Source organism: Ursus maritimus, unplaced genomic scaffold (assembly GCF_017311325.1).
Source record: "Ursus maritimus isolate PB19 unplaced genomic scaffold, ASM1731132v1 scaffold_25, whole genome shotgun sequence".
Classification (NCBI taxonomy): Eukaryota; Metazoa; Chordata; class Mammalia; order Carnivora; family Ursidae; genus Ursus; species Ursus maritimus.
The window spans coordinates 12,800,484-13,055,355 of record NW_024425008.1 but is presented as its reverse complement, the minus strand read 5'-3'; the positions used below and the strand labels follow the sequence as shown (position 1 = coordinate 13,055,355).

Here is a 254,872-nt window from a genome sequence, read left to right as displayed (position 1 = left end):
TCTTCGTTGTGTGGAGCTGTCCCATACATTGTAGGATGTTTAGCAGGGCCCCTGGATACCAGTAGCAACCTTTACCCTAGTCGTGATAAGCCAAATGGTCTCCAGATATTGCCAGTCTTCTGAATGGGAGGTGGGGAATCATCCTAGTTGAGACCCCCTGTCTTCACAACCAGCTCTTTTTCCAATTGCTGTCCTTGTTGACCTACACCTTCACACGCAGAGGCCCACAAGGGCTTGCTTAGACCTCTCTACCAGCTCCCATAGTCACAGAAGGTCTGACCCTATAATCAATCCTTGTCCCATGTCTCTCATAGCTATTCTGCTCAGGGCTGCATGATGACTGGCGGGCCCAAGATACTTGGTCTTGTATCCCTTCCTCCATTAAAAAAATATATATATTAAAATTGATATTTTAAGGCTCTTTTGGTAGAAAAACAAATATCTAGGCTTGGTTCATTATTATATATTGATGATTACATTCATTTTAATTACAACGAAAGCTTTTGTGGGCCCCTACACATATTGTGAGCCCTAGGCATTGTGTGTCTAATGGAGAAGGGGGCCGGAGGTCTGCTTTTTCCTATGAACCCTGACTGACAGGTGCACTCCCTTCACACAGTTACCTTCTTTGTAATCAGAACAAAAACAAGGGTGGCAAGGATTGGCTCCTTTCTGGACCAACCTGGGTTTAGGAAAGTGACTCCGAGTACTTGATGTCACACTCGGTGGTGGCTGTGCACACGGGGGACCCTCAGCCTGTGAGCCGATGAGCTGGGTCAATAGCAATGATAGTTGCAATTTAGGGCATTCCAGGGAAAGATGAGTGTGAAATAAAACTCCCTTTAAAAAACACATCAAAGAAAACAAGTGTGTCTCAAGGGGAAATTGCAGACATGTGTTTTCCATGTATTTTCCATTCGATTGGTAATAATCTGATATAAATCATCGAGTGGAATCAGATGTACCAAACCCGGGGTCCTTGTCACCACTCGGTGACGGCTGTTTCTGATTAGCTTGGAGCCCGCAGCCCTGACGAACAATGGGCGCCTCTCGGGGGCCATGAAGGACGGGAAAGTAAGCCGTCGGGCGTCTTGCCTATTATTCCCACGCTTTCCTCAAGCTGTAGATCCATCAAATATGAGAGGGAGGAATATAAGTTGTGCAGAGTGGGAGGAAGTGGGGGATGCGGTTTTATTCCACACCTCCCTCAGCACGTTTGTCCACAAACGTTCAACATTCATTCCGGAATTAAAACACCTGCATTACACCAGATGTTTCACAGACGGGCACCCCTGTGGATGGCAGGAGATTCGTATGAAAGCACCCAATTCTTCCTGTAGCAAGAACTCTGCTTTTTTTCCATGGAAATATCAGGAAACCATTTTGAGTTGAACAACCGAACTAAAGGCGGTGGAGTTTAAGATAAATGTTATGAAAATTGCATAAAACATTATATCAAAACCCTTGGCAGTGCCGAAAAGCAAGATTTCTGAATCCAATGAGTAGCTGAAGAAGAAAATTCAATTCCATTTTTTCACTTTGTCTGCCAATTTTATAGCACGTCATTTAAAATGGAATCTCTAAAGAATCAATTCAAATTAGCTTTACAGTTTTCCACAAAGAATCTGCTTTAAAATAAATTGAATTGGAGCATGTGACATAATAAGTGAGCATAAAATTCATGTTAACTAGTCCGAAGGAAAAACTTTTCAAAAGGAAACAAATAATCTTACATGACTGAGCTAAAAATAGTCTTTAGATTGTCAGTTTCAAAATTGAACAAAAATAGGGGGAGTTGTTATAATAATGATATGGCGCATTTCCCCCTAATGAAATGGCCTTGAATTTTGTAATAAATTACAGAAAGAGAATCCTTTGGGCAAAAAAGAAGATACGAGACACGAGTTGCTTTTATAAGTAGAGTCACAGCAATGAAAATACCTTCCGGCTGGGACCAAGCAGCCTCGGCTTTCCTATGTGGTGGCTTCAGCACTGAAGACCCATCAGAGCGGGGTAAGCAAGAGTTACAGTGAGGAGGATCTGTAATAGTCTGCTGCCCTCTGTCCAGAAAACAGCTTCTGCTTCTGGATCTGCTTTATTTTGATCAGGTCTATCTATCATGAATATCTATGTAAAACATCTTTATGATGTTTATTAGGACTCGGGCTTCTCAGGGACGGGGACGGTATCTTATCTGGCTTGGTAACTACCTCATACCCACCCCAGTGTCTGACATAGAAGAGGAATTCCATAAATGTTTGGAGGAGGGACACAAGAATGAATTAATGATTCAGTTTATTGTTTAAGTCAGACTAAACTTAGTTTTTTATTTTATCTTTAAAAAAATTCACAGGGAAGTTGGGAAATGTGCAGTTTAATTAAGAAGGGGACAGTTGGGTTGTGGTGATTTATTTCTCTATTGGAGTCCAGAAACAAATAATGTGGTTTACTGTTGAAGAAAGTTTGATGGAGATTCCTTAAGGCCCTGCCTGAAAGTGAGCGTCCAGGAGAAGTTTACCTTCATGGGACCCAACATCTTGGAAGTTAGCTAAGTCTTGAAGAATGGGCCAGCTCCTCTTTTCACAATACCTATTTGGGTTTCCTTGCTTTACCATTGTGCTCATTCAACATAGCTTAATAAGGATTGTGTCTTACTTCTTCTCACCTTACCTATTCCTCAATCTACCTATTCATTGGTCCATCCATTTATCTGATCATCTGTCCGTCAAATACTTAGGGATACAGTGATGAAAAATAATTGTAGCTAATGTTTACTGAGTGCTTATTATATGTCAAGCATTGTTACAAACACTTCTTGCTAATGAACTCATTTAATCATCCCAACAATTCTATGAAGAATGTGCTGTCATAATCCACACTTTATATATAAAGCCAACTGCAGTGCAGCAAGATAAAAGACCTTGCCCAAATTCACACCACTAGGAAGTGGGGAAGTCAAGATTCGAACCCAAAGAGTCGGGTTCTAGTCAGACTGGAACCACCAGTCTGCTGTACTAATTAGACAGTTATTGCCTTGCCCTTCGTAGGCTTTCCATTCTAGTGGGAGAAATAGAATTTAAACCGGTAACTGTGCAATTTTAATTATAACGATTGCTCTGAAATTAAAGTACAGGTGTTATAAAAGTGTGTGAAAGGGACACGTAGTCTAGTTTGACCAATTCAGGAAGGCCTCAGTGCTGAGAAGTTGGCTCTTGGGCTGAGATGTGAAGGGCTTGGGTGGTCAAGTGTAAGTGGGAAAGAGTGCTGCCAGCAGAACAGCATGTACAGGGGAGAGAGGTATCTGTGTGGAGGCACAGGAAGTGGCCAAGGGGTCTTTGGTGACTATGGCGTCAATATGATCAAAACTCAACTTGATCCCACTGACTTGTACTTTGTTTACCCAGTTATGGGAGTCAGGAATGCAGGAGACAATCTGTCATCTTCTCCCTCACCCAGTGCCCAATGGATCTAATCCGTCACCAGTTCCTGTCACTCAGTGCCTAGCCATATTTAATCCATTGTCCCTCATTTCTCTTGCAAACTGACTAATTTCTTTCTGCTCCTACCCTAATTCCTGAATCCAGCCACTTCTGTCTCTTGCTTGGATACCTACAGTGTTCCTCTGTATCCAGTGCCCGTCTGAAGGCACTCCAGAACCCCACACGTCTGTTCTCCACACGGTAGCCAGACTGATATTTCCAAAGGGCAAATCTAGGCATGCCACTTCTGTCCTCACTTAAAAACCTTCAGTAGTCTTCCACTGATCTTGAGAAAAAGACAAAAGTCTCTGCATGGCCTGGCCCCCCTCTATAATGTCAGCATCATCCTAGGGGCCATGCCCTACCTCACAGCTCTTTAGCCACCATAGTCTGCTTCCCTTTGGTCTCTGCTACTGGCCATACTCTCTCTTTGATGGGCTTTGGTGATCCTTCCTCTTCCTGGAATGCTCTGCTCCTCTTCTTGTATAGTTAGCTCCTAGTCATCCCTGAGATCCCCACCTAATCCTCAGCAAGCCCACCCTATGTCTCTGCTTGGGTATCTGATCTGTCCCTGTTAATATCTCCATATGTACCAGATACCTCTCTGTTATGGCTGAATGGTGTCCCCCAAAATTCATATGTTGAAGCCCTACCCGCAATATCTCAGAACGTGACCGTATTGGAGATAGGACCTTTGAAAAGGTAATTCAGTTAAAATGAGGTCATGAGGACAAAGACACACACAAGCACACACACAGAGGAAAGACAAGGTGAAGACATGGAGAAAAGGTGGCCATTTACAAGTCAAGGAGAGTGGCCTCGGATGAGACCAAATTTGCTGATTCTGTGATCTTGGACTTCTGTGATCTTGCAACTTCTAGAACTGTGAGAAAATGAGTTTCTGTTGTTGAGGCCACCAGTCTGTGGTATTTTGTTATGGCAGCCCGAGCACACTAACATGGCCTCCTTCATAGCACCTGTCACAGTGGCAACTTACCTTTCATTGTGTGATGTGGTTGCTGTCTCCCTGGTAAGAATGAGGGGTCCAGAAAGACTGGCACTGGTCTGGTTTTGCTCATCATCTTGTATCACCAGAGCCTGGCGTAGTGCTGGGTATACAGTGGGTGCTCAATAACTTGCTGAATGAATGAGAGAAGGCAAAAACTTACGAATGAGTGAATGCACGAACACACACACATGAAATAACAGTAATTACACAGTGGTTTTACCTCTGGGAAGACTCACTTTGGGCCCAGGGCACATCCAGAAGCAAGGGCACCTTGGATTGGTTAATATGGGTATTAACATGCATTAATGTAATTTCACCAGCTACGGCGAATTCCTGGAATTTCAGGTTTTTAGTTCCTCAGAGAGAAACTGTTCAATGAAATTTAATCTCGTGGATTTTATTTTTAAGAGGCAAATATCTCTCTCTAGAGTAAAAAAAGGTAATTCTAAGAGACATAAATCCAACCTCCTCACAACGGGAAGAAAATATCTTGTTTCTATCAAACCACGTTGATGAATGGCATGCTGGATTTCAGCTTGGAAGGTGTCCTTGCTGGTTTCCATGGGGGCAATGACACTGTGAGAGCAGCATGGACTCACTGCATAGGACGGAGGGCGCAACACACGTGAGAATTTCTGTCGAAGTCTTCCGAAGAATCCTCTTTTCCGAGAAACTCATTATTCACTTAATTATTCATTCTGTTTATTTACTGTATAGTTATTACACATAAATATGGTGCAAATCCCCAGAATCCTCAAACACCAGATGCCAGTTTCCCTCTGCAGTCCCAAAAGACATAGCCAAGCCATCACTGTGAGAATTAAAACAACAACAACTAAAACCCAATTAAAATTGTGCCAGCATGTTCATTTCCAAAAGAAAAATCCTGCCAATGAATAAGCTTTTAGTCACTCCCCTGACTGCTTCTATAAAGGAACAAACAAAAAAAACCTTAAAACGAAAACTGGCATATAATTAGTATTTAAATCACAGCTACAATGGGCTTCGTATCTGCATGGAAAGGGCATTGGCTAAGTCAACTTTGTATCATCTCTTCCATTTTCAAAATCAAATGACTGAAGAAAATGGCACTTTGCTTTTCAGAATTTCCTTGTGTCTGGCAAAACCCAGGGAGGGAGATGGGAGAAGCCAAGATGGCGACAGGACTCTTGGGATCTTGGAATCTGTGGGTTACACAATCTCTTCCTCCTAATGATCTGAGTGGGGTGAGACTGGGGTGCATCTCACCCACCTGAGTATGTGACTGGCATACTTAGCAGGTGAACATGGAGCCCGTGCTCTTTGAACAAAGTCCAACAAAGTACAGGTCACCTGCCAAGGGGAGAGGAGGCCAATCTCATGTGAGAAATGGTTGGGGGATACAGACAAAACCACAATAGCCAAGGGCAGGGCAGGACTGATGGCTGGGATGGAGGATGTGGGTGGGGATGTAGGGGGAGACGGGGGGTAGGGGTGCATGTGTGTAATTTTTGATAGGTCCCCAATCCTCTGGTGATGTTGGTCTCATGAAGAACAAAATGGCCTTTTAGGAGAGCACGTGACTCTGGACACCTCTAATACAGAGTCACAGTATAATTGGAAGATCTCTTTGGACTTCTACTCCCACTCTAACATAACATTTGGCTTGAGGGGCTTGGTCATTGTGAGACCCATGGGACCTTTTTTTTTTTTTTAAAGATTTTATTTAATTATTTGAGAGAGAGAGTGAGAGAGAGAGACAGAGCATGAAAGGGGGGTAGGTCAGAGGGAGAAGCAGACTTTCCCCTGAGCAGGGAGCCTGATGTGGGGCTTGATCTTAGGACCCTGAGATTATGACCTGAGCCAAAGGCAGAGCTTAACCATCTGAGCCACTCAGGCGCCCCCCATGGTGATCTTTGAGATCCAGGCAAATGAGTCCATTACTGGACACACATGAAGCTTCTCTGGATGGGCCAGAGGCCTGCGGTGCTTCCCCAGAGCTCAGACCTGACAGGACAAGTTTCCATTCTCAGTGTTGAGGTTACGAGGATGGGCTCAGACGGCTTGTCCAGGTTCAAATCCTATGTCTGCCACTTACTACTAAAGGCCGTTCACGTCCCTGTGCTTATTTCCCCTGGTGAGAATAAAGATAGCACTTCCATCTTAAAGTCACCACAAGAATTAAATGTGACAATGCATGCCAAGTGCTTAGAACAGTGTCAGCCAATGGCAGACATATAGTGAACACTGGTTTTTACTATCAATGTTAGTAAGTTTCAGTGCGTGTGACAATTTAGCATGCCACAGGACTAAGCTTTGTAGTAGGCCTGTTTTCTCTATTTTTTATTTCTAAGGCAGCTGATAGAACTGTTCAATTCACTCTTGAGTAACAGGAATGTTCCTATTCCTGGCACCTCAGATTGAAATAAGTTCATTGCTTCCTGTCCCACAATGCCTCATGGCCACTTTTGCTACCTGTCGCTAATACTTTCTAGTCACGTAACCTGATTTGGGGCCTTTTTGCTGAGAAGGCAAAAACATTTTCTAATCTATTCGGCGACCACATCGTGAAGTATCAGGCCCACCAAAACACAAAGGTCTTCATTAATAATATATGGAGTAGGAACTCTGTATAATATTTCATTATTGCTTTCTTATTAACATAACATTAATAATCTGTTGCTGCTTTAAGAACTCATGGGCATGAAAGCCTGGTATATTAAGTTATGGCTCAAATTAGATATATTAAACAGTGACACCCATGATATCATGAAAAAAAGGTGGTAGAACTGAGAAAATCAATTTTAAATTAAAATAAAATCATTCTCTCTGTCTTATGCTTCAATTTTCAAAGCAGCTGCTCTCCTAGATTAGCCCTGACGTTACCTCACTATGAAAGGTCCAAAGTTCAATGCACGCACCTCAGTCCCTTCCTTCCTGACAGGCATTTCAAGTACAGTTGTTCCAATTTCTTCTCCTGGGTAGGTCAGGGGGTACAACAGGAGATGAGGAAGCTGGAACTGAGGGAATGAAAGGTTAAGTGTATGGTTCCATGAGTTCACAGTCACACCATTATCCAAGTTGGGCACCAGGGGCAGTAAAACTGGGCAGCATCTTCATAAAAGTCATAAAAACATGGAACTGGATGATTCCTTAGAGACCAGCTAATCAACCATTTCCCAGGGTAGGATCCATACAACGCTGTCCTTTAAGATGGCTCTTTCTCTAGACACATACACACACACACACACACACACACATACACACACACACACACACACACACACAGAGTTCCATGGTCCATTAAATAAAGTCTGAGAAACTTTGTACATTCGACCTCTTTCTTGCAGTGCCATAATGGGATGTTAGCATTTAAAGGTTGGGGGACTCCTACAGTAATAAGAATACCCACTTATCATCTTTGGCCGAGTATTCCCAAGCTTCCTTGGCCACGGTGCTCTTTTTCTCATATAACACTTAATTATATATAAATGGGCAATGAGGCACTTTATCTAAGTCAAACTTTTCATTGAATTTGATAAGAAAGGGGAAACTGAAGCCCAGCAAAAGTAGTTGACTTGCCAAAGAGAACACACAGAAAGTGGAGAGTAGAATTCCGATCCTCCACTACTTAGCTTCAAATCACACTGCCTCTCAGAGAAATTTCCCTCTTATTCATCAGCGTACCCAGTCCCATCATACACCAGGCATGGTGCCAGACATTACAGACCATGAAGATAAAGAAAACACATCGTCCTGGCTTCAGGAAGCTCATAATACAAAGTTGGAGACAGATATAGAAATGTACCAATCACACCACAACACAGGCAGAACTCTGAAGAGGCTACTATGGATGTCGAGGAGAAAGTATGAAAGTCTCTTAATGGAGTAAGGGCAGGTGTCATACAGGAGGTGTTGTTGGCAGGGGGCCTTGAAGGGTGATCAGGAGTTAGTCTCAGAGTGTTTCTCCCTCCCTCAATCACTTTCTAAGTTCTCACAATAGCTCTCTTATGTGGGCTGATGTTTGCATAAATTACCATGCTGGTGCCACACGACTGTCACCTGACTGGACCAGGATCAGGGCCCAGAGCAGCCAATCTAATGGTTGGCCAGTACCCTAAAGGCATGTCTAGGGAGTGCTGCCCAATTGAACTCCATGCAATGATAAAAATATTCTATTTGGCACTGCTCAATATGGTAGCCTCCAATCACATGCAGTGTTTGCACACTTGTAATATGGCTACTGAATATGGCTACTCAATGAGGAACTGAATTCTAAATTTTATCTAATTTTGATTAGTTAACAATTAAATTTAAGTTGCCACATGTGCTGGTGACTACTGCATTAGACAGCACAGTTTTACACTGATAAATTCACTTTATGATTCCAATTTAGGGGTGCCTGGGTGGCTCAGTCGGTTAATAGTCCGACTCTTGATTTCCACTCGGGTCATGATCTCAGCGTTGTGAGATCAAACCCCGAGTGGAACTCTGCACTGGGTGTGGAGCCGGCTTAGGATTCTCTCTCTCCCTCTTTCTCTCTGCACACCCTACCCCCGCCACTGCTTGCACGTGTTCTCTCTCTAAAAAAAAAAAAAAAAAAATACAAGTTGGGGGGAGGGCTGCCTGGCTGGCTCAATCAGAATAGCATTCAACCCTTGATCTCAGGGTAGTGGACTCAAGCCCCATCCATGTTCAGTGTAGAGAGTACTAAAAAGTAAATAAACTTAAAAAAACACATAAAATACAAGTTGGTCTAGATTTATAATTTCATGTTGAAATCCGAGTTCACAAGTAGTATTGGAACATCATGGAAATTAAGATTTATCAGATTATAGAGTTCTGTTACTTATACTTAAACATTTATTTAAATGCATGGGAAGATGTCTTTGTTCACTGGAAAGTTAAAGGACTTAAAAGAGAATTAATTCAAAGATTGAAAATACTCAAAATAAGTCCTCTGCCCACGATAGAATTAGCTAGAAAGCAATAAGGAAAACTAGAAAACCAAAAATATTTTTGAAAATGTAGTAATTCATTTCTGAATAGACCATGCGCCAAAGAAGAAATCACAACAATGAGCAAGAAGATAACAATAATGAAGATAAGATGTATTAGAACTTGGAAATGCAGCCAAAGCAGCAGTTTAGGACATTCATAGCTTTACTTCATTACTTTTTAAAAGATTTTATTTATTTGAGAGAGACAGAGAACAAGTCGGGTAAGGGGCAGAGGGACAAGCAGACTCCCCGCTGAGCATGGAGCCAGATGTGGAGCTTGATCCTATGGCCCTGAGATCATGACCTGAGCTGAAGTCAGACACTTAACCAATAGCCACCCAGGCACCCTAGGACCTTCATGGCTTTAAATGTAAGTATAAGAAAAGAAAAAAAGCTGAAAATCAATGACCTTAGCCTCTCAAGTAGCTAGGGGAAAAAAGCAGAAGAGAAAGAAGAAAAAAAAAAAAAAAGAAGGGCAGAAATAATGAAACAGAAAATAAAATAAAGCAACAAGCCCAAAAGTTGATGTTTTGATAAGATTAATAAAAGTGATGAATACCTTCAAAGACCAATCAAGAAAAGACAACAATATATTATTTTATAGGTAGAATTAAAACTTAAGGAAATGTAAGAGAACTATAAAAGCCACCTGAAAGTGATAAATACATATTTGGACACTTGTAAATAGAACAGTATGATCTGTATATGAGATGAAGGCTTAAGGAAGAACTAGGCTTTTTATTATTTGCTTTGGTCTTAATGTTTGTTACCCACCCCCCAAAATTCATATGTTAAAATCCTAACCGCCAGGTGTTGGTGTTAGAAGGTTGGACCTCTGGGAGGCTAGATTAGCTTGTGAGAGCAGAGCCTTCATGAATGGGATTAATGCTCAGGTAAGGTTACAGTGAGAAAATGAGCATCTATAAGGAAGGAGGCTCTTGCAGATTCAGCATCTGCCAGCGCCATGATCTCAGACTTTCAGCTTTCAGAACTGAGAAATAAAAGATTTTTGTTCATTAACCACCCAGGCTATGGTATTCTTGTTATAACAGCTCAAACAGACTAAGACACCATTATAACTTTAATGAGTAAAATATTAACTTTATAAAACCAAACTTGTCTCTGAGTAATCTCACAGTGACCATGCTTGCTTCCATGGCTATGATGCAGGACCAAGCTGAGGCCAAGCTGCCAAGAGTACAGGGAACACAGGGAGAATTATTCACAACATGCTAGTGTTCTCCAACCATTAACAGGCTGTTTCTCCCAGCTTTATTGAGATACAATTGACATATATAATGTAAGGTTAAGGTGTACACCTATAAATTGTGAAATGATTACCACCACAATAAGGTTGGTCAACATCTCTATCCTCTGACATAATTATTTTTTTAAAAAGTTGTGGTATGAATGCTTGAAATCTACTTTCTTAACAACTTTCAAATATATAATACGGTATTGTTATCTATAGCCACCATGTTGTTCATTAGATCTCCAGAACTAATACATTTTGTAACTGGAAATTTGTACCCTTGGACCAACACCTCTCCATTTCCCACAGTCCTGCAATCACCATTCTTCTATTTTCTGTTTCTGTGAATTTGGTTTTTTTAGATTCCAGGTGTAACTGAATTGAAATCACACAGTATATTTCTTCTCTAACTTATTTTACTTAACATAACGCCCTCAAGGTCCATCCTTGTTGTTGCAAATGGCAGGATTTCTTTTTTTATTGCTGAATAATATTCCATCATTCCAGAACATTCCATCACACACACACACACACACACACACACACACACACACACAAAGTACACCTTCTTTACCCATTAATCCATCAATGGGCACTGAAGTTTCCATGTGTTGGCTATATTAACAGGTCTTTTGAGACTGGACACAGGCAGAATCTAGGAACCATACCTTGTGGGTGGATTGCACCTTACAGCTTTCTCAGCGTTGTGAGGAATTATGAAGTTCAAAAGAAGAATAAAGGACTTTCTTTTCAATAGGTCCAAAGCTAAGGGATTTCTTTCCTTGAAATGTATATTGAAAGTAATATAATAGGAAAGCTGGGGACTTTTTTCTTAGTTTTTTGAAGGTTCTCCAAATGCAATTCAAAAGCAAGTACTTTAAACCATATGAGGTCTCTTCTTTGTCAGAAACCAACCCAAATCATGTAAGAGGCTGTGAATATACTTCCCCATGGCAAAGGCTTGACCTTTGAGAGTTCAAAGAGTCCTATAGAGGTGCCATAAAGTGGTGGTTTTCAAAGTTTTTTGCTAAAGTATCCCATAACATTATATTGAAAAGCTATGTATCCCTTTGCATATTTTTAATTGACATTTATACTTTAGTTAGAAATTTAAATAGTAGCATGGGATATAATTTCCACCATACAGTAAAGCTGTAATATGAAAAGTTTTAAATAAACTTAATTTTAGAATAGTTTTAATTTACAGAAAAACTGTGAAATACCACAAAGTTCCCATATATCTCAAACCCAGTGTATCCTATTATTAACATCTTATATTAGTATGTTACTATTTGTTATAGTGAAGGAAACAATACTGGTAAAATATTATTAACTAAAGTTCTTACTTTATTCAGATTTCCTGGATTTTTACCTAATGTCTTTTTCCTATGCCAGGACCCCATCCTGGCTATCACATTACATTTGGTTGTCATGTCTCCTTAGGCTCCTCTTGGCGGTGACAGTTTCTCAGGCATTCCTTATTTTTGATGACCTTGACATTTTTGAGGAGTATTAGGCATTTTGTAGAATGTCTCTGAACTGAGATTGTCTGATGCTTTCCTCATGATTAGACTGGGGTTGTGGGTCTTGGGGAGAAAATCCAGAGAGGTAAAGTGTCCTTGTCATCACCTACATAAGGGTTCATAATATCAACATGATTTATTACTGTCAATATTGACCTTGATCACCTGGCTGGGTAGTGATTGTCAGGTTTCTCCACTTGTACCATACTCTTTGGGAGAGAGTCACTATATTCAGTCCACACTTAAGAAATGGAGAATCGTGCTCCCTCTCTTAGAGGGCAGAGTACTTACATAAATCATTTGGAATTCTTCTGCAAGGGAGATTTGTCTCTACTCTTCCATTTATTTCTTTATTCGATCATTTATTTGAATCAGTATGGACTCAAGGATATTTATTTTATACTTTAGGTTACAACCCAATAGTACTTTATCAATTTTGTTGCTCAAATCGTTCCGACTTTAGTCACTGGGTGCTCTTTCTGTTGGTTCCTTCATCCCTTTGTCACACCCTCTGTCAACAAGGGGCTCTTGTTTGTTTTTGTTTGTTGTTTGTTTGCTTTTTGAGCACTACCTTATTTTCCAACACTACAAGATGCTCCAGGCTTATCTTGTATTTTTTGCCACACTAAAAAGTTCCTCCACCTATTTAACCCACACCCTGCAAAAAACCTGATAATTACTAATCTCTTAGTGACCACTATAGTTTTGCCTTTTCCAGAATGTTACATTGGTATCATAATTTTTTCACGCTTTTTCACACTGGCTTTATTACTGAATACACATTTTAAGACTAACCCATGTCTTTTTGTGGCTTGATAGTTCATTTCTTTTTATTGCTGGATAATAATTTCATTGTGTGACTGTACCACATTTTGTTTATCCATTCACTTCCTGAAGGACATCTTGGTAGCTTCTAGTTTTTGGTGATTATGAAGGAAGCTGCTATAAACATTCATGTGCAAGTTTTTATGTGGAGAGAAGTTTTCAAGTCAGTTGAGTAAATATGTAGGAGTATGATTGCTGGATCATATGGTAAGACTATACTTAGCTTTGTAAGAAACTGTCAAACTGTCTTCCAAAGTGGCTGTACCGTTTTGCATTCCCACTAGCAATATATGAGAGTAAACATTACTACACTGAAACTGAGAGGTGGGAAGAGGAGGAAGATGAGGAAGATGAGGAGGAAGAGAAGAGGAGGAAGTGAGGGAGAGAACAGAGATTGAGAGACCTTTCAGATAATATACTCAGTATAACATACGTATAATTGGAGTCCGACAGGACATTCTCTTCAAGAACGTGGCAGAAAATGTATTTGAAGAGATAATGGCCAAGAAGTTTCCATATATAATGGAAGACGAAGTATCCTGGAATTTTGGTTTTTATTTGTAGTAGGGGGGAAAAGCTGTTGATATAAGTTTGTGTATCAGCCAAAAAAAGCAGGTCCAATTGAATCTTGGATGGTCCAATGTATTTAATTCTATTTGTGAATATGAGAGGGATAGTAAAAGCAAAAGAAAGAAGAAAAAAAGGAAGGGAAGGAAAAAGGGGGAAAAAGAAATAAACAAGCTTCATCCCACAAACAGTCTAATGCAGATAGCAGTAGGGAAAGCTTGATAAAGAAATGGACTCAAGGGACAACTGGGTGGCTCAGTCGGTTGAGCATCTGCCTTTGGCTCAGGTCATGATCCCAGAGTCAAGTCTCAAGCCCTGAATTGGATCGAGTCCCACATCAGGCTCTCTGCTCAGCAGGGAGTCTGCTCCTCTCTCTCCCTTTGCCCCTCCCCTTGCTCATGCCCTCTCACTCTCTTTCTCAAATAAATAAATACAATCTTAAAAAAAAAAAAAGAAAGAAATGGACTCAAGCACTATTGCTGCAATGTTTGGCCTTAGAAACATCATTTAAAAGAGAGGTGAACTTCCTTAAATTGAAGAAGATGACCAAACCTGGCTTCTACTTTACAATGACTGTTACTTTGATAGTACATGTGATATATTTCTAGATCCTTGGTCAATTTTTTTCTATAAATTCAAAATTTATTGAAATTGTTCTTCCTAAAGTCACATACTATAGCAAACTTAACTGTTTTGCTCTTCTTTGTAGTTTTTTTTTTCAAGGATCAGTAAACCCTAAAATAGGGAGTATACCTGGATTTCAGTTTATGTTTTCATGTAAATTAATCTGCATTTTCTGTGAAGTTACAATAATGTTCTTTTTGATTCACATTTCTGAGTATTTTACCAATTTAGTAATCTAAGAAATTTAGATTAAGCACTTAATATTTGATTATGTTCAACTGTTTTATGTTAAATTGCCTTAAGCCACTTTTCAATCCATGGGGCCAAGCTGATTTAAATTTGTTTAGTATGAAAGGTCACTTTGTGAGCAGCTAATTCTGCAGTTCTAAACAGATTCCTCAAAAAGTACAAGAAAAAGTAATCTAACCAATGGTTTGTTTTTATTAATCCTAAATTATACTTCTGCAAATGAACTGTGAACACCAAATAGTGTGATTGGCGAAACACATCGTTCAGAATTTGTGCAACAGAGATAAGTGTTGCAAAAATGCATATCTATTTTAAAAATGCTTCCATTGTTTAGAGCATTTCTAGAACTCTTCTTTGACAATTATCTTTAGAGCCCACAGCATACTTTATTTTTTAATTTAAATTCAATTAGCCAACATATAGTACATCATTAGTTTCAGATGTAGCATTCAGTGATTCATTAGTCGCGTATAACACCAAGTGCTCATCACATCACGCATCCTCCTTAATGTCCATCACCCACTTACCCCAACGTCCCACCCACCTCCCCTTCTGCAACCCTCAGTTTGTTTCTCAGTCAAGAGTCTCTCATGGTTTGTCTCCTTCTCTGATTTCTTCCCATTCAGTTTTCCCTCCCTTCCCCTATGATCCTTTGCACTATTTCTTATATTTCACATATGAGTGAAGCCATAAATTGTCTTTCTCTGATTGACTTATTTCACTTAGCATAATCCTCTCCAGTTCCATCCATGTCACTGTAGTGGTAGGTATTCATCCTTTCCGATGGCTGAGTAATATTCCATTGTATATATGAACCACATCTTCTTTATCCATTCATCTGTTGAAGGACATCTCAGCTCCTTCCACAGTTTGGCTATTGTGGACATTGCTGCTATGAACATTGGGTGCAGGTGCCCCTTCTTTTCATTACACCTGCAGCACACTTTAAAAGAGATTGTGTCTGGTGGCAAATCTTTGATTTGATTAATAACCCAATGGAATGTGGGTTTGATTAATTATCCAATGGAGTTTGGGTTAAGCCTAGTGATGTGTAAGATGGGAATTAATATTTAATATAACCTATTACATGTTAGATGCTTGACTTGGTGTGGCCAATGAATCTGGAAAACCTCATTTTGGGTCAAAAACAAAGTGTAACTATAGAATATGGACCAATGTCATGGATGATTTTCCCACTGGAGGCAACACAGCATGGTAGGAAGGTATCTGTATTTAGTAAGGTTGACAGGTTTGAATCATCATCGTCCTGACACTCTCCACCCACCCTCATCACTTGGCCTGAGTCAAGTCACTTAGACTCTGAGACTAGTTTCCTCATTTGTAAAAAGAAGCGGACTAAAACTATCTCAATAAATTTTCAAGAATAAAATCTTTAAAAATACAAAATACTTAGCATAATTAGACCCCATTTCCTCTTCTGAAGGTCACAACTGTGAGGAGGGAATACTCATTAGGATGAAGGTGGCCCAGTATTTTTTTCATTGGATTTTATTGTTTTATGGTTGCATTTTCCTATTTTCTCATCAGATATTAATTCCAAGGTTACTTGTTACTTTTCTACTTGGGGCAAAGATCTGCTCGCCATTTTGGTGTTTCGTGGCTAAGAGACCATGTGCATGTGTGAGTTACCTAGTTGTGGGATGGGATGATAGAGGGAGTTGTGAAAGATGAAGCTGAAGATATAAGTTGAAACCAGATTATAGAGGGCTTTGAATGACATATTAAAGGTTGAGACATTATCGGATAGAAAAGGTGGCTACTAAGAGCTTTGGAGCAGAGAAAAAATAAATTTTGTCTGTGCTTTGGGAAGATAATTGACATGCTAGACAAAATTTCCTGACAGCGGGGTCTGTTTCTTACTTATCAGCACATCCTTTACTCTTCTTTATACCAATGAAAAGAAAAACGAATGGCTGGATGGGAGGATGGGAGTGGGAATCAGAACACAGCAGGGAGACCATGATGGGCTGGAAGAAAATGTCATGGAGTTACTGCAGACACAGTGACTGGCTGAATGTCAGAGTGGAGGAAGATGGGGGAGACTTGAAAAGAACCCTGAGGCAGCTGGCTTGGATGAAAGCTCAGGGTGGGTCGCCGGGTGGTTGCCATTAACAGAAATAGAAAACACAGAGTGCGAAACCAATTTTGAAAATTAGAGGAAACAATGAGTCTGATTTTAGTTCAGTGAGTTTGGAATTGAGGTGGAAATGTCCAACAGGCAAATGAAAACACCGGTCTGTGTTGAGCAGAGGTCAAGACTAATGATAAAGATTTCTTTGTGGAGTCATATCCATAAAGGTGTTAGCTGAAGTCTTGGGAGCAGATGAAATGATCCTTGGAGAATACTGATCAAGACTGGCCAATTACAGGAGCATGGAGAATACTAACAATACAACATGATGGCTGTAGGAGAGCAATCAGGAAAAGAGTAGGAAAAAATGGGCACAGAGATACCACGAGAGGGCAATGTCATGGAGCCTAAAGAGAGAAGGGCCCAGGAGAAGAGACAAGTGCAATGAGGTCTTAGAGGTGCTGATGGGTTTGCCTGTAGGAGATCACTGGTGAGCTCTTTGAGAGCTGTTGCCACAGGGGAAGACTGGAGCTGATTATAGTGATAGATCAAGTAGAGGCTGGGATGTTGGAGACAGAAGTGCTTCCTCTTCCATCTTCAACTATCTCTTCTTAGTCTTTTTAGAAGACTCTTTTCTCTGCTGCCCCAGTAAATGTTGATGTTACCTAGGACTCTGTCCTTGGCTCTATGCTTATAACAGTTAGGGTTCTCTTGGTTTCAAATAACAGAAAGCAACTCCAGCTGGCTAGAGCAGAAAGATTTATTGGAAGGATACAGGGTTACCTCATAGGACCCAAAGGGTTATGACTGGGCTTTGCACACAAGCTTTAATCAGAAAGCAAGCAGCATAGGGTTTCTCCAGCTTCTTTCTTGTTCTCCTCTATTTCATTTTCTGCTCTCATTGCAAACCAGCTGCCTCGGTTTTCTAGGCCATGTGGTGGAAAACATGTCTGCCATTTGCTCCTGAGTCATAACCACCCACTCAGCCACTCAGAAGAGTGCACTGCTATGTCTCACTCACTCATGTTCTTGATGTCTTCCAAGGGAAGGGACAGAGTTGATCAACTTGCATAGATGCCCACCCTTGGGCAATTCAACTGAGGGCAGACCAACAAAGTCCCCCTATACAGACAGCATCATGTGGCTTGGGGATGAGGGTAGGGACTGGGACCTGGAAGTGAGAAGCTGAAGGGAAAACTTACAAGATGAGGGTTTGGATTGGGCCTAGGGGAAGTGATAAGGAGGGGAAGGTGACACGAGCAGCTTCTCACCTCCCCTTTGTTTTGGTCTTTGCTCTGAGAGCCTGGACCCTCCTAAGCAGCAAATCCTAGGCTCTCCATCCTAGACTAAGTGCAATTTCTTCTAAGAAAATGGAATGGCTGCCTGGCTTTTATGAATTTGCACTCCCTGTGGCCAGCCCTTAGTATGCTTGGGAGTGTCCAGTGGCCATGTCTATACCCTTTAGATGAACCAGAGCTGACTGATCCAGAGGCCAACCAGACCCTCTTTCTGGGGTCTTTGGACTTGGAATGGGACAGATCACAGGCCAACTCCTTTTTGGAACCATGTGAGGCTGATGGTGATTATGGCAGAGAGGCGGGGTCTGGAGGTACTTGCACTTGAAACTTGCACACAGCTGCACCACTGTCCTATGTCAGACTCCATAAGCTAGCCCAGTATTTTCTAGTAAGTTCCCTTTACATCTAAGCTTGTTTGGGTAGATTTCTGTCATTGAGACCAAAAAAAGCCTGGACTAATCCAGGGTCAAGGGAGTTGCCCGATAGCTATTCCCAGCCTGGCCTCTTGCCGCCCACGTCAACTGGAGAAAGTGAATCCTCTCTTTCTCTTGTCATGTTTCCCGGGAGAAATAAGGTCCAAATAGTGACTGCAATTCCAGGTTTTGGCATTCTGGCAATTTCTGAAATACCAGCACTTTGTTGGTGGCTTACTCTGATTTTGATATTTAAGAAATCTAAAATCAGTATCACTTATATATCGAGATGAAGACCAATGACTCAACTATTTAAGTTCTGATGAAAACACTTCCTGAACTAAAACTCTACTCAAAGTCAGAAAGGGCCTTCCACCAGCTGGAACAATCTGTACTAAAACACACATGATACTCAAGGACACCTGGAATCCACTTTGGTTTTGAAATAATATTTCATTTGTACTTCTCAATGATTTTCAATGTTTTCTTCATTTTTGATAATGTTTAGTTTGCTAATCTTTGAATAAAGTTTTTAAACAATCTTTTTATTTTGGAATCATTTTAGATTTGCAGAAAAATTGTGAAGAGAGTACTTATTATGAACTAAAGTACATTCTTTATTAGTGTTTACCTAATGTCCTTTTTTTCTATTCCAAGAACATCAAATTATATTGTTTTGTCTCCTGAGGTTCCGTTGACTTGTAACAGTTTTAAGACCTTATTTTTAAGTTTATCTGCCAATAATTTGTGTTTGAATGATGGTTGTTTAATGTTTCTATTTTACAAATGTATATTTGTACTTGATCTTTAAATGTCTACTACTTTTAAAATTTGAATTAGATGTTTTCCTCATCTTAATGTTACGATTTCTGAACACTTAGAGATAAAATATCGGCAATGATACCAGCATTTATTTAAAATAAGTGCTGGAGGTCCAGTGTCACAGTTTTCGATCTGGTACGGCACTTACCAGATCCCACAGGTGGGAGGGCAAGACATGGAGAACGTGAACGCACACGGCTCAGGCTCTTGGTGCAGGTGGGGCCACCCACAACAAGGAAGCGTGCAGCAGAGGACAGCTGGGTAGCCACACGAACCCCGGGCCCAAGCCAACCGAAAGGGCCCTGCAAATAAATCTTTTGCCCCCAGTATCCTTCCTTACTGAACTCTGTTCTTCCTCTGTCTACGGCTCGAGAAGACTTACTTGTGTCAGTCCAATCTGGTTTTTTTTAATCGTGTACAGCAAATGCCCTAGGGCCATTTTACAATGATGATTTTGACACTGGGTACTTTATCTTCGAGAAATCTTAAGTCCTTGTTTTTCCAATGCTTTTTTGCTCATTGCTTGAAACATCGTTAAGCACTCAGTATATACAGGTGCTATTATTCGTTCAAATAAAGTTGAATGCAAGAAGGAAACTGGCACCGTTGGCAGGAAAAGGTGACTTCTCTCCAGACATTAGGAACTAATGAGAACAAAGGAGGGAGCAGGTGGGGTGGTGAGGACTAGTGAGTGGAGCACCCCAGCCTGCAGTGTGGGTGGGTGTGGTGGGTTGAGAGTGAAGAGGAGGGGTGGGAGCCGGCCTCAGTGGCAGAGCCAGCAGCAACCTGGCTCAGGGCTGCTAGCCCCATGGAAGACGACCTATAATGACCACCTCTAGGATTCTGCCATGCAAGTCATATCAGCATCTGAAACCCACAATGGAGCGTTTAGTCACAAGTATGCAGCATAATTACATCACTAGCGGAGCAGAGTTTGACATTTAAATATACATTACGATCTACTTGTCTCCCCAGAAGTTGCCAAAAGCAGTTCACAGTAGTTAGGCTTCATTTTGTCCATAGTTCATGGCATATTCAAAGTCTTTAAAGCTGACAAGACCATCTGAGTCTTGATCTACTTCCCTGGAAAATGAAACAAAAAGTTATTTAGTTATTTACAGGTTATTTTTGTCACACTTGTGCATCAAGAGCACTCCACAATCTTTATTTCTTCGCATGTCTATGAGTGAGAAGCATCCACTTGAAGGCAAATTTGATGCTTATTTTTTTCTCACACTGATAATGCCTATGGTGGGAAGGAAAGGAAAAGGTATTTATTAAAACCGACAGAAATAATATATTCAATACATTTAAAGGAATGAAGCCAAATGCACGGGTGTTGTTTTTTTTTTTTTTTAAAGCAGAAGTGATGGTTTTTCTCATCATCCCGCACATTCCTTCTGTGATATCTCAACAAATCTATATATGCATTGCACAACAGAAATGTGGAATAAACCAACGAGAGATAAGAAAAATGTTTTAGGAAGAAATAGCAATGATGGGAACAATGACTGACATGTGCACTGCACTGCCTTGACATTCCTCAACTCATCGAATCTCGGCATGATGCTGGGATGGGTCCACTTTACAGAAAGAGACACTGAGCTGAAAACAGTCCAATTTCACAAGATCACACTGCTGGTAAGTAGCAGACTTGGAACGCAAATCAAGACCATGACATTCCCAATCCAAGGCTAAGTACTCCACTGCACGTTGCCTCCCTACTTAAATAGAATAGTCCAAGGAGAAGTGGTTGTACTGCAATTACACGTGGCTAACTCTAGCTCCAGGAGTCTTCACTGGCCTTGGAAGTTCTGTTAAATCCTCACAAACACCCGATGAGCTTTTCTGACTCCTAGGAAGAGTGGTGAAGATGGGAGCCTCTGGCTGGTTGGCTGAGGCTGTGGGTGGCCTCAGTCGGGTTGGCCCCGTGTATCCCTAGAACCGCTGAGACAGGAGCATTGCTCCCTTGACGGGAACAGAGAAATAGCACCCCCTCCACATGGGTAAGACAATACATGTCAGAAGGACAAAAATCACAGCATTAGAAACACATTTCAACCATGACCAGGAAAAGTAACGTTTATTTAAGAAGTATGTTTGAAAGGATAACTGATGAGTAGTGGTCACAATTCCTCTTTGGGGGGCATTCCAAAACAATGCATTACATTCCTTATGTGGAGCTCTTGTGGTTGATGCAAATTACATTTTGTTGAAACAACGAATGGTATCAACCATGACATAGGGCTTTTTAAAAGCAAAGACTGGCCCAAGTAACAGAGCCACTAATCACTGTAATAGTTTTAAAGCAAGCTTTTAAAATATTGAATTCTAAAATAAACTTTCTGAATATTTCATGCCAAAGTCTCTGAAGTCTATAATGGTTCTGGATAGTGATGATAATTTTTCATTCTTTTGAAGTAGAGAAAATCCCTACTTCTCTGCCCCAGGGCAAAACCATGTTGCAGTGTGTTAGTATAAAATGACTGCAGACTGCAGAGGCCATTATTCTTGCTACTTCTTTTGGTAAAATATACATGATGATTTCATGCTATACAGGACCAAAAGCAGAATGTCAGATCTCTTCTAAGGGATTAGAAATAATCAGTATCACATGTTACTGACTACAGAATATAAACCTTCCCTTTTATTAAATTAGATAATTGAAGATTCTTAATATTGCCTAAGTATTTTTCCCAAGGAATTGGATTAGATAAGAGGCCTTTTTTCTTTCCACTCTGAACTGGTCTGGTTGAACTATAAATCCCAGAGGGTGGGTTAAGAGGATAACCTAGAAAAGTAATGTTTTGAATAAACTGCTTCTGATAATATTTTCTCAGTGTGTTTGTTCACTTAGGTCCTGAATGTTTGTGGAAAAGGGCATCCTTTTTCTCAGTAAATAACCTTCATTGTAATTGCATTCACTTATTTTTCTTGCTGTCTTTGCCAAAACTTCCCATCATAAAGTGGGCACAATATAACCAAGAATTATTAAAACGGAGACGTTTATTCCTAAGGTTTGTGGTGGCATTTTATTCACATAATGAATGGAGGAACATCGTGTTTATATTTGGAGAGAGATGTGGTAAAATACCTTCTTTATTCTGACTTTTCCTCCTCGTGTGTGTGTGTGTGTGTGTGTGTGTTTGAGAGAGAGAGCAGGTCTGGTTGTCTCAAGGAGGGTCAAGAGGAAATTCACATTTCAGAGCTATAATTTTAAAAGGTGAAATATATTGTTTTTCTTTGCGGGCGGAATTATCCTGAAGAAGGAAGGTTTCACGGCCCCCGCACGTGAATCGCAGTGTGGCCGGGGGCCAGAAGTGGTGTGCGCTGAGAGGAAGACACGTCACTAGGTACCCAGTTTCATGGCTCCTGTTTGCCGCATTCCGCCTCAGCAGGAGTTTGCTCTGGTTCCGAAAGGAGAGGGTGCTATTTTGGTGTCACCAGCACACACTGAGCGCTAAAATACTCCACCACCTCTCACCCCACCTAGAAATGAAGTCGAGGAGGGTGAGAACTTTCTCTTGTTTCTGGCTGTGTCCCCACCTCTCAGCCCACAGCAGATGAAAAATGTTTGCAGAGCGCCTGAATTTGTGGGATCCACGAATCTGGAGAACCAGCTGCCAACATTATGGAATATCTACCACTTCCCAGGAAGTGTTGGGGGTCAAAGAAACAGAGTATATCATCACTGCTTTTACCGAGTCTGGAAACCAGCCGGAGGAATAATAAGCGCCGCAGAAGGCCCCTAGGAACCATCACCCAGGGACCACAAGGAATAGTCAGTTATGGTCTCCACCAATCGCAATTTGCAAACACAGACTAGGTACAAGAGAGCCCAAGTGAGAGATGAGCTCTGGCAAATGAGGCTGCCGAGCAGAACACAGATGGAAGGAACCACGCGAGTGTCGGGCTGAACAACACAGAGATAAATACAGAGCAGGAAACTGGAAACTGAGGCAGACGCTAGACACATCTGAGTCTAACCCGCCCTGTAGCCGAAGCCCAAGCACTCCGACCCAGCTGAGCAGCAGCTCTCCCGCCAGACACGTGCATGGAGACACAGACAAGTATATAGGCTTCTATATCAGAACTGGCTTTTCAAAGGAGTTAACAAAGCTCATAGAGATGTATGAGAGGAAAATAAGTGCCGTTAACAGTAACCACTTTCTAGAAATGTAGGTCCAGTTAAATCGAAGGCTTCCGGGTTTGTTTTTGAGATGCAAAAGGAAGATGTGGGACTGATCTGTGGAGCTGAGACTCAGCAGAGCCGAGCTGCTCTGTGAAATTCAGCACGAACAACTTAGGACCCTCAGGTGGAAGGGGATGACAAGACAGATAAGAGACAGAAGAGGAAGAAGGGGCCATGGAGAAGCAGGAGGCGGAGATGCTCCATGAAGGGAAATGGCCCCTGAGAAAGTCTGCAGGGGTGTGGTGATCAGAAGTCCTTGAGCTCACTGCTATGTTTACCGTGTGCTTCAAACGTGTCTGTATCACTCGTTATAACCTCCCGTATCTTCACCCAGGGGTGCAACAGGCACATGCTCTACTGGGGATGGTGTGTGTGTGTGCGTGCGCGCGTGTGTGTGTGTGCGTGTGTGTGTGTGCGTGTGTGTGTGTGTTGGGGGGGGGGTTTGTGTTGACTCCGAAGCTGGAGACTGAGTGAGGAGAGGAATTGCACCTGAGCAGGTGCACGAGCCAGCAAGAACAGTGGGGAATGGTTCGATGATCCATCAGCCGAATTAATGCAGAGAAATGAGAACTCAAGAGTCACGGGCCTTCCAGAAATTGTGAAAAAGCTTCGGAAGTGCTTTAAAATCCTGTAGGACATGGAATAGGGCTTCCAGGCAACACTGCTTGAACTGTGATGTACAGGAACACCCAGGCCGACACTGGGACACATTGAGAATTTCAGTCAAGACCAGACTGTGTCCACTCAGCTAGGTTCTGACAGTTTTCTGTTAAAATATAAACATTTTCTGACTCACCCTGTAAGTGGTTATAATTACTTTCATCAGCATGAGCTTTAGCATTTGTCTGTTACACCCTGACTTGTTAAGCAAGGTTCTGTTCTCTCCTTTTTGTGATGCTGTGTGGACTCCAACAGCCCAGACTCGATGGGCTGTGACCCAGAGGCTAAGTGGGCCCCACCCTGAAGGAGCCAGGGTTTCACACGGAGAATCTTTTACTAAGGGAGGCCAGAGTGTTGCTTTAATACCTTCTGAAGAGAAACACAGGGGGTTTTCTAATTTTAAAAATACATAAATAGTGACTGTTTTTCACAAGTAGTAAGTGTTTCTTGTATGAAAATATTTACATAATAACTATTTCTTGACATCTTTAGAAAGTAGCTATTTCTTGGAAAACAGTTTTGGTAAAATAATTCAAGAGAGCCGCATGGCCAGGTCTCCCAAGCCAGATTCAGATTGGAGTACGTGCTTTTGCCCAAGTTACTTAAAAAAAAAAAATTAAATAATTTTTTAAAAATTAAAAATGAGGGAAAGAAACAAAGAGGGAATAGTTTAATTTCATTACATTGAAACCATGGAATATTCTCTATCAAAAAGATATTGAGACTATATGTTTTTAAGTGGAAACAAGAACACAAACTAGTATGTATTATAATTACACCCTTATAAACGTCTAATTCATTTGGCCAGAACTTGAAACAGTAAGCAGAAACTTCTCTTTTGGGTTACTTGTTTTAAAGTATTTTTTAATAATATTGATATTTTTCAACTAAAGGAATATTTTCTTTCAGTCCAAATTTTCTAAAAGGACAGCCTTATTTGACAACGTGTAAACCCTCACCAGCTAGAGCAGGGTTTGGGTAAATAATCCTTACTGTGGGGGGGCTGTCCCAGGCACTGCAGCATCCCTGGGCTCCACCGTCACGATGTCCGTGGTAACCCCCCTCTTCGCTCCCCAGCTATGACAGCCCAAAATGTCCCTGGATATTGCCAATTGTCCCTTGAGGGACAAAATCGTCCCTAGTTCAAAAGTACTAAGCTAGAGGAACCACAGTTGGAGGCAATTCTTTGGAACATTCCAGCTAAATCTACACCTACTAAAATAATTTCTTTAAGGACTTTTTTTTTTTTAAACAGGTAATTTTGGGGACAGCTGAGGCACACATGTTTCTAGGATGGATTATGCAGATAATTGCCCCAGTGCTCTGCCTTGCTGACACTAAGGTTCTGAATTGAGCCCAGAGAAGACCGCACTCGGGAGGCAAACTCTTGGCGTGATAACAGAGCTAGTGACAGGCATATCTGTGTTCCCAGCAAATACACTGACAGACAGCAATTATTTTGAGTCACTGTGATAGTCACACAGGGTTTTGAAAGTTGACGCTGTATTTGATTCACCTGAAACATGAATGAGAAATTTAATGTGGAGGCAAAGATTTAAATTAGAAAAGTTTTCTTAGTGGAATTTTTGGGGTGGGGAAAAAAAGAGAGAGAATCTCTTTCTCTTTGATTCTTTATGGAATAATTTAAACTAAAGTCAAAACTGCCATCACATTAGGGACAAAGCTGTCATCCTGACTGAACAGTGAGAATAGAAATTACCCTCCAAGCAAGGAGCCCCTGCTGGGGATGAGAGGACCCGCCAATTGAAGATGTGATGATGACAGCTTCTCCTGCAAGCAGCCTTCTCTTCTGAGGAGCCCGCTGGTTCTTTCCACCGGCGTGCTTGCCTCTTTGTTGATGAGAGTCCTGCAGGGCTCCATGGCAATCCAGTTGGTAATGTGTTTATTAATTTTACCTTTTTAAAGACACATGTTAAGAAAAGCCATTTGGACACGCAGGAAAGATAAAAGAGATGTGTGGATGGTTTCTGGTCTTTTCTAGGTTCCCGTGTGACTTTGGCTGTTTAGTGTGCGGTGGACTCCCTGCGCGCCCACCTCGTGTTCTCACCCCCAACTTTTAGCCCGGTCATGGCTGGAGTACCGCCCTCGGTGCACCCCACACCAAGGATCTCTGTCTTCCTGGGACTGCTAACACCTGGGTGTGGCCCTTGCACAGATGCCGCCTGCAAGTGTGAAAAAATAAGGCGTTGACACCCCGCGGGGCAACTCTTGCCCAGTGAGGGAGCAGACGTCAGTGGATATCGGCTCTCTCCTGTCCCTCAGGCAGGTAGGCAGACAACTCCGAAGTCGTACTCTCGGCTCCCTGGGGGTTCTGGTGGGAATGAGCTCTAGTCGCTTCCAGAAGTAACAAACTTGGTTCACAGATCCTTGTACTGGGTTGCCCTCACTCTCTGTTCTGCTCTTGCTCACGGACAAACCACCTGCATGTGATCCCTCACCGAGAGCCCTGCTCTCAGGAAGAACCCAGGCTGAGACATAGTGGAAAGTTTATTTTGAGAGATGAAGTTCTCCTAGGGCATTTAAATTGCCACCAGCAATAACATGTCAGTCAGATTCTCATTCAGGTAAGGGGCATCTCACTACTTGAAATAGATCAGAGTGTTCCTCTGGAAACATTTTTAGAGCAAATGAAATATTGCCTTTAAGAAGAGCTCTGAAGTTTGAAGCTCCAGACAACTGAAATACCAGGGGTTACCAGAAAATGATAGGAGCAGTCTTCTCTAATACACGTGTCTTATTTAATAATATTTAGTCTGTCAGCAATTGTTCCTTTAGTATGAGGACAATATGTTCCTAAGTATAAGAGAGCACTTTGGCCTTGTGTATACAGAGGTACAGCCATGGACTGGCCATGAGCAGGTAGTAGAACTGGGCATGTTGGATGAACTGTGAAGGATAAAAGGCTGGCCAGGGGCACCTGGGTGGCTCAGCTGTTAAGCGTCTGCCTTCGGCTCAGGTCATGATCCCAGGGTTCTGGGATCGAGCCCCGCATCGGGCTCCCTGCTCGGCAGGAAGCCTGCTTCTCCCTCTCACACTCCCCTTGCTTGTGTTCCCTCTCTCGCGGTCTCTCTCTGTCAAATAAATAAATAAATAAATAAATAAATGAATGAATGAATGAATAAATAAATAAATAAATAAATAAATAAAATCTTCAAAAAAAAAAAGGCTGGCCAGACCAGGTCAGGAACGAAGAATGACACAAGCCAGGCAAAACTGTGGCCTCACTAAGGCCAGGCTCAGCTTTCTAAATAAAAGACACAGTGGATATTGTTGGGTCCTTCCCCAGCAGCCACCCCACACCCTCTGTGCTACTCAGCAGCTGTGTGATTTCGGTTGGTGGCTTGCCACCCCAAGCTTCAGGAGTGGGAGCTAACTAGCCGAAGCCAAGCACTATAATCCTGCCCTCGTCACCCCAGTGATGGGGTTCAAGGATTGATTGGCCAATTGGTACGGGGCATTTCTTCCTTGGCCACTGCTGAGTGGTAAAGAGTTGGTTCAACCATAATGAAGCCTAGGAATTTTGTCTGTGAGTTAAGGAGAAGCCCTTTCATTGGACAGCTGGGATGCAGAGGTGAAGCTTGGTGTTACAATAGTCCTTTTCGTACCACAAGGGTGCAGTCTCCACAGTTCTGTGAGCCGATGGTGCATTGATCCAAAAATTTCCTGTACGTGCTCGTAAATGTCAATTATCAGCCTGAGAACGGGGCGATCCACAGTGAGAGAAAGAGTTAGAAGAATAGCAGAGTGAACTGGAGCCTAATCAAACCAGGCCTGAAGCATGCCTGAGGTCAAAATTCTTAGTCACCTGACCCAATAAAGTCCTTGGGTTGTTCAAGGTGGTCTGAAATGGATTCCTGATACTTTCAGATTAAAGCATCCTGACATACCAGGTACCCCATCTGAAATCTTTTCTAAACCTTGCAGTATCTGGAACTTGGTAGACATAGAATAGACACTCATAAATACAGTATTTTTGAAATGATTATTCCATTTTGAAATGAACCCTAAAGTAATTCAGATTTTCTTGTTAGGTGCTATCTCAAAATTTGGGATTATTCGCCATAGTTCTGCATGCTAAAGAAGTTACTTTTCTTGCTGCATCCAACAAAAATCTCTATTTGCAGTGCCTTAACTGTGATTATGTGCTGAAAGAGGCTATTGATGGGACCAATATGGTTTTTTCCTTACAGAGCGACAGGATAGATTCTCCAGTCCAAGACAAAAAAGAAAAATGGATGTGAAATGCAGTCACAGCTGGCAAAAGTGATTAACTATAAATAATGACTCACTTTTTCCTATTTACTAGGTTTTAAAAATGAGGAGTCTTATTTAAAGCTAGAAATATTTTAAAAGGAGGAAAGAATGTAATTTCAGTATGCTTGATTATTGACTACTTGTGGGCATGTGGATAAATGCAATCAACATACAGCCCGATGTCTCACTTCCGGCAAATAGTGTCATATTCCTTCTCCAGCAAGTGTTTTAGCTGAGCTGCTAATAAATAGTGACATGATCTTTTTTTCTCAGTTTGAATCTCTGGAAGAGAAATTGTAATGTAAGAAAACAGCACAGATCGGGCAGCTTTAAGGATAAAGAACAAAAGCCAAAGTGAACATCTTTGAACTAATTACAAAAAAATCTGGTTCCTATGCTTTTGGGTCACTAGACCTTCCATTCTTTCCCCACAGCAGTTCTGTGTGCCAGGTTTGCTCTGAATGTGGCAGGGGGGAGGCAGTGTGGTCCAGCAGAAATGGCACAGGAGGAAGTTTTCGTCTCAGCCAGGCTGTGTGACCTTGGGCAAGTGTCGTAGCTGCTCTGAAGCCCAAGCTCTTCACTTGTCAAGAATGGTTGGGCTATGACTTGCCAAGATTTGATATGGCTCTAAATTTTGATGAATCTAAGCTGGATCTTAATATACAACTTAGTGTCTTTGTGCATAGAGCATTTAAAAATACAACCGAACTCGTTAGCTATTTTTGCCTTCAAAAAGTACTTTGAATCTTTAACCCTGCAGACAGTTGTAAAGAACCATACACATATATAAATGTAAATGGGGAAAAAAATGATCCTGCCTTCAACAGTGTGAAATATGAATGGAGATAAAGCCATTTCTATTTCAAATATATAATCACTTCAGCTGAGATATCTAGTATCATCTTGAACTTGATTATGAGATAAAAGAAATAGGACAGAGATGGCAATCATTTAATCTCTTAAGAACAGCTATTCTGAAGAGCTTTTCACTCTCTGCTCAATAGATTCTCGCAGGTTATGATCCGGCTAGAAAGAAAGCATAATGATGAGGAAAATTATGTTTTCAATAACACACGCTTTTACAGTACAAGTCCTTCCACAAAGGAGGCAATAAAATGAACTCTGACCACTTTAACAGATGGTGTAATGGCTCATGCACAGATGTGGCCTCTCTGAAAGCAACAAGTTCATATCCTTGACTGGAGGTTTAGGAATGAGCTGAACTTTCAAGTGTAATGTGGGAAAGATTACATACTCCCAGACAAGAAAACTGAGTATTAGTGGACTCAGAGGCTTGGAGAGATGGTCCAAAAGAAAAGGCTTAATGAACTTCATTTTGCTAATGCAATAAACAGACTTGAAGTTGAAATATGAACCATAAACATTCAAGCCGTTTATAAATCCCTGCTAATAACATTGTGAGCCACTGTGTGTTAGGAAGCTTGCTTTTTAAAAGCATACTTTCTCGGAGTCAGAAGATACCAATTGTCAAATAATGCTTATCTTCTCTAATAGTCTTGTGTTTTCAAGTAGAACATACATTTAATAATGCATGATAGGAAGACTGGAGAGTTTTTTGTTTGCTTATTTTTTTCCTTTCTTAGGAAATTTGAAGCTAAAGTTTATCTGGAAAAGTCAATGTGCCAGAAGATTCAGAATATTTTTTTTAGAAAATACATGTGGTATCAAAACATAATATAGAGCTTCAGTAAGTAAAAGAGTGTGATTAAGACCCAGCAATCAATGAGTGAGAACAACATGCAGAACATGTACACAGGAATTCACCAAAGGTCAAAAGAGACATTTCAAATCGGTGGATATTAAACAGGTTGGTAGGAAAAGGAGCTGGGATAATGGGTTACCCATTCTGACACGGGTGAAGTTTGATTCCGTGGCAGAGCCTGCTATATGTTCCACAAAACTTATTTCCTTCTCTTCCCAAAAACATAGCTAAACCACATTTTCCAGGCTCCCTTACAATTAGACGAGACTGGGAGTTCTGGCAATGCAATGATAATAATATAATAATAGAGAAACAAAAACTAGCCATTGCTCCATCTAATTAAAAGCACTCACATATCAAAGGAGAGTACAGGACCTGACAGTCACCCTGGGGACTGTGACATGGCCAAATCATACTGTGTTAATGGAGCCTCACCAGAAATCCAAGGGACTTGCTCTATATAGCTTAGTTACAGAAACATTGTTTTAAAATTTTATCAGGTCAGGTTTTTTTTTTTTTTTCCATTAAACGAGATGCAGAAATTTATAAAAATTAATATTTTTAATTGCTTACACTTTAGTTTTAAATAATCCATTTAAGAAAATAAGATTTTACATCTCAGTCCATTTCCAATTGATGTGCATCACTGAGCCAGTAGGAAATCTGGCCTTAGTTCAGAATAATTATAATAAATTACTTATGCTTTCATTTACAACGTGCTCCCACCACTTGAAACCTCTGGGTTGTGGACAATAATAAACAACATAAAAAATGAATAACGTTTCATAATGAAACAATTCCCTCATATTATCAGAAGCTCTCTATTAATAAAGCCCACCTATAATCACAAAGTCACACCAAATGGAATGACCATGAGGGCTTTTAATATGAGAATTTCAGCCGAAAGAGATAAGGAAGGTTCACCGGGCATATGACAAGTGTTTAGAAAATTATGAAATGCAGAGAATGTGAGCATGGCTAAATTAATCAAATCCTAGGCTAAGACCAAGGGACTCTAAGTGCAAGTTCAGAGGGGATATTTTAGGACTGAAACCTGGAGGTGCTTATTCATATAACAGCTAGAAAAACAGGACTTGTTTTCTATCCCTGAAGTGAAAATAAAAAATAAAATTCCCAAGGTCAGTATGGGGATGGGGAAAAAAAGGGATGTACCTTCCTTAAAAGAGGTCTCACAAATCGCATGATACCCCCCAGCCCCAGTCCTCTCCCCTCCTGCCCAGCACTGAGAATTACTCTTCAGGTGGGTGACCACTGTGCTGCAAGCTGGCATGGCATTGGCCTCGATGGGTAGGTGGGTGGGGGAGGAGAGCCTTCAGATATTTCGGGCTGAGAACAGGAAGTGGCTCATCATGAAGCGTTTCAATAATGTGTAAATCACTAAGGGGCACTGGGGTGCTGGCAGGGTTCTTCCTAGCCTTGGGAAGAAACTGGCCTCTCCCATAAATGGCCACACTAATACCGATTTCAGAGATTCAAATTACTAGCCCCACTCAGCGTGACATTTTCTGCCCATTATCTAGTCTCTCCTGCCTCCAGGCAGGACCACATCACTGATTACGGAGATTTTCAGCCACTAAAAAAGATCCTGATCATCATTAAAGACATTAAGTGTTGATCTGCACTGACTAAGTGAGTTAAAAGGTTCGTGCCCTTCTAGTAACAACTCAAAGAGGCTATTTCAGGATATTTATTAAACAAATTAAGTATTTACATTATGCTCAAGCGCAGAGGCACAGTCACTGAGAGCATAAGTGTAAGAAGATGAAACCAACAGAATTTCTGGTGGCAAAACTCTGCTTTTTTCAGTTTCCTAGAAGTGGGTGCTGAGGACCCACCAAATGCTTGGGAATGAGTCTTGAATTGGGCAGGCCTCAATGGCATCCTGACGACCACCTGCACACATCTTTAGATATTTTCCTTCTAGAATGTACAAAAAAGTGGTGATTAGGGATTGGAGAGACAATTTAGGAAATCTCCTTCAAAGCCTAATGACTAAAAATATTTCTCCTACAATCCCCCCCCCCAACAATTAAAAATTTTAATGCCATAATAATAATGGAACTGATCTAAAAAATATTTTCTTTAGCCTACGGTGCACACTACGGCAAAGTTTTCTAGAATACAGCCATAGTCCACGAATACTGGATCATCTGTGTCATGATCACTATCCGTTCTCCTCCTACTTGGCTATAACCCTGCAGTGGGCAGAGAACAATACATCCTGTTCACTGTGCTGTTCTTACACCTGACACAGTCCCTGGTACACACTGGCTGCAGGAAACATGTGCTGAATATATGAACATGTGAACAGGAGAGTTTGGAGATGGGAGAAAAGAAGTATCACTCACCACCATTCATGATCTTGCTATGATCATTTTGGCACTTTTCCTTCTGACTAGCGTAAGAGCATTTGGTATCCTGCTCTTTTAAACATAATATAAACATTTCCCCCCATTGCCATAGTCTTTTTCATTTTTAATGGCTATATATCATTTTATCAAATGGATTTATAATGATTTACTTATTTGTTGAATTTTCAAAAAACCTTTTGCTTTTATAAATGTGTCAATGAACACATTCAATGAAAATGCTTTTTCTTAGAAATAGGTTACTGAGTTCATTTAGTCATTCAAGGGACACACATTAAGAGCCCATTGTGGACCAGGTACATCAGGTCCTGAAGATGTGCGGAAAAAAGAAACAGTTCCTTTTAGTCCAGCCAGAGAGAATGAAGTAATTCTGAGTGAAGTAAAATCACCAGTGTACTAAGTGCTCTGAAGGAAAGAGAGAAGGTGCTCCGAGATGGTGGGACAGAGAACTGAGTGGGGAGGACTGGGCATCGACCCTGAGGATGCAGAACGGGGCTGGGATGTGAGGGATGAGAGGTAGTTGGGAGGTGCAGAAAGGCTTTCCAGGCAGAGGGAACAGCATGTGAGAGGGCCTCGTGGCAAGAGAGAACAAGGTACGTTCAAGGAATGGAAAGAGCCACCATGGAGTGGGAAGGACGGGGTGGCTGGGTGATGGACATTGGGGAGGGTATGTGCTGTGGCGAGTGCTGTGTATTGTGTAAGACTGATGAATCACAGACCTGTACCCCTGAAACAAAAAATACATTATATGTTAATAATAAAAAAAAGAAAAAAAAGAAGAGGAGGAAAGAGTCACCATGGCCAGAGCACAGAATGAGGATGAGCATGGAGCCTAATGAAGCTGGAGGGCGAGTGGGAGAAGACTATTCTGGAGCTGGCAGGCCATGAAGGGGTTTTGGTCATAATCCAAGGAGCATGAGAAGCCCTGACGTGCTTCAAGGAGGGGGCTAACGTGCTTAGACAGAAATTTTGGAAGTTCATCCTTGCTGTAGTAGGCAGAATAATGCCCCCTCCGGAAAGATATCCACATTCTAATCCCCAGAACGTGTGGTGATGTCACACAAGAAAGGAAGAGCAGGGCTGCTGATGAAGATTTCTGACCTTAAAATGGGCAGATTATCCCGGATTATCCAGGTGGGTCCTATGTAATCTCCAGAGTCCTTAAAAGTGGAAGGAGGGAAACAGAAGACTCAGTAAGAGTCAGTGAGAGCTTGGAAGATACTAAGCTACTGGCTAATGGAGGAAGGGGCCATGAGCCAAGGAATGAGGGCAGCCTCCTGAAGCTCCAGAAGGGTGAGGAAAATAGATTTGCCCCTAGAGCCTCCAGAAGTAATGCAGCCCTGCTGACACCTTGATTTTTGGCCAGCAAGAGCCGCTTTGGATTTCCAGCCTCCAGAACCAAAAGGCAATACGTGTGTGTTAAGACACTAAATCAGCAGTACATTGTGACAGCGGCCATGGGCAATTAACACAAGGGGGAAGGAGATGAGTTTGGTTTCAGATATTTAGACCTTCCATGTCCTTGACACGAAGAATATGAATGTTTGGAAGTATCTGCCTATTTAGCCACTCACCTAACAAGCTGTATGATTTTTAAATAAATTAATACACTGTTCATGGCCTCACTTTTATCACGTATGAAAAGAAAATATATTTAAGGTTGGTTCCACTTCTAAATCTCGGAGGTTATAAGCTTGGAAAGAAACAAATATGCTTGTCACTTAAGATTCCTGTCAGTACTTGGCAATCACTGGGGAAAAGTGGTATTAAAAAGAGGGGGTCTAAACTGAAGGGGGAAAAGATTCCACTTTTTAAAAAGTACCCGAAATATAAAATAATCTGGAAATACCTTAATAAGAAATGTGTTGCATTTGTATAAAGAAAAATACAAAATTCCACTGAGACTTACAAAAGGATATTTGAAAATGTGGAGGGGCATGCCATATGTGTATTCCTGGTTGGAAAGACTAAATGTTGTAAAGATGCCAAATTCTTCCCAATTAATTTATAGGTTGAATGCAATTTTCATCAAAACCCCAAAGGGAGGTTTTTGGAACTCCACGAAAATGAGTCTACCATTCATCTGGAAAATAAACAGGCACGAAGAGTGTAGAACAATTTGAAAACGAGAAATACTAAGTCTGAGAACATATTATAAGAATTGGGGGGAAAAAAGGTGTGTCTTTAGTATAAGAAGACCAGGCAATAGAACAGCTCACAGCCTGGAGAGGTCTGTGTATGTGTGTAAAAAAAACCCCCTCAGTATAGAATATGATAATGAAGGCACCGTATATAAATAGGGACTATTTAACAAATAATACTGGAAAAACTCGCTATTTGGAAACAAAAATGTTTAGGTCATCACTCCACGATACGTATTCTAAAGTGATTTCTAAATACATGAAAGTGGCAGATAGTCTGAAAATTCAAACCACAGATTCAAACCAACCACGAAAATGGAAGTGAATATTAATCTGGTCTCAAGACGAGGAAAACTTTCTTAGTATAAAAGTAATTGGAAGAAATTGTGAAGGAAAAGATCACAGATTTAAATATATGAAAACTTAAAATTTCTATACTTCAAAAAATCACAAAAGTAAAAGAAAACTGGAAAAATAGTTGTAATAAAAATGGAAACAGGTCAATGTTCTCACTAAAGAAGAAAAAATGGGCAAATGACATGAATAGATAATTCACAAAAGAAGGAATAGAAAAAATGGATAAACGTGTGAAAATGTTCAATATTACAAACAGTCAGTGAAAAAACCCCCAAAAACAAAAAATGAGATACTATTGTCACCTGTAAGACAAGCAAAGATGTGAAAAGTAAATAACATTTGGTCATTGCTGAGCACATGGTGAGAGGGGCATATGCCACTGGAGGGGCTGTCATTTGTTAATTAGGCAATGTGGTAAGAAGAACCAAGAGTTGTAAAAATGACAAAATAAGTTCATACTCCCTAATATGGTATTCCCCACATCCAGGACCTCTCCTAAGGAAATAACACAAGTGCAGACAAATACGGTCATTGTAGACATCTTTAAAAGGTGAAAATAGCAAAATGATCGAAAAGCAAAGATGTAAAACAAACTCTCACTTGTTTGAACAACAAAACCCCGGAGAGCAACAGGAAAGAATAAACACCAAAATATTAACAATGATTATCTGCGGCTTGGTAGGAATGAGGTCGGTTTTCATTCTCTCTTTCTCACCTCTCCCTATTTCCCAAAAAGCCTATGAGCCGCATGTGTTACTTTAGTAAGTGTATCTCCCCCAATGCCCAGGCCCACACACCCACGCACACGCGTGTGCACAGAGCAAAATGCTCGAGCCCGCAGCCCACGCGCCACCGCCTCTTCTCTATTCTGCCAGCTTCCCGTCGCATGCGATCAATAGCTAAGGGAAAATTCACGTTTGATAAACTCATCTCGAGAGTGATGGCCAACAAAGGAAAAAACACTTAGCACTTCGAGGGCTTACATAACATGAGTTTATAAGAAAGGAATGAAAGGCAGGACGGTCGGGACGGCACCGTGGAAGGAGCGAGCGTGTTCGCATCTGCAGCGGGGAATGTGGCTCCAGGGCGCTGCCGGCCGCGCGCACATTCCTCCGCGGCCCTGTTCTTTCTGTGACTGCATGGTCTGGCTATTCGGCTCACTTGACACTCTTTAATAATAAATATATCCCCGTATGGAAGTTTTACTGAACACAGCTCCCAGGGGGAAGAGAAAACAAAACAAAACCCTTTTCTTAGTTAGAATCAAACTGCAGGGATAAAACAAATCGACGTCCTGCTTGGTGTTACAAATCTCTAGGGCTCGGGCCGAACAAACACCCTGAGATGGGAACTTCCCTTCGCGGTGGCTTCTCTGCGCCACCCCCACAGCCCCCCTGACGTGAGCTGTCTGGAGGGCTTCGGGCCTGCCACCCTCGAGGCTCACAAACTCTGGAACACGGGAAGAAAGGCCACTCTCGCTTGCCCACCATGCTCCCAAATTCCCACCCTCTGCCCTGAGAAGCTGCCTATAGTCATTTTTTCCCCTTTAATGGACTTGAGAAATGCCCCAACCTACTTTTTTCATTTTACTGATGAGAAGACGAAGGCTCAGAAGCATAAAGCAACTTTCCTAAAGTTACATAGCCAGCTGGCACCAAAACCAGGACAGAAAACCAGGTCTATTCTGGACTTTGGGAGATTATGAGGGCCTTTGTCAAAATTCCACATAGGTCCTACTTTACATGGAAAGAAAAGCCAAGTTGCAGAATACGACCGGCTCAAAGCTATGCACACACAGCATGTGGTACTAGGAACAAGACCTCAGGACTGCTCCTTTCCAACTCATTCTAGGTTTCTGTGGGGATATGGGATGAACTCGGGGATCAGGATCACTGTGGCTGTGCCGTCAGTCCACAGCTTTTCATAGCCATGCAGAATTCTGTGTTGGCCGTGGACCTGGAATGCCCTAATCACGACCTCCCAGCCAGATCAGCTCCCCAGATCTCTGCAGAACAGTAGCACAGCGATCATTCCAATAATTTGGGGGTGGGAAAAGAGAACAGAGAAACGCTTCAAAATATTAGTGCTTAAAAATTAGGCAATAAGTGTACATTTGAAAATTTTCCATTAAAGTTCTTAATTAGGTTTTTCTCCCACAGATGCTGGGCTGTGCTTAAGAAAAGAGCCCTTAGCAAAACTTGAGTTTAGTAGAAGCACTGGTATCAAAATTAGAGGAATTTTATTACGAAATCCTTTTTAATTCATACTACATGGATAGCTGTAAACTTGAGTTTTGAGCAATGGCGAGGAAATAAACTATGAGAGGAGAGTGAGTACCCCTGGACTATCCTGAAGATTGGAGTTTTGACTGATTTGATAGAGCACCTAACTGAAAAAATAAAAATCAATGAGAATGAAGAGGAAAGTCGAATGAGCAGACTGGAGACGCTGCTGAGACAAGGGGAGAACATGAAGACTATAGAAGCCTTAGCAACAAGATAAATGAGTGCTCAAGTCTCTGCGAAAAGAAAATTCTGCAAAATTCAGAGCAAATGATGAAAAATTTGTGAACCAAAAAAGAAATGTGTTCTTTTTATAATATAGTTAATTCACCCTTGCATACTTTGCTGGCATTCATAATTATAGTTGACCCTTGAAACAACATGGGTTTGAACTACGAGGGTCTATTTATATGAAGTTTTGTTTTGTTTTTTTAGGAGTTGACAGCAAAAGCCACAAGGCATATATTTATGATTGCTCACCCCAGTTTCCGTGGAACCCAACTGAAGGTGACTGGTACAGAGTTCTCCCTTGCTGCCCTCTGAGTATCTGGGGAGGCCCATGGAGGCCATCAGCAGCCCACCGGGGGCCCCAAGACTGAGCAGGGTTGCAGGTTGGCCCATGTGCCCACATGGTGGTTGGATCCAGCACCCAGGTCTGGCAGGCAGGAGGCTGGGTTGAACCAGAGGAAAGGTCCCAAGAGTGGGAACAGTGCTGTGTAGGAAGCCCCAGGCCCCAGGCATCTCCACCCCCGGAGTCCTGTGTGCTGGCCTTCCCGGTTACATTTGAGTAGCTGTGGGCCTTGGGCCCCTCCAGGGAGGCACAGACCCCTCCCTGTGGGGGCCCCTCTGCCCAAGCGCCTCCTGGAGGCTGGGCACTCAAGTGTGGACACAGCTGCTGATGGCCCAAAGCCCATGGCACACCTCCAAGCAGATGAGGCAGCTGTACTGCTGCCTCTGCTGAGTCAAGGTCACCAGGCTGCAGAACATTACTGTCCCCCCAGGCCAGGCCCACTGTTGTCTCTGCCCCTGGCCCAGCCTGGCCTGACTGGACACAGATTTTCTCCAATAAATACAGATACAGTATTGTAAATGTATTTTCTCTTCCTTCTGATTTTCTTAACATTTTCTTTTCTCTAGCTTACTTAATTGTAAGGATACAGTATACAATACATATACAAATTATGTGTTAATTGTTTATGTTAGGGGTTAGGCTTCTGGTCAACACTATGCTATTGTGGTTAAGTTTTAGGGAGTCAAAAGTTATACCCAGATTTTCAGCTGCAAGGGAGTTGGTGCCCCTAACCCCCATGTTGTTAGGGGGTCAACTGTATTTGTATATTAGAAGGCTTAAATGGTGATTTTATAAAATATAATGTACATTCTTGATTTTTAATTTCTGAAAACTAAGCAAAACAAAGACTTTAAAATAAAAAGCCATTATTGTTCTTAATGGAGAAATAGGTATTAGTGGTATGTTTCCCAAAAGCAAAGTCAAAACAAAGATACTCCATCTCAGGTTATTTAATAAACTATTAGAGGGACTTGTCATACTGATAAGGCAGGAAAAACAAGTAAGAAGAATTAGTAAGAAAGGAACATCACTGGGACACCTGGGTGGCTCAGCTGGTTAAGTATCTGACTTGATTTCGGCTCACATCACGATCCTCGGGTCTTGGGATCAAGCCCCGTGTCAAGCCCTGCATCAGGCTCCACACTGAGCCTGGAGCCGGACTGGGATTCTCTCTCTCCCTCTCCCTCTACTTCTCCCCCCTCTAAAAAAAAAAAACAAAAAAAGAAAGGAACATCACTAATTGCTGAAGTCATAATTATATAAACTCAGGAAACTGAAAGAAATCTAAGAATTTCAGAAACAAAATAATTCAAGAATATTTATCATATAAAACCTATTCCAAAATAACTTTAGCATTCCTTTTTAGCAATAACAGCTATTAAATTTTTGTTTCAATAATCTATTTCCTGGGGCACCTGTGTGGCTTAGTCTGTTAAGCCGCTGGCTCTTGATTTCGGCTCAGGTCATGATCTCGGGGTTTTGGGACTGAGCCCCCACACTGGGCTCTAAGCTCAGTGGGGAGTCTACTTGAGGATTCTTTCTCTCTCTCCTCTTCCACTTCCCCTGCTCATGTGAGTACACACTCTCTCTCTCAAATAAATACATCTTTAAAAACAAAAATGATTTCCCTTATAACAAGGACAAACATATCTGTACTTAACACATATTTATTGAGTACTTACTTGGTAACTAACCTAAGGTGGGATATATCAGTCCAATATAAATAAAACTACAAATATCTTATAGAAGAAAAAAATAAGTAAAAACATTGTAAAAATGGCAATATTTCAAGTTAATTTACATATTTAATTTATTTTTTCCAATAACGGGAGGATAATTTGTTACATACAAAATTCTGAAAATCATATCAGAGATTAATTTTGACAATAAGGAGGGGACTTGCCTTAGGAAATATCAAATTATGTCGTAAAGCAACTCACATTAAAAGTACATTGCTGACTTCAGAAATCCAGGGAACCAAGTACAGAATTTCAAAATAGGGCATAGTTATATGAGAATTTAATATAGGATAATCTGAGTGTAGCAGAATGAAGAGCTGTTCAGATTATTCTTTAATAATATTTAAAAATAGAAACTTAGACCCTTACTTTACACCAAATTATAAAACCATAATAAAATTATAGTGAAGTAAAATTTAACATACAATTTCCCAAATTTAGAGAAAAACAGAATAATATATTTATCCCAAGTGGCTGCTTAGATTTACTACTTAAAAAACAAAAGAGAAATTACAAATAAGTGGGGGTGGGGTGGGGATAAAACTAAGGTAAAAGGTAAATATTAATATGAAAATATTTTGTGATAAGTATTATATATAAATTTTGACATCTAAATGATATAAAAAGCTCCTACAATTCTGTAAGAATGAGTTGAAATTCCCAATGATACATGGCCAAAAGTACAAAAGAATAAAAAATTTAAATATATCAGATTTAAGTAACTAACTGTTCAACTTGCCACATGAGTGGAATGAAATAAAACTGTAATGTAACACTTTGCACTCACCAAAATAGCAAACACAAAGACAAGTGATAAAGTCCAGAGTTGGCAAGCCCCCAGGGAACATATTACTATTGCTAAGTACAGTGTTTCAAACCCCAAAGGCAGTCCAACAAGAGGTAACTAAAACCATGCACACACAAAAGATGATATTCTTTGACCCTTTAATCCTATTTCTGAAAATGTATCCAAAGAAAACACACTTTAAAAACTTCTGCTCTTCAAAAGATATTGTTAAGAGAGTGAAAAGACAAGCTACCAGACTAGAAGAAAATCTTTGCAAAGCATGTACCTGATAAAGTAATATATAAAGAATTCTCAAAATGCAATAACGAGAAAGCAAACAACACAATAATAAATGGGCAAAAGACTTGAAAAGACATTTCACTAAAGAAGATATATGGATGGAAAATAATACACATGAAATTTTCAAAATCATTAGGCATTAGGAAAATATGACTGGAAACCACAATGAGATAAAACACTGCAAACCTACAAAAATGGCTAAATTTACAAAGATCAATTGTGGATGAAGATGTAGAGCACCTGGAAGTCTCATTCACTGCTGGAGGAAATGAAAACACTTTGGAAAAGTTTGGCAGTTGCTTAAAAAATTCAACATACAAGTGGATTAAAGACCTAAATGTGAGACCTGAAACCATAAAACTCCTAGATGAAAACAGGCAGTAATTTCTTTGACATCACAAAAAAACATTTTTCTAGATATGTCTTCTCAAAACAAAAGCAAAAATAAACTAGTGGGACTACACCAAAATAAAAAGCTTTTTGCACAGTGAAGGAAACCATCAAATCAACAAATGAAAAGGCAACCTACCGAACAGGAGAAAATATCTGCAAATGATATATCCAACAAGGGGTTAATATCCAAACTATATGAAGAACTTATATAACTCAACAACCAAAAAACAAATAACACAAGTAAAAAGTGGGCTGAGGACCTGAATAGACATTTTTTCAACAAAGACATACAGATGGCCACAGACACATGAAAAGATGCTCAACATCACTAATCAGAAAAGTGCGAATCAAAATCACAACGAGGTATCACCTCACACCTGTCAGAATGGCTAAAATAAAAAATAAAATGGCTAAAATAAGAAATAACAAATGTTTATGAAGATGTGGAGAAAAAAAAAATCCTCATGCACTGTCGGTGGGAATGAAAACTGGTGCAACCACTATGGAAAACAGTATGGAGTTTCCTCAAAACATTAAGAATAGAAATACCATATGATCCAGTAATTCTGCTACTGGATATTTACCCAAAGAAAACAAAAACACTAATTTGAAAAGATATATGCACCCCTATGTTTACTGCAGTGTTATTTACAAAATCCAAGATATGGAAGCAGCCCAAGTATCCACTGATAGATGAATGGATAAAGAAGATGTGGTATGTATGTGTACACACACACATACACACACACACTGGACTATTACTTAGCCATAAAAAGAATAAGATCTTGCCATCTGTGACAACATGGATGGAGCTAGATAATACAATGCTAAGTGAAATAATTCAATCAGAGAAAGACAAATACCATATGATTTCACTCATATGTGGAATTTAAGAAACAACAAAGGAAAAAAAAGACAAACAGACTCTGAAATACAGAGAAAAAACTGGTGGTTGCCAGATGGGAGGTGGGTGGGGGGATGGGTGAAAATAGATAAAGGGGATTAAAAGGTACAAACATCCAGTTTTAAAGTAAATAAGTCTCAGAGATGAAAAGTACAGCATTGGGAATATAGTCAATAAAATTGTAATAACGTTATTTGATGACAGATGGTGACAACACTTACCGTACTGGGGAATGTACAGAATTGTTGAATCATTCTGTTGTATGCCCAAAACTAATATAACACTGTATGTTAACTCTACTTAGATTTTTAAAAGTTCAGTATACACCTACCATATACTCCAGCCATTCTATTCCTAGGAATTCACCCAAGGGGAAAGAAAGCTCCTACCCAAAGACTTGTACCTGGATGCTCATAGCAGCTTTGTTTGTAACAGTCAAAAACCAAAAGAATCCAAATGTCCATTATCTATGGATAAAAACCTGCTGTATACTGACACAGTGGAATACTACTCAGTAACCAAAAGGGAATGAACCACTAATACACATTATAACATGGATAAATATCAAATAATCATGCTGGGTCAAAGAAGCTAGATGAAAGTACATATTGTGTGGTTCCATTTATATACTATTGTAGAAAATGGGAATGAATTTGCATTGACAGAAAGCAGTTTGGTGGTCCCCTGTGAAGGGGGAGCAGGGAAGTGGGAAAGGGCAGGAAGATGGGAATAATTGCAAAGGGATACAAGGAAACTTTTGATGGTGATGGACATCTTCATTATCTTGACTGTGGTGGTATTTCATTAGCATATAGGTGCCAAAAATTATTAAGCTGCATGCTTTAAATATGTGTAGTTTACTGCATGTCAATTATATTGCAATAAAGATGTTAAAAATACTTTAGGTAGAAAACCATTTATACCATCATCTTTTATAATGGCAAAAACCCAGTAGGGAATCCATATGTCTACCAAAAAGAATACAGCTCAGTAAATTATGGCTCATCAATTTACCATGAACCTTTTCTGTTGTTAAACATAATATATGTGAAGGTCATGGGGATATAAACTTCCTCAGAGGAGAACATGAAATGATATACACAGTATTATTATAACTATACAAAATCCTATGATTATATGTGGCTAAAGACTGGAATAGGTCACAGAGAAACCTTAACAGTTTAAAGTAAGGAATTATAGGTATAAATGTGGAGTTGTTGGAATAAATTTCACATTGGCTTGTTTTTTAGGGTTTTATTAACATCTTTCTAAAGCTTTCTCCAAAGCATTCGGGAAGTCCCGGCACTAAGGAGACAAACTAAAGGAAATGTAAATGTGGAATTTTCTAACAAAATATTATTTATGTGCTTCTTCCCTTTCTCTTTGCACTCTCTCCACGGGCTCTCTGCTCATTCCTACTGGTCACACTACCGCTGTGCTGATCTTTCCATCCCCAGGACACTGCATTATTTGCGTCCTTGCCATTCTGCCCCTAGCTACCATAACAATTCCGCACACTCAACCTTGCTCTCTACTCTGCCGTCAAGACAGATGACATCATGTATTTCCCTCAGAAAAGCTGTGAGAAGACTCCCACTCTGCCCACATAATATAGTTAACTCCCTCACGTAAGTCTCTCAAAGCTTCTGCAACCTCTATTTCCAATATTATTTCCTTGTTCCCAAACCCCAGCGTCTTATTTGTTAGTTCTGAATTCCTATGCACCACCCTAGGACCTGAGGGTGTAAAAATAAGTAACATTTGTGTGGTGGTGAATTTTTTGTGTCCACTTGGCTATGATGCAGAGTTGTTTGGTCAAACACCAGTCTAGATGTTGCCGAGAAGAAGATTTGTAGATGTGATTAATCCTTAAATCAGGAGACTTGGAGTAAGGTGGATTGCCCTCCATAACGTGTGTGGGCCTCATCCAATCAGCTAAAGGCCTTACTTCAGAGCAAAGAGTGAAGTTTCCTGAAGAAGAAGCGGTTCTGCTTCAAGACTGCAACACGGAAACCTTGGCTGAGTCTCCAACCTGCAGCCTGCCCTATGGACTTGGGACTTGCCAGTTCCTTAAAATAAATATCTCTTCCCCTACACGTATAGACCCTGTTGTTCCTGTTTTTCTGGAGAACTCTCATACCATATGGCTCCTACACTTATGGAACTCATAGGCTAACCCAGGGAATAGGAATATAACCAAATAATTAAATCCAACTTGGAGGTTTTCAGACTAGCCCTTCCACCATAAATGATGAAAAAAAAATTTTTTTTAAATGGCAGGGGTGCCTGGGTGGCTCAGTCGGTTAAGCATCTGCCTTTGGCTCAGGGTCCTGGGATTGAGCCCCATATCAGGTTCCCTGCTCAGTGGGGAGTCTGCTTCTTCTTCTGCCCCTCCCCCAGCTTGTGTTCTCTCTCTCTCTCAAATAAATAAAATCTTAAAAAGAAAATGGCTTTCAGAGATGGAACAAACAGTAAGACCTATGCTCTGTGAGAAGAGAAACAAGTGAAGAGCGTGCTGTGATGACCCTGGCTTTCTGTCTAGAGGTACGATCTGGACTGAGGTGCAGGAAGGGAAACTCAAGCTGGGGACAGTGGTCTGGCTAAGCTGGGATGAAAAGCATCTCATTTTTTGACACTCTTTCCTCTATATGACAAATTTACTTCCAGCAATAATCATGTAATAATCAGTAATAATCATTATTTTCTTGATTTATTCTCTGGTTTTAAAACAAACCGTTAACAATGAAAAAAAAAGAATAAATATCACTTTACAAAATATTATTCAAATTTAGTAAAATAGTTCAGATATAAATTAAAATTTATGCTTAACAAACCTAAATATGATGCCTCACATTTCCCACTCTGTTTCACTATTCCACATTTTATACATGAATTTCAACTCTTAGGTGGCCATATTAAATGACAGATTTTAATAACTCAAATTGTTTCTTTATCTTTACAGCCATGTGCTATCATTGTTTACACCAAATCCATTTTTAAACATGGGAGTTTCTTGTACCACAGGATGATGAAAACACAAACTGTAGTTGAAGCCAGTTCAAATGATTCTGAACTGCGCTAAGGGTCCTCTCAAAATGAACACATGTGGCTGTTTAATAGAGTAAAGAAATAATGTGCAATTTAAAGTTTATGTACGTTTCCTTAAAACTCAAAATGAACCTCAGTAGTTGTTTAGAACATAAGCCAACAAAAGTCCTACCTCCCACCCCCCACCCCTACCCCAGGAGTATTTTATCATTGACAAATCGGAATTGGCAAAGACATGGTGATAATTAAAAGACAGACTTTTAGTCATTTTTATAATTGTTTTAAAATTATCTTCAGACAGCATTCCTTCAAATTCCCAGCACCTAGGTTGGATTGCTCCCTTCACCCCACCTTTGGTGTACCACTGGCTGGCGGTGGCCAAAGGTCTGAAAGTTGTGGGGTGGAGTACTGTGGGGAAGGAGCTACGCAGAAAAAGAGCTTCAGAAATCTTCCTGGGTTTCCCTTGAGTCTGGCTGAATACCCTGTGGACATGAAGAGGGTAAGAAGCCAAAGACTTGGGAAAGGAATGTGCAGGGGTGAGACAGTTGAACCACCTCCAGACCTCACACAGGCTTGTACATGTTGGGGTTCCCACTAGTGAGAGCGGTGAGATCTCATTGGACACCTCGGTTATTGAGCAGACACCAGAAACGCCATATCTCAGGATCAGGGCTAAATTAGTAGCAAAGTTTATAAAGCAGCCCCTTGAAAATCAAACTGATTTGCAAGTAAATTTAGAACCTGTCAGAACTTCTTTTAAAAAGAAGACATCAAAATCTTGATTCTTAACATATTGTGGTAGACAGAATTTCTAGGAATGACACCCCAAGATGCCATATTCCCTAGTCTCCAGAACCTATGGATGTGAGGCAATGGAATGTGATATCACTCTTGTGATTGCTGTATTATTCAGGTTAGATAATCCAGTTTGACTTAAACTAATCGCACGAGCTCTTAAAAGCAGAGAACTTTCTCCAGCTGGAAGCAAAAGAGGTCAGAGACACCCAAAGCACAAGAAGGATCTAACACACCACTGCTGCTCTGAAGGTGGAGAGGACTGCACAAAAAGGAATGTAGGTGACCTCTAGAAGATCCTGGCTGCTAGCCAGCAAGAAAATGAGGACCTCCAACCTACAGCCACAAAGAAGTGGATTCTACCAACAACCTGAATGAGCTTGGAATCAGATTCTTCCCATGAACTTCCAGGTAAGAGCCCAACCCAGCCAACACCTTGATTTTGGCCTTCTGAGACTCTAGGCAGAGAACCCAACGGAGCACACCAGACTCATGACCTAAGGAACTGTGAGATAAAAACAGGTGCTGTTTTAAGCTGTTTAAGTTTGTGGTAAGTTGCCATACAGCAATAGAAAACTAATAAAGTAATGCTAGAATCAAATCAAAACATCACTCTACATGCTAAGAAACAGGAAAATGTGACCCATAAGTAGGAGAAGTCAGTCAATAGAAACACAACCAGAAACAACAAAGATCATAGAATCAGTAGACACAAACTTTTAATTACAAGTATGCTCCATGACTTTCTTTTTTTAAAGCATGACCATAATGAAGAGAAAAATGGAAGTTATAAAAATGAGCCAAAATGGAACTTCTGGAGATGAAAAGTTTAATACCCGAAGTAAATAATTCATGGGATGGGAGCAATATCATATGAGATCTTGCAAAAGAAAACTTCTGTGAACTTAAATATACAAATAGAAACTTTCCAAACTAAGTCTGGAAAAAAAGGCTGAAAGAGAAATGGAAAGGACACCAGTGGCTTGTGGGGCAATATCGAGTGGTCTAACACATGTAATTGGAGTACCATAAAATAGAAGAAAAATTTTTTTAAAGAATGATGGCCAAATTTGTCCAAATTTGATAAAAACTAAAATCCCACAGATCCAAGAAGCTAAACAAACCCTAAGCAGGATAAATAAAGAATACTATAAAAAGGAATACCATAACCAAAATGTTTAAAACAAAACAAAATCTTAAGAGCAGCCAGAGAAAAGAGCAGACACATAGGTTCAGAGAAAAAAATATATAAAAATTATCACTGACTTCTCATCTGAAACAAGGGAAACCACTTAGAATGACAACTTTAAAGTGCTGAAAGAAAATATCTTTCAAAAATGAAAGTACAGTTTAAAAAATTGCAAACAGAGGCACCTGGGTGGCTCAGTCAGTTAAGCATCTGCCTTCAGCTTGGGTCATGATTCCAAGGTCCTGGGATCAAGCCCCACATCAGGCTCCCTGCTCCTCGGGGATCCTGCTTCTCCCTCTCCCTCTGCCTGCTGCTCCCCCTGCTTGTGCACACACTCTCTCTGTCAAATAAATGAAAAAAATCTTTAAAACAAATTTCAAACAGAAGCTGAAAATATTTGTCGCCAGTAGACATGAAATACTAGAAATCTTAAGGAAGCTCTTTAGGCTTATGAAAAATAATACAAAATGGAAAATTGGTCTTAAACATACAAAAGAAGAGAGCTGTAAAGAAAGGTAAGAAAGGAGGAAAAAAGAAAAGTCAGAATAAATAGAAGAAACAGAAAATACAAAAACAGTAGGCTTAAAATCCAACCATATGGATAATTACATTAAATGTAAATATAGTAAACATTCTAATTAAAAAGCAGAGATTGCCAGGGTGAATAAAAAAGCAGACTCAACTTTACCCTATCCTTGGGAAATCCACTTTAAAAGACATAAATTAGTTAACAGTAACATAATAAAAAACATAATCATAACAGAAAAGGAGTAACTATATCAGTATCACTTCAGAATAAGGAATACTGCCTGGGATAAATGATAATGATAAGAGGGCCAACCAATTAATCAAGAAGACATAACAATCTTAAATGTACATGTACCTAATAAGAGAGCTTAAAAAAATACACAAAGCAAAAACTGAGAGAACTAAAAGGAGAAATAGACAAATCTATTATTATAGCTGATTATTTTAATACTCCTCTTAGTTAATGACAGAACACAGAGACAGAAAACCAGTAATAAGACTAAATAACACCATTAACCAACTTGACATGACTCTTTAGATAAAGAGCCCCACTCTCAACATCTAAAAGATTTTCACTCCATTCCAATCCTCATGGAACATTCACCAAGACAGATGCTGGGACAGTGAAAAGAAAGTTACAATAAAATTAAAAGGATTCAAATTAAACAATGCCATTAAATCAAAAATCAGTAACAAAAAAATCTGGAAAATCTCTAAATATTCAGATATTAAATAACACATTTCTTAGTAACTCGTCGGTCAAAGAAGAAAACACAAGAAGAATTAGAAACTGTTTTGAACTGAATGATAATGAAAACAAAAAATTTGTGGCATGCAGTTAAAGCAGTGCTTAGATAGAAATATAAGGTTTTATTTTTTATTTATTTATTTTTAAAGATTTTATTTATTTATTTGACAGAGATAGAGACAGCCAGCGAGAGAGGGAACACAGGCAGGGGGAGTGGGAGAGGAAGAAGCAGGCTCATAGCAGAGGAGCCTGATGTGGGGCTCGATCCCATAACGCCGGGATCACGCCCTGAGCCGAAGGCAGACGCTTAACCGCTGTGCCACCCAGGCACCCCAGAAATATAAGGTTTTAAATCTTACATCAGAAGACTACAATCAATGATTGAAATATCTATCTTGAGAAGCTATAAAAAGAGGAAGTAAACCAAAATAAGTAGAAGGAAATAAATAAAAGCAAGTAAACCAAATAAATAGAAAAGCAAAAATCAATGACCTAGAAAATGGAAAAATAATACAAAAAAATGAATGAAACCAAAGGTTTTTAAAAAGAGCAATAAAATTGCTAAACCTTTAGCTAGATTGATCAGAAGGGAAAAAAAAAACCCCACAAATTACCTCTATCAGGATTGACAGTGAGGCAGATCCCACAGTCATCAAAGATATTATGAGGGGTGCCAGGGTGGCTCAGTCAGTTAAGCATCTGACATCAGCTTAGGTCATGATCTCAGGGTCTTGGGATCGAGCCCTGTGTTGCGTTCCCTGCTCAGTGGGGAATCTGCTTCTCCCTCTGCCACAATCCCCCACTTGTGCTCTCTCTCCCAAATAAATAAATGAAATCTTAAAAAAAAAATATTATGAGACCATCATGTATAGTTTGTGCTAATAATTTTGAATGCAGATGAAATGGACAAATTTCATTTACGTTTAATGGCTCTTGAAAAAAATGAAAAAGAGAGAGAAGAAAGTGCAATCTGAAGTAAATATGGCCAAATGTCACAATCTGTTAAATTTGGTTGGCAGGTACCTGAGTATTTTCTGCATGCTTGAAATGCTCCAGAACTAAAATTTTAAATTAATTGATGGAAAATTATTTCCCAGGATCATTCAATCAACGAATATTTTTTGATCATCTCCTATGCGATAGATATTGGAGCGGGGTCCTAAGAATACATTAGCCAATAGGCCAGATAGCTCTGCCTAATGGATCGCAGTTGGGTGAGCCACAATCAAGTACATACAAGAGATGTGTACAGGCTGTGGTAGGTGTTATGAGAGAAATGACTCTAGGAAGACGCACTTACTAGGGGAAAGGGTGGGTGGAAGGTTTGCTCTATAAAGGGAAGCTCAGGAAAATAGGAAATGTGAGGCACGCATGATGAAAAGTAGTCATACGTGCAGAGCGCAAGGGGAAGTAAATCCCAACAAGAGAGAAGTACATAAACATGGGAGCCCTGGGGTGGGAAAGAGCTAGAAAGACTAGAACATCCAGGGTAAAAAGCAGTTTGAGATGAGGTTGAAGAAGTTGGCTTTTATTTTAGATGTAATAGGATGTCACTGGGGGAGTTGAAGCAGGGGAGCTGGTTTGGAGGTATTTTGGTCACTATAAAGATGGCTCCTCAGAATGGAGGACTGAAGGGGGAGCTGCTGCAAACCTCAGGGGAGGAAAGAGGCAGCTCACCTAGGGTGGTTGCCGTGGAGAGGAGACGAGTAGTCATCTGAGGTTTGCCATTTATGACCTGAGCTGGGTGTTTCAAGACTCAAGTTCGTCATTTTTTTTCTAAGAACACGATGTCCAGGCAGAAAGAGCCATCCCATTCTGTACTCTTAGCATCATTACTACTACAACGGTGGGTGCAGTGGCCTCAAGTTACTTGCTTCGGAAGGCACTGTGTCACCATCCATGTCAAGGGATGGGCTGACGAACCCTGATGCCACCACACGACCCAGATTACTCGCATTCCTCTTTGCGCTGGCAAGTGGCTCAGCTCCGTGTTCGGGGCCAAAGGCGCAAGCAAATGGTCCCCAGACCACCTGGGCCCACTCCTGGGTACCAAGTCGGGATCAGTCAGGAAATCAGAAACACAGCAGTTGTTTTAAAAGAGAGAATTTAATATAAGAAATAGGTTAGACAGGTACTGGAGGGCTAAAAAGGTGAAACAGAAACAAGGTTAAAAAAAAAAGGTCGTAAAAAAAAAATGGTATGAATCCATGAAGCCTCCACCATTGGCAGGGCTGAAGAAACAGAGAGAAGAGATGGACCCAGAAGGCTGCTGCAGGGTCCTGGGAAGCTGGAACCCTGCCTTCGGCGGAGGGTGCTGGGGGCCGCCACTGGTATGCCTGAGGCTGCAGGCTGGGAACCGAGAAGCACTTGCAGGTCCGGAGTGAAGAGCGGCGCCTGGGCGACCCCCACAGAACTGCAGCCCTAGGAGAACCAATGGGATGAGATGTAGCTGCTAATGGAGAAAGGTGGTTTCAGAGTCTTGGTTCCAACCTCACCACGAAGAGCATGGAAGGGCACGTTTGGGGCTGAGAGCCCACATACAGCTTAACAACTAACACACAGTGCTTTTTCCTCAATCCTATCTCATGAAACAACTTGTTCATTCTTCAGGTGCACATCACAGAAATGTTTCCATTAGCATCAGAGCCACTTTTGAGACAGGAACTGTTTTCCAGGGCATGTTGTCACCTTCACATCTGTGAAAGCTGTCTGGGGTATAGGACTTTGTAATTCCATGCCTGGTGCTGACATTCTACATTTTTACCTAAAGCCATTTAGTAGCTATTTGCATCACATTACAAAAAAAAAAATGTGTGTTTTTAAAATATGTATATATATATATAACCTGAGATGTATAACCACTTACTGTATTGCTTTTAAAATGATTTCTAAGATGTCCATTGGCACACGAATGGATAAAGATGCAGTATTTATATACAATGGAATATTACTCAGCCATCAAAAAGGATGAAAGCTTACCATCTGCAACAACATGGATGGAACTAGAGGGTACTACGCTAAGCAAAGTAAGTCAATCAGAGAAAGACAATTATCATATGGTTTCACTCACATGTGGAATTTAAGAAACAAAACAGAGGATCATAGGGGAAGGGAGGGAAAAATAAAATAAGATGAAATCAGAGAAGGAGACAAACCATAAGAGACTCTTAACTCTAGGAAACAAATTGAGGGTTGCTGGAGGGGAGGTGGGTGGGGGAATGGGGTATTTGGGTGATGGGCATTAAGGAGGGCATGGGATGTAATGAGCACTGGGTGTTATATGCAATGGATGAATAACAGAACTCTACATCTGAAACTAATGATACACTATATGTTAACTAACTGAATTAAATAAAATAAGCTACAAAAAAAAGAAATAGAAAACAATGATTTTTAAAGGCTTATTTACAATAGCCAATATCTGCAATTATGAGTTTATAACACTGGCATAAAAACTAGATCTGTGTTAACTTTCTTTCCTCCTCTATTTGCCAATCTCACCCGCTGACCCCTGTAAGCACAGAACCTCACACTGCCTGAGGCTGCTTCAGGCTCAACCAGTATTTTCTTTTCAAAATAAAGTCATTGAGAGCATGTCTGGTATCTGAGAGACTTTGTAAGAGAATTACTTCTCTTTGTAAGAATTAATTCTCATTTTATATTCAGTCCCATAAGGCAGTGCTGCTTAAATTCTCTGTGGTGAAGGACCCTTTTAAAATTTTTCCAGTCTGTTGCAAACTGATACTTTGTAAAAATTAATAAAAACTAATTACTAGAAAAACAAAATTAAAAAAAAAAGACGCACAAGATAAAAGCCGCAATTTTGTGTTATTAGTTTAACAAACAGGAAATTACATTGCAATAAATACTACCAGGGTAAACATAATATGGAGAAAGAGAAAGAAGTACGAAAATTGTACACATTGCTTAACTTATTTGCTGAAAATATGCATATGGGCAACTGATACATAAGCTATTTCACTTGTAGTTTTATTTTCATCTTGAGGAAAAAATGAATCTCCATATTAAATAGTCATAGGTCCAGTTTGAATCAACAGTGTATAGAAATATCTAAAGCATCTGGTGTGGCAAATAGACTTGCTTCTTGATTAATAATTTATCTAAGATTGCCAAGACTACTTGCAGGGGATAACATGTCTCTAAACTGTTTCTATGTTTTATTTTGATAATAATGAAGAGGAGGAAGACTAGAAGGAACAAAGAGGAGGAGGAGGAGGAGGAGGAAGAGAACTAGTCTCACTGAATGGAATTAGAGATTTTAGAGCAATTTCAGTAAATCCAGTTTATTCACTTTTAAATTTTATCTAAAATGGAGAAAGTGCTATGTTTTCAGAGTCCTTTAAATACTTAAATAGAAGTCAGTTTCAGCAATGTATCCTGTAAGTTACAGTTAAATTTAAATCATCTTGTGATGAAAGAAATGGATTCTGGATCCATGAATTTTTTAGGCACAGATCTTCTTTTGATGGAAAATAAAATTCAAAATGCTTTATCAAACTTTAAGGCGTTTTGTGATAGCTTTTCACAGATGTGCAATACCAAGATCACCACCTACATCACTGATAATTGTTACATTATGGAATATGTGTCATAATAATCTGTGGAAACTGTTCTTCCAACCTTCTAACTTTCGTTTTTGCCCTTTGATCTTATCTCAAAAAACACGCTGCATTTCTTCTTTGCATGGAAGTACTGAGATCATTAAAAGTACTGAAGAGCTTTAGCAACCCTGCTTTTCCAATTCACATCTTCAACAAGCCGGGACCAAACTGTCTTCTGGTTTTGCAGAAATGTTGAGTTGTTCTGTAGATCAAACATTCTCAAACATTTGTTCTCTTGATTATCATCATACCTCAGCGTGCCATAAGAGCTGTTTAGGATCTGCTTCCAAACTATCATAGAACACAAGAGAATAACCCAGAATTTAACATACCAGCTTTTACCTAATTCATGATTTTTAGTATGACAGTAAGCCCATTGTTTAGTATGACAGTAAGCCACCATTCTTCATAGCTCAGGACTTTCTCACAAGAGAAACAGTACACTGATTTACATTCTGGTGTGAGCCTCTTAATCAGAGTAACGATGCCAGGATGTTTTCTGCGCGGTCAGAACATGCTCCTACAGAAATTGTAAACTCCAAACTGTATTGGTTGACAATGTAATCCTTCATAGTATTATTTAGTTCAGATGTTTGTCGGCAACAGAGTTGTTCCTTCCTATCACCACTGTAAACAGGAATATGAGTGAGATTATCACACTGCAATGAAAAATATGTTGCTAGTTGTAATTTGCTCTATGAGTTAGTCTCCCATATTATTAGCCAGTTCCTGAATATGCAGAGCTATGGGGGCCCTGGAAGTAGTACTTGAGCACCCTCCTTGCTGTGGAGTCATCCAACATTCCCAAATAAATACCCTGATACACTCTTCACCAATGTCTTGGCAACTGTATATGGATTTTAGCCTTGGCATTTTCAAAACAAAAATAATCTCCCTGGGGCTCCTGGGTGGATTAGTCGGTTAAGCATCTGCCTTTGGCTCAGGTCATGATCCTGGAGTCCTGGGATGGAGCCCCGTGTTGGGCTCCCTGCTCAGCGGAGAGTCTGCTTCCCCCTCTATCCCTCACCCTGCTTGTGCTCTCTCTTGCTCTCTAATAAATAGATAAAATCTTAAAAAAAAAAAATATTTCAAAAATAACCTCCAGTGGGGCTTGTTTTACCTTCAATAAATTGAGGGTAAAAAATAACTAATATAAATTTTATTTCCCTAATGAATAATGTTAAATCATAAAATGAAAATTGTCAATTAAAAATCAAAACTTGTAAATATAAGTTATAAAAATAAATGTTCACAGATTTTTATACACTTTTAGGTCACAAGGTCCTCTCAATTTCTATAGCTAACTTGTCACAGACCAGTAACAGTTCGTGGCAGCACCAACCTGCAGACCACACTTAGAGTAGCACTGCTACCGGTATTGTGGACAGAGAGTCAACGGTATTTGCTGCTGAACTACATCAGGGATGTGGGATAAGGGAGCCAGATAAAGGAAAGGTAAGATTCCAAGAAGACATCTGGGCAATTTTTAGCTGGAGTCAATGGGTGGATGGTGAAGCCATTTGCTGAAATAGGGAGAAATATGGTTGGATACATTAAGTTTGGAGTGCTAGGAATCATCCAAGTGGAGATGGTAAATATGAGTCTGGAACTTAGGTAGAGATCTGGTCTGAAGGTTTAACTTTGGCAATCACTAGCATTTAGATGACACAACTCAGCACGAGAACACCGAGAGGAGAAAGCATGGATAGAGAAGAAAGCCAGAAGCAAGGTCTGAGCCCTCCAACATGCAGAGGTGAGCAGACAAGGGGAGCAAGTGAAGGAAGGAAAAGGCTCTGGGTAGACAGTTCTGATGTGCACCCCCGATGCAAAACCTTGGATTAGAGCCATTATAAATGTTCCATGGTAAGCCAAAGCAAGGGCTAGATCTTCACCTTTGATTCCCGGAACCTGTTACACAGTGCATTGTATATAGAAGCACTTAATAAATATGCATTGGTTGAATCCATGATAGATGTGACAGATATGAATACTGCCATACTTGTTATTCTGGTACTGAAATTGTGTGGCACTTCAATTTTACAAAATACCTTATGATTATCTCTATGAGTAACTCACTCCTTCCAAATGATTTGTGGTACCTGGGATGAAAAGAGTTCCTTGGGCATCCTTTATCTTTGATAAAGCAGGAAAAAACATCCAGTGGAAAAAAGACAGTCACTTCAATAAATGGTGCTGGGAAAATTGGACAGCTACATGCAAAAGAATGAAACTTGACCACTCTCTCACATCATACACAAAGATAAACTCCAAATGGATGAAAGACCTTGATGTGAGACAGGAATCCATCAAAATCCTGGAGGTCAACATAGGCAACAACCTCTACGACATCGGCCAAAGCAACCTTTTTCATGACACATCTCCAAAGGCAAGAGAAACAAAAGATAAAATGAGCATGTGATAAAATAATCAAAATAAAAGCTTCTGCACAGCCAAGGAAACAATCAAAAAAACTAAGAGGCAGCCCACGGAATGGGAGAATATATTTGCAAATGATGCTACAGATAAAAGACTGGTATCCAAGATCTACAAAGACCTTCTCAAACTCAATACGCGAGAAACAAATAAACAAATCATAAAATGGGCAGAAGATATGAACAGACACTTTTCCAATGAGGACATACAAATGGCTAACAGACACATGAAAAAATGTTCAAAATCATTAGCCATCAGGGAAATTCAAATCAAAACCACACTAAGATACCACCTTACGCCAGTTAGAATGGCAAAAATCAACAAGGCAGGAAACAGCAATTGCTGGAGAGGATGTGGAGAAAGGGGATCCCTCCTACATTGTTGGTGGGAATGCAGGTTGGTGCAGCCACTCTGGAAAACAGTGTGGAGGTCCCTTAAAAAGTTAAAAATTGAGCTACCCTATGACCCAGCCATTGCACTACTGGGTATTTACCCCAAAGAGACAGACGTAGTGAAGAGAAGGACCACATGCACCCCAATGTTCATAGCAGCATTGTCCACAATAGCTAAATCGTGGAAGGAGCCGAGATGCCCTTCAACAGATGACTGGACTAAGAAGCTGTGGACCATATATACAATGGAATATTACTCAGCTATCAGAAAGAACGAGTTCTCAACATTTGCTGCAACATGGACGGCACTGGAGGAGATAATGGTAAATGAAATAAGTCAAGCAGAGAAAGACAACTAGCATAGGATTTCTCTCATCTATGGAACATAAGAACTAGGAAGATCGGTAGGGGAAGAAAGGGATAAAGAAACGGGGGGTAATCAGAAGGGGGAATGAAGCATGAGAGACTATGGACTCTGGGAAACAAACTGAGGGCTTCAGAGGGGAGGAGGTGGGGGAATGGGATAGACTGTTGATGGGTAGTAAGGAGGGCACGTATTGCATGGGTGTTATACGCAACTAATGAATCATCGAACTTTGCATCAGAAACCAGGGATGTACTGTATGGTGACTAACATAATGTAATAAAAAAACATTAAAAAAAAAAAAAAGAAAGAAAAGAGTTCCTAAGTGTTTTTGTACCATGGACCCTTGTGGTAGGTAGATAAAGACTGATTTTAAATGCATTAAGTGAAACCAGTTGCATTGAAATAAACATGAGTATTTAAAAAAACCAAATCAGCAGTAATGTATTATAGGTGCTTCTTTATTAGCATATTAAATACCAAGATCTGGTGGCATAACAAATAATGAGTGGTGGGAAAAGGAAAGGAAGATGGGGGGGGGGATTCACTCTAATCGCAAAGCTGTGAAGGAAGGAACAAATTCAAGGTAGCCACATCTGCATTATGATGCGGAAAGAGCTGTGACTTCTTTTGGTGACAAAGTCACAGATACCGCTAAAATGATTGCATTTTGTTGCCAACTTTTCTGTTGCTAAGTATCCATTAGAGGTCCACATTCATGGACTCTAGATGAAGAATCCTTAAATTAAAAGGTCCCTTTCACTTGTACCCTCACTGCACACCCAGGTTATGCTCTGGGGGAGATTTATATATATATATATATATATATATATATATTTATGTTTAAATGTAAAAAGATATGTTTGTATATTAAATTAAATATATATTATAAACATATTTTTTAACATATCATATATACCAAAACAATCATATATACCAAATAGTACAGCCTTTTGGTAAAGCAATTTGGCAGTGTCTATTAAATTTAAAATATGCATGTCCCCTTTTCTGTTTTTTAGAGAGTGAGAGATGTGTGCACATGCTCCAGGAGGATGGGGGTGCAGAGGGAGAGAGAGAATCTTAAATAGGCTCCATGCTCAGAGCAAGAGCTGGCTGTGGGGCTCGATCTCACAACCCTGAGATCATGACCTGAGCCAAAATCAGTAGTCAGACGCTTAACTGACAGAGCCACCCAGGTGCCCCATGCATGCCCTTTTTTTTTTTTTTTTTTAAGATTTTATTTATTTATTTGACAGAGATAGAGACAGCCAGCGAGAGAGGGAACACAAGCAGGGGGAGTGGGAGAGGAAGAAGCAGGCTCATAGCAGAGGAGCCTGATGTGGGGCTCGATCCCGTAACGCCGGGATCACGCCCTGAGCCGAAGGCAGACGCCCAACCGCTGTGCCACCCAGGCGCCCCCCATGCATGCCCTTTTGACTCAGAAATTCTGCTCTATTAATTTACCTGGAGGATAATGCCCCACATGTGAGCAAATAAATGCATACGTGGATATTCACTGGAGACACACATAGCATTTGTTCAACAAGTAGCTATTGTGAGCCTACTGTGGCAAGCACTCTTCCGAGAGTTGAACATTCAGCAGACATTCAATAGACAAATTTCCTGCCTTCACTGAGTTATCTTCTAGGGGTGCTGACTGATATTAAACAAAATAACCCTTACTGTAAAGTTCATTAGATGGTGATAAGTACTACTGAGAAGGACAGAGAAGGCTGGGAAGTGTGTTCTTTATAAATACTACAGCCAGTGAAGACCCTCACTGAGAAGGGGCGGCTGAGCAAAGACTTGAAAGCACAAGGGAGCAAGCCTTGTACATATCTAGGGGAAGAGCACTGCTGACAAAAAGCAAAGCACATGCAAAGGCCCTGAGACAGAAGTGCTTCTGGGTGTCTGAGGAAAAGCAAGAAGGCAAGTGTGGCTGGAGCAGCACGAGCAAGCAGGAGAGTTACAGATGAGAATGGGGTGGTGGTAGGGGGAGAACTTGGGGGAGGGGGAGCAGACCATTTCAGGCCTTGGTGACCACTGTAAGGATGCTGGCTTTTATGAAGTGAGATGAGAAGCCACTGGAGGGTTGGGAGCAGAGGAGTGGCCGTACCTGATGGCACATTTAAAAAAGATCCCTTTGGTTGAGGACAGAACTGAGAACAGACTTTGGGCAAAGGCAGAAGCAGGGAGCTGGGCTGGAAGGCCCGGGCTGATGGCGGCGGCTTGGACAGGGTGCAGTAGTGGAGGTGCTGACATGATGGATGTGGGATGGAGGAAGAAGGGAGCTGGGGGTGATGCTGAGGTTTCTGGCACAAGCAATACAAAGGATGGAGATACCAGTCATTAAATCAAATTCATTAAAATGGAAAAATTGTAAGAGAGCACTTTTGGGGAAGAAGATCAGGAGTTAGGTTTTGGCCATGGAGATGTATCTGATTGCTGAATAAGAATAGAAAAAGAGCAGAAAACCTAGAAGCGATTTAAATGGCACTAATAGGGACTGCTGAAGTAAATTACTGTGTACTGATAAACTGCTGAAGGAAATGCAGAATGCAATATAAAGGATGTGATATAATTATACGATTATGAAAATGTCTGTATTATACGAAAAAGTGAGTTGCAGAATGGTATGGTAGCATTTTAGTAAGATTACATTTATACATAATCTATGTATGTAAGTATGTGCATGTATACGTCAGTTTACATGCTCAGAAAACAATCTGGATAGATACACCACAGACAGTATCTATCTGCGGACTGGGATTGGCAGAGGGGAGAGTGGAATGAACACTTTATTCCTATGTTATTAGAAGTTTTAAATGAAGAATGTGTATCATATATGTAATATAAAAACTAACAAAGACTGAAGTTTTTTAAAGTTTTAAATGCTGCTTGGTTTTTATATAAGCAACCACTCTCAAACACAGGCACATTTTGTTAACGTTATTCTTTAAAACAGGTGGAAATTTTTGGCTTGCAGCTCTCGTCTGAGGCAGCAAGCAGTTCGAGATCTGGGGTGGTGGGCAGTGGGAAGAGGAAGAGTGAGCCAAGGCCACTCCAAGGGGAAGAGAGGAAATGAGTCAAGGGGCGGGCATGATATAGAGATCTAAAACTCAAGCAGTACTGAGTCGCGAGGCACGTGTTTGTGTGGCCAGCTCAGGGTTTTTCAATTTTTTAAACATGCGTGCCTTTAGGCAACTTGGGAGCTCCCCAGTTTGCCACAAGCCCCACCACTCCCCACGACTTCACACGCAGCCTAAGCCATACATTTATGTCACTGTAGGCAGTGACCTTCACGCTCCTACACTGACATGCTCTGAGCTCTTTGCCTGGGCTACTCACTGCATTCAGGTCTGCCTTGTGCTGTCTTGGGCATGTGGGTAATGCCAGAAGATTGAGGGCACGAATAACTTGCCCCCCATGAAATCTGTACGTCTCATCTATCTCCCTGTGAGCCATAAAAATGTCCCTAAAACTGAAAGTGGTCACAAGATCCCTTTCTTAGTTCATACTTAGGCTTCAGAAGTGCGAACTGAGTCCCGGCTTCCGACTTAATTTCAACAATTCCTTCTTTGCCTGGACTGAAAGTTTTCCTTCTGCTCAAGTATAGAGTGGCACAAAGATACCACGACCCAGGTCGTTGTTATGACGACCACGGCAGGGACTGACGGAATCGTAACAATATGACACATGTGCCTATGCATAGATCTTGCTAACAGGCTAACGGTGGGGGGAAGAAACCTCGGCAGGTAAAGACCAAATAAAGTTACAAATAAACTCAGCATCTTTTGCCAAGTGGCATTCCACACATTAAATAATATCCATGCTAAGATGACTGTAAGTGGCTATTAACATAATTATTTGTTGAATGAATGAACAACTGAATGCTCTCCATGTGGTATCTCTTTATCTCAATGAAAAGAGAGCCCTAACTAGACCTCTGTGGAATTCTTTTTTTTCAAAGTGGGTTTCAAGCTCTAATGATGGCCCCCACGCTGGCGTGTGGCCCTCGAGTTCTGCATTTGGAACATAAAGCTAAGAGAAACTTTACAACCAGACCTGGAAGGGAAGAGGCCATCATGTTTAACCACACGTCTCTAGGGGAAAAAACCTCCGAAAATGTTCTATTTCCAATAATCATGGAATACACATTGCCTTTTAAGATTTGTTTCTCAGAACAGCAGAGATCGTTTAGTCTGAGAGAACACAGAATGGCTTAATTATTTTTTTTCTTTTCTAGATTCTCTGCCAAGAACCACAGAGCAAAATGAAATGACAGTGTGGGGAGACAGCTGCTAAGTAATCTCTTTGTTGTATTTCTAATAAGATAGCTACATCATTTCTGTTGCTAACGTATAGCCATATTAGTTCTGAAATAAGCTATTATGGTTTTTTCCCCTCAGTGGACTCCAGTTGCAATAAGTAATACATCATTTATAATTGGAAAAGTGTAGTCCTACGAAAAAAAATTTGCTCCTTCCTGCTTAAACTTCGAAAGACTTTTGAGTAGATTGCTTGAATGTGAAGCCAGCAGCTTGATTTGCACACATAACGTGATGCTGACGGAGCACCTTGTGCAGGTCAGGCGCCGCGAGCATCATGAATAAGCAGAGAAGCAGGTGAGGGTGGAACTCTGAGGAAGACGACATTTCAGGGACGGAGACTGGCAAAGTCAGCCAGGAAAGCAGGAAGAGCGTGGGTGTCCAGGGCAAAGAGCACGTTTAGGAGGTGAGCTTGTCAGCGTCAAATGCTATGGAGAACAGCTAGAGGACCTGGTTTTAGCAGCAAAGAGGTCACTGCTGAACCTGGTCAGAGCGGTTGCAGCAGCAGAGTTCCTGGGGCAGAAATGAGGTCACAGCGGACTGGAAGGATCTGGATGTGAGAATAGAGGGGGGAGTGCGGCTGAAATGCATTGCTTCAGACACAGAGACTAACTGATGAACTCAGGTCCACAGGAAACAGACAGGGGCAGAAACCTGAGCTATGGTGGAAGGATCTGAGACTGCGGGATGGAGAGAACAGCGCCTTCGCCACCATTGACAGGAGGGAAGGAGTCGTAGTGGCAAGTCAGTGGTGAGTAGTGGGACCGCCGTCCTCCTCCTCCCCATGGTCCTCATCACCAGTGTCCTGTAAAATTGTAGAGGGGGCCAGGGTGGAAAAGATACTGTTGCTTTGAGGACTTCAATTTTCTTAAGAAATGAGAAGCAAGGCCATTTGCCAAGCATAACAGGGACGATGGTGGGGCAGGAGCCTGACAAAAGTGGCCAAGGTTGGAAAGTGCTCCTGTGGGACCCAGGAAAGACCTGCCTGCGGGAATGAAGGACCCGTGCCGGCACAGAGGCCCGGCGGGCCTGCACCCGCTCATATGGCTTATGCTGTTTGTACAGCAGGTGCTCAGGAGGCTCGGTGTAAGGCAGAAGGCGGAGCGTCAGGCGGACCCGGAGCTGCAGTTTTGCAAGGCAAGAGTGATGGAAGAACGAGGGCTGGGACGTTGAGGGCATTGCCAAGAGCGTCATGGACCCAGGCTCTAGACTAGACAGGGAAGCATGCCAGCCTCACAAGAGCCTTGTCATCTGAGAAAAACCTAGAGGGGGAAGGGAGTGTAGGGCCTGCTGAAGGTGAAGATCAAGTGCAATGGGACCAGCACTAGACCCGGGCCAGAGAGGACCTGTCGGGCATCCTGCGTTCTGGAGGGCTCTGCTCTGGCCCTTATCTGGCCACACCCCTCTCCACAGAACAAAGAGCGTGCAGGACCAGGGGTTGTGCCCACACCCAAGCCTACACACTCCACCTTTTAGAGGGCCTTGCAGGTACCCGGGACCCTAGGATTGATTCCCTACCCAAACATCTCCAAGCCCACTTTCAGTGCCTATGTAGGCCTCTTCCTGAGGGCTCGCTCAAAGGGTGGCTGTTTGTAGGAGACGGGGATTAAGCTCAGAGTGAAGGGTGGTCTGGTCTCCACATAAGTGCATGAGGCCCCTTGCCACAGGGAGCACAGCCAGGGACCAGGGGCCGGTACTCCCCCACGCCATAGATGTCCATTGTGGACCTCCAAGGAACTGACGGTTTCTAATCAAACTTTTGCCTTCTAGCTTGTTATTAAAGTGTATTTGTCAAGGTGGGAAGAGAAAATATATTTAATAGTTTACCTTGCTTTATAATATATAGAGAGATATACTATATATAGATACACACGCACGCACACAGAGCGTGTGGGATTCCATGTGTACTCTTGTCCCAGGCATGCAAACGTCAGGGGTGTGCCTGAGTGAGGGAGTCAGCCGGGTAAGAGGTTGAAGTAGGGATTCTCAGACTTCTGAGTCAACACAGCAGAGTAAACACTTGCTGAAAATTCTCAGTCTGCTGCAACATACAGAAATAACAGATAAAATATTTTTTAAAACCACATAAGCCTGTTCTGTTTATTTTCTATTTGCATTCTCTGCTTTGCTCTGTACCCTTCTGGACCATATTACTTGGGCCCTCTTGTTGGCTGTCTTCCAGCCGGGTTTGGCCAGCAGCAGGTACCAGCAAGAGATATGAGGGCAGGAAGAGAGAGGATGGGATACCTCTTTCTTGCTCCCTCCCTACTTCAGGCCTGCCTTCTAATGCTGGCTACTACTCTTCAAACTCGGCTTCCACCAGGAGGCCCCTCATTGGCAGTGCCAGCTGTCCCTGAACTCCGTTAATGACATCTCCTCCTTTGCCTCTTCAGGACTCGGTGTGGTGACAGCCTGCTGCTGTTCCTAGTCTCTGGGTACCTCAAATGACCTTGCTGGATTCTTCATTCCTGCCCATACTTCTATAAATAGTTTCTTCATTAAAATCTCTTGAATTTAAGTATCTGAATGATATTCTATTTTTTGCTGGGGCCTTGACTGATTACAACAATTTTCAAAAACAAGAAAAGCACATCTCTGTAAATAGGAGAGGATAATGGCCCCCAGTGGTGATAACGACTAAGACTCTGTGGCCACTGTGAAACTGGGGTAGGGGCAGGTGCTAGAAAGACTGGGGGGTCTTATGTTTCTATATCTGCAAAGGGAAAGGGGCTGAATATGCCCCACAGATATCAGGGCGTGGGGTAGGGTGGGATGACATTAGTTCAATTATTTCAGTTAGGGTCAAGACCCCAAATCACCTGTGACTAGAAATGAAGACGCCTAGACTTGACTAGCATCTGAGTCTGCACTGCCCGTAAGCTCAGACACTGTTACTTCTCTGCAGTGGGAATCCCAAACCATGCTTAATTTATGACTATTTCAGAGCTAAGGATCTCAAAACCACCCTTCAGAGGAACCCTTATAAAGCAAATCCATTGGGAAGTTATGCTCTCCAGAAAAGAAAAGAAAATTACAAAATATATAAGGATGTGCAGCATGATTAAAGACAGTTCAGTGAATGAGACAATTCACATCTGAGAAAACAGAACTGAACAGAATACTCTTAAGAAGACTTTTAAAATCCTCAGTTATAATGGAAAAAGAATAGCTATCAAATGAGATTGAAATATATAGAAGATTGTATATAAAATAAAATAAAGCCATGGGGATATAATAACAGTGTGGTGATTAGTTAATAATGCCATATTACCTATTTGAAAGTCATTAAGAAGGGGGATCTTAAAAGTCCTTATCACAAGAAGAAAGCAATTCTTTTATAACTATGGAAGGTAATGGTTGTTAACTAAACATTGTGGTGATTATTTTGCAATGTATTAATCATTATGTTGTAGACCCAAAACTAATTTAATGTTATTTATCAATTACACCTCAATTAAAAACATTTTTTAAAGGCTATGAAATAAGAAGAAAGAGAAATAAAAAGGAACCAGCTGAAAATCCTGGAATGAGCAAATATAACTGGCAAGTTTGACACAGCTTAAGAGAGATTTAATGAACTGGAAGACAAAACTGAGGAAATCTCCCAGAATGCAGTACGGAGATCTAAAAAAGGAGGGGGGGAAACTGAAGGGAAAATTAAGGAGACACAGATGATGTAAGGGAAAGCACAGACAATACACTAAAAGAAGTTTCAGAAGAGAAAAAGTGGAGGAGAAAATATTTAGTGCTGCAAGTATCAGATTAAGGGAGGAAAACAACATAAGCATGTCACATGTGTAGGAAAAAACATTCAAAGTAGCCCAATGCCTATTTCCAATGGAAAAAATTGAGCAGATTTAGAATATAAGAGATTTTCCCTTCTAGCCAAACCCTACAGCAACATCTCACTAAATGATGAGACTGTAGATAAACATTTTCTCTGAAAAGCCAGAAACACAATAGGGATGCCACTAACCATCCCTACTACCCAGTATTGTATCAGAGGTCCTGACTTGTAGAAAGCAGCTATCTAGATGTGAGATTTTAGAGATGCTGCATTTCCAGGCAGTGACCCAGGGTACAGCTAAGGGAGCAGACAAGATGAAGGTCACTGGAACCGGGAGAGTGGAGGAACTGAGATGCTACAGTGCTGAGAGGCCCCCAGACGATGTCAGGACTTTGGGTTTGGGGGAGGCTCTATGTGATACACGTGACCTGGACTTTGGTGGATGACAGTGCCAGAGGGCAGAATGATCAAAAGAGCAGGGTTTATTACAGGCTGGGAAAGGACGGTCTCCAAACAGCACCATGCTTCTGGAGCAGTGTTTGCTCAAAAGACCAACTGGGCAAAGCTCTCAGGAGAGAGCCAAATGTCAACCAAAGCAAGAAGGCAGATGCAATGCTTTACCTGCCAGTTAAGGATGTGGGAAAGTTCATTTACGATGGAAAAAAAAGATTCCAGGGATGTTCTTTGAAAGTCTGAAGGAGGGGGAACGTGGAGGTTGATCAGAACAAATGAAGATCAGAGTGGAATGGGATGAGACAATCAGAGGAAATAAAGGGGCTTCTGTTTCTTTTTTTTTTTTTTTTTTAAGATTTTTTTAAATTTTTATTTATGTGACAGAGAGACAGCCAGCGAGAGAGGGAACACAGCAGGGGGAGCAGGAGAGGAAGAAGCAGGCTCCCAGCGGAGGAGCCCGATGTGGGGCTCGATCCCGGAACGCCAGGATCACGCCCTGAGCCGAAGGCAGACGCTTTAACGACTGCGCTACCCAGGCACCCCGGGGCTTCTGTTTCTAACAGAGCCAGTAGAGCTGTGACCCTTGTGGGATTAGGTGGTGTCATGTGGCATCAAAGACAAAGCTCTCTCCATTAGCCTGCTACAGCTTCTCTGACAGGAGAATCTATTATATGGGTTTGGTAATGGAATACAAGGCCTCTTTGGGGTTACAGTAGAAAGAAATAAGAAAATAAATTGACCTCCAGATCAGGTCCACTAAGCATTAATGGCAGATTTCTCATTTAACGGTGCCCTTGTACCATACTATAGTCTACACTTACACATATTCAACATAGGGGTATATTGAGAGGTATTAGGATAGGTCATTAAAGAATGTATCTGCAACAAACACCAAAGTCTTATACACAATGCATATTTAGTAGAGGGCTGTAGACTTGAAATCTGGAAGTATTTAATGGGTTAATCTTATATGGAAACTGCTTGAGATATTTAACAATTTCAATGAAGAAATTGTTTTATACTTCGCGTAATTAACCTCAGAGAAATAGACCAACCTCTCCGTTGACCACTTCGCTGCCCCCCCACAAGCAACTGTCCCTATTACATCTGCCTTATAATTCCCTCTGATGCAGAACATGGCATACTCAAGTCTTAGGAAACATCTTTTCAATAAGGAACAAATATCAAAACAAGCAAGGATTGGCATCTGTTAGCCTATGAATCTGGACTGTTAATTATGTAAGACAAACATGATGTATTCAAGAAAATAGTACCCATTCATCCGCTTTTTTCAAAATGGAAAAGCACTACATTTAATTTGTGGTTCTCTGCATTTTAAATAGGCAACTCAATGAAGCAATAAATGTGTTCATAATGAATAGATTTTTCTACGTAGGAAACTCTTAATGGCAGTAGCATAACTGAAGATTTAACCTGGTGAACATAAAAGTAAACAACAGAAACACATAAAGATAATTTGAATTGGCCAGAAAATAAAGTTTCAGTTAAAAAAAAATCACTATTGTTGAGAGGAATTTTAAGGTTGTGATATAAAAATGCATCATTGTGTAAAAAGATAAGATTGCTGTAATTAAATTACCAATATCTAAAATAAGATACAGCTTTCTGTACATCCTGACTGTCTCCTCATAACTGCTAAGCTTGGTCACTCTGGTGAACCCCTCTGGCCTTCCAGTCTCTTCCATTTTCTTCCTCACACTGCTCTGTGTCTTTTCTCCTTTGATCCTAAATCTCGCTGTTCTCTTCCTCCTAAACCTTTCCATTGAGCATCATGGAACTTCCATTTCTTTCTTTCTTTCTTTCTTTTTTAAGAGAAGGAGAGTAGGGGGAGGGGCAGAGGGAGACGGAGAGAATCTCAAGCAGACTTCACACTCAGCACGGAACCTGACGCAAGGCTCCATCACACGACCCTGAGGATCATGATCTGAACTGAAACCAAGAATCAGACACTTAACCAACTAAGCCACCCAACTCTGGAACTTCCATTCCTAATTAAACTATTCTATGCCCTCAATTTCTTCAGCTAATGCCCTCCCCACATCATGCCCTGATTGGAACTTGGTTCCCTGTTGGAGACCTGGCTTCCCTCTCTACCTGCTCTCCAAATCTCCTCACGTTCTGACTCTTCTGGAACCTGGCTCTACTGATTTCCCCTTCTCTCTTGTATCTTCAACCTTCTCTCTCTAATGGGCTCCTCCTCACAGAATCATAATCTCAAGTCAATCTCTGTTTTCCTGCCTCCCACACCCTCTGCAGTCTTTTCCCCTCTCTCCTCCACCAACCCCTCCCCTCTCTTGTTCCTCACTTTTCAAGCTCTTGACAGCCTGCCACTCCACTGACATTGTTCTGGATACAGTCAATTACTCAACAACTACTCCCCTGTTGCTAAATTGAAAAGATACTCTCAATGCTCATCTTACTGACCTCTTGACAGCACTGGTCATGACTGATCCTTCCTTCCTTCTTGAAACTCTACTCCCTCGGTCTCAATGACCACATCTGTCTTTGGATTCCCTTAATACTTTGGGTACCTCTTTATCCCCTCATTGATGGTACTCCCTATGGTTCTGTCTTAGGCAGTCATTCTTTCTTGTCTAAATCCTCTCTCTGAGAGATCTCTCAGCCCCTGGCTTCAGTTAAAATTCATATGCTAATGACTCAAAATCTATGTCTCTAGTCCAGATCTGCTTCCCCCACAACTTCAGAATTGCAGATCCAGATGCTGAGTGGGCATCTCCTTTTGGACAGCCCAAAGGTGGTCCCAATGGAATCCCTTCTTCTCCTTTTCAAACCTGTACTTTTTACATTCCCTCTACAATGAATATTATCATTACTCCCAGGTGCTAAACCTGAAACCTAGATTCAATCTCGGTGCCAACCCCACTCTTTCTCTAACCACAACCAATCCATTTACCTAGATCTGTAAACTTCTCCACGAAAACAGCTCTTAAATTCATCCGTATTTCTCCAACACCTCAGCCATACCATAGCACAGATTCCACCAACTCTCTTTCATTGCCACACTGACGCTAACCAGTCCCCTACCTCTAGATAGCCATTCTCTACAGTCAAGAGAGATCTGTCTAAAATACAATATGATGTCACCATCTTTTCTTAAAACCCTCTAGGATGTTCCATTTCTCCTAGGAGTAGGTCTTCATTCCTGATCTCACAAAAGACCCTCATAACCTGGCTGCTGCCCTCTAGCCCAGCTTCATATCTTGCCATCCCTTCCACTCTGTGACCCAATGACACTGAACTTCTTTTTTTTCTGCAATGAAGCCAGGACCTCTTGCGTGGGGACCTTTGTACATGCTTTTCCATATACCCAAAGCAATCAAACTCTTCTTTGCCTAGCTAACTTTTATTTCTCCTTCAGGAATCAGCAGAGACATTACTTCCTGCTGAAAGTCTCCCCAACACAGAGCCAGGTGCCCCACAGTGCACTCCCATATCACCTGCTGCTTCTCCTATCACCGCACTTACCACACTCCATGGGAATTATCTGTTTTATTTTAGGTGACTATTAGCTCTGGGGGCAAGGTCCACATCTGTCCAGTACACCACGCTGTCCCTGCACGAGCCCAGGCCCGGGTCATGGTAGGTACTACGTGAGTGGTTCTCCCAACTTTGTAGCTTTAGAATTCCCTTACACTCTTAAAAATTGAGAACCCTGAAGCACTTCTATTTACATGGGCTTTATCTGTCAATATTTGTCACACTAGAAATTATAGCTGGGAAAATTTCAAAATCTTACTTCATTAAAAATTGACAATAATTTCATTCCATTTTAACATAAATTACACGTTTTTTGAAAACTAAGTAAATTTTCCAAAACAAAACAAAATAAAAACAGTGAGAAGAGATTTTACATTTGTGCAAGTCTTTTCAATGTATTGTTTAATAAATTACAGCTAGATTCTCATATCTGCTTCTGAATTCCCTTTGTGGTGGTATGACTGTAGTATGTAAAGAAAAATACAGCTTCACACAGACACGTAGCTGAAAGGGTAGGTAGACTTTTCAGATAATTGCAGATATTCTTTCCGGATACTACACTGTAACTCAATTAAGTAATAGTTTCTTAAAGGCTGGCTGCAATGTAGAATTTGAAACCGTATCAATTAACTTTTCATACTTCTTTACATTAAAATCCAGTGGCATATCTTGTACTTTCAATAGATCTTTTACCCAAGCATGATTTTGTAACATCATGCATTGGTTGTCTGAAAAATATTAATTCACCAAGTTACACAGATCTTCTAAATGTTAACACATTTCATTATACAATATAAAAAAATCACATTTGTTAATATCACCATTGAATTCACCAGAAAAGTCTTTAAGTATTGAGAAACTGTCAAGCTCACAGTGGTGGATACAAGTTTCCCAAATTCTAATTTTCACTTGAAAGCTTGAATTTTCTCATTGGCAACAAACGCTGTCAGTTGTTTTTCTTGAAATGACAGGCTCACTTCATTCATTTTTAAGAAAATGCTGACCAGATACTCAAGTCTGAATAATGATAGTTTGTCAGTCATTCTTTCAAATAAAAATAGCGTTCCATTAAAACAGTGGCCGGTTCAGATCTCGACTTAAACAATAGTGCGAAGAGACAACCATTGTGCTTCGGCAAGTAACAGGAATGCTGTACGAATACTTCCTGGCATATTAAAAAGATGTGCATTTGAGGATTGAGATTTAATAAAATAATTCTTATTGCTTTACCAGGATAGTCTTAACTGAAACTGACATTTTTTTTTTTAAACTCTGAGAGCAAGATGATGAAGAATATAATGATTACTAGGTACAATTGGGGGCTACTGTCTTGATTCATGCTAAAAACAGGTAAAACAATTCATGCAGTTTTACCTCCCACATTTTTGTAGTATCAATGCAAATGTCAGCAGAGTGAAACAAGGTATACAGTGCCTAGCATCAGGAAAATCGCTGTGACCTCAAAACCGCTCTGGGCCATGGATCACTTGTAGAGAACCTCTGGGCTAGACGAATGACATAAGGCAGGAGAAACAAGCCAGCTAGGATGCCAGTGACAACACTGCCTGGGGCACTGGCCCTCCCTACCTGAACTCCATCCTGAGCAACTTCTGCATAGCTAATTCTTCTGCTGTTTACTCTGGGGTTTCTTGGTTGCTTCCACCCACCCAACATTTGGTTTTGCCTCAACCCCTGGGTGCTGACACCCGGGCCTTAATAAAGTCCTGGTTGCAACTCAATTTCCTGGCTTTATTTTTGTTATTATTTCTGGGACCCGGCTTTGGATATCAGCCCTCTGGCCTTTGGCCCCATAAAAAGGAACAAGGTAAACCCTCCTTGGTTTGTTTTTCTGGACCATTCGGGGGTGGGCTCTCACTAGCTCCGTGTCCTGCACTACGTGTGCACTGGAGGAGGCAGTGGGGCAGGGGGATTAGAGGGCTTAGGGATTTGGTACAAATTAATATTATTTAGGAAGATACCTCACTTTGAAAGTAAAACAAAACTGTTTTGTCGTTTTTCTTCTTGAAAGATAAGGTGAAATATTCTTTTACTTTTGAAGATACGGGTCAAAATAAAAAGTCTTCATCTGGTCAGTGAACATACATTAAAAGAAATGCCCAACATAGAACAGCTTTAAAAATGTATGCTCATCCATTTTTCTTCCATCAGTACTTTCTGATTATGCATCAGAAGTTCATCCAAGTACGAGACTGGTAAATGCATCTTTTAAATACAAAAGTTGGAGATGGGCATGTACAGGACAAGATATCATTTGCTGAAATATAGCAAATTTGCTGAAAATAGCAAATTAATTTAGAAGCAAATTAATATGATTTTCAACGAGGTCCTTCCCACTGAACAAATCATTTTTATCATTACAAAAGAAATCCTTTCTTCTCCTTGTATACCTCTTCTATTACTTTTCTGAGCAGTCTTACACTAAGGCTTCCTTGTACTTTGAATAGCCAAGCTCTATCAGAGTAATGTATCTGTGTGAAACAACCTTCCAATATTTCTAAGAGTCAGTGATACAATGAAATGCCTTTCATGTCATTCCTCAGCCCTCTTGCAAGAAGAGCCCAGAGGTTTAACTTCAAGGGGGTTTTGGGAAGACCTCTCACGTTGCCGCTGGCAGTGAGGGCACTGTTGAGGGAAAGCAGAGCTGTATGGGGGTGATGGCTGCTCAAAGCATGTGAGTTATGCTCCAGAGGGAAGCAGGCTGCAGGTGGAGAGGTAGAGGCCAGCCAGGAGACCTAGTCCTAACGGTGTGCTCCTGGGACAAGGATGAGGGATCTCCAGAGTGGTTACTTTCCTCTTCCTTCATAAGCAGTAATACACTGATGTCCAACATGAGGCTGACCTGGGTCTCCCAGGCATTGAGAGGTAGTTTTTCATAGTGAGGATCTTGAGTTCTGGAGGCAGACTGCCTGAGTTTGAATACTGGCTTCATCACTTATAGGCTGAGTGACCCTGGACAAGGGAGTTTTCTAATCTCCACCCATCTTGTTGAGTTGTTATAAGGCCATAAAGATATAATCTACATAAGTTACTTAGCATAGTAGCTGGCATATAGCAGGTGCTTAACAAATGAAAGAAATTATTATTTATATTATTCCTCTGAAAATGTAAGCTGTATATCCCCATAGAGAGAGAAGAAATGAACCTAGGACTTTTATATTCACTCCCTACCAAACCCAGGAAGAGGATCCTGAGAGATGGTAGAAGATTCTATCAGATCTCTCAGGCACCAATTAAAGAATATGTCACTCTTCATCAGGAGTGTTTATACCCTAACTGGGAGGGACACCTTTAGACACAAACATTTGGATTAATAACAAAGAATTATGGAAAATGTAGTCTTGTTGGGTGAAGACTCAAGAGGATACCAATGTCAGGTCTCAATCACAACTCTAGGCCTAGAGTCCCTTGATCTCAATTCTGATGAAATTCACTTCTACTCCGCTTCAAAGACTGACCTTCCATGCTAGACCAGAGGCCTTGTCAACTATAGAACTTCTCTGCATATGAATTATCCAGTATCAAGTTCCCAGTCACTGTACACAGCTCTCCACTCTTACAGCTCTATTGCTCTTTGATTCCCAACTTCATTTCAATCTCTTCTGAGACTCCTAGGACTCTGACCACTCTATATTTTCTCAGACTACAGGTGCCTGTCTGGTTTTACTTATTCTCTGCCTGGCCTAGAGTGCACAGTGCCATGCCTTTAGTTATATGGACCAGTATCCTCAACACTTCACTTCCTTCTTCTATCCCACGCAACCTACAAAATCCAATCCCTTACTGATCCAGCCACAGTTCTTCAACCAGGCTTTGGATCCCATTCCTCTTGCCTCCTCAGGGACTTTGCTCCTTTAACCATGTTCCTACGCTTCACTTCTACTCACTATTTCTTCCCAATACATGTATGTCGTGAAGTAACTCCCTATATTCCAAATTACTTCTCTAGAATCTTATTCTTCAAAAGTAGTTTACACCAGTTTCCTCTACTTCCTCATTATCAATTCACTCCTTAACCCAAAGCAAGCTGGCCTTTATTTCCATGATCTTATCCAAACTGTTTTTGTTGAGATTTATCAATGCTTTTCACATTGCCAAATCCAAGGATTTTTAATTCTTTAATTCTTACATTTTCTGATTTCTCTGTGGCATGTCCCAGCTGCTGACACTGCTTCCTCTTCTTTTCTTTAAAGATTTATTTATTTTTGAGAGAGAGGGAGAGCATGAGTATGTGAAGGGCAGGGAAAGGCAAGGGGAGAGGGAGATAGAATCTCAAGCAGACTCCCCGCTAAGCATGGAGTCCGATGTGGGGCTCGATCCCACAACCCTGAGATCACGACCTGAGCCGAAATCAAGAGCTGGACACCTACCTGCTGAGCCACCCAAGCACCCCACATTGCTTCCTCTTCTAAATTCTCATCTTGCCTTTTAAAGACCAGGGTTGCACAGTGCTCCTTTTACTCTATAGACCCTTCCAGTGTGACCGCATTCACACCTAAGACTTCAACAACTCATAGGATTCATAAACTGATATCATGGAGCTTAGATGCCTCCACTGAGCAGAGACCCCACAGGCACAGTGGAAAAGAACACAGACTCTGAACTCAGATAAACCTGCATTCCAACTCCTGTCTCTGCACTGACCAGCTAAGTTACTTCACTTAAACCTCAGGTGCCTCAACTATAGAATGGGGGTATTTATATCACTGGTATTTACCTCTTAGAGTTCTCTTGAGGATTAAGTTAAATAATGCATGAAGAAGCATATAATTAAGACTCCATAATGCTAGCTATTGTTGTTATTATAGGATTCTCTACTTAAAACTCCTGAAGCAACTCAAACTTCAACTCAAATTACAAAATCAACTTAAAGCCCTCATGCTCCTCCTTCATTACAGTAATCATCATAATAGCTTCTGTCTCTCAAGGATCCATTTTTATAACTAATCTGTAAGTTAAATATTAGTGACCCTATTTCACACATAAAAAAACTGAGGCTTAGAGAAGTTAATTACTCTGCTGGAAGTGGGAGGAAAATGACAGTTAGGATTCAAACCCTGGCCCTTCTGACTCCAAAGTTAATGCTGCCTAACACTGGTCAACCACGTCAGTGTTTGAGTCCTGAGCTGAAACCCAGGACATTGATTTTGGACTTTTTCCGTCTCACTCAGCTACATCTAGTGGTGTGCTGGGGAATTGGTTTTCATGGGGGAAAAAGAAGGGAAAATTTCCTGATTTGTACATTTTGCCAATTTCAAGCTGCTAAGGGGACATCACTGAATGTGAGGTGGGCAGAGATGGGCAGAACTGGCTTGGGAGCCTGCGTGAGCCAGCTCCGGCACACTGCCAGGTCCAGGAAGCCCCCAGATCCCGTTAATGAGGACTTAGATAGTTTGACTGAAAGCAATTTGCCAAAAACAACTTTGTCGAAATCAAGTTGACGAAAACAACAATGTGTTAAAACAATCTGCAGCCTGCAGTCCTCTGGACCCCACAGAAGACTTTCCATTCCTCAGGTGCCAAGGTTTCCTTACCTCTAGGTCTCTGCTCAGGCCTGGAATGTTCTTTTCTCCACCCCACTGTCTCTACTTGGCTGACTCTCTTTCCTCAACTTTCTGCATAGGCATCCGCCATGGGGGATACTCAACAGACCAAATGTCAAACAACGAGAATTAAGTTGGAATTGTGCACGTGTCCAACAACTGGCAGACGCTAGTTTTCAGAACATATGGTATGACCCTATTCCAATAGGGAAAAGTGCACATGGATATAGAAAAGGATCCGGGAGGTTAGTCCCCAGGGGTTTTAGCAGTGATTTTCTAAATAATAGATGTGCTTATGGGAGGTTTTTTTTTGTGTGTTTTTTTTTGTTTGTTTTTTTTCGTCTATAGTTTTTATAGTAAGCACGCATTGTTTCTGTAAGAAAAAAGGCTATTTTTGTCAGATACTTTTATTGTTAACATCTTTGTAGTCCAATTGTTCACTACTATAAACAATTTTGGGCAAGGACGACTGGCTGACTATTCATTGGATACAAAAAGAACCTCAAAAATAATGGAAAACAGGTAATTTTTAAGAACATGTAAATCACCATATGGTGTACAAAAAACTACCAGAACTGAAGAAACCAGACTCCATTATGATCAGAGCTCTACCTAGTTCTTGGCATCTCTCCTGCTGCATATTCCCCTTCACCTCCATGTCCCTCCACCCCAAATCACCCACTGACCAGCCATGAGCTCCAGAAATGCAAATTCTATGTCCCTGAACACGTCATGTGGTTTCAGTCCTCTATACCTTTGTATGTGCTGCATTCTCTGAAGTGCCTTTAAAACACACACGTGCACGCACACACAGTGATACGATGTGGTTAATCACGTTGTAGAGTATTCACATGAATTCTATCTGCCTTACGGACATGATTGCGTCTTCTTCACTTTGGCATTTTGAGTGTCTCCAGATCTCTCACACCCAAAGTATGGTGTGCATACCAGCAGTCTCAATATTACTTGGGGAACTTGTTACATATGCACATTTTCCAGGCCCCACCACACTATCTACTGAATCAGAAACTCTGAAGACGGGCCCCAGAAAGAATGTTTTTGTTTTTGTTTTTTTTTAAAGATTTATTTATTCATTTGAGGGAAGGAGGGGAAGAGGGAGAGAATCCCCAAGCAGACTCCTCACCGAGTGGGGAGCCCAATGCAGGGCTCGATCTCACGATCCCAAGACCAAGACTCAAGTCAAAACCAAGAGTCAACAGTTAACTGACCGAGCCACCCAGGCGCCAAGAAAGGATGTTTATTTTTATTTTTATTTTTAAAGATTTTATTTATTTATTTGACAGAGAGACAGCCAGCAAGAGAGGAAATACAAGCAGGGGGAGTGGGAGAGGAAGAAGCAGGCTTCCAGCAGAGAAGCCTGATGCGGGGCTCGATCCCAGAATGCTGGGATCATGCCCTGAGCTGAAGGAAGACACTTAATGACTGAGCCACCCAGGCACCCCAGAAAGGATGTTTAAAAAGCCCCCCAGGTGTCTCTTACACATCTAACGTTTGAGAAGTATGGCTCTAGGTAATAGGTAATGTTGGTTGAATAAACTGATAAATGGTCTTGGAACACTCCTTTACATTTTTTAAAAACCTACCTCCATTACAAGCTTCTGCTTTTGTATGTGTCAATCCAGACATGTGTGTGTGTGTATGTGTGTATGTGTATATACTAAAATAAATCACCCATCTTTTCAAAATGTCCGTGAAATTTTACTTATTAGATCACTTTGGACAATAAGCTTTCACCTCTAAAAAGAGGAAGTTAACTCAGGGCATCATTTATTATTAGCTGTTGTTTAGTAGCTAAATTTGCATTACAGATCTGAATTTTGGTTGGAGGAATGGAACCCCAGGAAGTTACCGACACAGAGTCTTGCCTAGGACCCCACAGTAATTTAGTGGGAGGCCAGGTTCAGACTAAGCAGACTCAGAACCTCCATTTATGCTGAGCCCACCGAGGCACTCACAATGCTGCTCTTCCTTCAGGTATATCAAGTAATTAGCTTGGTGCAGAGACCTTGGAAGGTTACAGTAAACACTTCGCTTTGTGGCCAGGCAGTTAAATGTGTAAAGGTCCCTACCCTCTATCTGATCATGACCTAAAGGACATTCCTATCAGGCCGGAAGCGATTTGTTGGTGCTGTAATACAGGGAGCCTTTTCACATCTCCCTCTGTAGCTGCTGGAATCTTGGCTCACACCCAAATGCCCCACTTGGGTTTTGTTCAGGAAAGATTTCCTCCAGCTGCTTTATTTGTTCCACGATTACATGTATGAGCTTCCAGAATGTACAAGATCACAAGTCAAATGAAAGGCTTCAGTTCCCAATTCACCTAAAGAGAGAAAATTTGAAACCAAGGAAACAAAACATGGCTAAATGAAGGGATAAGTATAAATGAGACTGAATAGTATTCCTACTAAAATGTCAGCACACGCCAAAATGCGAAAGGAAAATAGACACTGTGGGGTAATCGAAGCGTCTTTGTGTTCCATTTATGGTTACACTTGCAAAGGGATCCAGACTTGCTCTTTAGCATTTACAATTTGAGACAAAGCAGGCTGACAGAAACAAAAAAACCTTTGCATTTAAAAATAAACAAACACTTGTATAGCCATGTTCATAGCCGTGTAATTCACTATGGTCAAAAGGAGGAAATAACCCAATTGTACTTCGATAGATGGACGAACAAATGAGGTGTACCCGTACAATGGAATATTATTCAGCCTTTAAAAGGAAGGACATTCTGACATAATGTGGATGAACCTTGAGGACAGGACATCAAGTTAAATAAGGCAGTCAAAAAAGATAAATACTGTAGGATTTTACTTATATGAACGACCTCAAATAGTCTAACCTGTAGGAACAGAAAGTAGAGTGGTGGTTGCCAAGAACTGGGAGAAGGGGAAAACGGGAGGTGTTTAATGTGTACAGAGTTTTGGTTTTGCAAGATAAAAAAGTTCCAGAGATCGGTCACACAACAAGGTGACTACACTTCACACCACTGCACTATACACTTAAAAACGATTAAGATGGTTAATAAGCAACAACAACAACATAAACTGTTCAAGGATTGGAAGAGTACATCTAGAAATGGTATTTGGGCATTCTGGGGATCACTGGGGCAGCCTGGGCTATCATTCGCACTGAGAGCCTGGGGATCAAGATACAGAGATGCATGTCTAAAGGGAAAACACTCAAAAAAGGAACAGGGTGGACAGTTACTTGTGGCAGATGGAAGAGTAACTGAAGAATATGCAGATAAAGACCTATAGGTCATAGGGCATAAGAGGAAGATGACCTTTAGCATAACAAATGGAGAGTCTGACCCCGAAAAATCATCAAATGCCAGAAACACCTGGAAACTTAAGAGGCAAAATGTCTGAGCTTTCATGAATCTCAAAAAATATGCTGGAAAAGTATTTAAAAGTCTAGGGTCCAAACATCAGTCCAGCTTCAAACACATCATACGTGCTTGTCAGTTGTTCTTAAGCCACAGGGTCTTGCTAGATCTCAAATGGGACATCTGGTGTATGTAAAGAGAACCAAACACGATGAAACCTTCAGAATATGGCTCATCAGCAGTGAAAATGCTCTTATTTGGAACAAGAGTCCATCAGCAAATTTTGGAAAAGTCCATTGAGAAGGAGGAAACACACAGAACATGGACACACGTGGCTGTGGATGCTGCGGGGTGCCTTCGGATCCCCCCGCTGCTGGAAGTGTTACCTGCTCGGAGTTCCGGCTGAGAACCTCAAGGGCCTTCCCGCCAGCCAGAGGAAGTTGCCTTGCTAAAGGTGATGGCCCCCACACCGAAGGCTTGGTCACTGAGGGAGGACAGGTACCAATCCCTCTGTCTGCCACATCTCCGCAGGGGGGTGGGCCCAGTACGCCCTACAGCACAGGCCAGGTCGGAGTTGCAATCTGCTCTCTGTTATCCCTGCCTCCCTGGCTCCCATGCAGGCCTGGTTCTAGGAGCAGCGTCAACAAACTTCCTGCGTGTGTATCTCCATCTCGGAGTCCGTTTCGCAGGGCCCAAACTAAGACACGTCCATAACTTATGTGTTTCATTTTAAATTTAAAATAAAAGCATGCATTTTTTCGCCGATATTGTGACTTACGTCAAGGCCTGCATCTTCGAAGCCAGGTCCGTGGATCAGCATGCTTTCTCCTGTCTCCTGCATAAACTACACCTAAAATGCATTATCGATGATTTCCTATTTTAGTTTTCCTGAAAGCATGGAAACTGAAAGGCCACTAGAAAACAATCTAGATATCTAGATATGGAATCCCTCCAAATTTTTTTTACCCCTTCTTTCCCCGCAATCTAATAGCTATCTCACCCACAGCTAATGTGACAGCTTTTTCCAAAAATTTAAAAACTTTAATAAAATACATGTAATATTCACCATCTTAACCATTTCTTTTTAAGATTTTATTTATTTATTTATTTATTTATTTATTTATTTATTTATTTAAGAGAGGGAGCGAGTGCATGAGAGTGCATGGGGGGAGGGACAGAGGGAGAGAATCTCAAGCAGACTTCACAATGAACATGGAGCCTGACTCAGGGCTCGATCTCAGGACCCTGAGATCATCACCTGAGCTGAAATCAACAGTCAGACGCTTAACCAACCGAGCCACCCAAGCGCTCCCCATCTTAACCATTTCTAAGTGTTCAGTTTGGTCGTATTAAGTACATTCACATTGCTGTGCAACCATCACCACCATCCATCTCCAGAACTCTTTTCATCTTGCGAAGCAGAAACCCTGTCCCCATTAGACACTAACTCCCCATTCTCTCCTTCCCTCAGCCCCTGGTAACCACCATTCTACTTTCTGTCTCTATGAAAATAACTACTCTAGGGACCTCAGATCTTTTTTTTTTTTTTAATTTAGTGATTTATTGTCTTTCCAAACTTAATTTTTATAGAAAGAGCAGCTGCCTTTTGTACTTATATTCTGTTTGCTTAGTATTTAATTAAGTCACCTAATTACAATATCGAGTTCAACTGGCAGAGATGGGTTTGAGAACAAACACCACAAACAGGTTTGGGAACAAATACAAGTCAGCTGGAGCAGAAGTACAGGAGTACACTAGAGACAAGCCTCTCAATTACCAGCATTCAACATGCTGTGGGCATCTGCAGGACTGCTTTGCATTGGGACTGGAAGCTTCTGTTAACTTGGTGAACTGGTTAAGAGAGCTTCTTCTATTGTATAAAAACAGATATTGCTAGCATTTACTGAGCACCTATGATGGGACAGCTACTGTGTAATTTGCATTACTTCCCTCATCTCATCATCCACAAGGCAAATACTATCGTCTTCATTTTACATACAGGAAACCAAGGCACAGAGAACACAAGCAGTTTATCCAAAGCGCCAAAAAGTAGCAGGGCTGACATTTTCAAGTTGGTGTGAACTAAAGCCTGTCCTCACTGGCTCTCCAAATGAATATTAAAGAAAAGGGGTAACAAGATTAAAAATATAACAAGTGATCCTTTGTTTTCTACTGGCATTGTACCAAATGACAAAAAATGTCACATCTAGTTTTTTTAAGACTATAATTTAACAAACGAGGGATGCACTTAAATCCTCACAAGAAAGGAGTGAAGGTAGTACAATCTGCAACTGTTATTTGTTTACAGAGGAATGATTTCAGTTAATGAAAGACGGAAGTGTTCAGCGTTTGTAAGGAAAGTACTGAAGTCAGACATGTTAATTATGCTATCAGATTAACACACAATAAAGAATAAGCTGGAAAATTTATAGAATATAATAAAAGCTAAGTGTGTTACATCTCAAGATAATACTTTGAATTAAAACACACACACACACACACAGAAACCAGACAACCAGCACATCTAAAATAATTCATAGAGTCAGCTAGTAAGTGACTAATTGAAGAGGTCTCATTACAACCAACTCCATTAACACCCACACAGAAAAACCAAGCTACAGTTTTTTATTTAGAAGTATTTTCCCAAGAAAATAAAGCATGAATTTCTGGTTGTCTTTTAAAAAGAAAAATGAATGACATTTCAAAACAGATACAGACAACACTGCAAGCAAACCAGGAAAAAAAAAAAAAAAAGGGAGGCATTTAAGATTGCCAAATCATAGTGGGTAGAAGCAAGTTCTGTTTAAGAGCCTATGGGAGACCTGGCAGAGAGAAGGGCCCTCATCCTCCAGGGACAGGGGCAGCTCCCTTTTAAGTCCACAAGCAGGAGGTCACTCACTGCTCCCCAATGTGTCCAGGACGTTGAGATACAAAGACAGCAACAGAGATTACCAATAGCATAGCACAGCCAAGAAAGGCTCTACCATTCGGCTCTTTTCTGTACCAACAATCCATGAAAAGGCCATCAACAGACACACATCTAAGACCCAGGTGCTCTCCCAGATATCATGGGACAACTTCTCTTTCATGTAACCATCTGACCTCAATGCCTACTTCTCGATGGAACACCTTCCTCGGTTGTCCCACAGACACATCCCAAACTGATGTCATGATCAACCCCCCACTTACTGTCTCTGCTTATGTCTGTCTCCTGTCACACTGAACAGAGCCACTATTCACTCAGACTACCAGGACAGAAGCCTAGGAGCCTCTACTTCCCTCCACTGCACATCCTGTCCCCAGGGTCCTATGGATTTAGATGCAAAACCCCATTTGAATGCATCTGCTCATCTATTATTCCCATAGTTTAGGGCCTGGACTCTTACAAGAAGGCCCCTTCTTAGTAGTGATGGGTTTGGCCAAGGGGTTTGATACATAATCTCCTTATTTACTGAGCTCCAACTTTTTCTCTAAATACCATGTTCCAATTCCTTCATCAGCCAGGGTAGACTCTCTGGAAATAAATGGGAAAAGAGATAGGGGAGTTTCCCTTAGCACTAAAGAGAAATTTTAACATCCCACTTAGAGACAGAAAAACATCAGGTAACACCAAAAATTCACTTGTAGCCCAAACACAATAGGCTAGCTTATTCTCAAGATCCTTTTAGTCAATCAACAAACTCTCTCCTGGCTGACTCTCTTAAACCACAGTGACTCATTCTGGGTAAACAGAAATACCTTCTAAGTAATTTGTCCCAGGGAAGATCGGTAAGGATGCTCCTTGGGCCTCCCAACACAGTGGCCTCCTGGAATCTTCGCAAGAGCATCTGTGCGAAAGCACAAACGACAGACCTGGCTTTGAATCCCAAATTCTGCCACTTAAACTCAGCCTTCAGTCAAGTTATACAATCTTACGGAGAAAAAGAAGATAATGGTATTTACTTATAAATATGTCTTAAGTTTGGAGAAAAAGAAGATAATAGTATTTACTTATAAATATGGCTTAAGTTTAACAACAATGAACTTCAGCAAAGGGCCAGGCACTGCCTCCAGCACCTGGGATCCAATGATGAAAGTCTCAGCTCTGCCCTAGAGTTTCAGTCTCGTGGGGCAGGGAAAGTACACAAAGAAGGGAAGATTGACTGGGGCTGATGGAGAAGAATCGAAAGAGAACTAATTCAAAATGAGGTAATTAGGGAAAAACCCAATGCCTGATACCTGGCTCACTTGATAAATGCCTTTTGGTTGATTTTTAACCCCTCCTTCCCCACTGGGGCTTATAGCTGTTACGGACCTAACTTTTCTCCGATCTCTCTGAAAGTTCACATATAAAACCACCAACGAGATAGATACCTGATGGTCACTGGCTCTGCTTTTGGAGCAGCTCTCATTTCACTGTAACGTGCTCCTCTCTGAAGGCTTGTTATTTTTGGCACCTGCTCTTACCATCATCCATGACTGCTATGTAATGGGTACTCACTGGTTCATGAGGAAACAGGTTTTTTAAACTTCTTTCCACCTCCATTAAGAAGGTTTCTCAGGGCAGATACGTTCTGAATTGATTTCTAGATGGGAAAAGCTTGTAGTCTGGCACACAGAGAGAAAATGACATCTTTTGATTCTACCACTTCATGATTTTTACCACCGGACCTCATTATCTTACATTATCTGTTATCTTCTACAAGAGAATAAAAAGGAAGTAGACACCGGAAATAATAAAGTGGAAACTAGAAATTCTGATATCCAACTTCTGTTCACGGATAAGAAGTGAAATAAATAACTTGGATCACAGTTGCTTTCACCACATGGACAGTATCAAAGGCAACAAATAGTGGTGTTTTATGTTACAAGCTGTGGTGGTTTTAAGATGCGTCCACAGATACCTTAAGGCCCAATAGCCCCCTCAGTAAGTGTGGGCCCTGGGGCTTCCTCCATGCTCTCCCACTCTCCTGGATCACTTGCTTTGGACAAAGTCAGATGCCAAGTTGTGAAGACACTCAAGCAGCCCTGACGACAGAGCCTCCTATAAACAAGAGGCACTAAATCACCAGGTGTCTGAGTGAGCTCCCCCTCCCCCCCATAAGTGAATCAATCCTCCAGCCCCAGTGAAGCCTTCAAATGACTGTGACTCTGGCCAATATCTTCAATGTAACCTCACGAGAGGATATAAGCCGGAACCACCAGCCAGGCCATTCCCAGATTCCTGACCCACAGGTACTGGGTGAGATCCTAAATGTTTATTGATTGCTTTAACCTGTGGAGTGTCAGGGTCATTTGTAGTGCAAAATAGATAACAGAGACTTGGGTCAATAGGGATTAGTGATAACGGTTTTTGTAAATCAGGATAGCATAATTTCCTCAGTTAAAAAAACAATTTCCTCAATTTCTTTTCTCTGGAGCATGGAAATATGATATATACAATACAGTGAGTGGTGAGACAACACACGGTTAATGCTGGTTCTGCTCCTTCCCTGCTTCATGTCCCCGACCCCCCAAAAAGAATCTGCAGTTTAAAATACTGGAACTATAGAACTAAAAGATAGCGTGGGTTGTGACTTCTTAAAAAAAAACAATTGAAAACAAGGTACATTGCAAGGCAAGTCATGATGAAAGTAAATGACTCATTATTAAGTTGTAAGAAATGGGCAAATGGAGCAAAGTTCTTAGATAACAAAGCATGAGTTTTGAACTAGTGATTTGGGCATTCAAATAATTTCATTTATTTAAAAATATACTTTCTTATGGGGAGTGTGAATTAGCATTTAAAGTTTCAAGGTGTCATATATGCAACCAAAAGAAAAGGACATTTTATTATTTATCTCAAAATTGGGGTTCATTTATTCACAATCATTTATTGTACACCTGATTTCTGCCAGCAATTACCCTAGGGCTTGGGAATGAACTGATAGAAACTATAGTCTATGACATCCAGGAACTCACAGAAGGTAGAAAAGTGTTCTAAAATGACAAGACCAATGGGCCCATTTCCAAAAAATCAAATACCAAAGGCGGGAAAGGGGTGTGTGTGGGTGGGACCTGGAGATCTCCATGTTTCTAAACTCATAATTGATTCCAGTGCTTAGGCTGGTGGTTCTCCACCACAACGGTGGACAATAATACAGTACAACCCAAGTCACAGGGAGGAAAGGTAGAGCATAGGGAACAGAGTCAATGATATTGTAATGGTGTTGTATGGTGACAGAAGGTAACTACATTTGTGGTGAGCATAACATAACGTATAGAGTTGTTGAATCACTATATTGTATACCTGAAACTAATGTAACATTGTGTGTCAACTATATTTCAATTAAAAAAATAGAATACCACCCATTTATTTGATCATCAAATATTTACTGAGCACGTGAACTGTACTGGACGTGCTTGGTGCTGGGGGTACCACTGTATACCAGAAAATAGGCACCATGAGATTAGAAGGATAAGAGTTGGCCACATGAAGGGGGAGATGATGGTCCGTCATAGGTAGAGGATGCAGTACCTTTAGGGAACAGGGAAGGGAGAGCACATGAGGAACCCAACCACACCTTCAAATGTGGAATCATACCACATGGTAGGCGTGATGACTAAGTTAAAGAATACAGTAGTATATTCATGCATTCTGAGATTTTCCATTGGAAAGAGACATAATTGACCCTCTACTACAATTCTCTTAATTCATAGAAGAAAAACTCCAGACGTTAACCCAAGGTCATACAACAAGGACAGACACAGAACCTAGTTCCTATGACTCCAGTTCTAATGTACATTTTTCTTGACTGGCTCCTCTTAGGAGTAAAAGACATCTTTAAGAACCAGAATGAGGCCAAAGTATATTTCTCAATTCTAAAAAGCGTGTGTTGTTACTATAGCATACTATCTCAGGAGCTATCAATCTGGCGCATTTTTGAAAAGATACAATCAACAAAGAAAAAAGCAAGGTGGATGTAAAAAACGTCTTAGAAGTTATTTCGGTTGCTACTGTAAGAAAATGTTTGAATTTAAACTCTAGTAGGCATAAAATAAGCTTACAGAAACTACTAGTTTTGGAATCTGAATCAATGACCTAGAAATAAATATCAAAGAAGGATAAGCAAAATTTTGAAAGAGAAGAATCAAAGAAAATAAAAACGTTATTTTCAAATGGTTTGTAAAAATAATGTTTTTGAGTTATAATGTGAAAATAGGTACATTTTAAATCTACAGGTATTAATAACAGGCTGGCATTTTGTTACTAGTCGGGGAAGGAGTGGATTTCCTTCAAAGGGGTTTCTTACCGGAAGTAACTGAAGGATCTTGTATTACAGCCTCACCAATCACACAAACATTTTCAGGGTCTTTGTCATTTGGCATCCACTTCCACCCCTTTTCTGAAGTTACTCAAAGGTCAACCTTTTGTCCTTCCCCTGTACAAAATCAAATTCAGACCCTTATTTCTTGGCTTCTCTGTTCACTCTGTCTTCCTGAAATACGGTCTTCCCTTTGTTTCCATGAAACTGTGGTTTCCTGGATCTCCTCTGACCATCCCTTGTCTGGCTTCCCTCCTAGCCAGAGGCATCCTCTCCAAGCTCTGCCTGGTCCACTTCTCTTCCTTCCTTCCTTCCTTCCTTCCTTCCTTCCTTCCTTCCTTCCTTCCTTCCTTCCTTCCTTTTTCTTTCTTTCTTTTTCTCTTTCTTTCTTTCTTTTCTTTCCTCTTTCTTTTTCTTTTCTTCCTTCCTTCCTTCCTTGCTTCCTTCCTTCCTTTCTTTCAAGATTTTTTTATTTATGTGACAGAGAGACAGCCAGCGAGAGAGGGAACACAGCAGAGGAGTGGGAGAGGAAGAAGCAGGCTCCCAGCGTAGGAGCCCGATGTGGCACTCCATCCCGGAACGCCGGGATCACGCCCTGAGCCGAAGGCAGACGCTTAACGACTGCGCTACCCAGGCGCCCCCCACTTCTCTTTCTAACCCCCCATTTATGCTAACATAACACCAACATTCTCCTATTTGCCTAGGCTCCCAGCCCTTGGAGCTAATCTGGGCAGTTCTCTTTGCATTGCTTCCCAATATCCAATCAGCTTTTGAGGCTCTGAGCTTCCTTCTGGGTACCATTTCTAAGACTTGACCTTCCTTTCCATTTCCATCTCCTTTACCCTTATTTACTTACTTATTTACTTATTTATTTATTTATTTATTTGCTAGAGACAGCTAGCGAGAAAGGGAACACAAGCAGGGGGAGTGGGAGAGGAAGAAGCAGGCTCCCAGCAGAGCAGGGAGCCCAATGTGGGGCTCAATCCCAGAACACTGGGATCACTCCCTGAGCCGAAGGCAGACGCTTAACAACTGAGCCACCCTGCCGCCCATCCATCTCCTTTACCCTTGAAGCAGGACCTCACCAATTAGGCCCCAGTCAGTGACAATGGCTTCCAGTGGACCAACCACCTCTTTATTCTATGGTACAGGCTGCAGCCAGATAAAGACCTTTCTCATCATGTCCCTTCCTTGTCCTAGAATCAGCGCATGCCCTGCTGAATCCAACCTCAGCACCCCTAACCTGGAAAGACTTTCCCCTTTGCAAGCCAAAACTAAATACATTGTTAAGATCCACCATCTTGGATGATGTCTTCACAACCTAAACCCTTCCCAACCTGACCCTCTTCCATAGCAAATTTTATTTTTCCCCACAGTCACATCTGGAATGCTCACATCTCACACTCAATTACTGTAACAAAAAGGCAGCTCTTGTAGATGCCACAGTAATGGGGGGGGGGCAGCAAAAGGATTTCCATATATATTCCCTAAATTGAACTGAATTATATTGCAGCTATGCCAAAGCTTAATTTTAATCATGTAAAGATTGAGGGAGAATAGAAAGTACATTTTGCTTCAATTGTAATGGTTATTACTTTAATTTCTTAAAGTGTAATAACAGAAACAGATACACACCAAAAGCATTTTTTTTTTTAATTAGAAAAATCACAGGGACAAAATCTTTAAATATTTTTCTTAGTTTTCTCTCCTCTGATGTTTTTTTTTTAAGGAAAATTTTATTTTATTGCTTTTTAAATAAGATGATCTTAATTTAATGCTTATAAAGTGAAAGAATATATTTGTCAACTCTTTAAGTCAGTTCTTTTTCTAATGATGGGTAGTTGGTAGACAATATCTTTTTTTAAACAATATTACTGACTATATTCCCTATAGTGTACTTTTCATCTCCATGACTTATTTATTTGACAGCCGGAAGTTTGTATTTCTTAATCCCCTTCATCTATTTTGCCTATCCCCTAACCCTTCATTTAGCGTAATACCACCCCCCCCCCATCTATCCATATTGTCACAAATGGAAAGATTTCATTCTTTTTTATGGTTGGGTAATATTTCATTGTGCGTACGTATATATACCATGTCTTTTCTATCCATTCATCTATTGATGGACACTTAGGTGGCTTCCATGTCTTGGCTGCAGTAATGCTGCAATAAACATAGGGGTGCATATATCTTTTCAAATTAAGGTTTCATTTTCTTTGGGTAAATACCCAGAATGGAATTACTAGATCATGTGGTATTTCTATTTTTAATTTTTGTCTCCTCTGATGTTTTAGATAGATTTTATCACTCTGAATTTAAAGGGGGCTTTTGGCATCTGAGGAGCTAGGGATTGATGACAATGGGTAGACTCAACTATGTGAAGGATGAATTGTGTCCAAAAAACCGTGGGTCAGAGAGAGATTTTCCAAATGGGAAATGAATTCTGACAGGAAGCTGCCTGCTGGGAAATGAAGGAAGGCTTTGGAAAGCTAGTAATCACAATCAAATTTTAGTTGTGTTGACTAGTCTGAAACACACATGTGAAATCTACAATATATAAGTTGTTCTGAAAAGAACTTAATTATGCAGAAGAGGAGGCCAAAGATCTTTTAAAAATTTGAGCATCCCTATTGTCAATGTGTTAATATGTCACAGATAACAGGTCTGCCTTACAAAATAATTGATGTTCAAGCATGTTCTGCGAGGCTCATAAATCTCGCCTGCCTTCATATTTAGGGTAGCTTCTGGTTAGGTAAAACTAGCAGGAGGGCACCTGGGTGGCTCGGTTAAGTGTATGCCTTCAGCTCAGATCATGATCCCAGGGTCCTGGGATTGAGCCCCGTATCGGGCTCCCTGCTCAGTGGAGAGCCTGCTTCCTCCTCTCCCTCTGCTGCTCCCTCTGCTTGTGCTCTCTCTCTGTCAAATAAATAAATAAAATCTTTAATAAAAAAAAAAACTAGCAGGAAGTTGCTATGACAAGATAGATAGTTCCAAGTCATAAGATGTACTTGTACCTAATTTCCTCAGCATTCTTCCTTTCTATTGTGGCGTGAAATGTTTTCATTCATTCATGGAGCACTCACTGAGCACTCTCCAAAGCTCTAGGGATTCAACCATCGCAGGACAAAAGGAAGACTAATGGGGAAACTGCAGGCTGGGTGTGAGGAAACGAACAGGAAAGGGCAGGAAATCAAGGAAAAACATAACACTAAGTGGAAAATGTTAGGTTTACTTCTAGATTTATTAATCGAAGAATAATTCAACAACTCAGTGTTAAATAAAGCCAGCTAAGAATTGGCCAACTCGATTATAGTCAGATTCAGTTTCCTGAAATTCTCATGTCTTTTGAAATTCACATGAATGTGTCAGGCCAAGACATCCATTAGGAACAGCCCCAAATGTTTTAAGATGCTATAAAACAGTGACTGTGTAGATGGGCCAGTTTTTAGAGCCTATAGATAAGTATTTGTCCCTACATTTATTTCATAAGAGAACAGTTGATACTTTTATTTTCTAGTTTGCTTTTGGCAATACTTTCTTCATCACTGTAAAAGAAATTTAGAATTATGTTATTATATCATTACAAAACAATTTCGAAGGAATCATGGGAATCATTACAGAAATGTTAGAAAATACACAAACGACTGGAAGGGATCCATGTGACCAAATTTAACAATTCTGCAGAAAATATCAATACAGCAAAGAAAATCTTGGATTTGAGCAATGCTCTAATAATAATTTTAGGGAAAACAAAATAAAATGCAACTACAAATGTAAACTTCCTTGGCCTGAGATGTTCTTCCCTTCCTTGCCCATACCCACAACTCTCCTGTCCTCTGCTGGCCTACCCTCACATCCCAGCAACTGCTCCTCATTTCATCTCACTCAGTGGGACGAGGCTGTGAATAACCTGCTACTATTTATTTTCCATGTTTTTGCCTTTCTTTCCAAATAGATCATATAATGTTCCCTGAGGACAGGAAGTGTGCCTTTCATTTCTCCATATCCCCAGCAACTAGGAAGCATTGTGCACACCATCTTTGCTGACGAGGGTGTATATGCTTCTTTTATTTATTTTTTATTTTTTTATTTTTTAGAGATTTTATTTATTTGAGAGAAAGAGAAAGAGAGTACCCGAAAGGGGGGAAGGGGGAAGGGCAGAGGGAGAAGCAGTCTCCCCGCCAAGCAGGGAGCCTGACCATGGGGCTCCGATCCCAGGACCCAGAGATCATGACCTGAGCCGAAGGCAGACACTTAACCGAGTGAGCCACCCAGGCACACCTCTCCTTTTCGTTTTAGTATCTATGTGAATACTAACAAAACATAGTTGGTTGGGAAGAAAAAAACTGGGATTAAAAAAAATTTTTTTGAAGATTTTATTTATTTATTTGACAGAGAGAGAGAGAGAGAGACGGCTAGCGAGAGAGGGAACACAAGCAGGGGGAGTGGGAGAGGAAGAAGCAGGATCCCAGTAGAGCAGGGAGCCCGATGCGGGGCTCAATCCCACGACCCTGGAATCAGGCCCTGAGCCGAAGGCAGACGCTAACGACTGAGCCACCCAGGCGCCCTGGGATTAAAATTTTTAAACGCTATATATATATATTTGCCTTATTTGGAAATATTTCTGAAGAATTCAATATAACCTTGTATCATTTAGGCAAGTAAATATTCTAAGAAATGAAACCATGCCCATTAAAAAACCCTGAAAATTCATTTATCCTGAATTTATTTATTTTTTATTTTTTTTTATTTTTTTAAAGATTTTATTTATTTATTTGACAGAGACAGAGACAGCCAGCGAGAGAGGGAACACAAGCAGGGGGAGTGGGAGAGGAAGAGGCAGGCTCATAGCAGAGGAGCCTGATGTGGGGCTCGATCCCATAACGCTGGGATCATGCCCTGAGCCGAAGGCAGACGCTTAACCGCTGTGCCACCCAGGCGCCCCCTATCCTGAATTTAAAAATGCCTTTAAACTTAGATATGGTGGATAGAGAGCAAAGATCGTCAAACCTTTCATTAACCAATAACCCTTATTTGCACCTTCCTTCCCTCCTGCCAAACTCCAGTTTATAAAGTTATTCTAACACATCCAATGAGGAACACTATAATTTTTTTAAATAATAGTTTTAAATAATGCATAATTATTTTATCTTATCCTGCATAATTATCCTAAACAAACAGGATCTACATCTTTCATGAATTCCACCCACCACACCCACACACTCAGCCTCTCTGAAGGTCACAGATGCCCAAGTTCAAATGCCTACAGCGCAGGGGGAATGTCAGAGACAACAATCACTGGATAACAAAAGCCATACTAGCAGATTAGTGACTGAATGTCAGGAGGAAGGCTGGCATGGGAACACTCTAAACAATTCCCTTTCTATCTGCCTGCCGATGCCCACATTTCTCTAACATTCTACAAGTAGACAAAAAGTTTAAAATATAAATACCCCTGGGCCATCAGCATTGTTTGGCGCTTTCTTAGAACCCACTGGCTCCTGACCCCACTGCTGGTATCCAGCATCCCTGTGATTTGGGAGGGGAGGATTCCGCCAACAGTCCCAGCGGTGTGCTCCCAACGAGCAGGATGCTACCCCCTGGCCCACAGTGACTGGTTCTCAGATTAGCAGACACTCCTGGTCCTCATAATTGGCTCAGGGGTGTCCCATAACCTTCAGGAGAAGCCCAGGACGTCTGACGCTCCTTCTGAGGAGAGCAGCTCTCAGCTCAGACTGTGAGGGCTGGAGATAATTGCAGTCAGTGTTGCAACTGTAAGGGGCGTCAGGCCAACCACAGTGGACTTGGCCAAGAGCAAGGCTGAAGAATATCAGAGATGTACAGCCGAGCCCCAGCCCCAGTCAAATTACACCTAAGCGCCTCTCACCTCTCCTGGGTTCAGTTGTACAAACCAACAGATTTCACTTATCACTCTTAAGCAATTTGAGTTACAATTGGTCACACATTTACATTCTAGGAGAAGGTAAGAGACTGATTCAAAATTGCATCATGAAGTTCATATAAGTCCTATCAGACATGGCCTTTCTCAAAATCGGGTGTTGATTTAGAGACTGGCAGGTGAGCCCTGGGCATCTGAAGGAGGAAGAGATGTCAGAGAGAAAAGGAAAAGGTACTTTAGAAGAAGATGACTGGAGGTCTGAACAATTTTTTTTAAATGTCGCCTTTTGCCTAAGCCTTGGTTGTTAGGGAACCTGAGTTTTAAAAGAGATGGGATTTTTCAATTACAGGAGTTTAGACACTGTGTCAGGAGTGACTGGAAAGATATTTTGGTGTGGGGACCTTGATGGGCACCTCTCAGATTACAAATCACACAGAGGTGGCAATATGTCCTGTGTTCCCTTCAGGTTTTAATTTTAATTCATGAATAGATTTCCCTTTTGTAAACCTCAGTTATACAGAGTCAGGGCCACACAGTCTGGGTTGTCGATCTTTCGCTTAGAAGCTTAAAGTCAAACCCCAGACCTGTGAGGTTTCAAGCTCAAGTGTGGCTACGACACTGGGCGACCAGTGCTCTGTCTCTCTCTGGGCTCCTGCACCCACGGGTGCTCCCTTTTCAAGCCTCACTGGCAGTTCCTCACAGGCACCATGGAGTTTTCCTCCACTGGGTTTTGCACACACTATGCATTTGCCTGAGACGCTCACCCCATAGCCTGGCCGTCCCCACCCTCTTCATGTGGCTGACCCGACTGGATCCCAAGTCTTTCCTGAACCTCCCCGCCGCACCCTCTGTGAAGCCACCGCAACCCCCATGTCAATCGGAGCCCTGCTTACAGGCAGTCACCACAGCCTTTGCTTTACCTAATACAGCAGGAAGAGAGATTTATGAGGGCCTAGTTTTAGGGTAATTATCTACCCAAGGTCTACTTTCCTGACCTGACTGTACCCAAGTATGAAGGCAGGAACAGGGCTACTTGCTCACTGCCAGTTGATAGGGCCTGAATTTGCTGAATGATCTCATATTTTCTGGTCTCTATTTAGTGTGATACCTGTGTGTCCATGCCTTACACATAACTCATACTTATCAACTGGTTGTTAATGTCCTCAGCCAATAACTCCGGCCCTCCCCAGCCCATACCCCAAACCTCATCCCCAACAATGGAGCTTCTATTTCTGCCTTATTAACACTTTGCCTTTTCTGGAACTAATGAGTTGAGAAGCAGTGCAAAGAAAGAAGTGATAAAAAGCAGGACTGGCTTTGGGAAACTGGCCCCAGGGAGTAAACTCCACATTGAGCTGTTCTTCCCTGTTATATCCCAACATAACTTCCTTTGCTCTGCCTTAATCTTTTATTTCACTTTATTTTAGGTTCTAAATAATCTATACTTACTTACTTTAGTAAGCATTTTCTGTTAATAATGCAAATGCCTCTGGGAGGATTGAGGGGGTATCAGTCATGCACACTTTAGTGTGAATTAGTTTAATCCAAGTATTTCCGTACTATCATCCAGGTGAGATCAGCTACAATGAGGAAATTAAGAGTTTTGATGGGGTGCAGAGTGGGGGACGAGCAGCTAGTGATTTTGTAATAGCATGATACAAGGACACTGGGGACCTCTGAGGTATGAAGACAATGAAGAAAGGGTGACCCTAGAGCCCAGAGAGGCAGAGAAGAGATTGCCCCTCCTTTTCTTCCTGTATTTTAACACTAACAGGACACATAGGCTTTAGGGTATGGGTCAACCACACTAGGAGTTAAAGATGCCCGGTGGGCTGGCTTGGGAAATTAAGCATTATTTTATTACACTAATTACTTTTATTACACTTCTGGGCATTACATTCCAGGTTCCAGATTCAACTTCCCCAAACTTTGGAAACCAATCCATTTTTAGCTGGGGTCTATACTTTCTTTGTTTCTTCCAAAGGGGAAAACTCTGAACTATACCCATTATAAGTATGCGGTAAACACCTGTTTAGCTGGTGGATCGACAGGGTGGGATCTGACCACTGAATCGAAGAACTGGCCCTGAGGAGAAGCCCAGAAGGACTGAACGAAAATAAAAATTTCTTTTTCATCAGCTTCCAAGGCCTTCATGTAGTTTGCAGGATGGAGTGGCCTTCAAATTACGCATTACGTTTCAACCATTACTGTGTACAAGATTGTGCGGTCCTCAGGAAGAATTTGTAATGTGAAATCTTCTTACTACAAGATATTTTGATTTTGTATCAAGCCTTACCAAAATGAGGCCTGTATAAGTATATATCAAGAAAAAAGTATTCCATAGAATTAGGTAGTGGACTGTCTTCTGTAAAATGCTCTCCTGAAAACACTGCAACTGGGGGGGGGGGGTCTCTTCCCGGGTTCTCAAGCACTGAGCACTCATCTTCGACCATGCAGCCAGCCTGAGGTCCCTCCTGGGGGAGGCTCACTCCTGCTATCTCTACACTGCAGTGCCTTGTTTTAAGCATTCTCTAAGTCAGATTAAAGTCTTTATTTATTTTTTCTGTGGCCAAATAAAGACAAATCTGCAAGCCAAGGATAAAGACACTTCAAACTCTGCCTTTGATACCCATTTCACATTAAGTACTTGACTTCCCTCATTAGGACCAGGAGGAAAATGACATTCACACCACTCACGAGAATACCAGAAACCAAGCACTGTTCAAAACCTGCTTGCTTTCTTATAGAAACAAATGTGTGGACACTCGGTCTCATTTCAGCATGGTAAAGAAATATAATCGTGTTTAGCCAAATAAAAATATCTCTTGTTCCTTCCACCCCTCACACTTTAGGAATGTTAATCCAGCTTATCAAAAAACGTTAACCACCCAGATACTGATGATACTGTTTTGATGAGAAGAAAAAGTATGGAATTCATTAAAAATGGAGCGGTGCACAGCAACTCCCGGGGTAGACTCCCTCCTGCCCAGAGCCCACATCCTTTCCATACCACTTCCAATCACCAAACCTTGTGGCATTCTGACTTCCGTCAGGTGAAAAAATTCTATACGCTCCCATGATATTATTAGAATTAGTGGATTAAATGACAAGGCTCTGGTATTGTTAAAAGCATGAGTTTTAGAATCCATAAGACCTAGTTTGTGTTTTGGTTAGTCACTTCACCCATCTCCAAGCTCTGCTTCAGTATAAAATGGCCGGGGATGCTAACAGCCACCACTGCTTGCTGTAAAGAATCAATGAGGGGCGGCTGGGTGGCTCAGTTGGTTAGGCAGCTGCCTTTGGCTCAGGTCATGATCCCGAGGTTCTGGGGTGGAGTCCCACATTGGGCTCCCTGCTCAGCGGGGAGTCTGCTTCTCCCTCTGCCACTGCCCCCCGCCCAACGCCCCGGCTCATGTGTCTGTGTGTGTGTGTGTGTGTCTGTTCACATGCATGTGTGTGCGCACGTGCACTCTCTCTCAAATAAATAATATATATATATTTTTTAAAGAATAAATGGAAACAGGGTGCCTGGGTCGCTCAGTCGGTTAAACATCTGTCTTTCGCTTAGGTCATGATCCTGGGGTCCTCGGATCAAGCCCATATTGGGCTCTCTGTTCAGCGGGGAGTCTGCTTCTCCCCCTGCCGCTCCCCACCCCACTCCCGTGCTCTCTCTCTCTCAAATAAATAAAATCTTAAAAAAAAAATAAAAAAGAATAAATGAAACAAAGTCCTAACAGCATTTGGTCTAAAGTAGGTGAAACAATACTTAGGTAGTAGCATGATCATCAACATCCTAATCATGACCTCAACGAGGCATCTAGTGTCTTAACTCTCAAGGTCAGCAAGACCAAGGAGTGTGCTATCTTCCCACATGTAATAAGGGATGGAGCTCCCAGAAGCCTCCTTTTAAGCTAAGCTGTCAGCAAGGAGCTGCGCTCATTCTTGGGGGACACAAGAAGCACAAAATTCTCTTTAGAGTTTTGCCTCCTGAGAAAGGTTTGAAGAACTCTTCTCTCTCCTGACTATAGAGAAGATAGAATTTGGAAGAGAAATAAGACAGGCTTCCCCAATCCCCAAGGACAGTGAAGCTGGTAGAGTACACATAATATTTTCCCAATTTCCCAAATGCCTGGGTAATGTCCCCTCAGCATTATAAATATAGAAACTGTTCACAAGCTGTTTTTAGGAATGAGGAAAATGAACTGTATCTAGAATTAGACCTCAAACTAAAATAATTTCTAATTAGTCTTAGTTTAAGCAAATATGAGAGCACTTAATTTGCAATGCAACAGTCCCTCCTTATTCATGGGGGATACATTCCAAGACCCCAGGAGGTGTCTAAATCAGCAGATAGTACCAAAACTTACACATACTAGTTTTTCCTATACATACATAAAGTTTATTATAAATTAGGCATAGTAAGATTACAGGCATACCTCAGAGATATTGTGGGTTGGTTCCAAACCACCACAATAAAACAAATATCACAATAAAGAAACTGAAATGAATTTGTGGTTTCCTGGTGCACATAAAAGTTACATTTATACTCTACTTGTAGTCTATTAAGTGTGCAATAGCATTATGTCTTTAAAAAAAACCCCAATGTGCACACCTTAATTTTAAAATACCTTATTGCTAAAAATGCTAACCATCAACTGAGCTTTCAGCAAGCTGTAATCACTGATTACAGATTACCATAACAATAATAATGAAAAGTTTGAAATAGTATGAGAATTAGCAAAATGTGACAGAGAACCACGAAGTGAACAAACGCTGTTGGAAAAGTGGTGCCAATAGACTTGCTTGATGCAAGACCTTCAATTTGTAAAAAATGTAATACCTGCAAAGTGCAATAAAAAGAGGTATGCATGCCAGGGCACCTGGGTGGCTCAGTTGGTTAAGTGGCTGCCTTTGGCCCAGGTCCTGATCCTAGGGTGCTGGGATCAAGTCCTGCATCGGGTGGCCTGCTCCACAGGGAGCCTGCCCCCTTCTCTCCCTGCCTCTCATGAATAAATGAATAAAATCTTAAAAAAAAAAAAAAAAAAGCAAGGTAAGCCAGTACCACCACCAACTAATAAAACAGAAAATTATAACAATATGTTTTAATAAAAGTTAGGTGATGTGGTCTCTCAAAATACCTTATTGTGCTGTAATAGATCTTCTTGTGATGATGTGAGATGACAGAATGCCTATGTGATGAGATGCGGTGAGGTGAATGACATAGACATTGCGATGTAGCATCAGGTTTCTACTGACCTTCTGAAGATACATCAGAAGGAGGATCTCTGCTTCTGGACCGCGGTGGAGTGCTAGTAACCAAAACCACGGACAACAAATACGTGGATAAGGGCGATCACTATAATTTCATGACATATCTACCGTCTAAAAAGGTAAAACACTGTACCTCCTCAGGGTTTCTCCCACAAAGTCATGTAGATATACCATTTTCCTGTTGGATGCCGTAGGGTTCTTATGGGAAGACATTACTCTCCACCCTACTAAAATCCACACAGAAATCTAGCAATGCAGTAATTAGAATTACAAACTAAATTTCTCTAAGCTTTTTGCAAAAACGTATTATGTACTAATTGATACACATAAAGAGTGGATACATATAACAAATAGTTGCATTATAAGCATGATAATAAAACCAAAACTTGCAAACTCACCCCCAACCTAACTAGAAAAGGACCAGCATTACTGTAGCTACCTGTGTGGTCCTTCCTGATCTCAGCCCTGTGCCTCACCTTCAGAAGTAATCACTCGGAATTTTGAATTTATCATTCCCTTGCTTTTCGAAATAATGATTTTCTAAATATGGACCTTTAAATGTATATTAATTAGTTGGCTAATTAATACAAAAACTTTGAGACCTTATCTCCAACTGCATCTACAGTTTGCGCCATAGAATGCAGGAGGAGCTGGATTGGCTGTTGCCAGGCTTCCTTAATAGGCATTATGTGCCCTGCTCCTCATCTCCCAAGAGACTCAGCCAAAGTTTTAAGGCTACTCTTGGGCTCTGCCCATAGCCGTCACTAATTCCCCTTCATTCTCACTCAGCATAGGTGTCTGCCTACATAACTGTTGTCTGAAAAAGAGGTAGAACTTTCTGCCCATCGAATATGAATCTTTGTACTAGTTGTTACTACAGAACAGACTTGATGCCTACTGCCATATTGGTGAGGAAGTCCTCTCGCCTGGAGGAGGGTTAGCAACAACCTGGACACTGTCTGGGCAGCGCTCCATGACTATACTACAACCACCTCCCCAGTTCCTCTTCATTAATAAGTGACAAAGCAGACGGCCATTACTGCCTGGCTGACCATCTAATTTGGACAACATATTTGCCACTACTTCCCTTGGACTTTCTTCAAATCCTGTTAGGGACCATGGTTTCCTCATCCTTCTTCCAGAAAGCCATGTTCAGCATCCCATCCTTGTTGATAAAACTGTTAAGAACCGTGAAGGATCTGGGAATTCAGCCTCCCTGCAAGCTACCAAGGTAGCCTGCCATCGATTCACGGACACTGGCAGAAGACCCAGGATTACTGACTCACAGACAAAGGACTCCACTACTCACGGCACAGCAAGCAGCATGAGGGTCAGCACATTTGTGTCAGTTCCCTTTATCCCCCAAGTCCTATCGGATGATGCAGAAGCCCAGATGGATGGCGACACACACAGAGGGTTGCGTTACAGAAGGGAAGCCTGAGTTTAGAGAGCCTGAGTCTTTTAAAATGGTTGGTAAGCACGCCCGCCTTTTGTTCTAGAAGGAGACCCTAACTCTATCTGCTAAGCCTGTTCACCACCCAAACATCCTTGAAAAGATATTCTGGAACAAAGGGAAGTCAATGCCTCACAAGATGTTTAGAAACAAGAGAGGTCCATTGAGAAAAGTCTCTCATTATCTGTTATACTTTAAAATTGTTTAAAAGTTTTATTGTCTGAGTGTTTTAAATTGTATCTTGAACCCAGAAATGACAGTCCTGTTTACAGAGCCTCTTGGAGGAATGTCTATGTACAGCAGAGAGTTCCCAAAAAGGTGTGTGTGTGTGTGTTAGGGTTGACAAATATGAGATTTATAGGTTCAGGCATTCAGGAGTTTTGAGGGAATCTTTCCAACTCAGTTTTTTCCTCTGTTGAGCAAGAATAATAATTTTGTTCTATAATATTAGCTTGGAATTTAATCAAGAATTCTAAAAGACATAAAGATCTGTTATGAGATGGAACCATAAAAATACTGAAAAGTTCTAGCCAGTGGCTGCGTGGCCAGCAAGCCTCCTTGATATGATGTAAGCTGATCGTTACAGTGAAGCCCCTACCTCACGTTATCCTACAATTTGCACCTTTTCCTCCCAAATCTGCCCGTTTTCCCATGTTACTAATGTACTGACCACTTCTTTACATTACCCTGTAATTTATACCTTTTCTTTAAGTCCATCACATTCCTCGCATTACTAACAGACTGACCTCCCCTTTATATTATCCTGCAATTTACACCTCTTCCCCCTGACTCCATCGGATTTCCTGCATCACTCCTAATGGACTGACATCTCCCAATTTGTACTGCATTTCTTGCCATTTGTGCTCCTATTTTCAGAAAAGCTGAGGGGAAAGCTGCATTGTTCCTCTGTGTCTTAGAGCAAAGGAACAGAGACTGCTGAGAGGTAGTGCTCTGAACGTCGCCACAACAATGTGGACAGGGCTCCCGACCCAAGAAGGCGTCAGGAAGTGATCACGTTGGAGGAGGCTCCTGAGCTGATGGCTAAGTAAATGATGAGGAGGACGAAGGTTTCCTAATCTGTCCTTTAGGGAAATGCCAGGGGGCTCCACAGAGTGAGAAGAGTCTATAACAACTAGCTTAATTTACATTTAACATATTCCTTTTTTTAGTTACATGCATATGAAAGAGATGCCTTTTCATATATTAACAATTTCCCTGGGCTGGTACTACTGCCATTTGTCACATCTCCTGCCACTGGTTACCCTTCAGTAAGACTTCCTCCAGAACGTGCTACCTACATGGAGTCTCAAATGAGTTAGAGAGGGCCAGACACAGGGAGGGAAGATGAAGAATATTCCAGATGCAGAATGCTGCATGTGCAAAGGCGCAGAGGTGCAGGTCCAGAACCTTAGGGAATTCTAATATTTCAGAGTGGTTAAAGTATGAACAGTATCGTGGCTGAGGCAGATCATGGAAGAATGGCCTTTGAAGGAATCCAGACGTTATACTCTATGTAACTGGGAGCCATTAAAGAGTTTGAAGCGTTGAGAGTAATGTGCTTATCTCTGAAACCAGATTCATCTCTCAGATGGTGGTATGGAAGATACATTAGAAGGGAGATGATACCGGAAGCAGGGAAACTAAGAAAGAGAGCACACATTAGCTCAGAAGGACATGAGGGTGTATGTTATGGGCTGAATTGTGTCCCCTAAAATCATGTTGAATTCCTAAATGTCAGTACCTCAGAATATGACTCTGTGTGGAGATAGGTTCTTTAAAGAGTTAATTAGCTTAAAATGATGTCATTAGGGTGGGCCCTAATCCACTAGGACTGGTTTCCTAAGAAGAGGGAAATACGACACAGACACACAGAGAGAAGACCAGCTATTTCTAAGCCAAGCACACAGGCCTCAGGAAAAAAACCAACCCTGCTGGCAACTTGATCTCAGACTTCCAGCCTCCAGAACTGCAAGAAAATAAATTTGTTGTTGAAGCCACCCATTCGTTCGTTATAGCAAATAAACACAGCATGGATCAAGGACGGTGAGGAGGGAAAACCTGAGACAGATGTGGGTGGAAAGGACAGACAGAATCTGGTGACCAGTTGGTTAAAGTAGTCAAGGAAAGAAATTGATTTAAAGGATTCTGGTGTGGGTAACTGGGTAGATGGTGATATCATGAACCAAGAAAAGTAATACAAGAAAAGATCAGCAGGTCTGAGAGACAATATAAAGAATTTAGAACATGTGGAATTTGAAGGGGCAATGGAGGCACCCAGAGATGTTCAGCAGGACAAAGCCATGGGTCTGGAATTCTGAAAACAGGACTGAGATAAAGACATGGGATTGAGAGTCTTCCACATGGAACAGGAGGCTGTGAATGAAATCTCCGAGAGGAAGGATATTGGTAAAGGGGAGAAACCTGGAAGAATCATGCAGGCAGAGGGCCAGCCAGTGAAGGATACAGAAAGGAACGCCTGTTAAAGGTAGGACCAGGACCAGGAACGAGTACTGTCATAGACACCCATGGAAAAGAGTGTTCCAAGGAGGGGATGGTCACCAGGGCTGAATGTTGAAAAGAGGTCAGAGGAGCGCCTGGGTGGCTCAGTCGTTAAGCGTCTGCCTTTGGCTCAGGGTGTGATCCCGGTGTTCTGGGATCGAGCCCCACATCAGGCTCCTCCGCTGGGAGCCTGCTTCTTCCTCTCCCACTCCCCTTGCTTGTGTTCCCTCTCTCGCTGGCTGTCTCTATCTCTGTCAAATAAATAAATACTTAAAAAAAAAAAAAAGAGCTCAGAGACTAGAGAATGTCCAGTGAATTTGACAATGAGGAGATTACTGGTGAATTCAGCAAAATCATTCAGCATAGCTCTCAGAGGTGAAAGCCATGCTGTACCGAGTTGAGAAACGAGGCAAGCACGATCACTCTTGCAGGAAGCTTGGCTGAGTTGGAGCTGGAGGCGATGCAGGGCCCAGAGTGGGTTCTATTATTATTCCCAGTAGCGGTGGTGCTGGGGCTGGAGTGAGGGAGGGTACAGAACTACGAAGCAGATGGGGGCAGCAGGGGTCATCTCCTGAGGTCAGAGGGTACTGGGCCTCTCTCACGGGTTCTCTCTCCAAGACTTCAAACATCATCCTTACACGGAGTTGTTCCTGCTCCTGTTTGGGATGGCTGATTTGAATGACAGCAACTTCCTGTTGACAGTGTGCTCACGGGTTCAGGTAGCCCACTTGTGGATAATTCCTCATAGGCTTCTCTGCGATGTGAGGGAGATGACACCCATTTGATGTTATGAAGGAGTACATCGGGTCAGGGGAAAAGAAGAGGGTTGGAGTAAATCATGAAAGAGGTGAAGAGGAACTTTATCCCCCAGCGGTGCTGCTAAAATTAGGTGAATTCTAGTCGCTATCTATGCATTTCCTCTCCCACCAGACAAATTCAATGTCTGTAGTAATAAGCCAGTGTTGTAACCTAGAGCACCCACGCAACGGCAGGCACTTCGAGGGAGCCCAACCAATACTGACCGGAAGCTCTGCCATGGCTATGTAGAGATCATGGCCCTGGGTCTTCATGCCCTGATGCCCAGGTTCTGCTCACAAGGCAAGAAAGAGCCCAGTGAGCATCCACAGTACATGTCTACACCTTCTCAGGAGGCTAGGATAGGGAGGGAAAGATGTGTAACTGAGGGGGTCAGAGGCCCAACTCTCCAGGTAGATGGCCAAAACTATTTTTGAGTGAAATCAGACTTACATCCAGAGAAATAGAGTAATGAAGCCAAGAAGAGGGTTTTAAAAGGCAGAATAAAGTACACTGGGTGGAGATAGTATTAAATACACAAAATCTGAAAAAACTTCAGAATGGAGTGGCTATGAAATGTTTGCTTGGGTTTAGGCTGCATATTATCTTATTCTCAAGGACACTTTTTCCACAATTTAAAAAATCTCTAAAACTGTGATGCATTTTACAGTCATTGGTATCTTAGCATTGTGTCATAGTTTAATGGGCAGAATTTTTTCTTTCATTAGTGTTACATAATATGATGGTGCCCGAGAATCAATGTGTCTCAGACTTAATGATATGGTATTTTACTCTATGAAAGGGTAGAGCAGTTGTTTTGATCTGCTGCTTTAATTAGAAGTACTCAGCTTTAGCAATGGGTAAATTCTGAGTACTATCTCAAAAAACAGAGTGTCTCTAAAGGCACCCCTTCATATATTAAGACACTGAGTAACTATTTCGAGAGCCAACTGTACACTTTAATTTACCACTCTCGAAACAGTGAGCAGTAAGGACTCTAATTGGCAGAAAGTGCTGTTATGCTATATCATGAGTGATGACATTCAGGTCCCAAAACTCAATAGTAAAAAGAGCCTGATTATTACCATTTTTTTTGTTCAATCGTTTGTATGTCTGTAATTAAGTCTGTGTCTTCTTTCCAACACTGTGGAATGCTGATGGCTTACTTCGGGTGGGGAAGAAAAAGACTAGAGACTCCACTCTTTCAAAAGTCAGAAGACAAATTCTAGCTTGCAGTTGGGACATACTAAAAGATGGCTCTGAAGAATACTATGAGATAATATCTTTCACCAGGTGAACCCTGTGGTAACTGTGGTATTTGGGGTTTGTATTGCTTTCAGTGTTTACAAGGTCAAATCTAAATTCATATATTGGGAATGCGTTCTGTTTTCACTGCTGAGTATGGGATGAATCGATTTATTTGCTTATTTTTAAATGCGTCTACTGGCCTTTAGAAGCTATTATTTTATTTACATAAAGGTACTTCTGAACTTTACAAACATGTTGGATGCTACCCGCTGTCCAAATATTTTAAATAAGGTATTAGATATGTACAAAGCAACAATCCAGATCTGAAATAAGAAAATGGAGGATGGAAATCATTGCCAAATGCCTTCCTAAATAATATTTTCAAAATAATCATTTTCACAGATCAGCCTTGTCGTACTAAATTAAAATACACTTTCTTCAAATATTAAACCATATGAATACCTAAATCTATTTTCAATGTTTCAGACAAAAAGTATGGAGTCTATTTTTGGTGGCAATCAATATGTCTACTTTGGGCAGTTATTACCATCCAGTGTCTTAACTATTTTTTTAATTGATCTCAGAGACAATTAACAAATGAATCTTTATCTTAACCTTCTTCGAGGTCTAAATTCACTTTTCATCTTGGCTTTTCTCATTTCACCTTGTACCTGATCACTTTACAAGGCATATGCCTCTTTCTTCCTTTAATTGCTTTTTGTAGTTCCTTTTTCATTCTTTTTTTAAATTGCATGTTGCTAAGCAATGTGCACAACAGTACGATTACATTCATTACCTTTGAACATGGCCCACATGGTATTATTTTCCTCTACTCCTTTACCTCTTTGGAATTGACCTCAACTGCACTTTCTGCTTTCTTCTGACCTTTCTTTTTGCCAACACACCCACCTTCCTGTCCTTTGATCATGACTCAGTAGCTACTGTGTTCAATATTTATTGCATTTTTTCTATGGCCCATTGTTTTTGTTAAGCTCTGGTGGACAGACTCATTGCACAGGACTACTTTTCTTTTTAGTCTATTCTCTTTGTCTTACTTCTTTCATTTGTATTTAAAAATATTAGAAAGACACCTCTTCTTTGATGAAATTTAGGTCATTTCTTATTATTTTCCTTTTATCACTTGTTATTCCAGATGTTAATTCATCTCAGGACCACGGCACCCATTTTATTGCTCTCTTCCCAATATCACCTATTTACTTTAGTGATTATATCAACTATGATATAATCCTATGAAACCACATCACTTACTCAACAGAAATTTGTTCTATTTTTCAATGACCTAGAATGTATTTAATTTACTTAGCTATGGTAAGCTGCCAAAAAAAAACCAAAAACAAAAAACTCCCCCTACACAAACCAAGCAACTAAACAAAAAACCAAACACCTCAATTACTTATAAACATGGATTATAATTTTCTTTTATATGCATGTCTGAATAAATAGTCCTGAAGAACGCAAAGAAAATGCTTTACCTTTACCAAACCAAGCTAATTTGTACTGTTGGGCTAATGGGGACTCTTGTTCCTATTATTATTCTTGGAGATAATGATTTCTAAGCTGGTGTGGATGGGTTTATCATTCAGGATCCCTGTTATTCAGCGTGACTCAATCTGGCCATAACTTTATACGGTCTTGCTATTCCAATTCTAAAGAGAGCCAAGTGATGCTTCTTTCCTATTACAACACAGGGAAGTCACAGAGTTACAGAACTTCAAACAAAATTCAGTATGTATAAACTCTCTGGAACAAACCTATTCTATCAGAAATGTCAGACATGTGTATGGGTATCCATGTTACTACCAGCATATTCTCTTCCACATCTGGCCTATTAATAATTTTTTATTCTAAATTTTATAAGGATTCCTTTCTTAATATTTATTATAGGACTCCTTTCTCTTGAATACTGGATTGCATAGGCAAGTGAAAGGACTCAGATTAATTGACCTCATAATCAAAGGTTCTTACTATATTTCAAATTGATCCTAAACTGAGAGTTTGTTCCATATTTTTTTTCTTTTGAAGGTGGTTAGGGTAAGTTAAAAAATGATAATAAAAAGTAAACAGTAAAATGGAAAAAAATGTTAACTACTTAAAGAAAACGAATGATAAAAACATGCCAACTATGTCTATTATAAACTCTACAGCTTACTGAGGGGCAGTCAGTGTTCTTAATATGATAACAGGCTTTGGGGTTAGTTGGCTTGGTTATCTTGGCTATTTCACTAAAATGAAAACTAATATCACTTAATGAGGCAGTACAACATAGCAGTTAAGAATGTCAGCGTGGAAATTTATGCAAGGAGTTAAGAACAGTCAAGAGAATTCTGAAAAAATTACTATAAGACTTATACCACTAGATTATCAAGACTTATTAAAAAGCCATATAATTAGGAGTGTGGTATTGGCACAAGGATAGACAAAGAGATCAATGTAAAATAACAGAAAGTCCAGGGAAGGGTTGATGTTATCGTCTCTCAAGTCCAAAGGCAGTCAGTCAAAACCCTTCTTTCTTGGAGAACCTCAGGGTCCCCCCCCCTCCGCCTTGTGTCCTTCAACTGATTAGAGAAGGCCCACCTACATTATGAAGGGCAATCTGCTTTACTCAAAGTCTACTGATTTAAATGTTAATCACATCTTAAAAATATCTTTGCAGCAACAGCTGGACTGCTGTTTGGTCAGGAACTGGGTACCACAGCCTAGTCAAGTTCAGCCATAAAACCAACCATCACACTTGGCATTAGGCAAAGATTCCTAAGATAAGACCCCCAAAAAATCATGAGTTATTTAAAAATTAATTACTTGGGCTTTAAAATAAAACACTTTTGTCTTTTAAGAAATGTTAAGAAAATGAAAATAAAAGTTATAGACTGAACCTGTACCTAGCGTACATAAAAATCTCTTATAAACCTAGTACTTTAAAAAAAATTTAAATATGGGCAAAAGACCTGAACATTTTCTTCATTACTAGAGATATGGATGGCAAACAAGGACAAGAAAAATTGTTTAATCATTAGGGATGTGTAAATTAAGAGTACAAGGAGATACCACTATACATCTATTAAAAATGGCTGAAAACAAAAACAAAACAACAAATTAATAATACCAAGTGCCAGCAACAATGAGCAGCAACTGGCAGTCTTACGTCTTGCCAGTGAAAATACAAAACGGCTTGCCAGTTTCTTATAAAGTTAAAACAGAAACCTACCATGTGACTTAGAAATTGCATTTATTAACCCAAAAGAAATGAAGACAAATATCTAAACAAAAACAGGAACACATGTGTTTATAGCAATATTATTCATAATTGCCCCAAACTGGAAACACCCCAATGTCCATCGACTGGTAAATGAATAAACTGTAGTAGAATTCATAAAATAACACGTGACTCAGCAATGATCAGGAACTAACCATTGACACATGCAACAACGTGGATGAATTTCAAATGCATTATGTGAAGTGAGAGAAACCAATACAAAAGATTACATACTGTGTGATTCCATCTATATGACAGTCTGGAAAAGGCAATAACATAGGGATAGAACTAAGATCAGTGGTGTCAGAGACTGGGAATATAGGTAAGGAACTAAAAGGAATAGAAATAGTTTGTATGTTGATTTGATGCTGGTTACACAGCTATATACTTTATCCAAACTCATATAACTGTACACCTATTAATGGAGAATTGTAGGATACATAAATTATACCTTAATAAATCTGATTTTTAAAAATTATAAGTGAAAGAAAACCAAAACGATGAAAAAATATTATAATTAGGATAAAATTTACTAGGAGAAAAGAAATAGAAATATGATTTCAAAAAGAATCTAAATCTTTAAGTTGCTAAAGAAGAATTTGTTCACATCATTTTAAATGCTTACTCACACATTTTTGAAAGAAAAATGATGAGTATTAAATCACAATGATATTTAGATTCCACCAGATACATTTAAGAGCAATAGAATAGTTTTATTTTTAATGTCATTATCTACAACACACTGGAAATCATATGCTTTGCAACCATTTAAAAAGGATTAGCTGATCAGTCTAAAAATGCTCAAGGAAGTACATTGTTTTTAGGAGCCGTTTTAGAGAAATACAAAGGACACTGCCCCTGAACGCAGCTTCCGGAACTCTGCCACAGATGGCTTATAGGTGCGGCAAGATATTGAGCCCCAAAGCCTCTAGCGCAGACAGACTATCAAAAGCAACTTGTCTGTTTACCTAAATCTGCTTTATAAATACTTAGTGTCTATGAGCGCAATAAGGTGAAGAAGACTGTAAAGCACTGCCCTTGAGAAATTCCTGCACGTGTGTACACGTGGAAAGGTACAGGAAAGCTTCCTGCAGTATTTAGTTGAAATAGTGAATCACTAAAAACGTCAATGTCCATCCACAGGCAAGTGGATAAATAAAACACAGAATTATCTTTCAATGAGATTTTATACAGCAATGAAAACGAATGAACTACAAGAACTACATGTATTATTGATGAAAAAAAAAAACTTAATGTAGAATGAAAAAAATCAAGATCTTGGCTATGAACAATACAATACAATGTATATAACACTGGAAAACATGCAAAACAAGCTAACATACTTTTTCTGGATAAATATCTATGCAGTTGTATTAAACATGCACAAGACTGATAAATACCAAATACAGATTATCACAATTCTCTCTAGAGAGAGAGGGGGTAAGGAATTAGGGAAGAATGCATGGGGTTTTCAACTCTACATGTACAATTTTATTTCTTTAAAAATGTAAAATAAATATCTAGATAAAGCTACGTAGCTGAAGCACAAGAGTTACATTAAATTACTATCTATACCTTTGTGTTTAAAATATTTCCAACGAACACACAAAAAATGAAAGTATGCATCTGGTATCTTGAAATTTGGTAGGAGTCCTGGTTAACTGTAGATTTGATGAATTATGCAAATACACAATCCTCAGAGCCCAAAGTATCAGAAATCATTTTTTTTTAAGATTTTATTTATTTATTTGACAGAGAGAGACAGCCAGTGAGAGAGGGAACACAAGCAGGGGGAGTGGGAGAGGAAGAAGCAGGCTCACAGCGGAGAAGCCGGACGTGGGGCTCGATCCCAAAACGCCAGGATCACGCCCTGAGCTGAAGGCAGACGCTTAACGACTGAGCCACCCAGGCGCCCCATCAAACCATCAGAAATCTTAACCAAACCTAGAGATTAAATATAACCATTATTAACTTTCTAGTTAGCTACTTATTGGAACCTAAACCCAAGGTCAGATTGGATACCCTCTTCGAGTTCTAAGAAACCCAAAGAAAATCAAATATGTTTGAATAATAAAGATCCCATATCGTATCTAACATAAATAATTTTTCTGTAGTCTTTAAAAAATTAATTCGTTGATTCATTCAACAAGAACTAAATGACCGCGTGCTTTGTGCTAACCTAAACATCCAGAGGTAATCAAGACAGAACAGATAACATCACTGTTCTCGTGGAGCTATTATAGTCAAGTGTGAGAAACAAACAATATGCAAACAAAGACAAAAGATAGTCTCAGAGGCTGGTAAGTGCTGTGAATGATATAAAACCAGTAGCAGAGATTTATGGGGGGGGCAGTTGGGAGGAGGGTGAAGTCACTTTGGATAGGGAAGGACTTTCTGTTGATGCAGTATTTAAACAGGGAACCACAAATGCAAAGACCCAGAATAGAAGGCAGCAAATGTCTCAAAAAACTAAATGCCCAAAACCACATAAGCATAACAAAATAGACATAAGCTTTCTAAGCCTATAGAAGTACAAGGACAAGTTTGAAAGTTTTATAATTCTTTTAGAAAAGTTAAAACTAGAAATAACTTGTTTCCCATCCATGAATGTTTAAATAAATATCATACCTCAGTCATATATCAAGATTTCTTAAACGGTATTTACGTAAAAACAACTATTATGGTGTTATACTGAAATAAAATAACACTGAAAATAAATAATTGGGAATCCTTACAGTATTCACTAAATGACACTGGTAAAAATCAACCTTCTTCTAACATATGTACCAACCATTTAGAAAAGACAACAGGCTGTAAATATATTCTTGGGAACAGGTGTTACGGAATAAAGCAAGCAGGCTTAGGCAGGGATCAAAAAAGCAGGTGACTCTGAACAGTGAAGTAATATTACAGTAGGACGTTAAACATCTGTATCATATTTCAGCACATGTGTTAACACTCAGACTTTTCTTGAAGCTATAATGTATTTTCTTGGGAATGGATATAGTAAATAGTGGATCTCTTCATTTCAATCAGAAAAGAAATAATCTAAAGTACACTTACAGAGAGGCAAGCTCCATCAGTCATGCCAGTTATCAGCTATATCCCAGATGGCCACCTAGGGGCATTTAAAGACCATTCCCTAAGTCATTGTCCAATCTACTGAGTAGACAATACGGCTAGCACGATGATGAGAATTACAAGGAAGGAAATCAAATGCTGAAAATGCTGCCCTGTCTTTGTTCATAAACTGTGGTGCAGGGATACCTTCTCTGTTTGCAGTTCTGATTGCTACAGCTCAGAAGATACCAAAAGGATGTCTTAAAAAAAAATAGTGGAACTAAATTAGTGGTCAAAGACCAAACAAGCAGTCTGTAGGGATATGGGAAAAAAACGATTCAGATCCTCTAATCCGGAAACACAAAGGCTGAGAAAAGCTTATGAGATCAGGAAAGTTTTGCATATGATAATTAGAAGGATTTTCCAAACCTGAAAATTAAGAGCCATGAAACACTGAAGATTAAAAGAGGTTAGATGAAGACAATTTCTTTTAATCACAAATTTGTGAAACATTGTAACCATGAGGTGGGACAAAATAAAGATTTTAAAAAAACACAATAGGGGCACCTGGGTGGCTCAGTCGGTTAAGCGTCTGCCTTTGACTCAGGTCATGATCCCCAGGGGTCCTGGGATGGAGTCCCCAATCAAATCAGGCGGAGCAGGGAGCCTGCTTTGCAGTCTCCCTCCCTGCTGCTCCCCCTGCTTGTGCTCTGTGTCAAATAAATAAAAGTCTTTAAAAAAATACAATAAAGCACTTGATAAATCATAGAATCTGAAACCTGAGTTTGAATCCTCATTTACTACTTATTAACTGTGCAACTTCGGACAAGTTTCTTAACCTTTCTGTGCCTCAGTTTCTTATCCAGGAAATAGTTGTGAGGATGAAATGAATAAAGAACAGTGCTTGCTACCTAGTAAGTGCTTTAAAATCTTTAGCCATAACTCCATGCACGGAAGAGAGTTAACACAGCAGACCTGACTGCTATTCCGCTTATGAGGATGGCCCTCGGTTGGCATCTGGAAACTTAGATTTTTAGAAGTTTCTCACCGACATTAACTCATATGAGTGGATTGCAGTACCTAAAACTGTTTGTGCAACAATATGGTTTATGTTGAACACCTGCTTTCCTTCTGGGACTCTGGAATTTTGATGCATGCCAGGTAGAGACTGTCTACATAATCATCCCACAATAAAAATCCTGGGTGCTGAGTCTTGAATGAGTTTCCCAGGTTGCTACAACTTGCTATTGGAAGAATTAAGCATGTCCTGTGTGAATTCACTGAGAGGGGACCCTTGGAAGCCTGCACCTGGTTTCCCCCGGACTACACCCCAGGTGCCTTTTCCTTTGCTAATTTTGCTTCATATCCTTTCTCTGCAACAAATTGTAGCCATAAGTAAATTACATGCAGAGTCCTTCCAGTGAATCATCAAACCTGGTGGTGGCCTTCCTTGGAGATCAACATCCACACATAGTTAAATTATTTTATATGTGATGTAAGCATAGTAAAAATGCATTTTAATAAGTCAAGTTCAAGAAAAGTGATCTTTAGATGTAATACCTTGATGAAAACAGAAAACATTATATAGTTTCTTCTCATAAATAGATAAAAAGTTGAGATTCCATGGACTGTTCATTAAATTATACTATTTCCTGACAATATACTTTGACATCACATGAAAATAAATATTTAGCTTACACCTTCTAAACGATATTCAAGAGAAGAACAAGAGTGGTCAGAAGTACTTAGGCATATGCTTCAGACAGCAACAGAAGATAGAGCACAACTGAAATGCCAGAATCCCCAAACTAGAAATGTATCACTAATTTCATATACTTTCTACATCTCTCACAAATAAGCTTAGTCTTTTCCAACACTTAGTAAATCCAATGCTCTGCCCAATTAATCAATAACTGGAAATGAGAATTTAGAAAGAAAAGTTTGAGAGAAAAAGAACTTAATAATTCATGTGACTTTCTGTTTTTGGATACTCAGATCAATTCCCCCACTGGAAAAAAAAATGTTGCCTAAGAACTAAAACAAAACTATCTTAAAGGCCCTGAGTTAAAAAGATGGTGCGGCCAGGCCATATTCTTGGGACAGCTCAAACCCAAAGTGGTTAGTGGAAATTCGGCATCCCCAAACTACTTTTATCCTGAGGGTGAGGGTCCGTATCTACACTTCAGCTTTGGTTTGGTGGCTTTATCGGAGAAGAGATCAGGAGTAAAGACCCGGGGCTTACCTTACCCACCATGGATTATTTCATAGGATAACTTCCCCACATTAGGCTGAAACCCAAAGAGCTACATGAAAGTTGCCCTGAACAAAGTAGCCAGAGAAAGTGAAAGGAAAAATGATAACCTAAGTCTGAGAGGTAACGGATGTTGACTGACCCTCACCTAGACCGGCCCTTGGATCTAAGTACACCTTGAGTGGGTACAGAAATTTCAACTTGAGAATTTGTTTTAACATGGTCCTATACTAATAATGTATACACACACCTGTTAAGTAAAATATTAGCAAACTGAATGCAACTGTATATAAAAAAGATAACAGCATGACCAAATAGGGTTTATACAAAATACATATATGTCATTCACCACATTAAAAATAAAAACCAATTATCTTTATCTCCATAGATACAGAAAAAGAAGCATGTAATAAAATGTAAATGCCCATTCTTGATAAAAACTCTCAATGTAGTCCATTAGGTGGGAACTTCTTTAATCTGACACAGGATCTAATTATAAAACCCTATAGCTATGATAAAATTAAGTGATAAGATGTTGAAGTCTTTCCCCCTGAGTTTGGGAATAAGACAGTCACCACTTGCAGTACCAGTCTTAGTGCATAAATCAATGAAAAGAAATTAAAGACATAAGAATTGGAAAGGAAGAAGGGAAATAGTTACTATCTTTCACTGACAGTATTATCTTCATAAAAATATCCATAAAAATCTACAAATTTAATGAGGTTGCTAGATATTAGATCAATATACAAAAATCAATTACATTTTTATTTAAGTGTTATTACAAGTAATTTAACAACCTTTTTTTTAAAAAGATTTTATTTGTCAGAGAGAGAATGAGCACAAGCAGGGGCAGCAGCAGGCAGAAGGAGAAGCAGGCTCCCCGCCGAGCAAGGAGCCTGATGCAGGACTCAATCCCAGGACCCCGGGATCATGACCTGAGCCGAAGGCAGATGCTTAACTGACTGAGCCATCCAGGCATCCCAAAAACCATTTTCAAAAGCTACCATTTTAATAGCAACAAAAACTACAAAATACTGGGGCGCCTGGGTAGCGCAGTCGTTAAAGCGTCTGCCTTCGGCTCAGGGCGTGATCCCGGCGTTCCGGGATCGAGTCCCACATCGGGCTCCTCTGCTGGGAGCCTGCTTCTTCCTCTCTCACTCGCCTGCTGTGTTCCCTCTCTCACTGGCTGTCTCTCTGTCACATAAATAAATAAAATCTTTAAAAAAAAAAAAAAAACTACAAAATACTGTATTGTATACTTCAAAACTGGTAAGAGACTAGACTATAATTGTTCTCACGACAAAATGGAAATGATCATTACGTGACATGATATAGGTGTAAGCTAATGCTACTGTGATAACCATATGGCAATACGTAAATGTAACTAATCAGCACACTATGTAACTTAAATTTACACACTGTTCTATTTCAATTATATCTCAATAAAAAATATGGAGGAATAAATTCAACATGAGAAAAAAAATCAATTTGCAATACAGAATAGTGATTAAAAACACAAATTCTGTATCTAGGCACCTTGGCTTAGATCCTGCCTCTGCCATTTACTAGTAGTCATAGGTGAGTCAATTAGCCATTATGTGCCTCAGTTTCCTATGTAAAGTATCCTATTACAAGAATCTACCGCATAAGGTTGTTGTGAATATTGAATACAAAGTAATAGAATAAGTCCTGGTATATAGGAAACCATATAAAAGTGAAAACCATTATGATTATGATGGTGATAACAGTGGTATGTTGGTGCAGAATGTGACATCAATTTTCTGAAAGTCCTTTTAAATTTTTTTTAAGAGAGGGAGAAGTAAGGGGAGGGGCAGGGGGAGAGGGAGAGAGAGAGAATCTTAAGTAGGCTCCATACCCGGCGCAGAGCCCAACACGGGGCTCAATCTCACGACCCAGAGATCGTGACCTGAGCCAAAATCAAGATTCAAACACTTAACTGACTGAGCCATCCAGGAGCCCCAAAAATTTTCTGAAAGGCTTTTAAAAATACTTAGTTAAATGGAAAATATGCCATATTCATGGATAGCAAAACAGTATCATTAAGATATTAATTCTCCAGAAACTGATCTGTAGACTCAAGAAATGTTAATTAAAATGTGAACAGGGTCTTTGGCTCTTAGCAAGCCAGTTTTGGAATTTATATGGAAAAGGAGAGAACTGGATATAACTAATACACTGCTAAAGAAGAAAAGTAAAGAGGGAGACTTGCCCTACTAATATTAAGATTTTATGTAGACATTGTGGAATTGGTTCAGGGTGACCAATGGAACATAATACAAAATGTAGGAACACAGGCAGCCTGGCAAAGCTGTAGAGAAAAGAAGGCACATAAAAAAAAAAAAAAAAAAAAAAAAAAAAAAAAAGAGCTGAAAATAATGGTTATCCATGTGGGAAAAGTTCCCATACAGCATGCAATACTCAAAAACCAACTCTAAAGAATTAAGAACTTAATTTTCAAGAGCAAAACTTTAAATTTTATGAAGAAAATATGGGTACCCCTCTAACCTTGAAATAAGAGTTTCTTAAATAAGACACAATCACTCTACTACAAAAAAAGATTCATAAATTCAACCAAATTAAATTTATTTATGTTTAAAAAGATATCTGAAGACAGTGAAAAGACAAGCCACAAACTGGGAGAGGATATTTGTTAAAATGACAAAATATTTTACTGAGAACATCTATAAAGAGCATGGTCAAATCAACAGAAAATACAACAGAAAAATGGATACAAACCAGATGAACAGATATGTCACAGAAGAGACTGATAAACATGAAGATATATGACAGATGATTCATTATTAATCAGGGAATATAAATTAAGCCCACAATGAGAAACTATACCCACTCCACTGGAAAAGATTAGGAAGTCTAATAATACCAAGCGTTGGAGAAGATGCAGATCAGCAGACTGAACACTGATGGGAGTGGAAATTAATACAAATGATTTGGAAATATCATTTGGCATTTAAAAATGTTGGCACCATCAAAGTAAACATCTGCATACTGTATAACCCAGGGATTCTACTCCTAAGAGAATCACCTGCACACGGGCACAAGGAGTTACGATACAAGACTGTCCACACAGTATTATTAGTTATAGCAAAACAAACAAAACTAGGGGGAGAAACAAAATGCCCATCAATAAGAAAATGGATAAATTTTGGTAAATTCATTCAATGGAATGTTATACACATTTAAATGAATTCTAATTATACACAAAATAGGGATACATACTAGAAACATAATACTGAGTGAAAAAAGCAAGTCACCAAAAGACTATGTACATCTTGACACTCTTTTTTATATAGTATTAAAATGAGAAAGATTAAATGTTGGGGAAATACATAGGGGTTGTGTGTTTAAAACAAAGGAATAATAAACACTTAATTCTGGATAGTAGTTCTTAAGGGAGAAAAGCAGAAAGACAGAATGGAGGAGTACATGGGTATATGTGAGTTAATGGTAGTATTCTAGTTCTCCGATTGAATGTACTCATTGTATTATTAAACACACTAACTTAAATAAAAGATAACTATGCATGGAAAAATAATATTTAAAAAATTAACTACACATATCTACAAATTTACCATTATTTGTTGGTAAATTTTGTTGGTAACAACCATTATTTGTTGGTAAAGTTTGTTGGTAACAACGCCCTTGTTACAATCTGATTCAAGCTATTATACCATAGTTCTAATGTATGCAACTGTTAATATGCCATTTTGGAATAATTTATCGTAACACTTAACTTATTTATACAACCTGTTGGAAAGCCTAGCAAGTAAACATCAGTCAAAAATAAGCAAGGAAAATGGTATACATTGCTTCCATAAAGCTAATTCAAGGAAGTATGAGAAACAGTTCTTGCAGTGTTAAGAAACAACAAAGACGCCAGCAACAAAAAGCAAAATGCACCGAAACCTATCAGTCAAGGAAATCTAGCTGTAAAAATACACATCGGCATTATAAAAATAGAGAATAAAGCTATACTTCTATAATCCATTTGCATAGACTGAATGATTTCTGCCCCCCCCCCCCAAATTCATATATGGAAACCTAACCTCCAAGGGACACCTGGTTGGCTCAGTTGGTTGAGCGTCTGCCGTCAGTTCCAGTCATGATCCCAGGATCCTGGGATCAAGTCCCGTATCCAATTCCTTACTCAGCGGGGAGTCTGCTTCTCCCTCTGCCTGTGCCTGCCACTTGCCCTGCTTGTGCACGCTTGCTCTCTCTCGTGCTGACAAATAAATCAATAATATCTTTTAAAAAAAAAAGAAAGAAAGAAAAGAAACCTAACCTCCAAAGTGACAGTATTTGGAGATGGGGCCCCTGGGAGTTGGTTAGGTCATGAAGGCGGAGCCTTCATTCTGGAACCAGTGCCCTCACAGAAGGGATCCCACAGAACTCCTTTGCCTCTTTCGCCACATGAGGACACATTGAGAAGATGGCTCTCTATGAACCTGGAAGCAAGTTCTTACCAGATACCAGATCTGTCGGCACCTAGATCTTAGACTTCCAGCCTCCAGAACTGTGAGAAATAAATGTCTGTTGCTTAAGCCCCCAGTATCTAGTCTTCTGTTATAGCAGCCTGAATGGACTGAGACACCACTGCAATGGAGAGCACACTGGGCTAGGGCTGCCAGACCTGGAGTCTAACCTTGATCTATGCCTGCTTAGGTGTATGACCTTGGGTGGGTCATTTAACCACACGTGTAAGATAAGAGACTGTACCAAGTTTTAAGGATCTTTTCATTGGTGAAAGTCTATGACCCTGTAAGAAACTATTCTTATCAAGAATTAACAAAATCATGATGCAATTTCTTTATATAAGTAGAATGATATGTAATTTAGTACCTGAGTGCCTTTGGATGGATGACAACAATGTCCACAAGCTCTGAGGAGAGAGTAAAGCATGAATACAGCATCACATCAGATTAGTTACAATGGAAAAGGTATGTTATGCATAGACACTTTCCAAGTGGTCTAGGAATTTGCTTTTTGATAAATCAGAGGTGTTTTGTGGTATACCCTTTCCATGTAACTACAGTGAGGCAAAAAATAATCTAGGCGTTATGATTTAAACATTAAACATCAAATTCTATAATGGCAAAGAATTTGATAAGTAAGATAAATCTTGTAGAGATTCTCCTATCTATATTTCCATGCAGAGGAACCTCCTTTGGAGCGAATATTACCCCAGTAATTACTCAAGAACAGTGCTCTGCTCCCCAGGGCCACAGGATCAGGCCTCCATGTGGGGTGCCTGTGATTGGAAGGGAAATCTATTTAATTCTGGCTGCAATCTAGCACGCCCATCCCTCCAACAGAGCTATTTCACAAACAGAGCTGACATTTTAATCTAGTATTCTGTAACACTTGTATCTATTTCTCAATTTATTCTAGATGGTGAAAGCGGGTGCTAAGTTATTGTACCTCTTCAAGCCCCGAAAGAATAGTATGCAGCAGGGAAAATAAATGAAAGACATATGTATTAATGTAAATATGTTTCAAAAATATAATGATTAGAGAAAAGGCAATCTGCATTTATGTAAGGTTTAAAACTAAATAACACAATAGTATATATTAATTCAAATACATAAATCTGCATCATAAAATATAAAGGCACACATGAATGATTTTAAAAATTCAGGATAGTGATTATCTCTGGGGCAGAGGAAGGGAAAGGCAAGCAGGCAGGGCTACCCACGGGGCTTCAACCATGTTTGGAATGGCATGTTTTGTTTCTTAACCTGGGAGGAATGTATACGCACTATTTTTCTGCCTCAATTATTTTACGTGTACATAATACACACTGACGTACCACGTGTACATTTCCAAGGGATAAGAAGCAGAGCTGAAAAAGCTCTGCCCTGTCACAGTGAGGCCCTGTCAGCTCTTTTTCAGAATCCCTGGAACAAAGCCAGAGGGAAGAGGCATTGGCCATGCCTAGAGATAGACACTAAATGTAGCACTGGCTTCTACAGTCTTACTCTAAACAGGAGGAAAATCTATTAAACCACAGAATCAGGGACAGTTAGAAAGAATAAAGCCAAACAAGCACCCAAGGAGTGGAATTACTAGCAGCAAACCATGGAAAGTCTTCTAGAACTTACTTTTGCCAGAATGAAACCTCAACAGTTGCCTTTTAATAACAAAATCTTTTTATTAATTATCTCTGAAGGAAGACTCAATACATATTCTCAGCAATGCATTTCAATGTTTTATAAATCACTAGAAAGTTTGTTCAGTGGAAATTTTAAGTCAGGGTATTATGACTAATATGGTCTGAAGACACAGAAAGGAGATCGTCTATATTGTTTCCTGATTCCCTAGTCTAAATCAGACACCCTGAATCATAACCATGATAGAACAGAGTCTACAAAGCTCTGTTGCTTCATTTAAAAGTATCCATCTTTTAAACTTCATGTATTTTTATTAAATTATTAATTTTTAACAAGTCCCTTCCTCAAGAAGAGAGGTATTCAAGTGATTCACCCTTTTGGGACTGATGCACGTGCAGGTCTCAAAATCATTTTTTCATGTCTTGTGTCTCCAATGAAGAGGAACAAATGAAGACTACGTTAACTTTACAAATTACTGACATTTAGATTAGATATTTGGTCCTTCATGTCATTTTACAATTTGTAACCTAAGGATAAATAAGACGTTAGAAAAGGTAGCTGACCACGGATTGAAATGATAGATACCATCCAGGAAAGCTGCTTTCCAGTCCAAGTCTATCCCACTTGCTGCCACATTCATCTGTAACAGCCCAGTGGACTCATCCAGTTTCTTGTGCCCAGCATGGACTCAGGATATCTGTTGAACTGAACTTACTGATAATTAGAAACAAATGTGGGAAGATGGTGGGGATACCAAAAAAGGATACCACAGCCTACTAGCACGACTTTCTTTGTATACTGGGAATGCTCAGAAAACTTATACATCTTGAGGACTCTTAACACCTTTCTTTATCTTTTCATCATATCGGGTTTATAACATTACAGAAGGCTACAAAAATAATTAATATGAATATAATATACATAATACGATATAAGGTATAATAAAAGATGGAATATGCTAGGATATAATAAAATACAATAATACAATGATATAACATACTATGGAGGGGCATCTGTGAAGAGTGCACATCACTCATTCTTTCTTGTAGTGTTTTACCTTCCCTACAGCATGTTATCCCTGTCTGAAATTAACTTGTTTACAGCTGCCTGTCTTCTTACAACTAAACTGTGAATTCCTTGAGAGCAGGAACCTTGTTTGCTTTGCTCATGGCTCTACCCTCAAGCACCCCAAAAGCACCTAGGTGCACAGTAGGTACCGAATAACTACTTACTGAACGGATGAATGAATATATGTCTACCCAATTTAAAACCCCTCCGCTCTAAGGCTTCGAAGCATGTAACAAATGCATCCCCTATTTTATCAAACTTACCGTCTTGAATACTGGGTTTACTGAAAAAGGGGGGAGGGGAGAAGAAAATGGACTCCTTACAATATATATTAGAGAGCTGATGCCACAGAGAAGAGCATGGAAATGAATGCTGTTATTTAATTTACATATTTTAATCACATTAATCTGATCCATTAAAAACTAAAAATAAATCCTTTCTCTATTTTTACACTAGGCACTAATTTAATTATATTCTGTGACTAAAGCTATTACATTACGTATTTTCTATCCAAATTACCTTGAACTTTTCTAGCAATGATATGAGCTATCTCAGTACGTTGCAGGTATTCTTGTAGTCTGGGAAATAGTAGGAGGTAAAGCGCAATATGAACATATCACTGAATAAAATGCTTCTAAAATGGGATTCCTTCTCTCAGCCAGAAAAAGGAGACATAACACATTAGGTCAGTCATTAGGAGCGAAAGACTCACGAACAATGGCACGTCTGCGTTAGGCGTGAATCTGGCACTCCTACATGCCTACCAGAATTTGAAAAACTGTGTTTTACTGAATACACATTTAAAGGAGAAAACTATCCCTTAAAAAACAAATCCGAGAATCATTTAAACACAGTTCTACCGGCACAGTTTCAGAATCTATCGTGAGGTATTTTGTCTACGTTAAATTTAAAACTCCTCATTTTTCAAGCTGACCTGTTACAACTAATAGGTTTTAAAATGATGAACAGCCACAGGACCGTAAAAAATATTTCACTTTCATAAAACCAAAGATCATTCTGTCTGAAATGAAGTTTCATTTTTAAAACTTTATGCATTTGAAAAAAACAATCATATACTCTTGGAAGAAATGGTCATTTTCTATGAAAGAAAATGTGAGTGGGATTCAACAGTAGCACAGAAGTAAAACACACACTGTCAAATAAAGGCTGTTTTGCTATTTGGCAAATACAGAGCTTGTTTCTATATAATAGGTAGGAGAGAGGGGACGGGAGATTCCAGGTGTTTGCAAACCAAGAAACACAAGTTTTTTTTTGTTTTTTGTTTTTAACTTGGCCCTTGTGAAAATATTAGCATTTAAAAAAATTAATGCTAGCTTTGGATTACATTTAAGAAATTATAAAGAGACAATACACAATTATAGTATTAGGGCGTGTAAATAATCACCATTTATTATCTACTTTTAAGACCATTTCTATAGAAATACAGAACTTTAAAATGCATGGTCATTAAAGAAGCATCTCAAACCATATCTGTGTGTGCGCAATGGGACAAAAACTCAGTGGCTGATGGGGCAAAAAGCTGGTATCCCTTGGGGGGGTGATTCCCAGGATCAGCCTCAGGTTCGGTGATTTGCTACGTTTTGCTACATCCTTTGGTCAAATTAAGTCACAAAGTCAGCTCAGATTCAGACAGCGGAGAAAAACTCCACCTCTTGATGGGAGAGCCAAGGCACTCTGCAAAGGGGTGTGCCAACAGGGGTGGCAGGAGTTGTTAAGGCCAACTTTGCAAACAACCGAACAGCACATGAACGCGCATGCTCCTTTTCCCATGCAGTGGGGTGTCTGAATCATAAGGTTTGAGGGATGAACAGGAGAGCTCGTAACTCAATGAGTTCAATGTGAGTTACTTCGGTTACCATAAAGATTGCTATCCTCATACATCCACATGGGGCATGGAAACTTGCACTTCCGGGCTTCTGGGTATACAGCAATGTTCCAGATGTCTGTGAGGGGTCTAGTCCCCAGCCCCGACACCACTGACAGAGAGGCAGGTCACATGCAGAAAGCGTTGTATAGCAGTGCAAGGCAGGTGGCATGTGCCACGTGCCACAAGCACTGAGAAGAGGGGACAGTTACTGAGGAATGTATGGATGAGAACGTGCAGGAGAGGAGGGGACCCAATCTCACCCTGAGGAAGGGGTCGGGCTCACAGACAGGGTGCAAAGGAAGGGACATCCCAGAAAGGAGTCATTGTGCGCGTGGTGTGTGAAGGTACTGCCTCATCGGGAGGGAAGTCAGAAGAACTTCTAAGGAGAGGGGGCAGAGGCTAGCCACCTGTGAACACGGAGTTAAGGTGTAGCCTTTAGCATGAACACTTAGGCGTGGGGCCCAGACACCTGCGCCGAGGTGATGGGAAGAGGGCTGAGAGCATAAAGACACTGCACTAGCAAAGGGACCAGTGACTGAATGAGTTTAGAACGGGCAGAAAAGGAAAAATCAATGATGACTGCAAGCACGAAGCTGGGAAAATCATGAAATCACCGACAGAAATAGAAGGGAAGAGCTGACTTGAGGACAAGGATAATGACTCTCACTTTAAATATGATGAATGAAAGGTGACAGCAAGCAACTTAAAACATTGCCAGCTATTTATTAACTGTGTGACTTTGGGAACATTATCTAACCTCTCTAAGCTCAGTTTTCTTATCTGTAAAATAGGAATCATAACGGTGTACAACTCATTAGGTTATTGGGAGGATTGAACGAAATCATGGCAATGCTGGGCACTCAAAAAATGACAGGTACTTGTGCCATCATCATTATCCAGTTTATTATTTGACAAACAGCCTAGTAACCATTTTTTGTTTTTTGGTTTTTTTTTTGGTCACGTTAACTTATGATTATCTGATACACCTCTTATCAGGTTTTTTTTTTCTTCCAGTACAACTGAGGTAATTTAAAACAGTCCTTGTAAATTTTCCATAGCATTGGCGTCTGAGCAATTTCTAACCCAGAGAAAGCTCCAATTCCATGACAAATTCATCACCGCAAACCATTAAAACTAATATGTCAGCTGACCCATCCGGATTAGATGTGAACATTTGACAGCTATGGTTCTTTCTAAGAAGCATAACCCAGTCGGTTTAAATGGGGCTTCTTTACAGTGGGGAAAAAAAAAACCAAAATGGAAAGAACATGATTTAATAATAATTTGCAACATGCTAAGGATTCCTTTGAGATGAGAAGTGTCCGTTGGGCTCTGTTTGTTTGGGATATAAGAAAATAAGATTAAATAAAGAGTATAAGATCCTATAATAATAAGGCAGATACGAGCAGTGGGGAAACAGAGAAGGTAAATCCCAAGTAAATCTGAGAATTTGACATTAGAATTATCGGTAATCCTGGGCAGCGAAACACATATTTATCATGTACATAGTAAGTGCTTAATAAAGATTTGTTAAATAGTGCTGACATTGATGATGTTTGAGGACAATGATGAGGGAACTGTTTGCTTTTTTTCATTTCTTGCTATTAGACACTGTACTATTACTCATGCTTTTCTCTAAAGAGTATATAAACAAAAGGTATGGAAACAGAGAATCAAGGTATTTAAAGTCAGAAGGAGAGGAAACCGAAGCCCATGGAGGTTAACAGATGTGCCTGAATCAGCTCCCCACAATGTGGGAGCCGAGCCCGAACCACTGACCAACAGCCCTGTGTACACCCTATCACCCCAGCTTGGAGAAGACAGAGTAATGGAGAAAATCCAGCCAGTCAATTTTGTGATTTGTCTGAAGGTCTAACAAAAGGTTGAGAAATGTGGACTTCAATTATTTAAGCCATAAATGTTTCCCATTATGATATTTAAGCAGTCATGACCATCTAAAATACAGATTTTTTTTTTTCGGCCATTAACACAGTCACATTTTACAGTTTGGCAGTATGAGGTTTTTGATATTTTTATCAAAAGGTTTTATGACCAAATTGTCAGAAATCAGGGAATTTTATAAAAAGGGTGTACAATTCAGCTAAAGTGTTTTCATATATCCACAGCCTTAGGTCTATGAAAAGGGTTATAGCCATAGATTATATAGCTCTATTTTTGACCGTGAAAATTTATATGCTGTCCAGACCTTTATTCTATTGAAATTGAACTGGAAAAGGCCCTTAAATAAAATGATTCCTTCAAAATCTGTAAACTGTAGTAGACCTGATTGATAAAGAGATTCAAAATCCCTTTCAAGGGTACACATGGGGAGAGATATAAAAGGGAAAGATAAAGGTTCTCCCTTGCATGATGGATGTGCTTATTTGTGCTTCCAACTTGGGGTCAGACTGTCTGGGGCAGAGCCAATTTCTATCAGTTCATGTGATCTTCGCCAAGTCACTCAGCTGCTCTGCCCTTTAGTTTCCTCATCTGTAAAATGGGAGTAATAACAGTAGTCACCTCACAGGGCTGTTGTGAGGATCAAAGGAATTAAAGACAAGCAAAGCATTTGGAAGAGGGCTTGGCAGGCTGTAAGCACCCGATGTGTGTTCACTATTGTTACCACTCCCTCCTGACCGCTGACTCCCTGTTCTTGCTCCATCCCATGCTTCTCCTTCATCCACTCCTGGTCTGTGCCTTCTCTCTCTCCAGATGCCTTTCCTCCCAGGGTTTTTCAAATCCTAACTCAGTTGCTAAATTCCTGGATCGCCCTGGCTGGAATCAAATCCCCTCACCTCTTTATGCTTCTAGAGTAGGTACCATTTCCTGCCTTATCTTAATCACTCCATGAAAGCCTGTCCCTGTCTGCTTTGCTCTTGTGGCTCTGACGGTACCCCTCTTAGTGCCCTGCACATGGCACTCACTCAGCTAGCATTTGTGGAATAAATCAATAGAGGGAGAAAGAGAGAGAGAGAGAGAGAGAGAGAGAGGAAGTTGTCATCTACTGCCTGATCAACTAGTAGCTGTTATTATCACTGTCATGAAGGAGGAAAAGCTGGTCTTGGGAGGCGCAAACTATAAAGTTGAAGCAAACATCATGACTGCCTTTTGGATTAAAGCACACTTTATGAAATGCAAAGGTAATTTAATTTCATGAAAACTTAGAGAATTTCTGAAACAAAATCAACACAGAATAAAATCTCAGATTTGAAACAAAGCCAACTTGGTCAGTACCCTTGACCGGGCAGGGTGTAGTGTTACTGTCATATTTCCACTATCCACAGTGAAGAGGAGGAGTAGACCTTTCAGATTAATACCCATTTGGCTGTGGCAAATTATTCCTGAAGTCAAAAACCTTTTATGTTCTCCTGTCTCTCTCTCTAGGATAGTCTAGACACCTTCATTAAAACATTAACCAACAGTGTCTATCGGGGCCAGGCATAGTGTTCTCACATGTATTCACTCACGTAATCCCCCAAACAACTCTGTGATGTAGGTTCTCTAATACCCGTATTTTACAGATGAGGTGACTGAGGCACAGAGAAGATAAGTAACTTTCTCAAAGTCAAATGGCTAGTTCAATCCATATTATTTCAATCCTCCTTCCTACATTTATTGTCCTATATGGCAGTGCAATGGGAATCAGTGTAGAATATCTGGGACACTCAGCTGCTAGTGGAACACAAAGCCAGAGGAATACTCTCAGGTTAAGTCTGATCTGGTCTGGCTGGACAGGAAGGGCCAAGTGTATGAACCGCAATGGGTTTCAGGAGTCAAAGAAGCTCAGGTTAGATCCAAGGTGGCCTCTGAGTCCTAGGAGATCCAAGCTGGTAGGCAAAGCAATGGACTCCAACCTCTGCAGGTGCACTTTACGTGAGACACACACTTTCTCTGCCTGCCTATTTCCATCCTTCAGGTCTCACACTGGCTATCGCTTTCTCCGAAGTCAGCCTCATGCCCGCTCCCCGGCCTTCATTAAGAATCCGGTACATTCCCACAATGGTTTGCAGTCATCTTTCAGGATTAACCGTCTCAAATACAAACTACCTATCTCCCCAACTGGACTATAAGCTCCTGGAGGGCAGGGCAGTGTCTGTCTTAGTTACTTTCATATATTCCCAGTGTCTGCAATGCAGAGGATCCTAACACATATTTATTTCCAAAACAGAAAAAGATATAAGCCTGAGGACAAAAGTGCACAGGGAAGAGACACCTCCTAAAGCGACTTGGGGCAAGGAGAAGACAGGAGTGCACACTGCACATTAAGTATAAGGTGAGGCCCACACATACGACTGGGCATCTAGGGAGGATTTGGAAACATCACCAAGAATCCACAGAGGGTCTAAATTTCAGTCACTGATTTGAAAGCTGTACACTCCTGTGTCCAATGCTGTCATAAAAATATAGCTGTCTACGGAGTACCCATGTCCCTTCAAGTGTTGAGAGTTTCACCTGGAAGGCACGAGAGTCTGACTTTCAGAGTTTTTAGCTTGTGGGGAGAAGCAGGAAGAGCACCCAGGGAGGAACAACACAAGGATTTGGAGAAGTTCATCTACGATCTCTTCTTTAGAATTGACATGAGCCTACTGACTGGGGGATAGGAAACAACCAAGAGCTAAATAAGGAGAACTGGGGACACTGTGGCACAGCATTAGGATGTGGCAAAGGGGAAACCATAAAGGCTATTTTGTTTTAATCATTAACGAAAGTACACCTACTTCACCCACTATGGATCAGGCTTGGGGGAGAAAAGACAAATTAACCTAAGGCTACTCATTTGTGATTGCTTCAAGCAAACACCTTTGAGCGATGTTCTGACGCCAGCTAGCAAACTAAATAGAAATGAGGTCCAAGGAATCGAAACATGAAAATTTGAAGAGAAAAAGAACCGCACAGAGCAAAACAGACCAAATACAAGGCTAACCAAACAAGAGCTAAATCAAATAAATAGGTATTGCCGTGTGCCCTGGAGGACTGCCAAGGAGAGTGAATTTCAACAAAGAATGCGTCTGCCACCAGTTCAGAAAAGTTCAATTCCAGAAGGGCTGAAGGAGGGCTGCAGCCACCGCAGAGCAACACGGGAGCGTTGGGGTGGAGAGGCGCAGATCAGATAGTGTTTCAGGCTCTGTGGACAAACACTAGGACCTTCCCTTAGCAAGACAGGAGCAGGCAGCCCACTCCCTCCCCATGCACCCCAACAAAGCCCTTTGTCAGAAACAATTCGACAGAAATTCGCAACTTTGAGGATGGCCTTCTCTTCTCAATTTGTAGATAAAAGGGCCGTTGCCAATACTTCCTGGCCAAAATCCCAGGATCCAAAGTGCTGAGATGACGTGAGTTCATGCAGCCCAAGTGAAAGCACTGGCAATTACCTGTGACCTTGGACCCTAAAGACAGAGCCCTGGGCTTTGGGGCTGAAATAAGGTAGATCAAGGAAGTTTCACTCCCTGGGTTAGAGCTCAGCTCTAGCCTGGCCTCATCAGAGTCAAAAGAGCAGTCATCCTAGGAGTAACAACCATCACCACCGCTACCACAGTCCCCCTGCCTGAGCATTCCTACTCTGCCAGGCACAGAGCTAGGCACCTTGCATGAATTCACCCTCTCAACAACCCCTTATTATCCTACTTTTATAGCTGCTCACTTTACAGATAAAGGAACCAAGGTAAATTGAGATATTTCTCGAAGGTCTCCCAGCCAATAAGCAAAGGAGCGGTTATTCCACACATGCTCTCTCAACCGACAGACTTGGCAGAAATGCAGTAAAAGAAGGCCGATAATCGGCAAACACTAATTGTTGGCATGGTATGTACTATGACTGTGCGAGGTGAGACTAGGGCAAAAAATAAGGAAGACTAACAGAATTCCTTTTACTTACTCTGTTAAAAAAATCTTGAACTTTATTAGTCTTTAAAGAAAGAAGCCCCCCTACTTTTTAAAATCTACTGCAATCCATCCAGCAAATATTCAGGTTGTTCAAATCCGTAAGGAGACTAACGAAACAAAACAAAACAAGGCGAGAGGTGATAATATATAGCTCAGGGGCAGGTTTTGGTTGGCATTTCCCAAAATGCGGACTTACTTAGTTCCAAGCACTGGGAGGCCTGAGAGTCTGAAGCTCCTTAAGATTTCCTGAGCATCGCACTGCTTTTTTGCTCAGATTTCTCTATTGCTCTCTTGATTGAAATTTCTGTACATTAATATGTGCTTTCTTTTTTTTTTTTTCCTACATGACCTATTTTCCAATGGGACTGAGGAGGAAAATTGCAAATGCATATTTAAAGCCACAAGAATATTTAAATTCTCCCTCTTTTTGTCATACATTTTTAGTGCTTTCTATTTGAGATGAAAGATAAAAACTTGTGTGCATGATTAATTGTAATGATGAAAGAACGCGAGGCAGTTGCTTAAGAAACAAGAACAACAAAGGGATAAACTACTGCAGGCATCACCAGGACTGGAATGACACTGCTCTGTGTACTCGATTTCCATGGCAACTAGCAACGGGAAGATGAATGTTTCATAGTCACTCCACTCTGCAGTACACGTCTATAAATCAAACTTGCATAAAGAGCACAAGATTTCTGCTGTGGGCTGTACTCAGAGCTGGTTTATTTTCCTGTTACTGTATAAGTATGGAAAAGAAGCACAAAACAATGAGGTCATTTTTAGTGGGGAACAAACAGAAATTACTAATACACCTGCAGCGTAGGATGTCATTCATCTAGCAAGAGACGAGAGGCAGCGAGGCGGTGGGCGAGCGAAAACCCCGCCTGCTTCCGGAGGGGTAACAGACACAGGAGATACAGTGTGCGGAGAACCACGAGCTGCGTGCCTCCCCATGCCTCCCCGTCACTCCCCTTAGCTCTGCTCCGAAATGTGGGAGCATCTTCAGTAACTGTCTTGGATACAAAGTTTTCAATCTGATAATTGGGCAGAAACGATGCTCTGGGTTTAGCATGAAAGTTTAGGGAGGTTGAACAAACACACACTTGTTTTTATTTACGCCGAAAATGGCTCCTCGTTGTAGAAGTTAGGGCAGAAAAATAATGCGCTGGCGCTGAATTGAGAGTCAGGAGACCTGAGTTTTGATCCGGGTCTGTGTAACCTTGGGGAAGCTATTAAGTTCGTTGACCTCCATTTTCTTAGCTAGGAGAGAGATGGTGTACGTGATTTCTGAAATCTCTACCACCATCTGAGGCCACAAGTCTGTAATCTCGAAATCTCAAAGATCCAAATCAATGAGATCTAACCAAACATGTTAGCTGGGCCAGTCCTAAAAAATACATATCTTACCATACTAGCCATACTATTAATGAAGAGTGTTTTATGATTTTTACCATCACAGTGAAGCCTCTGCCAACCTGTGTCAATCTTCTAAACACAGAATATGCTGTGGAAAATGTAACAAATTTCATTATCGGAGTTTTAAAAAGTTTTAAAAAATGTACAATCTTATAACTGATTTTTATAACATTATAAAGAATACTTAAATTTACATGATCTTCCTGTTATATAGATAAGGGCTGCCTATCAGTTCCTGCCAAGCGGGAAGCACCCTGCTCCTTGGAGTCTGCAGCTCTCCGCAGAGGACTGAGGCTCTTCTGGGGTTCACCTTTGGAACAGTAATGCTTAGTAAGAGTATGTCAAACAAAAAAATGAATGGATAAACCAACTCTGACGAACACCTTTGTTATACTTTTTAGCAATCTTGTATTGCCCTCCCTAGTCTGCAATGTTTAGGCAGATTTCGACCAACAGACAAGTATCACCAGGATAGAGGCAGATATCTGAAAGGCAGGTAAACTATCTGAGTATCTCTTCTGTGAGTCTACAGAGTCCCTGTGGAACTTCACAACCTAGAAATATATTTTCATTAGTGGAGAATGAGGCATTATTAGACACAAAGATGACCTCCCGTGCTCAGGCCTGGCTAAGTCCGGGGGGAGAGCAGGGCCTCCAAAGGACTGAGTCCCAGCCTCTGCCTCCAATGAGAGCAGAGCAGGGAAACAACACCCAAGGAGCACTCATTATCTCATTTAATGCTTACGCCAGCTCTGGGGAAAAGAGGTTATTATCCCTGTTTTACAAGCTGGGAAAGCTGAGCTGTAAAGAATTTATTAAGTGACTACAGGATGATGGTTATGAAATGTGTAGCAAAATTCAAAACCTCCTCTCCCTGATCCTAAGGCCTCTCTGTGCTTCTGACTGCATCTCAGGACACATTCGGGCAACAGATTAGACTTCTTTGGTGCTAAAAAAACAAGGGATTAAAAAGAGTTAAACAAACCTACCCCTAAAAAGCACACTAGTGGTAAAAAAAAAAATAGTAGCAATCCGGGGCGCCTGGGTGGCTCAGCTGGTTAAACAACTGACCCTTGGCTTCAGCTCAGGTCATGATCTCAGGGTCCTGGGATTGAGCCCCACATCGGGCTCCGCGATCAGTGCATAGTCTGCTTGTCCCTCTCCCTCTGTTCCTCCCCTGGCTCATACTCTCTCTCTTAAATAAAATCTTTAATAGTAGCAATCAGTATTTCTTAAATCTAAATTCAGATCATAAATAGAACCAGGTATACCACTCCAGCGTACGTTATCACCCATACTTCAATTCCCCAGATGACAGGCTAAAGGCTATTTCCGGGATGGAGCCAGATGTCACACAACCATGTAATTTCCAATATGTGAACACTATGAGAGCCAATGACATCTTTACAGGAGTTTACTAGAAATGTATTCTGCTGCCTAGCAAAGGGATTTGGTTTGGTTCTTAAACTGAGAAGATGTAATAATTTGGGCATATATTTTTGATACTAATTTTTCAAAACCTAATAAAGTAACATTTATTAAGGAAGGCTCCAGCTTAACCTCCTTGGTCCAATTAGCTTCTTATCAGAGTTTTTAGCACCACCAACTGGTTAAAGAGATCTACTACAAGTCTGTTGGGCTCTCAACCTGCTTTGTTCATTAAGAGAGGATTCTACATTTATTTCACATTTAATTTGTAGTAAAGGAATTTACTTCGGCTACTAAATAAAACTAGAAATGCCTTTCCTTGTCAGTCAAATAGTAATCCACTTTGGCTTGTTCACATAAGAACGACGTATATTTAGGTTAGTAAGTCATTAGAAAAAACTAAATCTACCCTCTAAAGCTAATTTGATTTATTATATCATAAGCTCACCCTCAAAAAAACAAAGTCTAAGAACTACAATGAAAATTAGAAACTAAATTAGAGTGGAAACTAAATGGTACTGAATACTACACTGGGCTACAGTGTTTATATCAAACATTAATTTAATTGGGATTAAAAATGATTGAGGAGGTAATTTCACTTTTAAAAACTTTTCCACCAAGATTCCTGACTCAAAGATGGATGCTGCCATCTGGCAAGTAAATATATCCCACCATTTATCTTTCCTTCCTGTTTAACCGAACCCCATCTACCAATGGGTACCACTATACACACAAGCACAACTGAGCCCTGACGGTTCACATCTGATCTCTGTACAATGAATCAGTCAGTGAAAAGAAACATCCCTGAAGAACTAAGTCTGATGATTTTCCCCAAACAACCTATAAGTTGTCCATGAAAAGAACATCCAGCCACTTGTTGTCATGACCAACTTGTAACCTGCAGAAGGAAAGGCACCAACATTATTATAATTTGGTCACTCTAGAAACTTGTCTACTACTCTACTAGGCAATGTACAAGAGAGAAAGAAAGAGAAGGTTCCATTAAATGAATTAGACTCTGATGGCAGAGTTCCATTAAAAGCTTTCTGATAGAGTTTAAAAAACTACTGTAGTAATTCTCTGATGATAGCAGTTTAAATCTCTATACAAATGTGTGGTCAAGTTCAAACTTTTTAAGCCCTCTGCATCTAAATCTGCAAATGAAAGCCCTGTAAAGAAGACAAGCTATCATAGTTCCAGATTAAATTAAGGACCAGCAGATGCTCTACCCAATTTAACGTATAATTTAAAGATACAAACTTTAATCAACTTCATTCTATTCCTTTGCTTTTGTTTATTCATTCATTCATTCATATATTTATTGAACACTCCATCAAACACAGTTAAGTTTGTGCAAAAAGGGAGTAAGAGTGTGCCTCTTCTACTGCTCTCTCCTCTCCTTGGTTTGAGCCTCAGATATGCCATCGCCAAGGCAGAGAAGATTTCTATTTGAAGTCATGAATGGATTACAAGAAACCTTAACAGTAATATTGACTTCGGTTGAGAAATGCGTTTTGCAACTTTTATTTTTGTTTCCACATAGGTGGAATGATACTTAATGCTAAATGTGTTCAGATGTTTTATTTTAACCATAAATTCAGTCTACTCTATCATAATTAGGCAGAGGTATTCTTAAATCAATAGGTACAATTCTGCTATATGGTGACTAACATAATATAATAAAAAATCATTAAAAAAAAATAGGTACAATTCTGAAGTATAAGAAAGACACATGACCATTAACAAGTACCAGCAATGTGACTGTCATCAAATAAAATATTTTTATTGTGTGTCAGTTTCCTATGTCAGTTTTCTTCTTTAACCATAGGATAAAATAATTGAGAATTAGGTCCACGGTGGCTTGAAATTAGCGATAAAAGAGCACAGCTTTACTTGTAGAATGGGTATGAGTAACAGCTGATGTGTAGGATCACTGCTCGGATTCGGTAAGATTCCACTAGCATGTGTTTAATGAATGGGAGCTGCCGTCACTGACAGTGGAATGATACAATGCCAGGAAAGCTGGGGGGAGGGGGGAGTGAGCACCCCTGGCGGGGTGCTCAACACCCAGAGAAGGTGACAAGAATGAAACCTGAGAAAAAGAATAGCGGGCTATCTGGAGGGACTTAGGTCAGGGAAGCAGCTTTCTAGGCTGGGGGATTAGAGTATGTCTGTAGACAGTGATGTAAGTTATAAACAGGAGAGGAAATGGCTGATGGAGAACAGTCGTACATTAGAAAACAGTGAAGGGATGAGATCAGAACAAAGGAGAGGAATTAGGGGGGAAAAAAAAAGAGAGAGAGAGAGAGATCGAGAGAGATCCTGTTCCTTACAACCTTCCGGTTGAAAGAAATTTGAGAACTTTGGGGGTGAAGAGGAGGCAATAAAGAAAACCCGGGCAGAGGCCATGACCCAGTCTACAAAGCAGAAGGCAAGCTCACCTGCAGTGCAGAGCAGAGGGAAAGGTTTGGTACAACGATGACAGAGAGCAAGTCGATCTGATCATGTGTGACAATGCTAACGAACCGGCTTGGGGTGTGCGGCCGAGAATTCTGAGCCCCGCAGACGCATGCAGGCCATGGATACGGGAGATGCTGATGGCACTCATGCCAACAATTTGCTATCCCTGAAATAAGAAATCAAAGATAGTGGAGATAAAGTTCTCCTGGATAGCAATTAGGGTATGACGGAACTTGAGTGACAGCTACCCCAAACCTGAGAAAGGAGAGGAAAGCATTCTGGAATTACACAGGATCAGGGCTGGGGGATTGTACAGAAGATGAATTCAGGTAGTCCAAACACTTTGGTCAAGTAGACATAGCAGTTTCTGCCTGAATGGAGAATGTGGTCCCATTCTGGGACAGGCAGTCAGAGGATCAGAGCACGTGGCAAGAGATCCAAGCAATGGGATTCAAGAAGGTGGACTCAGAGTTCACAGATCTCTCAGACATCACACTTGATGAGAAAGGGACATTTTTGTGGTATGTGTGCTTTGGGAGAGGAGGTAGACCCACTGCAGAAAGGCGGAAAATAGCTTGCTCTAGGTCACAGACTGGTAAGGAGCAGGACCAACTATCAAACCCCATTTGTCAATTTAAAATTGTTTTTTTTTTTTTTTTAAGATTTTATTTATTTATTTATTTGACAGAGAGAGACAGTGAGAGAGGGAACACAAGCAGGGGGAGTGGGAGAGGAAGAAGCAGGCTCCTAGCGGAGGAGCCTGATGTGGGGCTTGATCCCAGAACGCCAGGATCACGCCCTGAGCCGAAGGCAGACGCTTAACGACTGAGCCACCCAGGCGCCCCTAAAATTGTTTTTTGCTTTCACAGCTTATTTGGCAAAATACTTAACTATTATGATATAATTCCAAAGGCAAGATGCATAACGCAAGGATTCTTAACAAAACAACCTGAACTGGGATGCCTGCTGTAGTCTCGTGTGATAAAATGCTACATCAGCTTCCTTTTGTACATTTTTGTAAACAGTTCCTTTTGTATATAGTGGAGATAACCAAATGAAATCTCAAGGATAACAATCTAAACCAAACCAATTCATATGAACAGAGAAAAACTATTTAATTATGCAACTGGTTTGCCAAGAACATTTCTGGGCAGAGCCAATGTGTCTTGCTTCCTCATGTTTATGCTCGGTATTGTGGGGATAAAAGGCATGGTTCCTGCCCTCGGGATGCTTATACTGCTAAAAGAAATGAGAAGGGAATATAACAGTGATTAAGAGCACAAGCTCAGTAGTCAACCTGCCTGAGTTTGAGTCTTGGATCCATTCATTACTCACCAGCCAGGGACCTTGAACAAATCTTCTGACCTCTCCAAACTTTTTTCTCCTCTGTAAAGTGGGGATAGACAGGGCCTAACCCATGAGGATCCCGTGAGGATTCATTCAACACAGTGCCTGGTACACAGTAAGTACTTAGTAAATGTTAGTTGCCAGTGTTATCATGCTTACTATTATTAGATGCCTTAATGTGGCAAGTGCAACAGGAGTTCTAAGGAAGAGAAAAGAAATTTTCTGGGCTAGAGTGATCAGGAAAGGCTACATAGAAGAGAGAGTTCAGCTAAGCTCTAAGGAATGGATGCCATTCAGGTATGTGGGTGAGGGAGTTGGAGAAGTGAAGGCAATGAACCTGGCATGAGCAAAAATGCTAGAAATGAGACAGGATCAGTATACGGCAGGCAGATCAGAATGGGAGATATGCTAAAAAGGCACACAAGGTCTGTGTGTGTGTAGAGGTCTTGCATGTCAGGCCAAGGAACCCAGGGGCTCTCTGGTAGGCAATGGAAAAACTACTGAAGTCAAGAAGTACAAAAAGTAATGCTAAAAAAAAAAAAAAAGTAATGCTAATTTCCTTCATCTAAAATGTAACTGGAAGGGTAGGCCAGTGATTTTCAAACTTTAATGTGCCTATATACCATTCAGGGATCATATTAAAATGTACATGTTTGACTCTGTATGTTTGGAGGGGGGCCTGAGATTAGGCATTGCTAATAAGCTCCCTGGTGCTGATGCTGTTGGTCGTTGGAATACTCTTTAAATGGCAAGTGTGTATGTATTCAAGATAGCCTGATGGAAGAGAATGACTGGGTAGAAGACAGGTAGACAAGACGGCTAGATGTGAGCTAGCAAACTCATTATGGGTCATTCTGTCACTGATATAAAAACACAGTACTGGAAATTTTTGATTCTGATGTTTAAGATATATGTAAGGAGGACAACCAAAACTCTTAAGTGTAACTCCTAATTCTGAGCCTATTTTTTCCCCATCTTCAAATAATGTTAATTCAAATATCTCATATGAAATATAAATTTATTTTATTAAGTACGAGCTTATTTTATTAACACAAAACACAATACTATCGAGATTATTTTACCCAGGAGTTAGCTATCTACGACAAAAGAAAAACATAAGAAATTGATTCCTTTTTCTATAAAGGAAAATGGCATGAATACATTCATGATGTGTGGCTATTAATAACTTCAGGGATGACTGAAAGGGTTAGCAACATTTGGTCATAAGAAAGAAACCATGGCAGCGGTATCTTATGTGACAGTTGGATTAAAAGAAAAATAGCCCTCATGCTATTACAGCAAGAACAGCATATTCAACCATATATGTAGATGAGGAATTGGATACGTTGGCCATAACACTTGTTATAGTGACATCTCAAAAACTAAACCCTGGGTTGGATAGCTGTCAAAGCCAGTAATTTCCTCCTGAGAGCAGTCTTTGTCACACTGACAGACCACATCTGTATTCATGCGGTGGTGGGTTCTGAATAATATCTGTGATACACAGAGAAAATAAAGAAGACCGCCACACCACTCTCCATGATAGATAACCCCACCAGCGAGTTCTGGAATGAGAAGAAGCCTGCCACAACAGCCTCATTTCTGAGATGAGGGGAGTACAGGCCACAGAGGCTCAGTGATTTGTGGGAAGACAGAGAAATGGCAGAGCTGGGACTGGAACTCAAGTCTCCTGCTGCCCAGCCCTGGGGCTTACTGCTCCACATGACCTTCACAGGGCCCCAGCGCGGCATTTAGGGAGTAAAACAAAAAATACGTAATAGAACCCGTTCGCTACAAAAGCCATTCATTTACATAAAATGGAGTCATCTATTCAACACTTACCAAATTGTGCTGTGCTGTAGCAAGTGTGATGTCGAATGCTTTGCTGTGCTTGCTCATGTTAAGCTCACGCTCTCATACTGGATTATATGTATACAAATAACTATGAATAAGTATAGAGAAGAAAGATACTTATGACAGATTAGGAATTTAAAGAAGAAGGTGAAGAAATTTTCCTTTCAAGGGTTGCAAGGTTGTGGATAGGGTGTAGGGTAGGGCCAGCTGTTGGGATAAGAAAGGTCTTCACAGCTGGGCCTTGAAGGTGAGTACAATTTGCATCTGGATGGGTTTAACAGAAAACAGGATCACTAATGTAAAAGAGATTAAATGTTCCTTCCAATCAAATAATGTATCCTTGATAATATGAACTAAGCGAGCTGAACTGAAGAAACCAAAATAACACATTCTATTTGAATCTATATAATGAGGTCATCCCTCTTTTCGTTTCCTGTCCAGTTGTTGAACTTCAACTCCTGTGTCACCAATTCTAAAGTTTATACTGGTCAAAGGACAATCTTCAAATGCAAGGATATAATTTCTGCCCACAAAATCAATTAAAAACCCTCTGAAAAACTGGCATTTTCTTAAAATAATTAGAATATATTTCTATAACTGGATTTTTAAAGTACAGTTTTATTCGATATATTATATGTGAAATTCTGAGGTCAGCTTGAACAGCTTACACACACTGATACTACCCATTCAGGAACTGCATGCAAGAGGATAATCAGAAAAGGAAATCTCTGACAATACAATTTTGACACAAAAAAGTGAAATAAAAACTAAGGCATTACCATTGCCAAGAAGGTACAAAAATTTGTAAAATAAAAATAGAAAATTCAAGAAGTCTATTTCTTTGGCTCTTAGACTTACACACCACAGGTATAGCTTGTAACAGCTATCTTTGTATGATTACAAAGAATGAGACATGATTTCTAGGCTTTTTTTTTTTAATACTTTTCTATACACAGAAGCATGTAGATAATTCTGGATCAATAATCATATTCATCACAGTAGGTACTCACTATAATAACCGTGCTCTTATTGAGGTCACATGACTACATTTATAAAAGAACCATTCTGATGCATAAAATAATGACTGGGAAATCTTTTCTTGTCGGAGAAAAAGATGTGCAACAAGTGTGCTACCGGCAGAAAGGAATTACAGAAAGCTAAAGAACTCAGTGACGAATACTACTTCAAAAGAGATGCAGATGAACTGAAAAATAAATGCTTTTTTAAAAAAACATATTCTGTTTATTTATTTGAGAGAGAGAGAGAGGAGGGGCAGAAGGAGAGGGAGAGAGAATCCCAAGCAGACTCCACACAGAGCATAGAACCCAACATGGGGCTCAATCTTACAACCCAGAGACCATCACCTGAGCCAAAAAACAAGAGTTGGATGCTTACCCACCTGAGCCACCCAGGCGCCCTGAAAAGTAAATACAATCTTAAATCACTTTCCTTTCAGCCCCTTGGCTCTGTAAGACTCTCTCCCATTCAGTGTACAGAACAGTCTGTTCATTCTACCCAAGTTCATGACAACTCTTCCCTCTATAATGGCCGTGACATGAGACAAATATGATCTTTCTGCCAAGAGAATATCCATCAATCCTTAAACGCCTACCCCCACTGAAACTCTAACATTGAAAACCTATTCATCAACAAGTCATGATGTTTTTATTATCAACCAAGTTTAAATATCCAGGAGAGTTAGAGGTTCTTTGTTTTTTGACCTTCCCCACATAATATGAAGAATGAGATTCTTACACCAAAAATATCAGATATAACTTTATATGTCTCCAGTCATGATTAGAGAGCGTTTTGGTACCCCGATACTTCCACATTACATTAGTATCTGGCAATCTGCCTGCGCACTCAGAACCTCGGACAGCGGGTCAGGGAGTGGGCCTTCTGCACATCCACATTTCATTTCATGGCTGGAAAGCAGAAGCTTCCCATAGCTTTTTGCCAATTGACAGGTGGTGGGAAAGTGCAAATCTCAGTGCTTACAATGAGATGGAGAAAGCTCCTAGGCATGGAGAAGTAAATATACCACGCAGAGAAAAAGGCCTGCCAGAAATACCACAGGGTGCTGATGGCGGGCAAAGTCAGGCAAGAACATGAAGCCAGCCCCTTGATAACAGCTGAGGCTAAATCGTGAATCACAAGCAACCCCAAAATAAAGCAAAGAGAGGCCATCAGAGATTAATTTCCAAAAACCACATGCAAAAAGAGAAAAATGGAAGGCAAAGCCACATGTGGTTATTGAGTTCCTGATTGCATTTTAAAGTACTTTTTCCTAGTTTAGAAGAAGTAAATTAAACCATTTAAAAACCCTGAAAGTGAGAATTTCAGTCACTAGACATCCAGAGTAAGTCACATTGAACCAACAATTATTTATTAAGTAAGTATAACGCATGAGGCACCAAGCTGGGGACAGTGGAAGTTAAGAATAAGCTCATAAACTCAAAGAGCTTGTAGTATCTTATGAAGATAATCTTAAACACTGCATTTTTGTTTATCAAGAGAAAAAAAAATACAACCATAAGTACTCCCAAACTTTAGTGAAAGGAGACAAGACTGTTCAATGTAAAGAAAAAGAAAATTTTATCGTGCAGGACCTTGAAAGATAGGTCTAATCTGGGCAGGTAGGAAGTACAGAAAGGCACTGCCAGCAAGGGAAATAGAATGAAGTTTAAATACACATCACATGTTCAAAGGAACAAACATTACGCCAAGGGAAACACAGGAATTTGGGGCTAGTGAAAGATGAGTGTGAAAAGGAACCAGATGTTGGAGAGCCAGGTTAAATAGTTTTAACCTTACCTGTTAGAGGCACTGAGGATTTCTGAATGTTAAAAAAAAAAAACAAAAAACAAAACTATAAAATTTTCTGTAAGTTCTACTAGTATTAAAGAGTAAAGTTATCTTTTAACCTTTTAGTGCTAGAAACAGCTTATTATTTCACATTCATTCTATTGTACAAACAGTACCATTCAGTTCTCAAACCTCTTGAGCTTCTGCCATTTGTAGTGGATAGGGGAAAAAAAATCTTCAAAAAAAAGATTCCCTAAGAACTTCTGAATAACGAAACATCACCTCTGATACAGCCTCAGTAATTTTAGTACACAAATCTTAATTATCAGCTCTAAGGAGAAAGCAAAGTTTCAAATACTGAAAGGAATCTCAAATTTTGAATCCACATGTTAAACATGTTAGGATATTTTTGGAGCTAAATAAACTAACCAATTTCTGTCTTTGTTTTTTGCATAACATATCATCTCTTGGTTTAAGAAAGTAACTTGTCCTTCGAAACCCTTCCATTGGTAGAAAACTTGTTTTCCTTAATTTATATGAAAAAAGCTATAATTAGCAGCCCCCAAGCAATCACTCATTAAAAATAAAATCTCAAAACCATTGTTTCCCCTAATAAAATAAACACCTCTATAAAACAAGAGTTGTAAGTAGATAAAGAAAGACTTAGGGAAGACTATAAAATAATACAGCAAAATAACAAAAGGAAATGACACATCAGCATATATAGCTCAAGAAAGAAATGTAAAAGAAAAAGAAAACCAGAAAAGAGAAAAAGAAAAGCCACATTGGACACAGTACAAAGAACAGACTTTGCTGAAAGTATGCGATAAGACATGGTGAGCAACACAAGCCAATGAAATAGAAACTAACAGACAATTTAAAAGGATTTTCCAAATAAGCATAATCAGCATTCTCGAAGAAAAGGAAAGTGACTTAAAATATTAATGTTCAATTCATTATATATTTTTATTCAAGGACAATGGCCCATGTGAATATTTTGAAATGTGGAAGACACCAGAAAATGCAGTTATGATCCCTACTGGAGGATAGACCTCGGCTAAGCAGAAACTATGGCACGAGGTCTGGAAGTGAGCTTTGAATCCACATAACTGTAGAACTAAAACAAAAGAGATTATGGTTGCTAATCATAATTATGTTATATATACCCATTAGAAATATAAGTGTTATAAAGCCTGGCAATATATATTTTTTAAAACCATACAGCTTTTATTCATGATAAAATCAATAACGTAAACATTCCGAGAATAGTTAGGCAGCAATTCACAAATCTTTCAAAAATATCTCATTTAGTTCTTATGATGCTTTAATGAATGATCCATCAAGTTATAAGCAAAATGATTCTTTGATGTCTTACGCCCCAAGTCTGTCTTTTTGAATTGGTTGGTTGGTATGGCTTTAAAAAATTAAGGTGTAATATGAACAACTTTTGAAAGAAACTACTCTTGATCTTTATTAGTTTCTTTTGGAAGAATATGGCAGTCAGTGAATTGAAGGTAATGAAAACTTCAGTCATTCACACCAAAGATGACTCTGTCTAATTAGGATTCTCCCTCTCTAGTGGTCTTCTTCTACTGTCTTTGGATATCAGCTTTCTTCTGGGTAACCGTGGACCTAGGAAATGAACTCCATTCCCAATGGTCAATTAAGTCAAACACTACTCCAGCTGTGCAAAAAGTGAGTGTCTAACCTTAGGAACATTATGTAATTTTGTATCACTAACAGCCTTAGCAGCTGATTTTTTCCTTATTCTTGAAAATTGTTGGCACCACTGAAACAGAGTTGTGTGGAAGAGAGACATCTCTGTGTTTTTGGCCTACTTCAATCTACACTCAGAGGAACTATTTTTCTCCCTTATTTGGTTTCACAACTTCATTTAATACTTGTTATGCATCATTAATTTTGTTTTAGGGATTTTGGTACTAAAAATAATAAAAATGAATGTTTAAAATGGACATGTTCAATGAACTAAAATGCCTTGTTTGGCTTAGTCTCCAAACTGTTTCAATCCATAATCCTAGGAAGTATAAGATTTGGGGGCATTTCATATATTTATTTACAGGTTATATGCACACATGCTGCTATACTAATAGAGTATGCACATTATAAGGCATAATATAGAAATCTAGGGGCTCCTGGGTGGTGCAGTCGTTAAGCGTCTGCCTTCGGCTCAGGGCGTGATCCCAGCGTTCTGGGATCGAGCCCCACATCAGGCTCCTCCACTAGGAGCCTGTTTCTTCCTCTCCCACTCCCCCTGCTTGTGTTACCTCTCTCGCTGGCTGTCTCTGTCAAATAAATAAATAAAATCTTTAAAAAAAAAAAAAAAGAAATTCTAAACAAAGATAAAAATATTTTATTTATTAATGGCAAATGATTTTTGCTGTCACTAGAAATTATTAATACTGATAAGAATGTGATTTAATATACTTTATAATTTCCAAATATCTCAGTTTAATCCTTTGTGATTGAGCAATTTGTTTTAATACTTGGTTTTAAGGGCTGTCAGAGATACCTCATGAAGATATGTGGACCTGAGTGGGAAAAGGCCCCATGACACTGAATCTCTTGATTTGTAATTCCACCCTCCAATAAGGAAAAGGCTCAACGGTGTTCTGAGGGTTTTAAAAAATTATTATTTTATTGTTATTGCTAACTGAAATTCAGCTAGTATATGTCTACCTCTCCTGATATTAGTTGCTCTTGAAAGCTTATTAAAGTTACTGAATTTTTATATCTTTAGGAATTATGTTCTAAAACCACTGAAACTTTGTAAGATTTTTTCCCACTGGGTTAGGACATTCCACTTTCAACTTATTGAACATGTAGATGTGAAGGGTTTTAATAAGTGTCACACATCATTTTTTAAAATAGAATCACACTTTCAAAAATTCATTTTCAAAAATGCTCTCCTGGAAGCACAGATTTCTTTTGAGAAGTAGTTTCTCATGCATTGTTGAAACACTGCTTCTATAGGAAAGGGCTGTATTTAAATGTATTTTTCAAAAATACACTTGAACTATGAGGTTGTACCTACTGAAACTGTTTAACACATAAAGGTCAGCAAACATGGACATTTGTCTTTTGTTAAAAGAAAAATGCAGTAACAATTCTCTGTTCTCTCCTTCCATGAGGAAAAAATACATTGATGCTCATTACTCATCTCATCACAAAGTGTATACAAAGATGCTACCATAGTAGCATTCTAGCTGTTCTAGAATCAACTAATAGCGTCCTATGGCATTCTGCTTATGTCTGGCTTTAACTCCTTTGCTCTTCAACAGCTTGCTCGGTAACTTGCTTGTGAATGTTGCAGTAAAAGAACTTCATAAAGGTCACTGTTAGTCACAGTGAGTGCAAATCCTTATTTCAAATAACCTGCTTGATAATTTCTATGGAGCAGGGATTGCTTCTGGTCAGATTTCATGAAATTTTTATCCCAAAGGGGAACACTTTACCTATGTTCCTACTATCCACTCTCTCCTTCTTCCTCTCTATCAGAAACTCAGAGCACTCATGACTACCCAGAGCAAAGAGGACATTTTCCAGTCTCTTTCCCCTTGCAGCTACCCAGTGCTTTGAAACTAAGTTTGGGTCACTAGGATGTAAGGAGAAACAACTGATAGCCCTAAAATGAAGGGAATCTCTTCTGCTCCCTCTCCTCTGACCTAGCTGGAATCCAGATGTGATGGCTGATGTTGAGGCAGCCAGAATAGTAAGAGGAAACGCATCTGAGTCCTTCTGGCCCTGTTGCCATCAAGTCAGCCCCAGACTGCCTGTGTACGTGTGGAAGAAATACGGTACTGTCTTTTTTGAGTTTTGTGATTCTGGGTTTTCTGGTTCTTGCCACAGTAGGGACCATGAATGGATATACTTGGGAACAGCTGATGAAGAGCTCATGCAAAGACTCAGAGAAGACTCAGCTCTGCCGTCTGGTCACATCAGCATGTGCTTGTGCTGTTCATTAAGACCTTCACTCTGCAGCTTCCTAACAGAAACTATATTTAAGCCACTTGCCCATATCATCAGAAGTCGTTTAAATAAAGGACATAATATAACCATTATGTCTACTCTATCAGGGATGCATGAACCACAACATTTATCAACAACTCTGAAAGCAAATGAATGAGGGGGCCACCATCAAGCAACCTCTACTTTTCTCTTCAGACAACTCAAGACCCACGTGTAACCTGTGTCTGATTAAACACAGATACAGGGGAACACCAGCATCCACGTTAAACATTAATAAACCTTATCTTTTTTTTCTTGGTCAATATATACATACACAAAGAAGTTCTACTTTTCTCCCTGCACCTCTCCCACCCTTACCAACAAATGTCTATACACACCTCCCTGGTGTGCGAGCACTCCACTATCAAGGGTACACACTGGGAAAAATGTGCATATATAAGTGTTCTCCATAAAACTGAAAACTTGTAAAAGCAAATGGTAAATCGAGGGGTGGGTATATATAAAGATTTTGGTGCCTTACCTGAATACGTCCAGAATAGTCCTTTCTGATAACTTGGGAGCCACCTGCCTAAATGCTTTCTTGAAATCTTCCAAAGTTAAATACCCACGATCTATTTGAAATGAAAATATAAAACATTCACTTACTTCTATAAACCCTATGAACTGTTACCTCAGCCATATTTGTGTGAAACTTTCTTACTCGAAGAAAAGCAGTAAATATAAGGTAATCTGAGATTGTCTCATTGGAAGAATTTAAGAATCTACTAACACTCTCCTTCAGTGGAGATGATCTCACAGATGATCTCACGTAGCTGGTTCTCTGAGTGCCAGGGAATGGACTGCAGACAGACACTGCCATAATGGCATCAGGCTTCAAGTCTATGTGAATTACCAAAACAATTTATTCTTCAAAATTCACTTTTTCTTCTTGCTTGGTGTTAGAATTATAATATATAAATAGATAGAGGGAAAACATCACAGTACCAAAGATGCTGACCCTGGACTCCATGAGTCTTCCCATCCTGTGTGTGATCTATGGGGACAGGGCGTTCAAAGCCACTTCTCTCACCTATATCCAGTGTAAGGAAACAGTTCTTTCCAATCATGTGTGGGTCAGAGTAGGAGTCAAAGCAAAAGGCCTTACGGTTCCCCATACCTTTGTAGATGGCTCATGACCTATATCCCCCACATGGCCAGCCCTTCTGCTATTTCCATTACAATGTAGGCAAATCATAAGTACAGTTACATAACTGTAAATATTATTTGACCCATGGTAAATGTCAAGAGTTTAAGATTGTGATTCAGAAAAAATACACACCAACATCTATGTAATAGCTAATGAATACAGTAAAATAATCTTCCAAGCATATTGATTATTTTACTTACTGAGAGTATGTAGCAACTTTTCTTACTAGCAATTTTTTATACCAAAACAATTTAAAGATACTTACAGTGCCTGTCAAAAGCTGTGAAGATGTGTCTTATTTCATTCCGATAGAGTTGAACTTCCTTTTTTTTCCTAATAATACTTAAAAACTCCTCAAGCAATATACCTAAAAGTTAGAAAAAACAATTTGCCAAAAGTGACCATTTTCCTCAAGAAAAAAAACAAAAACATAAATGAAAAGTGATACATGTCATGAACAAATTTTATCTTAGTTTTTGATGACTAGCGCATATTCCTAAAGATCTATAAAGTCGAAAAGACATTTTGCTGAATGCTAAACAGACCCAACCCTAGCAATCAATAGCAGAAACGGTAGGCACTGTTGGAGTTCACAGAGATTTCCAGAGGATAAAGGAATGATGACCTCAAAAAACTGTAACATTCTTCCCTCTAAAAGATGTAACAGACAGGCCAGAAACTACTTATTAAACAAGGTGTCCTAATTTTTCTTTCCTTATGGCTCTTTGATCCCTTTTTTCCTAGCCAGATGTCATTATGACAGGTTTTTTTTCCAACTGGGAGATCGGGGCGAAGACATAGTTTCTCAAAAGTCAATACCAATTGCACACCAGAGATAAAGGTGGAGAGAATATTCCATAAACAATAGAGCTGGCATCGTCCCCAGCCTTGGGTACACCCCACCACTACTCGGCAGCCTTGGGCTCTGCTTCCTGTGATTCTCATAAAAGAGCCCAGCGTGATCACATGAGGTTGGATACCGTGCTTACAATGTCTATTAAAATGAATTCTAATGTGATCTTTGTAGTAGGTTTAAAGAGTAGAGCCAAGAATTTAAACATTTTAGTGAACTGAGCCCTAAATATATAAAAAGAGCAGTTCATTTTAGTAACTCAGAATTTCCATTACAAAATGGATCACTATTTTTAAAAATAGCTCCAAATCATACAACAACCACGTGCTAATTTTTAAGAACTTGCACTTTTGGTAATACTGAGCTGTATACCTTTCCGAAAATAGTTCCAATGGTTTCAAACAAATAACATAGAAAATAGTTTTCTTAAGGGAACCTTCCTGCAATGTTGGTAGGAGTGAAAATTGGTGCAGCCACTATGGAAAACAGTATGGCAGTTCCTCAAAGAATTTTTTTTTTTTAAGATTTTATTTATTTATTTGACAGAGATAGAGACAGCTAGTGAGAGAGGGAACACAAGCCGGGGGAGTGGGAGAGGAAGAAGCAGACTCATAGCGGAGGAGCCTGATGTGGGGCTCGATCCCATAACGCCGGGATCACGCCCTGAGCTGAAGGCAGACGCTTAACCACTGTGCCACCCAGGCGCCCCAGTTCCTCAAAGAATTAACAGAACTACCATCTGATCCAGCAATTCCCCTTCTGGGTATTTACCCAAAGAAAACAAAAACACTAATTTGAAGAGATATCTGTAACCTCATGTTCACTGCAGCATTACTTATACCAGTCAAGATATGGAAGCAACCTAAGTGTCCACTGATGGATGAATGGATAAAGAAGATGTGATACATACACACACACACACACACACACACACACACACATACCCACAATAGAATACCACTCAGCCATAAAAAAGAATGAGATCTTGCCATTCTCCACAACATGGATCCACCTGGAGGGTATTATGCTAAGTGAAATAAGTTGTAGACAACACACGATTCTACTTACATGGAATCTAAAAAACAAAACAAATGAATAAACAAAACAAAACTTGAGAGATACAGAGAATAGATCAGTAACTACCAGAGGGAAAGAGAGAGGGAGTGGGCAAAATGGGTACAAACTTCCATTTATAAAATAAATAGGTCATGGGAATGTAACATAAAGCATGATGACTACAGTCAATAATATCAGATTGCATATTTTAAAGTTACTAAGAGAATAGATCTTGAAAGTTTCATCATAAGAAAAAACAATTTTGTAACTCCATATGATCACAGGTGGTAACTAGACATTGTGGTGATCACCTCACAATACATACACATACGGAATCCTGTTAAACACCTTAAACTAATATAATGCTATATGTCAATTACACTTTACTAAAAAATAATTTTATTTCCCAAGTTTTTCTTATTTGTAGTTAAAGATTTAGAAACTTAAAAAGTCAATCTATCTTTATGTTAAATGCTCCTTTTACGACTCTTTAGGACACTGTGTGCCACACAGTGTTGAGCTCTGGAAACAGAGGGGGAAAAAGGAACACACATGATTCCAGTACCAACGGAGTTACTGTTCTAGTGCAGGAGACAGTGATTGCACAGGTCCGACTGCACATGCACACGTAATTATAAATCATGGTGTGTGGATAAGGGAGAAAGCAGGAAGTTACAAAAGGATCACAGGAATCCTCCTGCAGAGTAGATTCTGATGAAGGAGTGCTCTCTAGTAGAGGGAATATTTAAGATAAGACTTATGACAAGAAGCTACCAACTGGCTAAAGGTGAGGAGGAAGAACATTCCAGGAAGTGGAAAAAAAAGCCAAGAAGGCAGCTGCATCTACCCTAGGCAACAGCGTCCACCTCCCAGCGCATCCCAGAGTGCCTGGAATGTGCTCGGTAAACGTGTGTTATATGGAATTAGTGCGTGCAGCCTTTCCCCCCATCACAGCTAAGGATACACGCAGGGATGCAGCTCTGCTCTCATCTCAGCACCTCTGAGACCAGAGAACATATCGAGACCACTTGCTGAGGATAAAATTGAAGTCCAGACATGCCACGTTCCCACAAGTTCAAATCCATTAACCTTACTTTCATGAACACCAAACGCTCATCAATTAGATGGCATCTAGATTAGCTGAAATTCCTGAATAATATATTCACTGATCTCAGCATGCCCTAGGAGACCCTTTACCATCTTGCCCAGGCTACCTTTCCGGCCCCCCTAGCAAACTTCCCGAGGCCTCCCCAAGGCAACAGACCCTTTCATGCCTTTGGGCACATTGCCTGGAATGCGCTTCTCCTTTTTCTCCTACTGAAAGTTTACCTCTCCTTTCATATGCATTAACTCTTCTTTGAAGTCTTCCCTGATTTCTCCCAGTTGAGTCCCTTTTCTGTAACCCAACAGCCCTCTGTTCATAACACAATTGATTTTCTTTTTACATCTATTAAGTCCTATGGTAATTATTTGATCCCACGTCTGCCTGAGAAGCACTGAGGGGAAGCACTGTACATGGTTTAAAATTTTATCCCCAGTGTTTGGCATCATACCAGGCACATAGGAGGCAGGCAATACATGTTTGTTGAATAAGTACATAAAGTAATAGGAAGATGTTATTTCTAGTTTTCAGCAAAAAGCATTAAAATGTATGTTTTAAATGATCTCATCACTCTGTAAAACTAACGCCAAAAGGAGGTTACTTTCTATTCACCTAGCCAGCAAAATAAACCATCATTTTAGAAACTCTAATTTCTTAATACATAGGATATAGTAAAAAACAAAAGAAATCCAAAGAGAAAGGAAAGGCATGCATAATATTTGCTCTTCACTTATCATTGCATCTGATTTAGGGAAATGACAAAAAAAAAAAAAAAAAACCCAGGACAATTCCTGGTTCAATGTGTGATTCGCATTCACACACACACACACACTCTCACACATACACACACACAAAAGTACTAAATTACACATGCAGAAAACGTATTGGTATTTGGAGCTATAAAGCAATTAGGTCTTTATTTCAGAATATTGCAGGATAAAAAGCAAACGTTCTTTAGTTTTTCCTAGCAGAAAATGTAGATTTCGATGGAATGTTTACTCCCACTTAAAAAGGACAACAATCTCATAACACAAATAACTCCATATACGTAATCAAGTTCTTTTACACTATTTTCCCACAGGATCATATACCTTGTTTTTTAAAGTCAACATTCTAAGGGTCATCAAGTAATATTAAGCCATGAAAACACATCCCCACTGCTCCCTCCACCCCCATGCCCTTAATTTGTCTGAATCCTCCACGGCAACACATATCCAAGTGCAAGTCCCTTTTCTACAAAGGGCAAAGTTTCATTCAGCTTGGCTCTCACGCTGCAGTAGTACAACCACTTCCCAAAGCCAGTGCATAACGGTTTGCTATTCGTAAAGCTCTGAAATGCAAACACATTAATGTAAGTTTTATACCTCTTGCTGCTCTTTACGTGGCCTAGAAATAAACAGTTTCGACTACTAGCTCCACCTGCTGTCAAAATATTCAAACCTAAAATCACCTCTTCCCAAAGACTTTCAATAATTCTATTGCCATCAGATTTCATACTCAATGACAAATGCATTACCTGTGTTCACCCCTGAAGTGAAAGAATATGTTCAGAAAATTCTAATTTCAAATATGATGTTGGGTCTCCTATGGACATTGTTCCACTAATAACAGCTACCTAAATACACTTGACTGTAGTTACACATTAGGATTGTAACAACATCACGAACCACACAGACCTATGTGTTTATCTGAGTTTATTATTATCTACAAAAGGTGTTCAGAAATCACCTGGGTAGTTGGACTCTATCAGTAGTTTGCAGACTTTTTTTTTAGCTGTAGGAAAGGGGGTTCTTTGTGAAACAAGAAAGTCTGATGTGTAGAGGAAATGAGGGAGAGCTATTTTGTTTAGAGCAAGGTGGCTTACACCATTCCCTGTCCAGCAGTGGCCCTGGAAGTGCCCCCACAGGACCTGGGATTGGGGACCGTCCATGCCTGAAGACCACTGGGACCAGTAATTTTTACAAATCCTTCCGGACTCTGCAAGTCTATGCATTTTCCATACCGCTGGAAAACACTTCTTTCCATTTTATAAACTACTCTTAGCAAAATGGACTCTTCCCCTGTTCTATAAAAAATATATATATTTTACTTTGCAAACCGCTTAATATATGTGATATAGATATGCCATGTACAGAGAAAGACCAGGAATGTTATCTTTTCTATTTTTTTGTTTGTAAGTAGTTTCCTAGGAGAATAATCATCTTTTACCACAGGGGTGGATATATTCAAAAAGTCCAATAAAACTATATAAATTTTTTGCTTGAAAGTTTCATTATGTATATATTTTTTTGTGGTTCACAAAACCAATGACCCTGAGCTTCAGGGCCAGTGCACACAGAGAAATCCTCTTGAAAATGAAGTCGTCTAGTTTTTGGCTATTACAGTGAGCTTAAATTAGAAACTGCAATAAACCTCGGGAGAGTGAAGGAGAAAACAATAAAAATGCCAGGTTATTTAGACTGTAAGTCTGGTCCTAGATTTAGGAGAAAAGGGAGGGTTCACATTCATTGTGCCATATATTAATTTTGTGGGGGCTTAAAAATGCCTAAAAATGAGGTTTTAAAAGGATTGAGTGGCTTTTTAAAAGGTATAATGTAAGCCGTCTCTAGCATGAGAAATAAAAATTCAGATTATGACTTCTAGAGGCCATGAGGGGGGAAACAATGGACAAAATGTGTTCCCATAAAAAGACTGAGGACAGAAGGCAAAAGTGGCATCAACAATGGTGAGATGTCCCTTATGTTAATCTGTTTTCTTTCTTTTTTTAGAGAGAGAGACAGCGTGCAAGCAAGCACACGTGCCCAGAAAGGGAGGGGAGGGCAGAGGAAGAGAATCTTAAGCAGGCTCCCTGCTGAGCATGGAAGCCCACTCTTGGCTTGATCCCACAACCCTGAGATCACGACCTGAGCCAATATCAACCTGAGCCAAAATCAAGAGTGGGATGCTTAACCAACTGAGCCACCCAGGCATCCCCATCTGTTTTGTTTCTTAGGGTAAAAAAGAGAGAGAGAAACAAACAATACAACAGAGCCTTAACTATAGAGAACAAACTGACGGATGATGGAGGGGAGGTGGGTGGGGAAGATGGGGTAGATGGGTGATGGGGATTAAGGAGGGCACTTGTTATCATGGGCACGGGGAGTTGTATGTAAGTGATGAATCACTAAATTCTACTCCTGAAACTAATATTACACTGTATGGTTTTTGTTTGTTTGCTTTAAGATTTTATTTGACACAGAGAGAGAGAGCACAAGTGGGCAGAGTGGCAGGCAGAGTGAGAGGGAGAAGCAGGCTCCCTGTGAGTAGAGAGCCTGACATGGGGCTAGATCCCGGGACTTGGGGATCATGACCTGAGCTGAAGGCAGCCACTTAACCCACTGAGCCACCCAGGCACCCCACACTGTATGTTAACTAACTAGAATTTACATAAAAACTTGAAACAAACAAAAACAATTGTGAGCTCTCACAGTAAAATGGATAAGTAAATTCAGAGGACTAACATTCCCTCCCACCCCCCACCCTCCCTACTCCCCCACCCCCCCTTCCTGAATGAAAGTAGGGGAATAAAGAGAAAAGAATCTATCTTAATGGAAGAAATCAAGTTTTACTATATCATTGGGAGGAAAATGAAGAATAAAAACAGGTTATAATAGAATAGAGAAATATGAACCAATAAAACCTTACTTCTATCAAACATGGACAGGAATTGTGACTTTTTTTATTGTGTACATCTCCTGCTCATAAAGCGTCAGAGGTTCATCCTCCCCTTTGTAGTTCAAAATCCTGATACGTTATTTTGGCATTTAAAGCTTCATTATTCCTTCTAGGCAAAGAGGTCCTCAATACCCCTTCTTAACGCAGCTTCCATCAGGGTAGCTTACTCTGCTGAACACAACTCATTTACAGGTCGACACCCCAAACTCCTTGCTGGTGCGAGAGGTAAAAATATTGCAAGGAGGGTGGATTCTGTCATGGCAGGACTCATTACTAACAGTGTGAGAGCTGATAGCTTTGGATATGCAGATCTGGGGGGTGGCTGGGCGGGGAAGAGGGGGTCTTCTAAGCCAGGATCTGGGAGAAGTCTTAGCCTCTGATGGTGGGCCCTGGGGGAAGGAGGTCTGAGAGAGAGCGTGCACAGGGGTGGACTGCAGACAGCCCACACAGAGGAGACAGATGGCCTTAACCAGGCGCTAACCAGGCCTTTTCCATCGCTAGCTGTGGAGAGGGAGGGCTAAAGCCCTTCTCTGTACTTAGCAAATGCCTCAGCATTTGACAGGACACCCGACGTTTATATGAACATGCAGTGTGCTGGGTAAGCAATCCGTGCTGAGCTCAGCCTCCACAGCAGCGCGGCAAAGCACGGAGAGCACCAGGGGCTGGGGGACAAGCACGCAGATGGCATCTGCCCTCATTCATCTCATTGAGTCCTCTTCTTTGCTTCTCCACCTTTGCAAATCCCACCCATCCTTTCCCCATCCAGCTCCGGCCCGCAACTCCTGTCTCCCTCCTCTTATCTCTTCGAGGTTTTCCTGTCCACAGTAATTATTTGACTTCCGGCCATAAATGAAGTGACAATACCCTTTTATCTTCCCTATCTTTGGTCAGTGTCTGTGTCTCCTAATTCTTTTCTACCCTACAGTGACACTTACTCAGCATCTTCTAAATGGGTAACGAAATAAATTAATTTAGGGGTCCTACGATTATGATTGCAAGATAAGGTAAGCATAATGTGTATGCATTTCCTGATCACAGAAAAGAACTAAGAGGTCAGTGAAATCTGAATTCAAACCAATAAAACCTTGCTAAACCTGTTCTACTTGGTTGCTTAGGTAGGAGCCCCAAACAAGAAAACATACACATCTAAAAAGGGGGTTTACAGTAGAACTTAAAACACCAGAAAATGGACAAATTTGGGAAAACAATACATTTCACGATCAACTCTTGGGCTCAAAACAACTCAAATGATATAGTAATAGATAGAAGTATATAAGCCAATTGGCCATTAAGCTCTTCCACAAATTGTTTTCCAATTGAACTAACACTGGAGAGCATGACTTAGTCAAACAGTCCATAATCACCACTATGATGAGTCAATTCCTTTGATTTTTCCATTGTTTAAGCTGAAGGTTAAAAGTTCCTGGAAAACTTCTTCTTTAAGTATGCAAGTGAAATATGTTGTTTTCAAAGGATACTATGAAAACAGGAAGGGGAAAAAAATCTGGATCTAATCACCTAGTGAAAAGAAAATTCTGAAGTACTCTTTTTCCCTAGGCATATTTGATTAAGGTTCCAGGATGAAAACACACCGACAGCTGTGTGAGGATTCAGGGGGGCAAAATTCACGCAGTTCTTATTCACGGCACTTGACATACTAAGCAAAAGTCCCCCAAATCTTATTTGTTGTTATTCATATAAAATGCTCAACAGTTTATCACACAATGAAGCCAAATCACTGGATATCACACGTGGTCTTTCTTTGCCCTTCGTGGAGCTGCTGAGACATGTTTGGCATTAAACCACTGGCCTGTAATGAAGAAAGTTTAAGGAAGAGCCTTACAAAATTCACTAGTGTATTTACTCAACAGTTTGTGAACATCAATGGCTACTCATGAGCCTCTCTTCCATGTGACGTCGGGAAAGAACTATATTAGGGAAAACTGTCTCTCTAGAGAACTAGTTTCTACTGCATGGACGCTAATCACTGGATTGTCATTCCCTATTTGTTCTGGACGTTAGGTAGCTCAGAACCAAATCTGACATCAACCTCTAACAGCAGTGGAGACCTTTCTGTGTACTGATCCACTCCTGATGTCAACTCATTGATGGAAGTTCCTGGGGGAGTGAACACTGGCCTTAACTCTGTCACAATGACTAGTACGACCCATGACACTATTAAAATCCATGGAAGGGTTTATCAAATGGTTGAGAGGGTAAGCTTGGAGATCAGACCACTGTAGTCTGCTACTTAGCTAGCTGGGCCACCCTAACTTAACCTGAGTTTCAGAATGTTAACTTATAAAATGAGGATAATCTTGATAGCATAGGTGTATTAAAGCGAACAATTCATGCGTGGTGCTCATCACAGAGTCTGCATGTGGTAAGCGTTCAGAAAGTCATAGCTGTAATTATTATCTATAATAAATATTGTTAACACATGGAGATATACTGCAAACAAATAAAGAACCATCAAATGCCAGGATAGAGATATTTTATTATTCCTCTCCAGAGCCTAATTTCCTCTTTCAAAAGAAGGAAACAAGTAAGTTTTCTAGGTCTCTTCTAGTTGAAACCTTCTTTTGTTCTCTATACCTAAAGAACGTATGAATTGCACCACAGACAACAAGGGTTATTAGGAAATACAACCCTTTGAAAGAGGTAGCAACGTACATATTAGAACCATCCCAACAGTGATCTGCTGCTTCTTAAACAAGAGGCTTGATTTTTTAGTCTCCCACTAATATAATTCCTTGTTTTTGGTGCCTAAACAGTTTTTGCTGATACCTGCTTGTTAGACATTAAAATGGCTTCTTGCTACTTGTGGCTACCCTCAAATTCTCCCAGTGTGACTTTCCTGGAGACACTCTACTCTTGCTTCTTATGGCTTTGACTTCATTTTCACTCTTCTTAATTTTCACAAGGAAAATCTACAGAAACGACCTGCCTTTTAGAGAGACCAGAAGCTCCTGGGAAGTAGGACCTAGGCACCTAGGTCCTGTGTTTAGGTACTGTGTGAAGTGTGTGCCTGGTTAAGACTCTGCCAAGTCAGGATCAATCCAGATGTGAGTCTGGACCTCACCCAGGAAGCTGGGCAGCAACTGGGCCTGCACAGAGAATTCTTTACGGTAGCATGCTAAAGACCTGGCATGGCCTTGTCTGGATGTAGAAAGAACCACAGCTAGCTGGAGAACTCCCACGTCATGGCTACCAAGAACAACCCTGGAAAAATGGGATTACCTAAATAAATAGCTTCCAGAAAGCCAAGGCCAATATTTCAGTCCTTCTTCAGGATCAAAACATTAACGAGAGAGATCATACATTTGACAAAACATTAAAGCTGTGCATAAACCCTCTTCCTGCATGAAAAATAACACATAAAAGGTGACTCATGTATGGAAAGAGTGAAAAGAAGGAGCTGATGGTCTGAAATTGGTTCAGGAGTGAAGAGTTCTAACAGAAAAAAATTATGTTAGAAGCAATCAGAGTTCAGCAATGATTTCTTGCTAGGATGACTTTTTTACTCTTTCTTTTGACTATTTGTGGTCTTGAGTCTCCCTTTCAAGGGAACGCAAATTAAAGCTAGCTGGAAAGGTAGTACCCTGACTTTAAGTCTATTCCTTTAATCTTGATGGTAGCGATGCTCTGAGAAGGTTAATTTGCCATTGATATCAAGACCAGAAGAAGAAGGAGAGGAAAAAAAGAAGAAGAAAGAAAAGAAAGAGGAAAAAAAAAAGAAGAAGAAGGGAAAAGACTGGAAACCTGCAGACTGAGGAGAGTCTTCTGACACGAATTTTGGAGCAAGGTGCTAAGCACCTCCACTGTGATCTCATTCCTCCCCCTTCTTCCCCTGAATTTCTCAGAGGACTAAGTTACTTTGTAACCTTTTGAAATGTACCTTAAAATTAATTATTAGGAAAAGATGCTGTGAAAAGAAGCATCTCCATGATCTGATTGAGAAGCGGATGTGAGAGAGATGTAATATCCTAATATTAAATGCAGGAAAATGCATACAGGACCAGGCCCAGGAGCAAATCATCAAAGTCAGAAAGGCCTCACAGGGAAAGAAAACCTTCTGTGTGAAGGCAAATCCTCAGTTTAGAATCAGAGAATACACATTAGGGAGAAGATCTATGAAAATAATGATCGGAGAGTGCCTCTGGCAGCAGCCCACCTGCTATAGCAGAAAAGTGGCACGTTGAACCAGCGCTGGGTGTATAATGTGTGCGTAAGACCTTCACTCAGACAGAATCACTCACTGTCAGGGGGCTGTTATGGAGAGAAACCTTATCAATGCAAAAAATGTGGGAAATCCTTCTGCCAGAAGACAGGAATCTTTTTGATTAGAAAATTCCCATAGAAACCCACAGGAAAAAAAAATGTAGGCAAGGCATCATCAAGAAGTTACAACTAATTGAAAACTACAGAGTATGAGTTGAATATTCTGAAAGTGCAAAAATTTTTATAAGAAATTAAAAACCTGGGGAAATTCCATCAAGAGTTTGTTAAAAACATATTCTCCTGCCAATAATTTGTTCTAAGAGTCATGATTCATACGCGATTCCAGACCTTGTATACAGACCATGATTCATATGTGATTCCAGACCTTGTATTCCAGTAAACTCCTTTGTAAATCTAACCTTTATAAATAAAAAGATTTTTAGGGGCACCTGGCTGGCTCATTCAGAAGAGCACTCTATCTCACTAGATGGTTTCATCCATTCCCGTGGCTTCAAAAACCATCTACATGCCAATGACTCCCAAATTTACTTCAGCCCACAGCTTTCCTCTGAATTCCGTATTCACACAGCCTGAGTGCCCTGACATCACTGACTGAAATGTCCTCAACATATGCAAAAGTGAACTCCGAGTCTCCCCCAACCCCAAACATTCCCCCGCCCCGCGCCGGCTTTCCATTTGAGTGCCACTTCAGTTCATCTAAGTCAGAAAATCCCCATAATCAGTTGGATGTTGACATTACAAGCAACGTTTTCTCTTTATGCTTTGCAATGGTTTAAAAGTCCCCTACAGTAAACATATATACTTACGAATACATTAAAGAATCAAAACCTCTTTCTTTGAAACAGAACAAAGATGTGCTTTATAATCTCTATTTTTGTTCTTAATTTTCACTTTATGAATGTCTAAAAATTAATATTAAGTTTCATATTACCAGAAGTTTTTGGATTTACTGAAGACATCACGGAATCAGCTTCTATCTAGAAAAGAAGAAACAACAGCACATATAATTTCATCAAATGTTTTCACAGTGCGAGTTCTTCATTCCTGAGGTGTGGGGAAGGATTGTATTTTATGAGAAACCAACTGTCTTGAGTTCGGCAGATAAGTAATATCACAAGACAGCTGTAATAGTCTTTTTTTTAAAAAAAAAATTTTATTCTTCCATCTATAACTAGGGTAGGGGGAATGGGTGAAATACGTGATGGGGATTAAGGAGGTCATTTGTTGTCACGAGCACCAGGTGTTGTATGGAGCTGTTGAATGACTATATTGTACAACTGAAACTAATTACTACACTGTTAACTAACTGGGATTTAAACAAAAACTTAAAAAAATAAAATAAAAAATAAGGTGGTATTAAAGCAAAAAATATCTCTATATAAGATACAATATGCTAATCTGCTACAGACTCTAATGGCCCCAAAACTATTCCATTGACCAAAACAGTTTAAGCATATATCATCAACTTGGCTGTCACACATGCAGCATAACCTAAAAGGTGACCTTTCTATTTTAGACAAATACAAGCAATTATTGCAATGAGCTCGATGGCTTTATTTTTTTTAACTTTTTCCCCTGATTATAAAAGTAACATGATGTAGAAAACATGAAAAATATAAAAAAAAAAAACGTGAGGAACATTTTTAAGAACAGCCATCCAATGAGAACCACTATTAACATTTTGGCCTAGTCTGCGTTTTTCCCCCTATGGCTTTTCAAACATATTTCAGAACACACCCCATATAAGATTCAGGAAACTGCTTTCGCTATGTATTAAAATATAAGCATCTTCCTGTATGGTTACAAGGGACTTGTAAACATTACGGAATTAGAACCTTGGCAACCCCTTACAGTCTTTCTGCCTTGGATTCCATGCCCTGCACTTTCCTGGTTCCTCTTGCCCCTGCCAGGTGGTTCCCACTGCATCTTCTTCGTGGAGCCCCTGCCTACCCTGAAATGGTGGTACCCCCCAGTGGTTTACTCTCTTGCACTCTGCACACTGTTCTTGGGCAACGCCACCCAGTCTCATGTTCTGAGCTATCACCTGTAAACTGAGGAGTCTGAATCTGTTTCCAGCCCTTTCCTCTCAATTCTTCACCCAGTTCCAGATTCCTGCATTTACAAGGGGTGGCACGATCTGAGAGCAGGTCTTTACCACCAGAACCTCAACACCAGCACAGTATTTAATGAGTGAATTCACTCAGGATGTGCCCAGCTGCCTCAAACTTAACGTGCCCCAAACTGAACTCACTGACTTTCCCCCAAGCCTACTCCTCAGTTTTCCTACTTGGTGGCATTTACTATTGCCTCAGTCCCGGTTTCACACTCTTTTCTTATGACCAACCACATCTAATCACCAGGGCATAACATCTCCCAACACCATAAAATGCTTCCAGACACTTCATGTCAGAGGAGGCTAGCGAGCTCTTCTAGTCTAAGTGATGCCTAAACTACTTTCCATTAGAATTAGAAGACCCTCTTCCTTGTCCCCTTCACTTTGGGTTCTTTCTGTTCTTCATCCTAGTATTCATCACAGAATTTTATAAGTCTCTTTACACTAAATTGTGAACCACTTCACAGTAGGGGCTATATTTCATTCACCTTTATATCGCTAGCAACTAGCAAGTGTTCATTTTATTAAATAGGAACACTTCATAAATTCTATTGTGTAAACAATTGCATGAGTGTATAAATGATTTATTACATGTCATGTATTCAGTAAATATTTCATTTGCTCAAAAGCAATATTCAAAAATAAAACCCCAGGGGCGCCTGGCTGGCTCAGTTGTTGAAGCATGCAGCTCTTGATCTTGGGGTTGTGAGTTCAAGCCCCACATTGGATGTAGAGATTACTAAAAAATAAAATCTTTAAAAATAAATAAATAAAATAAAATAAAACCCTAAACCTCAAGCTATTATAAAAGTAAAAATGTGCTACATTTCACAGAGGGTATCTGTTGTCATTTATTTAACACAAGTTCGCATACAAATGATTGACAGGTGTACAGGTGATTTGCTATACTTTACTGTTTAATGATCTGCAGTCAGACATTTAATTAAAAAACGAAATCCAAAACCTCAACCAGGTATGAGAATAAAAGTAAAAAATATGTTAAATTTCATGGACTGTACATATGCGTGTTACCACATCACTGTACTTGTCATTCAGTTCCTCACTTATATTCTGAAATTAAATTCAGTAGATTCAGGAATGATAAAAGCAGAATGAAACCAACTATCCTTCCAGCTGAACACAGGTTAAATACAATGCTTTAAAGGCTATATCCATTTAGCTGACTTATTTGAAATTCTAGCTGAAATGACTGCAGGTGAATGGGAGAGGTGCAATTTCTGGGAGTCAGCTCTGAATACTTCTCTGAGCTCCACGATTAGCATCTCAGCAACCAAGCATTTGCTAGGAGGTGAACCACTCTGAGCCCACCTGGTCTGTTCATGGGACATGTTTGTGTCAACAGAACTTCTTTACCGTGAAGTTGTGAGGCATTTAAGCGTAATGAGGGATGGGGTAGTGAGATGTCACATGCTCCCTGGCTTTGCTGGGCTTGCAATCTGATAGAGCCCGCATGAGGAACGGCGGGGCCAAACTAGCTTAAGGAGGGCACGAGGAAGGGCATTCCAGGCAAAGCCCTCTGTTTGATGGCTGCAACTGAATTTCTTAAAGCTGGATAAGATCTTATCTCTGATTAATTCCAGTTCAGCTTCTTAACAAGAAGGATCCACCACTAGAATCAATGTAACAAGGGGAGCAGGAAATCTGTCCTCCCAAAGCAGCACGCTCCTTGAAGCTCGCTCAACTCTCCTTGTGAGTGAATAAGTGCAAACTTTCCTGGAAAATAATATCCAAAAAAAGTTCAAATGTACCTAGCAATTGTACTCCCAGGAATTTATCCCATATACAGCCACAAGTATAGATATACATATAAAAGGATACTCAACACAACAATGTTTGTAGGAGTGAAAAATAATGAAGGCAATCTAAATGACAAAGACAGGAAACTGGCTAAAGAGAATACTATGCAACTAGTTTTTAAAATGTGGTGGTGTGTGCTTTTATGTTCACTAAGTGAAAAAAGCAAAATAAAATAGGTATACTAGGTACCCACTTATGTTTTTAATAGAATGCTAGGCATGTTTGTTATACATAAGAAATTTTGGAACGACACACAAAAAATTGTTAATAATGGTAACCCCTGAGGAGTGGGACTCGTTGGTAGCAAAGGAAGGGATTAAAATCCCATTGAACTTTATACTTTTCCCAGACCGTCTAAATTTTTTTGCCTATGTAAACGTTTTAGTTTTATAATTTTTAAATGAATTCCTATTACCAATACCGCCTCCCAGCCTTCCCTCTTGACACCTCCCTACATCTTGCATTTATTATAAGCCTGGTGGTGAGAAAGGCTTCATGAACTCTTAATTCATCCCTGAGTTAGGTTCTTAGAAAGAACTGGACACATCTCTGAAATCGCTCTGAGAGGCAGTGACTTTAAACATCCTAAACTAGCCACTGCACTTAGAATCCACCCACTCTTGTATTGCCTGCCCCATTCCCAAATAGATGAAGAGAGCTCTACCTTGGAGGGCTTGTACCCAAACAGCATTACAACAGCAACTTTAAAGTCCTCTCTGCTTAGATAGCCTTTATTATCTTCATCGCATGCCTTAAATACCTAAAGAACATTAAATAGCTTCAGTTAGACCAAAACCGTTTGTTCTATTACTTTTATTACTAGTTTATACTAAATTTAAAACTCTAAAATGTAAAACTCGGCTGAGCAGAAGGGCTCGGAAATGGGAGTTGCATTATCCTAATTCTATTTCTCAAGAACTTTTAATGTGCTAAAATTTACCTCCCCGGCCCCGCAATGTGCAAACGACTTACTCGCTAGACTGACGCAAATTAATTCCTTTAAACCACTGGGATAAATTCTACCCAAAATTCAGTCCTAGAATCAGGATGGTGAAACAGATATAAGGTTAGAGGTTACTATTAACAAACTAAAAAAAATTTAAAAAATAACTAAAAAACTAAAAAAACTTAAAAAAAAAACTAAAGCGGGGAAAAGAAGGACCTTGGAAGTAGCCAGAACACTGGACAGGGAGCGAGAAGCCTCGCAGCCCTCGGCTCAGTCATTAACCATGGGCCTTCTGAAAGACAGTCCAGTCCTTGTCAGTGCAACAGAGCTGAGCGAGACCTGGCGGGTGACGGAAATGGGAGCCCTTGGTCAAGTTCGAGTCCGAGAATCAGCCCTCCGGACACCTACTTCCACCCACTTCTTGTGTTCTGAAGGGCTGGCTTCCCACGTCCGTGGCCGGGCCCTGGCCTCGGAGAAAAACATCGCGACCACCACAAACGAATCGAGACCAGAGAAGCCGAAACCTCCGCCGCCAAAACCCGGTTGCTGTAAACCTCTGGCTCTGGTCAACGCAGCTAAGGAAGCCGAACTTGGCTGGGCAACTCCAACGTCTTCTCCCATTGGACGGCCTGCTAGCCACTGGCGTTGATCCCGCGGTTCTATTGGCCAGAGGCTTTAGGCCGTTTCCTTGGAACTGCCTATGGCGGAGAGGCTCGTGGGGCCGCTCCGAGCCTTGGCACCGCCTTGCTCGTCCCCTTAACTCCTTGCGCGCCGCTGGGATAGAGTTCACTTAGGTCCTGCTTCAATCTCTTTTGCAAGGTTCTTTTCTGCCCCCACACCTTGCAATAAGTCCGGAATTCACGCGCATATCAGCAAGTCAAGTCATTGGGGTCGACTCTTCCAGGGCAGTTACTATGGTCTGTTTTGTCCTCCCGATATTCCTTCACCAAGTAGATGTTCAGTAAAGGAACCAAGTCCTTAGGACTTTTATGATGTGGGAAACAAAGCCAGAAGGAAAAGTAAATTAAATGTTCTTATAACCTGCAGCCCATTGACAATGACTTGATGCCGGCAGAGTTTAACATTCCTCCCGGAAGCTCCCAACTGTCTTAATGTTAATGCCTTGCTAGAGGCAAAACAACCTTAGCTTGACAATAGCAAAGCCTCTTTTATGTGGGGAGTACTCTTTTGCAAATGAAAGTCCTTTGGAAATTTCCCCTGTCTTTACCTCCCCCCAACTCCTCACAATACCCTGGCAGCAGCTCTTCCAGCCCCCAGGTCCTGTCCCCGAGTTTAATCAAACCACTCTTTTGCACTGAAGGCATCTCAAGAAATCTTCCTAAGCCACCAGTTCCAGACTCCAGTAACACTATTCCAAAAAATCACATCAGTTTACACCAAGCTGTTTCACTAAGTCCTCTAGAAGTGCCTAGTTTGAAAGCAACTCTGAGAATAAATGTTATAAACATTAAAGCCAAGGAATATGGATGGGGAGGATTCCGTTTTGCAAAGGAGTTTTAGACCCCTCTCTCTTCTGGCAAAACAGTAAAATTAAAAACACACGTTTCAAAGAAGAAACAGGTATTCGCGGTTGAGTATGATGTAAGCTCACGTACCCTTTTATTTTACAGCAGGTTTTACAACTTTGCGCCCCCAGCAAGCCCGCTCCTCCGGGATACAGGTCTCAGCCCACAGCTGCCTCGAACCTCAGCTAATCCTCTTTCTGCCTTTAAGTAAATACCCCCTGCCTGGAGCTCCGGGCGGCTGAACCAGTCTATGAGAATCCCGGCACAGGGGATGACTTTCACCCATTAACTAAGGGAGGAGAGAGAGAACACTTAATTTTCTCCCTCCTCCTTTTACAAGAAGCGGTCAGCAGGTGAGCCGAGAGCTGGTGACTGCCGGGACCTCCCTTCCACCCACTCCTGCGGAAGCCTCCGGCAGGCCCTCAGGATCCAGAGGTCTTTAGGACCCAGCGGCGGGCGTCCCGGAAAGGGAAGGGGCAGGGCCACAGGGCGCGAGCCCCGGCCGGGAGGGTTTAAACTGCGCGCAGGCGCGGGCGGCAGAAAACACAGCGCGAAGCAGCGGGTTGCTTGAGTTTTCGTTTGTTAGTTCGGCTGCTGTGGGCTCTGGAAGCTCCAGGTGCGTATCCGGCACGTGCGGGAGCCAGACCCGCGGGACTCTGTCCTTTATGCCTGGGCTTCTCGGGTCCTGCGAATTCTGAGGCCCAGTGGGGCTGGAGGTAGAGTCTGAGGGAAGCCAAGTATCAGCTAAAGACGCTGGGGAAGGTCCCCTCTGGGCCTCGGCTTCGTCAGTCAGAACATGTCGGGCGCAGGCGTCGCGGAGAGGCGAAGTCGGCCGGGGGCGTGGGTGTGAGGGGTCCCAGCGCTCGGGTTCTTACTCCGGCTTCTCCTCGCGTCGGGTAGGCGGTGTCGGCAGGCAGCGATGCTGGAGCGCGTGGGGCGCCTACCCTGTGCCAGGCACTGGAAGTTTCTGGGCCAGGTTGCCCTGTACGCGGAGCCAGTCATTTGCGGGACTCAGTATATAGACTTAGTGCGAGTTTGAACGGAGTTTTTTCCCGGCAAAACTCTTCTAAGGGTGCTGGGCCTGGGGTCGGCGCCCAGAAGCCCCTGTCTTTGCTGCGTCCGCGTACCCTGAATCGGCCGCTTTCCTCCGGCCCCACCGCCCTTGCAGGACCACCTCACTCCAGGTTCGTCTCCCTCCAAACCATTCTCACGGAGTGAGGAATGGTAGTAGTTTAGAAAGGTAAATCGGGCTACTGTTCTCTCCCGTTTGTTAAAGCCTTTCGGTGCCGCCCCCGCCCCCCCTTCTTAGACTGAAATCCAGGATCTCATTCTGAACTGTATTCCTTGCCCAAATTCCTTTTTCTAATCCAAGAGATTTTACAACTTTGTTCCCGCCTCCTGGCCTTTGCAGACTGGGTTGCCTCTATTTGGAATACCGCCCTTTATTCGGCTGGTTCTTTTTTCATGCTCCAGATCTCACTTAAATGTTACTTATCCAAAGAGTAGTCCAAAGTAAGGACGTCCGTGTTAACTCTTATACACCTGTAAAATGCAACCAATGTTTGGAAAGATAGCTTGGTTTTTCTCTTTGTGTTGATCTGTTTTTTTTTTCCGCCTGAAATATCACTCCTGGGACAGAAACCGTTTTTATATTAACTCCTTATCACCAGTGCTAGACACAAAGTAAGTGCTCATTAAGTACCTGTTGCATGAGTGACTCCTGGAAGAAGGTATGTTACTCATTTTACAGAGAAGGAACCTGTGGCTTGGCAGTGAAATAACGTGCCCAACTGCCTGTTTACCACCTACTAATGACTGGATTTGAAGTTGGGATCCATGTTTACCCACAGGTGGCCACACAGGGACTCTGTCCTCCTGATGGTCTGCATGCTCTACGAACAGAGTGCTACGGTCCATCTTGGTAACCAAACTTGTAATGTGTCCTCAGTTTCTTTAAAAGAACAAAACTTTGACAATTTGAGCACAGACGCTTGGGTTAAATAATTTTTCTCTGGGTCTTGTACGAAATTATTTTTAAATCACAGTAAGAAACTTCCTTAGCTATCTGGAAAATGTACTTAGGCCTTTACACTTGAATTGGTGAGATTTTGTAGGTAACAAAATCAAAAGTACTTCATCTAGTTTCTTAAATAGAAACTCGATTCTGGTTTGGAAAACAAGTGTTTTGCCTCAGTGCAAGTTCCTGCAGGTTTTAGTTGTATGATTTAGGACAGGGCCAGTAAGATAGTTGGGTCCTCATGGCAACAACTCTAGATAATGTATATACAGAATTGAGCATTTGACACTGTCTTGAGGATTTTGTTAAGCTTTACAGCAAGTAGCTTCTCTTTGGTGAAGAAAGAACCGTTAAAGTCCTGTGGGCGCTCATGCTTGGGTGAAGCGTAGATTTGTAAACTCCAATTTGACCTCAAAAATTTGAGTAGTTATGATTCTTGAAATTTATCTTAACTCCAAGCACCTGTTAAAAGATTCAGGGTCAAGAATGAATACTTCTCTTTTGGGGTTCGTCCCCAACTCTTTCCTCAGGCCTCTGAGAACAAGGTCTGAGAGGAGAAGGTAACTAGGACTTTTGCTGTCACTTTATTTGCCAAATTCCTGTAGCAGATTCTGGGAACGTGCCTCTGAACACCTGCATAACAGCTGATGTTCATTACGTGGCTCAGCATTTGGTAAGCATCAGGTGTGCTGTATGTGTTGCAGAAACAGGGAATTTGAGAGCAACAGTTTGTCCGTAGCCTGGTGAATGGAAATAATTTCTTTCATTTCCAGAAGTATGACTCAAGAAGGTGATTATGGGAAGTGGACAATATCCAGTAGTGATGAAAGTGAGGAGGAAAAGCCAAAACTAGACAAGCCATCTACTTCTTCCCTCCCCCATGCTGGGCAAGGAGCCGCAAATGAACCAAGATACACCTGTTCTGAGGCTAGGAAAGCTGCCCATAGAAGGAAATTGTCACCTGTGAAGTTCAACACAGATTCACAAGTTTCACCTCTGAAAAGGCAGAAGAGTGGTTCCCAGGAAGACCTAGGTTGGTGTCTCTCCAGCAGCGATGATGAGCTGCAACCAGGAACACAGCAGAAGGAGGCTAAGAACGTGGTGGTCAAAGAGGAGAGCGGCATCTCTTCTCCCAAAGACCGTGCCACCCAAAGAACTGGAAATCATGGCCCTCCCGCCCACCATGTACTAAAAGAGGAGGAAGAGGAGTACGAAACCTCAGGGGAAGGCCAAGACATTTGGGACATGTTGGAAAAAGGGAACCCCTTCCAATTTTACCTCACTAGAGTCTCGGGAATTAAGCCAAAGTATAACTCTGGAGCCCTCCACATCAAGGGTAAGTGGATGCTGCATGTCTGGGAGCTGTCAGACAGCACTTGAGAGGGTCCCCTTGGCAAAACAAGGAGGGTAACCTAGAATGATCTTCAAGAACCCTTCAGTCTTAACTACCAGTTTGACGAGGAAATGCATTAGTTTGACAGCAAGTTGTTAGGGAATCACAGGGTGTTTCTCAGTCCTGTAGATGAACCAGTTGGAATACTTAGACAATTTTAAACCTCGTGCTAACTTTTAAACTTATAACACTTTAATGAAATAGCAAATACCTGACAGCAGCACCTAAAACTTGTTAATGCAAATTTGGGGTTCCACCCAGGTTCACTGATTCAAACTCTGGGAGCAGGGCCCTGCAATCTGTTTTAAGAAGCTTTTCCGGGGATTCTAGTGATGAGGGAGGTTAGCTGAGAACAGGCAGAAGCTGACACCCCACAACACCCCTCCTCCCAATGGGATATATGTGACCTTCCTCAGGCACTCCTGGGTGCCCTAAAGGAAAAACAAATTGTTAGATTACAATCCTACAAGACAGGAGTCTCCTTCAGTTCACAAAAGTCTTAGCAATTTACAAGAACAAAGCATTTCTATCAATGGCCTAGCTTCCAGAAGGGAATGTAGATACAATTAAATGTCCTTGTAATTTGCAGCCCCTTGACGGATACTTGAAGTGGGCAAAGTGTAATGTTCCTCCAGGAAGCTCCCAACTATCTTACTATTAATGCCTTACTAAAAGGAAAATCAACCTTAACTTGACAATGGGATGGCCTCCAGTATCCTGAGAGTCTCCTTTAACAAAAATCCTTTTGAAACCTCCCTTTTCTTTTCCCCAACTCCCAAGTACGCAATCAGCCACACCTCACAAACCCGTGGGCACCTCTGCCCACGGGTCCTGTCCCCATGCTTTAATAAAACCACCTTTTTGCACCAGAGACATCTCAAGAATTCTTTCTTGGCCATCGGCTCTGGACCTCACCCCACCGAACTTCACCTATATTCCAAAACCCCATCACTAATGCCCAGTCAGGTTTGAGAACCACTGCTTGGAAGCCAGGTTTCTGTTCCTGGTGAAAAAACAACGCCTGCATGCAAATACATTTCAGTTCTGAATCAAAAGATAGTCTTTGGTTACTTTGCTTATTCCCCTGGGGTGCATCTGTGTGATATAGATTTGGTCTTCATTCCTGGTTGGTTTTTGTCCCAGGCTCCTGTAACAGCTATAAAGTCATGAAAGTTAAAAGAATATCTTCTGGGGCACCTGGGTGGCTCAGTTAAGCGTCTGCCTTGGGCTCAGTCCAAGATCCCAGGGTCCTGTGATCAAGCCCCATGTTGGGCTCCCTGCTGAGCAGGGAGCTTGCTTCTCCTTGCCTCCCTGCTTGTTCTTTATCAGATGAGTAAGTAAAATCTTAAAGACAGTTCATAACAAGCCCCTTCGTCACGCCTGGGTTTGTTAAGTGGCTTTTGGAAAGCCCTTAAGAATGGAGGACTGATTGCCAGGGGGACCCAGTTGTGTCATTACAGTTGGAACTTTCGGCCCCACCCCCCCACCTCCAAGGAGGGGAAAAGGGCCTGGAGGTTGTTAATCTTTAATGGCCTTTGTAATGAAGACTCATTTTTTAAAAAACCCTAACTGTGGAGGGGTTTGGAGAACTTCCAGGTTGGTGAACACATGGAGGTACACACCCCTCCCCCCATACCTTGTTCTTTGCATCTCTTCCACCTGGCTGTTCCAGAGTTGTATCCTCTTAACAATAAACTGGTAATCTAGTGAGTGGAGTGCTTTCCTGAGTTCTATGAGGCATTCTAGCAAATTCTCAAAGCCAAGCAGGGGCAAAATAGGGGTTACCATCAAGAAGCTGCAATACATTCCTTTCGTGTACCTCTCCCTCTCATAAGGGTAGGAACTTGGCGCCTGGATGGCTCAGTCAGTTGGGCATCTGCCTTTGGCTCAGGTCATGATCTCAGGGTCCTGGGATTGAGTCCCATGTCAGGCTCCCTGCTTAGCAGGAAGCCTGCTTTTCGCTCTCTCCTTGCTCCTCCCTCCTGCTCATGCTTGCGCACACACGGGCTCTGTCAAATTTATTAAAAAGAGCTTCCTTAAGGCAGCTTTTAAAATCTTTGTACCCCAGCATGTAGCTCAGAAGCACTCAGTAAGCATGGGTCAAATAAAGGAGCCCACTCTTAATCCTCAGGCAGTTTGATGGTTATGAGCACAAGTGCTGAAGTCAGATACCCTGGTTTCAGATCCTAACTATCCCTTCCTAGCTATGTGGCCGTAGACAGCCTCCAAAGGGGAGACCCCTCATCCACAAAGTGGAAATGAGCAGCTCCAGCTCAGAAAATGGCTGTGAAGAGGAAGAGTGAACACAGGGACAGTGATAAGAACAGTGTGTGGTACCTAATAGGTACGAGTACAGCAGTTAAGAGCAGCGGTGGTAATCATGTAATTCTTCTCCTGGTACAGTTTATGAGAAGGGAGCTTTCTGATCTTAACTTGAAATCAAGTTGGAATGGGTGCGAGATACAACCCCCTTCAAGATGGAATGCAAGAGATGTGAGGTTGGGATTATGGGTGCCTCTGCCCTTCTTCACAGGAAGCAGGAGGTGCTTTCAGGCTCCAGAAGACCGTCTTGCTAGTCCTGGGTTGGGGAGGTTCCTTAGAGAGGGACTTGGGACTTGAAGGAGATAAAAATTAAGATCTGAAACAATATGTCTTTTAGAAAACTGGCAGTTTTGAAAATTGACCAGCCATCAAATTCTGAAGGTGTAGGTTTTAGTTTTACACTATATTTTGTAAAAATGTAATAAATACTAAATAGCTTAAATTTTTTTATAGAACATTAAAGTCTAGTTTTGTAGTCACTTCTCAGTTCAGTTTTCTCAGCCGAATTTTGATTGTCAATGACTAAGTCAATTGTGATTATAACCAGATGATTTTTATCAAAAATGAATTAGACATAAATGTTTTATCTTCTCAGATATTTTATCTCCTCTATTTGGGACACTTGTATCTTCAGCTCAGGTGAGTTTATGGTGGTTTTTTCCTTGGGTGAAAAAGGACAAATAACCCCGTAAGAACATGTGTGAGGACCTCAGTCCTGTACAGGGTCTCCAAGATGTCTCATAACTGGAGACAGGCACCAAGGAGCCCCAGTTGGGCTATCCAGCCGTTAGCATGGAATAAGGTGCCACGATCAGTGGGGCTTCTGGCTCTGGAATGGGTTATAAGGACTGGCCAAGAAGTCATTTTGGGAATTCCAGCTTGAGGGACTTCTTTTTGGAACACAGTTAATCTCATGGGATTCTAGTACAACTCCTGCAAAGGTATGGGTAGGTAGGTGAAGGCCAAGTTGTTTGATTTAGAAAACTGTTTCCTACCGAGACGAAGTGAGTAAAAGTTATATGTAGTTCTGCATGTTTGATTGCTCCTGCTTTATAGAGCTGGCCCCTTGTGTTGATGAATCATGTTAATGCTTCAGGCTCTTAAGGAAATAGAAAACAGGTCACATCCATGAAGAAAGCAAAGCTGTCTGCATGCTTTATGTTCAGCTTGGCCTCCAGAATCCTAGTTTCCAAATGGAACATAGTGTGAGTTTGTGTTCTCTCAGCTAGATTGGAGGAGGAGGGCCAGGGATCACCCAGGCATGGGAGGAGCCCCCATGGGTAAGTTCAGTGCAGAACTTATAGTCAAGATATAATTGTTCTAAGGCTAATGAATGTCCAGTCCCAGAGGCCTGTTCACAAAGCTAGCTCATAAGTTAGCCTGAAAGGAAGTGTTCTTTTCTAAGAGTCTTTTATAATCACCTAGGGGAAAAGGGATAAATTTATAAATCCTTTTATTTAAATTAATCAGAGGGCTCTTAGAAATATGTAGTAAGACTATTTAGAGATACAAATACTGTCAGAGCCTGTGGGATTCTTTCCTTAGAACTTGTTTTCTCATGCACTACTCCATTGATTGAGATCCTTGAATTGGGTATTCCCTTCAAGATGTATTTTGGGTTTTTGTAGCACAGCTGTCCAGGTTTATAAATAATATTTGGAGTTTGTCATTAGTCTAGAGTTTCTTTCAATTCAGTAATCAAACTGTTTTCCTTACAGATTGCTTGCCTGAATTACCCATAACTCCATTCCTTTTCTTTCCCCATCTAGTTTAACTACTGCTTTGACGTGGACTGGCTCATAAAACAGTATCCACCAGAGTTCAGGTGAGTACCACAGGATGACTGATAACATCCTATCTGTAATGGGGCTTTAAAACACAAGATTAGTGTTTCTCAGGCGACTGCTGTTCATCTTTTTTGAGTATTTTTGAAACTATCGAAATCCTACAAACTTAGTTTTACAGGGGAAAACAGCATTTGTTGATCTAGTCTAAGCAATCACATGCATTCCTTTAGCATTTGCCTCTGTCCCTGTTTCCAGAAGTAGATGAGGACAAAGCAATCTGAAGACAACTTTGATACTAATGTGAAGCAAAAGATCATTGTTACCTGCTTTCTAGACCTGTAAGCATGCCACACTTAGCACAGCAGTGCTCTTCAAAGAATTTTTTTTAAGATTTTGTCAGGGAGAGAGAGCACTAGCATAAACAGGGAGGGTGGCAGGTAGAGGGAGAAGGAGAAGTAGGCTCCCCTCTGAGTAGAGAGCCCAGTGCTGGACTCCATCCCAGGACCCTGGGATCATGACCTGAGACCAAATAAAGATCGCATCGTACAGTGACTTGCCACCTGTCCTGTTTCTAACATTCACCTAGCAAAATCCCTAATAGCAAATAAGGTAAAGGAATCTACCCACAGAAAAATGATTGTCAGGGTCCTCAAAGTCCTTGGTGCATTTAGGACCTCAGATTCTGGAAACCTTTATTAATAGTAGATAAAATGCTATTGAAATTTCCCAAGTGGCTTTGACACTCAAAGGCTTGTACATAGGATTAGTTCGAGCTGTATGTAACAGAAAAGCAAAAATAACTGTGGCTTAAAGAGAGAAAATAATTTCTCCAACCTAAAAAGTTCAGATGGTAGACATTTGTGGTCTGAATTGGGGGCTACTGTGGTTCTCAGGGACTTATCCGCCCATTCTGTTTTTCTGTCCCACCATCCTGGCACGTGTCTTCAAAGTCCCTTCGTGGTATGGGACGGCACCCAGGGCTCCAGGTCACTGGTCTGTGTTCCAGGTTGCAGGAACGAGAAAGGACAAAAGGGCCACATCCCAGCTAGGCTTCCTCTGAGCAGTCTCCTGGAAGTCCTCTGCAACACCTGCTTATATTTCCCTGAGTGGGACTCAGCAACAAGATGCCTAACCACCTGTTAATGAGTCTGCATCATGCCGTGGTCCTGGGCTTGTTCACTCTTGGATCTCGGGGGACTAGTGCAGTACCAGCACACAGGAGTTTAGTCTAATGAGGTCTAATGTGGAAAGGCTCTTTGCTTGGTTTAAAGGAAGGGAAAGAAAAGAGCATCATATTAGATAACAATTATCTTTTAATCTGAACTTGAAAGCGTGAGCACAGAACTAACTATATGTTCTTTTGGACCAAAAAAGAATTATTCAGGGACTTCCTCGAGTCACAACCTCTCTGGGTCACAACAGAGCTTTGGGATTAGGCCACGTGAACCTGTCGTAAAGGTAACTGGTTAGTGGAGATTAACTGAATAGTGCTGTGTGTTAGCTCTGTATTCCGTGACCACAAAGGCCAGAAACACTTGTCTGGTGGTAAGGAAACTAGCATTCTTTAGCTAGTCAAGAGTCCAGCTTTCTGGATTTCCAACAGATATATTCTTTTTTTTTTTTTTTTTTTTTTTTAAAGATTTTTTATTTACTTACTTGACAGAGATAGAGACAGCCAGCGAGAAAGGGAACACAAGCAGGGGGAGTGGGAGAGGAAGAAGCAGGCTCATAGTGGAGGAGCCTGATGTGGGGCTCGATCCCATAACGCCGGGATCACGCCCTGAGCTGAAGGCAGATGCTTAACCGCTGTGCCACCCAGGCGCCCCCCAACAGATATATTCTTAATACTTCTGATCTGTTTTCAGGAAGAAACCAATTCTGCTTGTGCACGGAGATAAACGAGAAGCTAAGGCTCACTTACATGCCCAGGCCAAGCCTTATGAAAACATTTCCCTCTGCCAGGTAGGCTGCTTATTGCTGTTAGAGATACTGCTTAGTCTGAGAGTTGGAAGGAATTTTAGACATTTAGTCTATCCACCCACCTAGAGCAAGAATCCTTTCTCTAGCATCACCAACTCTAGCCTTGACTTAAATGCTTCCTGAGAGAGCCCATCTATGTGTGGGTAGCCCTTGTGGCTGGAAGGATTTTTCTTTATGTTGACCTGATGTCTCCATGTCTGTCAGGGTTCTCCAGAGAAACAGAACCGATAGGGTGTGTGTGTGTGTGTGTGTGTGTGTGTGTGTGTGTGTAGAAAGACTTACTTAAAAAGAATTGGCTCACATGATTGTGGGGACTGGCAAGAACTTTGTAGGATAAGCCTGCGAGCTGGAGACCCAGAAGAGAGTAGGTGCTGTAGCTCCGGTCCGAAGACAGTCTGAAGACCGAATTCCCTCTACCTTGCGGGAGTTGGTCTTTTTTTCACTTAGGCCTTCAACTGACTGGATGAGGTCCACAAAGGGTAATCTGTTTTACTTCATCTACTAAAGTAAATGTTAACCTCATCTAAAAATAACTGTCATGGCCATATCTGACCAGATATCTGGGTACCGTCACCTTGCCAACTTGACACAAAAAATAAATCATCACCATCTCCTTTTACCTTTCATGCTTGTGTCCTGATTTCCCCTCTCTGGAGCCACGTAGAAGAAATTTCATCTCAGATGTGACTGATGCTTGAATGTGAAGTTCTCTATTGTACCTCCTTAGTTTTCTTTCAGGTTCGAGCATGGTTTCTTTAGTTGTACTTGTAACAAGAATCCCTGTCTTCCCCAACCTGCCAGTACTCCTCTGTTTGCATCTAGTTTGTCAGTGTCCTTCTCGAACCTAACCAGGTTTTCTGGATGCAATTCAATGGCTGCTGCTTTCTGTGAGTGCAGCTTAAAACTTTGTTTTGACAACTTACCTGGGTGGTATTAGCTGCTGCTAACCCTTGACTCCTAGTTCTCTGATCTTTTTCACATGAATTGCAGCAAAGGGGTCTATACTGGGGAGATGGATAAACTAAAAGTAAACCTGTTAGGAGATTACCTGTATGAGTTGAGCTACAAATGATCCAAGCCTGATGAGGGGATGTTATGTGGTCTTGTAACAGGTATATCTGCTTGGTTTGCTGGGACCAAAGCAAAGCAGAAAAGGCCAGAAAGTTGTTGCCCAGGTTCTTGTTATAGCCCCAGAATTCTGTCCTAATGCTCTTCGGGCCTTACACGGAAATACGCTGTAAGTCTTGGACTTCCATTATGACCGGTTGCTTTTGATTCTGCCTCAAAGAGAATATTGTGTGTGGCATTTTGTGCAAGAAATCAGCACACTGGGGAGAGAAAAGCAAGAATTTTTCATACTAGGATTTCCTTCCTGTGGAAATGGTGGCTGTGGGTGAAGTGGCTGGTGTCATACTGACCTCCTGTTTTAGCAGCTGGGCAGTCTGTTTACAAGCAGCCACGGTAAGGTACTTAGCCCCTTTCTGTCGTTGCCAGAGTGCGATGGCCTCTGGCTTTCTGCTCTTGGAGTGCATTGGTAAGAGTGAACTACATAGAACCTAGATGATTTTTCTCCATTTTCTCTCTAGTGTTTTTTCTCCCTGATGAAGTCCAACTCATTTTAATGTTCTTTCAACTATAAAATGTTATCTGTGTGTATGTAGTTATTTTTAAAGATGCAAAGGGAGGAATCTCAATCTGATCAGTCTTGTCTTAAATTTTTGCTGTGATTTAACCTATACTTTAGTTGGGGCTTTACAACAGTCGCTCCTTTACCCAGCATGTTTGTGGCTCACCTTCTACACATAGATAAGCCTTTGCTTGGCAATTGCCTAAAATCCCATGGTTTGCATTTGCTTCCAAAAGCAGAAGAGGTTTAACTGCAGTAGGATAGTGCCCACGAGACTAATTGTGGGTGGAAAATAACAGAGGAATCCTAAAAACCAGCCATTAAATCGGTGGAAATAAAGTCTTTTTCAGATACCAACTACTTGTTACTGAGAAGTTGGGGTTGAGTGTGTGGCATGTCTGGCGGTGTGCTCCAGGCCGGCCACTAGAGGGCATGGTCGTCTTTACTTCGAGCGAAGAGCTGTTCAGAAGGTCCCATTTCTAGTCTGAAGTATAGAATTGTGGCCCCATCCTGACCTGTTGAAATATGATTACATCCTGTCTGTAAGATGAAATCTTAGGGTTTTTTTGAGGGGGGGGTGTCTAGAAACTTTTGGATACGTTAATTTCTGTATAAGCCAAATATCTTAAAACTTTGCATAAGGTCTCATTTGTTTTCTTGGCAACTTAAGAAATCAGTCTTCTTCTGATTACTGTAATTAAAAATGCAGTATGTATCAAATCATTCTGGCTAACAAAATCTAGTGAGCTCACTGGATAGGATTATAAAAGTTGTAGTGTCAGTCTGGGGCTTATCCACTAGAGGGCAGTAAAAACAATTCAAAACAAAGTTGACCTGAACATTTTCTAACTTAATTTCCAATGGATAGGGATATTGAGTTTGTTAAAAATAAGTGACTCAACTTCTTTTTCATTCTAGGCAAAGTTGGACATTGCATTTGGAACACACCACACGTAAGCAAATTTTTATGAAATGGGGGAGGGTATGATTTTAGTAGAGCCAAAGAGGCTAGTCCAAAAGTGCTTTTTTTTTTTTTTTTTTTTTTTAAAGATTTTATTTATTTGACAGAGAGACAGCCAGCGAGAGAGGGAAACACACAAGCAGGGGGGGTGGGAGAGGAAGAAGCAGGCTCCCAGCGTAGGAGCCTGACATGGGGCTCGATCCCAGAATGCCGGGATCACGCCCTGAGCGGAAGGCAGACGGTTAACGACTGAGCCACCCAGGCGTCCCCCAAAAGTGCTTTTAAAGGAACTCACGGGTGACAGTTTTGCCAGGGAAAAGAAGCTATCAGTAAGAAAGTAGAGGCAGTGGAGCTGTTTACTAATGGCCTTAAGACGAAGTCCTGGGATTCTGGCTCTCAACATGAAAGTCTGAATCTGATGTGATTTCTGTTCAGGACGTTTCATATAGCCAGCTTGGGGGAAGTATTTGGTGGTTGTGTGGTCTGTGATTGTGGATGACTATGTTTCAGTCATGTGCCTGTGGATTCACTTTAAAAAAAAGTCTGGTGATCTCTTAAGATGCTGAGTTGCATTAAATAGAATTTTGTTAGGTCAGCTCCATGCTGAGATAGAAAGAAAAACTATTTTACGAAGTTGTTAACTTGAGAAGCTGATGCCTATCCCTGCGTAAGACTTCTCAGAAATTTCTTTTAGAATAATTCTGAAACGTTGTAAACCAGACAGGAAAAACTCCTGTTACTTCCTACTTGACACGTTGGACCTAATCAGTTTGACTCCTGTTCTACTGTGAATTTTATAGCTGTTTGAGCTTTTTTACGTAATTGTTCTATAAATGAGAAAATAAGATAAATTGTCCCTATTTCAGTATTTTTATAAATCACATTTCTCTAGAAAGGATTTGTCAAAAGAATGTGACAAAGGCTCATCTTTGAGACCAACAGTGGAAATGGGTTGGTATTGCAAGCAGATTCCTTCAGGTATCTGTCTCTAGGGCAACAAGGGATCTCAGGAGGAATATGAGTCCTGAGTCTTGTTGCGGCCATTGTTTTCTTGATGTTATGGTATTTGAAATAAGGAAATATGTTCATCTTTGTTTGCCAAAATACAGTTTGAAGCATACAGCCTGTCTTAAAAAGGAACCAGAGCAGGAAGACTTGAGCCATTTCATAAAAGGATGCCTTTCAGCTCCACATTTTCTGGTCTTAAATGCTCTTGAGTAAATAAACGTTGTGGTGTTTACCGACCATCCCTAATCAGTAGCCTCTAACAGGACAGGGTTTGAGAATTGTTGTGAACTTTAAGCATTTAGCTCAGGTATAAATTACTCTTTACATAGCAATGAGGTCATAGGATGCTAACTTCAGCAAAGGATATAAAATGGCCTTGGATAGACTGAACAGGTGTCTTGGTCTCCCCTCCCTGTATCACAGGAGACCCTGGTGGTGGATGGCAGTAGTCAACCTGTCATAGGTAGACATTCTGCCAGCAATGGATATAGCACCAAATGGATCCTAGTCCACTGCCCTTAACTGGACTCCTAGCACAAATATCTTACTGATTCTCAAGTACTGTCCCCCATTTGGGCCCTGGACATGATTTGCTAAATCTTTAGTGCCAGCTTCCTGCACTGGCCACACGTTCTGTGCCAGCAGTCAGCATTGGGCATAATCAGCTACGTGCTGTCATGTTGTGCTGTCATGTGCTGACACGTGCTGTCATGTTGAAGAGCCTGTGTCTTCCATCTTCGTTTCAATTACACTCATAGTCCTGTGAGGGACTGAGCGTGTTGGGCCTGGCTAGGATCTAGCACAGTGACATTCGATTGATCCTAGAGGGGCTATCCTTTTTTCTATGCTATTTAACAAATTATTTGGTCCTTCCTTTTCATTGTATAGAGGTTCTGAGTAGATAAGCAGTTACTTTCCAGCTACTGTTGAAGGCAGGACTAGAACCTATTCAAGTTTTTTTTCTCATTTGTTTACAGCTAAAATTGACCTCATTTTTTTCCTTTGGTCTGCTGCTTCCCCCTCACCCCCATCACACACACACACACACACACACACACACACACACACACACAGCAGGTTGAAACGAGTGGAGTTACTCACTTGGAGTTGTAAATGCCTAGGGAAGCATTTACAACAGAGCCCTTCCCAGCCATATAGTCTGTGCAGTTTACATTTTGTTAAAATGCCAGTATCTCATGGAAGATTAAACTCCTGTCTTGAAGTTACTCAGTTGCTTGTTTAAAAAAAATTTTCTAAAGAATTCATTAAGTATCTTATATTGAGACACAGTTCTAGTGTTTTGAGACTTAATAGTCCTTGTAGCTCTTAGTGTTTGGATGAGAGGGGCAAAATTCTAGGAATTAGAAAAAGGAGGAAACCTTCCTGCTCCTGGTGCTGGGGTGTCCCGTGCCTCCCCAACTTGAGAGTGTAGCTATAATACAGTAAATAGGAGGTAGTCTTTGAGATGACCTTCACTTTAGCAAGCATGTATTGACCATGTACTGTGCACAGAGCATCCAAAGACACCGAGATGTAGCCCCCATCATTATCATCCCTGTTAGGTACAATAAACATGCTGAATTCATGTCTCTGTAGGATGCCATGTGGTCCCAGGGCCTGTCACCCGGTGCTTTAGAATTCCGAAGCTTTTTAGCATCCCCTGGAGCTGGGAGCAAAAGTACTTCTGGCCCTGAGAATCAATAGTGGGGAAGGAAGGAAGCTGAAGCAACTAAATGGTGAATGTCGAACTGGGAGCCAGTGGCAGACTGTGGGGTAGTCAAGGCACCACTTTCTGCTTGGATTTGTAGCCAGGCCTCCCACCACACATGACTTAGTCCTTTATCTCCCCCAGGCCACATTGTCCTGCCCATCCACCCAGTCACGTTCCAATTGTGGGAAGTGTCCTTGGCTTTATTCTTCCCTGTGGAAGCCATGCTCAGGAAGATCCCAGCACATGTGATCCAAACAGCTCTTCTGGCTCATTCGGGAACCTTGATCATTCCTATTACCTACCCAGCCATAGATTCTGCAGTTGTAGAGTGAGACTGCGAATGCCCCCTGGGTTTCTGTGCGGATTTGGCATGTTGCCATTCTGGAGAGGTGCTGGAATATAGGTGCTCCGCAAACATTTGTCTTTTTCCCCCTTTACGCGAATAACTCCAGATTTGGAAATAAATCGTTTTGCTGCCCCCACAACTTAACAGGTGATATGTAGGGCAGCATTTCTTCAAGGGAGACCTCTTTCTTATCCTTTATCCATTTTTAATTGTGATTTTATTGGCTCGTGCCATTTTGTCTGAGATGATGGTTCTCCTTAGAATATAGTTCACGATTCTGTTGGATAAGACTCACTGACAGCAGTACATGATTTTCCTGATAATTGATGCCTTGATTAATGGAAATATTTGTGAAACTTACATCTTGAATTCATAACTGGTCTTATTCTTAATTACAGTCAGCTGCTAATTTGGCAACTGTGTGTGTAAATCTGCCCAGATTTCAGGGAGCACGTTTCATAAATGGAGAAAAGATTGGTTCAGCAGCTGTCACTTCTCCAGCTTTGCATTAACTTACTGTTTGCCAGCTTGGGTTAAAATCTCATTTTGGGGGCGCCTGGGTGGCACAGCGGTTAAGCGTCTGCCTTCGGCTCAGGGCGTGATCCCGGCATTATGGGATCGAGCCCCACATCAGGCTCCTCCGCTATGAGCCTGCTTCTTCCTCTCCCACTCCCCCTGCTTGTGTTCCCTCTCTCGCTGGCTGTCTCTATCTCTGTCGAATAAATAAATAAAATCTTTAAAAAAAAATTAAAAAATAAAATCTCATTTTGGCAAGAGCTAAATATTTCATTCTCTTTTCTATTCTTTGCAGTATCTTTTTATGTTAACCTCATCCTGTCCAAATACTCTTCACAGTATTGTTGATTTGGAGAGAACCAGTGGTTCATTATTCCCCCCATGCGTGAACTGACATCAGGTGTTAAGTAGCATTTTGGCCCCAGTGGAAATGAGGCAGAGCGACTGCCTTGAAGAGTGAATCTCTAGTTACAGGGAGAGAACTTAGATTCCAGAAATAATTAGGAAACAATCGCAAGGCCAAAAGCCCTCCAGTAGTAGATGAAGAAATGAAGCAAGACACTGAAGGAGTCCTGGAAATGCACACGTGCGAGAGTTTGTTTCACAGACGCCATGTTGCGTTTCCTTCTCACAACCCTATGCAGCAAGGAAGGGGTTGATCCTTCACTCTGTAAGTGAGAAAGTGAGGGACATTGATGGCTTTCTTAGGGTACTACAGCCTCCAACTGATGACTGGAGCTTAGATTTTCCAGCTTTAAGTAGAAAGCTCTTGTTTGTATCCTATTCCTTCTCTCTCTAGAATTAAAATACGAGTACTCTTATGCCTTGGGAAGGGAGGACTCAACTGGGTCTGATGTGAGTAAATGAAGAAAAGAAAAGACTTATTTCAAGGCTAGCTATGCATTGGTGATGGATATGGCATTTGTGGAGTATGAGAAAAGATCAGTCTTAGGATAGTGAAGCATTTTCAAACTTTTCTGAACTGCAACTCACATTGAAAAATACAGCATACATGTTAGTCTGTTACACATGTCCATACGCATGTGCTGAAACCAGAGCTATTTAAATATCTACAATATATTTTTGAGTTTCTACCTTTACTGCAACTTTTTTTTAAGATTTACTTATTTTAGAGAGCATAGGCAGGAGGGGCAGAGGGAGAGACAATCTTGAGCACTCTCCGCTGAGCACAGAGCCTGACACGGGGCTCGATCTCGCGATCCGGAGAGCATGACCTGAGCCAAACTCAAGAGTCAGACGCTTAACCAACTGAGCCACCCAGGCACCCTTTAATTGCAACTTCTTAAAAAATGCTAGCCATGATGTAGCAGGAGGTTGTGACCATACTTTGGAAAACACTGGACAAGAAGGTTTCCATGGTCCCGAACAGAAGCAGATAATAGATAAGGGTAAGGGCTCGAAGTGTCAGGCTAAGCCATGTGGGCAGGTTGAGGCAAAAGTTCATTTACTGATACTCAGCATTTTGGAAGGTGGTTTCTACCTATCACTTAAATAGACTTTGGTTTTAATGTGTAGAAGAAATGATTATAAATGTTAAGTTTGAGTATTAGAAGGGTCTAAGAACTTTAGCTATATTTGCACTGGAAAAATAGTACATATTTTAAAAGTAGTGTTAATGCTTTTGTTCTCTTCTCTGTTTTTAAAGGAAAATGATGTTACTACTGTATGAAGAGGGCCTCCGGGTTGTCATACACACCTCCAACCTCATCCATGCTGACTGGCACCAGAAAACTCAGGGGTTTGTAGGCTTCTAATTACTTCACAGCAGTGGCTGTGGGTGGCATTCCCTTTTTCTTTTTTTATATTGTTTAAAAAAAAAAAAAAAACCCTCACATGTGGCATAGAAAAGAGACCTACGCAGAAATAGTATTTTACTGCCCCCCCTCCGCCCCACCCTAGGCCAACTCTCTTGAAGTAATGAGTGCTAACAGTTCAATACATACACATCCGTGACTATTATATGTGTAAACAGAAATACTTTTTTTTCTAGCTCTTACAAAAATGGGATTATACTCTACAGCCAGGTACAGGGAACAGCAGATGCAAAGGATGTGAGACAGGAAAGGGTGTAAAATGAAAGGTCTGAGCCCATTTTTCTGGGGAGCCCCATCAGTAACTTGCCCCGGTAGGGGAGACTTAGCGGTTAATCATATACTAAAAGTTTTCTGTCATCCTCAGTTTATTTTTCCATAAAAGAAATCTGATGCCTTTTTAGAGCCTTTAATATGTCCATATGGTCCTGAATTGCCAAGAGAAAAATTGAATTTGAAATTTTCTCATGCTTTGTTACTAGTAACCATTTGTCCTTGGTATACTTAGGCTGCTAAATCAAGTCTTTGAGTCCTTTTTAGAAGACGGGCTTGGTTTTTTGTTTGTTTGCTTGTTTTAGGGATTTGCTCAAATTGTTTTAAGCATTGTTCTCCCACTTGGTAAGCTCTTCTGGCTGGCTTTCATTTCTGTTTTTTAAGCCATTTTATACATCTCTGCCTTCTCCAGGGTTAGTAGAAACTCAAGCATTCATCTAGCACCTTTCACAGTTCGTGTATTCTCCACTCTCCTCCTCCCCTGCCTTATGTTCCCTGTCACTGCCTGGGCTGGGCTAGAATGCTTAATTTCAGGGTGTGTTAGCTCTGGCAGAGCAGAGGCCAACCTTACATTAAACTGAAATACAGGACCTTCTAGCCTCTGTCCTGTGGGCTTCCTTCAACTCCACTGCTGTGTAGAACAAGAGTACCCTCTCTCCCTTCAGACAGCCCTTCCAGCTTGAAAAGCAGGCTCTTCTCTGAGCCCGATATCTCTAGTGCTCTCTCTTCGCTCCCTTCCCCAGCATAGCAAGTAGCTCTAGAGCCCCACCCCCATGCATGATAGTTTTTCTGTAAACATGTTCCAGTTTTCAAGTGTCCCACTTAAAATCCTCTCAAAATGCAGTTGATTCCAACTGGTTCAGGGTGGATGGGATCACCACTGTCTCTAAAAGCCTCAGCCAGAGGAGGACTCTCTTGATCAACTGAATTTAGAATTAACTACACCTTTGCCACTCCGAGAGCTGCTTAGCTGCTGGGCTGGGTTTCGAAACTCATGAGTCATATGGAGTTTATCAAGTTGGCACTGAGTCGTACGTGGCTCAAAGAATCCCACTTATGGTCCCCAGCTCTTTTTGGAGTCAGAAGCTTGAGCCATGCTTCTTTAGATCTTTGTGGGATGGCTGCTGTGGGGGAAGGGATTAAGGATAATAATTCAGGTGTTCAGTATTTTTTTTCCTTTATTGAAAGTTTTGTTTTTATTTTTTTTTTATTTTTTGTTTTTTTTATTTATTTTAATTTTTTATTTTTAAAGATTTTATTTATTTTTACAGAGACAGCTAGCGAGAGAGGGAACACAAGCAGGGGGAGTGGGAGAGGAAGAAGCAGGCTCCCAGCGGAGGAGCCCGATGTGGGACTCGATCCTGGAACGCCAGGATCACGCCCTGAGCCGAAGGCAGCCGCCTAACGACTGCGCTACCCAGGCGCCCCAATTTTTTGTTTTTTTTTTTTAATTCTTTAAATTGAGCTAGGTAGTAGCTTCACATGGTTTCAAACTTAAAGTATCAAGGGTATGAAATCTCCAACTTCCCCTGCCAGCCACTCGAGTAGGGTGCTGTTATCCCACTGTGAGTCTAGATCCTAATCTCAAATTGCATTTTTGTGTTGTGGGTTATAATTTTTTAAATGTTTAAAAGTAGTCCTTTTGTGTAGTTTTCATGATTGGCCTGCTAGTTATGCTCTGCTGGTCCTGTTCTGCTCTACAAGTGTCTCAGCCATCCTTTTCAGCTGCTACTTGGTCTGCCTGTTAATTTCTCACTTTTAAAATTATTTGGCCCATGATAATTTCACATTTTACTTTGTCAAGTGCTAAAAACACCTCACATTTCCGTATCCTGGTATAGAAAATTGTCCTCTGTTTTGTTCCTCATCCAGACACTGCTGTGACTGAGCCTCTAATCCGGGAGGAGCTCAGCAGCCTGTGGGCTCTGAATTGCTATTTGTGAGGGAGAGACAGACACATCCGTCCAGCCCGGTGTGTTCATTCTTCACGTAGAGAGGCAGAGGTGCTCACAGAGGTCGTTGGGCTGGCCCCAAATGACCCAGCCATTTAGAAGCAGATCTGGCCCCAGAACGTGGGCTGTCATCCTTGTCACATGTGTTACCCCTTATACAAGGGGTCTCTGCAAGGTGGGAAGGAGAGGTGTGACATGCCACCCTGTTAGAAACGTGTACAGAGTTCAGAAGACGTACAGGCAGGATCCTTGTGGTTCTGGATGCTTCCTGCCCCGGTGGCCTGCATCTCGCCAGTCTCCTTTGAGGGTTGCCAGGTGAAAAGGAACTGGGCAGTTTCTCTTTGGGCTTAATGGGTAGAATTGCAGTGGGATAGCCACAGAAGCGGAAAGTTGGTGACAGCAAATATATCCTCGGTGCTTGTTTAAGCCTGACATTGTTTATTATCTCAAGTGTGAGGCACACATGTCCTGTGATGCAGGACTGCTAACCCATTTTGCAGTTGAAACTGAGCACGAGGTTTGAAACCACACTTGTTTGTGATCTGTCGTGGAGCATGTCATAGATGGATTGGGTTTAGGTGCTCTTTTCCCACTTGTGGGTGTTTAGAAATTCGGGCGAAGGGAATTGTCCTCCTTTGAGGAGAATTGGTGAAATGAAAGATGTCTTTAATATGTTGTTTACTAGGTTATTTGAAAGTGTGAGGTTAGTGTAAATGTAATAGCATTCAATGTTGTATCTACTCATTGCAGAGGCCAGAAAAGTACAGGATATGAAAATATCTCACACTGCTACAGCATATACATCATGAAAATGAGTTTATGGTAAATAAATTTGTGTATACATTTTTCTTAGTGTAGGTAACTGTTTTCCCATTTCGCTGAAGAGCTGCATGGGTGTAGCTTGCTGGGGTTACTCCAGGTGGTATGGATTTGCTGTGACAATTAGGCATGCAGCTATTAGCTATTGTCACAGGGTCTTAGCTGTATGGAGTTGGGAGAGGGTAAAGAATAAGGAAGGTGTGGCCAAAGAGGAAGCAAAGAGCATTGAGTTGTCAGAAGTGGGCAGAGGCCCGATATTACTAGGTCCGAAATTCATGGTGAGGTATTGAAAAATCATTCTGAATATCATGAAGCCATTGGAGTGGTGTGATGAGATTTATGCTTCACGTTCCCTAAAGATTCACTCTGGTTACCATATGGATACAGGAAGTGCGATTCGCCTCTTAGGGTGAATGTGTAGTCAACACAGAGGTATCATTGTGATCAGTTGCTTTCCTGACTGTCGAGTTATTTTTTTCTATTCCAGAATATGGTTGAGCCCCTTATACCCACGAAGTATCCATGGAACCCACAGATCTGGAGAATCAGCAACACATTTTAAAACTGATCTCATCAGCTACTTGATGGCTTATAATGCTCCTTCACTCAAGGAGTGGATAGATATCATCCACGAGCATGATCTTTCTGAAACCAAGTATGTGTTATTTAACAATTTGGGATTCTTAAAGTGGGTGGATACCTTGAGAGCCTCACAGTATCTGTAGTGCAGGGGCCTTGGAAAGAGGTAGAATGATATTTGGCTGTCCTTTATAACATGGGAGCAGGTTCTCTCACTATCTGCATTTCCTAGATCTGAGGCACTAAAGTGGGGGCCAGTAATCTTCCTGCTCACCTGGAGTACTGCTAAAGTGACTGATTTCATTGCCGGTACCTTATCCTTGTGAGTGTTCCACCATGATCTGATGTGCTCGAAAATGAGTTTGAGTATCAGTTACTCTTCTGAGGAGGTATCTCAAGAAAATAGGTTGTCTCTTAGAACTTCTCATGATTACATTAGTTTTTGTGTCCATTTTGTGATTTGGGGGTCCACAAATCACATCACTCTGTTCTATAACTTGTATTTTATATCCTTTTAGTGTTTATCTTATTGGATCAACCCCAGGACGCTTTCAAGGAAGTCAAAAAGATAATTGGGGACATTTTAGGCTTAGAAAGGTAACAGAATTTTTACTATTTTTTTAAATTAGTGTATATTTTTCATTATCTATTTTGATGGCAGCTTCGTAATAGCACAATTCTGGGTGAATAGCAGGCTCTTGATAATTTGTCTGATTATAGTTTTCAGTTAATTACTTTTTAATGTTTTGCCTTTTCAAGGGGTAGACTGCTCTAAATGGCAGAAGTATAAGGACTTTTTTAGTTACTATATTTCTTATAGACTTTCCGTTCATGCAGCTATTGTAGTTTTTGATTTCAGCATCGGAAGGATTTTTAACATACAAATTCAACAAAGAGCAGAAAAATACTATTGAGTAAAGGCTACAACTGTGCTATAATGTATTTTGTTCTCTAAACCATGGCCTTTAAGAGTTATTACAAAAGCAGCCTTTGCTGCTGGTATGAAAATGAACAAAGAAAAGTCTTTAACAAATTAAAACAAGCAAGCTAAAGATTGAGGTTTTCTTCATCTCTGTTCAGGAGACACATTGACAGTAATAAATTCCCCAAGTGGCTCTCCTAAAAGCTTCACCTTTTTCTGTGAAGTATTTATGTAAGAATTACCCTTGGTTAATGAAACTTACTTTCCTTTTTTGAAATGAGACCACAGCTGAGAGCAGGTAAGATCTTGAAGCCAACAGCCTCATGTCTTGACCTAGAGAAGACATTAGAGCACACTGGCTGAGTGGATAGTTTGCAGGTAGAGTCCCATACCTGGGTTCAAATCCTCACCTGTTGACAAGTCATGTGACCTGCCTCTCCTCTATAAAACAGGCATAATAACAGTACTTCACTCACAAATTACATAAGGAGTAGATGAACTAGAGAAGGAAGGCGCATGTTGAGCCTTCAGTGTGCTGGTTGGTGGCTGTCAGTTTGTGGCCTGATGGTTGAGACAGGTTAGGTGCCAGCACATGGTGCATAGAATCAGTCTTCCTAGAGGATAAAGAGCATCTTGGTTTCCAGACCACTTCTCACAAGCTCCTGTTGCATCACAGCTCCCTTCCAGGGAAGACGGGCGTGGTCAGACTTGCCTTTCACTGACCTGTAAATGGAAGCCCAGGATGTGTCCAGGGCCAGGTAGCTGATCAGGGGCGGAGCACCAGAACAGAAACTGGGTCTTGTAGCTGTCAGTTCTGTCCTGTTTCTTCCACCATGCTGCAGGAGGGCAAAAACTGAGAACTAGGCTTTTTGGTAACTGTGTTTATAATGTTAATGCCTACGCTTTGTTAAGAAAAATAATACATATGAAATTAAACGATGCATCAGTCAGAATATGAGCTCCATTGGCACAGGAACTGCAGCTTATTTTTCTTCATCCTCTTGGTAGTAGACACTCAGTACATGTTTAAGTAGATAAAATTTCCAAATATTCTGCAGCTTTGCATAAGTATCAAAGCAGGAAGTGCAGATCAGGCTCCTGTAGTGTGTAGGGTGCTCTGTATATATACTGTTTATATACATAAATACACTTTTATTTTTCTAGAGCATCACTACATGGAGCCCAAGTGTTAAATCTCTCAATTGATAGGAGTCAAAATATACGATAGTTTTTTTGTTGTTGTTGGGGTTTTTTTTGGGTATTCTTTCAAGGCAAAATCTCATTTCATATGGCAGGTCAGTGGTTTATCCGATATTCCTACTAAAAAGGATCTTTTTTAAAAATTTGGTTTTGCTTTAATACAAACCAAAGAATTTTGGAAGAATACTTCTGTCCACCTACTCCATTAAAATATTTTTAGTATTAAAGAATATTTTCCAAAGAAGGAAAAGTGAGTATGAAATTGATACTTAACATTCTCAGTGTTTTTCTGTTGATTAGGGGTTCCATGGACAGAAAACCGTGTTCTGAGTTGTTAACGCTTTTCTGTTCACAGCTTCTGAAAGAGCATGCCTCTCCTAAAGGAGAGTCTTGGCCGATAGTAGGTCAGTTTTCAAGCATTGGGTCTATGGGAGCTGATGACTCGAAATGGTTGTGTTCCGAGTTTAAAGAAAGCTTGGTGACGCTGGGGAAGGAAAGCCGGACCCCAGGGAGAAGTGCCGTTCCTCTTCATCTGGTGAGTGCCCTTCCTGCCTCACTTGATCATGTTTATTCTCTAGTCCTGGAGAAGCTTGAGAACCCGTTATCTTCCTCATAGAGGTTTTAGTCAGTGATTCTTGGCTAGAAGCAGCAGCAGCACGTTAGCACCATCGTGTGTGATCAAGTAGCCCTTTATCCTCTGTGCTGGGAGGGTGCTGCCCTCTGCAGAGCTCCATTTCAGCCACACACTAGCCTGTGATTGTTCCGTTCCTTCCTTCAGGTTCTCAAGCCAAAGGAAACAAAATTTGATAAAGCCTTGCCAGCAGAATTATGAGCATTATTAATTAGAGACTTTTAATAATTAACTTTGCATTGAACTCAGTGTTAATTTGGTATTTTTGAGGGGAAAACTCAGTTTTTTCATTGAGTATATGTGCATCCCTGTAGTTACTAGAAGTTACATCTTTTTCATAAGATGGAAATTCTTAAAATTTAAAGTATATTTTCTAAGTTATTAAATGAATTTTTTTTTTAAGATTTTATTTGTCAGCACAAGTTGGGGAGTGACAGGCAAAGGGAGGAGCAGGCTCCCCGCTGAGCAAGGAGCAGGGTGTGGGACTTGATCTCAGGACCCCGGGATCATGACCTGAGCCGAAGGCAGACGCTTAACCGACTGAGCCACCCAGGCGTCCCTAAATGAAATCTTTCTAATTGAGATTTTCATCTTTAAAATAGTTCTTTTAAGAAAGTTTCTTTAACACAGTACATTTTGAGTGTTATTTTGTCTTTTTCCTTTTTTTTAAAATTTTTTTCCCTTTATTTTTAGATCTATCCTTCTGTGGAAAATGTGCGAACCAGCTTAGAAGGATATCCAGGTAATTGTTGAAGACTGTCACAGTTGCGTTTTTTTGTGTATCTTTCATAAATTCCCGGTAAACTTTTTAAAACAAGTAATAAAAATGCTATTCTCCTTGAGAAAAGAACTGGTTAGAAATTTGGAGAATATTTTCCCCTAACTGGCTAAGAATCATGGAAATAGGTAATATCGAGTAGTACTATGTTCCAAAGATGGTTCCATGCTTTTGGGCAATTTTAGTATGTTACAGAATCCTCACAGTAACACTATAAGGACTTGTTCTCGTTTCCACAAGTCAGGTGGTCCCTTCCGCCAACAACGGGTTGGTTGTCCAGACAAGATGTCTGAATAAAAGCACCTTTCCCTGTTGTGCCCTGCTTTTCAAGAGAAATTCTAACATGCCTTTCTCTGATCTCTCTCTCTCCGTATTCTCCCTGCTTGTCTCTGGCTCTGTGTGGTTCTTCAAATTTTGAATCACAGATATATTTAAGGTCCAGAACTTCTGCTTCATCTTGGGGCGAACCTTTGGTGTTGCCTAGTTGATACTTGTACTCTCTAATAAAGCACTTCTTCTATAAATGCCTAAGATGATTTTGTAGGCAACTTTCAGCCTTGTTGACTATTTTCCTTATACAGTGCTAGACACTGAACTTTTATTTGGAATTCAGCAGCCCTCCAGATAGCACATTCAGGAGGCAATAACCAAAAACCCAAGCAGGGTTTGTCTCTGGAAAAAGGAAATCTGATTGGTATTTGCTTGTGGCTGGAAGTAGAATGCTCTGAATTAGACTAATTTGGTCCATTTATTGCTTGTCAAACTAGATGTGACCCTGGCAGAAAAATCTTGGTAAGGTTTGGATTGTAGTGTATCAGCCCATTTGTTGCTACCTAACGGCAAAGCCAAAATCATTTCACTGAGACTCAGAAACATGGTGATGTTTGGTTGGTTTTTGTCTTCTCTTTTCTCTACTTCTGATGTACTAGATTCATTCAAAATGTGCTTTTTAATGGGGAAGAGCATGGTATTTTCCATAAAACGATTTCATAACTGGCCCTGAATACCTTTTTTAGTTATTTGCAGTAGAGGATACGACATGCCTTGTGATGACTCAGAAATTTAAAGCCCTTTTTGGATATAGATTATTTATGGAGCAGTTCCAACATGTGTTTGGAAAGTCACTGATGAATCTACAATAGAACTTTCCTCCTTTCAAAGATGAACAAAAGCTGGCTACTAACTGTGTTTCCACTTGGAACTATATCTCTACTTTCTATGCAGGAATATGGCATTTAGAATTGCTTTTTAAAAACAACTGTTTACTGAAAAATTTTTTTTTTTTTTTTTTTAAGATTTATGTATTTGAGAGAGACAACATGAGTAGGAGGAGCAGAGGGAGCGGGGAGGGGAGAGAGAGAGAGAGAGAATCTCAAGCACGCTCCCCGTTGAGCGTAGAGCCCAACGCAGGACCCGATCTCATGACCCTGAGATTGTGACTGGAGCCGAAACCAAATCAGATGCTTAACCAACTGTACTACCCAGATGCCCCTGAACATCTTAATTTTAGTGATGACTATTCCATTTGTAAGAATGTTCAGCTAATACAAATTGTGCTTGGAAATATCAGAATGTAAAAGGTAAAGGAAGCAGGAGGACTGAGTTTTCACCTTAGTGTGCCTTCCCAAGTGCTCCCTGCTCGTGGGCAAAAACGGAGATGCTCCAGACCAAAACAAGGCCAAGGATTTCTCACCTGCATGAGGACCGCAGGATAGGCCAGAATTCTTCATGGAGTTTTTCAAACACTTCAAATATGTGCTGTTACAGATGTTGAAATTACCACCCCTGAGTGATTAAATAATACCTTTTTCTTTTCAGATTGTAAACATTTACCATTTAACATGTATCCCTAAGAAAGGAAACACCACTGAGGGAACGTAACTAATACAAGTGTAGACCTTTTCTTTCAAAGAACTATTTTATAAGATGAGATAGGAAATTACTTCATTTTTTCAGTGTTTACTGTAGATTCTTAATAAAGGATCCTAAAATTATTTTCTATAATACTTCTTTTTTTCTTTTAAAAGCTGGGGGCTCTCTTCCCTATAGCATCCAGACAGCTGAAAAACAGAATTGGCTCCATTCCTATTTTCAGTAAGTAATTGGTTGAGAATGCTGCTATTGCTTCTTCAGGAATAAGAATGTTATTTATGTCAGTCTGTTCTTTTAAAAAAAACCTTACATAATACAGCTGTATTTTTTCATCTACATATGTTAGTGATAGAAATAACTTAAAACAAGGTTTTGAACATTATTTGAAATAGATTTTTAATACCAAAGAATAAAACTGATCTGTGAAGTTTGTATTTAAATATTGGCACGCAAAGAAAAAAAATAAAGATGGGTAATCTAGAGTTTATGTGAGCAGCATTTTTAAAACGTTATTTGAGTATAATTGACATACAGTAGTACATCAGTTTCAGGTGTACGACATAGTGGTTCAGCGGCATTTAACTATTTCCAGATTACAATTCTTCTGTCTGCACGTGCTCATACTGTGTGACTGCAAGCTTGCTATGAGCAGAATCCACACCACTCTTTCTCCAGGACATGGGATCATATTTGGCTTGTTGTAAGGGTTCAGTAAGTGGTGGAATGGGCAGGTGAAAGATGGTCTTCCGTCTTCCTCTCGCTCCACTGTGTACATTCTGCATATTCTAGGCCAGTGCAGTTTCCTGTTGCTTCGGGCATTCATTACACTTGTCGGCTGGCAGCAAAGACAGATTGCATCGCCGTCGCTTGCAGGCTGATTCAGTGTGTCATCGTGGGCCTCTTGGGAGGTTATTCCCTACAGAGAACATTGCTTTATATTGAGCTCCTTTCACGAGTCATCCAAGTGAATTTAATGATTGAAGGGATGATCTACCTAATCCTAATTCTGATCTCAGCCTCTTCTCTTTGCAAGCAAGGATTCTTGCTTCGTGATGTAGGCCCTTTTTTTCTATAGAACCTCAGTCCTGCAATACTGGCAGGTATTAAGACTTGGACTGAAGTATTTCTGAATTATCCTTTTTTTTTAGATTTTATTTATTTGACACAGAACACAAGGAGGGGGAGCAGCAGAGGAAGAAGGAGGAACAGGCTCCCCTCTGAGTAGGGGTCCCTATATAGGGCTTGATCCCAGGACCCTGAGATCATGACCTGAGCTGAAGGCAGGTGCTTAACCGATTGAGCCACCCAGGTGCCCAGTCCTCCTGCTTTTTAACATTGTTTTAATATTCATCCTGTTGCCATTTTTCCCATTTTGTATTTTCTTTCAACAAACTTTTCCTGAGCCTGTACTTGGTAATACACTGTGGGAGCATGATTCCTCCTCTTAAGAGGCTCACAGTCCTTGTAGGAGACAAGACATGCACGTATGTGGGTGAAAGCACAACAGAGGTAATAGACAGGAGTATATACATGTCTTATTGGCAAAAAAATAAAAATGGGAAGGCTAAATACTAAAAGGCTACAGTGCTTTATTATACTGCTCTCTAAACAGAGTCTAATAAAATATCAGAGGTCCTGTCACAGGACTGTGTTCCCACTGTTTAGATTATAGGATTTTGCTTTTATTGAAGTTTCCTAATACTAGGATTATGAGAGGTTTATATTTTCTTACTGGTAATGGGTCTTTCCTGTCACTAGCAAATGGTCGGCTGACACATCTGGCCGCAGCAATGCTATGCCACATATTAAAACATATATGAGACCTTCTCCAGACTTCAGTGAAATTGCTTGGTTCCTTGTCACAAGGTAAGTAGTCTTTATAGTCTTGATGGGAAGAACTTTTAAAATGTGTTTGTAACTCCTGCTCTGAATACCGAATGGGTTTCCAAAAAGTGGTTTTTGTAAATTGTCATTTAGTTTTCAGAGTGTATGTCTAATCATTGCCAGATTTTGAGTCTTGATATTTGTAAGGTTTTCATAAATTCTGCATTTACTTTTATTACCTAATACTTCAATAGTAGGAATTAGGCAAGTTAACATGCGGGATAAATACAGAACAAAAGTGATACGGTAAAATTAGTATTCCTTAATTACTTTCTCTTAGGTAATTAACATTTGACTAATCCAGTCTCTTAAGTGTTTTTTTAAACATCTTTATTAAATAATTAACATACTTTAAGATTCACTTTAGTCTGCAATTTAATGATTTAGTATACTCACAGAATTGTGCAATCATCACTATGATTTCAGAATTTTCATTACCCCCTATAAGAAACGCCTTACCGACTAAGCATTCTTGTCTATTTTTATAGCAAGGTAGGTTGCTATGCTCTTGGAAAAACAGAACTGGACTAGAACTTTAGTTCCTGACTCCTACTCTGACCAAAGGCCATTAGGCATCTCTTAACGATTTAATAACACAATTGATGTCATTAGTAATAATTAAGGTATGACAGAGTAATTAATTTCTTTAATGAAAAAACTTAAAAGTTTGAAAATACAAAGAAACTCTTAAAAAAGCCATTTAGAAACAAAACCAAGTTGCTTCCCTAGCTTATGGGAATTAGTAGTTATGCTTTTCACCTGGCTCAGGGTTAGGAACTGTGACCTGAACAGTGTTAGTGGTATACATCAGACACAAGAGTGGACATCTACAAAGTTTTTGAGGCACCGTACTATAATGGAAAAACATACATTTGAGTACTGAAGATTTAAGATGTTCTTCTGTCATTTACTAGCTTTGTGGGCTTGCGAAATGTATGTAGTCTTTTTTTTTTTTGCTTTTCAAGAGGAAATTATGATGATTTTTTTATAATATTTTATCATGTTAGTTACCATACAGTACATCCCTAGTTTTTGATGTAAAGTTCCGTGATTCATTATTTGCGTATAACACCCAGTGCACCATGCAATACGTGCCCTCCTTAATACCCATCACCAGCCTATCCCATTCTTCCACCCCCCTCCCCTCTGAAGCCCTCAGTTTGTTTCCCAGAGTCCATAGTCTCTCATGGTTCATTCCCCCTTCTGTTTACCCCCCCTTCTTCTCTTTCTTCTCCTACCGATCTTCCTACTTCTTAAGTTCCATAAATGAGTGAAACCATATGATAATTGTCTTTCTCTGCTTGACTTATTTCGCTTAGCATTATCTCCTCCAGTCCCATCCATGTTGCAGCACATGTTGAGAAATCGTTCTTTCTGATGGCTGAGTAATATTCCATTGTATATATGGACCACATCTTCTTAATCCAGTCATCTGTTGAAGGCATCTCGGCTCCTTCCGCAATTTAGCTATTGTGGATATCTCAATAGATGCAGAAAAAGCATTTGACAAAATACAGCTTCCTTTCCTGATTAAAACACTTCAGAATATAGGGATAGAGGGTACATTCCTCAATTTCATAAAAACCATCTATGAAAAGCCTACAGCAAATATCATTCTCAATGGGGAAAAGCTGGAAGCCTTTGCCTTAAGATCAGGAACACAAGGATGCCCACTCTCGCCATTATTATTCAACAACACTAGTTGTTTACCTGTGTAAGGATCTGGTGAAAGCACCCTTAGAAATGTATTATCTGGTTGGGGTGGGTTCAGGGTGGGTCAGAGACCCGTTAAAGCTAAGACAGTGGTATCTCAGGTAGGCCTGGAAATATGCCTCAGAGAAAACTGGGTGGACTGGAAGGGGGCTCTGAGCAGAGGAAGGGGGTGCAGAGGCCATGGAGCTGGAAAAGTACATGGGGTTTTCAGGGAGCATCTGAGTGAATCTGCAGCTAGATGAAAGAGAAGAGATTCACATACCTTCAGAATGGATTTTCTCAATCTAGGGCACCGTATGTTTTTAAGTCCAGAAAGCATCCACTATCTGAGGTCCTTTCTCTTGTGAATACAGGGCACTCAGGATTAAAAACATAAGCATTATTTTTTTTGAATTTTTTTTAATATTTTTTATTATGTTAGTCACCATACAGTAAAACATAAGCATCTTAAAGGCACTACCTAAATCTTCTCTCCGATATTAGAAGCTGGACGCAGAAGTAATTAAAATAGGAAGAGATGGATTCTGTGCTTGAGGTGGGCATGTGGGTCCTTTGGATAGGACAGTCAAAGCCTGTTCATCCTTAAAATGTTTCAGACTTTACTTTTCTGATCTCTGAAATTACCAAGTCAGATGCCACCTGGACTTGTGAACCGATTGCCTATCTGTTGTCCCATCTTCCAAGGCCCACTTCCAAGGCCACCTTTCCTTTCCTAGTTGTCAATAACCATTTTTAAGAAACATGAATTTTTCTCACTGTCCCATGTTCAGATTCTCCCCACTTCCTATATGCTAAAATCCAGAGCCCTCCTTGGCATTGTGACCCAGACCATACCATGTTCACCTTTCTTATCCTGTGTTCTCCAGCATGAACTACCAGAAGCAGCTTCCTGTGCCCCAGTTATCACCCTGCCAGTGGCCCTCTCCTGATCCTTTGTCTTTTCTCTCTGCCTTTCCAGTTGCTGCCCCCCACCTCAGAACTGTCTCAGGTCTGGTGTCCTCTCTTGGAGACTTTGCCAGCCTCCTGCTTACTTTTCTCCAGATCCTTAGAGCACTTATGAAGGTACCACCATTGGAACTTGAAGCTCCTACTTCATTGTATTGTCTCTTCTTGTAGAGAAGTTTCTTAAGGGATATGAGGTTCAGATCCAGATCCCTTATCTGCACAGCAGCTGTAAGGATGAGGTGCCACATTCAGTGACAGGACCCACAGGCTGAAAGAAGGCCACAGCTAACAGGTTCACTGCAATAAATTGATAAAGTATAATGAAAGCTAGAAGTGGAAGTAAAATCGTAATACAGGTACAAGAGTTACTAGTGACAGTCTAGCACAACCACTGTGTATTACCTTCTCAGCCACTAGAATGAAAGCATTCTTATCAAACCACTCCTTGTGCACACGTATCCATTGTTCCTTTGAAACACTATGTTCCAGGCAGGGCTGTCTCTGCTGTGCTCCCACAACACGTTTGCTCGCTCTACTGCAGTGCCTCTGCTTATGATACTCATTTGCCTAACATATGCTGCCCCTCCTGTCTCCAAGAGTCCTAATCTGTTTCCTCAAAGGCCCAGTTTAAAATTTACAGCAGGGGCACCTGGATGACTCAGTCAGTTGAGTGTCTCACTCTTGATTTTTGGCTCAGGTCATGATCTCAGGGTCATGAGATCGAGCCCCAAGTGGGGCTTCTCGCTTAGTGGGGAGTCTGCTGGAGTCTGCCCCTCCCCCTGCTCGCGCACGTCCTCGCATGCTCTCTCAAATCTTCAAAATGTACAGTGTTAAGGGATGTCTGATGCTGCTTATAACAGTAGTACCCTTGCTTTGAAGTGCTTTTGAAACAGCCTCCCTGTTCAATTTGTGTGCCAATGTTTACTTGACTTTACTCTGTCCCAGTAACCAGTGATCAGCTCATGCAGATCTGGGACCAAGTCACCTTCTTAAGTAGCCCATGATATTCAACATGCATTTCTTCAATGCCAGTGGTATGCCAGGTGGAGAGAACACAACGGTGATACAGTATGGCTTCCCTTTCTTCCTTCCAGAAGTCTGAGTTCTGGGTAGCAGGAATTAAATGGGACAGTCATTGTTGCATTCAAGGACACTAGTAAAGCCATATGGAGCTCAAGATGCTATATTTTCACTAAATGCTTGAGAGCATGAACAATGTGCCCAGCAAGACTTCATGTTACTGCCTTGTGTCAGACACTGCTTATACCGTGGGGAACAAGAGCGACAGAGAACCTATCTTAACAGCTTTCATTTTAGCTCTAGGGGAGTGGGAGAGGCAGACCAGATACAAATGAGTCAGCACGAAATACCAGATGAGGGCTAGAAACAACAAAATGGGGTGAAGTTAGAGCGTGTTTGAAGGGATCAGAGAAGGCTTGCTTCAGGAAGTAACATTTGGGCTGAGTTGACCTAAGGGTGGGGTTAGACCCTCAGTTGTAGAGTATGTGGACCATTGGAGTGGTCCAGTGTGGCCGTGCACAGGCCACGCCATATCACACAGGGCCTTGAAGGCCACAATACGAGTTTTAATCTAAGTGCTTTGGAAACCATTTGGGAGTTGAACAATGGAATGACATCTGATACGTGGCTTTTAAAGATAACCCGGGCTGCTGAATGGAGAGGGTCATGGGAAATGAGTAGATGTGCATAGGCCAGCTGGGAAACACGGAGAGATTATGGTTGCTTAGATAGCAGAGGTGAGTGTTCATGGGAGAAGAGCAGGTGAATATGGGTTATGTGAATGGGGGCAGGGTACTAACTGTATAAAACATACCCCAGAATCTTTCTTGAGGAAGGGCAATCAGGATGGTGGGAAGAGAATGGGTTTGGAGCTACACAGACCCAAATCCAAATTTCAGTTCAACCACATAATATTTGTGAATTAATAAACCTCGCCAAGCTCCAGTTTCCTTCTCTATGAAAGTAGGATATGACCTTTAACTGTCAGTTTTGTTCAGAGGCTTAAAGCAAGTTACGTAGAGCAGCTGTCATCAGGGACCGGTACATGTTCAACAGATGACACTTATCTTCCCTATTCAAGCTTAATTTTGAACATTCTAAATGATATTTGTAATACTTCGTTGTAAGTTCATGAAACGACTATAACAAGTATAGGGTAATAATACTTCACTGTAGCAGCTCAACCTGTAAATTTGCAAAACTATGGAAACCTCAGAATCCAACATCAGGCACTTGAACGGATCACATGGTTGTCCTGAGACTTAGTCACCTTGGAGAATCTTCAGTGAAATGTCAGTCCCTGGGTAGGAGACTTTTAAAGTCATTTCTGGTCTGGGGCAAGGGAGCGACTTGACCTTCAGACCTTCATTGAGCAGCTGCCATGTGGCAGAAAGTTCTAGCGCTTACCTGCATTGTTTCATTCAGCCATTACAGGAGCCTGTGAGGTGGTTGTGTCCCTTCCACAGGCGAGAAATAGGACTGCAGAACTGAGGACTCCAGGCACAGGGATAGAAGAATAAGCAAAAGTGCAGTTCTTGCTCTCCAGGCCTTTGTTAGAACAAAAGCAGTTTTATCAAACAGCTTGTACATATTATTTAATTGCAGTTTTAACAATTTTGAGTATACTATGTACATAGATTTTCACCTAGCAAGGCCTTAACCATCTTTTCAGTTCTCAACTCAACATGTTGGAGACTCTCCTTGCTTTCTTAGCCTGGTGTCTTCTGTAATGTGCTGGGCCTCCTGCTTGGTCCGTTTTCTTTCCCTTTTGGTGTGACTGCCTGTGTAACCATTGGCTTCCCCTCCAGACTAGGAGTCATGTCCGTGTCAGCTTGGCTGACACACCCCCGCACCTGGCACGTAGGCACTCAGAATTTGTTAATAAGGAACCTAGTGTTGTCTAGGATTGAGGCTGTAATTGTGAAAGTGCTGCCTAGACTTTGTGCAGAACTGAATGTGGGAGATGCTTCACATGTGATTCCTGCTCCTGGGGTGTGGTGGTAGGGATATGGGAGTGGTCATTGTCATCCACACAGGAATCGGGAAATGGAACTGGTTTCAGTGGGAGAATGGTCACTTTGAGTGCAAATTGACTTAGGGTGGGAATGTCATGTGGAATTGTCTGTTGAACTCCGAAGTTTGGTGTACAGATGATATGTTTTGGAGTTTTCTTAAAACTAATTATTGACACCCTGAGCCTTTGTGGCATTTTTTAGGGGAGAAGGTAGCAAAAGGTTGAAGTGTGGGAGTTGAGAAACCTACGGAACTGCATGTCAGCTGGGCTTTTCACACTTAATAGTGTTCCATTGCCAAACAAATGAATTAGACCCCAACTGTCCCTCCTGAGTTGAAGAACAACTGGTCACCATCCTCCAGAAATAATCTTCCTTCTACCTAAGAGAACTGTTACACATCGTAGAACTTAACCTTTCACTCAGCTTATGTTGAGCCTCTACTATGTACCAGGCACTCTTCCAGGTGCTGGGAGTACAATTAAATAAAACAATCCTTGACTTTGTTGTGGTGGGAGTTACCCAAAAAGTAAGTTTATATGTATCAGGTGAAAAGTGCTATGGAGAAAAACAAAGGAGAATAATTCAGGTGCATAGTCTTTTACTCAGAATCCTTCTGACCAGATGTAGTTCGGTACTTGGAATTTAGAAAGATAACACATTGTACTACGGTTGTTGATAGATGGTATTACAAGTAGCCTCATGTCTGTTTAGGTCAACTTTTACCACTGAATGAGCTAAGAAGGGTTTTTTTTGCCATTAAGTGAGTTAAGTAAAAGCTTAATTTTGAACTTGGTTCAGGTTGTTTTTAGGTTCAGAGCCAACGTTTAATGCTTACTATCAGATCCAGGCACTGTTCTAGGCATGCTGCGCGCGTGCGTGCACACACGCACGCTCGCTCTCCGACCTCCTCCCCCCACACCCACCTCATGTAATCCTCAGTATTCTACGTGTAGCTGTTAATCCCCTCTACAGGGAGGGGAACTGAAGCACAGGGAGGTTAGACAAGGGCCCAAGAACCCTCCATACCCTCAAGCCCTGTACTGTAGGGCGGTGAATGCTTGAGTTGAGGAGGGAGGCTGCTCATTAAATAGGATGGTCAGGGAGGCCTCACTGTCATGGAGACATTCAAGAAGGAAGGGAGCCCTGTGATGGGTAGCTGGGGGAAAACATTCTGGCTAGAGAAGCAGAGGTGGGAATACACACACTTGCGCTTGTTGTGTTTGAGAAGAAACAGTGATGTTACTGGAGTAAGTGGGGTGGGAGGGCAGACTGCCTTTTACGGGCTTTCAAGGCAGAGTTGCCATTGTCTTCATGTCTCCTGCGTTTCCTAAAGCTTTTAGTCCTGGGTCTATAGAAAGCAGTCCTGTGTCAATGTATTTTACAGTTTGATTGATTAGAACAATTAAGCGTTTTTAAAAATATATCTTGTTACCATGAGGCTTTCTGGAATAAGACATGGTCTTAATGTAGTTGGATTTAGCTTTTACTCAAATAATGGGTTTCTCAACAGGTCACTGTTGGCATTTTTGTCAAAATAGTTTTGTCCTGTGAGTTGTCCCATGTATTATAGGATATTTAATAACCTGGCCTCACCTACCAAGTGCCACATCATGGTGAAAGCAAAAAACAAAACAAAACACATATACTTCTAGGTATCCCCTAGATTCTGTCCTGTTGGATAATATCGTCATCATTTAGAACTTTATGAATAACTGATTTATGAATGCTGCTATCCTTTAATACATTTTCCTGCTTGAGAGAGACGAGACATAGTTATATAGACAACCATGGATTCTTGTCCAAATGAAGTGATAATGTCTAGCAAATCTAACCATCAACAAAGTGGCAGACAGATTATGTTTTAAGAATTGGATTTTAGCAAAAGACAAATACATCAAAAACTACATAAATTTGAATTTTTGTCCCTTTTCTACTTTGTGTATTGCCAGTCCATGTTAATGTTCATATTTGGGATGAGTAATTCCTTCTTAAGTACAACAGAATTAAAACAAGTTCACCAGAAAAAATAATAGTAATAAGCAAGATGGATGATAAGCAATATGAATTTTGACTCTGACATGATGAGAATTTTTAATAATCGAGATTCATACATCAAAAAAGTATTGCCCTTCAAGGTGGTCCCCTTTTGAAGCTAAGTACTTTTACCAAAAAAACTGCCATTGCTCAAGTCTTTTTGTCACTTGAGAATTTCCTTCGATGTGAATTTAAGGCACATTAACAAGCATTGGGTTTTAAAAAAAAAATTTTTTTTTGCGGGTTCGTTTATTTAGGGTGCAAAAGCAGGTGGAGGAGCAGAGAAAGAGAGGGGAAGCAGACTTTGCTGAGTGTGGAGTGCGACACGGGGCTGAATCCCACAACCCTGAGATCATGACCTGAGCCAAAACCAAGAGTCGGACACTTGGCAGACTGAATCACCCAGACACCCCCAGCATTGTTTCTAAATAGGCATTCTTCAGTTTTTGGCCATGGGTTAGTTTTCTATTTTCTGTTGATGTGTAATAAGTTACCAACAAACTAAGCTTAAATAAAACTGCAGATTTATTCTGCATTTTCCATGGGTCTGGAGTCTGGACGCAGTCCTCTACACAGGATCAGGGTGTGAACCCGGCTGTGTATGATCTCCTCTAAGGCCTGGGGTCCTCTGCCAAGCTCACGGGTTGTTGGCAGAACTCTGAGGATCCTGCTCTCTTGGTGATAATCCAGGGATTGTTTTGGCTCCAAAGTGCTTCCTCTGGTTCCTGTGCCATTGCTCTTTGCAGTGGACAGGTCACAGCAAAGCTGTTTGCTTACCTTTTTTTTTTTTTTTTTTAAATATTTATGTATTTTAGAGAGTGAGTGCATGGGGGGGCGGGCAGAGGGAGAGAGAAACCCAAGCCAACTGCACTGAGCCCAGAGTCCGACGTGGGGCTTGATCTCACAACCCTGAGACCACGACTTGAGCCGAAACCAAGTGGTACGCTCAACCCACTGTACCACCCAGGCGCCCCAAAGCAGTTTGCTGCTTTGAAGCCAGTAGGAGAATCTCTGTCCTCGGGAAGGACCCCTTCCCTCCACTTCTAAGGCTTCACCTGATAAAGTCAGGCTCATCCATGGTCATCCCAAACTTTCTGATAAACTCAGTTTATTGGTAACCTGAATGGAATGAATGGAATCCTTCATATTCACAATTTTGCTCATGCTCAAAGGGAGAGGTTGGTACCGGATGTGTAAATTTGGAGCAAGGGCAGGGATCCTGGCGGCCATCTTCCAATTCTGCCTTCCATGGGATTCACTGGTATTTATTACCCACTTAGATCCCTCCATCCTATTCCCCAACTTTGACTTGAAATCATTTCTTACCGTTCTCAAAATTGAGGTTTATTTTTCATAGTTAGGCAAAACTACCCATGAACATACTCAAAAGACTGAACGTCAGCATCCAAAGGCTATTTGAGAAAGGAAATTTATAATTATCTTGAGCTGAAGGAGGCTGCTTTATTGGAGTGAAAGAGTAACCCTGCAGTGTGATTGCTTTGTAGAACCACATTGACCAGTATATGCAGAGTTGTTAAAAGTAAATTTTGTGAAAGATAAGCAGAATCCCAAAATATCTAATTTCCTATTCTGAAAAAAAAAAAAAACACTTATCGTCTTAGAAGTGTCCTTCACTTGGGGTTCCTGGGTGGGTCAGTCGTTAAGTGTCTGCCTTCGGTTCAGGGTGTGATCCCAGGGTTCTGGGATCGAACCCCATATCAGGCTCCTCCGCTGGGAGCCTGCTTCTTCCTCTCCCACTCCCCCTGCTTGTGTTCCCTCTCTCTCGCTGGCTCTCTCTCTGTCAAATAAATAAAATCTTTAAAAAAACAAAAACACAGGCCCTCGTCAACAGTGGTGAGGCGCAATTAAAAAAAAAAGTGTCCTTTACTTGTTGCTTCCAGCGTATACATACTTTATTACCTGTCGTTTCTCCACCCATTACAAGTAGAGGACATTGGCTTTCTGGTCATGGGGACTCAGATGTGTCTACTGAAGATCAGGGACTGGAATCTTAAAAAAATGATAGCTTTACTACAGTTCTCGTTTTCTGTTATTTATCCTTCTAGTTATGCATGAATCACAAAATTTTAATATTCTCTCTTTGATTATGTGTTGAGATTGGGGTTTTGACTGAAAGCCTTTTGCATAGATCCTGGGTTAAGTTTTACTATATAGTTGCCACATCAACTATTACTATATAGTTGGTATGCAGAATTCTGTTATCTGCACTGAAACCATTTTTAGTGAAGTGTCTACTTTATTGAACTGTGTGCTTTAGAAGTATTCTACTTTAAGAGAAAATGAGCTTGTAATTCCTACACCTTTCCTGCAAAAATATTCATCCTGTTGGTAACTTTTAATGTCTTGTGTTTTCAGACCAGTAGTTACCATGCATAATGCAGTACCTGGTCTGTAGCGGTCCAGAAGTTTTTGTATGAGTGAATGATATTCCCTGTAATGCAGCTACCATTCATTTGCTCACTGTTTCTCAGATTCCAAGTTTATTTTTCTTTTTGTACTGTCCGGAATGATTATGCTTATCCTTAAGGTCTATTTCAAGTGTTTGCTTTTGAAAATTTTTCTAGCTCAGCAGACATAATTCATTGTTTTCCCCATTGTGTTTTTGTAGCAGTTTTTGCTTGGTCTTTTTTACATGTTCCTCCTTGGTTAATTCTGGGTTCCTTTGCCTCAATACAATATGAACTGCTTGAGAACAGGTGCCAGGTTTTACTCATGTTAGGTCCTCAGCAGCTAACTATATATAGTTACAGTGACCTATATATACTTGAATGAGAGCTCTTCACAAAATGTTCAAATAGGTAATGCATGCCCATAATAGGAAAATGGTAGATGGAAAAAGTTTGTCTTCCCATTCGTCAGCCTTCCTGCTCCTCAGCCTCAAACCACTACTACTAGTTGCTTGGGTTTAATAGCTTTTAACCCCATGACCCAGGTACCTCAGAGGGTGGGGGATGTTACCCCGTCAGTCGATGTACTATGGAGGAAATAATACTGAGATGGAGTCTAAAGATGACATTCTAGTTTGCAGTTGCCACTTACTATAGTGCCTTGCCACATAAATTTTGGGAATGTCCTTTATAATTTGGGTTTTATCTCTTTTATGGAACATCGTGAGGATGATGATGGAAAATACATGTGGAAGTTACACACCCTACCGTATATTGTATTGAACATTCACTGCTTGATTTTAGTTCCTGTTAACAACCGTGTGTTCAGCTCATATTCATTAGTCCTCTTGGGATTCAAGAAAGCAGCTTAGGGGTGCCTGGGTGGCACAGCAGTTAAGCGTCTGCTTTCAGCTCAGGGCGTGATCCCGGCATTATGGGATCGAGCCCCACATCAGGCTCCTCCGCTATGAGCCTGCTTCTTCCTCTCCCACTCCCCCTGCTTGTGTTCCCTCTCTCGCTGGCTGTCTCTATCTCTGTCGAATAAATAAATAAAATCTTTAAAAAAAAAAAACAGCTTAAAAAGCCTTTGTTTTGTTCATACAATATAGGATATGTGACCTAAAGATTTGTCCATAGTTAAGAGCCTTTTCTAAGTTGAATATGTGATTAATTGACAAACTGGTCAAAATTCTATGAAGTCAAGACGAGTACATTCAGCCAGAAGTATATTATTCAAAGAAACTTTAAACTATCACTTACATTTGAACTTAAGGTGTTATGTTGGCTGGCAATTTTCTCTTTTGTCTGGTTGCTTTTATTTCAAGCTATTTATAGTTTTTGATCCTACCATGAAATCATCCTGTATTTGATGGGCAGCCTGTTGTTTCTGAAATTACTGGGACATGATGACCAATACAGTGTTTGAATTTTACCACAGGACCAAGCAGGCAAGAGGACGAACTTGAAGAAGCAGCTTTGGCTAAAAAGATAATTCTGAGGAGTAATTGGCAAACCCAGTGAGCACAATTAGGAAAGCTGTGCATTGTGGGTGGGCAGAAAGCATTGGCAGTTACAGTTGCCTAGCAACTGACAGGCATTGAGGGATAGTCGGGGAGAAGCAGAAATGTTGGTGCTGCCACTTCAGGGGAAAACGAGACAAATACTTAACTGTAAAACCACCGTGGCTTCTTGAGGAAACATAAGACATGGTACCCTGCTCTGATTTTCAGCATTGCCATGGAGTACTACTTCTCTAATGTCTCTTCCTTTGGCTCTGAAACAGTCTTTTTTGCTCTGATTATTTTTTTTCCCTGCAGTGAAAATCAAATTGGGTCACACAAAAAAATATTGGTAGATGTCACTGGGTAGACTTGATTTGCCTGGCACTGTGGCTCCAAGATATTGGAGTTAGTTGGTATGCCTCATGTACTTTGTCAAAAATAATGGTATCAGTACCAAAGTCTCTGGATGACTTCCTTTATGCATTACAGATGATTGGAAGCCCTATCCCCACCGTCACTTTCTTGCATTCTGCTACAAGTAGACCAAGGACAGAGCATGCCCCTTTTCATGCTCATGGGAACTTGTCTGATGGAGCATTATCCCTAATGGGGAAAAGACCCTGACCCCCCACCCCCACCCTGACCTAGGGCCCCTAGAACCCTTTGTACACTTGCACTGCTGGTTATGAAGTATACCTGTGGCTTGAGATGAAGAGGTTCTATTTGGGAGTCCTTCATCTGGTTCTAGCCCCCAAAGAAAACCCATTACAAATTATAACAGATACTTTCATGATGCTTACTATATACTGACCAAGTGGTTTTTGTTTCTTGGTTTTTTATTTTTTTCATTTATTTTTTTTTTTAGTATAGTTGACTGACACACAATGTTAAATTCGTTTCAAGTGTACAACAGTGATTCAACAAGTTTATGCGTTCTGCTATATTCAATTGCTTTTTTTTTTTCTAACTTATTTAATCCTCTTAATTAGGAGCTACATAGTAATGTTCCCATTTTAGAGATGTGAAAGTGGCCCAGCTGATAAGGCGGTAGAGCTAGGATTGAAATCCAGATAATCCAGCGTGAGTATTTCATACGTGTGTGCTAGGCACTGCTCCAGGCTTCGGTTATGAATGGCTACCAAGGCAGGCATGATCCCTGCCCACAAGGACCTTGTATCTTGTTCTCCTGCTTTGAGAACAGCACTGCTGGCTAAGGTTGTGAGGAAAACACACAGCCCAAAAACTTACTGCAGCCCCCATTTTCTTAAGTACTTGCCAAGTCTTCCCTCTTCCCCCACTGACATCCTTCAGTGCTATTGTGCCAGGCCTTCCCCTGACTCCTCTTTCCCTGCCCTTCAGAATGCTACGTCTTCCTACCCATTGCTTTGCCATAGCTTTCCCAACCTGCACAGGTTTTAGGTTCTGCTGTAGCAATCCTTTGTGGCCCTTGCTGAGCAAGCTCTGACAGCTGTGGGCTGCCGCCGAGTACCACGGTGCTGCTTTTTCTCAGCCTGTGTCCTGCCTCTTGGTTCACTGACCAAGTGTTCACCGAGCATCCATTCTGTGCCAGGCTTTGTTGGGGTATAGCGCTTAAAGCTTCAGTGCTTATTTGCTTTTTTAAGAGCGCGAGCACACTCGCACGTGGGAGCAGTGGGAGAGAATCTTAAGCAGGTTCCATGCTCAGTGCAGAGCCTGACATGGGGCTCAATCTCATGACCCTGAGATCATAACTTGAGCCAAAAATCAAGAGTCAGATACTTAACCAATAAACTTCAGTGCTCTCTTAAAACACTTCTTCATCCTGGGCATCCAGTTTACATTTAGTGGTCAACATTTGGGCAGCTGACAGAGGTCTTGATACCTAATCCTCTGGCTTCTGCTCATCCAGTCTGTTTATACCAAACTCAACCATATTGCATAGTGGTTAATGCCACCCACATCCTCTGTCTTCTGGATGTTTCTGTTGTCCCTTATCATTGATCACTGTGTGTGTAAACATTTTTTCACACTTTTGGAGGCTAGAAATTTGAGATCAAGGTGTCGGCAGGGTTAGTTTCTCTTCTAGATGGCCATCTGCTAAATCTGTGTACATTGTCTCAACTCTGTCCTCACATCTTATATTTAATCAAATTTCAGTTAACATAAATGTAAAACTTAGTTTCAGGTATACAGTATAATGATTCAGCACTTTTTTTTTTTCTAAGATTTTATTTATTCATCAGACAGAGACAGCACAAGTAGGGGAAGCTGGAGGCAGAGGGAGAGGGAGAAGCAGGCTCCCCGCTGAGCAGGGAGCCCGATGTGGGGCTCTATCTCAGGACCCTGAGATCATGACCTGAACCGAAGGTAGACGCTTAACCACCTGAGCCACCCAGGCGCCCCTGATTCAGCACTTCTGTATAACACCGGGGGCTCATCACAACAAGTGTACTCCTCAATGACTTGGATGGAGCTACGGAATATTATGCTAAGTGAAATAAGTCAGAGAAAGACAAATACCATATAATTTTACTCATATGGAATTTAAGAAATGAGCAAAGAAAGGTGGGGGGAGGCAAATCAAGAAACGGATTAACTATAGAGAACAAACTGGTGGTTACCAGGAATGAGATGGGTGGGAGATGTGTTAAATTGTTCACTCTTTCACTCATCTTTTTTTGCCGTTTGCAAATACACAGTACTCGTTCTGTTAACCGTGCTGGGTCTGTGGGCCTGCGGATGTCCCTCAGCTTGGCATATTGGTAGCTGGATCTGCTGATCCATTGAGAGCTTGATAAGTAGCGCGTGAGGGGTAGGTAGGTGATGTGTGTGTGTGTGTGCATGCAGGTGTTCAGGGGAATTTTTTACACTGTAGCAATTAAATGCATCCAGGATAGTACTAATAATGTGGGGTGTCTTTCAGAGGAAGGAGCTCTCTTCTGCATTCAGTAACTAGATGAAGCTTCAGAAAATGGTACTTTTTTGCTAGGTGAAGGTGGGCACTTTAAGTAGAAGAAATCCTATTCTAGAGTCATGAGACAAGATGTGCTGGGGGAGGTAGAGAGATCATCTGGTCTGGCATGCAGCTTTGTCTGGGAAGGATGGGGAAGAAGCCTGACAGCGGATGGGGCCAGGCTCATGGAGCTTGTACGACAGGTATAGGATTTCAGACTTTTCAGATAAGGATCACTGAATATTTTTAAACGAGACAGTGAGACGACCAACAATGTTGTGATAGTAGTACCGATAAAAGCTGTTGTTCACAGCTTTATGATTGACATACTGTTCTCATCTTCTGTTTCCTCTAAGTCCTACTCTTTCTGGAATTAGCCTATGGGGTGGGTTAAGGGAAATAAAGCATGGAGGCAGAAAAACCTACTGAGCGACTGCTAGGAAATTCCAAACATGGGACTGCAAAGGTGCCAGTGGAGTGGAAACACAGGGGTGTTCACATAGACGATTACAGAAGAATCGGAGACTCCGAACAGGTTGAGAGGGCAGGAGAAGTAGGGTTGTGAGCCTAGCTCTCTAGGGGAGAGAGGCACCATCAGGCCTTGGGGAGCTGGTCACTGACCCTGAGGAGGCTGCTCCTCAAGCTGTCTCAGTGTCCTGGTAGAAACCATCTGTTTGCTCTGCAGCACCAGTACTTTGAGCTCTTCACTCTGAGGCTATCAAAGGAAGAGAAGAGCTCCCAGCAGACTGCACCGCTGTGGGGCCCAGGCGAATAAAGGCAGGGACCTGCCTGCACACACTTGGTCGGGGGACCAGGGGGAGACTTTTACTCAGACGGCTTTTCAGGGTCTAAATTGAAGCAGTGCCGGCTGTACCTTGGACTGTAGTGTTACCTGTCTATAACAGTCCATCGTCTGCAAGCTCTCTTTGCTTCTAGGCCATTGCTTCAGCCCTCTGGGCTTTCTCTCCATGTGTAAAACCAGAGATTGGGCTGAAGCAGGGATTTTCATGCCATGTTCCTTGGAGCCCTAAGGGTTCTGGAAACTCAGAGCCCAGTACCACAGTGGGTAGGGGAAGAGGAATGCAGGTAATTCCTGTTCACCTAGAGACATTTTTATCTGCTTGAAATGTGTTCTTTGCACAAAAGACTCTCTAGATTTTTCTTTTTTTAAAGACTGAAAAGCCATTATGATGATCTCCTAAGCCCATCTCACATTTTACATGTTTAAGTATTAATACTTCCCAAACACCACCTTTATGTTTTTTCAATTTACTAAGAACTTTCACCTAGATTATTTCATTCATTCCTCATTATTAACCAGGGAAGTGAACAAATGATGCTAAACCCATATTATAGATGAAAAGGTGCCACCCAAAGGACGTAAACCCAAGGTTGTAGCTGCCCAGAACCAAAACTCAAATCTTACGAGTCCATTGCTCTTTTCAATTCTTTGTATTGCCTTTCTACCACAGGAGGTGGACCCAAATAATGGAATATGTCAGTAGAAAACGAGATAGTTTTTGGTTATCATTGTGGTGACTATTAAACACACACTGAAATTCTTTGGTAGAATGATACTGATATTATGGCTTCTAAAGCCCATGTAATTCCATTTGTGGGATCAAGGATAGAGGGATCCTTTTATTTTTATTTTACTTTTTTAGAGAAGGAGAGGGGCAGAAGAAGAGAGAGAATCTTAAGCAGGCTTGATGCCCAGCACAGAGCCCAATGTGGAGCTTGATCTCACGACCCTGAGATCATGAGCCAAAATCAAGAGTTGGACACCCAAAGGACTGAGCCACCTAGGTGCCCCTTGGATAGATGGATCCTTTTAAAGACTAGGTTGACAGCTGGGCTGAGTTACACCATGGTACCAAAGCTAGCCCTCTGACTTCCATGTGGATATGAGAGCATTTGCTTGGGGACAAAATATGCCTGTGGCTGAGGAACAAAATGAGGTTGTAAATAGATTTCTCAACCTATTTGGTGAGTTGTCAGAATTGTGACTTGTAAAAGCCCACACCCAAGTATCTGATCTCCTTTAGTGCTCTGCTCTTATTTATGAGAAAACATTGGTCATAATCACTTTTATTTTTCTTTTCCTTCTGGAATTTCTTTGTGAATGCCTTATATCTATAAAACAATATAGCCCCAAAACACAACTGACCTGTTGTGTCCCCTTTGGTACTTAATTTCACAAGATTGTTGGACATTTGCAGATTTGGTTTAATTTTAACCATGCTATTAAATTCCTGGTCACTACATTAAAAATTGGGGAGGAGTGCCTGGGTGGCTTATTCAATTAGGTGTCAGACTCTTGATCTTAGCTCAGGTCTTAGTCTCAAGGTTGTGAGTTCAAGCCCCATGTTGAGCCCCATGCTAGGCGTGGAGCCTACTTAAAAAAAAAATTTGGAACATGTATCTGTATCAAGGGGACCAAAATCCCATTGACTTCCTTGACAGAATAAAAACAGGAGCTCACTATACTTCTGCCCTAGGGACTTGTGCTAGAATTGTGAAATCAGTGAAGCGGTCCATTGAAGAAACTTTAAACCTGTCTACCACTGAAATTTCCTAGGATTAGGAGTCCTGGATGATCTGCCTTCTGGAGAATTTCATTTTTTTAGTGAGTCACAACAGAGGAAGACCAGAGAGTCCTCTTCCCAGAAATTTAGCAAGTTTATTAGTGATGGTAATAGCTCATATCTAATAAGCATCACCTATGTGCCAGGGACACTTTACACACCTTATCTGATATAATCCACACATTACCTTTATGAAGCAAGTACATTACCATATTTTACCAGTACAGAACTTGAAGATCAGCAGTGTTGGCACTAATAGAAATGCATGCCAGCTCAGATTCTGCTCTTACCCCACTGCCCTACTACACCTTTTGTGCTTAATTTTCAACAGTAAGACTTTTTCTCTAGGTTTTAAAGTTTTAATTTATAACCATAATGAACAAAATAGTCTTGATAAATTGTATCTTCTAGGCCTTTGTATATTAGTTTCTTTTCTTGAGTTAATTAGATGTTTCTTGCTGATGTAACATCTGCAGGATTCAGTTGGGAGACATCTGTGGGCTGCAGTAGCCATAGACAGCTTCTGAAAGCAGTGGGGTTTGTGGGGGAGGAAAGGGCTCAGATAGCCACAAGAGTGGGGGTGGGGGCGGGGGCGGAAGACCTTGTGGACTAGGAAATGTTTGCATAGATGTGGAGGCAGTCAGTAAATCTGTTCCCTTAAGAGTAGTGGAGTCGGGAAGAGACATAATGGGAAATAAGATTGAAAAGCATAAATCTGGTCAGACTGAGGAGGGTCCTAAATGCCAGGTCGTGTATTTACCTTATGCTTAGGTAGAAGGACACACGAATACTTTTAGAGCCCCCAGAGGAAGGTGTAAATGAGAAACTAGAGACAGGGCAATCCACTTGGATCCAGAGTCTAGGGTGAAAGGGGTAGAACTAGGGAGATCTCATTGGAAATAGAGGATGTTAGAGGGTGAAATAGCTTGGTGACTGGCTCTACCTAGTTGACTGTGGAGCAGAGAAGTCCAAAACGCATGAGATTTCTGAGCCTGACTGAATGAGACTGTATCGGATAGAGGGGAAAGCGGGAGAGAGCTGGTTTTCAGAGGGGAAAGGTGTGCTGATAGGTTCTGTTTTTGGAGTATTGGATTTGGGGTGATAATGTGACATCCCAATAGAGAAATCCAGCTTATGGTTGGAGATGTCAGTTGAATATGGTGAGAGCCCAAAGCTAGTGAAGTCTAGGAGTCATACTTGTCAGCATAATGTTTGCTGTTGGTGAGCAGGACAGTCCCCAAGGAAGAGAGGACAGTAGAATGAGCCCAGGGCAGAGCATGAATTTAGAGGGTTCATGGTGGGAAGGGCAGCAAATGAGAGAGAAGCTGAATAGTCGAGTGGAGAGAAAGCCAAGGAAGAGAGATGGAAAGAAGGTGCAGAAAATCACATCAACACGGCAGAGAAGTCTAAAACGGTTTCTCCACCATGGCATGGTCAACATTTGGGGCCAGATGACTTTCATTATGGGGGTTGCCTTCTGCACTGTTGGATGTTAGCATTCCTGGCCTTTACTCACTAGTTGTCAGCAGCGTGCCACAGTCCTGACAATGGAAAATGACTTCAGACCTTACCCTGTGTCCTCCTAGGGGCAAAACTGCTTCCAGGTGAGAACTGCTGATCTATCTAGAAGAATAAGTACTATATGAAAAGACCACTGACTTTGGCAGTTACGAATATTGAGGGGAGTGAAAGTCAGAGTACAGAGAATTGAAGAGGGAGAAAGGGAAGGAAAGGAAACTAAGGATGCAGACCACTCAGTACATCAGAGAGGAGATAAAAAGCAGACGCTTGAGCTCTGACCTCAGCAAGTTTTTGTGGGGTAGAGCCAGCGTTTATCCACCGTTCTCTTTTGATAGGTTGTCCTGGCTATTTATTCTTTTTTTTTTTTTTTTTTTTTTTTTTTTTTCTCACAAATATTTAAAAAAAATTTTTTTTTCATTATGTTCAGTTAGCCAACATATAGTACATCATAAGTTTTTGTTGTAGCATTCAATGATTCATTAGTTGCTAAACTCATTAAGCTTGTCTTGCTCTGGGGAAATAAAGTAGTGGTATTTTTACTGGGATTAAATTAAAAGTACAAATAATTTAGTCCCATGTCTCTTCATGTGTATAAGTAGTTCATTACTTTTCAAAATTAATAGACTATCTTTTTTAAGCAGTTTAACAAAAAATTGAGCAGAAAGTACCCTTCATCTCCCTTTCCTCTATTAACATGTTGCATTAGTGTGAGACCTTTGTTATACTTGATGAAACACTATTAATACATTATTGACCAAAGTCCATAGTCCATAGTTTACATTACGGTTCATGTACATTCTATGTAGTTTAACAAAAGTATAAGGACATGTGTCCGCTGTTACACTGTCATAAAGAGTAGTTCACTGTCCAAAAATCCTCTGCACTTCACCTATTCCTCCCTCCCTACTACCATCCCTGCACCCCCTGCTCTGGCAGTGCTGATCATTTTACTGTCTGTATAGTTTTGCCTTTTCCAGAATGTTGTATAGTTGGAATCATACTCTATCTAGTCTTTTCAGATTGCTTCCTTCCACTTAGCAACATGCTTTTAAGGTTCCTTCGTGACTTGGATAGCTGATTTCTTTTTAGTGCTGTATAATAGTCCATTGTCTGAGTATGCGTCACAGCCTGTCTGCTCACCAACTGAAGGACATCTTGGTGGTTTCCAAGTTTTGGCAGTTAAGAATAAAGCTACTACAAACACCCGTGTGCAGGTTTTGTGTGGACATAAACTTTCAACTCCTTTAGGTAGATATTAAGGAGCATGATTTCTGGGTTGTATAGTGTGAGTATGTTTAGTTGGAAAGAAACTGCCAAACTGCTTCCCAAAGTGGGTCTCTCATTTTGCGTACTCATCAGCGAAGAATGATAGTTCTTGATGCCAGTATTTGCTGTTGTGGCTTTGTTTGTTTGTTTTGTGGTTATTCTCACAGGTGTGCAGTGGTAGCTCGTTGTCTTAAGTTGCAATTCCCTAATGACATGATGTGGAGCATCTTTTCTTAAGCTTCTCTGCCGTCTGTATACCTTTTGGTGAGGTGTCTGTTCACGTCCTTTGCCAATTTTTCAATCAGGTTGTTTGTTTTCTTAGTTTTTATTTCATCACACCCAGAATTTGCATTGAATTTTGTTTATTGAAGCATAGTTGAAATACAATATTTTCAGGTGTACAAACTTAGTGGTTGTCAGCAGTTACATATATTGCAAGATGCTCACTATAAGTGTAGTTACCAAATGTCACCATAGAAAGTTATTAAATATTGACTATATTCCATATTCCTTATGCTGTACTTTTCGTCCCCATGACTTGTCTATTTTATAACTGGAAGTTTGTACCTCTTAATTTCCTCACCTGTTTTACCCCTCCCCCCAACTCCTCCCCTCTGGCACCCACCAGTTCTGTTAGTGAGTCTATTTCTGTTTGTTCGTTTTTTTTGTTTCTTAGATTACACATATAAGTGAAATAAAACCATATAGTATTTGTCTGTCTGACTTATTTTGCTTAGCATAATCACTCTAGGTCCATCCATGTAAATGGCAAAATCTTATTTTTATGGCTGAGTAATATAACATTGTGTATATATACCACATTTTCCTCATTTATCTAGTGATGGACACTTAGGTTGCTTCCATATCTTGGCTATTATAAACTGTGTTGCAGTAAACATAGTGGTGCATTTATTTTTTCAAATTAGTGTTCTTGTTTTTGTTGGGTAAATAACCAGAAGTGGAATTACTGGATCATATGGTATTCTATTTCTAATTTTTTTAGGAACCTCCCTACTGTCTACACCAGTTTACTTTCCCACCAACAGTGCACAAGGGTTTCCTTTTCTCCACATCCTTGCTAAGACATTATTTCTTGTCTTTTGGATACTAGCCATTCTAACAGATGTGAGGTGTTATTTCATTGTGGTTTTGATTTGCATTTCCCTGGTGATTAGTAATGTCCGAACCTCTTTTCATAAATCTGTCGGCCATCTGTATATTGTCTTTGGAAAAATATCTATTCAGATCATCTTCCCGTTTTTAATGAGATTATTTGTGGGGTGTTTTTTGGTTTTGGTTTTGGGTTTTTTTTGGTGTTGAGTTGTGTTTTTGCTATTGTTTTCCTTGCCTGGGGAAACAGATCCAGAAGAATATTAAGGCCAATGTCCAAGAGATTACTGCTCCTGTTTTCTTCTAGGAGTTTTATGGATTCATCTCAGTTTAGGTCTTAAATCCATTTTGAGTTTATTTGGTGTAAGAAAGTGGCCTAGTTTCATTCTTTCACATGTTTTGTATGTCCAGCTTTCCCAGCACCTTTTATTGAAAAGACTATCTTTTTCCCATTGCATATTCCTGCCTACTTTATCATGGATTGACCATATAAATGTGGATTTACTTCTGGGCTCTCTGTTTTGTTCCATCTACCTATGTCTGTTTTTGTGCCTGTACTATACTGTTTAGATTATTATAGGATTGTGATATTTCCAGCTTTGTTGTTCTTTCCTAAGGTTGCATTGGCTATTCCAGGTCTTTTGTGTTTCCATACAAATGTTAGTATTATTTATTCTAGTTCTTTGAAAAATGCCATTGGTGTCTTGATAGGAATTGCATTGAATCCATTGATTGCTTTGGACGTGTTAATATTCTTCCAATCCATGAGTATCGCATCTTTCCATTTTTTTGTATTGTCTTCAGTTACTTTCATTAATGTGTTATAGTTTTCAGAGTTATAGGTCTTTGACCTTCTTGATTAATAGGTATTTTATTCTTGTTGATGTAATTATAAATGGGATTGTTTACTTAATTTCTCTTGCTGCTGCAGAGTTATTTGTGTATAGAAACACAGATTTCTGCATATTGTGTGTGTTTTTTGTTTTTTGTTTTTTTTTTTTTTTAGCGTGCAACTTTACTAAATTCATTTATTCTAAGACCTTTTCAGTGAAGCCTTTAGGGTTTTCTACGTATAGTATCATGTCATCTGTAAATAGTGACTGTTTTCTTCGTGAGTTTTAAGAGTTCTTTGTTTATTTTGGCTATGGGTCCTTTATCAGATATGTGTTTTGCAAATATTTTCTCCCCAGTCCATGGCTTTTATTTCCATTCTCTTAATATTTCTCAATTCTCATAATTCTCTTCTGCAGAGCAGAAGTTCTTACATCCAACTTACCAATTTTTTCTTTCAGGGATTGTGCTTTTGTTGTTGAATCCAAAAAATCCCTTCTCTTTTAATGTTTGTTTCTCCTTTCTTAGGCATGTACCTTACAAGTCTAATCGGATAATCTCCACTTTAGTAGGTAACTTTAATGCTTTTGCATTCAGTGTTCATACTGATGTATTTGTAATTTTCTATGATTTTACTTTATGCATCCTTGTTTCCGTGTTTTTCTTTCTTTGCCTCCTTTTTCTTACTTCTATCAGATTCATCAGGTTTGAAGCCTTGGAAATGAATCATTCTTATTTAGAGTTACCCGCAGGTTTACTAATTTCTTTGCTTGCTTTTCTTCCTGGCATACCTGTCCTTTCAAGTGAATCTATAGTTTTCTTTCCTAAACTATATCCTTTTTTAGTTCCTTGAAACCTTTTCACTGATAATAGGCTCTTAGAGTTGTTTTTGTAAAACTACCTTTACTTTTGCCCTCATTTTCAAGTAATAATCTTAACTGGATTTAAAATTCTGAGTTGGTCATTATCTTCTCCCATTTCTTTGGAGATTTTTTTCATTGGCTTTGAATTCATTTGTTGCTATTAGCCATCTAATTACTGTTCCTTTAAGGGAAATCTACCTTTTGTCTCAGCCTGCTTTTAAGATTTTTCTTTGGTGTTCTATAGTTCTATAGTTTTACTACAACCGATCAGTAGATGTGGATTTATTTTTATTTGGTCTTAGCAGCATTTGTTGTCCTTCAGTCTGAAGATCTACTTTTTAAACAATTCTCTAATTACTGGTTTTCATCTCTGAGCATATTACCCCCCCCCCTTTTTTTTTAAGCTTCTACTTATTTATTTGAGAGACAGTGAGCATGAGCACAAGCAGGGAGGAGCAGCAGGCAGAGGGAGAGGGAGAAGCAAGCTCCCCACTAGCAGGGAACGCAGCTTGGGGCTTGATTCCAGGACCCTAGGATCTTGACCTGAGCCAAAGGCAGACGCTTAACTGACTGAGCCATCCAGGCGCCCCTCAACTTACCCATTTTTACTTCCCTTTTATAACTCTTACTAAATACATGTGAGTTGCTTCCTATGTAATTTCTTCCAGTATTTCTCTTGTAGTTCATTAATTTTTTTTGCCGCAACTAGTGTTATTTTATTCGTCAAATTGATGTTCTAATTTCCGTTACTGTATTTTTAGTCTGAGGCTTTGTAGTATGTAGTATGCTTTGTGGTTTAGAATTTAGAGCAGAGTCAGGTTGCAGGGTTCAGATTCTTGCTTCACCACATACTGTGAAACCACCAGCAAATTACTTAACTGATTTATTCTCATCAGTTAAATTAGGATAATAGTATATACTATAGATATAGAATCTAATAGTTCAGAGTGAGAATTAATAGAATAATAATAAAGGGATTAAACTGTGGTATGTATAGGTGCTGTGCATTAACTGCTAATGTCACATTTGCATTTTTTCACTTTTTTTCATACTCATCGTTTTAAATATATTTAATTTTAAATTACCATCTAGTCAGTTACCTAAGTCTAATCCTATTTTCTGTTAACTTTTTCTCATGATGGATTAGGATTATTTTCCTATTGATTTGAAATTTTGCATTATAAAAGTGTCTCTTCATTGAGGCTTTAATTTTTTTTTTTTAAGATTTTATTTACTTACTTGACAGAGCACAAGCAGGGGGAGCAGCAGAGGGAGAGGGAGAAGCAGGCTCCCTGCTAAGCAAGGAGCCTGATGCGGGACTCGATCCCAGGACCCTGAGACCATGACCTGAGCCAAGGCAGCCGCTTAACCGACTGAGCCACCCAGGTGTCCCTTCATTGAGGCTTTAATTTTAAGAATCTTCTTTTGTCTGAGTGATCATCTGTTAATAGCTTAGCATGGCGTATGACACATTCCTGGCACTCCAGTATTTAGAAATCACATAGAAGTGACCAGAGAGATTGAAAGTAGAAAACCAAAGTTTAACAGAAATCAAGGGAAAATATCTCATTTTTAAAGGAGGGATTTGGGTGAGTTATGAAATTTATTTGCTGCTAAGAGATGAAGATGAGGTCAAAGGAGTTTCCATTGGATTTGATAATGTGGAGGATTTCTGTGACTTTGCGTGATTGCAGGATAGTGGTATGGGGAGAAGCCTTATGAAATGATAATAACAGATTTAAGATTGAGATTTTTTTGTTCTATAGCTGGTGCAATAAGAAATTGAAGGCATAAAGATCATAAAGGAAGAAGTAGAACTATCTGTATGACAGGTGACAGGATTGCAAATAGTAAAGTTCTAAGTTAAAAAAATATCAAAAGCATCAAATAGCTAGAAATTTAACAAAAGTTGTGTAAAACATCTACACTGAAAACTATAAATAAAATAGTGCTGAAAGAAATTACATACATGGAGGTGTGTGTGTGTGTGTGTGTGTGTGTGTTCGTGGATTAGAAGATTCAATATTGACATCAGTTGCTCCCAACTTCTTCGATTTCATTACTATCCTGATCAAAATCCCAGCAGAGTTTATTATAAGAAATCACAAGCTTATTCTAAAATTTGAAAATCCAAGGTATTAAGAATAGGCAAGACAACTTTAGAGAAGAACAAGCCGATTGCAGAATTTACATGTGTATATACAAAAGATCTAAAATAGCCAAGATGGTCTTAAGGAAGGTATTTACAGCACTTGATGTGAAGACTTGGCATAAAATGAGAGTTAGACTGTGGTGTAGTATAAGAATAGATATTCTAATTGATGAGATAGAGTCCCGAAATAGATGTAATCAAAGACTTTTGACAAAGGCACCAGGTTTTCAGTAAATGGTGGTTAAGGCAGTTGGATATCCATGCAGAATAAACAAACTGTGGCCTATCTTAAGCCATGAACAAAATTAATCTCAGATGGATGATAGACCTAAGCAAGAAAGCTAAAATTATGATGTGAAAACTGAAGAATATTCTCATGACATTGGAGTAGGCAAAGGTTTAGTAGATGGTACAGAAGTGCACTTGACCATAAAAAATTGATGTATTTTTAGATTTCAAAAATATTTTAGAAATTTAGTTCATCAAAAGACACCACTTGAGGATGGATAAAGAAGGCCTTTCTAAACAAGACCTCAAATTCAGAATATGGTAAAGGAAAAAATTGCAACTTGGATAAATTGTCTCCTCTCCCCCAAAAGAGGAAGAAAGCAAGCAAGAAAGACCTGAAATATAAAGGTTCTCATTAGCAGCTTCAACAAACTGGGAGAACATTTGCTGCATAATTACAATATATGCAAAGCACCGTGAGATAAAATAATGGCTCCTCAAAGTTGTCCTAATTTCCAGAGCCCGTGAAGGTAGCAGATGGAATTATAATGTGGGAGATTATCGCGGAGAGCCCATTGTAGTCACAAAGGCACTTACAAGTGGAAGAGGGAGAAGTCCAGAATGATGGCAACAGGAAAAGAACTCCTCTGACCTTTTTGACCTTTGAAGGTGGAGGAATGGAGACACAAGGAATGCAGGTGGCCTCTAAAAACTGGAAAAGGCAAGGAAATGAATTCTTCCCTAGAGCTTCCAGAAGAAATACAATCCTGCCAACACCTTGATTTTAGTCCAGGAAGTCCCATTTTAGACTTCTGATCTCCAGAAGTGTAAGATAATGAATTTGTGCTGTTTTAAGCCATTAAATTTATGGCAGTTAGACCAGCAGTAGGAAACTATGCATACTTCTTATCAGTAAAAAAGACAAGTAACATAATTTTAAGATGGTTAACTCACAGAAGTAAACCTAGACGTCTAATAAATACATTTAAAAACACTGACCACCACTAATCAGAGAAAGTTAAGTGAGAACTATTTTGCCTATTAGGTTAGCAAAAATTTTCATAGATATTATCCATCCAGTCTTCTCAAGGATCCAAGAAGAGTCTCTTATACATTGTTGGTGATCGTCTAAACAGGAAAGATGTTTTAGAGGGAAAACCCATCAAAATTAAAGATTATTTCCTTGTGTATACCTATATACAACTTGAATCTTTCACAGGGAGTATCTTTCCATATCACTTGTGAAACTATTTTTCAATGCATAAAGAAACCGAGTCCAAGAGCAATACAAGAAAACCAGCAAATGCAAAATGGAAAATAACTGCATGGGGGCGGGGAGGGGAGAGGAGAGGGGGAAGGGGAGAAAGACAGGCATACTGCCTGCCAGATTTTAGGATGAGGTGACAGCAGCATTAGCTAGAGTTAATCATTTTCCCTCCTCGTCACACAGCTGCTCTGTCTACATCTTCTCTCACATCTACTGCCAACGTTCTGTTTATTGCATCTGTCTGTGAAAGTATCTGTACCCCCACCCCCGGTCCTCTAAGAGATGTGGCTAAAAGCTCAGTCTGTTAGCCATGTCTGCACTCATTGTGCAGCTGCTGCCTAGATTAAGTACTCAGGATGAAAGAAATGTTTTTTCCGTGGACACATGTTCCCATAACCGTCATCCTTGTGGTTTTGTACACCTTCTAACAAAGTCTTAAAACTCGTACTTACAGTGGTGAGCATTTTGTAATGGATGTAATTGTCAAATCACTGCTGTAAACTCAAAACTAATATGTCAACTATAATACTTCAAGTAAAATTTTATATAAATAAAAATTTTTTAAATCTTACAAGTAAACTCAATGAACAGCTCAAACAGGTGCTCAGGCCAGGGTTGGAGTTGGCAGATGATGTTACCAGACTTTAAACTTTTAAAGATGCATGAAGCCAGATGGGCCCAGGTCCTCTTCCTTGTTCCCTTCTTTCTTGTATGTCTGTTTCCCCAACACATTACCATGAACATTCAGGTAAACAGTCCTCAGCAGTGAGCTCCCAGTGAGTATCATGGACTTAATCTTTCTGGTTGGAATATGTAGGGGGAGGGCACCTATATAGTTAGGATGTGGATGTCTCTAGTCATTGTAGACTGTGATCCAGAAACGGATTATGGCCACATTGGCCAAAACTCCCTCATTCTAGGAACAAGAAACTATGCCTGGGAAGAAGAGTGTGTTAGCATGTTGCTGTTAATGGGGAAGTCAGGACAGAAATCTTCTCTCCCGATTAGGGGTGAGGGATCTTTTCTTAACATCTGTCTTTTCCGTGGACCTTACTTAGGTGGCATCCTTATGCTTTCCTGAGCTTTCCTTGAACTTTGTTACACCTTATCAGTTTAAATTTACTCTTAAAGGTTTCAACTTTGGACGAAATTTCCATATTCTGGACTGAGTTCGGGTCTCTAATTAGCAGGCATGCTTTACAAGCTATGTCAGGGTCATCTACTACCAGTTGAGCTCTTTGTCATTAAGGGGCCTATAAATTGCCTAGTTCAGTAACTGACCATTGGTCCACTTAGCTGGGGGCTCAAGAAAAAAATCCTATCTTGTGGTGGCTTTGTAATGTGTCAGTATGCATAGGCTGAACCACGTTTTCCAGAATTCCCTTTCTTGTATGTTTCTGGTTGGAGTGGGCCCCAGAGGAGATTCTTTTTGGAGATTTGAAGGGCACAGGTGAAGTGGCAGCCCTTTTTATAACGTAAGCGTTGTCCTTTTGAGTCAGCTCATGTTGTTGGCAAGAGGCAGCAGTGGGACCGGCAGCTTCTGCACCCGCTGCAGCTTCCTGTTTTAGCTCCTCTAAACCCTGGCCTCACCTGGTATGTGTACACAGACTGCGCCCACCCCCGCCCCCCAATGCCAGAGGCAACACAAGCAAACATGGTTTTAGTCTCTACTTGTGGCTTCAGCTTGTTGCCTCTGGTTCTAGCTTGTGGCTCTAGCTGTATATGCATCTTTCCTGGCTTCTGCCAGCCCTGCAGACTTCAAACTCCAGCTTCAGGGCAAAGATGGCCCTTAGAGGCTTTAGAAGCTCCTGCAATTACGTAAGTTAAATTCCTGTAAATTTAATACATATTCTGTTTCATAGACATTCCTCTTGTGGTTCTGCTTCTCTGGTTGAACCATGACTGCCACACACCTGTTTCTGAGAAACCGTTTTATTCACCTTACTTAGCAGCGTGGGCAGAGTTTCTGTGGGACAGTACAACTTTGGACTTCCAGGACCCCACCGTCTGGAATCCTCCAACTTTCAGAATCCTCCCATACCCCTAAAGGATAGAAAATAAATTTTAAAATCCCAGCCCTCTCTGATGAAGCATCATTTGACACCCAGCAACAACAGCAAAACAGACCCGAGCACTGGCAGAGGAGAGAGCAGCTCCATCCAGCAGGAGGCAGAAGAAAACCAAAAGAACAAGGATAGGGAACAGGGTAGAAGTGAACCTGAGTAACAGCAGTGGCCATAGCTAGAAGCCAAGACCAGCAAGAGACCTAGATCCTGAATGGAAGAGAAAAAATAGAACTCCTTTGGAGTTTTGGGAGTAAAAGAACTTGTCCTAAGCAGCCCTGTGTTGTCACTGTACCTCACAAGACACTGGGTTTCTGCCAGACACTTGTAGGTGCCCGTCTACATCACACACACTGCAGGTGGGGCTGGAGTTTGGGAAAAATACCCCTTTGTCCTGGCTGCCCTGGGTACCAGGGATCCAAAGTGTGTTCAGATACAAAGAATCATTAAAGGTGCTCTTTCAAGGAATACTGATTTATCACCTAGACAGCTTACAAGTGACTTTCAGTATAATTACTTAGAATATAGTTTATTGTTCCAGATGCTTAGGATTTTATTCGATGCTATAAATACAAAGGAGGGATTAGAAGAAACAATCTGAAGAGGTGTCTTCGTGGTCTCCAATGATCTTTACCTTGGAATAAGCCCTTCGGTCTTGGAACGTTGAAATGACTAGTGAAGAATGGAAACAGGCCTTCCAGAAAGTACCTCTGGTGTATGATGGTTAGCTGTTACAAGTCAAGGGAGCAATCAGGCGGTAACCTAGAAAGTGGGGGATATATTCAACGAGAGACTGCTTCCACCTCACGCTAACTAGTTGGTTGTGCCATTAGACCTGTGCCTTTGCCCAGGAGGTCACTATCTTTTACTAATGCGTGAGAGACCTACAAACAAGCTATCCTCTTGGACTTCTAAAGGAAACAGTTTTTTCTAGCATCATAGTACCACTTTATTGTGAACTTCCCCACTTCCCCTGCATTTTCCATCCTTGAGCTCCATCACAGATGGTGGTGTTCATGATTGTAGCCCTTGAGCAACAAAGTAGAATTTGTTGTTCTCAGGATGGTCCATGAAAGAAGGCAGGCAGGTCTGTCCATATAAAGTTATTAGCTTAATTGTTTTAGCACTTTTTTAGCTCTGATTTCCATAGTCCTTGTCTATCCCCATAGGACCCTGAACAGAGGTCATACTTTTCACTTTTCTTGGTGACTGGCTCTCTTTGATTCTGTGATTCCTGTGACGCCAGTTCAGTACTTGCTTCAGAAGAATACTTGATGCCCCAGTGAACAAATTTTGAAATAATTCCATTGTCCTTGAAGTCGGGCTGTAAGGGTCTGAGTAGCTGAGAATATTTCCTATTCTAAAAACAGAATTTGGGTGTGCCTCATTGGAAATAAAAAAACAACATTATGGTGGGTTTATGTTAATTAACTGGTGGGTGAGGGTTCTCAGCCTGGTTTGGTGCAGGAGAGCATGTTTCTAGAGCTGATGCCTCAGAGCTTAGGTCTGTCCCCAGGCATCCCGACTGCATCTGGGTGCCTCCCATCTGGTCAGTTCCAGGGCTCGTTCCTTCTGCTTCATCCTGTGATTTTTAGGCATACCTGCGACTCTCTGCCTATATGAAACAGGATTCCAAACACACCGTTTCTTTTTGGATACAAATGCCAGTCTACTGCCCTCCTCTGTTTTCCTTAGATTGAAAGTAGAATTTAGTATTTCCTGGCCCAAAACCAAGGGCAGAAGAAAGAAGTGTGAAGCTTAAGGATACTACCTAAGATCATATTAACATAGTTTTTTTCTTAAATGCTAGTTTAGTAAATAACAAAATCAGACCTCCTGGCTACACCAGTCATGAAAAGAAAGGGCTTTAGACAGAGGGGGAAAAAAATCCAAAAAGGATAATTATTTTAATAGCTGTCCTGGGGGGGGGGGCAGGGAACGCAGATAAGGGTGAAGCTGCCCCAAATTAACAATTAGCTAAATCCTGGGGATTATAGCACAGCAGGATTTAGTATTCTGTTTCTTAAAAATGCACAATGCTGCCAAAAACTGAATGAGTGTGATTGCAGCTATCTGTGGTTTTGACCGATGCTCTCGCAGCTGTGAAAGTTTGACCTGAGCTGAAATGCCTCACTGAGTCAGCCCTTTCTCTGTCCTTGTCCTGCAGCGCAAATCTCTCCAGGGCCGCCTGGGGAGCATTAGAGAAGAACGGCACCCAGCTGATGATCCGTTCCTATGAGCTTGGGGTCCTTTTCCTGCCGTCAGCATTTGTAAGTTCACATTTGAACCTGCCTGAGTGGTCACACGTGAAACGAGTTGGATTTTTATGTTCTCTTCCTTTGATCATCATGACCTGCCCAAGGCCAGGAGGTAGCAGGGCCAGAGTTCTAACCTAGAGCCTGCGCTCTCAACTGCTGGCCTGTGCTAACATATATTTAGCACTCACTATTCTGAGTGCCGTGAGATTGCTGCTCTCAGGGAGCGTACCTGATGACAGATTGAAGGTAATTGCGTTGGGTAAAGTTAATCACATGTTTCGCAGGATTTAAATATTGTTAAGATTCATTACAAGATGGTAGTGACAGGTCACCAAAGGGATGAGTCAGCCAAGAGCAAGATGTTCCTTTGGAGGAGGTCTTTGGAAGCTAGAAAATTTGGGGGGGCGAGAGGAAAGAATGCTTAGAGTTTAAGGTGGGCGGAGAGGAGAGGGAAGGGCATCCCATGTTGGAAGTGGCATGAGTGTAAGTCAGGAGGCAAGGAAGCTTACAACATCTGCTTGAAAAGGAGTTCAGAAGGTCACAGAGAATCTGTGCGACCAGAGTCACTGGTATGCCCCCTAGAAACACACCAAGTTGGAAGCTGTGTCTCTCTCTTGAGGCGTCTAGCCCAGCTTGTCTCCCAGCTTGGAGCAGCTCTCAGTTTCTGCAGCTGAACACTGGACAGTATGGCTGCTTTTTAATGTAGGGACTAGCTGTACAGGCCTTCTGATTTCTAAACACTAAAACCACTCTTGGCCCAGAGAGACATTCCCACTCTGAGGGGCACACAGACCCCAAGACCACCTATCTTGCCTCTCACATTCACTCACACATTCGGTGGAATGCAGTCAGAACAGCCCACACGATGAAGTGGTTAATGCTTTTTTTTTTTTTGCCACCTGCTATAGTTGAACTTCTGATAAACACACACATGATGCAGCTCCATTGTAAACCGCTTGGACTAGACCAGAATATTTAGCTAAGGGAGTGCTGTGTACTTATCCTCAGGCTTCAGTCCAGACGCATGTGACTTGTCGGCATAGTCAGAAGGCGTGCCAGAGAGCACCTCCCCCCGAGCTTGGCGGTCTTCCTCACTATCCCTCCCCTCTACACTCTGGTGAAAAGTCCTTTTCTCTCTCTCCCTCTCTCCCTCCCTCCCTCCCTCCTTCTCCCCCTCCCTCTCTCCCTCCTACCTTAATCTTTCTCCATCCTTTTCTTCTACAATTCAGAGGGTTTTGCTACATAACTGTCAAATAAGTTTCTCCTAAGGGTAATAATCATGAAATTCTAGCACTTTTTGTTTCTTTCCTTCAGAGTCAGAGCAGATCCTAACGCTGCTTACAGCTGCCCCCTCCATTTCCTTGGAGACCGATGGTTCCCCCTTTGCTATAGACAAGGAAGTGACTTCCCTAGGGTTCCACAGCTGAGTGGGCTCCAGCCCTCAAGCCACCATCTCTAACTGATCCTTCCTGTGATCTTTCAGCTTTATCACAGGGAAATAGTAAATTCATAACACTAGGGTAATAATAGTAATTTGGTGTGACTGTAGTGACCATAGCTGTGAACTAAGGTCAGGATTATTTCCTAGCTTAAGGAATAAATTCCATGTCCCTCTTGTTTGGCTTTTGTTGTCCACATTTGCAAAATTCTAGACATTTCTAACTGTTCTGACTCGATGCCTCATCATGAAAATGGTAATAGGAAAAACGTATATTGCACTTCAGGTCCTTTAGACCCTGCTAAGCTAATTTTTACTTCTGATTCTATTTCTATCTGTACATTAGAGACAGCTAATAGAGGAAAAAATAGGCATAATCATTTAGAATCCCCAAATTAGACTCTTCTATACTGTTGGAATAAGAAAGAGCTCCATTACAGTACATTCTAGATAAGAGATTCAGTTATTTATAAAGACTATCAGGCAAGAATATTAAAAATGGATTCCGTCCTTCCATGCTATGCTGATAAGATTCAAGAGTGAACCTCCAAGCACAGTGACCATGTAATTAATGTAGTGACTAAAAAGATAGCGTTTTATCCAGCAATCCAGGTTCCTTGGCATGTCTTCAGATACAGATCCTAGAACAGTGCTTTAAAGCAGGCTTCCTCCATAACACTAGTAAAGACTCAAAACCGTCACTGTCTCGTCAGACGTTCTCTTTTCTGGGTGAACTGTCTGTGTCCTTCACTGAACCATAAATTATTTGGGCAGGGTGCCAAAATGAGGTGTGTAGACAAGACACAGAAGTATTTTACCTGGGGTGCCTGGGTGGCTTAGTCATTTGAGTGTCTGACTCTTGGTTTGGGCTCGGGTTATAATCTCAGGATCGTGGGATCGAGCCCCATGTCAGACTCCACATTCGGCAGGAAGTCTGCTTGGGACTCTCTGTTCCTCCCCCGCTTGCCCTCCTCACCTCTCTCTCTTTATCTCTCCCTCTCTCTCAAATCTTAAAAAGTGTTTGACCTCTTCCTCCCAAGGAACCTACTAGTCAAGTTGAGCAAGAAGGTCATTTTAAAAAGGCACTTTCGTTGAGAGATGTCCAGGTGCCAAGACTGGGAGAGAAGTAACTGGCGTGAGTGAGCAGAACCCAAAGGGCTGAAAGTGGGTATTCAGGTCCTTTTCATTGCTCTTGACAGAAACAAACTTGAGCTTGTATAAGCCCGCAGAAGGAGGTAGTTTTCTGAAAAGCTGCTGAAAGGCATGTCATGGAATCAGTGGCACAGCGGAGACTTGGGAGGGGTGGAGCTGGGCCAGCCCTGGGGACCTCAGCAGTATACCACCTGTCTGGGTGGCTGCCACTGGTGATACCTCCACAGCGGCTTGTCCCCTCATTTGCCAGCCATTTGCATTTAAGGACTGCTCAAGTTTCGGTCTGCTTTTCACACCTCTGCGCTGCCCTGACCCTGTCCTATGATAGTGGGCCTGTTTCCCAGAGAAGGGAAGATGGCTAGGAAGCCATCCCACAGGTAGCTACTGCGTGAGGGTATCACCCACAAGTGAGTTGATGGGTGTTTTATCAGTCTGCATAAAACCACGTCAAGAAATTTTGCAACAGAGGAGACTTTGTCCTTAAGCTACTGTGTCACTTACTGATAAGTGAAGCTTCTGGAAAACCAGTGGACCTTTGCTTGTTCTTCACAGAGTTAACATTTATGGTTTTGACTCAGGGCAACCCAAAGATCTTTGCCTTGAGGTGATTTGTCATTTTGCTGAGGTAATTCGAACACAGAATGAGACACTTAGCTTCTGAAGGAGAGACTGTCCAGCACAACTCCACGGCTCCCTCCTCGGATGTCTCCCAGACTCGTCACTGAACATTCCAGCCTGCCTGGAATGACCTCAAAGTCACCCTGTTCAGCTCCACCAGCTCCCAGTGCCTCCAGTTCAGCTCCACCAGCTCCCCGTGCCTCCAGTTCAGTAGCCCTGGGAACAGGAGGAGGAACGAGATGGAGTCTTCTTTCTCATGAAGCTCATGGATTATAGTATGTGATGAGAACTGTGGTGTAGGTGATACACAGTGTAAGGACTTTGAGAAAGGGAGCACGTAATCTGCCTGGTGGGCCTGCGCAAGGCTTCTGTAAGGGGATGACGTTTGACCTGGATCTTGAAAACCGAGTTATGAGCTTAACGCTGCATCAAGGGAGATGAGGCTTCCAGTCAGACCAGTGCGTGTTATACTTGAGGAGCAGCAGGCCGTTCTGTGTGCCTGGGAAGGGGCTGGGATGTGGGCCATAGACTTCGAGGTTGGACTCCTGTTCTGAAGGAGACAGGCAAGCAGGACCCAGTGAAATTGCACTTCGTCCCACGTGGACAGTAGAAAGCCCCGTTTTTTCAGCAAGATTAGTGATGTCATCGGGCCAATTTTCAAATAATTTGAAGCTTATAAGATACTCTTCCAATTACAATTCAAGTTATATTATTCAAAAGGTACCTGAGGATATGGGCCTTGTAAATCTCACCAAAATCATCTTCATCACTTAAGCCATACTATTATAAAAATTTGATTAATGATTACTATTATCACCCCACCGTCCTAGCTCAAAGTGTACAAAGTCATCTCTGGCCACTCTTTTACACCCAAGTTTTGCTGCATAATGCTGCCTGATAATTGGTCACTTCTGGCCATTCCTGCTGCCACTGTGTCCAGGGCATGTCAACTCCTGCTGTAGTATCCTCCCACCATGCTTCCCAAGGCAGCTCCAAGCTGCTCTCCACCGGCTGCCGGAGTGTTTTTGTAGACCATACATCAGGTCATGTCATCCACTTTCAAATCTTGTAAGATAGAAGCCAGACTTCTTGGCATGGCCTACTTTTCTCTTCATGCCGTGACTCCTGACTCTTTGGGCCTGACCACTTCTCTCTGTTTCCTGGCCCTTATGTTCGGCCATACAGAACTAGTTCCTATTATGAGTCAAGCCCATCTGTGTTCTCCAGAGAAACAGAACCAATAAGATATATAGATACATATAGAGAGATTTATTGTGAGGAATTGGCTCACATGACTTTGGGGCGAGGAAGTCCCAGCCTTTGCCAGCTAGAGACTCAGGAGAGCTAGTGATGTAATTTCACCAGCTATAGAGTCTGAAGGTCTGAGGATCAGGAGAGTTGATGCTTTCAGTCCCAATGTAAGTTTGGGAGAAGACCTATGTCCCAGCCAACAGAGGGCAAATTCACCCTTCCTCAGCTTTTTTGTTCTAGTCAGGCCCTCAACAGATTGGATGATACCCACCCACATTGGGGGGTCAGAGGCAGTCTGCTGTATTCAGTCCACTGGCTCATTTCCTACTCTCATCCAGAAACACCCTCAGAGACCCTCCCCACCCCACCCCCCCAGAGTGAGTGATGTTTAACCGGTCATCTGGTATCTGATGGCCCAGTCGAGTGGATACCCAATGACCATAATGCCATCATTCATCAGCCTTAATCTATATCAGGAACAGGACCCCTATACCCCTAAACCCACCTGTCTCCCTTATCTCCAGTCCAGGTGCCCCTCCTCTGCATCCCACAGCTTTCTAGAATGTAGGCTAATCACATATCGTTTGTATTATTATTTACTTGTGTGTCTCCTTGATTGAACTGTGAGCTGCTTTCTACTGGGGCTTGGCACATCTCTTAGTTGGTGTTGCTTCCTTTCAGTTCCTAGAGTACACACTGTCCTTTCTGTGAGGAGAGCAAATGTGGAGAACAATGGCTCTGGACACCACATGGATTTAGCCCAGTGGGTGTTGTGTGTAGTAGGTGTTCAAATATGTTTGTAAGCAATTTGCAATATAGAATTGCTCACCTGCCTTGCTGAAATTAAAGCACGTGCATGTGCTCAGTCTGTTGCGATACTTGCAAATGCCAATCCCTCTCTGTTTAGTAGATGTTCTTAAAATTTCTGTATCTGTTAGTCTCCAAAAGGTTACTAATGAGAACACGGTTTGTTATAAAATGAGGCTTTGTGTTTCCTCTTCAGTGCTAGTAAGACATGCCTTTTAATGTTTTTGGTTACAAGTTTGCCAAATAGACTACTTAATACCCAGTTCTGTAATCATTTCTCTAACTGGACATCATCCAGAATCCGGTTTCTTGAGATCAGCCCACCTTTGTGCTTCTTAGCAGAGCTCCATGTCCAAAACTCCCACGTTTCTGAGCGATCAGCAACTGGAGTTGCCACTGTTGTCCTTCCCCGGTAGGCCATCCTGATCCTTGTGTTCCGGAACACTGACTTGAGGTTAGCATTTGCCAACAGTTGAGTTTGGTGCCCAGAATGAAGAGTCTCAGACACTGCTGAGGCAGTCACCTAGAAGGCCCCTCAGCTCTGCACTTCCGACAGCCATAATAAGGACCTGTCACTCAGGAACCAATGCAATGGTTGCATGAAGGGATGTTCTCTGTGGCCTGAAAATAGTAGATGGGGAGCCACCATTTTTCATTCATAATAAAGAGGCCATTTGAAATCTCTGGGCTTGGTCTGGAAGCAAAGTCTCTGGTAACCAAACTTTGATTTGTTCGCATTTTTTTCTGCTTTTAAATGAATGAATCCATAAACATACCATCTCAAGTGAACCTAACTTGCTGTTAGAGCCATGCGGTGTTTGGGAACACTTTGGGGAGCTTTGGGGATTAATGTCAAGGGTACATTTCACTTAGCTATTGTTACACAGGTGCTTAAAGACTTCTTTTGAGGTCTAATACCAATATATCAAGTATATAATTTTTGTTGGGTTTGTCCGTTTAAGTGTATTTAACTTTTATTTATTTTACTAATATTTTATTTATTTGACAGAGACAGCGAGAGAGGGAACACAAGCAAGGGGAGTGTGAGAGGGAGAAGCAGGCTTCCTGCCGAGCAGGGAGCCCAATGTGGGGCTCGATCCCAGGACCCTGGGATCATGACCTGAGCTGAAGGCAGACGCTTAACGGCTAAGCCACCAGGCGCTCCCATTTGAGTGTATTTAACTTGTGCATGACTCTAATTCATTTAGGTTCAGAAAAATTTGAATATAGGAAAGATCCAACAATTTCAAAGATTAGTAGCTCTATTCCAAGTCCTTGGGCGTCTGTGAGTATATCAGGGAGAGGCAAGTTTTCTATTTGAACTTCATGCATTTTGGTGTTTATGGAGCACATACTTTGTCAGGCACTGACTTAGTCCTGGACTTGAGCCTGCCTTGTACTTTGTGGACTACAGCTACTCCTGCCTCTGGGAGTTAATGTGCACGACAATCTGAGAATCCTGGGTCAATGTCCAAAATGGTTTCCTCCAGACAAGGGTAGCCTGAGCTTTCCTACGCTTGCCTTAGGGCTGAGGGGCACCTTGGCTCCTTCTGAGCCCTTGATGTGTTTACCCCTAAGATGGCAGCTTCTCTTTTCTGTCATTAGAATCAAAAATGCTTCAGTCAAATGCACAAGAACTTTGTCTCTTACAGTCTCTTTTCTCTGTTCTGGTTAAGCTATTTTATTATCTTTTGTTGCCAGAATTGATATATACCACATGTATTTGCTCTCTCATCATGACTGTGGCTCTGGCTGGAAGAACTAATGAAATTCACAAGAGCCACCGCCTTGACCCTCTCACACCACTTCTGACCCCCGGCCATCTGTTGAGGGTACTCAGGGTTTCCCACGGGGCTACAGCTGGGCAGTACTGTTTCACGTGGAGTTTTCCTCTAAGCTTTCATGTTCTCCCACTCAGCCCCATTCTGGCATTCTACTCCTTCCTCTTTCCTATCCACATCCAGTTGCCACATCCTGTCCCCTCTGCCCTAGCAAGAATTTTGCTGCCTGCTGCTGTAGGTCTTTGTCTTCTCCTTCCCTAGACTAATTCCATCTCTGCCCTCCCCATCTTGGCTGCTGCTACACTTCTGAAGCTCTCTTGCCCACCTGCCAGGGTCTGCATTCCCCTGTGAACCTGCAGTGTCTCCTCGTGGCCCACGAGACGACATCCAGAATCCTTTGTGTGACAGCAGGGCGTGACCTAGAACAGCATGCCCCCCAGCCTCTGTTCCCACCCCTCCCCCAACGTGTCCTGCACAGCCAGTGCTCCAGTCACCTGTGAGTGCTTGTTAGCGGGCAAGGTGCGCTGGGGCACTAGTGGTACAACTGCTACTTACTAGTTGTGTGATCCTGTGCTACTGTTCTTCGCCTCCATTAGAAAGTGAAGTCATGTGGAAGGAGAACGTAGAAGTATTGGAGAGATACCGGGGACCAAGCAAAGGAACTGTCTGGGAGCACACAGTGCTAGAGGAGCCAAAATGACGATGGAGTTGGGGTCCTGTTTATAAGCGGTTAGGCTTTGGAGCTATTACTTCCGTAGGCTTCCTTTTTTAAGTGTGAAGTGGGGACAGGGCAGTCACTAATAACTTTGTAGCATCGTTTGAGAACTGAGAGTTCTTGCCTGTAAATTGTTGAAGCGGTGCCTGGCACTGGCAAGTACTGAGCAGTAGCAGCACCAACTCGTAGATCAAGCAGTTCAACAGAAGGTGGAAGGCAGAGGTCAAAATCTTGACCTCACACCCATGGTGATGGGATGCTGTTCCTTTTTCTTCTTAAGTGCACTCCCCCCCATTGACAGAGCCCTTTGTTTATCAGAAACCCACCCTTCTTGGGCCTCTTGGGCTTACTCTCCTCCGTGAAGCTTTTCTTAAGCCCCCACCTGGAAGCACAGTTGATCATATGCCGCCTTATAGGGAGGACAAGACAGCCACCTCCCTGTACTTCACTTTCTTGTCAGTGAGTCCATCTTTGATTTCATCTTTGATTAAGTGTGCTTCTTCTAGAAGGCTCACTGTCATTACCATTTTGCCCAGGAAAACGTGATACCTTGTGTAAGGTTTTACTGCTTGAGGATGCTAATTGGATGCAACTAAAAAATAAACGATATCTCTGAGATTTGAACATGTTTCTTGTTCTGTGATTGAGGTAAGCCGCTAAACTTAATCTGTCATGGCAGTAACAGCTCTTATCCTTCCAGAGCTGATGAAGGGAAAAGCCAGTAATTTCTCAAGTGTGATAGATGTCCACCCTCTCACCTAGTGTTTTATAAATATATTGTCTTAACTGTCTTTTTACTTATCTGTGCCTGGGAGGGTGCCTTCCTCTGTTTTATAAAATGCCAAGTGATACCACTCTGATACATAAATAATGATAATTAGACGACAGCTTCAAATTATTTGACATCCAGATTGAAGGGAAAAGTGGTACTTCTTTTTTTTTCCCCCCCCATAATACCCTAGAATTTAGATCAGAAATGGCATTCAGGAAAGCATATTGCTTCCTGTCAGACATGGAGGGCTCAAAGCTTCTTCTGTGTGAAGTAAGACACCACAGAACAGGCGCGTGCCAAAGCATGTTGGGGCATCAGATCTAGGCCAGGCCATAAAGACTCTCCATCCTTTGCGATGATTTGCTTGAGAATAACAGAACTAGACTAGGAGCCAGAGAAGAGGGAAGTTGTTTTTGTCTGAAACTCCACCTAAGTTATTTAATAGTCATTAAATGACATCATTTCCCAACCTCTGGCCTCTTTCACAAATGTCAAGAACCAGGGTTTCGAGAATTTGGCTCCTCCTGATTTGGTCTGCTTTAATATTACCTCTTAAATTTTCAAGGACTTCTTCCTTTGTTGTGGCTCCTGGTGGGTGATATGAGACTATTTGTTCACTTAGTTGAAGGAACAGAAGACTAAGAATCAGAAAGGCAGAGCTTGATTTCCAGCCTTACTGTTTAATAGCTGTATGGACTTGGGCAACTATTTAACCTCCATTTTATTTCCTCCCTTGTAAAATAGGAGTGATTTCATCACAAGAACATCCAGGGTGTACATACTACACTAACTTACATCCGTGTGCGAGTCATTGTTCTAAGTAACTTACTGTCAGCATGCCATTTAATAGATGAGGAAACTCGGGCCCAGAAAGGTTAAGTAACTTACCTCGAGTCACATAGCAAATAAGTGATATGCACAAGGAAGAGCGTAAGATTATCCTCCGATCCAGAATTTGTTGAAGGTAAGCTGTGAGTAGGGGCACCAGTGTTGACTGTTGTGGAGATGGCCCAGCAGCCCTCCACAGGGTAGGAGGAAGTGGGGGTGAGGAGGCAGACTACAGTGTCCCCTTTCAGGTTCCCTTGGTCTCCCTGCCCCCTTCCTTCTGCTCTCACATATCCCTGATTTTTAATTTTTCCTTCAGTCTCTTTCAAATCTATTTCCTTCCTTTTCCACTGACCCCACTTTCCTCTGAACTCGCCTCGTTGGAAACTCACCTTTTGTTAGGATGCTGATATTTGTATCCCTATTACCATTCACTCACCAATCTCCCATTGGTGTGGCAGTAGCTGTCAGTCTTCTGGCTCTAACAATTCCCTGTTGGATCTATTCTCATCTGTGCCAGTAAGCCTTTATAGTGGAACTTCTCGGTTCAAAAACCTGCAACTCCTCACTGTATATCAAAGTATGGGCCATACACTTTAATAACTGGGATCTTGTGATGCTGTGGGTTATAAGTGATGGATAACTAACTCAGCGTAAGAAAAAAGGGAAACACAGAGGGTGAGTCCCTTGCTTTGGGCAGAGCTGAATCCAGGGGTTTGGGCCATATTTTCATAGTTCATTTTGAAGTACGTGAGAGCCCCCAGCAGCTCAAGGCTCACATCTTAAAGCATGAACTCCTCAGCACAAAGATGGTCTCTTCCCTGACACCTCTGATGTGGCCCATGTGCCCATCCCAAGTCACTATGGCCTGGGGTTGGGCCCAGTTAAATAGGTACAAGCCACTGTTACCCACACTGCTTCCTGTTCAGACCTTCTCTGTCTGGTTCTCTCCAGTGTTCTCAGCCCTCTTCCTGGGCCTGATGTGCCTGCTCTCTGCTTTAACAACTCTGCCGTGGCTTATACTGGTCTCCCTTGATGTTCTTTCCTGCCATCTCTGCTTATCAAAATTCTACCAATTTCTCAAGGCCCCGCTGTAATGTTTTCTACAAAGCCTTGTCTTATCCCAAAATTGGTAAAAGGCATTTCTTCCTTTTCTGTGTAGCATTCTTACACTGATTCCCAACACTTACTGCCTTTCACTGTTTCTCATCACCATCTTCATCAGTGCTGGCCCTTTCTTCATCACCCATACCTTTCTGTAGGTCTTCACGTGCACAGAGCATTTGCACATTGATTTGCTCTAATGGAAAAGCCTGTAGAGTAAGCAGGCAATCACCTTTATTCTATTTTTGCAGCCTAGCATTGCTTGAACACCAGCTGTGCACCAAGACTAGGTGCTGACGTGAAAGACATTTTAACGTGATGACATCCAGATGCTTTATTCTGATTTTACAAATGAGGAAATTGAGGTCTAGTAAATAAGTGGCTAGGTATCCCACTAACCATTGTTTTTAGCTTCTGGAACATGCAAGCTCTTTGCTACCTCTGCATCTTTTCAGATATGTTCCTTCTGCCTGGAATATTCTTTCCCCTCTCACCTCTCCCAACCCTACTCCTCTTTCAGGGTCTAATTAAAATGTCACTCTTTTAGGGAGACTTCTATTGACCTCCCATCCACCCTCCCATCCAGTCTAAAACAGGTCTATTCTCTCTTCTAGTACTTGTGTTTTTCTTCATAGTGGTTATCACAAATATGTAATTATTTCACTTTTATAAATGCAGTGTCTCCCCACTAGGCTGTGTACCCCATGAGGACAGGGACAATGACATCTTTCTTAATGCTTAGGCAGTCAGTGTCTGGCACCGTGCCTGACACCAAAGAGACACTCAAGAAATAATGTGTGGAATGAACAAATGCAAGTATCAGCCATTCTCGCAGCTCACCAAATGCCAGAGCAATGGTAGAACCCGATTGTCTGAAGCCCGGGTCAGCATAACTCCGACTCTTAGCACATCCTACACTGTGCCCACGAGCAGCCTCCCCTACTCAGTTACGTGATCATCAAGACTAAGAACTAGAGTTCTAGTTCTTTTATGGGTTCCAAGGACATTAGCACTGTGTGATATGTGGGTATTTAGGATATGAAGGGTGGGTATGTGGATGGGTGGACAGAAGGGATGAGAGACAGACTGACTTGCAAACAAGGTACTGGGATGATCCACCGAGGGAGACCAGAGAGGAGATCCATGTGTGGAGGCATGGGGAAAATGAGGCTCCCATATTAAGTACCTGCATTGCTGCAAAGGTCCTAGAAGGCGGTAGTGATTCTGTACATCAGCTGAGATACAGCACTTTAACTCGTATCCTGGTTAAGATCTAAAAATAATACCCTATTCTGGAGTTCTTGGAATAAACCTTCCATTTTGGTGAGTCTGGAAGAGTTTTTGTTTTTATATTCCTATCACATTATATTGGAACACTTTCATTATACATGAAGGCAACTTTTATTCTTACACCAGAGTGAGCAGCCTGTTACTATAGCAATATTGAAATTATTTATATACACTGTCTTCTACACACTCCTTGCAAACTGTACATAGCGGTTAGGAGAAATGGGCTATGATATCCAAAATTGTTTTCTCTTTTATTTCCTTTATTAAACTTCTGTGAACTTTGTTATGATTTAATTTTTAAAATTTGAACCTCTTATTTTTAGGAAAGATTAGGGGAGTTGTAAATATATCTGACCTATCAAATACTGACAATAGCTCTGAAATAACTTCAGTTTTGCTGTGAGTACGATACAGATATAATTGCTTCTTGAGATCCTTTTCAGAACATGGGGTGCACTCATAGATGCCCTCTGTGTTTGCAGGGCCTGGACAGCTTCAAAGTAAAACAGAAATTCTTCTTTGGGAGCAAGGAGCCAGCGGCCGCCTTTCCTGTGCCATATGACCTGCCTCCAGAACTGTATGGAAGTAAAGGTAGGACACACATGAAAGGAGATGATGGGTGTTGTGCCCAGAAGAAGCCATCGGTCTCTCAGTGGGAGGTTGGCTCATGGAATACTTTGGAAATGCAGGTTTGCAGAGGCGTCTTCGCTGCCCTGTCTGGGGCCACTAGAGCGGTCATTCTCATCCAGGACCCCTCTGCACTCTTATTATTAAGGACCATAAGGAGCTTTTCACTTGGGTTTTTATATCTATTGAGATTTATTATATTAGACCTCAAAACCAAGAATTCTTTATATTAGTTTGTAAAAGTAATAAACCTATTATATATAACTTTTTTTTTAAGTATTTCCCAAAAAAAGTGAAGAAGGTGGCATGGTGGCATTATTTACAATTTTTGCAGGCAGTCCTCTTTACTATCTGGTTTAATGAAAGACCACTGAATTCTCAGAGCTGCCCTATTGCAATGTCACGTCACAAAGCCTCTATACATTCACAAGAAGTAAAGATGACAAATGATAGCTTACTATTTTTTTTTTAAGATTCTATTTACTTGAGAGAGCGCGCGAGATTGAGAAAACGAGTGGGGGGAGGGGCAGAGGGAGAAGCTGACTCCCCTCTGAGCAGGGAGCCTGATGTGGGACTCGATCCCAGGACCCTGGGATCATGACCTGAGCCAAAGGCAGATGCTTAACGACTGAGCCACCCAGGCACCCATGGCTTAATATTTTGATGAAAATAATTTTGACTTCACAAACACCTGCCATCCTCTTAAAGGGGAGATCCCCAGGCTGCCCTAGACTATGACTTTCTTAAAGACAGTGACCCAAGTATTTTTCATAATAGAAAGTCATTGGAATATTGGTTCAGGTTCATGGTGTTTTGGAGGAAAGCTGGCTGACATGAGTGGCACCAACTCCGTCCCAGGTCTGACCCAGCTCCATGGGCTGCACTTTTTTTAGCCCTAGAATGTCTGTCTTTAAGGCAAGTTCACACTTGTCAGACTCACACAGGAGCAGATGAATAATCAGGACATGCTTATTAATTTAAAATGGCAAAAGGTCCTATTACAACCAGCATATTTTCCCTTGGAAGGTAGATGCCTACACAGATAGCCAGATTATAGTCAATGGTTTTTGAATAAATTCTGAATCTGAACAGGGAAAATTTGGTTTTTGTTTGGGAAGTTTTAATGACATCACTCCATTAATATACCAAAATCTCTGATTCCTTAGCAGAGTCAGCCTTGTCCACTGGGTCCCTTTCTTCCCTGGACAGTGCTAGATGGGTTCTAGCTACTCCCCCACCCTCACTTGCCCTTTCTGGTTTTGGTGGTAAACCAACCTTCCCCTTCCAGTGGACCTGTTTCTTCGATGGCATTGACTCCGTCAGATGTGTCCATACAGTCTCATGCTGCGTAGTGTGCAGCTACCTCTGGCAGGTGACTTTCTAGAGCTATAACCAGTCGTATTGATAGCAAGTTTCTGAAGGTGTTCTTTTTTCCTTCTTTCCAAGCTATGTATATTTGAGTCCTCTAAATTTGTTGTATATTTATGCATCTTCATTTTTCGCTAGCAAGATTATGTCGGTTTTATCCGCATTTCAGAGACTCTGTGCCAACCTTGCAACTTACTAAGTGACCTTGGGCAGTTATTTGCTTTCTCTGGGCCTTAGTGTCTCTATTGGTAAAATGGGAAAGTAAGAGTGCCTACTTCATAGCATTTGTTGAAAAGAGTAACCAAGATGCTATCTGTGAAGCCCCTAACCCAGTGTCTAGTGCGGAGTTAGCAGTCAATAATCGTGAGCTGTTGTTTCTGTTATTTAGAATATCTAGTTCCATTCCTGGCATGTAGTAATGGACCAGTGGTCATTTTCTCCCCTTCTCCTTGCCAAGTTGATGAAAAGAGCCTAAGGCCTGTGCAGGACCGTCCCTGAACCCACCCAGTGTCACGGGACCTGATGATGAAAACATCCTTCCACCTTTATGCTGTACCTTTGTTTTTTCTCCTTCTGTCTGTTCGTGTTCTTTGTTTTTTCCTCCTTAAACCTGAGTTCTAAATAACCTTAGTGGAGGTGGGGACGGACGGACGGATGGATGGATGGACCAACAGACTGAGTGAGTTTGACTTCCGGTGGTCTGGCCTTGGACTTTCCACCCCCAGCCCAGAACCTTGGCTGGAATTCCACCTCCTCCACTTAATCCTGATCTCCAAAGGCCTTTGAAAGCAAGAATGAAAGAGATAGAGGAGACTTAAAAATATCCTGAGGTTTCTTCGGTTCTGATAGAAAAAACGTTCCCGAGAATTTAAAAGTTTATGACTGTGTAGTATCTTAGACTTTGTTATGATGAATCTTTTATTTGGCCAACAAGCTGAATGTTTTCCACTGTTTAGCGGAGTTTTCTGGGTTTATACATTTCCTTTGAAAGATATATACAAGAGAGACTGGAGTGTTTGATTTTTTATTGGTACAGTGTTGCCTTCCACACTGCTTCATTGTCATGCAGAATAATGCCAGTCACTCCAGTATCACCAGTTCATATGTAGCCAGCATTTGAGGGAATCCAACGGACTAGAAGAAAGGCGTCTTACTAAAATTTGGAAAAGTGAGTGGTTAAGAACATCTCAAAAGCACTTTGTTTGAAAATGATCTTCAAACCACTGTAACATGTAGAAGATCTTGGTATTTTTTTTTTTATTATGAGGACTATATAGAAGGTTTAGCAAAGAAATACACTGCTGAGAACAAGGGACAGTTTATTATAAAATACCAGCCAGACACCCTGAAACCAAGAAATTGATCAAATAATAAAGCAAAACTGACACAGCTGCAGGTATACCTTGCTTTACACAGTGCTCGCTGCGTCTCTGTTCTCCCCACAGGTGTATTACTGTGTGCAGACACTGTCTGGGTACAAGTGAACAAGACAAACACAAATCCCTGGCCTTATGGAGTTTCAATTACTCTTTACCTGAGAAGTTATACCTAACCAAACTCATCTGACTGACAGGAGTTGTAGTTCTAAAGGAGTTCTTCTAGATCCTTTTGTAGTTCGTAAGCATGATAATTGGGTGTTCATGCCAATTTGTGACACATGCCTCTCTCAAACCTTGTTACGACCTCGGCACATCACCCGTCTGACGTGAGAAAAAAAAAATCTTTTATAAAGCAAAATCACCAACATTTTAAATCTTATTTCCATATGTCCCACTTGCTGTGTGACCCTGAGCCTGAAAAGAATGAAATAGGCCAGTATGTGATCTCTCTTGAGCTATTATATGCCAGAGGCATCTGCTTCGTACTCCCTTTTTAGCGTATATTCTTCGTATTCTCTGATACACTTTAAAGCAGGTAAAACAAGGTAAGGTTAAGTAGAGCCTATCTGATTTGTACTCAAAGAATAAGTCATATGGCAAATTTAAGAATAATTGAACGTACAGGGCTTCAGAGACTTAGTTAAGTGATCTGGGTTTTTTGTGGGTTTTTTTTTTTCTTTTTTCTTTTAAATACACATGGTATATGTATACAGTTGGCCCTTGCACAATGCTGCAGTTAGGGGTACTGACCCCCCCAGTGCAGTTGAAAATCCGCATATAACCTTTGACTCCCCAAAAACTTAACTATTAATAGCCTACTGTTGACCAGAAAACTTGATAACCTAGTTAACACGTATTTTGTATGTTACATGTATTATACACTGTATTCCTACAATAAAGTAAGCTAGAGGAAAAAAAAAACGTTATTAAGAAAATTATAAGGAAGAGAAAATACACTTGAGTATTGTATGTATATTTATTGGGGAAAAAACCCACATGTGAGTGGACGTATGCAGTTAAACCCATGTTGTTCAAGAGTTAACTGTAGTATTCTTTTCTTTGAATTTTTCTGACATAATTTCAGATTTAGAAAAAAGTTCTAAGTACAAAGAATTCCCATTTTCTCTTCACCCAGGTTCCCCAAATGTGAATATTTTATAATATTTACATAATCCTTCTTTCTCGTGTTAACTTTTTTCTGATCCCTTTGAAAGTTGTAAACACAATGTTTGTGATCTCCAAATACTTCAGTATATATTTCTTAAAAATATTCTTTTACATAGCCACAGTACAGTTACCAAAATCAGGAATTAACATTGATTCAATACTATCATCTACAGAATTTATTCAGATTTCATCTGTTGCCCTAATAATGTCCTTTATAAGCAAAAGGGAAGTTTCAGGTTACATGTCACATTTGTTCATCAGTCTCTTTAGTCTTCATTAATTTGGAATAGTGCCACAAGATTTTTGTGTGTTTTATGATAGTGACACTTGGCTGAACACAGGCCAGTTATTTTATAGATGGTGAGGGACATTGTATGTTTGGTTTGTCCATTGTTTCTTCATAAGTAGATCCAGGTTATGCACTTTTGCCAAGAACACCACAGAAGAGATGTTGTTTTTCTTGGTGCATCATGTAATGAGTCACATGATAACCATCTGCCTGAATACTGATGAGGTCAATATTGATCACTTGGTTAAGGTTGTATCTGCCAAGTTGTGTTTATCTTTTGCAGGTTTAGTATATTTCAGAATTTAACTTTTAATTGTCTAGAACTAAGCTAATTAGCTGTGTATGTAATTGCTCTGTAGGAGAGGTCATTAAAACCTGGTTGTCACATGAGTTATACGTGATCGAGATTTAGCATACATGTAGTGTATATAATCCTCTAAATCATTAGTTCCCAGATAGTTTATTCCCCCTGCTGCTTGATTCACTTGAAATAATTCCTTGAATTCAGATAGTATAGGAATAAACTTCAGTCTAGACCTGTCAGAATTGTTGCTAAATAGTAGAGTCCGATTCATAAAGTATTTTTGTAAGGGAAACAGAGACTGATTCAGCTTTCTAATCCAAAGAAAATGCAAAAGAAGTAAGTCACTTAAGCATATTTTTGATATGCTTAATTTTCAAGGACGTGTTTTTGAAAGATCTTTAGAAATGAGGATTTTTTTTTTTTAGTGAGAGAACCAGAAAACGTTTTTAGACATGATCTTGATCATCTCCTTTAATAAAATCTTTTTGTTTCATAGTACAAACAGAAGGCTGACACCAAACTTCCAGCTTAGCTTTTAAAATTACTTTGTAAACAGAAACCTTAAGGAAATCTAGAATTATCAAAGTAAAAAAGTAATTTTGTCAAATGATATTGAAATCAGTACTTGGTTTTTAGCAACTTGAATTATTCCTCCTCCCACTGGATAGATTGTTCTCTTGTGCTTTTTTTAGCCACAGATTAATATGGGAGATCTTCACAGAGAAGAGTGTTAATGGGTTTCAGGTAACACTGGTATCACAATCAGCAAAGATTGCTTCTCTACTAGGTCGGTAACCCAGTGTACAATACTTTGGAGCTTTCCTTTGTATTGCAAGCTGGCAAGTCTTTTTATACATTCGTTGATTTCAGAGTAGGCTAAAGTAAAGTGGCATCAGGAATCATCTCATTAGTTCATCTCTTTGGGATCACACACAACACACACCATATACAAATAGTCTGTGCCTGATTCAAGGAAAGAATTAAAGGTGATTGCTCAGGTGACAGTGACTTCTATAGGTAGGATATTATGTTCCCCTGAAGACAGTAGTAAATGTCTGTATGGGTGTTTGGACATGGGGGTCAAGTCCTAACTTTTTAACACAAGGGCAATTCTTAGAGGAAAGAGCTTATTTCCTGGCTAAGTAGAACGGGTTATTGTACTTGGATTTGTCTAGCTGTTAAAACACCTGAGGACCTACGTAGCACATAGGCTAATGATAATCCTCACCCACTGAGTTGAGGGTGGTAGTAATTATATTATAGCAGCTAGCACTCTTTAAGTACATATTACGTGCCAGGAACTGCTATGGGCACTTGACCTGAATTTATTGAATATTCACTACCCCCATGATACCAGTATTAACATAACCCCTACTTTACAAAGAACCTAAGCACTCAGGTGAACTCCATGCCCCCTTTACTGTCACACTGTGCCACCTCCCCATAGAGGGCTAAGTTCTGGAGTTAGAGATATCAGATGCACGTTGTCCTCAACTGACCGACCATGGGGGCAGATGGGATAGACACAGAGCTAAAACCCTTTGGCTCTCCCCTCATCCCCAGCCTTCCTGCCATGGCCTTAATGTTGGCCTCACTGTGTCTCACCTAGACTGCACCGCCTGTTCGTCTCCCTGGTGTTGGTCCCCTCCCACTGGACATCATCTCCCCTGCTGCCATGTACCTCTCATCATGTCACACTCCTGTTTTAAATCCTTCCATTGTATCCCAGGAAGAAGCTTCTCATCCCATTTAGCCTCTGATCCCCAAATCTGATTGTGTTAAGATCACCTTTAGAGCTTGGTAAGAATGTGTAAGGCCAGGCCCCAGCCCAGACCGACTGAAACAAGCTCCCTTGAGGTGAGCTCTGGGGAAATGCTCCGGCAGTTCTCACATCGGCCGGGTTTGGGAACCACCGCGCCGATGTGGTAAAGTTCAGAATTCCGGCACCATGGCCTGCCTCCTTGTCTGTCTGCCCACCCCACCCTATCCTCCATGGACTATAAACTGAGAGGACCTCAGCTTTGTCTAGCAGAGTACCTGGCATCTAGCCAGCACTCAACACGTATTTCAGATATATGCAGGACTATTTCATGAGGTAAGTTTTTCTTTCTTGGGACAGTTTAGGAGGATTGTTTAAAACAGGCTTTCATCTAAGCCATAAGTGTTAATCCTGACTTCCTGTAATGGTAAAAAGACAACAGTCACAGCCTCTTCTTAGCTTCCCGTTAGCCTTTTTGCGTCTCTCTCCCAACGTGTAATGGTGAACCTTTCCGCCGGTATGGCAAATGATCAGCCCGTAGGTATAGACATTTGGTCATTTATCCAGCAGAGTGTCCAGAGAATTTGCCAGTGTAGTAGTTCCCTAGCTTGGTCAGTGTTGGCTAGTTGTGAGGGAGAGGAATAAGTGCCGTGGCAGTCTCGAAGTTGCTAGCCGACTGGCAGATGTTTGCATCACAAACCCTGTCCTGGTGAAGAATCTAATAGCTACTCACACAGCAAGGATCGGCGTATCCTTTACCATGGGGATGAAGTAGAGCCGAGGTCACCCAACAGAGCAGTTTGCAGGAAAAGATGGGAGACGTCTGGCCCCAGAAGACTGCTCCCGGTGGAAGAGAGCCGGTGCTTGCTTCAGGCCAGTGGAGCACTGTGGGGAGTCTCCAGCACTGCCAAACCTTCAGCCTTTTATGAAGCAAGCGTGTTGCACGGGCCCAGGTTAGGACTTTCTCACAAGCTTGTTTAACGAAGTGTATGGCTTCAGGCTTTCACACCATCTCAAGGCCAAAGACAAGAGAACAGGGTTCTGATAACTTGTTGCCATCTTTGGCCTTCTTTCCTGTGCGTCCCGCTGGGTGCTGTTTGCATGCTTGCGCTGCCGTTACTCAACACCATGAGCTGGGAGGAGAGGCTCCCGTTGTTTGCCAGGCCATCCTCCCTCCGAGCTACCATCTGCATCTGTTCGGGAAGAGGAGAAAGCTTCCCCCAGGAGCGGGTGGGCAGTGAGCAGCTGCTTCTGTGGATGGTACCTCTCAGCACACCTGCTGCGTGGCTGCTCTACTCTAAGCATTCCCCCCTTCAGAGCTGATGTAGCTCTCCTTATCAGGACAGTTATGTGGGGATTGATTTTTCACCCTAGCAATGTCTTTACACCCTACCCATACTATTATGGTTCTTCTGAGTTGTTTTGATTCTAGCAGTAGTGATTTCAGATTTTTTCAATTTCTGAAACCCCGGTTAAAAGGGAGAAAAGTTCATGTTTATTGAGCACCTGCAACATGCCAGAAACTTCACAGGTGTCCTCTCCTTTATGTTTCATAATCCACCTGAGAGGTTGCTTATGTAGTTAATTCCCATTTCACAGCTGCGGAACTCGAGGCCAAGATCCCAATGTCTTCCCAAGTTTGCGGAGAAGGATGAGGGCAGGACCTGAACCTAGGTCTTCAGTGTTCTGTTCTGTTATGTCCTACTAAGGCGGTTGCTTGCTTTACCGTCGGTCTACAGTCATTATACAGAGACCTTCATGCCTCATCAGTTATTACTCTTAAGGAACAGAACAAAACCATTTCATGGAGGTGACCCTGGGCCTCTTGGTTATATGTGACCGTGTCCAGCTGAGAGCAGTATGCCATCTGTCCCTGTTGGTTTCTCTAGTGTTAGAAGAGAAGATAGCTGCCCTTTGTGAGGTTCTTTCTCTGCCGGATGCTCTAGGACACTATGTGTGTTCATTTCACTTACCCCTCCTGACAGCTCTACGTACGCAGAAGGAAACTGAGGCTGAGAGAAGCAAAGTGACTGGTCAATATAAGCGGCAAGCCAGGGCGTACGCCCTGGTTTCCGCTGGTCTGCTTCCGTGGTCACTTGACTGTGTCCTAGCATGAACCCTAGCCAACAGCCACTGTTGGAAATTCTTAAGGGGGTGCCAGGGTGGCTCAGTTGGTTAAGTGTCCGACTCTTGATTTTGGCTCAGGTCATGATCTCAGGGTCGGGAGATTGAACCCCACATTGGGCCCCGGGGTCAGCACAGAGTCAGCTTGAGATTCATTCTCTGTCTCCCCTACATGTGCTCATGTGCACTGTCATAAATCTTTAAAAGAAAAAAAAAAAGGTTGGGGGTTCTTAACAATTTGTAGACTCTGACATATGTGTGGTTTTATCCTATCAGTTAAGTGAATTTTTTGTAATCCTGTTCAAATAAGTATTATACATATGTAATGTGTTTTTTCCCCCCTAGATCGGCCATGGATTTGGAACATTCCTTATACCAAAGCACCAGATACACATGGGAATATGTGGGTTCCCTCCTGAGAATCTTAAAGCACTGTGAAATTTAGGTGCAAGATGTCAAGCCCCAAATAATAGATGTTCTTATTTGTACTGGATATTCACCCTTAAATGACACCCCTAACAAAATTCTGCATAACTCACTCTTGTGAACATGGATGCTCTTTGTACTTTCAATGGTCATTAACAGTGTCACCAAAAAATATATTTTCTTAATTCACTAAAAGCTTTGGAATGAGAGCTATCAAATTTGACAAAGTTAAGAGTATAGTGATGTGGAATTTCACAATGATGTCCGCTCTTCCAAAGTGGAGATTGAAGGTGTGTAGCGTTCTCCATCCTGAAAGGTGCTCTTCATTCAACTGAAACTTGTCAGGGGAAGAATGTGATCATTGGCTTATCACCCAGCCCTCCGCTTTCTGAGCGTGTCTCAGGGTTGCTGGACAGGAGTCTGCAGATGTTCCCGGCCTCTGCCACTGAGGTCGGTGTGGCTACCCCTCAGATGCACCGAGTCCTCCTGCCTCTTGTCGTCATGCAGCTTCACAAGGCTTTTCATCCAGGTGCCATGCTGGCTGCCTCTGCTTACAGATGGGTCCTGCTGGACTGGACCACCCCCCATTTCCTCATCCATTCCCCGGAACGGATGGGGGTCTCTTTCATCCCCACAAGTTTCCAGAAAAGACAGCTCACAGAACCATATAAAGCACAAGTATTTTACTTGCAAGAAACCCTGAAAGGTAACCTAATTTGGTGCCTTCAGTTTGCAAGCAGGGAAACTCAGTCCCAGAAACGTTCAGAATGTTCCCTGCATCACAGCTGATTTGGGTCAAAGCTGTGAGTGTCTCTGCTTTATGTATGTATGTCCTTCATACTTAGGAATCCCTTTCTCTTAAGGTGATGTGGACCACCTTCTTTTCCACATGAGGCTGATTTCCAGTTTGTCTCCAGCCTCTTTATCTTACAACTTAGAAGAGTGTCGAATATTAATTTTGAAAGATTTTTTAAGATTGCTTTTCGTACTGTTCCTCAGAGGCCTACGATTTTCACCTTAAGACCTGGCAGGGCAGAGGGAGCGTGCTGTCATAGAGAAGTCTGGGAAGACTGGCAAGCCCTCCGCTCTTCTGTCGCAGAAACTCTGCTTTACCTAGTCAGTATTTTGGGATTCCGTAAAGGATATTACCTGGGATTATGTGTGTTTGCGTGCTCCCGCTGCTTAGAAAAAGTAAAAAGCCACTGAAATACTCATCTTACCTGTGTAATGAACTGGTTAAACTAAGGCTTAAACCTATTCTGACCCTCCCTTTTACTTCCTAGAACATGCAAACCCTCCATCATATGAGCCGGGAAGGCTCCCAGGGCTGGCCCGGAGCGGGTGCTGGGCAGTCCGTGTGTCCAAAGGCCTGGCAGGGGACCTGTGATTCTCACCAGCATGGTGGTCCCGTCCTGGGTGGGGGTGGGGCGGCACCAAGCAAGCATCTCAGTCAGCGGTGTCACCACGACTGTGAGCAAGACTCTGCAAGCCTGGGCTCTGCAGGATGGGTTCAGCCACTCGAGAGGACAGCTGCAGATCGACAGCAGTCACTGGGCAGAGTCGGTCACACAGGTACAGTGCTCATCTGATCTGCATCCCTGCAAAGTGGGTTGAAGCTCAGAGCTAAAGTCAGACTGCCAGAGTTTGAATCCCTGCTCTGCCACTTATGGCTGTGTGACCTAGACCAGGTTATTTCACTTCTCTGTGCCTTGATCCCTCAACTGTAAAATGGCAGGGGTGAATAGTCCTCGCAGAGGACGACGGAGAGTGGTGGGTGCACGCGTGGAGATACTCAGAGCCTGCACCTGCCGCTGCTACAGTTGATCCATTGGGATTATCCTCATTTTCCTGATAAGGAAATTGGAACGCAAAAAGGTGAAGTGCTTGTGCAAGGTTATACTTCTAGAAAGTGCTCTCACCAGTATTTGAACCCAAGTCTGTCAGCGTCCAAGGCCTGTTTTCTACCAGGTGGCCCTAGCTCCCAGACAGCATGGTATGGGAGGAGAGGGACAGTTTTTACCCCCCAGTGTATTGTGGACACTTTTATAGAATACAGAATCGGGTGCTTGGATGTTACAGCACTGTCAGATTTCAGTGGAAGTTCTAAATGCTCACTTATTTTCTGTACTCCTCACAGACCAGCCCTGGTCCATGGGCCATACTTCAAGTAACATTCCTCTACACCCAGTGGGGACCCAAAGAGGGGCCCATCTGGAAACAAGTTCTGTAGAATGAGTGGCTGGGTACATCAAGGTAACATAGGGGAAGCCCATGGTCAAGGGTTATGCACTCAGTGGGTGTCCAGGCCCAACTGCTAACAGCAGCCTTCTGTGCCGCTTACCCTGATCAGCATGGTCTCGGGGAAGGCAGGCCAGCATGGGTAGGTAGGGTCCTAACATGAGCTTTCTGGGCATAGTTGATTGCACACATGGAAAGCAGTGCCCCAAGAATAATCAACATGGGAACCCAAAGTGCAAGCAGTTCTGCCTCATCTGATCCTTTTTTAAATGGAACTGACCGAATTACCCAAAGTGCTACAAAACATCATCAAACATGCCTATTAATGTTTGAGGAAATTACTTCCATTATTCTCAGGTTTGGGTTTAACAATTATTTCTCCGTGACTCAAGGATCGCTCACCCCGCCCTTGTGTCTGCAGGTAGCTGCCTGCCGCCTTTTATCCTTTTCTCCCCCCACCTACTCCCCCTGCTTCAGATCTGGAAACACCAGCCAGTGACTATACCTGCTGAGGGCAAACATCCACGTCAAAATTCAACTTCCTGCCATTTCATAAACTTCTAATATAGGAGACTTACTGGCTGATTAAGGAGTGTCTCAGAATGCGGACAAAAGGAACTGCTGCCTTTCTGTGGAGTTTTCTCTTGATCTTTTGAAAACTTACCTGACATCCTTTTACAGAGATGGACATGTAGCCAAAAGTCTAAACAAGGTCTTCATACTAGATGATGAATTTCGACAAAATATTCTGAATGAGCGTTTGAGTCCTAAAAAATTTGGAGGCAGAAAATTGTCGGTCCCCACACACAGCAACATAAGTCACTTGTCATTTTGGCAGGAGGATTCCATGTCCCCTCCACCTCCCACACACTCTCTTATGAAGAGAGGAATGCTTTTATGGGGTGAAAGAGGGAGAGGATTTTTTTTTCTTTTTTCTTTTTTTTCTAAGGATTCTTTATTTTAGCGAGAGGAAGAGAGAAACAAGCAGACTGTGGCCTGAGCTCAAAGTCGAAGCCTGGTGTGGGGCTCATTCTCACCAGCCCGAGATCACAACCTGAGCTGAAATCAAGAATCGGGCATTTGACTGCACCTCCCAGGTACCACTAAGTTATTTATCACATTCCTGAGAAAGGCTGCCTGGTTTTAACTAGAGTTGATGCAAATCGTCCTTAAAATTCACCGATTTGGTAGGCTGTATTTTTCCACATATTGTAATAGCCAGTGTTTCCTGAGCTCTTCCTAGGTCTTGACTAGTGTGTTTAAATGCTTTACATTTAATCCTCACATCAGCCTTTTGTGAAATGACATCCGTAAGGTTCCACAGTAACCGTGGAGCCCAGCTTTGTTTTCCTGGGCTCTTGTGTAGAAGTTAAATAGTTCTCCTTAATAGGACTTACTAATATGTGACTTCCAACACGTACAGTTTCTGCATCAGATTTGGTATGCTGAAAATAAGGATCTTAGATTCCATTTTGTCAACTTTTTCCCCCCACATAAAATTAGTTTACTGTCTAGGGAAATGACCTATTAGTCCATTGTGAAACCATTTTTGGATGATCTGGATGTTTGGTTCAAATCTCAGGACATTTTACTTTCTCCCTCATAACTGAAAAATCAGAGCTGTAATTAATCCCTTCCTCGAAAATTCAAGGAAGAGAATGCCTTGAAAATACTTGCTTTTGACTGATGAATAACTCAGAAAAAGGTTAGGTAGGCATTCTTTATTTACATCCGTAAAATGTAGCAGTTGTATTGACAGATGAATGATATTCATTATAATGACAAAGTATGACGGCAAAAGTGTAGGAACTCAATTACTGGCAGAAATAGCTTAAATATTATATAGGATTAAATCTAAAATTCTGTTGATAATGTGCTAACTACATGTATGCATAGATCTCATTATAAAATTTTTGACATTTTCCAAGTTTAGTAGCCCACGTTTTTCAAGCAATATCCAGGGCACAAAAAGTACTACAAACAAAACCACAACTTCTTATTGCATTTTTAACAGCTAGTAAATTACAGGTCTTAAGTACCTCTTATATGTCTTAAGGGGTAAGATACAGCCGTTTGCTCCTGAGACATGCCAGCAGTGTCCACAGCCAGAACCCAACATGGAGACAGGGGACCACCTCTGAGCCCAGACTATGCTGGTCCCCAAGTAAGAACACTGACCAGCAAGTACAGAGCACTTGGTGTCTGCCAGGTACTGTTTGTTTTCTGTGTATTAATGAACCAAATCTTCATAAGAACCCAATGCTATTACTACGGCCATTTTACAGATGGGGAAATTAAGATTATCTGTTGGAAGTCAGAGCTGGGATTTGAACCCAGACAGTGCTGCTATGAGGAACCAGGCAGCAAGTGTGGCACATGTTCCCAAGCTCCAGCCAAGGAGCAGGCCTCGTGTCCAGGATATGTAACGGTAGCTACAAAACCAGCTACACCTTCATCCACTGTAACAGCAAATCGTAGCTGGCATGACCGAACCAGCCGTGGGTCCATAAAATCAACCACTCAGTGCTGCATTAATATGCAGGCTTGAATCAACCGAATTAGTAAAACCAGAACCGATGGTGAAACTGGTTCCTTTGAAGTGAGAGCATCAACAGCCGAAAATATTGCCATGTTAATTATGTTCTGTTAACGTCTCTGACTGAAACCTGGTGTTTCCATGGACTAGACCTAAAGCAGAGAGCAGAACTGATTATGCCAAGTGTCAAAAGAGAAGGCAGCATAAAAAATGCTGGGGAGGAGGAGGAGGGCAAGAGGCAGCCCAGGAAATGAAAGGAGGGTGCCTCATGCAGTAACGAGGGGTAGCGAGCAGATATGAGGGCCAAAGCAGTGTTAGTTGGGGTAAAGTCAGTTCAAAGCAAGTCCATCTCAAGTACGCTCTGTTCTCTCATGCCTACCAGAAGCCCCACTGAAACTCACCAGCGTTAATCAGTCTACGGCACTGTTTCCTGGTCCCTTTGTAGTGAGTTTTTCAGAGCACTCCCCACGGTGATTAAGAACTGGAAGGCATCAGGACCAGTCTTCAATACACAGGGAAACTCAGAAGGGAAAGGCGAGGGAGAAATTGCGTCCATAGGGAATTTATATCAATCGTAGGTAACTATACACATCGCACTGTGGGGCAGGTGACACCTCATTTGATAGGGTAAAATAAGATTCAGGGTCACAACTAGTATGTGTTCCCCTCTGGCCCCAAGGATGCTCTTGGTAGCTCTTTGCTCATAGTCCTTTAGAAGTTAACATTATGGTAGTGGAATGCTGATTTTGTTTCCTTAAGCTACTTGATATTACTAAAATTTTAAAGCCCCTACAAATTTGTTATTCAATAATTTATCAATATCTTTATGAAAGAATACATTAGGATGCTTTTACAGCTACAGAAGTCAGATTCATTAGGCATAAAACAACGAAAGACTAACAGAGTCTAGCAAATGCTGGAGCCAGAGAATCATGAAGTACCAGTCTCTCTCCAGGTCCAGAATATCTGCATTCTCCAGCAAGCTTTCTATACCCAGATGCTGAAATACCCATACCCTCTGCCCGGCTCCAGGATCCCACATTACTTCCAGGTAGTTATTAAAAACAAAAAAACAACAAAAAGAGCTGCTTTCCCAGTAGCTCCCGCAAGTCCCCTGATGCACCTGATTGGCCAGGTTGAGTCACCTGTCCATCCCTGGTACAAGTACTCCAGATTAGGGGACTGCCCCTGGTGCAAAGGGTGCAGGTGTGGAGTTCTCCAAAGACAAGTCGAAAATGCCTGAAGTCCACTCTGGAGTAAGAAGTGTCTCTAGGTGAAGTATGAATAGTGTGCCAGAGGAACCTTTTTATGCCTTGGCCTTAAATGTGTGCAAGTGTGCAGATTTTATTTAAATGTGTGCAAGTGTGCAGATTTTATTTAAAAGCAAAAGTAAATGAAGGGCATTTTTAAGTCCAAATTTCTCATAAATTTGCATCAATAAGTAAACCCTTGTAATCTGAGTGTTCTAAAGCTGATTTTTCAAACTGCCAGTCAACAGTTTAATGAATCATGAAATCAATTTCAGAAATCATGACCAGCAGTTTTCAATGAAATCTAGTAGAAAAATCTGAAAATATCTGTAGCACAAAGTGTAGTAATTGTTTCAATATGTGTATTTATGAGTGCTCTCAGGATTACAATATATAATGTATTCCTTCCCAGGTTTGCTAGTTCAAGCCTGCTGAGTGAAGACAGTTCCATGGATAATGGCTTGAGATTGACAAGCCTGAAAGGTGACTCAGCTCCAAGCCACTCAGGACTCAGAATTGTCTGATCCCAGCTCTGCTCTGCACACCATGAGACCTTAGGCAAGTTGTGTGATCCCTTTAAGTCTTCATTTTATCATCCGTTACGTGGGGGCTCATACCTATCCTTCCTGCCTCATTGGATTGTTTTTTAAGAATTGAATGAAAGGGTGCTCTTAAACGCTGGCAAGAACTCCATAAATCTAAGTTGTAATGATTCTCAGAGTAAAAGTGTTTGGGACTAGCAGTCTCTCTCTGGGGCACTTAGATGGTAATTCAAGTGTAGAAAATAAAACCCATATCTCTGAAAAATTAGCATTTTCCCACAAATATTGCTTCTGAACTACTTCATGCAAGTCATTTCTGGAAGATGAGTAGGTTTGAGTCCTGGCTGCGGCAACGTAACCAGTAGTCCTCTGGATTCCACAGAAAGGGGACCCTATTCACAAGGAAATCTGCCTCCCTGGACCCAGTCTCTCAAACACCCTGAACAACTCCATAGAACTGACCTGCAGACGTCTAGTCCTAAATGTCCTGAATCCACGTTGCCTGCTACCTGTTGGATAGGAGGAGTCCACGTTAATGTGAACCTCAAGGGTGAGTTGACACTTTACCCCTGGAGGATCAGCCCATTTTACAAATGAAAAAACAGGCTCAAAGAGAGATGGGAACCTGCCTAATGTTGTATTCTTGAAGATCATCAGAGCAAGCTCCTGCCTTCTAAACTCCTCTGATACCAGAACAGGCTCAAGAGTTGGGCATCTTTAATTTTGCATGGACTGGCAGAATCCACCTTTCCATAGGAGAATGAACTGTGTGCTCTCATTGAGCCACTCAGCACCTTTCCAGAGACAGCCTGGGAAGACTTCTAAAGAGCCCAGCCTCTGCTTTGCCATTATGTTCTTCCCTGGCCCTCCAGGACACACTTGGCAGTGGATGGCCTCTCTCCTTTGTCTCTAATTCCTGTTCTTGAAGGGGCACCTTGGCTCCCACTCAAAGTAGAACTGGGTGGCCTTAAAAATGAGTTTAGGAGTGAGGAAAGGGGATTGGCTGCATGAGGGAACTCTGGGGGCAACAGAAACGTTTCTATCATGATGGTGACATTGGTTACATTTTACAAAACCCCTTGAATTTATACACCAAATTGGTAACTTTTCTTGTAAATGATAACTCAATAAAGTTGATTTTTAAAAACTCAAAGAATGCACAGTTCAGATATCCATTCATTGTGTGTAGATTTTACATTGAAAGAAAAAAACTAACTTGTTGAATTCTAATTATATATATGGCTGAAGGATTTAGGAGCAAGTAGTAATGGCTGCAGTTTACTTTGAGATGCATAGAAATAAGGTAATTTAACTGCACAATCTAGGCTACCACTATAAAATTCTTCTACCTTTGGTGTATGTTGAAAATTTCATTTTATAATGTTGTGGGAGAAACTCAGGTTTCTGGCAGGGCCAGATAGCCCCAGTTGAACCAACTCTTTCACAAATAGAACATATAAACTCAGAGAAAAGTCTTTAAAAACCAGCTACTAAAAGTGACTGAAAGCAGGCGGAAACCGAAGGGGAGTCAGCAACTGGAAGAAAGGCACCACAGTGGGGGAGTTTCCTGGTTTGGGTTTTGACCACTTTGGGCCTGAGGTCAGGTCCACCTCCAGTGGAAATATATAGTCTTGCTGGCTAGAAGATCCAGGGTACAGGATTTGGAGCAACCACAGTCTCTGAGCATGAGAAGGGAAAGATAAGAGCGAGCCAGAGAGAGGGTTCCCAAATTCTGTATATAAATTCTGCCCAAATCTCTGCCTGACCTCTGAACTGTTCATGCACAGCCAAGGCTAAAATAACTGAACTAAAATTAAGCTACTTCCCACTGTGGGGGAGATACTTTGCAGTTGAGTTCAGCCAAATTAACTGCCTAATTTAAAAATAATAATTTAAAAAATAATTATTTTCAGAGGAAAAGAACAGAATTCAGAGTTTCTACAACACATCCTAAATTATTTATCAGTCACAATGCTTAGGATATAATCCAAAATTACTCAGTATACGAATAAAGAGAAAGACGGCTTATTCTCCAAAGACAAGCAAAGGAGACCAAAAGAATCTCCAAAGATTTTTAGAACAGCTAATACAATTGCATTCAAGAGTATAAAAAAAAAAAATCGTATATTGAAGAAAAGATAACAAATCTCAGCAGAGTAGTAGGAATTCTTTTTAAAGAATTGAATGGAAATTTTAGAACTGAAAAATAGGATACCAGTGACAGCAGTTTTTCCCCCTCTGTGTGCCTCCTGTACTCTCACATGACCACCACACTCAAAAAAACACTTCTGGTCACCAGATGGGTGGGGCTGATTTCCATGCCAAGCAATTCTGAGACACCAGCTGGGTGTCCTACAATTTAAATTCACACAACCTGGAGACAGTGTCAGATCCCACAGGTAAAAGTCTCAGTCCCACAAGACTGCCCCCCCCCCTTCAGACGCCAGTTACACATCCAGGTTGTCACCTTTGCTTCTGACCCATCTGCTATAAAACAGAGGTTCCTCTTACCCCTCCTCAGGTTTGATTAATTGGCTAGAGCAGCTCACAGAGCTCAGGGGAACACTTACTACCAGTTTGTTAAACGAATGATAAAGGATGCAGATTAATGGCCAGGTGAAGAGAGAGGGTGAGGTCTGGGAGGGTCCTGGACTCGGGAGCAGCCGTCCCAATGGAGTTTGAGTGCATAACCCTTCCAGTGTGGATGTGTTCACCAACCTCCCCCAAACCCTGTACTATTGGGGTTTTATGGAGGCTTTCTCACAGAGGCATGATAAATCGAGTTCCATTTCCAGTCCCTTCCCCTCTCTGGAAAATGGGGAGAGGCGGCTGAAAATTCCAAGTTTCTTATCATGGTTTGGTCTTCCTGGTGACCAGCTCCAATCCAGGAACAAACCCCCTGCCCACCCACCCAGAGTCACCTCATTAGAATCTAAGATGTCCCTAGTACTGTGACCACTTACGAATTTACAAGGGTTTTGGGAGCTCTGTGTCATGAACTGGAGGCATGAACCAGTAGGTGTATTTTCTATTCTCTCATAATCTGAAATTAAAGGCTTCAGTAGATGGGCTTAGTAGCATAAAGAAGATGACCGAGGAGTCAGGGAACTTGAAGATAGGTAGATAGAAATTATCCAATCTGAAGAACAAACAGAAAACACCGAAAACGGGATGGGGTAGGAATTAGGGATTTGTGGGATAATATCTCAAGGTTTAACTTCCATGCGATTGTAATCCTAGGAAATGAGTAAGTATGGGGCAGAAAAATATTTAAGGAAATTTGGTGAGACAAATTTACCAATTCAAGAAGCTCAGTGAATAAGCAACAGGGTAACACAGAACTCCACTGGGTGCCTCCCAGTCAAACTCATGATGACCAAACTTAAGACAAAATCTTGAAAGCAGCTAGAAGGAACAGGAACAATGATTTGAATGACTGCTGACCTCTCATCAGAAACAGGAGGGCAGAAGACAGCACAAAAGGTCTTTCACATGCAGAAAGAAAGGTCACCTCAGAAATCTATATCCAGAGGAAATATCCTTCAAGAATGAAGACAAAATAACCACATTATCAGATAAAACTAAGAGAATTTGCAGATGTGCACTGCAAGAAATGCTAAAGGACATTCTTCAGGCTGAAGGAAGAACATACTAGAGAGAAGCTCAAATATTCAGGAAGGAAGGAAAGCCACCAGAAAGAGCAAATACCTGCACAAATATAGAAGACTTTCTCTTAAGAAATCTATATTGCAGAGGTGGGCTAGGTCTTGCACCCGGTGGGTGTTCGGGCAGGCTGCGGGTGCCGCGACGAACAGGTGAAGTCTGTGCCCGCCCGCATGCGCACGCTCACTTGGTGCATGGTTTCCTGTTCTCTCCCATGCCCGGCAGCTGCTGGGGCCTTGCCCAACTCAGCCCGACCATGGCTTCAGCTTTGGACGAGGCTCCCTCAGCTCCCACTCTGCTACCCAGGCCAGGAAGCTTCTTTAAATCTATGCTGACTGTAGAAACCCAGAGTCACTCCACTGTGGAGGGCGGTTGGAAGCTATAGAAAGATCTGGAAGAGGTGAGGGTGCTGCTGGAAAAGACCGCTAGAAAAAGCCAGCTGAAAAATCCCAAGATGGAGACAGAAATCCAGAACACGATGCAGCAGAAAGCACAGAAAAAAGCACAACTTGACAGTGAAAAGCTGCTGCTGTGGTTTCTCCCATTAGAACAGGATATAAGGTGACAATTGGTAATTACAGATGGGGTCAGTCAGATAAGGCAATGTAGATTTTCACAAACTTAAGTTCATCAGCTGCTCACTGAGAATGTGCAAGTGCATTTCACAGAGAGGTCATTTGATCTTTTGGTAAAGAATATAAATAAGAAGAGTTACTCCATGATTGTGAACAATCTCTTGAAACCCATCTCTGTGGCAGGCAGTTCAAAAAGAAGTCAAACAGATACAGTTCTCATCTTATATAGAAAGGACGCAGAAAACACGCAGTGGGACTACCTGACTCGGGTTGAAAAGGAATGAGAAGAGAAAGAAAATCCTTCCTACAACACTGAAACAGATCCTAGTGAGGGATTGATGAATGTTCTCAAGAAAATATATGAAGATGGAGATGATGATATGAAGCGAACCATTAATAAAGCCTGGGTGGAATCATTGGAGAAGCAAGCCAAAGGAGACACGAAATTTTTTGAGATTTTAAGTCCTTTCGGGAACTGTGATGTGGAAAAATTGATGTTTCCAATAAGGAAATGTTGGTGAGCTGCGCAGAAAAATTTGACGGGTAACCACTTACACTGCCTTCTAAGTAAAGGCAATGAATTCTCCCATTTCTTACTGGAGGATTTATTTAAATAAAATATGCTTATTAAACACTTCCTCCAAAGATGGTTTCCTTGGTAATCTGGGGATTTTGTTCAAGAAAGGATAAAATACATTCTTGTGTGAAATGTGAAAAGGGAGAATGCCACATCATGTGTATTTTTGTTCAGCTAAGAGGTAGAAAACAAAAGTTATCAGTTCCTGACATCAGTTCCGACCAATGTAATAAGTAAAAATAAAACCTGAATTTTTGCATAAAAACATATTGCTATTTAAACAATAAAAATTGTATTGTGGGGTTTTAGCATATGGAGATATGGTCTGAATGACAATCATGGATGTGGGGAAGAGGATGAGAAATGAACCCATATAGTTGCAAGGTTTCAAAGTCGTACAATATTAACTCTTACAGGGCTGTGAAAAGCTACTCCTTAGAGTAAGCACTTAAAAAATGCCAAGAGGTAGAGGTAAAAAGTCAACAGATAAAGTGGACTTCTAAAAACTATTCAGTTAATCCAAAAGCAGATGGGAACAGAGGATCAAAAACCAGTGGGGACAAATAGTAAAATGGCACACTTGGATCTGGTCCCCTAAGTCACTACGTTAAACATACAGGGTCTCAACCTGTGTTGTCTAAGATGATAGCCACTAGCCACGTGTGATAAATTTAATTAACATTAAATTACAAATTTAGTTCCTCAGTGGCACTCAAGAGCTCAGTAGTCACATTAGACCCCTATATTGAACAGCACAAATATTTAAAATTTATTTCCATCATTGCAGAATTTCTGTTGAACAGTGTTGATCTGATCAATCCAGTTAAAATGTGCAGATTGTCAGACCTGACCAAAAATCAAACCAACCACCCAACCAACCTTCAACTATATGCTGTCCACAACTAATCCACTTTATTTTTAATAATGTTTTTTATTATGTTAGTCACCATACAGAACATCCCTAGTTTTTGATGTAAAGTTCCATGATTCATTACTTGGGTATAACACCCAGTGCTCCATGCAATACGTGCCCTCCTTAATACCCATCACCGGCCTATCCCATTCCCCCACCCCCCTCCCCTCTGAGCCCTCAGTTTGTTTCCCAGAGTCCTTAGTCTTTCATGGTTCATTCCCCCTTCTGTTTACCCCCCCTTCCTTCTTCCCTTTCTTCTCCTGCCGATCTTCCTACTTCTTATGTTCCATAAATGAGTGAAACCATATGATAATTGTCTTTCTCTGCTTGACTTATTTCGCTTAGCTCTGCTTGACTTATTTCGCGTCCACTTTAAATACATAAAGACACAGGCTAAAAGTAAATGAAAAAGATGCCATGCAAATGTTAAGTATAAAAGCCTATGGTGACTAGATTAATATCAGATAAAATAAACTTGAATGTAAAGGGTATTACCAGAGATAAAGACATTTCATAAAAATAAAAGGGTTACTACATTGGGAAGATGTAATAATCATAAATGCTTGAACTTAATAACAGAGCTTCAAAGTCTATGAAACAAAAATTGACATAAGTGGACAATTCCATAATCATGGTTTGTGATTTTTTAAGATTTTTTTAAATTTATTCATTTGAGAGAGAGAGAGAGAGCACAAGAGGGGGGAGGGGCAAGGGACAAGCAGACCCTCTGCTGAGCAGGGAGCCTGAGGCAGGGCTCCATCCCAGGACCCTGAGATCATGACTTGAGCTGAAGTCAGAGGCTTAACCAACTGAGCTACCCAGGTACCTTATGGTTGGTGATTTTAACACTCTTCTCTCACCAGTCAATAGAATAACTAGAATAAACATCAGTAAAGACAGAAGATCTTAAAAACACTGTCAAGTACCTTGACCTAATTAACACTTATAGAGTCTATACCACACCCAACAACTGCAGAATACATATTCAAGTGCATATGGTATGTTCACGAAGATAGATCATATGCCAGACCGTAAAATACGTCTCAAATTTAGAAAGATTGAAACACATTGAATATAGTTCTCTGAGCACAGTGAAAATATTAGAAATAAATGATTTGTCTTAAAAAACCAGAAATTTGGAAATTAAGCAACACACTTCTAAATAATTCATGGGTCGAAGAAAAATACAGAAAATATTTTGAGCAAAATTATATGAAAGTACAACATACTGAAACTTTTAGGATGCAGCTAGCACAGGGAAAACAGGGAAATAAAGCTTTAAAATGGTAACGTTAAAAAGAAGAAACATTTAAAATCAGTGACTTAAGTGTCCACCATAAGAAGCTAGGGAAAAGAAGCAAAGGAAACACAAAACAAGTAGAAAAGTGAAAATAAGAGTAGGAACCCCGAGTAGAATTTATCCCAGAAATGCAAAGTTGGCTAAAATTAGAAAAGCAATGAATGATATTCAATACATTAATAAAGGAGACTATAAGATCATTGCAAAAGATGCAGAGAAAGCATTTGGCAACATTCACTCATTTATGATTTTAAAAATAACTCTCAGAAAACTAGAAATTAAAGAGTATCTATGAAAAACCCACAGTTAATATATTTAACAGTGAAAAACTGGAGGTTTTCCCTTAAGATCATGAACAAGACAAAGATTGCTTCCACCTCGTCTATTCACCATTATACTGAAGTCCTAAACGTTGCAGTAAGAAAAATAAATAGATGTCAGGAAGAAGCAAAACTCTATTTCTAATGGCATGATTATACAGAAAATCCTAAAGCAATTAATTAACTACAAGTGAATTTACTAAGGTTGCAAGAACCAAATTAGTTCATTAGTCTGCCTTCCGCTTAGGTCATAATCTCAGGGTCCTGGGATAGAGCCCCACATCTGGCTCCCTGCTCCTTGGGGAGTCTGCTTCTCCCACTCCCTCTGCCCCTCCCCGCTGCTTTTTCTCTCAAATAAATAATCTTCTAAATATTAGAAAAAATTTTAATCACAATGACTGATACTGCCAAATGTTTACAAGGTTATGGAACTATTGTCCATTGTTGGTTGGTACAACTAGCTATACTCTGGAAAAATGTTGAGCATTTCATATAAAACTAAATACCATCTCGCCTATGACCCAGCAGTTCCACTGCTAGGTATTTACTGGAGATATGAAAACAAATCCACAAAAATTTGTACAAGAATATTCCTAACAGTTTTATGATAGCCAAAAAATTCTAACAGCCCTGGTTTCTATCAATAGAATGAATATTCAAACAATTAAAATTAGCAATAAAAAGGAATAAATGACCAAAGCATAGATCATGGATAGATCTCAAAAAACGCTTTACACAAAAGTATAGAATGGCAGAACTCCATTTATATGAAGATCTAGAACAAGCAAAACTAAGTTCTATAAAGGCAAAACCAGTTGCTGGTAGGGAAAAAATCAGAACAGTGATTTCCTCTGAAGGAATGTGGGTGGGGGTTTGCTGACAAAGAAGATATGAGAAACACTAACCTGTTGGTGATATTTGGGTGATAGGTTGGATAGGTAGGGGTTTAATTTGCACAGGTGTATGCATTTGTCAGAACGCGTCTAATGGCACACTTAAGATTTGTGCATTTTGCTGTTTTACTCCAAAAGAAAAAAAATATCTGGACTCCAGAGCTCTGTTTCTTTATGCTGTCTACAACCTACTTTGAAAGGCACCCAAATAAGATGGGAAAGAGGAATGGATAAGTATGTAATAGAGCAAGAAAAGTAAAATGTTCATTGTAGAATCTAGGTGGTGAGTATATAGAATATTTAGAATTCTTTCAACTTTACATTTGAAAATTTTCATAAAATGGGAGAGGGGAGTAATTGCTGGACTTACCCTGGTTGTATACATGTGTCTACAAATGCACTACCTCCTAAAGCTCTTGCCCTCAGTAAGTTCGATAAAACAGGGGCATTCAGTAGTAGGTAACGGAGCTGCGGGGAGGGCACATGTACTGGCATTCAGAGCTCTGTGTTTATGCTCTGCTCCTGGCGAGTGTGAGCGGGTGGTGGGTGGGCTCTGAGCCTGCGACTACTCTGTCGGAAGGCTGGGAACTTCTACTTAGTTTGAAGGTGCCTACGCGTCCATTCCTCTATGTATCCATATTCACTCCTACATGCCAGGGGCTGGTGATTCCGGAGGGGCCCTGTGCGGCTGGGTACACAGGTGGGCGCCTGTGTCTGGAGGAGACGGAGCGCCCTCTTCTGGCCCAGGAGGGACCCACCCAAGCCCGCTAAGTATCCAACCTGCCTCTACAGCACCCACTTCCCCGGGATCTGAGCGCCCGAGGTGGGAGCGCTGCAGCCCCCAGGTGGGCCAGCCGAGAGACTGCTTCTGCAGGCGGAGAATAGCGCTGGGAGCGGCGCCGCGTGGCCG

General features: G+C 41.2%; 2 protein-coding genes, 1 non-coding gene and 1 pseudogene across 8 annotated transcripts; 3 read left to right on the top strand and 1 right to left on the bottom strand.

Moving 5' to 3' along the window:
* Positions 1-17,345: 17,345 nt before the first annotated feature.
* EFCAB11 (EF-hand calcium binding domain 11) lies at positions 17,346-158,696 on the bottom strand. Of its 3 annotated transcripts, none has more exons than XM_008698838.2 (6): positions 157,719-158,689; positions 157,029-157,124; positions 153,365-153,410; positions 141,732-141,833; positions 140,801-140,891; positions 17,346-20,215 (listed from the first exon to the last, which is right to left on the bottom strand). In XM_008698838.2, the coding sequence occupies exons 1-6, from the start codon at positions 157,929-157,931 to the stop codon at positions 20,134-20,136; spliced, it is 630 nt and encodes a 209-aa protein (XP_008697060.1). In that variant the 5' UTR covers positions 157,932-158,689; the 3' UTR covers positions 17,346-20,133. The 3 variants fall into 3 exon arrangements, with proteins under 3 accessions (XP_008697060.1, XP_008697105.1, XP_008697089.1); XM_008698867.2 differs by lacking the exon at positions 17,346-20,215 and adding an exon at positions 135,958-136,324 and having other exon boundaries at positions 157,719-158,690; XM_008698883.2 differs by lacking the exon at positions 157,029-157,124 and having other exon boundaries at positions 157,719-158,696.
* Positions 158,697-159,316: 620 nt separating this feature from the next.
* TDP1 (tyrosyl-DNA phosphodiesterase 1) lies at positions 159,317-246,869 on the top strand. Of its 4 annotated transcripts, XM_040641543.1 has the most exons (20): positions 159,317-159,452; positions 161,627-162,189; positions 165,164-165,207; positions 166,338-166,393; positions 168,221-168,317; positions 170,881-170,915; positions 176,171-176,263; positions 179,868-180,035; positions 180,478-180,556; positions 182,437-182,616; positions 183,406-183,454; positions 185,518-185,584; positions 187,121-187,228; positions 217,869-217,971; positions 230,195-230,303; positions 239,075-240,727; positions 242,358-242,490; positions 243,450-243,602; positions 244,885-244,980; positions 245,592-246,869. In XM_040641543.1, the coding sequence occupies exons 2-16, from the start codon at positions 161,631-161,633 to the stop codon at positions 239,146-239,148; spliced, it is 1,821 nt and encodes a 606-aa protein (XP_040497477.1). In that variant the 5' UTR covers positions 159,317-159,452; positions 161,627-161,630; the 3' UTR covers positions 239,149-240,727; positions 242,358-242,490; positions 243,450-243,602; positions 244,885-244,980; positions 245,592-246,869. The 4 variants fall into 4 exon arrangements, with proteins under 4 accessions (XP_040497477.1, XP_040497476.1, XP_040497478.1 ...); XM_040641542.1 differs by lacking the exon at positions 244,885-244,980; XM_040641544.1 differs by lacking the exon at positions 244,885-244,980 and having other exon boundaries at positions 242,343-242,490.
* On the top strand, positions 233,310-233,413 carry LOC121105289. The gene has a single exon (XR_005837758.1). It is a non-coding gene; the product is annotated as a small nucleolar RNA U13 (small nucleolar RNA).
* A 2,614-nt stretch (positions 246,870-249,483) lies between the features above and the next one.
* Positions 249,484-250,540, top strand: LOC103670347 (annotated as a pseudogene).
* The last annotated feature ends 4,332 nt before the right edge of the window (positions 250,541-254,872 follow it).

Coding starts and splice junctions, on each gene's coding strand:
- EFCAB11 (XM_008698838.2), bottom strand. CDS start 157,931: ATGGGAGAAGACGTTGGAGTTGCCCAGCCAAGTTCGGCTTCCTTAGCT. Junction 153,411..157,028: donor TTGGGTACAAGCCCTCCAAG/GTAGAGCTCTCT, acceptor CTTCTTTTCTAG/ATAGAAGCTGATTCCGTGAT. Junction 140,892..141,731: donor CACAGCTTTTGACAGGCACT/GTAAGTATCTTT, acceptor CATTTCAAATAG/ATCGTGGGTATTTAACTTTG.
- TDP1 (XM_008698826.2), top strand. CDS start 161,631: ATGACTCAAGAAGGTGATTATGGGAAGTGGACAATATCCAGTAGTGAT. Junction 162,190..165,163: donor TGGAGCCCTCCACATCAAGG/GTAAGTGGATGC, acceptor TTATCTTCTCAG/ATATTTTATCTCCTCTATTT. Junction 170,916..176,170: donor GCATTTGGAACACACCACAC/GTAAGCAAATTT, acceptor CTGTTTTTAAAG/GAAAATGATGTTACTACTGT.